Below are 288,358 nucleotides of genomic sequence, written 5' to 3'. Positions count from 1 at the left end.
CTAACCTAACCTAACCTAACCTAACCTAACCTAACCTAACCTAACCTAACCTAACCTAACCTAACCTAACCTAACCTAACCTAACCTAACCTAACCACTTTTTTCACCAAATCATTGCGTCGTCAACGTATCGCTCCGTTATAAAAATTAATAAAAGTGGTTAAAAGTGAACGTATGAGCCTGAAATTTGGTACAGTGTTGTGTTAGCCTACATTTCACCAGGATTAGTGTTTGTGGAAGTTATGTGCAGCGCGCTCCAAAGATACGGGGCCTGGACTTTGTGTCAACTGCCCCGAGTCGCCGCTGCAACAATCAAGAAACGCAGCACTAATTCCTGTAGCGCTGATCAAAACCTAGCTATTGATCCAAGTTTGAATAAAATCGGCCGTTGGATTGCGGAGATATTGAAAGATTAAGGTGCATCCCATAACCTCGTCGGCATTGTATGGGAGAAGCAGCCACGCGGTGCCACGCGGTTTGGGAAAAATTCAGACAGCTCGAGCACCAGTGACAACTGACAGCCGTCAATTTCAATACTCCGCACCACTGAGAAGAAAACTAAATAGATCCGACGAACATCAGACATAGGAAGTCATCGAGGTGCAACATCTCGGCAAAACACCACAGGTACCCGATATCCTCAGTAACCTTTGACCCCTGGTAATCGCCACAGCTAACACACTAATTGCCATCTACCTTAGCTTACCCCCCCCCCCCCCTCTAACAAAAAATATTTCCCTACCCTAATCATCTCCCCACGAAACTTTCCCCCCCCCCTCCCCCCTCGGGTATACTTCACCCCCCTTGGTCATATCTTTGGAACCAAGGCACCTAGGGCAGTCGAGTTTGGGCTCGTCTGAACCGCGTTTGGAAGATCTCTCGATTGGCCCCTTCAGAATTTCAAAATTATTGTTTTTTTAATTAATTTATAGGGTTTTTTATATTACAGAACTGTAATCGTCATAACTTCTTTGTTATTTAACCTAGAGCATCAGTGTTTGGGTTCGCCTTAATCGCAAAGCTGAGTTCTGTCGATTGGCACTAGTTAAAAGTTGTGTTTGTAAATTTTTATTTTTTTTGGTATTTTTTTTTTTTTTTTAATTTTGATACTTTATTGATTTTGTTTTATAATTATTGATTATTTAATATACCTACGTGCTGCCGTTCCAGTAAGATGTCTTCAACATCGGCTAAGTCGTCACGCATTCTTAGAGCCGGAGACAAGGACTCTGTGACTTTAATGACAAAACGGCCATCATCAGACCCTGGAAAGGTACGGGCAGTAGTTAGCCGGAAAGTTGACGTGGAGGAGGGCTCCTTCACTGGAAGTGAGTTCGGCGCGGGCTCTGGAAGCAAACCAGGCAGTGGCACCCTCGCCCAAGCGTTCCAACGGGAAGCGGAGGTCGCTTTTCATACTCCGCCATCCGGAGGACGCCACAGCAATATAGGGGGACCCGAAAGCCCAACGGCTACAGTGCTCAAAACCGCCAACTCTGTGTACCAGCGAGCCAAAGAAGAATTAGAAAAATCTGGCAACCTGAAAGGCTCCATAAGAGCTACAGTGTTGGATGGCCTCAACTACCTGTATGGGGCCACCCTTGAAGTGAACAGTGCGCGGAGAGATGTCCTTTTACAGGTAGAACACCTGAAAAGGACACACGCAGAGGACATCTCCAGGAGGGAGTCCAGCCATGCGGAGCAGATCATGCTCCTCACGCAGAGGTTGGATAAGTCGGACGTCGGTGGACAGACTGCGGAGTTGAGAAAGGAGCTGGAGGCACTCCGCAGAATAGTCGAATTCGACCTAATCCAGCAGGTCAAACTGTTCCCTTCTCCACCCACTGCGGATCTGGGCTCCCTGCTGGGAGAACTTAAGTCAATGCGTCAAGAGGCAACCAACATGCTTGCTGAGGTGCGAGCTCTGGGGGCGAGAACAACGAAGCTCCTGGAGGAGCCTGTGCAGGTAAAAGCACCGCCTTCATATGCGGCGATGGCCGCTAAGGCGCCGGCAAAGTCCGGTCACTCAATCGTGGTGACAAGTAAGTCGCCCGATGATTCGAGCGACAACGTTGTCGCCAAAATAAGAGTGGCCGTCGACGCTACTAAAACTGGCGCCAAGGTGGACAGCGTCCGCAGAGTGCGCAATAGGAAGGTGGTGCTCACTTGCGGCACCAAAAGCGAGGTGGAGGCCGTGAAGACCCGGCTCGGGGCCAACTCGGGCCTCCAAGTTCAAGAGGCTAGGGGTAGGAACCCGATGATTATCATTAGGGACGTACTGGCTTGCCTCAAGGACGAGGAGGTCGTCGGAGCCCTAAGAGCTCAGAATAGGGAGCTATTCACAGGCCTCCAAAAAGACCACGAAACGGTGGAAACCTGTTTCCGCCGTAGGTGTCGCAACCCGCACCTCACTCATGTTGTCTTGCGTGTGGCGCCTCCGCTGTGGCGCCGTCTGACAGATGAGGGCTCCGTCCACCTAGACCTTAAGCGGTCAAAGGTGGACGACTTCTCACCATTAATACAGTGCTCAAAGTGCCTAGCCTTTGGGCACGGACGGCGCCACTGCAAAGAGTCCTCGGAACTTTGCAGCCATTGCGGGGGCCCACACGTGAGGGCCGAGTGCCCCGACTATGTCGTGGGGGAGCCGCCCAGCTGTGTCAACTGTCGACACGCCAAGCTGGACAAGACGGATCACGGTGCATTCAGCAGCGACTGTCCGGTGAGGCGGAAATGGGATGCCATTGCCCGCCTCGGCGTGAGTTACTGCTGAGGGCACCGCGGTCATAAATCCAGGTGGTCGCGGGCCCAGGGATGCTGCTTCGAGGCACATGATACAGGTAAACCTGCAGCGAAAGCGATTGGCAACCGATGAACTGATGGCAGAAGCTGTCAGTCAGAAGGTTAGCCTGGCACTGCTGCAGGAACCCTACACAGGTAATCAAGGTGCCTTGAAGCGGTATCCGGGGGTCCGCGTCTTTCAGATGGACCAGGGGATTAGTAAGACCAATCCCGCAAAGGCCGCAATAGCAGTCTTTGATAAAGATCTCCAGGTTAGGTGTGACCCGAGCCTCCAGTCGGAGAACATAGTGGCCATCACCATCGAGTTCTCCGACTGGACACTTGGAATAGTGTCCGCCTACCTGGAAGGGGACAAACCCCTGGATCCATACCTGGAACGTCTGTCCAGCGTCCGATCCAAGCTGGGAACCTTGAGTGTTGTGATCGGAGGGGATTTCAATGCGTGGAGCCCATGGTGGGGAAGCGCAGACGAGGACCACCGGGGAGCCGAATTGGCAGGATACTTCGACGACAACCAGCTGCACATCCTCAACACCGGTACCGAACCAACATTTCAAGTGGTTCGGGGAGGTCGGCTCTGTACAAGCAGAGTCGACATTACGGTGTGCAGCCGAAGTATCTTGTCAAGGATGGAGTCCTGGAAGGTGGACCCCGACATGGTCAGTTCCGATCACAACGCTCTAAGGATAGGACTCCGCGCTGGCCGTGCAAAAGCACCCGGCCCAGCACCAACCACTCGGATATATAATACACGCAAGGCAGACTGGGATAAGTTCCGAAAGGAACTTATCTTACAGCTCCAAAAGCGCCAGATCCGAGTGGAAAGAGTGTCGGCCGCAACCGCCCCCGAGGACATCGAAAACGTTGTCCTCGAATACCAGGAGGCGGTTCGCCAAGCGTGTGAGGTCGCAATCCCAAAGCTGTCGCGAATGTTGAAATATGAACCTCCATGGATGACCTCCGAACTTCGGGCCCTGAAGCGTGATGCGGTTACTAAGAAGAATCGCATCCGCTGCGCGGCCCCAATTAGGAGGGAATTCGTCGTCCGCCAGTATCTCGACGCCCGGGAAAAGTATGAGTCTGCCGCACAAGCGGCACAGACCCATAGCTGGAAGGAGTACTGCACCGCGCAAACAGGCGAAAGCCTGTGGGACGGCATCTACAGAGTCCTCCGTCAAACCTCGAAAAAGCAAGAAGATAAACTTCTTGTGAGGGATGGAGTGACTCTTGATCCCAAGCAAAGTGCAGAACTCCTTGCAGCTACGTTCTTCCCGGACGATAGAGTGGAGGACGACACTCCCGTACATTCCGCAATAAGGAGAGAGGCGGACCGCCCTCTGTGCGAGTTATCCTGCACAGAGGACGATCCGCCCTTCACCCTTGCGGAACTCAGGGAGGCGGTTCACGATTTCAGCGCTCGTAAAGCGCCTGGATCGGACGCGTTCACAGCTGACATCAGTGCCAAGAGCATTGAGGCAGATGAGCGGCTTTTCCTAGAGATAGCCAACAGGTGCCTCGCTGTGGGATACTTTCCGAGGCCGTGGAAGCGTGCGGCGGTCGTGACACTTCCCAAACCGGGAAAATCCGACTACCACCATCCAAAGTCTTACCGTCCGATTGGACTTCTGTCAGTCCACGGTAAGACTTTGGAAAAGATGATGGTACGCCGGATAAAGTGGCACGTACTGCCGACGATTAACCCAGGCCAATTCGGCTTTATGCCACAGCGGAGCACTGAAGATGCCCTCTTTGCCTTGATCGAGCACATCAGAGCTGAGGTCAAGGCAAAGAGGGTAGTATTGATGGTGTCTCTAGACATAGAGGGGGCATTCGACAGCGCCTGGTGGCCAGCTATTAAACATCAGCTGGCCGCCAGGAAATGCCCCCGGAATCTGTACTCCACCGTGTGCAGTTACCTTAATGACCGCGAGGTCCTTATTCGATACGCGGGCGCCGAGTGCGTGAGGCCCACGACCAAAGGGTGCGTTCAGGGATCGATTGGGGGGCCCATATTCTGGAACCTCCTGATCGATCCATTGCTGGGCGCCCTCGAGGAAGAGGGCCTACGCGTGCAAGCCTTCGCCGACGACGTAGTGCTCGTCTTCTCGGGCTCCTCTCCGGAGACTATCGCGCGGACCGCTAGCTCCGTCCTCCGTCGGGTCTACGACTGGGGCTTGGACAACAAGCTGCGATTTGCTCCACACAAGACCAACGCCATGGTGATTACCAAGAAACTGAAAGTAACACCTATTCAGATCACCATGGGCGGCGAAAGTATAAAGATGGTCACAGAAACCAAGATCCTGGGTCTTATTATTGACCACAGGTTGTCTTTTAAGCCGCACGTCGCTGACGTTTGCCGAAAGGCAACGGCCATTTATGGCCAATTGTCAAGGGCGGCTAAGACAACCTGGGGTCTGAACCCAGAGGTGGTCAGGACCATCTACATCGCCGCTGTGGAGCCAATCGTACTTTACGCTTCAAGCGTCTGGGTCCCAGCCGTAGATCAAGTCGGAGTGCGGAAGTTGCTGGACGCAGTTCAGCGAGGGTTCGCGCGGAAGATCAGCCGGGCCTACAAAACTGCCAGTTTGAGTGCGGCGCTGATCCTGTCAGGTATCTTGCCACTCGACCTGAGGGTCCGAGAGGCAGCAGAATTGTACCGATATAAAAGGGGTGAGGACATTGATGGTATGGCAGACAGGAAGGCTGAACAGCGGGTTAGCTTCCTGGATGCTCCCCATCCAGCCCTCGCTCCTGAGGTAGAGTTCTGTTGTCTCGAGGATACACAGGCCGAAACCGACGCGGTAGAGGTGCAGGATGACCCAAGAGAGGGAGAGGGTTACCTGCAAGTCTACACCGACGGAAGCAAGATACAGGGCAGGGTTGGAGCCGGAATATCATACAGGCGGCGAGGCTTGGAAGTCAGAGCAAGAAAACTCAAATTGGAGAATTATTGCTCTGTCTTCCAAGCCGAAATGTGCGCAATTTCGAAGGCTATCGAGGACATCTTGAAGATGCCCGACATGAAGGTCGAGATCCTTAGTGACTCCAGGTCGTCGCTGGAGCTGCTAAGGGATCGATCATCATTTAACCCGATAGCCTTCAAAATTAAAAACCTCATCCGGCGGGCCCGAAATATGGGTAAAACCATTCGGTTTCGCTGGGTTCGGGCGCATGTAGGCATTGAGGGGAATGAGAGGGCTGACCACTTGGCGAAGGATGCGGCGCTCCATTCGAAATTGAGGGCTACATACGATGGAGTACCGATTTCAACTCTTCGTCGCATGCTTAGAGCCAAGACCCTCGAGGTCTGGCAGGAGCGCTACACCGCGGGTCAAACCGCGAGTGTTACGAAGGCGTTTCTGCCAGACGTCGCGGTGTCTTATAAGCTGATCAGGGAGGAGCCTTTCTCCGCGTTAATGGCTCAGGTGATAACTGGTCATGGCGGGTTCTCAGCGTATCTCCACCGGTTCGGCCTGAAGGATAGCCCGGTGTGCATATGCGACGATCGTACAGATGAAAGCGCATTGCACCTGGTGCTCGAGTGCCCAAGGTTCGGCCGGTGGAGATGCGACCTTGAGACTGTAAGTGGAATGGCTGTCGTGGAGGTCAACCTTCCAACCTTTGTTGCAAAGCCATGGAGGACGGAATTTGAAAGATTCTGCCGAAGAATCCTCGCTGATGTTCTGCCGCGGAACGGTAGCACTTTTAAATTCTAAAATCATAATAATATGTACATAGATTAAAAAGTAGAAATAAGAAATGAATAATTTTTTGAAAATTTTATAATATAGTTCCTTAGGTTAATAATCAAATTGTTTTAAGTACACTGTAGTTATCTAATGTATAGAAAGGTTCCCTATAATCAATTATAGGGACCTTATACAACCACTAGAATATAAGATTGTGTGCCTAGTTTTAAGTAGCAGATAAGTACATGATATTATGTTAATAAATGGTAAAAAAAAAAAAAAAAAAAAAAATGTTAATGTAAGTATAAGACCTATAAAAATGTAACACCAAACTCCGGTTAGATTAAGTAAAATAATGTGGATTAACTTACTAAAAATGTATTAAGTAATAAAAAATGTAGAATAAGTGTGATTAGTCGTAGGTGAAAAAAAAACTGTAATATGTTCTAAATAAATGATACGCCACCCCTAAACCCTGCAGCTCAATGGCAGGGAGGAAGTAGACGTAGCTAGCTCCTCGGCCCTGGGACGTAAGTTGCCAGGGATGTAGGCCACTAGTTAGATAAAAAAAAAAAAAAAAAAAAACCTAACCTAACCTAACCTAACCTAACCTAACCTAACCTAACCTAACCTAACCTAACCTAACCTAACCTAACCTAACCTAACCTAACCTAACCTAACCTAACCTAACCTAACCTAACCTAACCTAACCTAACCTAACCTAACCTAACCTAACCTAACCTAACCTAACCTAACCTAACCTAACCTAACCTAACCTAACCTAACCTAACCTAACCTAACCTAACCTAACCTAACCTAACCTAACCTAACCTAACCTAACCTAACCTAACCTAACCTAACCTAACCTAACCTAACCTAACCTAACCTAACCTAACCTAACCTAACCTAACCTAACCTAACCTAACCTAACCTAACCTAACCTAACCTAACCTAACCTAACCTAACCTAACCTAACCTAACCTAACCTAACCAGTCTCGCACGAATAGCCGCGCAGTAAACAGCAGAATCGCATCGCTCCGCGTTCGAAAAATATTAGTTGTGGTATTTTTATCTTCAAGTTAGCAGTGTGACATATCCACGGATTCGTCTCGCGACAGAGATTCCAACGATACGGTTCTTGTGAAAATCAGATTAAAAAAAAGTGACTAATAGTGACAAAAAACTGCTCCTTAAAAGTGAAAAGTGAGTGCGCTGCCGAAATAAGATCGACAACCCCCCTTTTTACTAGTGCTAAAAGTTGCGCCCCGTTGGGCGGCACATTTTGACCCCACGCTTGGAAATTTCCAGCAAAGGGGAAAGGTACCATCCGCAAGATAGTGCAGCACGGCGTGACCTGAGGTGCTAGAAGACTCAACTGCCTCCATCTGATAGTGCTCGACAAGCTGAACCTAGACACGTATCACAAGTTTAGCTCCGGAAAACCAGGAGACCCCTGCGGCCAGTTTTGCAAAAGCGTAACTTTGCAAAGACCAGAACTCCAGGACTCCTGCAGCTGTACCAGCGACAACCCGGGAAATCGTAGCCACCAGCACACCCTACACATAGTAATTTTTTGGAAATTTTTATACTTTAATTTAAAATTTTGTACGTGTTACCAAGTTAACCTCCCGCGTTAACAACCGCACAATTAAGTTGGTAATTTCCTCTTTCCTTAATTTCCGCTTGTTTTTCCACAAAATTTAATAAGTCCCGTCTGGACAACCATCTCCTGATCTATAATCACTTTTTAAATTTTCAAAATACCTATCTAATTTCTCCAAATCTTACTTACTAAATCCAAATTTCACAAAACACGAAGGATTAACTTGGTACACCCTCGGGCCTGAACCCCAATATACTGGTTTATTATTATAATTAAAATAGTTAGTTTAAGCTCTCACCTTTCAAGAGACACCTAATTTAAATTTTTTGGACAACTTTAAGGGGTCCAAATAAGTCTCCAAAGTTAACGGAAATTGTTCTAAAAATAGAACATTCCACAAAGAAGCGGCTAAGGGTGACACGTTTTAGTGAACATAATAATATTAAAATTTAATTATTTTTAAGCATAACCTACACACAGACGGACTGACAAAATTGTAAAAAATTGCATTATATAGAATAACTCAGGAGTCCCTGGACTTAGACCACCCGAGTTTGAGCTTAAGCTGCTCCTCTCTTCAAGAGGTACATATTGCAATCTGCAGATTCACCCTTTGACCCCCCCCCTTCCCCTTAGGGTCTAACTTAAGTACCGTTGGTCTTACACCCCCCGAGTTTGGTCTCAAACTGCCTGTCTCATTGAGAGGAACAGTTTGGCTCCGACGGATTTCCCCCACGACCCCCCCCCCCTGAAATACCAACAAATTATTTTTAACACTTCCATAGGCCGTCCCCCGAAACCTCCCCCCCCCCCTCCCCCATTTTCGACCTCACCCCCTCTAGGGCTAACTTTGGCCCCTGTGCTCCCAGACCCACCAAGTTTGGGCTCAAACGAACCCTCTCATTGAGAGGAACAGTTTGGCCCCGACGGATTTTCCCTCAGACCTCCCCCTCCCCCAAAATCCCAAAAAACCCCAAACACACTTCCATAGGCCGACTCCCGAAACCTTCCCCCCCTCCCCCTAATTTTCGACCTCACCCCCTCAGTGGCTAACTTTGGCCCCTGTGCTCCCAGACCCCCCAAGTTTGGGCTCAAACGAACCCTCTCATCGAGAGGAACAGTTTGGCCCCGACGGATTTTCCCTCAGACCTCCCCCTCCCCCAAAATCCCAAAAAACCCTAAACACACTTCCATAGGCCGACTCCCGAAACCTTCCCCCCTCCCCCCAAACTTTCGACCTCACCCCCTCAGTGGCTAACTTTTGATCCCTTTACGTTACGACCCCCCGAGTTTGGGCTCAAACTGTCAGTCTTCTCGAGAGGAACAGTTTGGCCCCCACAGATTTTCCCTCCGACCACCCTCCTCCCTAGAATCTCAAAAAACACCTCCAAAGACCGACTTCTGACTTAAAATCTTATACAATCTGAAATGGCACTTTGTAGAACCCCTACAAAAACTCCAAACTCGTTTGAGAGCGAAGAGCAAAAGTCACCGCCCAAAATGGGAACAACATATAAAAACAGACTTACCGAAGCTGCGGCGCTACAGCAGAGCGCCATTCTCCAGCTAGACTCAGCGAGAAATTTGAAAGGAGAGATTAAAACTGCAGTTTTGTCTGCAGTGAAACGACTCTATACACTAGTTAAAGAGGCAGACGGGACGGCGAGTAACAAAAACGAAAAACAAACCAACATAACAAATAACGTAGATTTCACACTAGAACCAAGAATCGACAGGCTAGAAGAACACCTTAACAAATTAGAAAGAGAAACAAATAAGCTGGAGGAAGTCAGAAGAGAACTAGAGAGACAAACCATGAACAACATAGAGGCACTTGATCACAAGGGCAAGGAAATAGTGTCCAGGATAGAACAGGAGACGGGTAAGATGATAGCAACGTACGCGAGTGTTACAGCAGGCCAAAAACCAACAACACCACAAAACGTCGCGTACCGTAAGGAGCCACAAATACAAGAGCAGATGCACTCGATCATAATTAAATCTTCTAACCCAGAAACCAGCGGGGAGATAATCGAGCGCATCCGAACCACCGTAGACGCCAAAAATACAGGTATAAATATTGATCGCATCCGGAAAATCAAAGACCAAAAAGTCGTGGTAGGGTGTAACACAACGGCGCAGCTAGATAGGGTAAAGGACCGATTAAAGGCTGATTCTGTGCTCACCGTCGAAACGGCAGAAGCTAAGGACCCCTTGGTCGTCCTTCGAGGTGTACTGCAGATCAACACTGATGAAGACATAGTTGCCTCTGTAAAGAATCAGAACAAGGGCTTATTTAAAGATCTACGCCCAGAAGACATCAGAGTCTCGGTCCGATACAGAAGGAAGACACGAAACCCACATACAAATAACATTGTGCTTCAGGTCTCCCCCCAGGTGTGGAAGATACTAACTCAGATAGGAAGGGTCCACATAGATCTACAGAGAGTCGAAGTATTAGACCAATCACCACTGGTGCAATGCTCGAGATGTCTAGGCTATGGCCACGGGCGAAGACACTGCAAAGAAGAAGAAGATCTGCCCTGTGCCTGTGCCCACTGCGGCGGACCCCATATGCGTAATGATTGTCCATTATATAAAGCAGCGGAAAGACCTACCTTTATAAATTGTAAGAAGGCGAACATCGAGAGGCACGATCATGGAGCGTTCGACTCACAGTGCCCAATAAGAAAGAGGTGGGACACCCTGGCCAGAAGGTCGGTAGCGTATTGCTAAGGTGGCCAAAGGCTTTGACAGACCGCTAAAAATAATACAGGCTAACTTACAGAGGTCGACCCTTGCTACTGAAGAACTAATAATGGAGGCAAAGAAGCGACGAGCAGCAATAGCTTTAATCCAGGAGCCATACGTGGGGTCTATTGGCAGGATGAAGTCCTATACGGGAGTCAGGATTTACCAAGATAGCAGCGCAGCCGAAGGTCCTAATAAAGTGGCTATTGCAGTATTTGACGATGACATCCAAGTCGTGCAATACCCTACTCTCACTTCCGCAAATATCCTACCTATAGGTCTGCGCACAGCAAAAGGTGTGGTGAACCTGGTTTCGGTCTATTTTGAACCCAGCCCAAGCCCGATAATACACTACATTGGAAGACTTGAACACGTCCTGAAACATCTCTCTAATAAAATCATCGTTGGAGGAGACGTCAACGCAAAGAGCCCCTGGTGGGGATGCGACGCGCCCGATGAAAGAGGTGAAGAAATTGAAGCCACACTTGATGGCATGAGCCTGGAAGTCATAAACCACGGTAGGGAGCCAACCTTCGACACAATCAGAGGTAACATTAGGTACACAAGCTATGTTGATATCACGGCCGCCACTCACGATCTCCTTGGCCTTATTGAAGACTGGAGGGTGGATTGTGATGTGACTGGTTCTGATCACAACGCCATCACCTTTACTCTTAATTCGGAACTCACAAAAAATAATGGCATACACAGCACAACTAGGGTTTATAATACCCGGAACGCGGACTGGATCCATCTTCGCTCGAAAATTTGCCAGTCGCTTTCCGAGCGCAACATCTCCTTAGAACAAGTAAACAACATACACTCCACAAATGAATTGGAAAACACACTCACACACTACACACAAACAGTAACAGAAACATGTAACACAATCCTACCTAAAATAAACAAACGCAAAATACTCACCTCCCCACCGTGGTGGACTGAAACGCTCAGCAAGCTTAAGAGCGACGTCGCGAGAATGAAGCGAAGGATTCGCTGCGCAGCTCCGATTCGCCGCCCAAAGGTTGTCCAGGAATACCTGCAAGTAAAAGAAGAATACAAAACGGAAGTTGAAAATGCAAGACTTAATAGTTGGAAGGCTTTTTGCGAGAAGCAGGATCGGGAGAGCCTTTGGGATGGCATCTACAGAGTAATTAGGAGAACCTGCCAAACGAGGATTGAAGACCCGCTTATTAGGGACGGTAAAGCGTTAACAAGCGCTGAATCTGCCGAATTTCTGGCGGAGACACTCTTCCCTGAAGACACGTATACAGGTGAAAATGAAGTACACGCCGATATTAGAAGAAAAGCCCAAAATGTTAACTTAACGGACCAAGATGAACTCCATGACCCGCCTTTTACGCATACGGAGTTATTTGAATGCGTAGCAAGCTTTAACCCAAAGAAAGCTCCGGGAGGAGACGCGCTCACTGCTGACATTTGCGGAAATGCTATCGCTGCCAACCCCGATGTCTTTTTGGCCATTGTGAATCAATGTCTTGCACTGAGTTACTTCCCCGTGCAGTGGAAGAAGGCAGCCGTAATCATTCTGCGGAAACCGGGTAGGGATAATTATACACAGCCAAAATCGTTCCGACCTATCGGACTGCTGCCTATCTTCGGTAAAATCTTAGAAAAAATGCTCGTAAGACGTCTTAACTTTTACCTCGTCCCCAGGCTCTCGGTGAATCAATATGGATTTGTACCACAGCGTGGAACTGAGGACGCACTGTACAAACTCACAAACCACATAAGGGAAGGTGTTAAAAACAAAAAGATTGTCACCCTCATATCCTTGGACATAGAAGGTGCTTTTGATAACGCATGGTGGCCCGCCATCAGGATAAGGTTGGCAGAAGAAGGCTGTCCCGTCAACTTAAGACGCCTAATCGATAGCTATCTACACCAGAGAGAAATAAGGTTGCTCTATGGAGGTGCCGCTGTTACCAGGACAACGAGTAAGGGCTGCGTCCAAGGTTCTATCGGAGGACCTATACTCTGGGACCTCCTACTAGACTCACTCCTAAAGCAGTTGGACGCCATGAACATTTATTCCCAGGCCTTCGCCGACGATATAGCCCTCGTTTTTACAACCAACAGCTCTCTTGAAACGGAACTGAAAGCTAATAAAGCTCTGGAACATGTTCGAAGCTGGGGGATGCAAAACAAACTAAATTTCGCTCCAAACAAAACAAAAGCAATGATAATCACAAATCGGATAAAATATGAAACACCTAGACTAGTAATGGGAGGCTCACTCATCGAAATCACAGATAGCATAAAGATATTAGGATTAATAATTGATAACAAATTAACTTTTAATAAACACACTATCTCAGTAAGTAAAAAAGCCATAGAAATTTATAAACGCGTTGCAAAAACAGCCAGGGTGAGCTGGGGACTGGACTCAAAAATTATTAGAACCATTTATACTGCTGTAATTGAGCCAATTATGCTATACGCTGCAAGTTCATGGTTTCCAGCTGCGAATAAAATATACATTAAGCAGAGACTCGATACTGTACAGAGAGGATTCGCAGCTAAGATCAGCAGATCGTACCGCACCACCTCCCTCAACTCATTGAGAATTATCGCGGGTTTACTCCCGCTCGATCTGCGCGTTCAGGAGGAAGCACTATTATACCAGCTGAGAAAGGGTCACATAGAATGGGATGATCTGAAAGGCGCGGAGGTTGAACGCAAGACTGCATTCGAAGATATCCCGCACCCAGCAGACGCACCAAAAATTTCATATCGAATCCTGGGCAACGAAGAGCTGGAAGCAGACAGCGAAACTCCCGAAACTGTCCATATATATACAGACGGCAGTAAGACACTGGACGGTGTGGGGGCGGCGGTGACGCTCTGGAGAAATCAATGCGAGTTAGGAGCTCATAAATTACCACTTGCCCATTTCTGCAGTGTTTATCAAGCAGAGCTGGTCGCTCTAAACAAGGCAGTGCAGTTGGCAACAAAGCGAAATGGGACCGGCTTTAACATTTACAGTGACTCTAGGTCTGCGCTTGACGCGGTAGCGGGAACCCGCTCCCTCAATCCCCTCGCCACAGAGATCCGTGACATGTTGAGGTCCAATCCTCACAAGGAGATTAAGCTTTTCTGGGTCAAAGCACATGCGGGAAGGGAGGGAAATGAGCGAGCGGACGAGTTGGCAAAGAAAGCTGCCAGCAATGTTAAGTTAAGGCCGGTCTATGATCGCTGCCCACTGTCGCACCTCAAACGCATCATAAGAGCAGGAACACTGCATAAGTGGCACACCAGATACAATAACACATCTACAGGTAAAATCACAAAAATATTCCTTCCGGATGCAATTGCAGCTTATAGAATCCTAAGTACCGTTGAACCTAACTACGTTCTGACGCAGGTCCTCACTGGTCATGGGGGCTTCTCAGAATATTTGTATAGGTTTAAATGCAAAAGCACTTCTACATGCCCATGCGGGCATCATGAAGAGTCCGTGCCTCACATACTAATCGATTGTCCGATATATGGTTATGAGAGGCATGAGCTAACGCAAAAACTAAAAGACAGACAATTAGAAATACATACCATAGCCGATATCATGGCGGACAAAAAAGCTAGGCCCATATTTCTAGAATTCTGTTTAAGTATAGCCAAAAAAGTAATTAATAAAAACAAAACAAGATAATTCACTAACACCCTAACGGCTCAAAAAAATCGGAACGAAACCATGTATTAAAATAAGTTAGAATAAGTATAAATAGTTAATGTTATGCTATTAAATATTGTAATTAGAATTAGAATAAAAACTTCGTATAAGAAGTTAGTCGAAACAATTGTATAAAATAAGACTCTTTAATATTGTTATAAAGATAAGAATAAAACGTGTGTTAGAAGTTAAGTATTATGTTGTAATAAATAAGACTCTTAAATATTGTTATTTTGATTAAAACTAAACATGTATTAGAAGTAAGTTAGAATAAGTAACATTGTGATGATCAATAAAAACCCCACAAGTTGTTTCACTTTAGCTCGAAATCCACGGCCCGGGGATAACCTCGCCCGGGGGGTAGGCTATTAGGCAAAAAAAAAAAAAAAACCTAACCTAACCTAACCTAACCTAACCTAACCTAACCTAACCTAACCTAACCTAACCTAACCTAACCGGAGTCGCATTCGAAACGCTTTCGAGTGAGCAGCAAAAACGTATCTCTCCGCGGTTAAATATTTTGAGAAAGAGTATTTTTCTTAACTTCACAGTGGTGTTATACATCGTTAGAAGCGTCTTGCGACGGCGAATCTAACGATACCTCTTACGCAAGGATCGGTGTGGATAAAGTGACAAAAAGTGCCGAAAAACCGTGTTTTTTGTCAAGTCTGTGTAATAAAGTGAGTGCGCTGGAAAAACTAAAGCGATACCCCAACATTTTTTGGATGTCATCGGCTGCACCTTAACGTGCTGCACATTTTAACACCTTTTCTGGATTTTTACGACCAGGCATTCCGCTGTTATACAAGAAACAGTGCAGCACCACGTGGCACGTGGTGCCTCGAAACGCAGTCACACCAAGCAGATATATATATCACTGGATGCGTCACGCCGAGACAAACAAAAGGACATATCGCTTATAAAAATCGGACTATTGGAAAAAATTTTATGACCAAAAAACAAAAAATAACCTTTAAAAATAACATTTATTGAAAATTTTTCAAAAAGTAAAGTGACGACCTATATATTAAAATACGTCAAACGATTGTTCTCATTAAGACAAACGTTTTGACACCTAGAACAGATTTTTTGAGCCACCTGCAGCGATTTTAACACTTTACTACCGGAAACCACGTGGCACGTGGTCAGTGTTCCCGTGGGAATTGAACATCAAACGATACCACGTTGGGAAGCCCTTATTATTTGAAGATCGTTGCCGTTTACTAATTGAAAATCCGACCATCCTGTGGGAAGCTAGCTCACCGAAACTGTTTTTAATATATGAACATTATATTTTGTATATTTGTGCTTAGGTATATAGAGATTTACAATTTTTGACTTTGGAATCGTATTCCTTGAATTTTTTCGAGTCTAATGAGCCCAAACTCGATATATTTTGGAAACTCTTTATATTTTTAATTTATTTTTATTTTTTTCCAAAATTCACAAAAATTAAAAGAATTAAGAAATTTAAACGCCCAGGGGTGTAGAAAATAACGCTGTTACCGCTAAAAATACTCATATTTTTTTACCTCTAAGTCTTTCTTAGTTGTATTATTCTGTGTGGTTTGTGTTTGTTATTAATAAAGTTTTCATTCATTCATTCATTCATTCATATTACCGGCATTTTATTTTTTAACATAGTTTTGGCCATTTTTGAGTCTTTTTGCGGTTTTTGTATTCAACCCCCAATTTTCAAAAAAATGTATTCCATATAATTTAAATAGTAAATCCAAAGTGCAATACTATTTGCGAAACTCCGTCTATTTATAAAGTTAAAGGTAATTTTTCTAAATTTTAATATATTATAATTACTTCATAATAAATTTTTCAAAAATATCTGTTTCGAAAACCAACCGCACAAAAATTTGTTTTGCAGATAACTCGAAAACTAGGGGTGCTAGAGCAAAAATAACAAAATTTTACCCCTCCCCCCCCCTATCAACCCCCCCACGGCTTCACTTAGGTGAACCCCTTTGGACCCTCCCCGATCATTTTGGCATAGTCTCAGCCCCCTACCCCCAAAATTCCCTTTGGACTTAGAAAAATTTCTAGTGCCTTGGAAACACAAAATTAGCTGTAACTCCGGAGTTTCTCAACCGATTTTGAAGAGGGTTTCAATTTTGAATTTAGCTTCAGATAGAGTTTTTTTTTTTTTTTTTTTGTGGGTATCTCACTCAGGAATACGATTCCATATATTGATGATTATATTTGTAAACTTTTTCAAATTGACTATTATTATATAATTTAGTTATATTTAGGTTGTAAGTTAGTTTTAATTTCGTTGTGTTGTATATTTTAATACCTCACTTAGACCCTTTTTATACGTGCCCAAGCTTGTTGGGCAAGCTAGTATAGTTTTATCTTGACGTGTTAAGAGTCTTTTGCTTTATATACTCAGACCTTAATACATGTGTATATATTTTTACTACGCACTCAAAGTTGCTGGGCAAGATTGTATCTCTTTGAATTTAACGTATATAGAGTCTTTTGCCCTATATACTAATTTTTTGACACAATCATATTTTTATTTACATTTTTATATTTTTAAATTATAATTATTTTACACTTTGACACTCACCTTCAATATGTTTGGCATTAGAACCCCCCCAAAAAAGACAGATAGCGACAAATCGCCGCAAAGTGCAGGTCAATCGAAGTCAATCGTTAGAAGAAGTATTGGAAAATGGGAGGCTTCTACAAGCATTGCGAGTGAAGATTCCGCAACAAAACAGGCGGATACCTCCAAAAAACCACCACTTCAACTGACTGCGACACAAAAAGAAGGACAAGGAGGTTCGGACCAACCAGGGATTTCCCCAGGCAAGCCCAAATCGGGAGACAGAATGTCACAGGCGCGGGTCTGGGTGCAAAAAGCAAAAATGTGCGTTAACCAATCCCGAAACTTAAAGTCCGATCTAAAACAAGGCATCATAATGGCGGTAGACAACCTCTATCAACTACTGAAAGAAACAACATCCGCGAAAACAGGAGCAGCAGCAGCATCGTCACAGCTAATACCTCCACCAACACCAGAAAACAGGGAAGCGGAAAAAACAGTAACATCTCTCCTCTGTGCGCATAGCGAGATGATTTCTAAAAGCATGGCTCAAATAGAAGAGTTGAAGGAAAGGTTGGCAGATCACCAAGCCGCACTTGGGAGGGCAACTTACGCGAGTGTAGTAGCCGGAGAGAAAAAGGATAAGCTGCAAACACCAGTGCGTATGCACTCCCTAATAGTCACCTCGAATAATGAGCAAGACACAGGGGAGAAAGTAATGGATAAGATTAGGCAGATAGTAAGGGCAAAAACGGAAGGAATAAAAATAGACAGAATAAGGAAGGCTAAAGATAGGAAAATTATAATTGGGTGTGAGGATAAGGAAGAGCTGAAAAAGGTAAGGGAAAATATAGGAGAAGAAGGGGGCGGGTTGATCGTAGAGGAAGTCAAAAATAAGGACCCACTCTTAATACTCAAGGGTGTATTATCCATTAATACTGATGACGATATAATAAGGGCCCTGAGAAGTCAAAATAAGTATCTATTCCAGAACCTCAAAAAAGAAGAGGATAGGGCGGAGGTTAGATACAGAAAAAGGACGAGGAACCCTCATGTTAATAATGTAGTCATCAAAGTATCCCCTACGATCTGGAGAAGAGCCACGGAGACTGGATTTCTACATATAGACCTACAAAGGGTGAAGGTCGAAGACCAAACCCCGCTAGTGCAATGCACGCGCTGCCTAGGCTTCGGACATGGTAAGCGCTTCTGTAGGGAATCGACTGATTTGTGCAGCCACTGTGGCGGTCCACATCTTCGTACAGAGTGCGCTGATCGCCTTGCGGGTATCCCACCTAAATGTCAAAATTGTTCCAAAGAAAAACACGAGAATGTGGAACATAATGCGTTTAGTTTGGATTGCCCCCTACGCCGTAAATGGGACAAACTCGCCAGATCAACTGTGTCATACTGCTGAGAACACCCCAAAGGACAAACACCCCTATAAGATCATTCAAGCAAACCTTCAAAAAAAGAAACTGGCAACGAATGAGCTTCTTCTGGAAGCTGCAAAGCGTAGAGTTGCAGCGGCACTCCTCCAGGAACCTTACGTTGGAGCTGAGAAGGCTTTGAGAAGTCATAGAGGTGTGCGTATCTTCCAGTGCACTGAGACGGGAGAAGGTACTGTTAAAGCAGCGATAGCGATCTTTGACCACGACCTAAACGTTGTTCAGTACCCCAAGCTCACTACACATAACATCACAGTAGTGGGAATCCAGACCAGCGCCTGGAGGATCGCCCTGGTCTCGTACTATTTTGAGCCAGACCAGCCCATACAACCTTATATAGAAAGGCTTAAAGCCATTGTGGAAGAAGTGGGACCCGGATTCCTGGTAATTGGGGGAGATGCCAATGCTAAAAGCCCATGGTGGGGAAGCATATCAGAAGATCATAGGGGTGAGGAAATGTCAGGGGCTCTCGAGGAAATGGGCCTCAACGTCATAAACCAAGGGGAAATTCCGACCTTCGACACCATCAGAGGGAGCCAGCGGTTCAGCAGCCACGTAGATATCACCGCGTGTTCAACTGACATCTTGGACTTGGTGGATGACTGGAAAATTGACGAAGGTCTTACGAGTTCCGACCACAACGGCATCCTTTTTAACATCAGACTGCAAAGATCCAAGGGCATCAAAATACATAGATTAACAAGAGTTTACAACACACGTAAAGCTAATTGGACCAACTTTCGAAAAGAACTTAGCCAATTGATTCAAGAAAATAATATCTCTACAAACGTAATAGAAAAACAAGCAACAACAAAACAATTAGAGGAAATAGTTAATAAATACACGACAGCAATCAAAGATGCTTGTACTAAATCAATGCCCTTGAGGAAATCAACTGAGATTCTGAGAATGCCGTGGTGGTCCGACAAACTTGAAAACCTGAAAAAGGAAGTCTCCACCAGAAAGCGGAGGATACGATGTGCTGCACCAGTCCGCAGGCCGAAGGTCGTTGAAGAATACCTGAAATTAAAAGAGGAGTACGAACGAGAGGCAGCGAGAGCGCAAGTTGAGAGCTGGAAGGAGTTCTGCGCCAAGCAGGACAATGAGGGGGTCTGGGAGGGTATTTATCGAGTTATAGGCCGGACAAGCGAAAGAAAAGAAGACGTACCGCTAGTAAGCAATGGGAAAGTACTAAATGCTAATGACTCTGTAAAGCTCTTAGCAGAAACCTTCTATCCAGAAGATGACGCAAGTAGCGATAACGCAGATCATTGCGATACTAGGAGGAAGGCCGGTCTAGTAAACCTTGGAGACCAAAATTATTCTTGTGACCCACCGTTTACGATGCTTGAGCTAACGCTAGCTGCCAGGTCATTTAACTCCAAAAAGGCTCCAGGAGTGGATGGATTCACAGCCGACATATGCTTGCAAGCCATTACAACCGCCACAAATTTAGCTCTGTCTCTATTTAATAAATGCTTACAGCTTCACTATTTCCCGGAAGCATGGAAGGAGGCTATCGTTGTTATCCTTCGGAAACCGGGGAAAAGCGATTATACGACGCCAAAGGCCTATAGACCGATTGGTCTTTTGCCGATACTGGGCAAGATCCTCGAAAAGTTGTTGGTGGCTCGTCTTAAATTCTATTTAATCCCAAGGATGAGTACTCGCCAGTACGGCTTTATGCCACAGAGGAGCACCGAAGACTCCCTCTATACACTGATGCAGCATATAAACGGAAAACTTGATAAGAAGAAAATCATAACGCTTGTATCACTCGATATAGAGGGAGCCTTCGACAGTGCCTGGTGGCCAGCAATAAAGGTCCGACTGGCAGAGGAAAATTGTCCACTGAATTTGAGGCGAGTCATCGATAGCTACTTAGAAAATAGGAGGGTCAGGGTTAGGTATGCTGGTGAGGAGCACATAAGAACCACAAAAAAAGGCTGCGTCCAGGGCTCCATAGGTGGACCTATACTGTGGAACCTCTTGCTGGACCCTCTCCTAAAGGACCTGGAGAGCAGGGGGTATCACTGTCAGGCCTTCGCGGACGACGTCATGCTTGTCTTCGATGGTGACACAACGTTGGAAGTTGAACGATCTGCCAATGCTGCACTGGACCACGTTCAGACATGGGGTGTTAAGAATAAATTGCGCTTCGCTCCACAAAAAACTAACGCGATGGTGTTGACCCGAAGACTTAAATATGACGCCCCGCGTCTGTCCATGGGCGGGGTTGGCATTTCGATCATCAAAGAACTAAAAATATTGGGTGTAACCATCGACGACAAGCTGACTTTTAATTCACACGTAGCCAATGTCTGCAGAAAGGCCCTGGGGGTATATAAGCAGCTAGCCAGAGCAGCAAAGGTCAGTTGGGGACTTCACCCTGAAGTCATAAAAACTATTTACGTTGCGACAATGGAACCCATTATCCTATACGCCTCCAGTGTGTGGGCTCCGGCGGCTAAGAAGCTTGGGGTCCGGAAAAAATTGGGAGCGGTGCAACGGGGCATTGCTCAAAAAATGTGCAGGGCATATCGAACTGTGTCCCTGAACTCTGCGCTCCTTTTAAGCGGTATGCTCCCACTCGATCTTCGAGTAAGTGAAGCAGCCTCCCTATACGAGGCTAGAAAGGGACGGCCTAACGACAAGCTATGCGGCAGAGAAGTAGAATTGATGGTCTCCGCCAAAGATTGCCTTCACCCAGCTCTGTATATCGACCTAGAAATTAAAAGCCTGGCAAACCAACAACAGTTCGATGCCGAGAGCGAACATAATGTTCGTATCTTTACGGACGGGAGCAAGATCGAGGGCAAGGTGGGCGCTGGTTTATCATTTTGGAGTGCGAACCGCGAAACTAGGGCCCTGAAACTTGCTCTCCCGAGTTATGCGACCGTCTATCAGGCGGAGCTCCTGGCGATATGCAGAGCAACGAGAGAGATTTTAGGAAATGCTGGACAGTCATTTGCAATCCTGAGTGATTCGATGGCGGCCCTTACAGCGATCGGGAACTACAGCTCTCTGCATCCCCTAGCCGTAGAAGCTAGAGGAAATCTAAGATCAGCATTCCTCCAAGGCAAAACAGTGGTTTTGTTTTGGATTAAGGCTCATATAGGCTTAGCAGGGAATGAGAGAGCTGATGAACTCGCTAAGAATGCGGCTCTCAATCTGAAGCGGAGACCTGATTATGACTTGTGCCCTATTTCATTCGTCAGGCGAAGCCTGCGCCAGGCTACGCTTGACGAGTGGAATAAGAGATATAAGATAGAAGAAACAGCTTCAACCACGAAGCTATTTTTCCCGGACGCAGTTGAGGCGTATAGAATTATAAGAAAGCAGGTCCCAACGAATATCACGACACAGGTTATGACGGGGCACGGTGGCTTTTCTGAGTACTTGAATCGTTTTAAGTGCAAGGATAGCCCATCGTGTGTATGCGATCCTGATGAGGTAGAAACGGTGTCCCATATAATATTGAAGTGCCCAGTTTTCATGAAAGAGAGATATGATCTCGAACAGCAACTGGGTGTTATATTAGACGCTGATGCCATAAGTGGCATTATAAAAAGCAAATATAGGCAAATTTTTATACACTATTGTGAAATTATATGTAAGAAAGTTGTATTAAGGAACAAAAGTAATTAAATAATGCTTGCCTAATATTATGTACAATATTTCGGTCAAGCATTAAAATTAAGAAAAAATTTAGTGATATAAGTATGTATAGAAATTAAGTACTGTAAATAAAGTACCCATCAATGTAAATCCCCTTCGAAGACAAATAAATGATAGGTTAGGTAGTTTAGTTAGATAGAAATGGGTGCCCCCCCCCCATATATAGCGTGCTTGGCGAAGGATATCAGAAAGATACAGTATGAAGCATGAAAGTGCGAGAGGAATAAATGCGAGAACTTGTATGAAAGAGAAAACCGCGCAGTATAGGCTCCGATTATGTTGGAGGTAGAACGATATAAAAAAAAAAAAAAAAAAAAAAAAAACCTAACCTAACCTAACCTAACCTAACCTAACCTAACCTAACCTAACCTAACCTAACCTAACCTAACCTAACCTAACCTAACCTAACCTAACCTAACCTAACCTTTTTTTTTTTTTTTTTTTTTTTTTTTTTTTAACGAGGAGGAAATACATTTACGTACTACCCCTGTGCACTATGTGGCACAGGGAGTGTGGGACTCAACCACTTAGACCATCTTCTACGTAGCTAGAAGTTGGCCAAGTTTGGTAATACCCACTAAAACCTCCTCGAAAGCAGAGAGTTCCCCTTTTTGAGAGGTTCTCCGGGATCTTTGCAGGGCATTTCACCGGAGAACCTCGGGGAAGAGGCCATCAGTGGCCCTCTACTGGCTGCTAGGGGCTGGGGTTGAGAGGTCTTCTTGGACCCCTCTCCCCCTCCTGCCCCGCCCTGCTGCCCTCTGAAGGGCAACTGATGCCCTCTCTCTGTTTCTTTCGGCTTCCTCCTTCTGTAGCATTACGTGCTCGCAGAAGGAGGAAGCCGCCTTCCAGGACTCCTCGCTGTCCAGCATGCTCTTGACCATGCCAGGCAGCGAGAGGTCCTGGCCGAGCACTGTCCTCAGGTCTTGACGCCTCGTTTCCCACGCGGCGCAATTCCGGAGGGTGTGATCGGCCGTATCCTCCTCGGTGTCATCACAGTGATGACACCGAGGCGATACCTCCTTCCTCACAACCCGGCACAGATATCGTCCAAAGCAGCCATGGCCCGACAACACCTGTGCCAGGCGGAAGGAAATCTCTCCCTTTCTTCTTTTCTTCCAGTCACTTAGGACTGGAAGAATGGCGCCTATAGTGCGCGCGCCCACTTGGGAGGACTCAAGTTCCTCCCGCCACTGCCGCATAATGGCAGCGTCAGCCGCGCGCCTTACAGACGCCTCGCGCTCCCTCCAAATTTCGCCGCCCATTTCCGCCTTAAGGCGATATAGGGCGGCGCTCATGCGAGCCTCCAAGGCCCAGGGCGGAGTGCCCGCAATAACGCAAGCCGCATCAAATGATACCGTCCGATAGCACCTGGCTATGCGGTTCGCTATCACTCGCTGCGGCCTGCGGAGGAGTGACCCATTGCCTTTTCTTTTTAAGGCATCTGCCCAGATGGGGGCCCCATACAGAGCCATGCTCTTCAGGACCCCGCTATACAGCCTCCTGACGCTTTGGGACGGCCCCCCCGCGTTTGGTAATAAACGCGCGAGAGCTCCAGCCGCCCCAACCAATCTCTCTCCGAGGTGCCTGAAGTGCGCCTCAAAGCCCCAACGGCCATCCAGCACAAGGCCTAGGTACCTCATGCAGGGGGCCACCGGGACACGCACTCCATTCACCTCGATGAAAGCGCCAGGAGGTGGGCCCCTCCTTGGGCCGTGAAACAGGATGGCGTCCGTTTTACTTAACGCCACCCTGAGCCCCAACAGCCTGATCCGCTCAACAACAAGGGAGGTCCCGACCGAGGCCAGTAAGCCTGCCTCCCCAAAGGACCCCCCCTGGGCCACCACCAGGGTGTCGTCTGCATAGCAGAAGATGCGCATCTTGGGTAGAAGCGCACCTCGCAACACCCAGTCGTAGCCCATGTTCCAGAGGAGCGGACCCAGCACCGACCCCTGCGGGACTCCGCACTCTACGGGACGCCGCCTCATCCTCCCGTCTCCCGCCACGTAGGCCACCCGGCGCCCAACCAGGTAGTCCTTCACTATTCGGCGCAAGTACCAGGGCACCTCGAAGAAGTCGAGTGCCTCAGCAATTACGCCGAATGGGAGACTGTTGAAGGCGTTGGCTATGTCCAGGGAGACCGCCAACGCCCTCTCACCATCCGCCACCACACTCTCAACATGAGCCCTCAGCTCACTGAGGGCGTCAAGCGTCGAGCGGCCCTTCCTAAAACCGAACTGGTGTTCGGACAAGTCCGGGCCCTCGGCAGAGAGGTGGCGACTTAGGCGTGAGGCCACTATCCATTCCAGCAGCTTCCCAACCTCATCCAGCAGGACTATAGGTCGGTAAGCCGCTGGAGAATCAATTGGCCTACCCTCCTTTTTGATGAGGCATAGGCGTCCCTCCTTCCATACTTCCGGGAACCGCCCGACATTAAGACATTTGTCGAACAGTCCCCGGAGTTCCCCCTCGACATGTGGGAAGGCCAGGGCCAGGACACGGCCGTGGATACCGTCCGGGCCCGGAGCCTTCTTCCTTGTCTTGAGGCGATCAAGGCAGAGGCCCAGTTCCACATCTGTCACGCCCTGGACCTCCCCTGTCGCCTCTCCCACAACCTCCCCCTCCCGCATCCTGGGCGGGATAAGGTCCACTGCGGTGGGGAAGAGTCCCGTGACCACTTCCTCTACAAGCGCTGGCTCCAGGACCTCGGTGAGCGGAGCCCCCCCACCCTTTAGCTTGTTTCGAGCTGAATGGTAAGGGCGCCCCCACGGGTCCCTCTCCAGGCCATCGAGAAGGTCCTCATAGGCCTTCTCTTTAGCCTGCCTGATCGCAGACTGGAGAGCCCTCTTTCGGTCATAATATACCGTTCGAAGGCCCTCCATTACTTCAGGCGTATAGCCTCTCCGACGCCGACTCCGCAGATAGGCCCTACGGGCCCCTATGCTTTCGGTGCGTAGGACGGCTAGCTCCTGTGACCACCAGAAAACAGCCGTCCTGCGCGGGGCCCTCTTCCAACGTGGCATCGAAGAGTCTGAGAGGGACTTCATCGCCCTCTTAAAGTCAAGAGCCAGCGCTTCCACGTCGTCCGTCATAGCTGGGCCTCCGGGCCTCAGCCACGATCTTATGATCGCCACCTCCTCGGCCAATTCCCGATCAAGGTGAGTAATCACCCATCTCGGGAAGGCCGAGTTCACCCCCTCCGGTGGGATCTCAGGAGCCGGGCAGCACCTAGATGTGAGGACCCCCAGTCGGATGTACCTATGGTCCGACAGGGTCTCCACATCCTCCACCACCCGCCAGCCAGTGACCCTGCACGACGCCTCAGGGGAGGCGAGGGTAATGTCAACTATCGATGCCCCCTGAGGCCTCACGCACGTCGCTACTCCCCCGGTGTTAAGAACGACGAGACCCAGCTCAGCCGCCCATGCTACCAAGGGAGCACCCCGCACTCCGGTCATGGTGTCGCCCCAACTGCGTGAGCGACAGTTGAAGTCCCCCATGACCAATATGAGGCGGGACCTGGCCCTCCTGATGGCCGGCCCAAGGCAGCCCAGGAAGCCCTCAAACTCCCACAGAGGTCTGTTAGGAGAAAAATATACCCCCACCACTGTTAGAGGGCCCCAGTCTGCTACGACAAAGCCATCCCCCCTTTCCCGAGCTATCAGGGGCGGACCCCCTGACCGTGCAACAATTGCGACCAAGCCATGAGAGTCCGCCGCCCAATTACTTCTCTCGGGAGGACTATATGGCTCCGCCGCTACCGCCACATCCACACCCCACTCGGCCATTGACTGCAGGAATAAGTCCTGTGCCCCAGCCGAGTGATTAAGGTTCCCCTGAAGGAGCTCGAACAGTGTCGTACCGTCCATTACGACGACATTTGTTCAAGCTCCCCCTGAGGAGCAACCGTACCCTCCAGACTGGTGGGCGCGCTCGGTGCGCTCGGTTCCATGGACATGGCGGGGGCCGGCACCCCCGTTCTCGGTGTGTTCCTTTTAATTAGCGGGGGGTTGCACCTCCGCCCCCCCATGCGGTGTCCTGCGGGTGCCCCGGCATCGGCACAGACGTCGCACCTTGGCTCCTCGGTGCAACTTTGTGCAAGGTGCCCTGCCCCACCACAGCGGCAACATAGGCCGCTGCGGTCCTTTGCAGTGCACGTTGCACTGCCATGTCCGATGCCGTAGCACCGGAAGCACCGTAAAGGCCTAGCCTCAAGGAGGGTGACCCGTACGGTGCTCCATCCGATACAAAGGCGATCCTGCATGATCGCCTTTGCTGCTGTGGTGGGGCACTTTACTATCGTGCTGCCCATGGAGATACGCCCCGCACGCACATGTTCGCGGGGAACATTCCCCCTGGCAGCAACGGCCCCCACCACGTCATCTAGCGTCACGCTGTCTTCCAGCCCGCTGATCCGTATATCCACGGATTTCACAGGCCGGTTGACAGTCGCGATCCCTACTAATGCTCCCCGTATTTCCTCAGCAAGCCTATCAGCTTGCTGAGACCGCTCGGGCCCCCCAATTTCGAGAATTCGGCTTCCCAGGGCCGTTTTCCGCGTGCGGACCTCCTTCACCCCTACGAGTATGTCCGCCAAGCTGACCCGCTGCTTAGCAGCGGTGAGTGCCCAAGCATACGTTGCGCCCCCCGCTACCGCATCCTTGGACAGGGTGATGACCACCGCTGCAGTTGAAGGTGGCCTTAGGCTCACCTTCGCTTTGGGCGATCCTGCCAGCCCATCTCCCTTTGTCGGCTTCACCGACTTCACCGGCTCCACTGGCTTGGTGGACTCAGTCGCACGTATCCGGCGGAATCCAGCCTGCGCCTGCGGAGCCGGATTAGCCGGCGCGGTCAACGTCGTGTTGACCGTTGTTGGAGCAGGCTGCGTCCTCTTCTTTTTTCCCCTCGCCGCCACCTTGGTCCACGAATCGGCTTGAGGATTTGCCGCTGGGACAGGGGGGCCCTGGGGAGCTTCCTCTCTAGTGCTCCGCTCGACCTGCCTGGTGGCAGCTGCCAGGGGCGGCCGGACCACCGGTGCCGGCAGCAACCGGTCTTCGATACCAGCCAGCTTGGCGTCCATCATCTCGCCGATGGTTCGCCCCAGGTCACCCTTCAGACTCCTCTTCTGCGGTCCTTGCCGTCAGGACCTCAACCATCTCCGCCATATCTTTGGCGGCAATCTTAAGGTCGCGCACGTAACCACCCTTCAGGTTGCCCGACTTTAAGGCGATGTCCAGGATCTTCTGGGACTGCTTATTCGCCCGTTGCAGGATTTCGAACCCCGCCATCCTCTCCAGGTCCTTGCCTAGAATCTCATCCGAGATTCCAGGCTCGGCATCAAGCTCAACAGCAGCAGGCTTCCGGAAAGCCTGACCCCTGAGCTTCTTTTCCATCTCTCTCTCATATTCACTTTCCTTACCCGATAGTAAGGCTTTTTTGGCCTGAGCCAACCCTGTTGAGTGACCCGCAGCCTTCTTTTTGGCTTGCTTGGCCCTCCTCTCCACCGATGCCTCAGTCTCTGTAGCCGAGTCTTGGCCGGAATTGCTCGACCGTTTATAAAATGACCGTTTGCGGCCAACACCATATTCCGAGCAGCTGGACTCGTTTAGACTATCCATGTCCATTGTTGCAAGTTTACATGCTACAGGCAACAATGGAAACAGATAAACACACGGGAAAAAAAATTAAGACATAGCTTACTAACTATCAATATATACTAATTAATAAATAAACTATATCTATATCTATATCTAAACACTTAACCTACTATAGAGTATCTAAGCACAAAGTTCTTATTAACTACTTATATCTAAGTGTTACCACTACGCTAGTGTCCTCTAATTCAGCACACTGTCAGCGTCGCTGCTCGGCGCCACAGAGAGAAACGCGAGCCGCGCTCGCCGCGCTCGCCGCGAGTCTCGCGGGAATGCGATACTAGCGACACCGCGACGCTCTGCGGAGCGTCACCCACAACTCGGAACAAAGGAAATGACTATTTCCCTTTGTATAGGTCCGATATTAACAAACGATATATCGTTGGATTCGTCTTGAAACGGCAATCTCAACGATATATAGCACTTAACTGATTAATTTACACACAGTGAAGTAAAAACATATAATATTTACTTCAAATTAAAAATTCTCACGGCCGTATATGTGGTCCGATTTTAAATTTAAAAACACTCACGTGTCTACCAGAGCCTGGTGCACCTCACAAACACTAAAAACAGGGGGGTTACCGCGACTCCCAGCGAGTAAACCACACCCAAACTATGTGTCACTATCACTTCAGATGTCGAGGTCGATAAATAATTTACCGAACGCTCGAAAGAAAAACTAATTACACCACTGTATTCGTCGTAAAAAGGCGCGTCTTTTGATATATAGCAAGTATATATACACAAGCTATATACACACCAAAAGCCGTCGTGAACGCGGAGCGAAGTGAAAACGATGTTGCCACTACGACCGCACAACGACTTCAACCTAACCTAACCTAACCTAACCTAACCTAACCTAACCTAACCTAACCTAACCTAACCTAACCTAACCTAACCTAACCTAACCTAACCTAACCTAACCTAACCTAACCTAACCTAACCTAACCTAACCTAACCTAACCTAACCCACTTGTGACTAAACCATTGAGTCGTCTACATATAGCTCCCAGTAAAAAATTATTTAAAGTGGTAAATAGTGCTTTGATTGTTATAAAAATTGGTGCAGTGTATTGTTATAACATAAATCACCGGGATTATTGTTGGCAAAAGTTTTGCACAGCGCACTCCTAAGTTACGGGACCTAGACTTTCTGTCAGTTTCCCTGAGTTGCTGCTGTAGTGATCAAGAAACTAATTACTAATCCCGCTAGTGCTCATCACGACCAATCCAGCAAAGTAAGAACCATCAAAATCGGACCGTGGATCACGAAGATATTGGAGGATAAAGGTGCGGCCCATAACCTCGAAGGCTTTGTATAGGAGCAGAAAGCACGCGGCGCCACGAGGTTGTTGGAAAAAATCAGACAAGCCAAGTGACAAGTGTCATCCGTCACCCTTCAACTGTCTTCGTACCACAGACCACTGATACGTCTTCAAAGGAAATATAGATCCTACAACTCACCGACGACGGAACAAGGAAGTCATCCAAATACATCGGCAACACATCAGGCAAAACACCAGAGGTACAACCCACCCCTTCCCCCTCACTAACCATTAACTCCCTGGTCATCTCCACCCACTTACCGATTAATTGACCTTCCCCCCCCCCTCTAACAAAAATAACAACCTATCCCAATAGTCTTCCCGTGAATGGTGATCATCAGAGACGTCCTCTCTTGCCTCAAAGACGAGGAGGTCATTGCGGCCCTGAGAGCTCAGAATAAAGAGCTCTTCACAGGCCTCCAGAAGGACCATCAAACGACGGAAAAAAGTTTCCGACGTAGGTGCCGCAACCCGCACCTCTCACATGTCGTCCTGCGTGTGGCCCCTCCGCTGTGGCGTCGCATGACGGACGGGGGCTCCGTCCATCTTGACCTTAAGCGGTCAAAGGTTGAGGACTTCTCGCCCCTTATACAGTGCTCGAAGTGCTTAGCCTTCGGGCACGGACGGCGCCACTGCAAAGAGTCTTCGGACCTTTGCAGTCACTGCGGGGGACCACACGTTAGGAGCGAATGCCCCGACTATGTCGTGGGAGAGCCGCCCAGCTGCATAACTGCCGTCACGCGAAGCTGGAAAAGACGGACCACGGTGCATTCAGCAGTGACTGTCCGGTGAGGCGGAAGTGGGATGCCATTGCCCGCCTTGGCGTGTGCTACTGCTGAGGGCACCGCAGTCGTAATTCCAGGAGGTCGCGGGCCCAAGGATGCTGCTTCAAGGCACATGATACAGGTAAACCTGCAGCGGAAGCGATTGGCAACCGATGAGCTGATGGCAGAAGCTGTCAGCCAGAAGGTAAGCCTGGCACTGCTGCAGGAACCCTATACAGGTAGTCAAGGTGCCTTGAAGCGATACCCAGGGGTTCGCGTCTATCAAATGGACCAGGGGATAACTAGGACCAACCCCGCAAAGGCCGCAATAGCGGTCTTTGATAAAGACCTCCAGGTAAGGTGTGACCCGAGCCTCCAGTCGGAGAACATAGTGGCAATCACCATAGAGTTCTCCGACTGGACACTTGGAATAGTGTCCGCTTACCTGGAAGGGGACAAACCCCTGGATCCATACCTGGAACGTCTGTCCAGCGTCCGATCCAAGCTGGGAACCTTGAGTGTTGTGATCGGAGGTGACTTCAACGCGTGGAGCCCATGGTGGGGTAGCACGGACGAGGATCACCGGGGAGCTGAATTGGCTGGATACTTTGATGATCATCAGCTGCACATCCTTAATACCGGAACCGAACCCACCTTCCAAGTGGTTCGAGGAGGTCGGCTTTGCACAAGCAGAGTCGACATTACGGTGTGCAGCCAAAGTATCCTGCCAAGGATGGAATCCTGGTGGGTGGACCCCGCTATGGTAAGCTCCGATCACAACGCTCTAAGGATAGGCCTCCGCGCTGGTCGTGCGAAAGCACCCGGCCCAGCACCAACCACTCGGATATATAACACGCGAAAGGCAAACTGGGATAAGTTCCGAAAGGAACTTATCCTACAGTTCGAAAGCCGCCAAATCCGAGTGGAAAGAGTGTCGGCCATAACCGCCCCCGAGGACATCGAAAGCGTTGTCCTCGAATACCAGGAGGCGGTCCGACAAGCGTGTGAGGCCGCGATCCCAAAGCTGAACCGAACACTGAAGTATGAACCTCCATGGATGACCTCCGAACTTCGGGTCCTGCAGCGAGATGCGGTCACTAAAAAGAGACGCATACGCTGCGCGGCCCCAACAAGGAGGGAATTCGTCATTCGACAGTACCTAGAAGCTAGGGAGAAATATGAGTCTGCCGCGCAAGCGGCGCAGACCCATAACTGGAAGGAGTACTGTACCGCGCAAACAGGCGAAAGCCTGTGGGACGGAATCTACAGAGTCCTCCGTCAAAGCTCGAAAAAGCAAGAAGACAAACTTCTTGTGAGAGACGGAGTGACTCTTGATCCCAAGCAAAGTGCAGAACTCCTTGCAGCTACGTTCTTCCCGGACGACAGGCTGGAGGATGACACTCCCGTACATTCTGCAATAAGGAGGGGAGCGGACCGTCCGCTGTGCGAGTTAGCCTGTGCAGCGGATGATCCGCCCTTCACCATTGCGGAACTCAGGGAGGCGGTTCATGACTTCAGTGCTCGCAAAGCTCCTGGATCGGATGCGTTTACGGCAGACATCAGTGCAAAAAGCATTGAGGCAGATGAACGGCTCTTCCTAGAGATAGCCAACAGGTGCCTCGCTGTGGGATACTTCCCGAAGCCCTGGAAGCGTGCGGCGGTCGTGACACTTCCCAAACCGGGAAAATCCGACTACCATCATCCAAAGTCTTACCGTCCGATTGGACTTTTGTCAGTCCACGGTAAGACTTTGGAAAAGATGATGGTACGCCGGATAAAGTGGCACGTACTGCCGACGATTAACTCGGGCCAATTCGGTTTTATGCCACAGCGGAGCACTGAAGATGCCCTCTTTGCCTTGATCGAGCACATCAGAGCTGAGGTCAGGGCAAAGAGGGTAGTATTGATGGTGTCTCTAGACATAGAGGGGGCATTCGACAGCGCCTGGTGGCCAGCTATTAAACATCAGCTGGCCGCCAGGAAATGCCCCCGAAATCTGTACTCCACCGTGTGCAGTTACCTCAATGACCGCGAGGTCATTATTCGTTATGCGGGCGCCGAGTGCGTGAGGCCCACAACCAAGGGGTGCGTTCAGGGATCGATTGGGGGGCCCATATTCTGGATTTTCCTGATTGATCCGTTGCTGGGCGCCCTCGAGGAAGAGGGCCTACGCGTGCAAGCCTTCGCCGACGACGTAGTGCTCGTCTTCTCGGGCTCCTCTCCGGAGACTATCGCGCGGACCGCTAACTCCGTCCTCCGGCGGGTCTACGACTGGGGCTTGGACAACAAGCTGCGATTTGCTCCACACAAGACCAACGCCATGGTGATTACCAAGAAACTGAAAGTAACACCTATTCAGATCACCATGGGCGGCGAAAGTATAAAGATGGTCACAGAAACCAAGATCCTGGGTCTTATTATTGACCACAGGTTGTCCTTTAAGCCGCACGTTGCTGACGTTTGCCGGAAGGCAACGGCCATTTATGGCCAATTGTCAAGGGCGGCTAAGACAACCTGGGGCCTGAACCCAGAGGTGGTGAGGACCATCTACATCGCCGCTGTGGAGCCAATCGTACTCTACGCTTCAAGCGTCTGGGTCCCAGCCGTAGATCAAGTCGGAGTGCGGAAGTTGCTGGACGCAGTTCAGCGAGGGTTCGCGCGGAAGATCAGCCGGACCTACAAAACCGCCAGTTTGAGTGCGGCACTGATCCTGTCAGGTATCTTGCCACTCGACCTGAGAATCCGAGAGGCAGCAGAATTGTACCGATATAAAAGGGGTGAGGACATTGATGGTATGGCAGACAGGAAGGCAGAACAGCGGGTTAGCTTCCTGGATGCTCCCCATCCAGCCCTCGCTCCTGAGGTAGAGTTCTGTTGTCTCGAGGAAACACAGGCCGAAACCGACGCGGTAGAGGTGCAGGATGACTCAGGAGAGGGAGAGGGTTACCTGCAAGTCTACACCGACGGAAGCAGGATACAGGGCAGGGTTGGAGCCGGAATATCATACAGGCGGCGAGGCATGGAAGTCAGAGCAAGAAAACTCAAGTTAGAGGATTATTGCTCTGTCTTCCAAGCCGAAATGTGCGCAATTTCGAAGGCTATCGAGGACATCTTGAAGATGCCCGACATGAAGGTCGAGATTCTTAGCGACTCCAGGTCGTCGCTGGAGCTGCTAAGGGATCGATCTTCATTTAACCCGATAGCCTTTGAAATTAAAAACCTTATCCGGCGGGCTCGAAATATGGGTAAAACCGTTCGGTTCCGCTGGGTTCGGGCACATGTAGGTATCGAGGGGAATGAGAGGGCTGATCACTTGGCGAAGGACGCGGCGCTCCACTCGAAATTGAGGGCTGCATACGATGGAGTACCGATTTCAACTCTCCGCCGCAAAATTAGAGCCAGGACCCTCGGCGTCTGGCAGGAACGCTATACCGCGGGTCAAACTGCAAGTGTTACAAAAGCGTTTCTGCCAGACGTCGTGGCGTCTTACAAGTTGGTCAGGGAGGAACCTTTCTCCGCCTTGATGGCCCAAATCATCTCGGGCCATGGCGGCTTCTCGGCGTATCTCCACCGGTTCGGCCTGAAGGATAGCCCAGTGTGCATATGCGACGGTCGAACAGACGAAAGCGCATTGCACCTGGTGCTCGACTGCCCCAGGTTTGGTCGGTGGAGATGCGACCTTGAGATAGAATGTGGCATGGCCGTTGTGGAGACCAACCTGCCAACCTTTGTCGCAAAGCCGTTGAGAAGGCAGTTTGAAAAATACTGCCACAGAATTTTAGCCGATGTATTGCCGCGGAACGGCAGCAATATTAAAGTTAAACTTAAATAAATGTGTATTAATTGTAATTAAATAGTTAGGTGAAACAATAGTTAATATGGTAGTTATAAATGTTTAGTTAATATATAAATAGTAGTAGTTAATGTATATAAAGGTTCCCTATTTAAATTATAGGGCCCTTATACAACCCATAGAATTTAAGTAAAGCGCCTAATTGTAATTAGAAAATTTGTAATAGCAATAGATTTAACCAATTAAAATAAATAAACATAGAAGTAGAATAGTGTAATCTTTTGTTAGTATGTAAGCCACTTAATTAAAATGTTAGTCATAAGGATAAACCCAAAATTGTTATGTTTTGATTTAATAAATAAAACTCCACACCTACAACCCCTACCGCTCAATGGTAGGGAGAAAGTAGTCATAGTAGCTCCTCGGCCCTGGGACGAAAGTTGCCAGGGAGGTAGGCCACTAGTTAAAAAAAAAAAAAAAAAAAAAAAAAAAAAAACCTAACCTAACCTAACCTAACCTAACCTAACCTAACCTAACCTAACCTAACCTAACCGCACCTAACCTAACCTAACCTAACCTAACCTAACCTAACCTAACCTAACCTAACCTAACCTAACCAATTAGAATAAAAACTTCGTATAAGAAGTTAGTCTAAACAATTGTATAAAATAAGACTCTTTAATATTGTTATAAAGATAAGAATCAAACGTGTGTTAGAAGTTAAGTATTATGTTGTTTAATCAATAAAAACCCCACAAGTTGTTTCACTTTAGCTCGAAATCCACGGCCCGGGGATAACCTCGCCCGGGGGGTTGGCTATTAGGCAAAAAAAAAAAAAAAAAAAAACCTAACCTAACCTAACCTAACCTAACCTAACCTAACCTAACCTAACCTAACCGCGGAGCAGATAGAGCTCCTGACGCACCGGTTGGATAGGGCGGATGTGGGGGGGCAAACGGCGGAGTTGCGGAAGGAGCTGGAGGCACTCCGTCGTGTGGTCGAGTTTGATGTCATCAAACAGATTGACAACATCAAGGCCAGCCCCTCTCCACCCCCCCTGCAGCTGGGCTCCCTGGTGGAAGAACTGAAATCCATGCGTAGGGAGGCAACGGACATGCTTGCGGAGGTGCGAGCTCTGGGAGCAAAGTCATCAAAGCTCCTGGAGGAGCCAGTACAGGCTCAAGCATCACTTTCTTATGCGGCGATGGCTGCCAAAGTGCCGGCTAAGTCCGGCCACTCAATCATGGTAACTAGTGACTCGCCAGAGGACACTAGTGACAATGTTGTCACCAAGATTAGAGTGGCCTTCGACCCGACAAAGACCGGTACAAAGGTGGACAGTGTCCGCAAAGTCCGGAATAAGAAGGTGGTGCTAACCTGCGGCACAAAGAGTGAGGTGGAGGCTGTGAAGAAGCGGCTTGGGGCAAATTCGGGCCTCAAAGTTCAGGAGGCGAGGGGGAGGGACCCGATGATAATAATCAGGGACGTGCTCTCTTGCCTAAAGGACGATGAGGTCACCGCGGCCCTAAAGGCCCAAAACAAAGAGCTCTTCACAGGCCTCCAAAAGGACCACCAAAAAATGGAAACATGTTTCCGCCGCAGGTGCCGAAACCCGCACCTCGCACATGTGATCCTGCGGGTGGCCCCTCAGCTGTGGCGTCGCATGGTCGACGGGGGGTCTGTCCACCTTGATCTCAAGAGGTCGAAGGTGGAGGACTTCTCGCCGCTCATCCAGTGCTCAAAGTGTTTAGCCTTTGGGCACGGGCGGCGCCACTGCAAAGAGTCGACCGACCTTTGCAGTCACTGCGGGGGACCACACGTCAGGAGCGAATGCCCCGACTATGTCGTGGGGGAGCCGCCCAGCTGCATTAACTGCCGTCACGCTAAGCTGGACAAGACGGACCACGGTGCGTTCAGCGGTGACTGTCCGGTGCGGCGGAAATGGGATGCCATTGCCCGCCTTGGCGTGAACTACTGCTGAGGGCACCGCGGTGATAAATCCAGGAGGTCGCGGGCCCAAGGATGCTGCTTCAAGGCACATGATACAGGTAAACCTGCAGCGGAAGCGATTGGCAACCGATGAGCTGATGGCAGAAGCTGTCAGCCAGAAGGTAAGCCTGGCACTGCTGCAGGAACCCTATACAGGTAGTCAAGGTGCCTTGAAGCGATACCCAGGGGTTCGCGTCTATCAAATGGACCAGGGGATAACTAGGACCAACCCCGCAAAGGCCGCAATAGCGGTCTTTGATAAAGACCTCCAGGTAAGGTGTGACCCGAGCCTCCAGTCGGAGAACATAGTGGCAATCACCATAGAGTTCTCCGACTGGACACTTGGAATAGTGTCCGCTTACCTGGAAGGGGACAAACCCCTGGATCCATACCTGGAACGTCTGTCCAGCGTCCGATCCAAGCTGGGAACCTTGAGTGTTGTGATCGGAGGTGACTTCAACGCGTGGAGCCCATGGTGGGGTAGCACGGACGAGGATCACCGGGGAGCTGAATTGGCTGGATACTTTGATGATCATCAGCTGCACATCCTTAATACCGGAACCGAACCCACCTTCCAAGTGGTTCGAGGAGGTCGGCTTTGCACAAGCAGAGTCGACATTACGGTGTGCAGCCAAAGTATCCTGCCAAGGATGGAATCCTGGTGGGTGGACCCCGCTATGGTAAGCTCCGATCACAACGCTCTAAGGATAGGCCTCCGCGCTGGTCGTGCGAAAGCACCCGGCCCAGCACCAACCACTCGGATATATAACACGCGAAAGGCAAACTGGGATAAGTTCCGAAAGGAACTTATCCTACAGTTCGAAAGCCGCCAAATCCGAGTGGAAAGAGTGTCGGCCATAACCGCCCCCGAGGACATCGAAAACGTTGTCCTCGAATACGAGGAGGCGGTCCGACAAGCGTGTGAGGCCGCGATCCCAAAGCTGAACCGAACACTGAAGTATGAACCTCCATGGATGACCTCCGAACTTCGGGTCCTGCAGCGAGATGCGGTCACTAAAAAGAGACGCATACGCTGCGCGGCCCCAACAAGGAGGGAATTCGTCATTCGACAGTACCTAGAAGCTAGGGAGAAATATGAGTCTGCCGCGCAAGCGGCGCAGACCGATAGCTGGAAGGAGTACTGTACCGCGCAAACAGGCGAAAGCCTGTGGGACGGAATCTACAGAGTCCTCCGTCAAAGCTCGAAAAAGCAAGAAGACAAACTTCTTGTGAGAGACGGAGTGACTCTTGATCCCAAGCAAAGTGCAGAACTCCTTGCAGCTACGTTCTTCCCGGACGACAGGCTGGAGGATGACACTCCCGTACATTCTGCAATAAGGAGGGGAGCGGACCGTCCGCTGTGCGAGTTAGCCTGTGCAGCGGATGATCCGCCCTTCACCATTGCGGAACTCAGGGAGGCGGTTCATGACTTCAGTGCTCGCAAAGCTCCTGGATCGGATGCGTTTACGGCAGACATCAGTGCAAAAAGCATTGAGGCAGATGAACGGCTCTTCCTAGAGATAGCCAACAGGTGCCTCGCTGTGGGATACTTCCCGAAGCCCTGGAAGCGTGCGGCGGTCGTGACACTTCCCAAACCGGGGAAATCCGACTACCATCATCCAAAGTCTTACCGTCCGATTGGACTTTTGTCAGTCCACGGTAAGACTTTCGCTATCCGGAGACTATCGCGCGGACCGCTAACTCCGTCCTCCGGCGGGTCTACGACTGGGGCTTGGACAACAAGCTGCGATTTGCTCCACACAAGACCAACGCCATGGTGATTACCAAGAAACTGAAAATAACACCTATTCAGATCACCATGGGCGGCGAAAGTATAAAGATGGTCACAGAAACCAAAATCCTGGGTCTTATTATTGACCACAGGTTGTCTTTTAAGCCGCACGTCGCCGACGTTTGCCGAAAGGCAACGGCCATTTATGGCCAATTGTCAAGGGCGGCCAAGACAACCTGGGGTCTGAACCCAGAGGTGGTGAGGACCATCTACATCGCCGCTGTGGAGCCAATCGTACTTTACGCTTCAAGCATCTGGGTCCCAGCCGTAGATCAAGTCGGAGTGCGGAAATTGCTGGACGCAGTTCAGCGAGGGTTCGCGCGGAAGATCAGCCGGGCCTACAAAACCGCCAGTTTGAGTGCGGCGCTGATCCTGTCAGGTATCTTGCCACTCGACCTGAGGATCCGAGAGGCGGCAGAATTGTACCGATATAAAAGGGGTGAGGACATTTATGATATGGCAGACAGGAAGGCTGAACAGCGGGTTAGCTTCCTGGATGCTCCCCATCCAGCCCTCGCTCCTGAGGTAGAGTTCTGTTGTCTCGAGGAAACTCAGACCGAGACCGACGTGGTAGAGGTGCAGGATGACCCAGGAGAAGGAGAGGGTTACCTGCAGGTCTACACCGACGGCAGCAAGATACAGGGCAGGGTTGGAGCCGGCATCTCATACAGGCGGCGAGGCTTGGAAGTCAGAGCAAGAAAACTCAAATTGGAGAATTATTGCTCTGTCTTCCAAGCCGAAATGTGCGCAATTTCGAAGGCTATCGAGGACATCTTGAAGATGCCCGACATGAAGGTCGAGATCCTTAGTGACTCCAGGTCGTCGCTGGAGCTGCTAAGGGATCGATCTTCGTTCCACCCGACAGCCTTCGAAATCAAAAACTTGATCCGGCGGGCTCGAGAAATGGGTAAAACCATTCGGTTCCGCTGGGTTCGGGCGCATGTAGGTATTGAGGGGAACGAGAGGGCTGATCACTTGGCGAAGGACGCGGCGCTCCATTCGAAATTGAGGGCTGCATACGATGGAGTGCCGATTTCAACTCTTCGCCGTAAGATCCGAGCCAAGACCCTCGAGGTCTGGCAGGAGCGCTACACCACGGGTCAAACCGCGAGTGTCACAAAAGCGTTTCTGCCAGACGTCGTGGCGTCTTATAAGTTGGTTAGGGAGGACCCTTTCTCCGCTTTGATGGCCCAAATCATCACGGGCCATGGCGGCTTCTCGGCGTATCTCCACCGGTTTGGCCTGAAGGATAGCCCGGTGTGCATTTGCGACGGTCGTACCGACGAAAGCGCATTGCACCTGGTGCTCGAATGCCCCAGGTTCGGCCGGTGGAGATGCGACCTAGAGGTGGAAAGCGGAATGGCCGTTACTGAGGCAAACCTTCCAGCCCTTATGGTGAAGCCGTGGAGAGACGCTCTTGTAAAATTTTGTACAAAAATCCTAGCTGACGTGCTGCCACGAAATGGCAGTAATATAAAAATTAAAATAACCTAGTCCGTAAGTTGTATGTATAAAATGTTAAAAGTCTGTTAGTATAAGTAATATAGTATTATAAGTATTTGTATAGTCTCATGTAGTATTTGTATAATCAATAAAATGTGTATAATGTATATAAAGGTTCCCTATATCAAGTATAGGGACCTGGATACAACCTTTGTCTGCAAAAAAAAAAAAAAATATGTTAAGAAATTGTGTTAAATTATAGTTGTATATTTGAGTAGGCTAATAGTTATAATATGTGCACTTAAAATTTTTTGATTATTGTGTTTAGTCTTAAGTCTTAGTATGTAAGAATTATATAGTTTATAAATAAATGGAACGCCACCCCCAAACCCTGCAGCTCAATGGCAGGGAGGAAGTAGACGTAGCTAGTTCCTCGGCCCTGGGACGCAAGTCGCCAGGGATGGTAGGCCACTAGTTAGAAAAAAAAAAAAAAAAAAAACCTAACCTAACCTAACCTAACCTAACCTAACCTTTTTTTTTTTTTTTTTTTTTTTTAATGAGGAGGAAATACATTTACGTACTACCCCTGTGCACTATGTGGCACAGGGAGTGTGGGACTCAACCACTTAGACCATCTTCTACGTAACTAGAAGTTGGCCAAGTTTGGTAATACCCACTAAAACCTCCTCGAAAGCAGAGAGTTCCCCTTTTTGAGAGGTTCTCCGGGATCTTTGCAGGGCATTTCACCGGAGAACCTCGGGGAAGAGGCCATCAGTGGCCCTCTACTGGCTGCTAGGGGCTGGGGTTGAGAGGAACCTAACCTAACCTAACCTAACCTAACCTAACCTAACCTAACCTAACCTAACCTAACCTAACCTAACCTAACCTAACCTAACCTAACCTAACCGTTGTGCTAAAAGTTCTAAGTCGAATCCACGTTGCTCTTAGTAAAAAACAGCGCGTTCTACGAAAAAGTGAATTTTCTCATATAAATAATCGACTAAAAAATAAATAAAAATTGTTATATGGTGTGAAAAAATCACCTCTATCAGCCTAACCTATAAAGTTTTCGAAAGTGTAATAAACTCATTAAAATAATTGAATGTTTTTGTGGAAAAACTTTGGACACATTGTGTTTTACGTGTTTTAAAAATACTAAAATTCTATTTAAAATTGTGTTCAGTGTATTTTTCAGTGCAGTTTTAAATTCCTTACAATATACTGTTTTCAAATTTATTAAAACCTCTTTAATTAATTAGTTATTAAGTGGGAAAAACCGTAAAATTGTGTCTTTTTGTGTTTTCTTTGTTTTAAAAATACTAAAATTAACTTTAAAAATATTAAAATTGTGGTTTATAATATAAAACAGTGCTTAAATTACAACTTAATTTAAAGATTTAAAAAAAACCAAAAACCCGAAGTAGAAATCGATAAAAACCAAAAACCGACGTAATTTCGACCAGTTTTTTGGGCGTGGTACTTAAATAGTTGCAGAATTTTCATTTTTTTTAATGGGGATATGTTAAGGAAAAAGGACTTTATACACTGACGTAATTTTGGAAGCGAAAATACCAGGAGAACATACTTAAAAACAGTCGAAAGTGAAAAGGGGGCGTGGCCTCAACTTTTAAACGAGACGTCTGGGATGTGTGAGGTATCATTGGAAAGGTATTGAAAAGCCGAGTACGAAAATATATCACACTTTCTTCTGTGGTACATACTGAGAGAAATACAGCTATTTCCGTGAGGCAAGACTGCGAGGTACGTTTGCACTCCTCCTACGCTTAGTGTATACTTTGCCCCCCCTTTTTCAACTATTCTATAACATAGCTGGGGACTAGATTAACTTTTGTTGTGAAATACAGCCAATTAACTTAGATAATTTTCAAGATATAAAAGGGGTAAAAACGAGTTGCGAAAATAAACATGTCGTCACCAATTAAAGCACGTGAAAATTACCAAGCTGCATTGGCAGAGCTAGATAAGTATGACAACCTAACACCCGAAACCAAAAAAAATCATCAGCAATGCCTTGGAGTACTTTTATGACTTCCTTAGGGAAATTCACAGCGAAAATCTTAAAATAAGGCGAGAAATGGACAAGGTAAAACAACAAAACGAGGAACTCCTTGAATGTCGGGATCAAAAAACCGCAATTGATTCTGAAAACATAGACCGGCTCCTGCAAGGTGTTATAGCTCTCGAGGACAAAAGCAGCGCGATACAAGAAAATATTGACCGTATCGCCGCGCAAACAGCGCAGCTCTCGGATACACCACGGCCAGCTGCCGTGCCGCTGACCTATGCGGGAGCAGTCGCACGGATCCCAACTTCATCTGGCCATTCATTAATCGTGAGCAGCACCTTGAAATCAGATACAAGTGAGAATGTTCTAAATAAGATCCGAACTTCAGTAAATCCCACAAAAACCGGGGTCAGGGTCGACGGCATCCGCCGGGTCCGGAACCAGCGAGTCGTAATCACGTGCGGCTCGCGGGAGGAGGTGGACGCTGTGACTAGTAGACTGAAAGGCAATTCTGAACTTTCATTTCAAGAAGTCAAGGGTAGAAATCCACTTGTTATTATCAAGGACGTGTTGTCAGACCTCAAAGACGAAGACATCCAAGGGGCCTTAAAAGCCCAAAATAAAAAGATTTTTTCGGGGCTACCCGAAGAGGAGCAAACGATGGATCTCAGATTTCGTCGAAGGAGCCGAAACCCTAACATCAACCACATTATATTACGGGTTGCCCCAAGGTTATGGCAGAGACTGACATCGGAAGGTTCAGTCCATATTGATCTGAAACGCTCAACCGTGACGGACTTCTCCCCTGTTATTCAATGCACCCGCTGCCTTGGATTTGGGCATGGTCGCCGGAACTGTAAAGAAGCCTCCAGTCTGTGCAGCCATTGTGGAGGCACTCATCTACGTCATGACTGCCCACACTACCTTGTGGGAGAACAGCCGTGTTGTACCAACTGTCGGGCGGCGGGTCTCGAAAGGACGGACCACGGGGCCTTCAGTGCTGAATGCCCGGTCCGGCATAAATGGGACGCAATTGCCAGGTTGAGTGTGACATACTACTAATATTCATATCTCCTAAATAAACAAATTAGTTATAAATTATTATAAGTAATTTTAAATCAGAGTTGTTGCAGTATATCAGTACATAAAGTATCAATACCTACTATTAAAAAGTATATAATTATAACTATATAATAAATAAGTAACATAAATAAATAAGTAAACAATCGTTAATTGTATAATACATAAATATCAATTATTATCCGAGATGTCATCCAATGAACTTAATAGTTGCAAACATTAATTATTAGAAAATGGAAAAATAAAATCGGAGAGAAAAAAAAAAAAAATCAAGATAAAAATATATTTATAAATCTTATTACTAATAACTGAACAATTAATTATGATAAAGAATTTTAATTATATAGGTATATAAATAAATATACTAACGAATATAGAAAAGCATATACTTTATTATATAAGATAAATATAAAAACATCCCTTGTATCAATCAATTACTTAGCCAAAGTAAATAGCAAATAAAAACATGTAAATATAGTAATGTGTAATGTATGTAATGAAATAATAAAATTATAAGTAAACGTGGCGACTCATAGGCAGAAAATGGTATTAACTTATAACAAAAGTACACAGTTTTATTTGAAACATATAAAATGTGTAAAAGCATTTATACAAGGTATAGAATATACTGTATATATAGTATGTTGATTGAAATAAAATAAATAATAATAATTAAAATAATATGTATTTGTAACGGTTGTATAAATTACATCAAATTGCTAAAAATAGTCGTGTAGTAAATGTATCTATGTAATGCATGAGTGCAATGATTTGGCTATGGAAATTGTTGCTCTCATGAAAACTATCGTAATGGTGAAAAATAAATATTTGATGAACGGTAATGCTTGTAATATCTATAAGTTATAGATAAACAAGGCATGCTATGCCACGCTATTGTAAAAGGTTTTGTATAATACAATATCAATATATTGTAGAAATTAAAAAGTTATATGACATCAAGCAAGATAAAATATGTAATAGTAATAAGTCTTATACGCACGGCAGGGTATAAAGCGGGAAAAAAAAAAAAGAAAAAAAAAATATATATTATTTATATAATAATAATAATAACAAAAAAAAAAAAAAAAAACCGCTGGTACTCATGTGTATGTTTGTATCATCTATGTCTTAATGGTGACTGGTAAAATCTTCACTGTGACAGTAAGCAATACGCACGTTGGTGTCGTTATTAATAAAAATATGGCCTATCAAATATCACTTTGAAATATGCCCTAATGTAGTCGTACTAATAAACTAATAATTATAAGGAATTTTGTAAAAATGTTTTAGTATACTTTTCGGCCAAGTAAAACAACAAGTACAGAATTAATATAAGTAGAACAGTATAGAATAAATATGTAACAATCGTAATAGTAATAAGTAAGAGTAACAGCTATAAAATATAGATAATGTATAAATTAATATGATCAGCACAATAAATCCAGATCATTTTACAAAAATAGGATCACAATTCCTTCCGATTGATGGAAGGACGAACCACGCGAGACATCACCTTCGAGGGTGCTTGTCTAATTTAAAAAAAAAAAAAAAAAAACCTAACCTAACCTAACCTAACCTAACCAGGAGGGTCCGTAGCTACTACGTAAGTCGGTACTGGCAAGGAGCCGATCTAATTCCTTGCCAACAGATATGTTTGAAGCGTTAAAGCAAAAAGCAATCATATTATCGTGAACCTAACCTAACCTAACCTAACCTTTTATTTTTTTTTTAACGAGGAGGAAATACATTTACGTACTACCCCTGTGCACTATGTGGCACAGGGAGTGTGGAACTCAACCACTTAGACCATCTTCTACGTAGCTAGAAGTTGGCCAAGTTTGGTAATACCCACTAAAACCTCCTCGAAAGCAGAGAGTTCCCCTTTTTGAGAGGTTCTCCGGGATCTTTGCAGGGCATTTCACCGGAGAACCTAGGGGAAGAGGCCATCAGTGGCCCTCTACTGGCTGCTAGGGGCTGGGGTTGAGAGGTCTTCTTGGACCCCTCTCCCCCTCCTGCCCCGCCCTGCTGCCCTCTGAAGGGCAACTGATGCCCTCTCTCTGTTTCTTTCGGCTTCCTCCTTCTGTAGCATTACGTGCTCGCAGAAGGAGGAAGCCGCCTTCCAGGACTCCTCGCTGTCCAGCATGCTCTTGACCATGCCAGGCAGCGAGAGGTCCTGGCCGATCACTGTCCTCAGGTCTTGACGCCTCGTTTCCCACGCGGCGCAATTCCGGAGGGTGTGAAACCTAACCTAACCTAACCTAACCTAACCTAACCTAACCTAACCTTTTTTTTTTTTTTTTTTTAACGAGGAGGAAATACATTTACGTACTACCCCTGTGCACTATGTGGCACAGGGAGTGTGGGACTCAACCACTTAGACCATCTTCTACGTAACTAGAAGTTGGCCAAGTTTGGTAATACCCACTAAAACCTCCTCGAAAGCAGAGAGTTCCCCTTTTTGAGAGGTTCTCCGGGATCTTTGCAGGGCATTTCACCGGAGAACCTCGGGGAAGAGGCCATCAGTGGCCCTCTACTGGCTGCTAGGGGCTGGGGTTGAGAGGTCTTCTTGGACCCCTCTCCCCCTCCTGCCCCGCCCTGCTGCCCTCTGAAGGGCAACTGATGCCCTCTCTCTGTTTCTTTCGGCTTCCTCCTTCTGTAGCATTACGTGCTCGCAGAAGGAGGAAGCCGCTTTCCAGGACTCCTCGCTGTCCAGCAAGCTCTTGACCATGCCAGGCAGCGAGAGGTCCTGGCCGATCACTGTCCTCAGGTCTTGACGCCTCGTTTCCCACGCGGCGCAATTCCGGAGGGTGTGATCGGCCGTATCCTCCTCGGTGTCATCACAGTGATGACACCGAGGCGATACCTCCTTCCTCACAACCCGGCACAGATATCGTCCAAAGCAGCCATGGCCCGACAACACCTGTGCCAGGCGGAAGGAGATCTCTCCCTTTCGTCTTTTCTTCCAGTCACTTAGGACTGGAAGAATGGCGCCTATAGTGCGCGCGCCCACTTGGGAGGACTCAAGTTCCTCCCGCCACTGCCGCATAATGGCAGCGTCAGCCGCGCGCCTTATAGACGCCTCGCGCTCCCTCCAAATTTCGCCGCCCATTTCCGCCTTAAGGCGATATAGGGCGGCGCTCATGCGAGCCTCCAAGGCCCAGGGCGGAGTGCCCGCAATAACGCAAGCCGCATCAAATGATACCGTCCGATAGCACCTGGCTATGCGGTTCGCTATCACTCGCTGCGGCCTGCGGAGGAGTGACCCATTGCCTTTTCTTTTTAAGGCATCTGCCCAGATGGGGGCCCCATACAGAGCCATGCTCTTCAGGACCCCGCTATACAGCCTCCTGACGCTTTGGGACGGCCCCCCCGCGTTTGGTATTAAACGCGCGAGAGCTCCAGCCGCCCCAACCAATCTCTCTCCGAGGTGCCTGAAGTGCGCCTCAAAAACCCAACGGCCATCCAGCACAAGGCCTAGGTACCTCATGCAGGGGGCCACCGGGACACGCACTCCGTTCACCTCGATGAAAGCGCCAGGAGGTGGGCCCCTCCTTGGGCCGTGGAACAGGATGGCGTCCGTTTTACTTAACGCCACCCTGAGCCCCAACAGCCTGATCCGCTCAAAAACAAGGGAGGTCCCGACCGAGGCCAGTAAGGCTGCCTCCCCAAAGGACCCCCCTTTGGCCACCACCAGGGTGTCGTCTGCATAGCAGAAGATGCGCATCTTGGGTAGAAGCGCACCTCGCAACACCCAGTCGTAGCCCATGTTCCAGAGGAGCGGACCCAGCACCGACCCCTGCGGGACTCCGCATTCTACGGGACGCCGCCTCATCCTCCCGTCTCCCGCCACGTAGGCCACCCGGCGCCCAACCAGGTAGTCCTTCACTATTCGGCGCAAGTACCAGGGCACCTCGAAGAAGAAGGAAACGGGAGACTGTTGAAGGCGTTGGCTATGTCCAGGGAGACCGCCAACGCCCTCTCACCATCCGCCACCACACTCTCAACGTGAGCCCTCAGCTCAGTGAGGGCGTCAAGCGTCGAGCGGCCTTTCCTAAAACCGAACTGGTGTTCGGACAAGTCCGGGCCCTCGGCAGAGAGGTGGCGACTTAGGCGTGAGGCCACTATCCATTCCAGCAGCTTCCCAACCTCATCCAGCAGGACTATAGGTCGGTAAGCCGCTGGAGAATCATTTGGCCTACCCTCCTTTTTGATGAGGCATAGGCGTCCCTCCTTCCATACTTCCGGGAACCGCCCGACATTAAGACATTTGTCGAACAGTCCCCGGAGTTCCCCCTCGACATGTGGGAAGGCCAGGGCCAGGACACGGCCGTGGATACCGTCCGGGCCCGGAGCCTTCCTCCTTGTCTTGAGGCGATCAAGGCAGAGGCCCAGTTCCACATCTGTCACGCCCTGGACCTCCCCTGTCGCCTCTTCCATAACCTCCCGCTCCCGCATCCTGGGCGGGATCAGGTCGACTGCGGCGGGGAAGAGCCCCGCGACCACTTCCTCTACAAGCGCTGGCTCCAAGACCTCCGTGAGCGGAGCCCCCCCACCCTTCAACTTGTTTCGAGCTGAATGGTAAGGGCGCCCCCACGGGTCCCTCTCCAGGCCATCGAGAAGGTCCTCATAAGCCTTCTCTTTAGCCTAACCTAACCTAACCTAACCTAACCTAACCTAACCTAACCTAACCTAACCTAACCTAACCTAACCTAACCTAACCTAACCTAACCTAACCTAACCTAACCTAACCTAACCTAACCTAACCTAACCTAACCTAACCTAACCTAACCTAACCTAACCTAACCTAAACCTAACCTTCGCAGGCGTAGGCGCGGTCAACCACCGCAAACCACTGGCACTCGTCGCTCTGACGATGGCTAGCGGCCCGCACCCTAGATACACCACATATTGTTTTGATACCCGACGAGACGTTAGTTCTTGTCCTGTAATCGCTTCACTACACTCGCTCACACACGGACTGACTGACGGACTGACATACACCACTTACACAATCACAAACACACTCCACAAACAGACACAAACACAAACATACATTTACACTACTTACACACATACAAACATACATACATACAATCATAAACACATACACACACACTTACATACATTACACTAAACATCACCACCACCAGCGAGTGTGTTCTCCTCATCTTTTCATCTTCATTTTCATTTTCATTCTCTCTCCTTCCCACAAGCACACAGGCGGTCTGAGGTTCGAGTCTCCTTAGGAGACGCCCCGCGACTGTTGTTGTCTAGTCTTTGCGGCCTCCACGGCCCACGTCCTACTTCGCTGTGAAAGCCAGGGCTGCTAACAGCACAGAGGAGGTTTTAGTCCGCGTCCGCTTACGGGGACACTCGAGTCCGACATATTACGTACCGTTCCGGGGCGTAAATACATAACAGTATTTCCTCCTCTCAAAAAAAAGGCAGAGAACAATTCTGTGATCATTTTTGAAATCCAAGATGGCTGCCACACACAATTATGTTTTCAGCAATATGGATATCGTGTCCGAGGTTCTCGAGGGTGCAGAGAACGGTTTTGTGATCATTTCTCAAATCCAAGATGGCCACCGCACGAAATTATCATATCAGCAATATGGATATCTTGTCCGAGATTCTCGAGGGTGCAGAGATTGATTTTGGGATCATATTTTAAAACGTCTCTACACTGTATACCTATAGATCCTCCGGTCTTCACTAACATCGAGGCCTCTGCCATCCGAGTCAGTATGGCGAATCACCAGCCGATCACTGTTATTTCAGCTTATCTTCCGCCCAACAAACAAGTATTAGACACATATATAGAAGCATTACTCGGCCACGGGGCCGCAGTCATAGTGGGCGGCAATCTTAACGCCAAACACTCCAGCTGGAACAGAAGAGCCACAAATAGAAACGGAATCTTATTAGATTCGCTGACAGACACGCTGAACTTTTCAGTAATAGCACCCGACGAACCAACACGTTATCTGGATAGCGTCGCGCACCGACCTGACATTCTAGACGTTGCGTTACTTAAGAACGTAACGCTCAATGTAAATTCAATCGAGGTTTTTCACGAATTAGAGTCAGACCACCGGCCCGTCGTTCTAAATCTAGGCCCACCGGTTAACTTTCAACCACCGACGAAAACAGTGATCGACTGGCAACGGCTGGAAAAGGATCTCGAGTCTATCAAGACCTTGACCTTATACCGGACGACATCTACTTGGTCGACACGGCTCACAGTGCTATCTCTCATGTGACGTCACATATACAGAATTGGATCAAGGCCTGCTCCAGGCAGGTTCTGACGATGCAACCGCATCGTATAAACCTGCCTCCAGAGGTCAGGAACTTACTCACACAGAAGCACAGAGCCACTAGACATTACGATAGGTATCCGTCGGTCGAGAACAGGCGCCACCTCCGCTACCTACAGCGGGTGGTACAGGACCGTATCGCGGAACTCCGCGGCGAACGTTGGGACCGCTTGCTCGGCAACCTTAAGCCATCACATGTGGCTTTCTGGAAGCTGCCTCGCGCGTTCAAACAGGAGCCGCCCACTGTCATGCCTCCTTTGGACAGACCGGGACTGCAGCCGGCGCTCGATGACGATGAGAAGGCTGAATGCCTCGCCGATAGTCTCGAGAGTCAGTGCTCTCCAAATGCAGCAGCCGACCCGACACACGTTGACGAAGTTGATCGTGAAGTTGAACGTCGCTCCGCCCTGAGCCCTTCAGGCGATGTAATAAAACCCACCTCTTACGAAGAGGTGAAGCTAATCATTAAGGAGCTTCACTCCAAGAAGGCCCCGGGGCCCGACACTATAAACAATAGGGCTCTTAAAATCCTACCCTCGACTCTTATTACTTTATTGGTTACCATTTTTAATATTCTAATGTCTAATAGCGCGTTTCCCGAACAATGGAAGGATTCCATTGTTATCGGTATCCCAAAACCCAATAAACCGAAAGCTAATTCGAGTAGCTATAGGCCTATTAGCTTAATTAACTCGATCGGGAAGCTATACGAAAGATTAATTCTCGCGCGTCTTAATCATTACATCGCGGAGCTCAACCTGATACCCGACATACAGTTCGGATTCAAAACCGCAGACTCGTGTCCCCAGCAGGTTCACGGACTCACCGAGTACATTCTCGAGAATCTCGGACAAGATATCCATATTGCTGAAATCATAATTTCGTGCGGTGGCCATCTTGGATTTGAAAAATGATCACAAAATCGTTCTCTGCACCCTCGAGAACCTCGGACACGATATCCATATTGTTGAAAACATAATTGTGTGTGGCAGCCATCTTGGATTTCAAAAATGATCACAGAATTATTCTCTGCCTTTTTTTTTTTGAGAGGAGGAAATACTGTTACGTATTTACGCCCCGGAACGGGGCGTAATATGTCGGACTCGAGTGTCCCCGTAAGCGGACGCGGACTAAAACCTCCTCTGTGCTGTTAGCAGCCCTGGCTTTCACAGCGAAGTAGGACGTGGGCCGTGGAGGCCGCAAAGACTAGACAACAACAGTCGCGGGGCGTCTCCTAAGGAGACTCGAACCTCAGACCGCCTGTGTGCTTGTGGGAAGGAGAGAGAATGAAAATGAAAATGAAGATGAAAAGATGAGGAGTACACACTCGCCGGCGGTGGTGATGTTTAGTGTAATGTATGTAAGTGTGTGTGTATGTGTTTATGATTGTATGTATGTATGTTTATATGTGTGTAAGTAGTGTAAATGTTAGTGTGCATGTATGTTTGTGTTTGTGTCTGTTTGTGGAGTGTGTTTGTGATTGTGTAAGTGGTGTATGTCAGTCCGTCAGTCAGTCCGTGTGTGAGCGAGTGTTGTGAAGCGATTACAGGACGAGGACTAACGTCTCGTCGGGTATCAAAACAATATGTGGTGTATCTAGGGTGCGGGCCGCTAGCCATCGTCAGAGCGACGAGTGCCAGTGGTTTGCGGTGGTTGACCGCGCCTACGCCTGCGAAGGCGGTGTGTGCGTGTCTGTGTCGGTGTTTGTGTGGGTGTCGCGTTCGCGATGGTGATGTCGTCATCCGGGTCTACCGTTACGTGTCTGGGACGTCTTATTGGGTTGAGACTATGGTGAAAGGGGGTGTACCCGCATGCCTTCCTAACCAAGATGTTGGGATGGTTAGGCGCCTTGTCAAAGAAGCGTCGCGAGATCTCTTTAAAGTGTTGAGCTATCGTCGGAAGCTCTAGGTCGCGGTGAAGGTCAACGTTTCGGATGAACCACGGGGCTCCGGTTGCCATGCGCGTGAATTTATTTTGAACTACTTGCAAACGACGTAAGTAGCTCGGTCGGGTGTGCGCGAAAACGACGCTTGCGTATGACAGTATGGGCCGTACGATGGTTTTGTACAGCGTCACTTTGTGTTTGAGCGGAAGTTTCCTTCGCCCACACACAAGTGGATAAAGGCGACTGAGGACAAATCGGGATCTATTGCATACCGTATCAATATGTTTCTTGAAGTTCATATTGCTGTTGAACGTGACTCCTAAGTATTTGTAATCCTTCACCCACGGTATGGGTGTTTCATACAATTTAATGATGTCGGTCGGTCGTTTTTTAGCAGGGATGCTTTTCGCGTTACCGAAGAGTACCCCTGCACTCTTGGTGGGGTTCACTTTAATCCGCCCTTTTTCTGAACCAGTTGCCTAGTTCATCGACGGCGGCTTGAAGCACTTTAATGTTCCTGCTCAAGGTTGAGCGGTTCAATAGAGCGGAGCCAAAGTAGAGTGCCGTATCGTCAGCGTACTGAGCGAGCTGGACACTCGGAAACTTGGGAATGTCGCTCGTGAAGAGCGAGAAAAGAGTGGGAGAGAGGACTGAACCCTGTGGCACGCCAGACCTGATGGGTCTTGGTGAGGATAGGGTGCCCTCTACTCGATATCGGAAGGAGCGATCAGTAAGGTAGGCTCGTATGATGCGCACGAGCCTGTCTGGCACTCCCAGTTGATACAGCTTGAATACTAAGCCGTTGTGCCATACCTTGTCGAATGCCTTCGCGACATCGAAAAACACGGCGTGAAGTTGACGCCGTACGAGAATGTACTCGGTGAGTCCGTGAGCCTGGTGGGGACACGAGTCTGCGGTTTTGAATCCGAACTGTATGTCGGGTATCAGGTTGAGCTCCGCGATGTAATGATTAAGACGCGCGAGAATTAATCTTTCGTATAGCTTCCCGATCGAGTTAATTAAGCTAATAGGCCTATAGCTACTCGAATTAGCTTTCGGTTTATTGGGTTTTGGGATACCGATAACAATGGAATCCTTCCATTGTTCGGGAAACGCGCTATTAGACATTAGAATATTAAAAATGGTAACCAATAAAGTAATAAGAGTCGAGGGTAGGATTTTAAGAGCCCTATTGTTTATAGTGTCGGGCCCCGGGGCCTTCTTGGAGTGAAGCTCCTTAATGATTAGCTTCACCTCTTCGTAAGAGGTGGGTTTTATTACATCGCCTGAAGGGCTCAGGGCGGAGCGACGTTCTGTGTGAGTAAGTTCCTGACCTCTGGAGGCAGATTTAGGCGATGCGGTTGCATCGTCGGAACCTGCCAGCACTGTTGAGCCGTGTCGACCGAGTCGATGACGTCCGGTATAAGGTCAAGGTCTTGATAGATTCGAGATACTTTTCCAGCCGTTGCCAGTCGATCACTGTTTTCGTCGGTGGTTTAAATTTAACCGGGGGGCCTAGATTTAGAACTACGGGCCGGTGGTCTGACTCTAATTCGTGAAAAACCTCGATTGAATTTACATTGAGCGTTACGTTCTTAAGTAACGCAACGTCTAGAATGTCGGGTCGGTGCGCGACGCTATCCGGATAACGTGTTGGTTCGTCGGGTGCTATTACTGAAAAGTTCAGCGTGTCTGTCAGCGAATCTAATAAGATTACGTTTCTATTTGTGGCTCTTCTGTTCCAGCTGGAGTGTTTGGCGTTAAGATCGCCGCCCACTATGACTGCGGCCCCGTGGCGTGGTGGCTTGTTTGTTGGGCGGAAGATAAGCTGAAATAACAGTGATCGGCTGGTGATTCGCCATACTGACTCGGATGGCAGAGGCCTCGATGTTAGTGAGGACCGGAGGATCTATAGGTATACAGTGTAGAGACCTTTTAAAATAAATGAGGGTACCGCCCATACGGGTGGTGCGATCATTTCTGACTAAGTTGTAATTAGCGATACGCGGATCGCGTATACGTGGTTTTAGAAATGTCTCTTGCACTAAGAATAGGTCTAATTGATGTTCGTGAGCGAACTCTTTCAACAAGTCTAGTTGAGGCTTAAAGCCTTGGGCGTTAAAATACGCTATACGGAGCGTATGTGGTTTAACCCGTCCGCTTACGTAATTAGGCATCGCGAATTTTTTTATACTTTCGCCCTATATCGGTGAGGGCTCGGAATATTTTAGCGTTGTCTGCCATAACTTGCAGAAGCGACGGCGGGTCGTCCCGGACAGCCTCGAGCCTGCTGGCCAGGGCTGTGATTTCATCTATGTCGAACAGCTCTGCCAGCTCGAACATTGTTCTCTGCACCCTCGAGAAACTCGGACACGATATCCATATTACTGAAATCATAATCTTGTGCGGCGGCCATCTTGGATTTCAAATATGATCACAAAATCGTTCTCTACACCCTCGAGAAACTCGAATACGATACCCATAATGTTGTCATCATAATTTTGCGCTGCGGCCATCTTGGATTTCAAAAATGATCCCAAACTCGTTTTTTTGCACCGTCGAGAACCTCGGACACGATATCCATATTGCTGAAAACATAATTGTGTGTGGCAGCCATCTTGGATTTCAAAAATGATCACAGAATTGTTCTCTGCACCCTCGAGAACCTCGGACACGATATCCATATTGCTGAAATCATAATTTTGTGCGACGGCCATCTTGGATTTCAAATATGATCAAAATATCGTTCTCTGCACCCTTGAGAACCTCGGACACGATATCCATATTGCTGAAAACATAATGGTGTGCGGCAGCCCTCTCGGATTTCAAAAATGATCACAGAATTGCTCTCTGCACCCTCGAGAACCTCGGACACGATATCCATGTTACTAAAATTATAATTTTGTGTGGCGGCCATCTTGGATTTTAAATATGATCCCAAAATCGTTCTCTGCACCCTCGACAGCCTCGGATATGATACCCATAATGTTGTCATCATAATTTTGCTCGGCGGCCATCTTAGTTTTCAAAAATATTCCCGAAACCGTTATCTGCACCCTCGAGAACCTCGGATACGATATCCATATTGCTGAAATCATAATTTTGTGCGGCGGCAATCTTGCATTTGATAAAATATCACAAAATCGTTCTCCGCTCCCTCGAGAACCTCGAATACGATATTCATAATGTAGTTATCATAAATTTGAGCGGCGGCCATCTTGGATTTGAAAAAAGATCACAAAATCGTTCTCTGCACCATCTAGAACCTCGGGTACGATATCCATATTGCTGAAATCATAATTTTGTGTGGCGGCCATCTTGGATTTCAAATATGATCCCAAAATAGTTCTCTGCACCCTCGACAGCCTCGGATATAATACCCATAATGTTGTCATCATAATTTTGCTCGGCGGCCATCTTGGTTTTCAAAAATATTCCGAAAATCGTTATCTGCACCCTCGAGAACCTCGTACTCGATATCCATATTGCTGAATTCATAATTTTGCGCGGCGGCCATCTTGGATTTCAAAAACGATCCCAAAATCGTTCTCTGCGCCCTCGAGAGCCTCGGATACGATATCCATATTGCTGAAATCATAATTTTGCGCGCCGGCCATCTTGGATTTCAACAATGATCCCAAAATCGTTATCTGCACCCTCGAGAGCCTCGGATACGATACCCATATTGTTGTTATCATAATTTTGCGCGGTGGACATCTTTGATTTCAAAAATGATCCCAAAATCGTTCTATGCAACCTCGAGAACCTCGGACACGATATCCATTTTGCTGAAAACATAATTGTGTGCGGCAGCCATCTTGGATTTCAAAATTCATCACAAAATCGTTCTCTGCACCCTCGAGAACCTCGGACACGATATCCATATTGCTGAAAACATAATTGTGTGCGGCAGACCTCTTGGATTTCAAAAATGATCACAGAATTGTTCTCTGCACCCTCGAGAACCTCGGAAACGATATCCATATTGCTGAAATCATAATTTTGCGTGGCGGCCATATCAGATTTAAAAATGATCCCACAATTGTACTTTGCACCCTCGAGAACCTCGCACTCGATATCCATATTGCTGAAAACATAATTGTGTGCGGCGGCCATCTCGGTTTTCAAAAATGATTACAAAATCGTTCTCTGCAACTTTGAGAACCTCGGAAAACATATCCATATTGCTGAAATCATAATTTTGCGCGGCGACATGTGCACTCTCGAGAACCTCGGATATGATACCCATATTTTTGTGATCATAATCTTGCACGGAGGCCATCTCGGATTTAAAAATGATCCCAAAATTTTTTTTAGCACTCTCGAGAACCTCGGACATGATATCCATAGTGCTGAAATCATAGTTTTGTGCGGCGGCCATCTTGGATTTAAAAAATGATCACAAAATCGTTCTCTGCACCCTCGAGAACCTTGGACACGATATCCATATTGCTGAAATCATAATTTTGTGCGGCAGCCATCTTGGATTTCAAATATGATCACAAAATCGTTTTCTGCACCCTTGAGAACCTCGGACACGATATCCATATTGCTGAAAACATAATTATTTGCGGCAGCCCTCTTGGATTTCAAAAATGATCACAGAATTGTTCTCTGCACCCTCGAGAACCTCGGGTACGTATTGAGTATTGAGTACGAGTACGTACAGATATCCATATTGCTGAAATCATTATTTTGTGCGGCGGCCATCTTGGATTTCAAAAATGATCCCAAAATCAATCTCTGCACCCTCGAGAATTACGGACAAGATATCCATATTGCTGAAATCATAAATTCGTGCGGTGGCCATCTTGGATTTGAAAAATGATCACAAAATCGTTCTCTGCACCCTCGAGAACCTCGGATACGATACCTATAATGTAGTTATCATACGTTTGAGCGGCGGACATCTTGTATTTCAAAAATTATCACAAAATCGTTCTGTGCACTCTCGAGAACCTCGGATACGATACCCATATTTTTGTGATCATAATCTTGCACGGCGGCCATCTCGGATTTAAAAATGATCCCAAAATTGTTTTCTGCACCCTCGAGAGCCACGGATACGATACCCATAATGTTTATATCATAATTTTGTGCGGTGGCCATCTTCGTTCTTAAAAATGCTCCCAAAATCGTTCTTTGCACCCTTGAGAACCTCGGACACAATATCCATATTGCTGAAAACATAATTGTTTTCGGCAGCCCTTTTGCAATTCAAAAATGATCACAGAATTGTTCTCTGCACCCTCGCGAACCTAGGACACGATATCCATATTGCTATAATCATAATTTTGTGCGGCGGCCATCTTGGATTTGAAAAATGATCACCAAATCGTTCTCTGCAGCCTCTAGAACCTCGGGTACGATATCCATATTGCTGAAATCATAATTGTGTGCGGCGGCCCTCTTGGATTTCAAAAATGATCACAGAATTGTTCTCTGCACCCTCGAGAACCTCGGACACGATATCCATATTGCTGAAGTCATAATTTTGCGCGGCAGCCATCTTGGATTTAAAAATGATCCCAAAATCGTTCTCTGCACCCTCGAAAACCTCGGATACGATAACCATAATGTTGTCATCATATTTTGTGCGGTGGCCATCTTCGTTTTCAAAAATTATCCCAAAATCGTTCTCTGCACCCTCGAGAACCTCGCGTACGATATCCATATTGCTGAAAACATAATTTTGTACGGCGGCCATCTTGGATTTCAATTGATACCAGAATCATTCTCTGCACCTTTAAGAACCTCGGATACGATACCCATAATGTTGTTATCATAATTTTGTGCGGTGGCCATCTTCGTTTTCAAAAATGATCCCAAAATCGTTCTCTGCACCCTCGAGAAACTCGGAAACCATATCCATATTGCTGAAATCATAATTTTGCGCTGGCTATCTTGGATTTCAAAAATGATCCCAAAATCATTCTCTGCACCCTCGAGAATGTCGGACACGATATCCATATTGCTGAAATCATAATTTTGTGCGGTGGCCATCTTCTTTTTCAAAAATGATCCCAAAATGGTTCTCTGCACCCTCGAGAACCTCGCACACGATATCTATATTGCTGAAAATATAATTGATCGCGGCAGCCCTCTTGGATTTCAAAAATGATCACAGAATTGTTCTCTGCACCCTCGAGAACCTCGGGTACGTATTGAGTACGAGTACGTACGGATATCCAAATTGCTGAAATCATAATTTCGTGCGGTGGCCATCTTGGATTTGGAAAATGATCACAAAATCGTGCAGAGAACGATGAACCCTCGAGAAACTCGGACACGATACCCATAATGTAGGTATCATACGTTTGAGCGGCAGCCATCTTGGATTTCAAAAATGATCACAAAATCGTTCTGTGTACTCTCGAGAACCTCGGATATGATACCCATATTTTTGTGATCATAATCTTGCACGGCGGCCATCTCGGATTTAAAAATGATCCCAAAATTTTTTTCTGCACTCTCGAGAACCTCGGACATGATATCCATAGTGCTGAAATCATAGTTTTGTGCGGCGGCCATCTTGGATTTAAAAAATGATCACAAAATCGTTCTCTGCACCCTCGAGAACCTCGAACACGATATCCATATTGCTGAAATCATAATTTTGTGCGGCAGCCATCTTGGATTTCAAATATGATCACAAAATCGTTTTCTGCACCCTTGAGAACCTCGGACACGATATCCATATTGCTGAAAACAAAATTATTTGCGGCAGCCCTCTTGGATTTAAAAAATGATCACAAAATCGTTCTCTGCACCCTCGAGAACCTCGGACTCGATATCCATATTGCTGAAATCATTATTTTGTGCGGCGGCCATCTTGGATTTCAAAAATGATCCCAAAATCAATCTCTGCACCCTCGAGAATTTCGGACAAGATATCCATATTGCTGAAATCATAAATTCGTGCGGTGGCCATCTTGGATTTGAAAAATGATCACAAAATCGTTCTCTGCACCCTCGAGAACCTCGGATACGATACCCATAATGTAGTTATCATACGTTTGAGCGGCAGCCATCTTGTATTTCAAAAATGATCACAAAATCGTTCTGTGCACTCTCGAGAACCTCGGATACGATACCCATATTTTTGTGATCATAATCTTGCACGGCGGCCATCTCGGATTTAAAAATGATCCCAAAATTGTTTTCTGCACCCTCCAGAGCCACGGATATGATACCGATAATGTAGTTATCATAATTTTGAGCGGCGGCCATCTTGGATTAAAAAATGATCACAAAATCGTTCTCTGCACCCTCGAGAACCTCGGACACGATATCCATATTGCTGAAATCATAATTTTGTGCGGCAGCCATCTCGGATTTCAAATATGATCACAAAATCGTTCTCTGCACCCTTGAGAACCTCGGACACGATATCCATATTGATAAAAAAATTTTTGTTTGCGGCAGCCCTCTTGGAGTCGGTGAGCCTGCTGGGGACACGGGTCAGCGGTTTTGAAGCCGAACTGTATGTCGGGTATCAGGTTGAGCTCCGCGATGTAATGATTAAGACGCGCGAGAATTAATCTTTCGTAAAGCTTCCCGATCGAGTTAATAAAGCTAATAGGCCTATAGGCCTATACTCGGATAAGCTTTAGGTTTATTGGGTTTTGGGATACCGATAACAATGGAATCCTTCCTCCATTGTTCGGGGAACGTGCTATTAGACAATAGAATATTAAAAATGGTAACCAATAATTGATGGCTGGAGGTTTCCGAGCAAGCGGTCCCAACGTTCACCGCGGAGTTCCGCGATACGTTCCCGTACCACACACTGTAGGTAGCGGCGGTGGCGCCTATTCTCGACCGAAGGATACCTATCGTAAAGTCTTGTGGCTCTGTGCTTCTGTGTGAGTAAGTTCCTGACCTCTGGAGGCAGGCCTGGAGCAGGCATTGATCCTATTCTGTATATGTGACGTCACATGAAAGATAGCACTGTGAGCCGTGTCGACCGAGTCGATGACGTCCGGTATAAGGACAAGGTCGTCGGACTTGATAGACTCGAGTTCCTTTTCCAGCCGTTGCCAGTCGAACATATTGTTGTTATCATAGTTTTGCGCGGCTGCCATCTCGGTTTTCAAAAATGGTTACAAAATCGTTCTCTGCACCTTCGAGAACCTCGTACACGATATCCATATTACTGAAAACATAATAGTGTGTTGCAGCCATCTTGGATATCAAAAATGATCACAGAATTATTCTCTGCACCCTCGAGAACCTCGGACTCGATATCCATATTGCTGAAATCATAATTTTGTGCGGCGGCCATCTTGGATATCAATTATGATCACAAAATCGTTCTCTGCACCCTCGAGAACCTCGAATACGATACCCATAAGGTTGTCATCATAATTTTGCGCGGCGGCCATCTTGGATTTCAAAAATAATCCCAAAATCAATCTCTTCACCCTCGAGAATCTCGGACAAAATATCCATATTGCTGAAAACATAATTTTGTGCGGCGGCCATTTTGGATTTCAAAAATTATCACAGAATTGTTCTCTGCACCCTCGAGAACCTCGGGCACGATATCCATATTGCTGAAATCATAATTTTGTGCGGCGGCCATCTTGGATTTCAAATATGATCAAAAATCGTTCTCGCACCCTTGAGAACCTCGGACACGATATCCATATTGCTGAAAACATTATTGTGTGCGGCAGCCCTCTTGGATTTCAAATATGATCACAAAATCGTTTTCTGCACCCTCGAGAACCTCGAATACGATACCCATAAGGTTGTCATCATAATTTTGTGCGGCGGCCATCTTGGATTTCAAAAATGATCCCAAAATCAATCTCTTCACCCTCGAGAATCTCGGACAAAATATCCATATTGCTGAAAACATTATTGTGTGCGGCAGCCCTCTTGGAATTCAAAAATGATCACAGAATTGGTATTCTGCACCCTCGAGAACCTCGGACACGATATCCATATAGCTGAAATCATAATTTTGTGCGGTGGCCATCTCCGTTTTCAAAAATTATCCCAAAATCGTTCTCTGCACCCTCGAGAACCTCGGACACGATATCCATATTACTGAAAACATAATTGTGTGTGGCAGCCATCTTGGATATCAAAACTGATCACAGAATTGTTCTCTGCACCCTCGAGAACTTCGGACACGATATCCATATTGCTGAAATCATAATTTTGTGCGGCAGCCATCAAAGATTTCAAATATGATCACAAAATCATTCTCTGCACCCTCGAAAACCTCGGATACGATACCTATAATGTTATTATCATAATTTTGTGCGGTGGCCATCTTCGTTTTCAAAAATAATCCCAAAATCGTTCTCTGCACCCTCGAGAACCTCGGACATGATATCCATATTGTTAAAAACATAATTGTGAGTGGCAGCCATCTTGGATTTCAAAAATAATCACAGAATTGTTCTCTGCACCCTCGAGAACCTCGGACACGATATCCATATTGCTGAAATCATAATTTTGTGCGGCGGCCATCTTGGATTTCAAATATGATCCCAAAATCATTCTCTGCACCCTCGAGAATCTCGGACAAGTTATCCATATTGCTGAAATCATATTTTCGTACGGCGGCCATCTTCGTTTTCAAAAATGATCCCAAAATCGTTCTCTGCACCCTCGAGAACCTCGGACACGATATCCATATTGCTGAAAACATAATTTTGTACGGCGGCCATCTTGGATTTCAAAAATGATCCCAGAATCATTCTCTGCGACTTCGAGAACCTCGGATACGATACCCATAGTGTTGTTTTCATAATTTTGTGCGGTGACCATCTTCGTTTTCAAAAATGACCCCAAAATCGTTCTCTGCACCCTCGAGAACCTGGGACACGATATCCATATTGCTGAAAACATAATTGTGAGTGGCAGCCATCTTGGATTTCAAAAATGATCTCAAAATCGTTCTCTGCACCCTCGAAAACCTCGGATACGATACCCATAATGTTGTCATCATAATTTTGTGCGGTGGCCATCTTCGTTTTCAAAAAGATCCCAAAATCGTTCTCTGCACCCTCGAGATCCTCGGACACGATATCCAAATTGCTGAAACCATAATTTTGTACGGCGGCCTTCTTGGATTTCAAAAATGATCCCAGAATCATTCTCTACACCTTCGAGAACCTCGGATACGATACCCATAGTGTTGTTATCATAATTTTGTGCGGTGACCATCTTCGTTTTCAAAAATGACCCCAAAATCGTTCTCTGCACCCTCGAGAACCTCGGACACGATATTCATGTTGCTGAAAACATAATTGTGAGTGGCAGCCATCTTGGATTTCATAAATGATCCCAAAATCGTTCTCTGCACCCTCGAGAACCTCGGACATGATATCCATATTGTTAAAAACATAATTGTGAGTGGCAGCCATCTTGGATTTCAAAAATAATCACAGAATTGTTCTCTGCACCCTCGAGAACCTCGGACACGATATCCATATTGCTGAAATCATAATTTTGTGCGGCGGCCATCTTGGATTTCAAATATGATCACAAAATCGTTCTCTGCACCCTTGAGAACCTCGGACACGATATCCATATTGCTGAAAACATATTTGTGTGCGGCAGCCCTCTTGGATTTCAAAAATGATCACAGAATTGTTCTCTGCACCCTCGAGAACCTCGGACAAGATATACATATTGCTAAATAAGAAATTTTGTGTGGCGGCCATCTTGGATTTGAAAAATGATCACCAAATCGTTCTCTGCACCCTCTAGAACCTCGGGTATGATATCCATATTGCTGCAATCATAATTTTGTGTGGCGGCCATCTTGGATTTCAAAAATGATCACAGAATCATTATCTGCACCTTCGAGAACCTCGAACACAATATCCATATTGCTAAAAAAATTTTTGTTTGCGGCAGCCCTCTTGGATTTCAAAAATGATCACAGAATTGTTCTCTGCACCCTCTAGAACCTCGGATACGATATCCATATTGCTGAAATCATAATTTTGTGCGGCGGCCATCTTGGATTTCAAAATGATCACAGAATCGTTATCTGCACCCTCGAGAGCCTCGGATACGATACCCATATTGTTGTTATCATAATTTTGCGCGGTGGCCATCTTTGATTTCAAAAATGATCCCAAAATCGTTCTATGCAACCTCGAGAACCTCGGACACGATATCCATTTTGCTGAAAACATAATTGTGTGCGGCAGCCATCTTGGATTTCAAAATTCATCACAAAATCGTTCTCTGCACCCTCGAGAACCTTGGACACGATATCCATATTGCTGAAAAGATAATTGTGTGCGGCAGACCTCTTGGATTTCAAAAATGATCACAGAATTGTTCTCTGCACCCTCGAGAACCTCGGACACGATATCCATATTGCTGAAATCATAATTTTGCGTGGCGGCCATATCAGATTTAAAAATGATCCCACAATTGTACTTTGCACCCTCGAGAACCTCGCACTCGATATCCATATTGCTGAAAACATAATTGTGTGCGGCGGCCATCTCGGTTTTCAAAAATGATTACAAAATCGTTCTCTGCAACTTTGAGAACCTCGGAAAACATATCCATATTGCTGAAATCATAATTTTGCGCGGCGACATGTGCACTCTCGAGAACCTCGGATATGATACCCATATTTTTGTGATCATAATCTTGCACGGAGGCCATCTCGGATTTAAAAAGCACTCTCGAGAACCTCGGACATGATATCCATAGTGCTGAAATCATAGTTTTGTGCGGCGGCCATCTTGGATTTAAAAAATGATCCCAGAATCATTCTCTACACCTTCGAGAACCTCGGATACGATACCCATAGTGTTGTTATCATAATTTTGTGCGGTGACCATCTTCGTTTTCAAAAATGACCCCAAAATCGTTCTCTGCACCCTCGAGAACCTCGGACACGATATTCATGTTGCTGAAAACATAATTGTGAGTGGCAGCCATCTTGGATTTCATAAATGATCCCAAAATCGTTCTCTGCACCCTCGAGAACCTCGGACATGATATCCATATTGTTAAAAACATAATTGTGAGTGGCAGCCATCTTGGATTTCAAAAATAATCACAGAATTGTTCTCTGCACCCTCGAGAACCTCGGACACGATATCCATATTGCTGAAATCATAATTTTGTGCGGCGGCCATCTTGGATTTCAAATATGATCAAAAAATCGTTCTCTGCACCCTTGAGAACCTCGGACACGATATCCATATTGCTGAAAACATATTTGTGTGCGGCAGCCCTCTTGGATTTCAAAAATGATCACAGAATTGTTCTCTGCACCCTCGAGAACCTCGGACAAGATATACATATTGCTAAATAAGAAATTTTGTGTGGCGGCCATCTTGGATTTGAAAAATGATCACCAAATCGTTCTCTGCACCCTCTAGAACCTCGGGTATGATATCCATATTGCTGCAATCATAATTTTGTGTGGCGGCCATCTTGGATTTCAAAAATGATCACAGAATCATTATCTGCACCTTCGAGAACCTCGGACACAATATCCATATTGCTAAAAAAATTTTTGTTTGCGGCAGCCCTCTTGGATTTCAAAAATGATCACAGAATTGTTCTCTGCACCCTCTAGAACCTCGGATACGATATCCATATTGCTGAAATCATAATTTTGTGCGGCGGCCATCTTGGATTACAAAATGATCACAGAATCGTTATCTGCACCCTCGAGAGCCTCGGATACGATACCCATATTGTTGTTATCATAATTTTGCGCGGTGGCCATCTTTGATTTCAAAAATGATCCCAAAATCGTTCTATGCAACCTCGAGAACCTCGGACACGATATCCATTTTGCTGAAAATATAATTGTGTGCGGCAGCCATCTTGGATTTCAAAATTCATCACAGAATTGTTCTCTGCACCCTCGAGAACCTCGGACACGATATCCATATTGCTGAAATCATAATTTTGCGTGGCGGCCATATCAGATTTAAAAATGATCCCACAATTGTACTTTGCACCCTCGAGAACCTCGCACTCGATATCCATATTGCTGAAACATAATTGTGTGCGGCGGCCATCTCGGTTTTCAAAAATGATTACAAAATCGTTCTCTGCAACTTTGAGAACCTCGGAAAACATATCCATATTGCTGAAATCATAATTTTGCGCGGCGACATGTGCACTCTCGAGAACCTCGGATATGATACCCATATTTTTGTGATCATAATCTTGCACGGAGGCCATCTCGGATTTAAAAAGCACTCTCGAGAACCTCGGACATGATATCCATAGTGCTGAAATCATAGTTTTGTGCGGCGGCCATCTTGGATTTAAAAAATGATCACAAAATCGTTCTCTGCACCCTCGAGAACCTTGGACACGATATCCATATTGCTGAAATCATAATTTTTTGCGGCAGCCATCTTGGATTTCAAATATGATCACAAAATCGTTTTCTGCACCCTTGAGAACCTCGGACACGATATCCATATTGCTGAAAACATAATTATTTGCGGCAGCCCTCTTGGATTTCAAAAATGATCACAGAATTGTTCTCTGCACCCTCGAGAACCTCGGGTACGTATTGAGTATTGAGTACGAGTACGCACAGATATCCATATTGCTGAAATCATTATTTTGTGCGGCGGCCATCTTGGATTTCAAAAATGATCCCAAAATCAATCTCTGCACCCTCGAGAATTTCGGACAAGATATCCATATTGCTGAAATCATAAATTCGTGCGGTGGCCATCTTGGATTTGAAAAATGATCACAAAATCGTTCTCTGCACCCTCGAGAACCTCGGATACGATACCCATAATGAAGTTATCATACGTTTGAGCGGCGGCCATCTTGTATTTCAAAAATGATCACAAAATCGTTCTGTGCACTCTCGAGAACCTCGGATACGATACCCATATTTTTGTGATCATAATCTTGCACGGCGGCCATCTCGGATTTAAAAATGATCCCAAAATTGTTTTCTGCACCCTCGAGAGCCACGGATACGATACCTATAATGTTATTATCATAATTTTGTGCGGTGGCCATCTTCGTTTTCAAAAATTATCCCAAAATCGTTCTCTGCACGTTCTCGCAGCCCTTTTGCAATTCAAAAATGATCACAGAATTGTTCTCTGCACCCTCGCGAACCTAGGACACGATATCCATATTGCTATAATCATAATTTTGTGCGGCGGCCATCTTGGATTTGAAAAATGATCACCAAATCGTTCTCTGCAGCCTCTAGAACCTCGGGTACGATATCCATATTGCTGAAATCATAATTGTGTGCGGCGGCCCTCTTGGATTTCAAAAATGATCACAGAATTGTTCTCTGCACCCTCGAGAACCTCGGACACGATATCCATATTGCTGAAGTTATAATTTTGGCGGCAGTCATCTTGGATTTAAAAATGATCCCAAAATCGTTCTGTGCACCCTCGAAAACCTCGGATACGATAACCATAATGTTGTCATCATATTTTGTGCGGTGGCCATCTTCGTTTTCAAAAATTATCCCAAAATCGTTCTCTGCACCCTCGAGAACCTCGCGTACGATATCCATATTGCTGAAAACATAATTTTGTACGGCGGCCATCTTGGATTTCAATTGATACCAGAATCATTCTCTGCACCTTTAAGAACCTCGGATACGATACCCATAATGTTGTTATCATAATTTTGTGCGGTGGCCATCTTCGTTTTCAAAAATGATCCCAAAATCGTTCTCTGCACCCTCGAGAACCTCAGAAACCATATCCATATTGCTGAAATCATAATTTTGCGCTGGCTATCTTGGATTTCAAAAATGATCCCAAAATCATTCTCTGCACCCTCGAGAATGTCGGACACGATATCCATATTGCTGAAATCATAATTTTGTGCGGTGGCCATCTTCTTTTTCAAAAATGATCCCAAAATGGTTCTCTGCACCCTCGAGAACCTCGCACACGATATCTATATTGCTGAAAATATAATTGATCGCGGCAGCCCTCTTGGATTTCAAAAATGATCACAGAATTGTTCTCTGCACCCTCGAGAACCTCGGGTACGTATTGAGTACGAGTACGTACGGATATCCAAATTGCTGAAATCATAATTTCGTGCGGTGGCCATCTTGGATTTGGAAAATGATCACAAAATCGTGCAGAGAACGATGAACCCTCGAGAAACTCGGACACGATACCCATAATGTAGGTATCATACGTTTGAGCGGCAGCCATCTTGGATTTCAAAAATGATCACAAAATCGTTCTGTGCACTCTCGAGAACCTCGGATATGATACCCATATTTTTTTGTGATCATAATCTTGCACGGCGGCCATCTCGGATTTAAAAATGATCCCAAAATTTTTTTCTGCACTCTCGAGAACCTCGGACATGATATCCATAGTGCTGAAATCATAGTTTTGTGCGGCGGCCATCTTGGATTTAAAAAATGATCACAAAATCGTTCTCTGCACCCTCGAGAACCTCGAACACGATATCCATATTGCTGAAATCATAATTTTGTGCGGCAGCCATCTTGGATTTCAAATATGATCACAAAATCGTTTTCTGCACCCTTGAGAACCTCGGACACGATATCCATATTGCTGAAAACAAAATTATTTGCGGCAGCCCTCTTGGATTTAAAAAATGATCACAAAATCGTTCTCTGCACCCTTGAGAACCTCGGACACGATATCCATATTGCTGAAATCATTATTTTGTGCGGCGGCCATCTTGGATTTCAAAAATGATCCCAAAATCAATCTCTGCACCCTCGAGAATTTCGGACAAGATATCCATATTGCTGAAATCATAAATTCGTGCGGTGGCCATCTTGGATTTGAAAAATGATCACAAAATCGTTCTCTGCACCCTCGAGAACCTCGGATACGATACCCATAATGTAGTTATCATACGTTTGAGCGGCGGCCATCTTGTATTTCAAAAATGATCACAAAATCGTTCTGTGCACTCTCGAGAACCTCGGATACGATACCCATATTTTTGTGATCATAATCTTGCACGGCGGCCATCTCGGATTTAAAAATGATCCCAAAATTGTTTTCTGCACCCTCGAGAGCCACGGATACGATACCCATAATGTAGTTATCATAATTTTGAGCGGCGGCCATCTTGGATTAAAAAATGATCACAAAATCGTTCTCTGCACCCTCGAGAACCTCGGACACGATATCCATATTGCTGAAATCATAATTTTGTGCGGCAGCCATCTTGGATTTCAAATATGATCACAAAATCGTTCTCTGCACCCTTGAGAACCTCGGACACGATATCCATATTGATAAAAAAATTTTTATTTGCGGCAGCCCTCTTGGAGTCGGTGAGCCTGCTGGGGACACGGGTCAGCGGTTTTGAAGCCGAACTGTATGTCGGGTATCAGGTTGAGCTCCGCGATGTAATGATTAAGACGCGCGAGAATTAATCTTTCGTAAAGCTTCCCGATCGAGTTAATAAAGCTAATAGGCCTATAGGCCTATACTCGGATAAGCTTTAGGTTAATTGGGTTTTGGGATACCGATAACAATGGAATCCTTCCTCCATTGTTCGGGGAACGTGCTATTAGACAATAGAATATTAAAAATGGTAACCAATAATTGATGGCTGGAGGTTTCCGAGCAAGCGGTCCCAACGTTCACCGCGGAGTTCCGCGATACGTTCCCGTACCACACACTGTAGGTAGCGGCGGTGGCGCCTATTCTCGACCGAAGGATACCTATCGTAAAGTCTTGTGGCTCTGTGCTTCTGTGTGAGTAAGTTCCTGACCTCTGGAGGCAGGCCTGGAGCAGGCATTGATCCTATTCTGTATATGTGACGTCACATGAAAGATAGCACTGTGAGCCGTGTCGACCGAGTCGATGACGTCCGGTATAAGGACAAGGTCGTCGGACTTGATAGACTCGAGTTCCTTTTCCAGCCGTTGCCAGTCGAACATATTGCTGTTATCATAGTTTTGCGCGGCTGCCATCTCGGTTTTCAAAAATGGTTACAAAATCGTTCTCTGCACCTTCGAGAACCTCGAACACGATATCCATATTACTGAAAACATAATAGTGTGTTGCAGCCATCTTGGATATCAAAAATGATCACAGAATTATTCTCTGCACCCTCGAGAACCTCGGACACGATATCCATATTGCTGATATCATAATTTTGTGCGGCGGCCATCTTGGATATCAATTATGATCACAAAATCGTTCTCTGCACCCTCGAGAACCTCGAATACGATACCCATAAGGTTGTCATCATAATTTTGCGCGGCGGCCATCTTGGATTTCAAAAATGATCCCAAAATCAATCTCTTCACCCTCGAGAATCTCGGACAAAATATCCATATTGCTGAAAACATAATTTTGTGCGGCGGCCATTTTGGATTTCAAAAATTATCACAGAATTGTTCTCTGCACCCTCGAGAACCTCGGACACGATATCCATATTGCTGAAATCATAATTTTGTGCGGCGGCCATCTTGGATTTCAAATATGATCAAAAATCGTTCTCGCACCCTTGAGAACCTCGGACACGATATCCATATTGCTGAAAACATTATTGTGTGCGGCAGCCCTCTTGGAATTCAAAAATGATCACAGAATTGGTATTCTGCACCCTCGAGAACCTCGGACACGATATCCATATAGCTGAAATCATAATTTTGTGCGGTGGCCATCTCCGTTTTCAAAAATTATCCCAAAATCGTTCTCTGCACCCTCGAGAACCTCGGACACGATATCCATATTACTGAAAACATAATTGTGTGTGGCAGCCATCTTGGATATCAAAACTGATCACAGAATTGTTCTCTGCACCCTCGAGAACTTCGGACACGATATCCATATTGCTGAAATCATAATTTTGTGCGGCAGCCATCAAAGATTTCAAATATGATCACAAAATCATTCTCTGCACCCTCGAAAACCTCGGATACGATACCTATAATGTTATTATCATAATTTTGTGCGGTGGCCATCTTCGTTTTCAAAAATGATCCCAAAATCGTTCTCTGCACCCTCGAGAACCTCGGACATGATATCCATATTGTTAAAAACATAATTGTGAGTGGCAGCCATCTTGGATTTCAAAAATAATCACAGAATTGTTCTCTGCACCCTCGAGAACCTCGGACACGATATCCATATTACTGAAATCATAATTTTGTGCGGCGGCCATCTTGGATTTCAAATATGATCCCAAAATCATTCTCTGCACCCTCGAGAATCTCGGACAAGATATCCATATTGCTGAAATCATATTTTCGTACGGCGGCCATCTTCGTTTTCAAAAATGATCCCAAAATCGTTCTCTGCACCCTCGAGAACCTCGGACACGATATCCATATTGCTGAAAACATAATTTTGTACGGCGGCCATCTTGGATTTCAAAAATGATCCCAGAATCATTCTCTGCGACTTCGAGAACCTCGGATACGATACCCATAGTGTTGTTTTCATAATTTTGTGCGGTGACCATCTTCGTTTTCAAAAATGACCCCAAAATCGTTCTCTGCACCCTCGAGAACCTGGGACACGATATCCATATTGCTGAAAACATAATTGTGAGTGGCAGCCATCTTGGATTTCAAAAATGATCTCAAAATCGTTCTCTGCACCCTCGAAAACCTCGGATACGATACCCATAATGTTGTCATCATAATTTTGTGCGGTGGCCATCTTCGTTTTCAAAAAGATCCCAAAATCGTTCTCTGCACCCTCGAGAACCTCGGACATGATATCCATATTGTTAAAAACATAATTGTGAGTGGCAGCCATCTTGGATTTCAAAAATAATCACAGAATTGTTCTCTGCACCCTCGAGAACCTCGGACACGATATCCATATTGCTGAAATCATAATTTTGTGCGGCGGCCATCTTGGATTTCAAATATGATCAAAAAATCGTTCTCTGCACCCTTGAGAACCTCGGACACGATATCCATATTGCTGAAAACATATTTGTGTGCGGCAGCCCTCTTGGATTTCAAAAATGATCACAGAATTGTTCTCTGCACCCTCGAGAACCTCGGACAAGATATACATATTGCTAAAATAGAAATTTTGTGTGGCGGCCATCTTGGATTTGAAAAATGATCACCAAATCGTTCTCTGCACCCTCTAGAACCTCGGGTATGATATCCATATTGCTGCAATCATAATTTTGTGTGGCGGCCATCTTGGATTTCAAAAATAATCATAGAATCATTATCTGCACCTTCGAGAACCTCGGACACAATATCCATATTGCTAAAAAAATTTTTGTTTGCGGCAGCCCTCTTGGATTTCAAAAATGATCACAGAATTGTTCTCTGCACCCTCTAGAACCTCGGGTACGATATCCATATTGCTGAAATCATAATTTTGTGCGGCGGCCATCTTGGATTTCAAAATGATCACAGAATCATTATCTGCACCTTCGAGAACCTCGGATACGATACCCATAATGTAGTAATCATTTAGTTCGGTGGCCATTTTCGTTTTCAAAAATGATCCCAAAATCGTTCTCTGCGCCCTCGAGAACCGCCGACACGATATCCATATTGCTGAAAACATAATTGTGTGTGGCAGCCATCTCGGATTTCACAAATGATCACAGAATTGTTCTCTGCACCCTCGAGTACCTCGGACACGATATCCATATTGCTGAAATCATATTTGTGTGCGGCAGCCCTCTTGGATTTCAAAAATGATCACAGAATTGTTCTCTGCACTCTCGAGAACCTCGGACAAGATATCCATATTGCTAAAATAGAAATTTTGTGTGGCGGCCATCTTGGATTTGAAAAATGATCACCAAATCGTTCTCTGCACCCTCTAGAACCTCGGGTACGATATCCATATTGCTGAAATCATAATTTTGTGCGGCGGCCATCTTGGATTTCAAAAATGATCACAGAATCATTATCTGCACCTTCGAGAACCTCGGATACGATACCCATAATGTTGTAATCATAATTTTGTACGGCGGCCATCTTGGATTTCAAAAATGATCCCAAAATCGTTCTCTGCGCCCTCGAGAACCTCCGACACGATATTCATATTGCTGAAAACATAATTGTGTGTGGCAGCCATCTTTGATTTCACAAATGATCACAGAATTGTTCTCTGCACCCTCGAGTACCTCGGACACGATATCCATTTGCTGAAATCATAATTTTGTGCGGCAGCCATCTAGGATTTCAAATATGATCACAAAATCGTTCTCTGCACCCTTGAGAACCTCGGACACGATATCCATATTGTTGAAAACATAATTGTTTGCGGCAGCCCTCTTGGATTTCAAAAATGGTCACAGAATTGTTCTCTGCACCCTCGAGAACCTCGGGTACGTATTGAGTATTGAGTACGAGTACGTACGGATATCCATATTGCTGAAATCATAATTTTGTGCGGCGGCCATCTTGGATTTCAAATGTGGTCACAAAATCGTTCTCTGCACCCTCGAGAACCTCGAATACGATACCAATAATGTTGTCATCATAATTTTGCGCGGCGTCCATCTTGGATTTCAAAAATGATCCCAAAATCATTCTCTGCACCCTCGAGAATCTCGGACAAGATATCCATATTGCTGAAATCATATTTTCGTACGGAGGCCATCTTCGTTTTCAAAAATGATCCCAAAATCGTTCTCTGCACCCTCGAGAATCTCGGACACGATATCCATATTGCTGAAAACATAATTTTGTACGGCGGCCATCTTGGATTTCAAAAATGATCCCAGAATCATTCTCTGCGACTTCGAGAACCTCGGATACGATACCCATAGTGTTGTTTTCATAATTTTGTGCGGTGACCATCTTCGTTTTCAAAAATGACCCCAAAATCGTTCTCTGCACCCTCGAGAACCTGGGACACGATATCCATATTGCTGAAAACATAATTGTGAGTAGCAGCCATCTTGGATTTCAAAAATGATCTCAAAATTGTTCTCTGCACCCTCGAAAACCTCGGATACGATACCCATAATGTTGTCATCATAATTTTGTGCGGTGGCCATCTTCGTTTTCAAAAAGATCCCAAAATCGTTCTCTGCACCCTCGAGATCCTCGGACTCGATATCCAAATTGCTGAAACCATAATTTTGTTCGGCGGCCTTCTTGGATTTCTAAAATGATCCCAGAATCATTCTCTACACCTTCGAGAACCTCGGATACGATACCCATAGTGTTGTTATCATAATTTTGTGCGGTGACCATCTTCGTTTTCAAAAATGACCCCAAAATCGTTCTCTGCACCCTCGAGAACCTCGGACACGATATTCATGTTGCTGAAAACATAATTGTGAGTGGCAGCCATCTTGGATTTCATAAATGATCACAGAATTGTTCTCTGCACCCTCGAGAACCTCGGATACGATACCCATAATGTAGTTATCATACTTTTGAGCGGCGGCCATCTTCGTTATCAAAAATGATCCCAAAATCGTTCTCTGCACCCTCGAAATCTTCTGATACGATACCCATAATGTTGTTATCATAATTTTGTGCGGTGGCCATCTTCGTTTTCAAAAATGATTCCAAAATCGTTCTCTGCACCCTCGAGAACCTCGGACACGATATCCATATTGCTGAAAACATAATTTTGTGCGGCGGCCATCTTGGATTTCAAAAATGATCCCAGAATCATTCTCTGCACCTTCGAGAACCTCTGATACGATACCCATAGTGTTGTTATCATAATTTTGTGCGGTGGCCATCTTCGTTTTCAAAAATGACCCCAAATTCGTTCTCTGCACACTCGAGAACCTCGGAAACCATATTCATATTGCTGAAATCATAATTTTCCGCGGCGGCCATCTTGGAATTGAAAAATGATCACTAAATCGTTCTCTGCACCCTCTAGAACCTCGGGTACGATATCCATATTGCTGAAATCATAATTTTGTGTGGCGGCCATCTTGGATTACAAATATGATCCCAAAATCGTTCTCTGCACCCTCGAGAACCTCGGACACGATATCTTTATTGCTGAAAAGATAATTGTGTGTGGCAGCCATCTTGGATTTCAAAAATGATTACATAATTGTTCTCTGCACCCTCGAGAACCTCGGACACGATATCCATATTGCTGAAATCATAATTACGTGCGGCGGCAATCTTGGATTTGAAAAACGCTCACAAAATCGTTCTCTGCACCCTCTAGAACCTCGGGTACGATACCCATAATGTAGTTATCATACTCTTGAGCGGCGGCCATCTTGGATTTCAAAAATGATCACAAAATCGTTCTGTGCACTCTGGAGAACCTCGGATACGATACCCATAATGTAGTTATCATACTTTTGAGCGGCAGCCATCTTCGTTTTCAAAAATGATGCCAAAATCGTTCTCTGCACCCTCGAAAACTTCGGATACGATACCCATAATGTTGTAATCATAATTTTGTGCGGTGGCCATCTTCGTTTTCAAAAATGATTCCAAAAACGTTCTCTGCACCCTCGAGAACCTCGGACACGATATCCATATTGCTGAAAACATAATTTTGTGCGGCGGCCATCTTGGATTTCAAAAATGATCCCAGAATCATTCTCTGCACCTTCGAGAACCTCGGATATGATACCCATAGTGTTGTTATCATAATTTTGTGCGGTGGCCATCTTCGTTTTCAAAAATGACCCCAAATTCGTTCTCTGCACACTCGAGAACCTCGGAAACCATATTCATATTGCTGAAATCATAGTTTTCCGCGGCGGCCATCTTAGATTTCAAAGATGATCACAAAATCGTTCTGTGCACTCTGGAGAACCTCGGATACGATACCCATATTTTTGTGATCATAATCTTGCACGGCGGCCATCTCGGATTTAAAAATGATCCCAAAATTGTTTTCTGCACCCTCGAGAACCTCGGACACGATATTCATAGTGCTGAAATCATAGTTTTGTGCGGCAGCAATCTTGTATTTCCTAAAAATTATCACAAAATCGTTCACTGCACCCTCGAGAACCTCGGATACGATACTCATAATGTAGTTATCATACTTTTGAGCGGCGGCCACCTTGAATTTCCTGTATAAGAGCTCAAGTGAATCTATAACCGTCTAAAAGCTTGAGCGACTCACTCGAGCTTGTATGACAGCAGTCTAAATGCTCACGTGAATTAATAGCAGTTATAAAAGGTCGAGTGATTCTATAACTTTCTAAAATCTCGATTGACTCTATAGCTGTCATAAAAGCTCGAGTGAATCTAAAGATGTCATAAAAGCTCTAGTGAATGTAAAGCTGTTATTAAAGTTCGAGTGAATCGTTAGCTGTCTTAAAGCTCGTGTGAATCTTTAGCTGTATAAAAGCTCGAGTGTATCTATAGCTGTCATAGAAGCTTTAGTGAACCTATAGCTTTCATAAAAGTTCGAGTGAATCTATAGCTGTCATAAAAGCTTGAGTGAATCTGTATCTGTCTAAAAGCTCAAGTGAATCTTTAGCTGTCTTAAAGCTCGAGTGGATCTATAGCTGTCTAAAAGCTCGAGTGAATCTATAGCTGTCATAATAGTTCGAGTGAATCTATAGCTGTCATAAAAGCTTGAGTGAATCTGTAGCTGTGATAAAAGCTCAAGTGAATCAATAGCTGTTATAAAAGCTCGAGTGAATCTATAGCTGTCATAGAAGCTCGAGTGAATCTATAGCTGTAATAACAGTTCGAGTGAATCTATAGCTGTCATAAAAGCTTGAGTGAATCTGTAGCTGTCTAAATGCTCAAGTGAAACTTTAGCTGTCTTAAAGCTCGAGTGGATCTACAGCTGTCATAAAAGCTCGAGTGAATCTATAGATGTCATGAAAGATCGATTGAATCTTTAGCTGTTTAATAGCTCGAGTGAATCTATAGCTGTCATTATAATTCAAATGAATCTATAGCCGTCATAAAAGCTTGAGTGAATCTGTAGCTGCCTAAAAGCTCAAGTGAATGTTGAGCTGTCTAAAAGCTCGAGTGGATCAATAGCTGTCATATAAGCTCAATTAAATCTATAGCTCTATAAAATCTCGAGTGAAACTATTACTGTCTAAAAACCACCTTTTAGACGGTTAAAGATTCACTTGAGCTTTTATACAGGTAAAGATACACTTGAACTTTTAGACAGCTATAGATGCACTCAAACTTTTATGACAGCTATTGATTCACTCCAGCATTTAGGACAGCTATAGATTCACTAGAGCTTTTAGACAGCTAAAGATTAACCCGAACTTTAATGACAGCTTTATATTCACTCGAGCTTTTATGACAGCTATAGTGTCCGTCGAGCTTCTAGACAGTAATAGTATCACTCGAGCTTTTATACAGCTATAGATTCAATCGAGCTTTTATGACAGCTATAGGTTCACTCAAGCTTTTATAACAGCTATAGATCCACTCGAGCTTTAAGACAGCTAAAGATTCACTCGAACTTTTATGACAGCTTTAGATTCACTCGAGCTTTTATGACATCTTTAGATTCACTCGAGCTTTTATGACAGCTATAGAGTCAATCGAGCTTTTACAAAGTTATAGATTCACTCGAGCTTTTATGACAGCTATAGATTCACTCGAGCGTTTAGACAGCTATAGATTCACTCGAGTTTTCATGACAGCTATAGAGTCAATCGAGCTTTCAGAAAGTTATTGATTCACTCGAGCTTTTATATAGCCATAGATTCACCCCAACCTTTTTTTTTTTTATGGAATAGGAGGACAAACGAGCGTACGGGTCACCTGGTGTTAAGTGATCATCGCCGCCCACACTCTCCTGCGACACCAGTGGAATTACAAGAGCGTTGCCGGCCTTTAAGGAAGGTGTACGCGCTTTTCTTGAAGGTACCCATGTCGTATCCTCCCGGAAACACCGCACAAGGAAGCTCATTCCACAGCTTCGTGGTACGAGGGAGAAAGCTCCTTGAAAACCGCACTGTGGAGGACCGCCACACATCCAGATGGTGGGGATGATATCGTAACTTGTGGCGTGTCGTGCGAAGGTGAAATTCGGCGGCAGGAATCAGGTTGAACAGCTCTTCGGAACACTCCCCGTGATAAATGCGGTAGAAGACACACAATGAAGCGACGTCTCTACGCAACGCCAAGTGATCCAGCCGTTCACAGAGTACTGGGTCCCTGACAATTCGAGCTGCTCTGCGTTGCATGCGGTCAAATGGATCGAGCTGATACTGGGGTGCGCCAGACCAGAGATGACAGCAAGACTCCATGTGAGGCCGGACTTGCGCTTTGTAGAGCGCTAGAATGTGGGCTGGCTTGACGTATTGCCGTGCTCTATTTATGACGCCCAGTTTCTTTGAAGCCAGTTTGGCTTTGCCCTCCAGATGGCCACGGAATTGGCAATTGCTCGAAATTTCGAGACCCAGTATTCCGATACTAGGCGAGGTTTTAAGGGAAGTGTTCTCGAAGAGCGGTGATACGGCAAATGGGGTTTTTTTTAGTGGTAAACGCGCAAACTTGAGTCTTCTGGGGGTTAAATTGGACAAGGTTCAACTTACCCCATTCCGCGACCTTCTCGAGAGAGGACTCGATAGAAGACACAAGTTTGTCCAGGCACTGCTCGACGTTTTCCCGAGAGAGACCTGCATGGCCCGTGTATACGGCATCACCAGTGCTGTCGTCTGCATAGCAATGCATGTTGGCGGTGTCCAGCATATCATTGATATGCAGAAGAAACAGACAGCACACAGCCTTGGAGCACTCCAGCGTTCACGGGCTTGGGATTCGAGCAATATCCGTCGACAACGACCTGTATGCTGCGCCTAGTGAGGAAGCTAGAGGTCCACTTGCATAAGCTCTCGGGAAGCCCAAATGATGGAAGTTTTGCGAGGAGCGCCTTGTGCCATACACGATCAAAGGCTTTCGCTATATCCAGACCAACTGCCAGGCCTTCCCCCTTGCTTTCAATAGCCGCCGCCCATCTTTGTGTTAAGTATACCAGAAGATCGCCAGTCGACCGACCATGGCGAAAGCCGTACTGCCGGTCGTTGATCAACTGGTGACCCTCAAGGTATACCAAGAGCTGGCGGTTAATTATGCTCTCCATGATTTTGGAGAGTAGGGACCTCCCTATCTCCATATATTACCTAATAGCAATAGGCCTGTAGTTTGCCGGATCCGAACTGTCTCCTTTTTTTGGGATCGGATGGACAAGGGCTGACTTCCATGAATCAGGGACTACGCCTTTTGAATAAGAGTGCCGTATTAAACGCGTTAGCACCGGTGTCAACTCAGGGGCACACGTTCTAAGCACGATTGGAGAAATGCCATCCGGCCCACTCGACTTCCTGACGTCCAACGAAAACAGAGCTCGCCTAACAGTTTTCTGTCGGAACTGTACTTCAGGCATGGAGCTCTGACACCGCGGGATGGTCGGCGGTGTTTTTCCGTTGTCGTCAAGAGTCGAGTTGGAGGCAAAAAGAGTGCCTGGCCTCCGGTCCTCGACACTAACCTATGCGAACCATAGCACTAGGCCGCTACTTCACGCCGGTATTCTGTGCGAGTGTGGTAAGTAACCCGGACGAGTCTGGCCCGATTGTGCTGACGTCATAAGACAGCAGCGTGACTCTCCCACTTTCAAAAAGCCCGTAGTCGCCTCTTACGACACCCTTGGACCTGGGACTACCCTATTCTTTTTACGCCCCGGGGCAGCACAGGGCAAATAATTATATATATATATATAATTATTTGTGACAGCTATAGATTCACTCGAGCTTTTATGACAACTATAGATTCACTCGAGCTTTTATAACAGCTATTGATTCACTCGAGCTTTTAGACAGCTGTCATAAAAGCTCCAGTGAGTCGCTCAAGCTTTTAGATGGTTATAGATTCACTTGAGCTTTTATACAGGTATAGATTCACTTGAACTTTTAGACAGCTATAGATGCCCTCGAATTTTTATGACAGCTATTGATTCACTCCAGCATTTAGGACAGCTATAGATTCACTCGAGCTTTTAGACAGCTAAAGATTCGCCCGAACTTTTATGACAGCTTTAGATTCACTCGAGCTTTTATGACAGCTATAGATTCACTCCAGCATTTAGGACAGCTATAGATTCACTCGAGCTTTTATGACAGCTATAGTGTCCTTCGAGCTTTTAGACAGTAATAGTTTCACTCGAAATTTTATGCAATAGAGCTTTTGTGACAGCTATAGATTCAGTCAAGCTTTTATCACAGCTGTAGATTCACTTGAGTTTTAAGACAGCTACAGATTCATTTAAGCTTTTGGATAGCTATAGATTCACTCGAACTTTTATGACAGCTATAGATTCACTCGAGCTTCTATGACAGCTATAGATTCACTCGAGCTTTTATACAGCTTAAGATTCACACGAGCTTTTATGACATCTTTAAAGTCAAATTGTCTTCGAAGAAGCTGGGCGTCATTAATAGAGCACGGCAATACTTCAAGCCGGCCCACATTCTAGCGCTCTACAAAGCGCAGGTCCGGAGTATTGCACCCCAGTATCAGCTCGATCCATTTGACCGCGTGCAACGCAGAGCAGCTCGAATTGTCGGGGACCCAGTGCTCTGTGAACGGCTGGATCACTTGGCGTTGCGTAGAGACGTCGTTTCATTATGTGTCTTCTACTGCATTTATCACGGGGAGTATTCAGACGAGCTGTTTAACCTGATTCCTTCCGCCGAATTCCACCTTCGCACGACACGCCACAAGTTACGATATCATCCCCACCATCTGGATGTGTGGCGGTCCTCCACAGAGCGGTTTTCAAGGAGCTTTCTTCCACGTACTAAAAAGCTGTGGAATCAGCTTCCTTGTGCGGTGTTTCCGGGACATTACGACATGGGTACCTTTAAAAAAAGCGCGTACACCTTCCTTAAGGGCCGGCAACGCTCTTGTGATTCCTCTGGTGTTGCAAGAGAATGTGGGCGGCGGTGATCACTTAACACCAGGTGACCCGTACGCCCGTTTGTCCTCCTATTCCATAAAAAATATATACAATCCACTGTTATTGGACTACCTATTCTTGCCATAAATACTGATACAAAGAAAAAAAAATTCTATTACAAATAACATTTATTACGTTTACAGTGTGTTAGTTTAATACATAAATATAAAACAATATTAAATATAAAAAGCTATTTCGTAGTGGTCTCCACTGGCTGTAATACAGTCCTTTGAACATTGAGGCCAATTATCAATAAAATCACGCACGCTTTCCATGGGAAAATTCTTCATTGCCAATCGTACGGATTATTTTAGGGACTCCAAATTATCATGGCGTTTAGAACAAGCTGTACTCTCTAAAACTGGTCATAAATCATAATCAAGCGGATTAAGATCAGGACTAGACGACGGCCAGTCTTCAGCTCTGATGAAATCCGAAACGTTCGTTTCCAACCAAGACTGCGTAGACCGAGCTTTATGACCCGGCGCCTAATATCTAATACCCCACCAAACCATCACTGAAATCAGATAGTGCCCACGTTGCACTCTGTCGACTAATTGGGAAGCTTCCTTAGAGCTTTGAGAATAAATACAGTCATTTTGTTTGTTAAAATGTTGTCCAATTGTTAAAAATTCTCATCCGCCGTTACCGGGGCCCCATCGGTGTGAAAGAGCTGAGTTGCAGATTGAACAAGTGAATGGACGCAGACGCTGAACTTCGATTGACTCTAATTTTATATTTTTATTGTTCACTTTCACTCCAGTCTTGTTTTAATTAACACATGTTTTAATATTATTGTAATTAGTGATTTGTGTAATAAATAATAATTTTTAAAAAGACCTTTTATGATCGTCCGAACATAACTCCGTTAATAAAATTGTTTGACCTCCCTTTGCGTACCGCTTCAGTAGTTGTTTTGATTTTACCAAAATATTCATTTTTAAGTTATCAGTTAAAAAATGACCAGTACGTCTCTTATAGGCTACAAGTCCCAAGTCATCTTTTAAAATACGCGACATGGTTCTAGGTGCTATCTTCAACTCCTGCGATAAAATATTTTGCTTTCGGACTGGATTTCTTCGAATTCTTTCCCTTAGTGCTTTGACCAACTTTTTTGTACGAACACTTCGTGGACGGCCAGATCTTTTTCTGTAACAAACAGAGGAGGTTTTAATTGTACTTATTAATAGCCAGTACACAAACATTTTACTAATACCAAGCGTATGGAGAGTTTTAAAAATTATATTTGGCTCCATACCTACTTTGTGTAACGCAATCACAGTGATTCGGTTCTCTTTAACCGACTTCACTTTATGAACATGTATATTAAATTTTTGTCTACCTGGATGACATAATTGTTTTCTGTGTACGGCTTTTGTTGGAGTTTTCATTCAGTTTGATTATATATATTATTATTAACTGACACTAAAACGTAAAAATAAAAAATAAACTACGTTAAAAAAACCGACTTCAAAAACCGAAAAGTATCAAATAATTAAAAATTTAATTTAATACACCTCTTATGCAAATCTTTACCTTTAATATTAATAATATACTATTATCTGTATGTACTACATATTGATAGCTTTGAAGTCGGTGCCAAGCCAAATGTAATAAAGTTACGCGGGATAGCTTCGCCTAGAACCAAGCGGACAGACACGCGTGGCCAGACAACCTAAATAATTACAGTAAGTACCTAAGCTGTTTATAACATTAAGTTTTATTTTGTTTATTTTCAATTGTAACAGTATTTATGGCCAGACTAAGTATATAGAAACATATTAATTTGTGGGCTTGCTTAGTGAGCATATTTTTTTTTAATTTTGTAGTTATCATGCGTAACATGGTTCGTCATGCTCATTGAAATGGCATTGCTTGCGGCGGCGTCGTGTGCCGGGTCGTCTATTTCCCCCTAATATGAGCAAAGGGATCGATGTTTGGACCATACGGCAACTCGTGAACGGGTGCTGCTTGTGGTGCCAGTTCGATCAGTTAATAAATCATTGTATTTGTTGGATGCAATTACTAATTATAACAGTAATCGAGACCATTATGTTCACGTAGCATCTTTACACAAACAATAAATTCAAGCTCTAAAGGTTGATGCATCTAATATAAGATAATTTATGTTTATACAATTTATTCTTTATAACTTTTTATGAAATTATTTATATTATTTAAACAATATTCATATATTGGATGCAGCACTAATAAATAAAATACTCTATTTGATTGAAAAAGAGTGACCGTTGAGTTTCTTGTATGTTCTTCTAACGAGCTCTGCTTTTTCCTAACATTTATAATAGATTCAGTAATTGAAAATTTATTTTCAATTACTGAATCTTTAGTGACTGACTGAAACTTATAGTGACGATTCTAAAACTCTTAATTTAACCCTAATTGAATAAAGTTTATTTGACTGTGACTTTATGTCTATGACTAAGTGAACGCGATCAGTCAGATCAAAAATTACCAGAGAAAAACTATACGTATATAATATGTATGTGCATATCTATATATATATATAAAACAAAGTCGTGTTAGTTACGCCGTTTTTAACTCAAGAACGGCTAGACCAATTTTTCTGTTAGATTTTTTGATTTCTCTTAGTCCGGAATAGGATAATAAGTAATAAAATATCAAAAATATCACGAAAAAATATTATTATAATTTTTTTTTCTGATACATTTTGTATAGATTGACATTTTGATGAAATCTCGAGAATAGAAAGAATTCAATGAAATTTTTTGTTAGTTTCACGCTACGTGAGTAATAAAATACAACTGACAGTGCACGTCATGTTATTCAAGTTGGCCGGTTGGTGTGTTTATTAGCTTATTGTGCCGATATTATCATTAACAATTTCACGACCAAGACATTCAAATTATTTCCGACAGAGACGTAATGCAACTAGGATTCGAAACATTGCGAATGAAAGGACTGAAGAAGAACAAGAAATTGCAGGTGAAAAGAACCGCGTTAGTATGGATCGACTTCGTGCTATGAATCACATGAGCAATGCGAGGCAGCCCGTAAAACGGATCGGCTGGCAATACGAAATCATCCAGAGATCTCTAGAGATCTCTCAGAGATCAATAACTAGATAATTTTCGACGCACAAGAAGAAATTTATGAAGTACTGATTTGAATCGAGGAGCATTTCGATACGATTGCAGTACTTATTACTGTTTGAGAGTGGGAAACTACCGAATCACGACATTTTCTAGCAAACACTCAAAAATACAATGTTTGTTTCCAAATGACCCCATTTGGGGCACACAATATCTAAGAACGAGGACATTCAAGGTATTTATTTATTTATATACTTACACACAATACAGTAGAAGAATAACATACTTTCTATACTTATTCCTATGTATTATGTATGCTAATTCTAAAAAAAGTGTTTATAAATCAGTAATACGGACTTTGCTTTTGATATTGTAGATATAAGGACAGATTCACCATCGGATTGGATCATTGCAACCTCTCGAAGATGCACAGCATAAATTTTTAAAATTATACTTCATTGGCAACATGGAGTCAACTTGATCGATGTCAAGAGATCAATGCAGCAATGATGATCACTACTTCATGAACACTTTGCGTGTCGAGTTAGCCCGCAAATCTTTCCTTTCCGATCCGTCTCGCATTCGCCCTGACCATTTAAATCTTAAGCCCAATTCTTGAAAGTTTGTGGTCTGAATCTAGAATCCATTTCCCATGTTCAATTAATTATAAGTGGCATGTTCACGCGATGTTAGACCATATGTGTTATTTGCTTTTGCGCATGATAATAAAACGGTAAATGTCGTCTATCACAAGGTGCTTCACTGAAGAGTGCAACCCAAGCACCAAAATACCCAGCCAATAAAGAATCATTAACGAACTTGATTTTTTTATTTCCTTATATTTATTATCCTATTAAAATATTGAAATTAATTAAATCCAAAATCTGCTCATTTATTGCCTCTAAGGCGGAACAATGTTCGCCGGGTCAGCTAGTATTTTATAATTTGGGCAATGATATTATAGTATTAAAAGAGGTATATATGTCACTAGCCGCCTGTCGAGTGCGGACATAGATTAACGTACAGTACAGTAGTAACGTACATTTAAATATTGATGCCGTCTGTTTCGGGATGATCGAGGTAGTATATTTTAGGAAATGATGTAAAAAAAGCATTGTTCCAGTGAATGTAATAAGAAATATAATAATAAACAAGTGCGTATATAGGTAGCTGAAGTATCAAACTACAAAAACAAGTTTTAGGGTATTAGGTGAGTGCTATTTGCTTACGCCTTGCTAACTGCAGAAGAATTAATGGATCATTTTATTATTCTCCTATTATCTTATTGTAATAAGCCCTCAACAAAAAGACATTCATCAATAATATAAGATACAAAAATTAATAATTTTATACTTAAAACTTTTTGGGAGCCGTCGTTAGTAAAACTGTAAAAATGGGACCCTTACTGTAATTAAATTTCGGTTTTGTTTTGTTATGTCTGTATGTTTTTTATTATTTTATGTACAAATAATTGATATCATCAATGTGACTATATACTATAATTAATATTAAATTATTTTTTTATAAAATCAATAACACTTTATTTACATAATTTCAATGTAGTTTTACTACTTTAAAACTTTTACTACATGAACTCATGAATGAACCGTATTTTAGGCATAAATCACGGTGTACGGTAAAAAATCATATCTGATGGATGATTCTGTATTTATCTATACAAATACGAATCAATTAGCAAATTATATTTATCTCTTTCTCACTTGCGATAATTGCATCTACTATCCTTCTTTGACGTGTAATCGTAATTTAGTGTGCTATTGCAATGTTGAATTATACATGTGTGCGTTAGTGTATCATTTATAAACACCGAATATTGTCTAGGTAACGTATCTATACTTTTAAATATCATTGAATTTGGGACTAACTTTACTAATATAGAACAAAAAAATGTTGTATTTCTTATTAACCTCTCTTTACTAAATATATGCTAAATATTAATGTTATATTAAAATTTATAAAAGATAATTGAGCACAGAGATAAATTTGTTAGTATAACTAGAATAAGCGGTAGAGAAATATATATTCTCTTTTATAATGTTAATTATGTACCTCGTTTTAAATTACATTATATGATATTGAAGTTAAAAAAAATTGTAAAATGTTTTCTTTATACTCTATAACCTATTCACTATATTCATATAAAGTTCTTGAACCTTGGACAAGGTGCTGATAAGCGCATCGTTCTGTGATACCTACTGGCTACTAGTTACTACGGTATGAGCGCCGGCCACCGCGACCGGTCGCCCGCGCCGGTCACTGATGCAGTACACAGTTACTGTACAGTGGACAGTGGACTCCAGTTGGAATTCATTTGCGCAACAAAACGCTACACAAAACTAGGTTCTGCGTTCTAAATAATCGCTAGCACGACTAAAATCGTACTTCGTAGTGAGTGAAACTGCTGTGAATTACTTTGGTAAGTTATTTATTTAATTAAAAAATAACTAGTTAATATTATGTTGGCTATTATAACACTAATAATAATTAATACAAAACAGCATAATACAACAACAATAACATTCATATGTTAAGTTTTGCCTTAGTTATATAAGGACATAAAATAAGGACTATCTTAATATATATAAATCTCGTGTCACAATGTTTGTCCTCAATGGACTCCTAAACTAATGAACGGATTTTAATGGGGATTACTTCATGGAGTGCAGTTTTGTCCAACTTGAGAGATAGGATAGTTTTTATTTTGATTCGGGACCCATAATTATTATTTTTTTCAATATTTGTTTTGTATGGACATATTTTCTATGAGAGATTTTAGTGACGCACGGTTTGACAGTTCCGCTGTGTAACAATTTCATTATAACAACAGTAGGGAGCATTTTTTACCAAAATAATTCTTGATGTTTTGAAATATTATTGGCAAATTCCTATAAAATAGTACTTTTATTTTATCATCTACAGAACAACGTCTGTCGGGGCAGCTAGTTTATTATATATCTATTAATATAATCTAAATTTAAATTAACACAAAATAGATCGAGGTGCACTGTCAACTTCATCGTGATGTCTGTTAAATTCTCCAGTAATTCTATTCAAGAGAGACTAATGACCTAAATTAGATGCTGTATAGTTACAAGGAGAAGTTAAAAAGAAAGGATTATATTTCTTACACGTTCTCGGTCGTTTTAAGAACAGCGAGGTTGGTTCGATGTAAGATGAGAATAATTAAGATTGTGTAGGTAGTCATTTATAGAGTTATCGAAATGTTTACTAATTAATTTGTTTATCAGAATGTACATATCATAACAATAACATACTGCACAGTAATGTTTTGACTTCGGTGATTATTGTTGTTACTATAAAATATAATATAGTTTTTGGATATGTGTCGTATTAGGAACTCTATTGCTAGTGGAAATTTTCAAATTATAAAATACTTAGTATCAAAGTTATCAATAAAATTTATTTGACTTAGTTAAGTAGACTGCTTGTACATATTATTTTAGTAATCGAAAAAGCTTTAAACTATTCCAAATAAAAAATAACTCTATTTAAATCTTAACGATCTTAAAATATTAGGGGTTAAAGTTTGTACTGAAACATTGAAATATTTAGTTTTATTTTTAATTTAACATATTTATTTAATTAAAATAATTACCATTATTATCTAAACATTACTGCCATCTAATAGGAAGGTCATTTTTGACTTTGCGATAGAACTGTAGTGATCTGGATTCGACAAACAGTGTGAAAGCATTTTGTAATGCCTCCTGAGAAGACAACTTTTTATCACGTATAAAATTATCCAAATCACGAAAAAAAGGGAGACCGTTGGAGCAAGGTCTGCAGATACAGAGGGTGACAAATGGTTTCTAATTGCAATTCCTGTACTAGAGTTAAAACGGTTTCTCGTGCTGTATGAGGCTCGCGTTATCATGGAGCAAGGTGAAGATCGATTCATGAGTCGGGAATGTTTCACTGCTAGTTTTGCTATTATTGTCCGTAGTTCGGCACAGTAGACATCTGTCGTTATTACTTGACCAGATCGGAGAAAACTATGGTGAATAACACCATGCTGAGACCACCAAACTGTTACCGTTAACTTTTCATTGGTAAGCTTTGCTTTAGGACACTGTTGCGACGTTAAACCTGGGGTAAGCTATTGCATTTTTCGCTTACGGTTATCGTAAAGAATCCACTTTTCATCACATATCACAATTCTATTCAATATTCGACTCAAGAAGGCAACACAAGTTTCAACACGCGTTTCTTTCTGCAGATCAGTCAAATCACGAGCCACCCATTTTTCATATTTTTTTAATTTATTGATTTGACGTAAATGAGTCAATATTGTTGGTACGGTAAAGTTAAACCATGCCGCAAATTCCTATGTAGTGTGGCTCGGATCGGCTTCTACCATCTCTTTCAATTTATTGTTATTCCCCTGTGTGGGCGGTCATAACCAAAATCGCACGGTGCGTTCATTAGCAGTTCCCTCTCCAAACGCAACATTGATATTGCGAGCTGTGTCTGCCGCGTTAGTTCTACGTCGGAACTTATTCAAAAATCACACGAATTTTCGAAATATCCATCTTTCTTGTCTATTCTGAATAAAAAATATAACTGAAAGTGGATAATCGAATGTTTTTTTAAAGGAAAAACTACATAGGTACTATGTAAAAAATAGTTTTACTCAAAAATCTCAAACCATGAAGGTTTTATGTCGAAATGTTCTTCGAAACCAGCGAGTTAAAATCGGTGAGATATTCTGCAAATTCATATACAACCAATTTATATTCAAAGGATTTAAAGTTTTTTTTTTATGAAAACAACGAGACGAGCAGGAGGTTCAGTTGATGGTAATTGATACGCCCTGCCCATTAAAATATACAAACCATTTACTTACTTGCTCAGGATTCTTGAAAAACGCAATAATTCTAAATGCAATAAACGCAATTAAAGCGGCACTACAATTGCGCTCGTCACCTTGAAACACATGTTAAGTCTAATTTCTCAGTAATTTCACTAGCTATGGCGATCTGAAGGGCGCCATAAAACAATAATCCTTACACATCACTGCAGAGTGTTGTTCCATACATAAGGTTATTTATAGCTAAACTAAGTTAGTTGACAAATAAAATTTGAAAACAAAAATTTATGAACGATGCGGGGCTCGAACCCGCGACCTCTGGCGTTCCGTGCCAGTGCTCTCCCAACTGACTTAACCGTTCGGGTTGAGCAGGTTATCTGTATCTGTAACTGTAAAGTAGATCTTGTAGATGAAGCCACAACGTGAGAGTTGAACAAAGCATACAAGATTTTATGACGATAAGTCACTCGAACGGTTAGCTCGTGAGTTCGAGCCCCGCATCGTTCATAAAATTTTGTTTTCAAATTTTATTTGTGTGTTAATCCTAGAAGTGAGGGTTATCACTTTAAAAACATTAAAAATGGTTAAGTTAGTTGAGGTTTGGTTCATTGATATTAAAAACAATTTACTATGTGGGAATCAGAAAAATGTTGGTGGCTTATAAGAAGGCCTTTATTGATATCACCCAAGTCATAACGACACGAAAACACCTGAAACAGATTCGTTCCAAAGTATGAGGTGTGTTGAATACTATTTGTTGCTTGATTTTACTTCATCATCAAATTGAATCACTCCAAAGAACCCTTCGGAACACTCGTCATATTATTGTCCGACTACAAAACGCTGATGGATTTATTTTGATTGGATTAATATTTATGCAAAGTTTTAATTAAATCTACTGAGAGTTTCAGCGTTTTTCCGGACGGACGGACATACATAAATAGACAGACTTTTGGATTCGGTATTATTGAACTCACAGCAAATATTCTTTAAGAAAATATAGGTATATGTACAGGTTGGGCCAAAAGAAGGCATCCGATGTTGTTTGGCTCTCTTTTTTTTGCTAAATGAAAAACTTCGATTCTGTTTTTTGATTATGTTTATTTGAACCTTTAGAATTGTAGTGGTCAAGTCGAGAAGTTGATATCGGCCAAATAGGCGCCGTCACAATTGATTGCCAAACGGGCTCGTTTTATGGCATTTTTCACTCGCACTCGTGTCAAATGTTGTCCTTGAGGGCTTCCAGAGTATCGGGTTTGTTCACAATAACACGGGACTTTAAAAAACCCCATAAAAAAGTCTGAAACGGTTAAATCGGGCGATCTTGCGGGCCAGTGCAAGTCGCCAAAACGAGAGATGAGGCGACCCGGGAACGCCGCCTTCACAATATCGGTTGTGGCTCGCGCAGTGTGTGCCGTTGCTCCGTTCTGTTGAAACCGCATGTCCTGCAGTCCTAATTCATCCAATTGCGGCAGAAAAAACTCGGTCTACATGGCCCTATAGCGCGCACCGTCCACTGTTGTCGTTTGGCTAGCGGCGGTCTCGAAAAAAATGGCCCTATGACTCCTCCAGCGTGCACAGCGCACCATGCAGTCACTTTGAGCGGGTGTAATGGCTCCTCGTGCATCACTCGTAGATTTACGGTGCCCCTGAAGCAATAGTTTTGCTTGTTTACTTATACGCGGAAGTGGAAATGAGCCTCATCGCTCATTATGATTTTGGTCGAAATATCGTCCACTTCTTTTTTGAGGATGAGATTGAGGATGGCTTAGGCGTAGGTTACGCATGTTTGGCGGTCGGCAGGCAGTAGCTGATTTTGTACGGGAACATGCGCAGGTCTTTGACCAAAATTCGCCTTAGGGACGGCGTCTGGTCGATTTTTCCGGCGACTGCACGACATCGTCGGCAATAGCGGCGATATTCTCGGCAGAACGGTCGCTCCGGGGCCGCCCACTCTTGCCTTTTTTTTTTTTTTGTTTTTTTTTTTGAGAGGAGGAAATACGGTTACGTATTTACGCCCTGGAACGGGGCGTAATATGTCGGACTCGAATGTCCGCGTAAGCGGACACCCCATACCGACTAAAACCTCCTCTGTGCTGTTAGCAGCCCTGGCTTTCACAGCGAAGTAGGACGTGGGCCGTGGAGGCCGCAAAGACTACGCAACAACAGTCGCGGGGCGTCTCCTAAGGAGACTCGAACCTCAGACCGGCTGTGTGCTTGTGGGAAGGAGAGAGAATGGAAATGAAGATGAAATGAAGATGAAAGATGAAAAGGTGATAAGAACACACTCGCCGGCGAGTGTGGTGATGTTTTGTGTAATGTATGTAAGTGTGTATGTATGTGTTTATGTTTGTATGTATGTATGTATGTAGTGTAAATGTTTGTGTGCATGTATGTTTGTGTTTGTGTCTGTTTGTGGAGTGTGTTTGTGATTGTGTAAGTGGTGTATGTCAGTCCGTCAGTCAGTCCGTGTGTGAGCGAGTGTAGTGAAGGGATTACAGGACGAGGACTAACGTCTCGTCGGGTATCAAAACAATGTGTGGTGTATCTAGGGTGCGGGCCGCTGGCCATCGTCAGAGCGACGAGTGCCAGTGGTTTGCGGTGGTTGACCGCGCCTACGCCTGCGAAGGCGGTGTGTGCGTGTCTGTGTCGGTGTTTGTGTGGGTGTCACGTTCGCGATGTTGATGTCGTCATCCGGGTCTACCGTTACGTGTCTGGGACATCTTATTGGGTTGAGACTATGGTGAAAGGGGGTGTACCCGCATGCCTTCCTAACCAAGATGTTGGGATGGTTAGGCGCCTTGTCAAAGAAGCGTCGCGAGATCTCTTTAAAGTGTTGAGCTATCGTCGGAAGCTCTAGGTCGCGGTGAAGGTCAACGTTTCGGATGAACCACGGGGCTCCGGTTGCCATGCGCGTGAATTTATTTTGAACTACTTGCAAACGACGTAAGTAGCTCGGTCGGGTGTGCGCGAAAACGACGCTTGCGTATGACAGTATGGGCCGTACGATGGTTTTGTACAGCGTCACTTTGTGTTTGAGCGGAAGTTTGCTTCGCCCACACACAAGTGGATAAAGGCGACTGAGGACAAATTGGGATCTATTGCATACCGTATCAATATGTTTCTTGAAGTTCATATTGCTGTTGAACGTGACTCCTAAGTATTTGTAATCCTTCACCCACGGTATGGGTGTTTCATACAATTTAATGACGTCGGTCGGTCGTTTTTTAGCGCGGATGCTATTCGCGTTACCGAAGAGTACCGCTGCACTCTTGGTGGGGTTCACTTCAATCCGCCCTTTTTCTGAACCAGTTGCCTAGTTCATCGACGGCGGCTTGAAGCACTTTAATGTTCCTGCTCAAGGTTGAGCGGTTCAATAGAGCGGAGCCAAAGTAGAGTGCCGTATCGTCAGCGTACTGAGCGAGCTGGACACTCGGAAACTTGGGAATGTCGCTCGTGAAGAGCGAGAAAAGAGTGGGAGAGAGGACTGAACCCTGTGGCACGCCAGACCTGATGGGTCTGGGTGAGGATAGGGTGCCCTCTACTCGATATCGGAAGGAGCGATCAGTAAGGTAGGCTCGTATGATGCGCACGAGCCTGTCTGGCACTCCCAGTTGATACAGCTTGAATACTAAGCCGTTGTGCCATACCTTGTCGAATGCCTTCGCGACATCGAAAAACACGGCTGCCGTGGTAGCGTGAAGTTGACGCCGTACGAGAATGTACTCGGTGAGTCGGTGAGCCTGCTGGGGGCACGAGTGAGCGGTTCTGAATCCGAACTATATGTCGGGTATCAGGTTGAGCTTCGCGATGTAATGATTAAGACGCGCGAGAATTAATCTTTCGTAAAGCTTCCCGATCGAGTTAATTAAGCTAATAGGCCTATAGCTACTCGGATTAGCTTTAGGTTTATTGGGTTTTGGGATACCGATAACAATGGAATCCTTCCATTTTTCGGGGAACGCGCTATTAGACATTAGAATATTAAAAATGGTAACCAATAAAGTAATAAGAGTCGAGGGTAGGATTTTAAGAACCCTATAGTTTAGTGTCGGGCCCCGGGGCCTTCTTGGAGTGAAGCTCCTTAATGATAAGCTTCACCTCTTCGTAAGAGGTGGGTTTTATTACATCGCCTGAAGGGCTAAGAGCGGAGCGACGTTCAACTTCACAATCAACTTCGTCAATGTGTGTCGGGTCGGCTGCTGCATTTGGAGAGCACTGACTCTCGAGGCTATCGGCGAGGCATTCAGCCTTCTCATCGTCATCGAGCGCCTTCTGCAGTCCCGGTCTGTCCAAAGGAGGCATGACAGTGGGCGGCTCCTGCTTGAACACGCGAGGCAGCTTCCAGAAAGCCACATGTGATGGCTTAAGGTTGCCGAGCAAGCGGTCCCAACGTTCGCCGCGGAGTTCCGCTATACGTTCCCGTACCACCCGCTGTAGGTAGCGGAGGTGGCGCCTATTCTCCACCGACGGATACCTATCGTAAAGTCTAGTGGCTCTGTGCTTCTGTGTGAGTAAGTTCCTCTTATACTCTTCAAGGTTGGTGGCCAAACGGCGCAGTTGTTGCGCAGTCGGTGTCAGACGGCCGGGGAATCGGCGCCGGAATTCGCGCTGCGCCAACACCACAAGACGAATTGTTATGCAAAAAATAGACACAATTATTCCATGTACTTGGGGAGTGTACTGCTCCATGCCTTGTTCAATTGTATTCTGCATCTGTCTAGTCCATAAATGTCAAAACAGATTTGACATTGGCGGCCATTTGCAAAAATGAGAGCATCTTCCAATAGGGTGATTTCTTTTGGCCCACCTTGTATGTGGTGGTTAGTTAAGTTTCGTACTTTCGCGCGCCCGAGAGCACATGTAGCCTCGTTACGCGACTGTCAGCGCGCGTGATGTACAGACTGAGTTGACAGCTGTGGTGTGTCGCCGCGGCAAGCCGGCGCATGCGCACCGCGATCTTTGCGCAGGCTTGACCAATCGACAACGGGTTTCGAGACTTTTAGTGAATGCGAGTGCATTACGTGAGATGTATTACGTGGAAACTCAACCTGTGCACTGCCCGCGTTAGGTTTAAAGAGTTATAGTTATAGTTTATAGTTACGGTGACTTTAAAGTTAAACAATAATAAATTAAAAACACGCTACGTTCTTAGGTAACAATCTATCTATTGTGATTGACAGTGCTTTTTTAATTTAGCTTTAAATTTAGGAAAAGATTTTTCCTCAAATATATCTTTCGGCAAGTCATTATATAGTAGGGCTCCCTCAAACTGTATAGTTTTCGTACCATAATTTGTCCTAGCTTTAGTTAGTTGTAGTTTATGTTTGTTTCGGGTACCATGTTTATGTGATTTTGTCTTAAGAGTGATTTGGGTATGTACGGAATTTAAGAGTATTTTCCTAACTAGTATGCATACTTTGTATTTGTATAACTGACTTATTGATAGTTGATCAGTTTTCTTATATAGTTCTCTTGTCGGGAAGTGATAATCGAGTTGGAACAAAACTTTTAATAGTTTGTTTTGAGATATTTGAAGTTCTTTTAAATTAGTTTTATATCCCCAAATCTCTATTAAGTATTCCAGCAAAGGTTTGGCTAATGAGTTATAAATTATATTACGGACTTTATGTGGTATACATCGTGCAGATTTACGCAAAGCTCCAGTCAATGATGTAAGTTTTGACTGTAGATAATCTAAATGAGCTCGCCATGTTAATTTAGAATCCAGTACAAGCCCAAGATATTTTTCTGCTTCTGACTGTTTCAATTCTTGGTTATTTATAATTAAGGGAACAAATTTTGCAACTTTTTTGTTTTTTGCAGTAAAAAGCATATAAGAGGTTTTAGCAACATTTATAGTAAGTAAATTGTACTGTAGCCATTCATTTAGTGTATCTAAATCCGCTTGTCCGTTAGACATGATTTAATGGATTGAATCTCCAAAATAAAATAAGCATGTGTCATCAGCATATAAGGATACCTCTCCGGTCAATCCCAGGTTTCCAATATCATTTATGTAGATCAAAAATAATAAAGGGCTTAGGATGGACCCTTGAGGTATACCACAAACAATGTCACATGGTTTGCTTTTAAAATTTTCAATTTTTACTATTTGTTGTCTATTTGTTAGGTAACACTCAAGAATTTTAAAAGCTAATCCAGATATACCGATACTTTTTAACTTATTTAGCAAGATACTGTGTGAAACAGTGTCAAAAGCCTTTTTTAAATCAATAAATATACCTACAGCTATCTTTTTCTGGTCAATAGTAGTTTTTATTTTGGTAATAAGATCAATTGCTGCCGAAAGAGTATTTGATTTGGCACGAAAGCCATACTGGCATTTAAAAAGAAAATTTATTTCTGTTAGATAATTATTAATAACTAATAACTTCAATCATGCCTCCAGGTCCTTCAAAACAGTTATTGCTGATGCGAAGTCGAAGCACATTGGCAGAATTGGCGAGAGACTTGCACGCCTTCCCTCGGGTACTCGTGCGTTCTGGTCGCTCGCTAAGGCTGTCCAAGGAAACTTCTGCCAGCCAGCCATTCCGCCACTGCACAGGGATGATGACTCGCAGGCCCATGACGCGAAAGAGAAAGCTGATCTCCTGGGCTCCCTTTTCGCGTCCAACTCGATTCTGGTTGACCAAGGTGCACCACCACCGCATATTCCGCGGTGCGATTCATATATGCCGGAGGTAAAAATCCGGCATAGTGCCGTGCTTAAGGCGCTTCTCACCTTGGACATTCACAAATCGAGCGGGCCCAATGGCATTCCCCCGATAGTGCTGCGGACATGTGCTCCGGAACTGGCGCCGGTCCTTACCCGTCTTTTCCGGCTCTCCTACTCATCAGGCGTAGTCCCGAAATTATGGAAGGCGGCTTTAGTGCACCCGATCCCTAAGAAAGGTGTACGCTCAGATCCGTCCAACTAGAAAGAAAATGGAGGTAATGGCAATGGGGCGGCCATTGCCATTACCTCCATTTTCTCCAAAGTAATGGAGTCGATCATCAACCGCCAGCTCTTGGGATACCTAGAGGGGCACCAGCTGATCAGCGACTGCCAGTACGGTTTCCGTCAGGGTCGCTCAGCTGGTGATCTTCTTGCATACCTCACCCATAAATGGGCGCAAGCGGTTGAGTCGAAGGGAGAGGCGTTGGCGGTGAGTTTGGACATAGCGAAGGCCTTCGATCGGGTGTGGCATAAAGCGCTTATAGCAAAACTGCTATCCTATGGGCTTCCCGAGAAGTTGTGCAATTGGGTCACTAGCTTTTTTGCTGATCGGAGCATCAAGGTTGTTATCAACGGTGCATGCTCCGACTTAAAACCCATAAACGCTGGTGTCCCGCAAGGCTGCGTGCTATCCCCTACGCTGTTTCTTCTGCATATCAATGATATGCTGCAAATCAGCAATATTCATTGCTATGCAGACGACAGCACAGGGTATGCTTCCTACACCGCCCGTGCCAACATGTCCCGGGATAGCGTCGACGAGAACCGTAACAAACTTGTGTCTGAAATCGAGACTATGCTTTGCAAAGGTAAATTTGAGGTAAATTTTGTTCTTTGAACTTAATAGCTTTATGATTCTCTATATTTCTCTTAATGAAACAGTCTAATTGATTGTAGTCGTGATCTATCATCTGAAGATTATTTTCAGCCATATCCTTGTAGAGGCTATCATAATTTATTGCTTCATATTTTATTTTCTTTTTGGGTTCCTTTTTGAAATTTTTAAATTCACAATAAATTTGTTTATGGTCAGATAAAGGTGAATCTATTATGGCTATATGAAAATCATCATGGTCCAGGATTGATTTAGATGTTGTTGTTTCTCTAGTACAATATTGGCTATGTATTTGATTAAGTATTTTATATCCTGTCTCTTGTAATATATATTTATATTCCTTACTGCATCGGTCTTTATTTAAAATATTTATGTTGAAGTCCCCAAAAACTATTGATCTTTTCTTTTGTTCCAGCTGCATTGAGTAAATTTCAAAAAAGTTTTCAATGTTAGTTGAGGGCGGCCTGTAAACAAGTCTAATATTTAAACAGCATTTTTCTAAATAAATCCATAAAAAATTATTTCCATCGACATAGTTTTCTTCCGTAAGTCTGTAAGATAAATCATTGTGTATGTATATTGACATTCCTCCACCAATGCAATCAGTCCTATAGTTATAAAGATGTGAGTAATTCGGGATTTGCAATATGTTTGCGTCAGTTTCCGATTTTATCCAGGTCTCCGTTAGTAATATCAAATGTATAGTATATTTAAAAGATTTAATGATGCATTTTAGTTCCTCTATTTTACCTTACTTTAATAAACTTCTAATATTTGCATAATAAAATTTAAGTGAAAAGGATGTCATTAATACATGACCATAATCGTGAGTAATCTGGTAGGTTAGTGGTTCGTTTGTTGGTAGTTCCGATATCAATTGCCGTTTTTTGAAATCTTTTTTGTAATTTTTAGAATTCCATTCGAGTATTTAATACTTAAGTCTGTTTCACCACTTTGCTGGTGCTGAGCAAGATCACCTTTCAGATTTTTTAAATATTTTTGCTGTGATGGCCCAAAAAATACGAATGTTTTTATCTTTTGTCAAAGTGCAGTTACGTAATATATAGTTCGCAGGTTCTTGAGAGTCAAAACATACCTTTATGTTTCGATTTTTACCCGGAATATGTTTACCTAAACGAAGAATTATTTTCGGTTTCGGGCAGTTGTCGTAGATACTCGTAATTATTTTGGTAACCTCCTGCATATCATGATTGCGTCTGTTTTGCGAATTTTTATCATTTAATTCACGTATACCCGTATACAGCGATCATGTAGTTCTAAGGTGATGTTTTCAAGACTAAGCGGCAGCGGGTTTACTGACGAAGTTGGGTTGACAGCATTTTTGTATGAATTAATATCACTCTCGAGTCGAGTCATTTTAACATTCATTGTTGAGTTTTGTAGTCTTATATTTTCCAATTCATTTCTTATTGTATGGTGTTCAGTAATTAAACTTTCCGTCGCGTTTTCCATTTCTTGAATTTCCTGTTTAATTTCCGACATTTCTTGACAGATTTTGTTATTATTTTGATTATGTTGCGCACTAAAGTCTTGGAAAAATGATTGTATTTCATTTCGTAATTTATTTAACTCTTCTACAAAAAATGCAGCAGAATCGTTTTTATGTTCTTTTCTTCTTCTTTTAGTTTTTTAGTTTTTTTTTGCATAACTTTTTTCATCCGGGAACACAATTTTTCTGTGACCTCCCTTTGCGTACGGCTTCAGTAGTTGTTTCAATTTCACCACCCTATTTTTTTTTAAATTATCAGTTAAGAAATGACCAATACGTCTCATATAGCCTGCAAGTCCTAAGTCATCTTTTAAAATACGGGATGGTTGATGGTTGATCTTCATCTCCCGAGATAAAATATTTTGCTTTCTGACAGGATTTCTTCAAATTCTTTCTTTTACTGCTTTGACCACCTTTTTCGTACGAACATTACGTGGACGGCAAGTTTTTTTTCTCTCACAAACAGAGGAGGTCTCATTGTACCTATTAATAGCTCCGTACGCAAACATTTTACTAATACCAAGCGTATGGAGAGTTTTAAAAATTGCATTTGGCTCCATAGGTACCTACTTTGTGTAATGCAATCACAGCGATTCGGTTTTCTTTACCACCCCACTCCATTTTAATATCGCAAAATATTGTACAATGTATTGGCGCCAAAATGTGAAAACTCAATGAACAATCATATAAAAATGACAGATTCCAAATTCAAATGTAATATTTGTTTTATTTTTATTACTTAATTGAAACAGTATTTATGGCCAGACTAAGTAGTTTTCGGAAAATTTGCAAAATCATGAATAGCGTCTGAAATTGGGACTTTATATGTAAGTAAAAAAAGAAAAGCGCAATAACAACTAAAAACAATGCTTGAAAAATAACCTCTTCAAAAATTCTAATAAAATACCAACAAACATGACGCTGAACACAGATATGGGTAAAAAGTACTATAGCAAAAACGCCCGTTTGAAAATAATAAGAATTTTCGCTCATCAAACTTTCGTAGCAAACATAATTTATCAGACAGATTCGTGTACAACAGCTGCTCATAGAATACTAACAAAGACGACGCCGAGCACAAATATAGGAACTAAAAAGTAAAGCAAAAAAACCCTCGTTTGTAAATGCTAAGAATTTGAATTTATCAAACTTCCGTCGCGAACAATGTAAGAGAGATTCGTGTCATATAAAGTAAACTATCATCATAAATGCTGTTATCGTACTCTATTTAAACGATAGCATTGAAAATGGTTTATTAACTATTGATAACAAAGGCCGTATGAATTATGACCTCAATTAACGGAAATATTACATCTTTTTAGTTTATTGTTATATTTCAACACAATATATATCAAAGTTGGTATTAAAAATATATTCTTGTGGTGCTTCAGGGACCATGGCCACAGAACTAAATAGAACGCGCTTTGTGAATACCTCATGACCATTTCGACCATTTATTATAAATTGAAGAGTAAGTGTTTTAAGTTTATCTGGTTTAAATTTCTTTTCTCGTAAAGATTCAATACTTATTTGATATAAGTTCATAATATGTTGTTGTAATATATTCCATATTATTTAATATAAAATCAGGACAAGGAAGAGAGCCGGTCAAATTCCGGACTAGAGTCTAATAACATATCCGGTTTAATCCGGACGAATGGTAATGGTACACAATATGATCATAATATCTAAAAACTAGTCTGGGCATAACTAACTAATATTAATTTATTTATTAGGATCTCCACAGAATACATATTAATACATTTTCAAATATAGAATTAACTTTTTTTACAGTTCTAATATTACATGCATACATATATAATTATGTACATTTATAACAGAAATGCATTGACTTATATAAATTTAAAGTTTGTGTTTTATATTATTATTATTATTATTACTAATAATTCGAACTGTGTAAAAAGAGTTTTCGAATAGATATGGCTATATTGTTATTATTATGAAATAGTTATTTATGCAACTGTTGTGTAATAAGGGGTATTAAAACACGAATGTGGATTTATCACACGAGGCGAAGCCGAGTGTGATAATAGTATCACATGAGTGTTTTAATACCTAATTATCAACAGTTGCATACAACACTTTATCTACACCCAGAATATGAATCCTCCAAAAGATTCTGAAACAGTTAGCTTACTGCTAACACCAAAACACCAGTCCTTGACCTAATATCATTCATTACTGATTATATATACATATAAACTAAGTATTGAAACAATTATTTATTTTAGTAGTAATTTACATTTTGTATAGTGTTAAAATTCACTCGAATATAATGTTCTTTTGCAGCGTTTAAAATGAATCGCTCATTTTTTGTAAACAAAACAATAAAAATATTGAAGAAAAATGGCGGGGATTCGAATAACCTACTTTTTTTTACGGCGTGCGAAGTTCTGGTAGTGTGGAACGCGCGTAAACGAAAATGTTCTTTTTTTGAAATTTATACAGACACCACGCATCGAGCAATAAGAATGTGTCTGTTGAACCTCTTTGCGCATGGGATCGAAAAAAAAACATAGGAGTGTTGTTATAAAATTCAGTACAACATTACAGCACTCATTTGGATGATGTAATGGCTATTAGAACATTAGGTGTTTTAATGTTGGCAATAAGCTAACTGTTTCAGAATCTTTAATAGAGGATTTAAAGCATGGGTGTAGATAAATAATGTAACAATAGCGCAAAACCGTCCCCAGTAACGAATAAAATAATATGTAAGCGCAAAATAGTTTTTTCTCAATTTGTGATGATGTTAATCAATTGGTAAATGAAATTATTGTTTTGTAGAGTTTTAATTACATCCAGATGTACTACTATCTTATTTATTTTATATATTTATTTGGAAGCCAACGTGCATACAATAAACTTAATCTATAGATACATTTAAAAATTATTTTATGATGTTGTACACTCCACTAACAGGACTTAACTTGACATGCTTAATAGAATTATATACGTTCTTTGTTAAACTAAAACTTTTGAAAACAATTTTTGAAAAAATTTAACAAATTAAAGCCACAAGCAGAAGGCTGATATAAAAAGTAACTATGGTCTTACTTAATAAACAAGAAAAAAACAATAACTACGAACAATGACTAACCATCTTGCAGTACTTTCATAATTTTTTTGACTTTTTTAAAAAATGGGGCTGAGTGCTGAAAAATATCTATGCCAGCTCTTTTAACCAAGTTCTTGTAGGTGACAACTATTCTACACAAGGGGGCGGATCTGCCTAGATTCGATCTAGCTAATCTAGGCCTGAACGTTAGTTTTTTGATAACATGTAACCTAGCATTACGCTTTGTATATCTACCAAACATAAGTTTCCCACAAATATTGTGTGGTTTACCATGTTTTTGTTGTAAAGGTCATCTTAGATTTTTTTCCCAAAAGAAATTTATAATTTTATTATTAATTAGCTTTTGTTTTTAAATCTTCAAGTATTATATTTCTTATAGAGAATTTACCAGTGGGAGGCTCTTTTGCACAGGAAGCACGCTAGATTATGGGAAACACAACGGCGCCTATATCGGCCGTGAAGCAGTAATGTGTAAACATTACCGTGTTTCGGTCTGAAGGGCGCCGTAGCTAGTGAAATTACTGGGCAAATGAGACTTAATATCTTATGACTCATGGTGACGAGCGCAATTGTAGTGCCGCTCAGAATTTATGGGTTTTTCAAGAATCCTGAGCGGCACCTCATTGTAATGGGTAGGGCGTATCAATTACCATTAGTTGACCGTCCTGCTCATTTCGTCCCTTATTTTTCATTAAAAAAAAGAATCTCTTTATACTTGCCACTATAGAAGTATTTTAACCCTATTCAATATTCGACTGTCTGTTCTATCGGTAGTATTTAACATACAGAAAATAAGTTATCCATCTCTTCTTTATTGCCTGACATTTTTACTTTATAACTTACTAAATATTGAATCAACCTAATCAAAGAGTGCTTATCTTACTATATTTGCTCGTGATCGAGCGCTACTTGTGGTGGCAGGATGATATTGTTACCAGAAACTCTTCTTTCAAGGTTTTAAAATTAAAAAAATATATTTCTTATAATCGCTAATAAAATGCTCGAAAAATATCGTTATTTTTGTACGGTCCGTGTGGATTGATGCATCTACTGTACTCAATAACTCCTGCATCGTACTATCTTGTATAGGTATCTAATAATTTACATTAACTTTTTTTTACTCACTCGTGTAGGTAAGGCATTAAATATTAGACGTTTGAGAATTTTTGTTGCATCACCCTACATTATATTATTTGAAATGATTTGTAAGACAATGAAGCCGTAATTGTTGATTTAAAAGAGTGGCAATGAGTTTCTTGCCCCTTCTTCTAATTAAAGCTCGACCTTTTCCAAAGTGGTGGTAAATATAAAAAGAACAAAAACTATTTATATTTGTTGTTTTTTTTTGAGAAAAAGTGACGAGACTAGCCATCCAGAAACAGTGATATGCCAGTCTCATTACAACGCGCGCTGTATTGTACCTACTCACGATTCCGCGCTCGTCACTTTGAGACATAAGATTCTGTCTCATTACCCCAGTTATTTTCAATAGCTACGATGCCTTTCACCGAAACACAATAATGCTAGCACAATACTGTTGAAAGGTAGAAAAGGCGTCGCAGTGGTACTCATGTAGACGGAAACCAAAGAAGCCTTCCATTGTTTTTTTGAATATTGTCAATAATTAAATATCAAATACAGAGTGTGTATAAGATATTAACGGCTTTTTAGCCGGTAAAGTTATGAAAATTCAAGACGGCCTGTACTTTCCCCGGGGCGTAAAAAGAATAGGGGAGTCCCAGGCTCGTGGGTGTCGTAAGAAGCGACTAAAGGCTTTTTAGAAGTGGGAGAGTCACGCTGCCGTCTTATGACGTCAGCACAATCGGGCCAGACTCGTCCGGGTTGATTACCACACTCGCACAGAATACCGGCGTGAAGTAGCGGCCTAGTGCCGCTATGTTTCGCATACGTTAGTGTCGAGGACCGGAGGCCATCTCTTCCATCCCCTTCTCCCACCCCTCAACAAAAACTGAGACTGAAACAAAATATGAGAGTGGTCTTAAAAAAGAAATTACCCCAGCCCTCCTGGGGTACCGGCTCTACTAGAGCCGGAGAATCCTTCCCCGAGCACTCTCGCACGGGCTGCCCTTCGTATTCTGGGGAACCGCGCTTGACCGAGGACAAACGAGGCAGTAACACCACGGCACCCCGCTCCACGTTCAACGTGGACTTTTGCAATATCAGGGGAACTCAGTGCAATTTAAACGCCGTCCACCACCACCTTGAGACGGCGCAGCCGGCATTGTGTTTCCTTACGGAGACGCAGATATCTCGACCTAGCGATACGTCATATTTATCGTACCCCGGGTACAAAATTGAGCACAATTTTTTGCCTCATGCCGGGGTATATGTGTACGTTAGGGAGGATATCTACTGTTGCCGTCTCGGCAATTTTGAGGGTAGGGCGGGTGGCTCCGCGTAGATTTAGACGACCGCGTCCGCATCTATGCGTGTGTCTATAGGTCCCATAGTGGTAACGCAGAAACCGATCATCTCATGGGCTGCGTTCAAGCGGCAATTGACGACGTGCTTGCACAGATCCCCTCCGCTGAAATCGTAGTCTTGGGTGATTTCAACGGGCACAATGCCGAATGGCTTGGATCACGCACCACAGACTACGCAGGGCGATCTCTGCATAATTTTGCATTGGCGTATGGTCTGTCCCAATCGGTTGAGTCGCCAACGCGGCTCCCGGATGTGGATAGCTACATGCCGTCCTTATTAGATCTTCTGCTGACTACACATCCTGATGGTTACCAGGTCTTTGTCGACACCCCTCTCGGAACGTCCGACCATTGCCTGGTTAGGAGTGTAGTGCCTATCCGACGCCAACGTCACAGACCACCAGCGACCCGTCGCGTTTGGCACTACTAGTCAGCAGATTGGGATAGAATGCGTTCCTTTTTTGCATCCTACCCTTGGGGCAAGGTTTGTATCCCTTCGGATGATACTAGTGCCGGCGCCGTTGCAATAGCCGATGTGATACTACAGGGCATGGATATTTTTATACCAAGCTCTATAGTACCGATTGGTGGCAGATCACAGCCGTGGTTCGATGCGTCAGTTAAAGCAGCATTTGACTGCAAAAAACAGGCGTTTCGAACTTGGGCTGCGGCGCTGGGCACAAAGGATCCGAACTGCAAAGTTCTTAAGAGGAAATATAACCATGCCTCCAGATTTTTAAGCGGCAAATCGCGCGTGCGAAATCGAAGCACGTCGTCAAAATCGGCGAGCATCTTTCCAGTTACTCTACCGGAACACGCAAGTTTTGGTCGTTGTCGAAAGCTGCTCTTGGTAACTTCAACCAGCCATCCCTGCCGCTGCGGAGGATTGACACCCTGGCCCATACGGCAAAAGAGAAAGCTGATCTCCTGTGCGCTCTTTTTGCCACCAACTCGACTCTTGACGACAACGGAAAAACACCGCCGACCATCCCGCGGTGTCAGAGCTCTATGCCTGAAGTACCTACAGTTCACACATAAAACTGTTAGGCGAGCTCTGTTTTCGTTGGACGTCAGGAAGTCGGCCGGATGGCATTTCTCCAATCGTTCTTAGAACATGTGCTCCTGAGTTTACACCCGTGCTAACGCGTTTATTCCGGCACTCATATACAAAAAGCGTAGTCCCTGACTCATGGAAGTCAGCCCTTGTCCATCCGATCCAAAAAAAAGGAGATAGTTCGGATCCGGCAAACTACAGACCTATAGCTATTACCTCCCTGCTCTCTAAAATCATGGAGAGCATAATTAACCGTCAGCCTTTGGTATACCTAGAGGGTCACCAGTTGATCAACGACCGGCAGTACGGCTTTCGCCATGGTCGGTCGGCAGGTGATGTTCTGGTATACCTAACACATAGATGGGCGGCCGCGGCGGCTATTGAAAGCAAGGGGGAAGGCAGTTAGCCTGGATATAGCGAAGGCCTTTGATCGTGTATGGCACAAGGCGCTCCTCTCAAAACTTCCATCATTTGGGCTTCCCGAGAGCTTGTGCAAGTGGACCTCCAGCTTCCTCACTGGGCGCAGCATACAGGTTGTTATCGACTGATATTGCTACAACCCGAAGCCCGTGAATGCTGGAGTGCCCCAAGGCTGTGTGCTATCTCCCACGCTATTTCTTCTGCATATCAATGATACGTTGGACACCTCCAACATACATTGCTATGCAGACGACAACACTGGTGATGCCGTATACACGGGCCATGCAGGTCTCTCTCGGGAAGTAGTCGAGCAGTGCCGGGAGAAATTTGTGTCTTCTATCGAGTCCTCTCTTGAGAAGGTCGCGGAATAGGGTAAATTGCACCTTGTCCAATTTATCCCCCAGAAGGCAAGTTTGCGCGTTTACCACAAAAAAACCCCATTTGTCGTTTCACCGCTCATTGACAGCACTTCCCTTAAAGCCTCGCCTAGTATCGGAATACTAGGTCTTGAAATCTCGAGCGATTGCCAATTTCGTGGCCATCTGGAGGGCAAAGCCAAATTGGCTTCGAAGAAACTGGGCGTCATTAATAGAGCACGGCAATACTTCAAGCCGGCCCACATTCTAGCGCTCTACAAAGCGCAGGTCCGGCCACACATGGAGTATTGCTGTCATCTCTGGTCTGGTGCACCCCAGTATCAGCTCGATTCATTTGACCGCGTGCAACGTAGAGCAGCTCGAATTGTCGGGGACCCAGTGCTCTGTGAACGGCTGGATCACTTGGCGTTGCGTAGAGACGTCGTTTCATTGTGTGTCTTCTACCGCATTTATCACGGGGAGTTTTCCGAATAGCTGTTTAACCTGATTACTGCCGCCGACACCACCTTCGCACGACACGCCACAATTTCGGATATCATCCCCACCATCTGGATGTGTGGCGGTCTTCCACGGTGCGGTTTTCAAGGTGCTTTCTTCCACGTACTACAAAGCTGTGGAATGAACTTCCTTGAGCGGTGTTTCCGGGAAGATACGACATGGGTACCTTCAAAAAAAGGCCGGCAACGCTCCTGTGATTCCTCTGGTGTTGCTTGTGATTGTGGAGATTGTGGGCGGCGGTGATCACTTAACAACAGGTGACCCGTACGCTCGTTTGTCCTCCTATTCCATAAAAAAAAGACGGTTCAAGAATCCATTTGAGAGCCTTTTTGACTAAATAAATTATACATAGTTAACTTCGATATTTAATAATATTATAACAACGCACATGGCTGTTCATTTAACGATTTCCAGTTCAGATAAATACTGTGGATAATAATGAAATACTACCATGTTATCCCTTCGAGGGATGCTTCAAGGACCACAACTTTGACCTATATAATATATATTCATTTATTCACTTTTTAATTTGTTATATATATTAAAGCCATTGTAAAGTACTCCATTTGATTTAAAGCCGTTGAGTTTCTTGTATTTCTTATCACGAGCTCAACTTTTCCGGTTTCGTAATTTAAATTTAATATTTATAATGTCGATACAAAAGCGCTTAGTTAAGTCTATTTGAATAAAGCTTATTCGACTTAGAAACTTGAGAAAGATAATGCTGTACTAGAAAACAATTGGTCATATAGCTCATCTAATATCATAATAATTACATTTAGGCAAAATAATTGAATTCCATGATGTCATTGACATGACGTAGGTACTCAGTGACAGCTTCAAGTGAAAGTATTACGAGTTCACGTCCGACATCAGTTTAAGAGCACTACTTCATTCAAACATTTACTCAACAACTTTCAAACAAACTATAAGTGCTCAGGCTGGTATGTATGTATCATATTATTAGCTGTTATAGTTTAAGTTTAAGTCAACGATAATAGTAACGGTGATTTTAACAAAGACTGCGGAATGTGTTGCACAATCGTATACCTTGGCATAGTTAAAGTTAAAAATATATAAATATCGAATATTTTTTTGAAACTTTTGACTGGTCGCTATTTAACATTAACAATAGCTTTAACCGGCGAAGATTGGACGGTTACGGTTAACAGTTAAAGTGCAAAACATTTTTTAATAAATCGGTACTGTAAGGTGTTTGCTAAAGTCAGTTGGTGCAACACAGCTTTACGGCCGTTCCCAATTACCTGATAAGTCCTTCTTATCGGCTATCGCCTTATATTAGGACGCGTGAATTGCAATTTCCATACAAACTTCTATCGCTGGTAAGCTATACGTCCTCCCATTGGCATTCAGCGTCTACGGATAAGGTGAGATACCGTCGATAAGTTTATTGGGGCAGAAAAGTCAACGATAGTTACGATTTTTATGATTTTTATTCAAGTAGGCCACAACCGGAGATAGACTGAATATTGGGAACGGCCGTTAGGTTATTTGATATTTCATCAACCGGCGAACGGAATTACCACTTACTGTCACTTTTAACGAGTAGTCTGTACGTATAAGACATTTCAGGGAAAGTGTGGTTTAATTGTTTTAACATTGTATAGGTATACTATATTATATATAATATACTTATGTATAAGATTGGTCCAAAAAACAACACTTTAAAATACTGACTTAGTTCATAATCTTCCACGGTCTTATTAACTTCGTAATTCATAACCATCTTATCATTTATACGATAGAGCCTCTTGCTGTTAGACAACCGATGAGAACAGGCCAGGTTTATTACTATAGTGTGCGTGACAAGCTACGTCTTACACTCGCAATTTGCATGTCACTTGTGTTTTTTTATGAAAATACGGGACGAGACGAGCAGGACGTTCAGCTGGTGGTTATTGATACGCCCTGCCCATTACAATGCCGTGCCGCTCACGATTCTTGAAGAGCCCAAAAATTCTGAGCGGCACTACAATTGCGCTCGTCACCTTCAGACATAAAATGTTAACTCTCATTTGCCCAGTAATTTCACTAGTTATGGCGCCCTTCAGACCGAAACAAAGTAATGCTTACACATAACTGCTTCACTGCAGAAATAGGCACCGTTGTGGTACCCATAACCTAGCCGGCATCCTGTGCAAAGGAGCCTCCCACTTGTAAAAGGTGGTAGGTGTGTGTGCATTGCTCAAAGTAGAGGTTAACTGTCAACCTCAATGTTTTTGACGTTTCCACAGCAGTCACATTCTTTCTAGCCGTATACATTAATTTAAAAACGAAGGAATCTAATTCTACGAACTCTCAAACCGGTGAACAATGTCAGTTTACAGATAGAGAGAGAGAGAGATACACTTGTATGATGCGGAGGGAGGCGGTGGGTGTTCGGTCGCGGATCAAGGAGGAGTTGTTCACGTGCTGGGCCTTCTGTGTGGCTGTGTCGGCCTTGCCCGCGCTGGCTGTGTCCTATGTTGGTGAGGAGACATTAATAATAATATTACCTACATTTTAACATGACATCACCTCAACAAGGTATTCTATTATTAATAATTTATCAATAATATCTAGTAACATCTTATCTTCTAACATATTAATTTGTTATGTCGTTGACCACAGAGTAATAATTACGAATGTGTATTTAGTTATCTCATCAGCCATTGTGTTGATGTAGTTACAACCGGTATCAATTTATATTTATTGATAATTTTGCAGATCAATGACCTGAGTTATGTTTGGACGATAGCGTAAAGTGCAATCTTAAGATTTCCGATTGATAAACAAAAATAGTAATCACCCTATGAACTCTAATATAAATATTATTATTTTAGTCGCAAACACTACGGCTATAAAGACTGTTACAATTTTTTTTCTACATTCAAATCTGGAACGCATATATATAAGTATTGTGATATAAACATTGGCCCTATTCATGGATGATGCACGCATATAGTGCGCACGAAAATGTCCAAAAAGGAGTGTAAATAAAAAACCTTGGCCATCTCCCGTCATTTAATTTTTGCCGTCTTTAATATTGAATTTAAAATTGTCTTCCACGGACGAGTAAAAAAATAAGGACTCCGTGTCACCTTACATAACAGTGAGTCACCAAAACAAGCCGATAAACGTGTAAATACACAGCCCCACGCATACACTTACACTAATACAAGCCGATCAGCCGCCATTATGAGATTTGTCATCGTCTGTGACAAATCAGTTTGCGTCGCAATAAAATATTTAAAAAATGCCGTCGTGCGTTGTAAAAAGTGTAAAAACAATAATATAAAAGTATTTGTGGATATATGATTATTTAAGGGAGAAAAAATTGTGTAACTGGTATACCCCGTAACCGCACTACTAGCATAAAGGTTCTTCACTTGCTAATGTCACGGCGCGGAGTCCTTCTTTTTTTACTAGTCCGTGATTGTCTTCTATCATCTTGACTTCTTGACTTCGACATCGGAAGTGTTGCCATATTAAATAATAAAATTTACCCAATTTATTTTAACAAGATTTACTTAATTTTATTTTTTTGGAGATTATAATAAATTACTAAAGCGAAATAAATACACCATGGGTTTACAGTGTGAGGCGTGCAGCAATAGTATAAATGTTACTCAAAAACGTATAAAATGCACTTCATGCGCACTTTTATACCATTCTGAATGTGTTAACTTTGATGACACTTCCTCGTTGTCACGTAACCAGTGGAAATGCCCATCATGCCTGATAAAACAGCGGAAAGTGGGAGATAATAGCAAGACGCCAGTCCGCAGCTCCAAACCTCAGGGGTCCATTACTCAGCCATCTATCAACGTGTGTAATCCATCTGAAATATCTGATTTATCGCCTCATTTGGAACAGTTGTTAGACAAAAAATTAAAAACTATTAAGGAAGAGATAGTGGCGGAAATAAAGAGTTCTCTTTTGAAACAGATAAAGGATGAAGTAAAAGCTATCTCATCACAGTTTAATTTAATTCAAGAATCATATCAGGTCCTTCAAAATGAACACCATGACCTTAAGCAAGATATTGTGAAATTGCAAGCTGATATTGTTGAAAAGGACGATCAGATATCGGAACTACGTCATTCAATTAATAAGCAGCAGCAATGGTGCCGGCAATCAAATATTGAAATTGTTGGTTTACCGGAAGCACCAAATGAAAACCCCAAGACATTTATGGTGGAAATCGCGAAACATGCTGGTTTAGAACTGTCTTTTGATGAAATAGAATTTGCACACCGAGTTCAGCCTTTTAAAAGTACGCCCAAACGCCCAAAACCACTTGTGATAAAGTTAAAACACCGTATCACTAAGGATAGAATACTATCTGGCTTGCGGAAAACTAAAGGTATCACAACAAAGGATATTGGATTGAGCGGTTCACCTACCAGATTCTTTGTCTTTGAGCATTTGACCCCAGATAATAAATCTCTTTTGAAAGAATCGAAGGATTTGGCAGGAAAAAAGTCCTACAAATTTGTTTGGGTGAGAAATTGTCAGATTTTTTTAAGGAAAAACGAGGAATCACCTGCCATAACTATAAATACAAAAAAAGATTTATAAAAAATTGTATAACTTCAACAACTCTGACCTTTTATGTCTCACATATGAAAATATCTAACTTATTGTTTTGTAAATTTAATACATCAACTACTGGTTTCTATTTCGTGGAATTTGTTAATCAAAATTTATATAATGTTTTTCTCACTAAATACATCTTACATAACACATCACTCACACCACACACACCACACATATTAATAGATAATGCGTCGTATTGCTTTATTATAAAAGTTATCTGCTGTCATAAATTAACTAAAATATTTTTAACTATAATTTTGAAACTATTTGTACCGGTAACAAATGATTAAAGCGCTAAAAGTATTTTACCAGAATGTTCGTGGACTACGTACGAAAACAAGCGATCTTAAACTTAACATTTTGTGTAATGACTATGACATTATCATTGCTACGGAAACCTGGCTTACAGATGGTTTGCATAATGGAGAATTATGTGATGGCCGTTATGACGTTTTTAGGTGCGATCGTGATTTTCGTGCAACTGCAAAGAAAACTGGCGGTGGTGTCATGATTTGTTGTAAAAGAAATCTACTTGCTCAAGAGAAATCGGAATGGTCATGTATTGGCCTAGAATCACTTTGGATTACCATACCGAGTAGTACACTGGGATCCCGTAATCACCGTCAGCTTCATGTCGGTGTTGCTTATATGCCACCTGATAAAAATCAGGCCACAAATCTTGTGACATTTACAGCAGCACTCTCTAATTATTTAGTTAACAATCAAAACGATAATGTACTTTTATGTGGGGACTTCAATCTATCTCACGTGAAATAGTTTCAACAGGGGGTAAGTCACTTAAAAAAAGGTTCAATAGGTCTTCAAAATGCTGCTATAGAATTTTTGGATATGTGCAGCATAGCTGGGCTGGAGCAATACAACTTTCTTACTAATACAGCACATAATACTCTTGACTTAATATTTTGCAATTTCCAAATTGATATACTGAGAGCTAAGCAGTCACTCGTTCCAGAAGATAATTATCACCCGTCCTTAGAAATAGACACAACTGATCTTAATATTAAATTTTTGAAAAATAAATGTATCTCTCGTTTTAATTTTCATAGATCAAACTTTATTGAAATAAATGAAGGCCTTTCCAAAATAAACTGGCATAACACTCTACTAGGAGACAACATCAACGACATACTTGATATATTCTATAAGCAGATTAATAATCTGATAGCTCTGTTCACACCTAGAATTACAAATAAATCATCAAAAAATTTTCCTTTCTGGTATAGTAGAGCACTTATACACGTGGTAAAAGATAAATTAAAACTTCACAAAAAATGGAAAAAATATAAAAATCCGCTAGATTTCGATGAATTTTGCTTACTTCGTTCAAGACAAAAACTTTTTTTGTATGCAAGAATATATCAATAAAGATCCTACTCGTTTATGGTCATACGTTAAATCCCTAAGAAAGGGTAATATAGGTCATCCTAACACTATGCCATACAACGGAAAAGATTTCAATAATGAGACCGAGATATGCTCTGCTTTTAGTCAACACTTCAAAAGTGTTTTTGAAAATCCCGCAGATTCCTATGATGATTATGAACTTCCACCGGGTTGCCTAAACAACGAACTTATATCGAAAATATCAGTAGATGCACATGAAATAAAACGCATTCTGAAATCACTCAAAATAAATAAGGGCGCGGGCAGTGATGGAATACCTCCAGTGTTTCTTAAAAATTGTGCCGATACTTTAGCTTTACCTTTATCAATTATATTTACCTTGTCTGTTAATCGTTACGGAGAGTTCCCTGCAAAATGGAAAGAGGCCCTCATTGTGCCAATATACAAAACTGGAAAACGAAACCAGATCGTTAACTACAGACCTATATCAATCCACAACTCGATGGCAAAAATTTTCGAGATTGTAATACAGAAGCGTATTACACCTCTCGTACATAAATTTATACCACCAGAACAACATGGTTTCATGAAGAGGCGCTCTACTGTTACAAACTTGTCTGTGCTTGTTAATTACACTGTCGATAAAATGAGTAAAGGAAAACAGGTGGATGTTATCTATACGGATTTTGAAAAGGCTTTTGACCGCGTGGATCACATTATTCTGCAAAAAAAATTATATGCGCTTGGTATAAGAGGTGATTTACATAGATGGCTTTACTCCTACATAATAAACAGAAGACAGGCTGTAGTTCTGGGTGGTGCCAAAAGTAATTTTATATATGCGTTATCTGGAGTTCCACAGGGATCTATTTTAGGACCATTGCTGTATAACTCATACTTATTTGACATATTTACCTGTTTTAAACACGCACGTTTCTTGATGTATGCAGATGATAAGAAAATTTACTATGCCATTGATTCAACTACAGACTGTCATCTCATACAAAAGGATTTGAATAATCTGGCAGTATATTACACGAAGAATCGCATATGTATAAATGGCAGCAAACGCCAAAAAATAACATTCACGAGGCAAAAATGTCCGATTAAATTTACGTACAAGATAGGTGACTCCTTAATAAAAGAAGTAAAGTCAGTTCGGGATCTTGGTGTTACACTGGACTCTAAATTAACTATGTCTGAACACATTGAAATTATAACTAATGGAGCTCTTAAACGACTCGGATTTATCAAACGTACATGTAGTTCTTTTACAAATATAACATGCATAAAAACTCTGTACTCAACATACGTAAGGAGTATCCTTGATTATGCATCATGTATTTGGTCACCTCACTATGCAGTACATATAAACAAAATTGAGTCTATACAGAAGAAGTTTGTCAGATTCTTGTGCTTCAAGGATTACTCTCATTTCGACACCTATTACGATGTCTGTGTACGCTTTGGAATGGAACCTCTGTTTATACGGCGGAAAAAAAGCGATATACTGTTACTCCATATGTTATGGAATAACCTTATACTGTTCGGAATTATTAGAATCTATATATCTAAGCGTACCGGACTACAGAACCCGTCACACTTCCTTGTTTCACTTCCCCCAAGTAACTACCAATTATGCCCAGAACAATATTTTAAAACGTATAACATACTTATATAATACCGAGTACGCAGGTACTGACATTTTTGCGACGTCTAAGCAACGCTTTTTACACGAAATCTCAATACTTAAAACACACGAAAATAAAATTGTATAACATAAACACGAAAACACTCAATCAGCTACACCCTCACTCACCTACACTATACACACACACACCTCTTAAATAATATTATTATTAACGTATGTAATAATATTAGCATTAAATAACAGATGTATACCTATTAAAGTTTTGTAACTATTATTCTTAATCCTAAATTGGCATATTTGTAAAATTATTTGTAAGTCTATTGTAATGGTATATAAAGCTGTTGGATTATTAGTAAATAAATAAATCAGTGTTGACTAAAAACATGATGGCAGAGCCGTCGGTAATCCAAACACTGACATCTTTAGAGCGTACTTAGATTTTGCTCAGACTTTACTGATGCGAAACATAGCTGAGTGTTAGCTTAGCATTTCGTTTTTCTTGTCATTTGACAGCTGAAATTATAGTGAGCTGAGCGAATCTCGCTCAATAGATGTCAGCCCGAATCACTAACACTTGGTACGAGTATTATAACAGGTTTTTTGTCGTCTCGACGACTGAGTTAGAATGTATCGGTTATCCAGCATGGGATTATAACTCTTGTGATCTTTTAATAAGAAGCGAATAATTAACGATCATAGGTCTATTAAATGAAGTGTAACTCAAACTGATCGGAAGGTGGACCTTAAAGATTAAAATTGTTTGTTTCAGTTGTTAGAATAAGCAAGCAGCTCTGGTTAAAACTGTTATCAAGCCGATATCCGAGATTGGACTTTATCAAACATTACACGGTAAGGACATTACTGGACACGCAAAGGAACCAAGGAATTATTAATGTCTTACTCTCAGTTAAAGGTAACTTAATACTTAATCTTAGTCGTTTACATTTGTGTTTGTTTTTAGTTATGACAGACAGACATAAAAGGTCGTAAAAGGTAATAATAAGATTACACAACAGAATTTATTTATTTATTGACACACCAACAGCATTACATACCAAAACATTAAAAATAATTATGGTCTTATAGGTTTATAATCTGGTATGAATGCCAGTTACTGGTGCATACACCACTCTCATTGCAAGACATTAATTTAAATACAAAATACCTTCACACAATCAGCGGAAAAGTACATCAATAATAAACTTAAACTAGAAATCTTAAATTTCAGCTAACTCTACTCCACAAAACTCCACTCGAGAATAAGACAAACAATACTTATTACAGGTACTTGTACCTGTAATAAGTATTGTTTGTCTTAGCTTCTTGTCTAGCTGACAATACTTACATCAGGCAAAACCTCATCCGAATTAATTTATACTTTTCCCAAGAAAAATTATCCTAATCATGACTTAAACCACCTAATCTAAATTAGCGTGTAGACACGCAATAGATAAACCGATAAAAATAAAAAATAACAAAAACAATTTCTTTGTACTTTTTATGTGACTACATACTAAGTATATGTGTAAAAAATGTTTTTAATTTGCAAATAAAAAAAAAGAATAAGATTGCAAACTCCGACGATTGTATTAATATCATTTATATTTTCATCGACAGTTAACTAAAGATGTAACAAGCCACTAAAATCCCTGAATTATGTCGTCTATACTAATATTATAAAGAGAAAAGATTTGTTTGTTTGCAATGAATAGCCTCCGACACTACTGAACCGATTTGAAGTGAACTGTTGTGAAGCTACACTATCACCGGGTGACATTGGCTATAATATAATATTTCATTAAAATAAGGATCCTCAATAAAACTCCATGTAACCCATGGTGTAGAAAAATTACCTTAAATAAAATAATGTAGGTACTTATTATAACTTTGTAGAACACTACACACAATCATTATTTACAAAGTGTCGCGACATCATAATATGTTATCATAATATGTGTTGTTTTAATTTCAAATTTTAATTGATATGTCGCTACTCCGTGTTCAGGACTGTGTGTATCAACTATTTTAAATATTTCAGGTGTACTGAACGTTGATGACATAAAACGCGAATTAACACAACATGTGATAGAGCGAAGGAATCAAAATGGCGAATTGATGTTCCCAAGGTTGCGTCATGTTCTGATATCATGTTGGGGTAACTATGCGTGGGATGCTAATGTACCATTTAGAGCTGAGAACCACATCGTAGTCGCGAATGCTGTACACAGAGGTCGACCAGTGAGTGAATCGAACTTGCAAGTAAGTATATATCTAAGGGTCAATAACTTAGTAGCTATCTACTCGTACTACACACACACATTATCTTTGGACCACACTTGTACGTGAAGCCCCCTCCCGTTCGACTTTTACCCCCTCGCGCTCGTCCTGTTGCGTCAGTACGGTTTACAAGTTCATTACCGTTAGGTTACTAGATAAAACCCTTTTAAATGTAACATTTTTATTATTCTTTTAGTTTCAAGACCTTTCCAGGACTTCGTTTTCAGGGGTACTCATAAGTTGTATACTTACATATATGACGTACTTGTCGTGATATTTTCGTGCTTTGATTTTGAATTTTTCCGTATAAGTTTTCATTGTTTTGACTTTTGTTGTCGCTGTAACAGTATCTACTGCCAAAAATTAATACTTATTTTGCATACATATGTTACATAACGTAACATAAGAAAATCAGCATCACAACACAACACCTTTACATCAATTTATAAATAATAATATCGTAGTGATGCTTGTTGTGCACACCGTAACAATGCGACGATATGACGTCATAGACGTCAGGTTCAGAGATAATACAACTGGATAGTACAAAGTATCTTCTAGAAGTTACTACTGATATAAAGTACTTATTTAAGTTCTTCGAATTCCCGTAAGATCTAGCCTGGTCATAACTTCTGTCACAAATAAAATTTTCTTACATAATTTATATGTCTCGATAGACTGTTAAGGCTGTGAACACGTCGAAATAATTGCGGCGAAAAAAAACAGCCCAGGTTTATTACATTAGAGTGCGTGACAAGCCACGTCTTACACTCGCGATTTGTATGACACTTTGTGTTTGTAAGCGTGCATTTACTGTAAAAGTATTTTTTAATGCTGCCTAGTGCCAGTATGCTTGGTACATTTCCCCGTAATGATAGTTTTAATTTAATGTAATCATAGTATGTATTGTAAATATAGATTTGTTTTTCTTTCGGCTTCTTTTGACTTCATTGTGGTGATTTCAGGATTACGTCAGTGAGATTATCTCAAAATATTTTCCAACGGACCATCCACCTTGGCAGTATATTATTATACCATGTGTTTCTTTAGAACCAAAATACTATATTCTTGTAAGAGTCCACCATTTACTTCTAACTGGGAAACAATCGCTCAGCATTGGGGATTTCTTACTGATGGAGCAGTCAAATCGGATGTTGGATCAAATCGACCATAGTAGCCAAAGCCCTCTTTCGAAGCTACTACCGACCCCCTCAGCGATTCCAGAATTGTGGTCTAAATTAAACGAAAGTTTGTCAAATGTATGGAATGAGTTTATATGTGAGTATGATCCTGTTGAAAGTCCCCGAGCTCTCAAGACATTGCCGGGAGCCTTCCATGTAGCTGGTCTAGTCTTTATATCAGCGGCGAGTGCCTTGAGAGAGCTATCCAAAAAGAGGTCCAGTGAACGAACGCCTGCCATCACCGCAACGAAATTCTTTCTGTCCATCCAAAGGGAATGTAAGAGACGAAATTTAACTATACTAAAGGTAAGCCAACTTTTATGGAGAAGGGGGACAAACGACTGTACGGGTAGCAATAACTACCTTGCAACACCAAATGCTTCTTGAGTACGTAGTAAAAGTTTCTTGCGCCGCTTCCTCTCTCTCAGAGCGCCATTTGTTTCCGAAGCAGTAGTAGTATCTAGTAAAGGGTGTCCAGCGGGAATTTTTCAACTTTAAATAAACGTTACTCATTTGTTAGCGGGGTTAGGGCTGCGGAGGGGGTGACGTTAGAAGCGACGTTTCTGCGGATTTGTCAGTCGCCATGAGTCATTGGTCGGGCGCGCACCGCGCGTATGCGGTGGAACAATATTTGTTGAACGGCAATTCGCCTATTCGAGCGCGTCGTGCTTTTTGTTTGCATTACAACATTCGGCGATTAAGCGATGGTCCGAGTACGCAGCTTATCAGAACGTGGGTGCAAAGATTTCGAGAAGAAGGGACAATGATCAATAGGCCGCCACCAGGACCGTCTACGTCGGCAGCAACACCAGAACGAGTGGCACAGGTGCGTCAAGAAATTCTTAGAAATCCAAGGAAATCAGTAAGAAAGATTGCCGCCTCTACAGGCATTAAGAAGTCAACTGTGCATACGATTTTGAAAAAAAAACTAAAGCTTCATCCCTATAAAATGCAAATTGTCCAAAAATTGAATGAGAACGATTATGTTTCAAGAGAAAGGTACGCCAGAACGGCTTTGCAACGATTTCGAACCCCCAGAACACTTGGAAACATATTGTTCAGCGATGAGGCACATTTTCACATCGGGGGTTACGTAAACAAGCAAAATATGCGTTACTGGAATCCCAACAACCCAAGAGAACGTCATCAGAAAAGTTTGCACTGCCCGAAAACCACAGTATGGTGCGCCATCTCAGCTCAAGGAATAATCGGACCGTATTTTTTTAATCAGGGGGAAACTGTGGATACCTCTGTATACTGCCGCATGATTGATGAGTTTTTAGTGCCGCAATTGCAAGTTTTTCCAGGACGCAACAATAGGACACATTTCCAGCAAGATGGGGCAACCCCGCACACTTCCAGGGTGTCCATGTCGAAGTTAAGGGACATTTTCCCTGGAAAATTAATAAGCAAGTACGGAGACATAGCCTGGCCACCACGATCGCCTGACTTGACGCCCTGTGATTTTTTCTTGTGGGGATACCTCAAGTCCAAAGTTTACTGTAATAATCCCCGCACCATATCTGCCCTACAAGAAAATATCCGGCGTGAAATTGATGCAATCCCCCAAGCACTGTGTTCGCGCGTATTCGCCAATATGAGGGTTCGCTTACAAGAGTGTGTTACGCGAAATGGACGTCACTTGGAGGACATTATTTTTAAAAAATAAAATCCGCAGAAACGTGCTTTGTTTTAAAAATATAATAAATATTTTGAGTTTAATAATATGTTTTTTATTTAAGTTTAAAAAACAAAATTTTCCGCTGGACACCCTTTATATTAGAAATGACATCAAAAAGAATTCTAAAGGAATAAATTTTGAGAAAATAAATGCCTTTTATGCTTTTTGGGGAGTTTCACTTTTTTTAAGGTATGGATGTCGTATTGAGTCGGTGAATCATATCATATCCCCTACAATACGACGGGCGGGTTACGTGATAAGTTCAGGGAGGGATTCTCCGGATAATGTCTCCGCTGTCGTAATGATTGAGATATGGGAGGAGGGGATGGGCGCCGACACAAACCTTTGCGAAATATAGCTGCAATTCATCCATATCTCTTATAGATTAAAGTGCAGTAGATCAATGTACCCCACATTATTATTAAGATACGGCGATCAATTAATCTTGTTGTTCTAGTTACAAGTTACACCAATTATTACTTGATAAAGATTAATGACAGTGTCTTTTATTAGAAATATTGACAATTTAAAAAAAAAACAGGAATTTTAGTTTTTTTAAACGGGAGTAGTGTGGGGCTATGTTCGCCTGGCGATTTATTAATAACGTTGTGTATTGATACGCACATAGTCAAATAAATTTATCAATGACTGGCTATTTTCATCGGATAATTTTTTGATATTAATTTTTTTTTAATGTAGTCATGACTAGTAACTGATATAGGTACCAGTTTTAGGGTTAGTTTGTCATTTAGAATAACGGTAATACATAATATTACTCGTATTATTTTTGACATATATATTAGTTACTTAAATACATCATAAAAATTGTGGTTATGAAAACAGAATTTCTTGCGCCCGTTCTTCTCAGGACTGAGGCATGCTTTTTCATGAATTTCTGCTGCATGAATGGTTGGTAGTTATTGACGTTCAACAAGTGATTTTAAATCCTGGAATAGAATACTGGAATTACCTATAACTCTTTGTTACAAGTTTAAAGATAACTTTCTTAAATATTTGTATAAGTTCTGAAGAGCAGCACTTATCTGCAACCTTTTTTATTGTGCTTAAAAATTATGATTAGAAATATTTTAGAGCGTTGGTTTGTTTCCACGTTGTATTATTTTTAATATAAGTAAGAAGGAAGGTATATAATGATAAAGAAAAATAAGTAAATTAACTCAAAATGACGTATAGGTAACTAATCTTACACTTGCAAGTCAAAAATCATAGTTACAAAATCTGTCAAGCTGTAATAATTATTCGTCACTCTGTTAGTAACTGTATAACGCGGATTTATTCTGTTTCTCTTGACATTGGACTTACATTTGTTCCACTTTAATTTCAGATTTTAATATCCCCATTAGTAACAGTAGATCCACGCAAATGGCCGCGCAGAATGCTAGACTATGCTTTCACAATGACAAAGACCACTTTGACTCTACCATTTAAAATTCGTGATGAAATAATTGCTCTCAACGAGCTCAAGAGTACTGGCCGCAAGAGAAATTCTCACACGTTCGTTTGGAAGTATGCCGATTTGGCGCATCTGTTTATCAAAGCGAGTGTTGAGGGTGTTCGTGGACTCATTGAGGGATACAGAGCACCCAGGAACCTTTGGATAGATACTATGGGAACTGACAATGCAAGGAGAAACATTTTACAAACGATATCACTTTGCGGTAGAAAGGTAAGACTTTTGTATGACAATAAGGGACTAGACGATCAGGACGTTCACTAACGTTCACGCAGGACTGATGGTAATTGATACGCCCCGCCCAATACAATGAAGTGGCGCTCAGGATTCTTTAAAAGCCTAATAACTTTGAGCGGCATTACAATTGCGCTCGTCACCTAAGACAAAGGATGTTAAGTCTCATTTGCTCAGTATTTTTTACCCCATAAACTAGCCGACATCCTGTAACGCTGGTAAAAGGTCATCTTCATATTCTAAGTGTACCTAGGTAGCACTGAAAATGTTTAGTAAATGAAAAACGGCTTAATGTTGAAAGTTGCCAATACTTTTATTATTTTTAAGTAATCTCGGTTCCTCTCTACACATCGTCGCATTCGATGAAACCACTGAGAAAAGCAGTGGGCCCATTCTTCCTAAGGGGTCTCTTCTATGGCATTTTTGTACGCTTTCACCGCATCTTCAGGGCTCGTAAAGCGAAAACCTCGAACTTTATCTTTAGTTCTTGGGAATAAATAAAAGTCGCAGGACGCCAGGTCAGGACTGTATGGCGATTATCTCGACACCTGCCATAGTCAAATATTCAACAGCCCGTTTTGCGCAGTGCGCTGAAGCATTGTCGTGATGAAGGAGGATCCTGGTTCAAGGACGCTGCTGTCGAATTTTTTCCAAGACAACAGGCAAACAGCAATTGACATACCAGTCTGCAGTAACTGCCCTTCCATCTTCTAGCACAACTGTCGCGAAATGACCTTTCCGACCAAAGAATGAGGCAATCATCTTTTTTCCTTTACTTCTTCCTTTCTTTACCTTAGTTGGCCGATCCTCGATTGTCTTTTGGTTTCCGGTTTGTAGCAATATATCCAGCTTTCATCACCTGTGACGATGTCAAATACAGCATTTGAATCAACGCCGTTGAACTTATCTAAGATTTGGCGACACCAGACGATGCGAAGGTGTTTCTGGTGGTCGGTTAAAGTATGGGGAATCCATCTGATACAAAGCTTCCTGACGCCTAAATGTTAGTGTTATAATTTTTGAACTAGACTCATACCAATGCCTAGGCTTGCCCGTATCTGCTGATGTGTCACTCTCTTATCTTCCTCTATCATGCGTCGCACAGCATATTATCTTCAGTAGTCCTTGTTAAAGGACGTCCCTCACGCCGATCATCATTAAGATTGCTACGTCCACGCTTAAACTCGTTAAACCAATTGTAAATAGTGGCACGAGATGGGGCTTCATTAAGCTTTGTTGTAAGCCCACAACGAAAGTCATAAAAATCATAGAGCGAAAATTTTCTCGCGTTAGGTTCATTTTCACGTGTAACAAGAGTTTTAGATTTGCCGCCAATTCACAAAAACAAATGACCATCGAATGCAAAATACTACATTAGGTTACCAAAGAGTTCTAAAATTTAAATTCAAAAAAAGTTTTCATAAGCAATGTTTCTAACTGGCCAGTTCTAAAAACTTTCAGTGTCACCCACGTATTATGATAGGTGTGCGGCCAAGTTATGTTTGGCGATATCTTTCCTACACTTGGTAGGTAGATATCTTTTAGTGCTATCCTGTTTGTATAATGTATAATACATTAAATTATAACAGGTAACGTCATGGTCTCGATCGGTTCCACGCTCGAGTATCGAACGAGCCGCGCGCGCTCTCGGAGTCTCCTCTACGGACATATCATTATTTGCTACGACCGAGTCACTTCGCGCGTTGTTCGAACAAACGAGCAGCGTGATCCCGGACACCATCCTGGTCACAGCACGAGCAGCTTCTGAGGACTTCCTGTACGCTTTCGCTGAAGGCAACGGGAAGAGGAATAAGAAATCTCAAGACACAGGTATACATATTGCAATTAAATTTATTTTTTATACATTTCAAAGAGTGAAAGCTACGTAGATTGTCTCTATGTCGAGGGTAAAATGGAATAGAGCAAATAACCTCCGCGATGGACCGTTCACATAACATGTGCCATGCATATTTAACAACTTGTAACAGCTGGGAGATATAGCGACATTATCTACCTATGCATGTCGACCAATACGGACCTGTTACGTAGCGACTAACATGAACAAGTTGTGTAAAATGTAATTTAATTTAGGTATAATTTTAAAATACAAAAATATTTTATTTGGGCTCTTAGGGCTGGGTTGCACCAAATAACTTTGGCCATAATAAATATGTTAAAATACTGCTTAAGCAAAAAATGTGATGTAGCTAATACGATGCAACTCAGCCAAAGTGTTCTGAATACAATTGTTAGTCATATCATATCACAAATAATAGAATCGCAGTATTATTTATATACAGAACAATTTTATTCATTGTATTTAGTGCTTTCTCAGTGTCGTGTCGTTCAGCATATTTTTAGGTGATATTGGTAGTTTGGGAGAAAACTTTATTCATACATCGATTCAATTAATTTTGATGTTGCTCACTTAAGATTCAAAGATATTTATTTTAAACATAGGAAACAGTGCCACTTGGGTATGTTGATAACAAAAAAAAAAACAATTTTATATCTAATAAGTTAAGCAGTATAAGGTACCTATGGCAGTTCATGGCAAAACCTAATGTTTACTAGGAAAATAATAATATAGGCTTATAATGATGTGGAGCTAATGTAATTTGTATGCCCTTGCTGCAGGCTAATGTTATGATTCCTTTAGTATTTTTGTTAACTTGTATACACACATTATGCAAATAAATAATAATAATTATTATTACGTTTTGTTTTCATTCGAAATATTAATGATTCCTTTATTTTTGTAAAAACAAAACATAACCACCAAATAATTAACCAGGTCATCAAAGAAAAACGATCATGAACAAGTGGGTGGTATACATCACAATTTGTATTGCCTACAGGAATGGTTTGCCTATCTCTTCCGGTTGGAGGATCTCCTCGCCGCATGGCAGCTGTGGTGGAGCACGCCTGCAGCCGGCAGGTGGCGCTAGCTGGTGCGTGGGCAGCACAGTCTCGATACGGAGCTCTGACTAGATCCGTCCCATCACCTCTCGTAAGACTCACGCTGAACGCTCTGTCAAGACGATACGCGGTTTCCTATGCGGAGATAAATACACCAATGGATGCACGAGAGCGGAATACACTTTGGGGCCAGCCTGTGGATAACGTTTTGTATTGGAGACCACCTCAAGCCAACGTCAGTGAGTATCATTTATATCTTAGAAACAATAATTTGACTGTTAACTTAAAATATAATACATAAGCAAGATTTCTCTTCATTTAAACTTCTGCCTAAAATAAATGGTTATCAACAACTGTTTTATCAAAATTAACAATTGTATGATAACTTATAGATATATCCTCCGCTTGGAATACACAAACAAAGCGTGCAAGAGAGAAGAGCATATTGGAGATTGGCACGAATGAAAAGGAAAGCAAATCTATTGTTACTGTAACTCATTTTGAATGACATGTCGTAAGCAGTCAGCCACATTGTCAATTGCTCCTTAGTATGTTGAATATCAAAGGTCAAATAGCAACAAAGCAAAGTTATTACCGCGGAAGATTTTGGCAATGGGTATTCATGGTTCTTATGCAGGTAGTGCGAATCATATCTCAAAAATAGAACTCAAATCGTTAAAATCCAAGGTTATGTATCGACAGCACAGTCCATACCCATGGGGGTACCTCAAGGATCTCACTTGGGTCCACTATTCTTTATCATATTTATGAATGATTTAGTGTATGACTTAAAATGTGATTTTAAAATGTATGCTGACGATTTAAAATTGTACAAGAAAATACAGCAGGATGATGACAACATAATATTACAGCTAAACAATGTAAACAACTGGTGCAGACTTAACAAAATGTTGAATTAAAATAAGTGCTATTGCAAATGCTTCTCAAACATGAAAAAATCTTCCTCTATGAATTACTATTTGCGGGATCACAGACTAAAGGAAGTTCAGAGCATAAGAGACTTAGGAGTAATAGTTGATAGGTCATTAACTTTCAGAGAACATTATGAAAACATTATTAAAAGATCTTCCAAACTTTCTGGTTTTATCTCTAGGTTTATTAACCTTTTTAAAGACCTCTTAACCACAATCTTTTCAAGCGTCGTCAGAAGCATATTAGAGTACAATAGTTGTATATGGTCTTCAAAGTACTTGGTTCACTCTGCAAGATTGGAAAATATTCAAAAGAAATTCTTGTACAGCTGGTATCTTTTGCAAATAATAAATGTAGAAGTTTACCAAAGTACGAAAACAGATTAGTATATTTTAAAATGGAAACGCTAAGCACTCGTCGAAAAATCTTGGATTTAATATACTTATTTAACCCAGATAAGCCTGAAACTAAAATTTTCTGAAAATTTTGAAAAAAGTTACATTATTTAGTTTATTAGATCTTATGCAACATAAAAAAAAATATGAAAAAAAAAATAAGTGTAAGGCTTTCAGGGAAACAGCCGTCCTATATGTAGGACAGTAGGATAATAAGAAGAAATAAAAGAAAAGACCATTTATGACAAAACAGAATGTAATCAAAAAGTGTAGTTTATTAGATAACTATTGATTATATTACCCATTGTTATATGTAATTTACTAGATTAACACTATTTATGAATGATATGTTTCAAAACACTTGACACACACTCCAACATCACATTTCTTGCAACGTGTCAAACATTTTTTGTGACATTGACGACAGTGTGTTTGCTTCGATTGAGGAATAACCAGATGATTCATTTGGTCTTTACGACTATCAGCATGTTCATGATGGGAGGGTCGGCTAGGCCCTCTTTTGGCATTTTTTCTGTTTGATTCAATCAAAGCAATTGCTACCCTTCTGCGAAAGCCAAGATGATCCAGTTTTCCATGATTTATTTTATATAACTGCCATGCATTATGTTCGGCAAGATCAATCATGTGTGTGAGCAACAAAAGCATAAGATACATAATAGCTTTAAGGGTAAATGTATACACTTCTACAATAAAGTCCCAGCCACTGTTCAGGCATTGTCTATAAATAAATTTAAATGTTTTATAAAAAAATGGCTCTGTCGTAAATCCTATTACTCCACTGCTGAATATCTAAATGATCGGACAGCCTGGGACTAGATTGTGATTATTTTATAGCAACTGTACAATATTGTATATTTTTATTGAAAAGAGCGCAAAAAAAAAGAATGCTGGGAGAGTTTCTTGCGCCGCTTCTTCTCTCTCAGAGCGCCATTTGTTTCCGAAGCGGTAGTAGTATCTAGTAGTATAAGAAATGACATCAAAAAGAATTCTAAAGGAATCAATTTTGAGAAAATAAATGCCTTTTATGCCTTTTAACGGCATGTACCATTTCTTACCTCGTATACCAATTCGGTAATGTGAAATATTTTCATCAGACCGATCCACTCCTCCCATATATTTGTTATAGATGGACACCATATGTGGTTCTTCTATGACAATGTTTCTCTTTTCACTTTGTGAGAAGCGTTTGGCAGATTGTTTAGGATTTATTCCTACAGCATTAGAAGCATTACTGAATATATTATTGTCATGCCATTTAGCAATAATGAACGTGTTGTCATGTGTCGTTCTGTAATCGACAGCACCACGTTCCTTTTTTTTCAGTAACTTCGATGTAATCAGAGGACAACTAGATGTCCTGTTTTCTCGAACTGTCCCAGTGCAACGAAGGCCTTTCTTTGTTATCTCTTCCAGCAAGGGCGTCCCAGTAAAAAAAATTATCAAAAACTACGTGGTAAGGAAGGTCGAAGCCACGTGAAATCAGCACATCGCAAAAAGTGAGAACAACGCTTGCACCCAGCCCCAATTCTTTATATATTGGATTGCAAATAGTTGTAGCACCTTGGTATGGTTCCATCCATAAAACATACCCTAACCGTGTAGCACCAACCCAAGCTTTGAACCCGTACCTAATAGGTTTACCTTTTATGTGCTGTTTGCAGCCGTGTCTACCATAGTAGGGGATCATGGCCTCATCTACACTGTAATGCTCTTCAAGAGGAGAAAACTCCTAAGAACTTTTTATTTAGTGTAACTAGGGGGCGTACTTTTGTGTATTTGTCTTGCAAATCCAGATTATCATTGACATGAAGGTGGCGAAAAATAAAGTCAAATCTATCCCTAGTCATAGCCGAGCTGATCAATTCATTCTTTGTATCAGGGGAGTTTTCCCAATACATTCTTCTACGGGGAAGCCATGAATAACCACTAACCAACAATATGCCGATGAAACATTTCATATCTTCAGTGGTTATGTCTCCAGGCAAATTCTTTTTGACAGCATATTTATTGCTCTCTGACACCAACAACGAAATAACATCTTCATCTAAGAAGTTTTCAAACCACTCAATTGGGCGCTTATCTTGGCAAGCGCCTTGAACATCTGGCCAATTCACGGGATTTTTTGCCAAGTCCCGTTTTCTCCATGCGTAGGTACGCCTACGTTTAGTTCGACCTGTAGAATCAGAAGGTTCTTCTTCTGTATCACTCACCATAATCTGCCCTTGAATCATTACTTCAGCCGGTTGAAGCAGAATGTTTCGTGGCAAATTATTCAAAGTTACATTATCTTCTTCACCCGAATCTTCGTCAGTGAGACAGTCAGGATCAACAGGAGGAGGTAGAATACATATCAGTCGTTCACTATAATCTTCTTCATTATCAGAAACATTTTCTAAAGCATCTAAAATTTCATGCGCAGCTAACGGTCTGTAAAGAAAAAGTTGTATTATTGTACTAAAATCATGTATATTATCCTACTGTCCTATATATAGTACGCTAGTATTTGTAACAAGTTATACGTAATTTATTTATATTATTTTGCTAGAATATTTATTTAGTACAAAAGTTAAGGTTATCAACTAGATATTAACACAGAAAAAAACAACTCACGAGTAAAATATAACTTTTTATACATACCTGTCATTTGCCATGTCTGCAACGCACTTGTAAGGTAAAATATAAGGTAAAAACTGTTAAAATAACTGTCTTTTTATTTTTTCTAATAAAGCTGACACGTTTCTTACTGCAAATCATAAGACTAAATAATCTTAGATAAAGAGGGTATTCTGATATTTTTTTTTATTTCTACTGTCCTAAATATAGGACAGTAGGCATATATGGGTATAGGCTAATGCATGGCTTCGTGGATTGCCCTGAACTGCTGGCCCTCGTGCCGATATATGTTCCACGCGACAGCTACCTGCTTATGAACCGGAAGACCTTTCATTTACCGTATCGTCTACTAACGTTGGTAGAAACTCGCCCATTTACAGGTTCTGTTCTCATTATAACAGAGAGATTCTCATAAAATGGATATTTTCTGTGGATCTCTCGCCTCAGCTGAAGCCAAAATTAAGACTATAATATGAATTAATAAACATAATGAACCTTATCTACTTATATAAATGTAACCTAAAACTATAAATTACCTTCTGTTTATTTCAGTGTCGTGCCCACCATTTATAGGGAAGACACTGTATTTACTGTCTATTGTATCGCCCTTATGTATTTTGTGTTTGTCCCAATTAGTGGACCAAATAAATAATAAAAAAAATTAAGACATTAAAGATGGGTCCCAAAATAAAAAAAAATGCTCAATAAATACTCATAAAAATTACAGGTTCCAAATTCATAGATATTTTTTTATCGGAATACTGGGTCTCAAAATCTCGAGCGATTGCCAATTCCGTGGCCATCTGGAGGGCAAAGCCAAATTGGCTTCGAAGAAGCTGGGGGTCATTAATAGAGCACGGCAATACTTCAAGCCGGCCCACATTCTAGCACTCTACAAAGCGCAGGTCCGGCCACACATGGAGTATTGCTGTCATCTCTGGTCTGGCGCACCCCAGTATATGCTCGATCCATTTGACCGTGTGCAACGCAGAGCAGCTCGAATTGTCGGGGACCCAGTATTCTGTGAACGGCTGGATCACTTGGCGTTGCGTAGAGACGTCGCTTCATTGTGTGTCTTCTACCGCATTTATCACGGGGAGTGTTCCGAAGAGCTGTTTAACCTTATTCCTGCCGCCGAATTCCACCTTCGCACGACACGGCACAAATTAGGATATCATCCCCACCATCTGGACGTGTGGCGGTCCTCCACAGTGCGGTTTTCAAGGAGCTTTCTTCCTCGTACTACTAAGCTGAAGAATGAGCTTCCTTGTGCGGTGTTTCCGGGACGATACGACATGGGTACCTTCAAAACAAGCGCGTACACCTTCCTTAAAGGCCGGCAACGCTCCTGTGATTCCTCTGGTGTTGCAAGAGAATGTGGGCGGTGGTGATCACTTAACACCAGGTGACCCGTACGCTCGTTTGTCCTCCTATTCCATAAAAAAAATTTACTTAGTGCCCACTTTTTGCAAATATTATTTGTAATATACAATGACATTCTATAAATGAACAAAAATCAGTTTGGTTTCACTAGGGGCTTATCAACAATTAATGCGGGTACTAGACTCATTGAGCACATCTTTGACGCCTGGGAAGAGTCACAGGATGCATTGGGCATTTTTTGTGATTTGTCAAAAGCATTTGACTGCGTCCACCATGAAACTTTACTCCTAAAACTAAAGCATTATGGAGTGAAAAATAGAGCCCTAAATCTGTTAAAATCATATTTAAGCGAAAGAGTTCAGATAGTCGATGTAAATGGCAAACGGTCTTCGGGTAAACCTGTGGGAATAGGTGTTCCACAGGGTTCTATTCTCAGTCCTTTCTTGTTTCTTATATATATTAACGATCTACCGTTTGTGGTAGATGATAGCCATGAGATTGTATTGTTTGCTGATGATACTTCACTTATTTTTAAAGTGAAGCGACGTGCGGATATTGATGACGAGGTAAGCAATGCACTCTCAAAGATAGTGCGTTGGTTTGAGACGAATAATCTGCACTTAAACAGGAAAAAAACAAAGTGTTTACGGTTCATTACACCAAACACAGCGGAGGTACAAACCAACGTACTTATAAATGACCAGAGATTGGAACTTGTGGACACTACGGTCTTCTTGGGTATCACGTTAGATAAAAAGCTTCAGTGGGGTCCACATATTACCCATCTAGCAGATAGACTCAGCTCTGCGGCATATGCAGTTAGAAAGATTAGAGAGTACACGAATATTGCTACCGCTAGATTAGTGTACTTTAGCTATTTTCACAGCATCATGACGTACGGTATATTACTATGGGGTCATGCTGCTGACATTGATATAGTGTTTGCTCTGCAAAAGAGAGCTGTTCGTGCTATATATCAGCTTGGTTATAGACAGTCTCTCAAAGAAAAATTTAAAGAAATAAATATTATGACTGTTTATTGTCAGTACATTTATGAAAATTTAATATATGTTCACAAAAATCGTCACCTTTTTGCTCTTAATAGTGATTTTCATTATTATAACACTAGAAATAAGGGATTGCTTGTAACTAATTCTAGTAGGCTTCATAAGATACATAATAGCTTTAAGGGTAAATGTATACACTTCTACAATAAAGTCCCAGCCACTGTTCAGGCATTATCTATAAATAAATTTAAATGTTTTATAAAAAAATGGCTCTGTCGTAAATCCTATTACTCCACTGCTGAATATCTAAATGATCGGACAGCCTGGGACTAGATTGTGATTATTTTATAGCGACTGTACAATATTGTATATTTTTATTGAAAAGAGCGCAAAAAAAAGAATGCTGGGAGAGTTTCTTGCGCCGCTTCTTCTCTCTCAGAGCGCCATTTGTTTCCGAAGCGGTAGTAGTATCGAGTAGTATAAGAAATGACATCAAAAAGAATTCTAAAGGAATCAATCTTGAGAAAATAAATGCCTTTTATGCCTTTTTATGCCTTTTATACATTTAAACGTCATCACGTCATATAAAAACAAAGCCGAAATATGGAACATGCCAAAAATTGCATCATAATAAGCATCGAGTACTATATCTATACATTGCCGCATTTATTCCAGATTTTTAAAATATTTTTGATCAATAAGCAGCAACATGTATTCAGTTCAGGTTTGATTCGACAGTGACAGCTGACACACGACTAAGCAGAAAAGTGTTCTTAAATTGTCTTTAAGCACATTTTTGCCGTTCCGCTATCAGACTGTGAACGATATGTGTAATGTGTATAGAACGTCGTTGGTTATAAACTCAAAGTATGTTTTTATTAATTACAGGTATGTCACTAACAGTCATACAATACGCTGATACAGTGCGCATTACTGTCATGGCGGATGCGCGTCTAACTCCCGCGCACAATGTCCCTACGTCTAGGTGGCCTACAGTTATTGAGAACCTGGTCAGCAGAATAGATCAGCAGATTGCCAGAGTATCTGTACCACCGACAATACAGATTACGCAAAGTGACAGCTGTGTGGAAAATATACCACAGATTATAGAGCCGGAACCACAGAATACACAAAACACCACAGAGTCACAAAACATTGAATGTACAGAAACTGGAAGCGTCCAAACTAGTCATGCATTAATGCCCCCGTCCATTTCTTTAGACAGCCCACCTCCCGTGCGTAGGCATAGCTTTAATACATAAAAATAATAAAGAAAACATGAGTATAATAGGAATTATACGAAACGGATGACTAGTAAAGAACATTTTATATGAAGGACGATGAGAATAACTGATGAAACGAGATCCGAGCGCGAAAAGAAATAATTTATGACTAAGTATGCAATAATACGTCACAATACATTTTTATATTATATGATGCCAAAATGCTGCTTCATTTTTACTGAAGTAATAATTGTAGTTTAATGTGATAAGTAATTGGATGCTGTAGTGTGTAACTCTATATGATTGTTAATATAATTAAATATCATAAAAAAAAATATAGAAACCTTTTTATTAACTTTTAAATCTTACACAAGTAGATCATTTCTTGGACTTTTTCTTCTTTGTCTTCATTTCATCGACTTTCCTCTTCTGTTTATTATCTGTGACAGTCTCATTGACGTTTACATTTGATTCTGTCATTTGAATGTCAGTGTCACCCTTCTTGTCGTCAACGTAGCTAAAGCCCGCTATAAATGGTTCGACTAATTGGAAAACCAGTTTCCTGTGTTGTAGATTTGTGCTGTCAAGAGTAAGTCTCACGGTTATTTCGTCGAAAGTCTTCAGCGTTACTCCTTGGCAAATCTGCATGTGCTCCTGAAATGATATAGCGTATGATTACAAGTTATAAATAAATAAAAATATAAAAAGTTAATTATGATATCAAAAAAATAAAAACATATTTTTTATATAATTAAAATAAAATACATATTTAAAATTGATTTCTCAATGTTTGATAGTTAGACAACAAAGTGATCATAATTCAAATATTTTATTGAAAATATAAGAATCACAAATTGGAAGTCCAAAGTACCACCCCACCCATTCGGGAATTTTTCCTCAAAATTAAGAAGAATGGGCGCAAGAAACACAGCGGGCTTCTTCTTATTAGATTTCGGTACAATTAAATTTATAATTTAAATAGCCTGACGGTGGTCACTTCAATCCGAATCTGTGGTATCATTAAGAAAGTCGTATATGTGATAGTAACCTTAACCACATGAACGTTTTTGAACAATTCTTTGAATTTCGTAATAAATTTGTTTTGATTTTTTTCTGGGATCATGTTATGGAACAGCTACCCTTCACTCCAATTTAATCGCCGTCCACCACCACCTTGAGACGGCGCAGCCGGCCTTGTGTTTTCTTACGGAGACGCAGATATCTCGACCTAGCGATACGTCATATTTAACGTACCCCGGGTACAAAATTGAGCACAACTTTTTGCCTCATGCCGGGGTATGTGTGTACGTTAGGGAGGATATCTGCTGTCGCCGTCTCGGCAATTTTGAGGGTAGGGACCTGTCTACTCTCTGGCTCCACGTAGATTTAGACGACCGCGTCCGTATTTATGCGTGTGTCTACAGGTCCCATAGTGGTAACGCAGAAACCGATCATCTCATGGGCTGCGTTCAAGCGGCAATTGACGTCGTGCTTGCACAGATCCCCTCCGCTGAAATCGTGGTCTTGGGTGATTTCAACGGGCACAATGCCGAATGGCTTGGATCACGTACCACAGACTACGCAGGGCAATCTGTGCATAATTTTGCATTGGCGTATGGTCTGTCCCAATTGGTTGAGTCGCCAACGCGGCTCCCGGATGTGGATAGCCACATGCCGTCCTTATTAGATCTTCTGCTGACTACACATCCCGATGGTTACCAGGTCTTTGTCGACGCCCCTCTCGGATTGTCCGACCATTGCCTGGTCAGGAGTGTAGTGCCTATCCGACGCCAACGTCGCAGACCACCAGCGACCCGCCGCGTTTGGTACTACAAGTCAGCAGATTGGGATAGGATGCGTTCCTTTTTTGCATCCTACCCTTGGGGCAAGGTTTGTTTCCCTTCGGATGATCCTAGTGCCTGCACCATTGCAGTAGCCGATGTGATGCTACAGAGCATGGATATTTTTATACCAAGCTCTGTAGTACCGATCGGTGGCAGATCACAGCCCTGGTTCGATGCGTCAGTTAAAGCAGCATCTGACTGTAAAAGCAGGCGTATCGAAGTTGGATTGCGGCGCTGTGCTCAAAGGATCCGAACTGCAGAGTTCTACAAAGGAAATATAACCATGCCTCCAGATTTGTTAAGCAGAAAATCACCCGTGCGAAGTCGAAGCACGTCGTCAAATTCGGCGAGCAGCTTCCCAGTTACCCGACCGGAACACGCAAGTTCTGGTCATTGTCGAAAGCTGCTCTTGGTAACTTCAACCAGCCGTCCCTGCCGCCGTTCCACATGAGGAATGACACCCTGGCCCATACGGCAAAAGAGGGAGCCGATCTCCTGTGCGCTCTTTTCGCCTCCAACTCGACTCTTGACGACAACGGAAAAACACCGCCGACCATCCCGCGGTGTCAGAGCTCTATGCCTGAATTACAGTTCAGACAGAAAACTGTTAGGCGAGCTCTGTTTTCGTTGGACGTCAGGAAGTCGAGCGGGCCGGATGGCATTTCTCCAATCGTGCTTAGAACGTGTGCCCCTGAGTTGACGCCGGTGCTAACGCGTTTATTCCGGCACTCTTATTCCAAAGGCGTAGTCCCTGACTCATGGAAGTCAGCCCTTGTCCATCCGATCCAAAAAAAAGGAGACAGTTCGGATCCGGCGAACTACAGGCCTATTGCTATCACCTCCCTGCTCTCCAAAATCATGGAGAGCATAATTAGCCACCAGCTTTTAGTATACCTAGAGGGTCACCAGTTGATCAACGACCGACAGTACGGCTTTCGCCATGGACGGTCGGCAGGTGATCTTCTGGTATACCTAACACATAGATGGGCGGCGGCTATTGAAAGCAAGGGGGAAGGCCTGGCAGTTAGCCTGGATATAGCGAAGGCCTTTGATCGTGTATGGCACAAGGCGCTCCTCTCAAAACTTCCATCATTTGGGCTTCCCGAGAGCTTGTGCAAGTGGACCTCCAGCTTCCTCACTGGGCGTAGCATACAGGTCGTTGTCGACGGATATTGCTCGAACCCGAAGCCCGGGAATTCTGGAGTGCCCCAAGGCTGTGTGCTATCTCCTACGCTGTTTCTTCTGCATATCAATGATATGTTGGACACCTCCAACATGCATTGCTATGCAGATGACAGCACTGGTGATGCCGTATACACGGGCCATGCAGGTCTCTCTCGGGAAATCGTCGACCAGTGCCGGGAGAAACTTGTGTCTTCTATCGAGTCCTCTCTCGAGAAGGTCGCGGATTGGGGTAAATTGAACCTTGTCCAATTTAACCCCCAGTAGACTCAAGTTTGCGCGTTTACCACTAAAAAATCCCCATTTGTCGTATCACCGCTCTTCGAGAACACTTTTCTTAAAGCCGCGCCTAGTATCGGAATACTGGGTCTCGAAATATCGAGCGATTGCCAATTCCGTGGCCATCTGGAGGGCAAAGCCAAATTGGCTTCGAAGAAGCTGGGCGTCATCAATAGAGCACGGCAATACTTCAAGCCGGCCCACATTCTAGCGCTCTACAAAGCGCAGGTCTGGCCACACATGGAGTATTACTGTCATCTCTGGGCTGGTGCATCCCAGTATCTGCTCGATCCATTTGACCACGTGCAACGTAGAGCAGCTCGAATTGTCGGGGACTCAGTGCTCTGTGAACGGCTGGATCACTTGGCGTTGCGTAGAGACGTCGCTTCATTGTGTGTCTTCTACCGCATTTATCACGGGGAGTGTTCCGAAGAGCTGTTTAACCTGATTCCTGCCGCCGAATTTCACCATCGCACGACACGCCACAAGCTAGGATATCATCCCCACCATCTGGATGTGTGGCGGTCCTCCACAGTGCGGTTTTCAAGAAGCTTTCTCCCTCGTACTACGAAGCTGTGGAATGAGCTTCCTTGTGCGGTGTTTCCGGGACGATACGACATGGGTACCTTCAAAAAAAGCGCGTACACCTTCCTTAAAGGCCGGCAACGCTCTTGTGATTCCTCTGGTGTTGCAAGAGAATGTGGGCGGCGGTGTTCACTTAACACCAGGTGACCCGTACGCTCGTTTGTCCTATTCCATAAAAAAAAAAAGATACCCACAAAAGACTTACTCGAGCTAGCCGAGTAGCAGGGATCACAAGTTTATGTTTGAATCTCGTGTTAATATTATTATTATCACAGCCTCTATAAGACTCTATTGGGCCAATGTACAATTTACAAAATATCCTCAATATCACTGTAATATTTATTATTTTTATATATTTTCCAATTTATAACTCACCTCGTCATTATAGGTAAACATGTCGCTAGGCAAAAATAGAGGTCCTTCGAGTCCGTACTTTGGTATGAGCACTTGAAGCGCGTTTCGTTTTACCGCCAGCACTACTGCGTTCTCTATCTCCACTCGGTTTTTAAACAGGATCTGTCGAAGATTATAAAAATAAGTGTCACAAATATTTTATTATTTCAGAACAAATCAGTAGTTAACATCAGTACTACTCTTTTAAGTCAATCTTTACTATGTTACATCTTATGTAGATTCTATTTGCAAACTTGTACGGAATAGGGAATATGCAAATCAAATCAAATTTCTAGAGAAGAACATCTTAAACGGAGATATAGCAAGATAGAAAAGGTAAGCGAATCTATTACTACTGTACTTCATCGATTTTGACTGACAATTCGTGAAAAGTGAGCCACGCTTGATAGTTAGTTACCTTAGATAATACACTATATACTTGAGATAGATGTGCAACTCATGTTTTTATTTTGTAAAATCAGTGTACCCAGGCCAAGAGATGGCGCTGCGTTATTTTTACGTTCTTAGCGTACCGTCGCTAGATGGCGCTAATTATGTTTATAGTTTTTACTATTCTTGTAGACCGTATTGGATGCATATTGATGTTTGTTTTGTGTGGTGAATTATTATTCATTTATTAAGTTCAGCAGTCGCCTTTAAATAAGGAGAGACATTCAATGATTACAACACGATAGACAAGTCTTTAATAAGTAAGTTAAGTGAGTATTTTGCTATCACTCCATCTATCATGTATGTTAAATTGTTAAATTATTGCCATCGTGGTGAAGTTGCAGCGTACCTAGTAGAATAGGTGGCAGCACTTTCAATGCAAATTTTTTTCATGTGCCAGTGTAGGAAAGTTGCACCCGTTGTAAGACAGATAGTAACTCCTTAGTATTTTGAATATGAAACAACTAGCCAACAAACGCAATGACAAATTAAAATTGGTGACGCAAAATTGAACTGTCAGATCGTCTAACATAAAATAGACATCGATGAAAACATAGATGGCGCTACGGATATTTTAAATCGCACAAACGATATTATTTACTGAATAAAGAGGTTCCCATGACGACTTGCAAAAGGAACGCGACTCAAGGTCAACGCGGCGAAGACTCAGGCGATTTCTATCGGGCCGGTGCCCCTATTGCCACCCCGCCCCTCATGGGCGACACCGTCGAATCGTCCCCGAAGGCCAAATACCTCGGCGTGACCATCGACAAGACCCTCTCGATGCGGCCCCATGTGAAGAATGTGGTCGCACAGACCCGCACCGCACGAAACCTACTCCGCCCCGTGCTGGCGTCCCACCTGCCGCTCCGTACGAAGCTGTGCGACTACAAGGCGTACGTTCGTACGCGACTCACCTACGCGGCCCCCGCCTTGTTCGCCCTGACGAGCGAGATGGGTCGCAAGTCGACCCATGTGACGTAGAAGACCTTTACTTACACTAGTATATTATAAGTTTATAATCTTGAAACAAATATCCCAACTGGGATAGTTTTCACAAGTATGCGAGTACAATGTACCTGGCGGTGTCTGTAGTTGAGGTTGTTGGTATGCGAGTACAATGTACCTGGCGGTGTCTGTAGTTGAGGTTGTTGGTAAGCTAGTACAATGTGTACCTGGCGGTGTCTGTAGTTGAGGTTGTTGGTATGCTAGTACAATGTGTACCTGGCGGTGTCTGTAGTTGAGGTTGTTGGTATGCGAGTACAATGTACCTGGCGGTGTCTGTAGTTGAGGTTGTTGATATGCTAGTACAATGTACCTGGCGGTGTCTGTAGTTGAGGTTGTTGGTATGCGAGTACAATGTGTACCTGGCGGTGTCTGTAGTTGAGGTTGTTGGTATGCTAGTACAATGTGTACCTGGCGGTGTCTGTAGTTGAGGTTGTTGGTATGCGAGTACAATGTGTACCTGGCGGTGTCTGTAGTTGAGGATGTTGGTATGCGAGTACAATGTGTACCTGGCGGTGTCTGTAGTTGAGGTTGTTGGTATGCTAGTACAATGTGTACCTGGCGGTGTCTGTAGTTGAGGTTGTTGGTATGCGAGTACAATGTGTACCTGGCGGTGTCTGTAGTTGAGGTTGTTGGTATGCGAGTACAATGTGTACCTGGCGGTGTCTGTAGTTGAGGTTGTTGGTATGCTAGTACAATGTACCTGGCGGTGTCTGTAGTTGAGGTTGTTGATATGCTAGTACAATGTACCTGGCGGTGTCTGTAGTTGAGGTTGTTGGTATGCGAGTACAATGTGTACCTGGCGGTGTCTGTAGTTGAGGTTGTTGGTATGCGAGTACAATGTGTACCTGGCGGTGTCTGTAGTTGAGGTTGTTGGTATGCTAGTACAATGTGTACCTGGCGGTGTCTGTAGTTGAGTTTGTGTGTATGCTAGTACAATGCGAGTGTCACTCACGTGCGTGTTCATGGCGACGGACGCGCGGCCCGCGTACTGCGCCTGCCGGTGCCTGTAGTTGAGGTGGTTGGTATGCTAGTACAATGCGAGTGTCACTCACGTGCGTGTTCATGGCGACGGACGCGCGGCCCGCGTACTGTGCCTGCCGGTGCCTGTAGTTGAGGTGGTTGGTATGCTAGTACAATGCGAGTGTCACTCACGTGCGTGTTCATGGCGACGGACGCGCGGCCCGCGTACTGCGCCTGCCGGTGCCTGTAGTTGAGGTGGTTGGTATGCTAGTACAATGCGAGTGTCACTCACGTGCGTGTTCATGGCGACGGACGCGCGGCCCGCGTACTGCGCCTGCCGGTGCCTGTAGTTGAGGTTGTCACAGAGCGACACCGCGTATTTGGTGTCCAAGATGGAGGCGTGCGTCTGGTCCGCGCCGATACTGGCCGCCAGCAGGCGGTGGACGACTACATCCGCGTACCTAGCGACACCAACACACAAACATCAAATATAAGCAGAACCACAATGTTGTCATCTTTTGCCTCAAAGCGACAAGCGCAACCGCGCCTTGTAGGTATGGCGTTATTTTTCGAAAATCCATAAATCCTACGTGGATTTCAGTCTCGTACCAGAATTTGGCGTGTGAACATTTCCTGAGGATACCTTGTGTAGAGGCGAAACACGTGTCGAATTGATTGAAGACAAATATTAGCGAAAATACTCTCAAGATAACTCAAATCAAAAATTGGCTGATATCGAGGGGCCCTGCATTGTACGGAACAGAAGAGAGAGAAGCTCTACCAATAATACTGCTAATTATACATAACAATAAAACTTGTATTATTAAGCAGAGACGATGCATAGCATCTGTGAGATTGCGTTTGATACTTTCCTTTATATTTCCGGCGATCGCAGCGCCGAATTAATTTATAACAATTAAACTTAATAAAATATATGGATGCATTAATTCCTATAATTGAACTAGCTTTTTTAAACAAAGAATAAAAAAGATTCTATCTAAAATCAATCCCCACGACTAAAAATATCTTCTATAGGATAGTTATCATACCAGTTCAAAGATGCGACGGCAGAGTGCAATGAGCCAGGAGTGGCTGTAATACCTGCGTCATTTAACACAGTTTTAACCCAGTTAACGAGAACCGTTCGCGAGGCGGCTTGTCTGGGACCTCGCATAGTAACGAAGAGGGCACTGTTACACTCGGTTGTGTGTCTCTGTGCTCCTAGCTCTACAACTTTCATAAGACAGATATTGTGATTTCTATGCTCCATTAACTTCCAACCTGATTGTCTGTATGATGCCGTATGTGTTTTCGATCCAAAGGATTAGTGTAGTATGACATGATCGCCTGCGTCAGTAAAGTGAGATGGGAAGACCATCAGCAAGGTAAGATCGTGTACGCGGCGACCGGATTCTAAAAGTAAAATACAGGCTAACCGGCGTGAAGCTTCATAGGGTTTATCATTGGCGGGTGAATTACTTTGTAACCATGCGACCAAGTCACTAAGATCCCAAATAGGGGGTTTTTCTGCTCTTGGTTTCTGAACAGAGATTTTCAATATATACTTTACTATTATATATTGAAAATCTCTGTTCAGAATTATAAGTGTAACTCACGGCGCTAGGATTCTTATGATCAAAATTATTGTTTTTACACCACTTACTCCATCTTGTCCATGCAGGCTTGTGAGTTTTCAAGGGGGACTCTCTCCAACTAGATTTTTATAACTAATTTATAAAAATTTAATGTCACTCCGCCCCCAATCTTCCAAACGTACAGTTCCATGTCCTGCACTCGAGGTGGTGGTAAGCCTGTGCTCTGATCGATAAGTACCGAGCCCAGATTGTTCACTTTCATGGGCTTGCACAGGGCTCTTTGACGTAGATCCGGTAGCCAAAACGCTTTTTCCCACATCGGTGCTACACCTGGGTACACTCCTATTGCAGAATTCAAGTGGTGCAGCACTCAGGGAGCAGGCTCAGTGGTGAGAACACCCACGCTAGTTGAAACTGCCATTCGCGACTGAAGGCATTGCAGAATAGCGCTGAGTTGTCTCACCAACCTTCGTGTCCATAGTGGCGAATAGGTCGATCTGAGGGATCCCGAACTTGTGAAACACTTCCTTCAATGCTGGGCGAAGTAAATGCCATTCGGCCGCTTGTCTTCCCCGAGATAGCCGGTCTGCTATGTCGTTGTATTTCCTGAACTCTGCTGTCAGTGTGGTATTCCTTTTGTGGAGTTAAGTTGAGTAGGCCCGTCTAGCGTGTACCGCCTTCTTCGCGAATATAAGATACAACTGTGCGGTTGTCGGATTGTAAGATCAGATGGCGGTTTTGTAGCTGTAATTTGAAATGTTGAAACTTTTGTTTGGTCTCTCAGAAGTGTGTTTGACTGATTTACCAGCAAGAAATTGTCTAGGTAGACTATTATTCTCATACCGTTGTTCCTTAGGTACTGAGCTACCCAATTGGTTAGAGCTGAGAAGTTCTTCGGTGCACAAGATAGGCCGAATGGAAGGCAGGTTATTTGGAGGACTTGTCGCTCGTAAACCAGCCGTAAGTATGCCGATGACAGGTCGAGCTTCACCATCCAGTCGTCCTTCTGAAGAAATCGAGGTATGTGAAACTGTAAAATCAGTTTGAATGGCTTGGATGTTATATGCTGATTGAGTTGCCTTTGATTAAAGATGGGTCTGAATGATCCATCACTCTTCCTCTTCAAGAACATCGTTGACAAGTAACCGGCAGGAGCCAGTTAGGAAACTGCAGTTGATTTGGAATTTCTAAAACTCCTTGCTCCAGAAGATTGTGGATCTGCTGTGTCATATCTGGTGACTGAGGAGTCTCGAAGCGACATTAAACCTGCAATGGATGGACGAGCGCTGGTTTGGAGGTGAATGGCAGGCGAAATCCCGTGATTATATCGAGAAGGGCCTGCGGAGCCCGCAGCGCCTGCCACTGCCTCCTATACGCTCGGAGGCAGCCACCGTAAAACATCGGTTGCAGCTGTAGAGTCATTTGTCTTATTGTTTTTTATTGGGCTGACCTTCCTTTCTGTAATTTTTCCTCGTACTTTTTTCAGGCGGCTTAGAGGACCCCGTGAATGCGAGTTGTTTATTTCAACTCACCACAGCACACTTGTTTCAGAACGTATTGCGATATCGATATGTATGTGTATGTTGTAACGTAAATTTTGCATTAAAAAATCTGTCAGTACACCAACTTTATTCAACAGTTCGTGAAAATTAAAGTCGGACTCACCCCGTTTTTTCCTTTTTAACTTAGTACCAAAAGAATCTGATGAGGAGGATTCGGAGTCGCTGCTTGAGGAGAGGCGACGCTTCGAGCCTGGCCTGGCCCTCTGACGGGTGCGGGACGGCCGAAGAGCCGAGGTCGGGATGCACACTTTCCACTTCACTATCACCCACTTTTGTTCACTTGCACTTTAGAAGGTTCGTTATATTATAATACAACATTGTAATAATTAATTTCTAATAAAATTAAATTTGTAAAAACTTGCACAACGTAACTTATTACCTCAAAACACATTTTGCACGTTCGGAAAGTAACGACGCTATAAGCATAGATAATACACTATATACTAGAGATAGATGTGCAACTAATGTTTAATTTTGTAAAATCGGTGTACCCAGGCTAAGAGATAGCGCTGCGTTATTTTTACGCTCTTAGCGTACCGTCACTAGATAGCGCTAATTATGTTTATAGTTTTTACTATTGTTGTAGACCGTATTGAATGCATATTGATGTTTGTTTTGTGTGGGTGGAAATTCTTATTCGTTTATTAAGTTCAGCAGTTACCTTTAAATAAGGAGAGGAATTCAATGATTACAACACGATAGTCAAGTCTTGTTTTAATAAGTTAAGTGAGTTTTTTGCTATCACTAGCTCCATCTATCCATCTATGTATGTATGTTAAATTATTGACATCGTGGTGAAGTTGCAGCGTAACTAATAGAATGGATGGCAGCACTTTCAATGCAAATTTTTTTCATGTGCCAATGTAGGGAAGTTGCACCTCCCTGCGCTATGAGGGCGAACTGCCGACAACGCTCTGGTGACAAACAAGTTTCGATAGATGGCGCTGATGTACTCAACAAAGACACTTCTGGCGCTGCGATCGCCGGTAATATAAAGGAAAGTATCAAACGCAAACTCACAGATGCTGTGCATCGTCACATGCCGATAATAATATAAAAAAATACAAATGATCCAATAGTGAGCCAGGGCACAGTAAAAACTATTCAGTGAGTGCAGGTGCCGTATTATATATATTGGGTACATTTGATAATCTGATCAGTCTAGTATTCCACGTAACAAAATGTAATTCCGATCTTCGATCCAATTATAATTCAAATAACATTCTAGGGAAATGATGATGATGAAATGAGAATGAAATGAGAATACCAATCTAGAGGAAAACCTGGATGGGATCGAAGCTTAACTTCAATGATTTTGAAATTACGAGAATATCACAGCAGGGCTGTCACGGGTCGTCATCTATACTTTAGTATAAATGGCTACCTAGTTACAAGTTGTTACAAGTGTATGGATTAAACAGTGACGTCATAGTCTAGTAAACATTACCAATCTCACCTACGTATCGGGGACGTGAAGTGCGTATAAATAGGGCACGCGAGTCCGTAGTGGTAGTACAGTTCGTGCGCGATGGTCCCGCTGGAGAAGTAGACCGCCTGCTGCATGCACCGGGTGGCCATGATGCGCAGCAGAGTGTTGAAGAACGGCCGCGACGGTATCACGGCCTCGTCCAGGGACTTCGCGAACGATTTGTTAGTTGTGATGTCTATTTCGAAACCCTGTAATCGAGGAGGTTAATTTAACTTGTCTTATAAAATAAATCTTTCTGTTTCTAGCAGTGGCTATGTTGGGTATTACACCGCCTTTTTTTAAACGGTTTTATTTAGCTCACCCCGTTTGTTTTATTTATTATTCTTGGGTCAAATTTAGTAATTCAAATTTCACCCTCTTCCTGTCAACCGATTAATCTGAAATTTTGTATACACTTTGGATTTAGGTGACAATACAATTATGTTTATTCATTATCATTATAAATTCAAGATGGCCGCCGCTACAAAATGGCGGATAATTTATGTTTTATCAATCCCATCAATATGGGTATCAAATGAAAGGGCTCAACAAGCAGAATACAATATACTATAAAAAATTTAAATACAAGATGGCGGCCGCTACAAAATGGCGGATAACGTTGGTTTTATCGATCCCATCAATATGGGTATCAAATGAAAGTGCTCAACCAGTATAATACAATGTACTATATAAAATTAAAATCCAAGATGGCGGCCTCTACAAAATGGCGGATAACTTAGGTTTTATCAATCCCATCAACATGGGTATCAAATGAAAGGTCTCAACAAGTAGAATACAATTTACTATGCAAAATTGAAATCTAAGATGGCCGCCGCTACCAAATGGCTGATAACAATTTTTTATCAATCCCACCAATATGGGTATCAAATAAAAGGGCTTGACAAGAAGAATACAGTGCACTATACAACCTCAATATTTAAGATGGGCACAGCCACCAAATGGCGTATAATAATAAGATTTAAATTTAGAAATTGAATCTGTAATTTAGGTATCTGATTAATCCAGCCTGAATCCACCACCCAAGTCAAGATTTTGTATCGTGTTGAGGACTGTGTGGCGTTAGGGTGGCTAAAAATGATACGTCGTTAGCGGTACACCACCCAAGTTAAGGTGAAAGGTTAAAACGCGCCGAGAACTGTATGGCATTAGGGTGGATAAAAATGATATGTCGTTAGCGTTTTCCCCTCAAGACTCAGGCGCATCTTGTTGTACATAGCCTTGCCCCTTTATTGGACCTCTGGGGGGGTCGACCGTTTAAATATCCATTACTCGTGGGAACAAAATGGTAAAAAAAATATAAAAAAATACAAACACAAATAAAACAGAAACTGCAACACAACGTAAACGAAGGCTTCAAAAAGCGAAAGAAAAGTATAAAGCAAAACGAGTTAAAGAAAGTGAAGGTGATAGAAATAGTCGATTACAGAAACGACGGGAACAATTAGCGTCAAAAACATCTGAGCAATATGAGGCCAGGTTAAAAAAGCAACGTCAGCGATATACACAAATTACGGCGTCAGAAACGCCTGAAGAATATGAAGCCAGGTTAACAAAGCAACGTGAGCGATACACACAGATGATAGCGTCAGAAACGCCTGAAGAATATGAAGCCAGGTTAACAAAACAACGGGAGCGATACACACAGATGATAGCGTCAGAAACGCCTGAAGAATATGAAGCCAGGTTAACAAAACAACGGGAGCGATATACACAGATAGTAGCGTCAGAAACGCCTGAAGAATATGAAGTTAGATTAATACAAAGCCGTGAAAGACAAAGACAGCAGTTGGGTTCAGAAACGCCTGAACATCGCGATACGAGGTTAAATAAACAACGAGAGCGTACCCAGCAATGCAGAGCTAATAATCTGCAGGCATTCGAGAATGCTATTAACACAATTTGTATACATGTTTGTGATATTTGTACCAAACGTTGTTATCCTAATCAAGTTCGTACAGTTCGGTACAACGCTGCTGAATTAACATACTTACCTGTGGAGTTAACTTCGAAAATATCATTGTTATTATGTTCCCGCTGTCAAACACATGTTACTAGTAATAAAACAACAGCACCACCAAAAGCTTACTGGAATAATCTGGATCCAGGTTCTATACCAGACGTTATTCAAACATTGACACAGGTGAAATTTAGTGGCCTCTATGGGCAGTACGGTTTTCGCGGACAGGCAGTTTTATTTGCCCAAGATATCTTTGAAGTCAGTGAAAGACTGCCTAGTATGCTACCAAGACCTGCAAGCCAGGTAGGCATTATTGTAGTAACCGAACGATTAGAAAATTTGAACATCACCAGGGAATTCACAATATGTCGCGAAAAAGTCTATAGTGCTTTAAGATGGTTAATCAGAAATAACCCGCTTTACAAAGATGTACGTATTGACGACAATGCCCAAATTAGTGACCAGGAGTTAGTACGACTTAGTGTGCCCGAATTGTCTGAAGATGAAGCGTCCGAAAGGAATGAAAATGAAATTCGAAATGCATTCATTCCAATTAATAATGTTGCAAGAATTATTCGAGCTTCATGGCATCAAGGTGACTACAACGTCTTTACTTCGCGATATGCTGGTGTACAATGTAGTGCTTTGTCGTTGGCGAACATTGTCCGAGCTGCAATCCTAAGCCCTAATCAATGGCACGTCAATATTGTGAATGCTAATATGTTAGCGGGTGACTCCTTATATTGTTGGATTCGTACCCAGCTTGATCCTACTGAACTGGATGAAACAGGATATTTAGAGATACGAAACTTTCATATCGTCAGGCAAAGTTTACAAATGTATGAATGCCGATTTTCTATAGAATATGATGAAGACACTCTTTTATTCGGGAGTCTCCAAGATTCTGTAAATACCAATAATATCGGCATTACATTACATACAGCTTTAATTAGATTATTTGATAGTCATTCTTCAGGAATATTGACAGCGTCAAATAAATCTGTTAGCGTATTTCGCGGTTAAGACAAATACTATTTTGCTGACTCCCATTTTTGTGGCCCAAAAGGAAAACCAACACCAGAAAATGGCAAAGCCTGTGTTATAGAATGCGACACTTACCAGAACTGTGCCGCATCTGTAAAACATGCCTCGGATCCCGTAATATTGCGTACACCCTTACACGCGTAGACGTACATTTGAGGGAAAATATTACCACTCGTCAGGGTGTTCAAGTACAGCAACAGGAAGATGCCATCACTCATCAGGATGTACAAGTACAACAACCGCTTTCGAATCTGAGATCTGAAACTATACCTATACAAACATCTGTAATGTTGCCTATTGATAGCGTCCAACCTGATGTTGAAGATGAGCTAGAGGTATCTGAAAATGTAAACGAAATCAGAAGAAAGACGAATAATAATATTGTGAATGAAGCTTATGAGTTAAAAGCAGAAGAGTTCGCATGGCATCAGCTTTTCCCGTATGGTAAAAATGGTTTGAAAGAACAACGGACCGTAAATATAAGTCCTTTGGATTACTATAAATTTCGTTTATTAGGTGCTGATGTTAGATTTCAGCGCAATGATTACCTATTCTATGCTCTATCAATGTTTGAGTACTATCGAGTTAAATCAACCATTGCAGCTTGTGCTAGAAAAGTTGAAGGTGAAAACGGCAATCGAGTGGAAGACCTGCACTTATATTTAAAAAATCTAAGAGGTTCCGCTGCTTATTGGCGTAGTGCTCTTAGTGATCTTATAGCACAAATCAGATGTTTAGGACCTCCCACATATTTTGTTACATTGAGCTGCAATGATCTTCACTGGAAGGATATGAAAAGAGGTCTCCTTGTAAGTGATGGTAAACAGCACATTGACCCAGATGACATAGATATTCAGGAAACTCAGAGACTCATCGAGATGTATCCAGTTGTTGTGAGTAGACATTTTAAGTAGTAGGGATTCGCCGGTTCTGCCTCCCCGGTTCTGGTCACTTGTTCGTGATGCCTACTAAAAAAAAAAAAAATTTGGTGTCAAACTGGGGGTTTTGATGTATTTCCCAGCGATTGCGCTGATCCGTTTTTCGATATCTCTTATAGTTACAAAGTTAGCTTTTTAAGTTAAACAGATCCATACTCATTACTAATCCGTGGTAATTAACCTAATGATTGGTGAGCGACTCAATGTCGATTCTTTGAAAGTGATAGATGTAATTAGTAAATTACCTCTCACATTCGTTACTACGATTAAAACGACAGTTTTGTGCTGTGGTTATTATTAAGTTAACAGAAGATATAAATAAAGTATATAATAAAACATCGTTGCAGATTGTATCATTTTTAAAATATTTGATGAAATAATTCAAACTCTTCTTATTAAACTTAAAGTATAGATACATTAAACAGTACTCGCAACACATGCTGCGTTAATAAATATATTCTTTACTCTTGTAGTATTGTGGATATACATTCTGCAATTGCTTTGTAAAAACCTCAGCTGGAATCCCTGAGCTAGACGATCATATGAATTGAAGTATTGTCCAATACCCTGCTCACCAATGTGTATTGCAACCCAGTGAGAGCCTGGCTTATTTTCACTATCTACATTGCTGACAATATAACAGGACGTTACAACGTATATCGACAATCGGTTTGCTGCGTAAACATTATTTTGAATACAGAGATCAATTTTCTTCAAACAATTCTGTATCTCAATTATATTCATATTACCTTAGAATAATGTATTTAAAAGTTATTGGATTACAACTTACAATAAAACAAAACATCATTTTAAGTACATATTTAATTTCAATATTAAAAGGCAATATAGCAGTAAGTTTAACTAAAACTATTACACACCCTTACAAACGATCAAACATAAACATAACTGCGGTAATCTACTGAAATATTATGATTTTTATAAATTTTATTGTATAAGAGCTTATTCAAAACGAACTTTGATTTATGAAATATTTAACTTGAGTTAAGTGATAAAGCTCTTTGTCATTTTCTTAATGTTACTAATTTTGAGATAAATAAAATACACTTTAGTTTCTCTGATTATTTCCTTTCGCGAATATATCAACAATTCGACCATCAGATTTCCTCATCGGGTCATTAATTGTTTTTAGTTTTACTTTAAGATTTTTCTTCCGCCAAATATATTATAGAGTTCAGGTAGTTATATCTTGAAACTAATTGACATGGTTGAGATTGTATAAAGGTTGCATTTCATCAAAGCATCAGGTGATTTAGATACAATTTGTGTCACTGACATCATTCAAAAATATTATAAAATTATTTACGAAAACTGATTTTCCACACCCACACACTATGCACCCTCTACTACAAAAAGGTTTCATGTAATATAATGAGACGATTTATTGTTAAACTACCATTTATTGATTATATTTAAATAGAACACTTTATAAGTAAAACAATATACAGTACCTACATCATAACTTACTCCGCAAGTTATATATCTGAATAAAAGATGTATCTACTCTCATTCTTTTCAAAAAAAAATAATTCAACCTTAAAACTTATATAATATTTATTTTATTTTATGATGACTCCAAGCTAAGGTATCAATATAATTTGCTTAGATATACCGTTTGGTATGACAAACTAGATTTATTTATTCGTTGAGTGAAAATATTATGCTTTATTGACTTAAGTCTATGCATTGAACAATATTCGTTCTTATTTTTAAATAGGCACTATTCATTTTCATATACTTACTTAGTAACACTTATAAAATTTGGAGTTGCATTTTCCCGCAACATCTTACGAATATATTTTGATCGAATCCTAGGCATTCATTAAATATGTTAACTTTGTTCCACCTTTAAAATAGCCTAACTTCTTATTATTGAGTTTTAGATAGTAAAATATTTATTCTGCATTGTCAGATGTTTCAAAACGCAAATGAAAATCAGGTTTTATATCTCTTTAAAAATTTATATATGAAAGTATAAGTATCAGTGTACAATAATTTTAATATATTTCGAAACTTATTTAACATATAGTTATAGTAAAATTTATTGTATTAGAGTTTTAGAAATATCCAATATACCTGCAATATACCAAATAAATATGTTTATTGAGAAACAATTTAGTCTTTTGTAATTGAACTGCAACCAATTTTCATTTTAAAATAGATAAACTATGGAATTCTATCATGGCAATTAAATCATACAGTGCAATTTTACATTTACTCTTTTTTCAATATTTTCCATTGTTATTTAAATATTTGAGGTATTCATTAATTTATAAAAATCTTTTAGAAATCAGATGTAGGTAGCTTGTTTATGCATGTTTGTATTTAAATCTATGAAATTTTGTAACCATGCGCTTTGTTTGAATTTTAAAATTCTATGATTTTTTTATAATGAGACGATTTATTGTTAAACTACAATTTATTGATTATATTTAAATATAAAAATTTATAAATAAAACAATATACAGTACCTACATCATAACTTACTCCACAAGTTATATATCTAATCTATTGTTTTCAAAAAAAAATAATTCAACCTTAAAACTTATATAATATTTATTTTATTTTATGATGACTCCAAGCTAAGGTATCAATATAATTTGCTTAGATATACCGTTTGGTATGACAAACTAGATTTATTTATTCGTTGAGTGAAAATATTATGCTTTATTGACTTAAATCTATGCATTGAACAATATTCATTCCTTTTTTCAAATAGGCATATCTTATAATTTTCCATTTTCATATACTTACTTAGTAACACTTTTATTAAATTTTTATGTGTATTTTCCCACAACATCTAATACATTCATAAAATATGTTTACTTTGCTTTCATCTTTACAATTATCGTACCGTACTTCTTTTTATTGACTTTTGAGTAGCAAAAATTTTTTTTCTGCAGTCAGAGGTTTTGAAACGCAAATGTAAATCAGGTTTTATATCCGTGTAAATTTTTTATATATCAAACTATCAGTATCAGTGTGTACAATAATTTTAATTTATTTCGAAACTTATTTAACTAGGGAAAGTCATCGCATTAGAGTTTTAGAAATTTTCAATATATAAAATCCCAACTAAATAGGTTTATTGAAGAACAATTTAGTGTTTCGTAATTGAACTGCAACCAAATTTTCACTCTAAAATAGATAAACTATGGAATTCTATCTTGGCAATTAAATCTTGTACAATTTTACATTTACTCTTTTTTCAATATTGTCCATTGTTCTTTATACATTGAGTAATTCATTAATTTATAAAAATCTTTTCGAAATCAGAATTTGAATTTTAAAATTCTATGAAAATTTTGTTTTTTCTGTCTGTGTGTGTGTGAGACATTGCTTTAAATTTCTGAAATAAATGACATATGTATTATTATTACGAAGGTTTGGAATAAATAAGGAAGCACAATTTCAAAATTTAAGACTAAATTTTCCAAATAATAATAATTTTTTACGTCTTAGAAAAAAAGAATTTATCCATATGAATTTATAACACCACACGATTCCTTAAAACTTTCAACGCTCCATGATCATGATAGATTTTACAATACATTTACCGGCACACATATTTCCGATGAAGATTATAAGTTAGATAATTCAGATTTATATCTTAAAATCAATGTTTCACTTTAAACAAAATATGTATTTGAAAATTTCCGAGCTCTATGTTTACAGACATAATATGGTCTAGATCCAGCACATTATTATACAGCGCCTGGGTTAAGTTGGGGTGCTATGTTAAAATGCACAAAAATTAAATTAGAATTACTTTAGGGCTTTGAACAAATAGCTTTTATTGGATCGGGTATTTGAGACTGTGTATCTCAATGTAGGAATCGTTATGAAAATGCGAATTTAAACAAATAAGTATAGGTTACAATATTATAAAACGAAACCACTGAAATATTTGCATGTCTCTCAAGACGAAACATGTGCCTACTCTTAAATTTGTAACAACTTTACTTGTGAATATTTCTTGCAAATAAAGAACTTTGACTTTGACTGTGCGAGAACAGGATAAAGAAAAACGAAAGTCGTTTATAACTTATTTTGATGATACAGAAGGTTTTGAATGCGTAGATGTTCCTACAAATTTTGATGTTCCGGATGATTTTGAATTTGGTTTTATTTTGGAAGTAGACCAAGAATATTCAATTGAACTGCATTATTTACATTCTGACCTATCCTTATGCCCCGAGAATATAAAATGTAAGTATTGGTGATACAAAAAGCATAAAATTTATTCCAAACCTTCGTAATAAAAATACATATGTCATTTATTTCAGAAATTTAAAGCAATGTCTCACACACACACAGACAGAAGAAACATAATATTCATAGAATTTTAAAATTCAAACAAAGCTCATGGTTAAAATATTACATAGATTTAAATACAAACATGCATAAACAAGCTACCTACATCTGATTTCGAAAAGATTTTTATAAATTAATGAATTACTCGTATAAAGAACAATGGACAATATTGAAAAAAGAGTAAATGTAAAATTGTACAAGATTTAATTGCCAAGATAGAACTCCATAGTTTATCTATTTTAAAATGAAAATTGGTTGCAGTTCAATTACGAAACACTAAATTGTTCTTCAATAAACCTATTTAGTTGGGATTTTATATATTGAAAATTTCTAAAACTCTAATGCGATGACTTTCACTAGTTAAATAAGTTTCGAAATAAATTAAAATTATTGTACACACTGATACTGATAGTTTGATATATAAAAAATTTACACGGATATAAAACCTGATTTACATTTGCGTTTCAAAACCTCTGACTGCAGAAAAAAAAATTTTGCTACCCAAAAGTCAATAAAAAGAAGTACGGTACGATAATTGTAAAGATGAAAGCAAAGTAAACATATTTTATGAATATATTAGATGTTGTGGGAAAATACACATAAAAATTTAATAAAAGTGTTACTAAGTAAGTATATGAAAATGGAAAATTATAAGATATGCCTATTTGAAAAAAGGAATGAATATTGTTCAATGCATAGATTTAAGTCAATAAAGCATAATATTTTCACTCAACGAATAAATAAATCTAGTTTGTCATACCAAACGGTATATCTAAGCAAATTATATTGATACCTTAGCTTGGAGTCATCATAAAATAAAATAAATATTATATAAGTTTTAAGGTTGAATTATTTTTTTTGAAAACAATAGATTAGATATATAACTTGTGGAGTAAGTTATGATGTAGGTACTGTATATTGTTTTATTTATAAATTTTTATATTTAAATATAATCAATAAATTGTAGTTTAACAATAAATCGTCTCATTATAAAAAAATCATAGAATTTTAAAATTCAAACAAAGCGCATGGTTACAAAATTTCATAGATTTAAATACAAACATGCATAAACAAGCTACCTACATCTGATTTCTAAAAGATTTTTATAAATTAATGAATACCTCAAATATTTAAATAACAATGGAAAATATTGAAAAAAGAGTAAATGTAAAATTGCACTGTATGATTTAATTGCCATGATAGAATTCCATAGTTTATCTATTTTAAAATGAAAATTGGTTGCAGTTCAATTACAAAAGACTAAATTGTTTCTCAATAAACATATTTATTTGGTATATTGCAGGTATATTGGATATTTCTAAAACTCTAATACAATAAATTTTACTATAACTATATGTTAAATAAGTTTCGAAATATATTAAAATTATTGTACACTGATACTTATACTTTCAAATATAAATTTTTAAAGAGATATAAAACCTGATTTTCATTTGCGTTTTGAAACATCTGACAATGCAAAAAAAATATTTTGCTATCTAAAACTCAATAATAAGAAGTTAGGCTATTTTAAAGGTGGAACAAAGTTAACATATTTAATGAATTCCTAGGATTCGATCAAAATATATTCTCTATATAACTCCAAATTTTATAAGTGTTACTAAGTAAGTATATGAAAATGAATAGTGCCTATTTAAAAATAAGAACGAATATTGTTCAATGCATAGACTTAAGTCAATAAAGCATAATATTTTCACTCAACGAATAAATAAATCTAGTTTGTCATACCAAACGGTATATCTAAGCAAATTATATTGATACCTTAGCTTGGAGTCATCATAAAATAAAATAAATGTTATATAAGTTTTAAGTTTGAATTATTTTTTTTTGAAAAGAATGAGAGTAGATACATCTTTTATTCAGATATATAACTTGCGGAGTAAGTTATGATGTAGGTACTGTATATTGTTTTACTTATAAAGTGTTCTATTTAAATATAATCAATAAATGGTAGTTTAACAATAAATCGTCTCATTATATTACATGAAACCTTTTTGTAGTAGAGGGTGCATTGTGTGTGGGTGTGGAAAATCAGTTTTCGTAAATAATTTTATAATATTTTTGAATGATGTCAGTGACACAAATTGTATCTAAATCACCTGATGCTTTGATGAAATGCAACCTTTATACAATCTCAACCATGTCAATTAGTTTCAAGATATAACTACCTGAACTCTATAATATATTTGGCGGAAGAAAAATCTTAAAGTAAAACTAAAAACAATTAATGACCCGATGAGGAAATCTGATGGTCGAATTGTTGATATATTCGCGAAAGGAAATAATCAGAGAAACTAAAGTGTATTTTATTTATCTCAAAATTAGTAACATTAAGAAAATGACAAAGAGCTTTATCACTTAACTCAAGTTAAATATTTCATAAATCAAAGTTCGTTTTGAATAAGCTCTTATACAATAAAATTTATAAAAATCATAATATTTCAGTAGATTACCGCAGTTATGTTTATGTTTGATCGTTTGTAAGGGTGTGTAATAGTTTTAGTTAAACTTACTGCTATATTGCCTTTTAATATTGAAATTAAATATGTACTTAAAATGATGTTTTGTTTTATTGTAAGTTGTAATCCAATAACTTTTAAATACATTATTCTAAGGTAATATGAATATAATCGAGATACAGAATTATCTGAAGAAAATTGATCTCTGTATTCAAAATAATGTTTACGCAGCAAACCGATTGTCGATATACGTTGTAACGTCCTGTTATATTGTCAGCAATGTAGATAGTGAAAATAAGCCAGGCTCTCACTGGGTTGCAATACACATTGGTGAGCAGGGTATTGGACAATACTTCATATGATCGTCCAGCTCAGGGATTCCAGCTGAGGTTTTTACAAAGCAATTGCAGAATGTATATCCACAATACTACAAGAGTAAAGAATATATTTATTAACGCAGCATGTGTTGCGAGTACTGTTTAATGTATCTATACTTTAAGTTTAATAAGAAGAGTTTGAATTATTTCATCAAATATTTTAAAAATGATACAATCTGCAACGATGTTTTATTATATACTTTATTTATATCTTCTGTTAACTTAATAATAACCACAGCACAAAACTGTCGTTTTAATCGTAGTAACGAATGTGAGAGGTAATTTATCACTTTCAAAGAATCGACATTGAGTCGCTCACCAATCATTAGGTTAATTACCACGGATTAGTAATGAGTATGGATCTGTTTAACTTAAAAAGCTAACTTTGTAACTATAAGAGATATCGAAAAACGGATCAGCGCAATCGCTGGGAAATACATCAAAACCCCCAGTTTGACACCAAATTTTTTTTTTTTTTAGTAGGCATCACGAACAAGTGACCAGAACCGGGGAGGCAGAACCGGCGAATCCCCACTACTGTGAGCCAGAACCGGCGAATCCCTACTGATACTGAAATATTTGGTAAAGTTAAAGATCATTGGTGGCGAATCGAGTTTCAGAACAGAGGAAGTCCTCATTTGCATATGGTTGTTTGGATCGAAGATCACCCGTATGTTGCGACACCTGAAGGAATAGCTCGCATTGATTCAGTCTGTAGTACTGCCATTCCTCCAGAAACTTCAGAACTATATGAATTAGTTAAAAATTATCAAATACATCGACACACTAGTACCTGCACGAAAAATAATTCTGTTTGTCGTTTCAACTTTCCACGCTCGGAATGCTTAGAGACACATGTTATTGATCCTTCATCTAACGAATTCATCTACAACGGTGGTCGCATTTGCGTTCTGAAAAGAAAAAGTGAAGATGGTTGGGTAAATAATTACAGTCCTGCTTTGCTAAAAATGTGGAAAGCCAATATGGATATACAACCGTGTGGTACAAATGAGTCGATTGCGTATTACATCGCTAAATACGTGTCAAAATCAGAACCTACAAACCTAGATGGTGAAGTATCTCGAGCTATTCAACAAATAGAAGAGAAGAAACTGACGTCTCGCGTAAGCTGTTTAAAATATGCATGCGCATATTAAGAGAACGTCAAGTTTCAGCCTGCGAATGCGTATTCAGGCTATGCCATTTGAGTATGCGTGACAGCTCGAGAAAAACAATTTTTGTCAATACTCGTAAAGCGGAACAAAGGTATAAAGTGTTGAAGTTTAATGAAGCTGGTCAAGCAGCAGGATATTGTGCCAATATTTTCGAACGATATGAAAAGCGACCAGCAGAGTACCCCAACTATGATTTTAACAATATGTGTCTCATAGAATTTGCGATGTTATTTGAGCCACACTACACAAAACCGCCAGTTATAAATGAAGAGAGCATCGATACCGATGCTTATGCACCGCACGAGCAAACAACAAGAAGGCGACTTATAACTTTAACAGACAACACCAAAATTACTATTAGAAACACGCCAGCTGTAGTACGGGTACCTAACTTCGTAGCAGCTTCTGATCCAGAGTCATATTATTACAGTTTACTAATCCAGTATATGCCGTATCGCAATGAGGCCGAACTTTTAGGAGAATTTAATAGTGCCAGAGATGCATTTCTCGCCAACGAAGAAAGTTTAAGACAAACTAACACCTACTTGGAAATATATCGTGAACGTGACAGGCAGCTTGAAAATGCATTCGCGCAAGTACACGCATTTCAGATACTGGAACACGCAGAGCCGATGGAACTAGACCATGAAGAAGAAGTTCCTTATTTGCCAATGAATGAAGACTAGTTCTTACAGGCTAAGCAGTCTATGAATGCAGGACAAAATGAAATTTTTACATTAGTTACCCAGTCCATACAAAATCAAATGTCAGGTGCTGAAGAACGTTTAAAAATATTCTTTACAGGAGGAGCTGGTGTGGGCAAGACTTTTCTATTAAAGTTATTACGAGACCAAATTAATAGGTGCTACGCAAAGGATGCGGTTAAAGTCTGCTCACTAACAGGAGTTGCAGCTAGATTAATAAATGGAGCTACGATACACAGTACTTTAAAATTGCCTGTACAGAAAGACGGTCGCATAACAGGTATGTCACCACTGTCCGGAAACTATTTGCGAATAATGAGGCAACAATGGCATCAGACAGAATTTTTGATTGTCGACGAGATTTCCATGGTGTCTTATCAAATGTTATGCATGATGGATGCTCGATTAAGGCAAATTAAGAACTGTGAAAATGAGTTTTTTGGAGGAGTAAACGTTTCACTTTTCGGTGATCTTTTACAACTGCCTCCTATAAAACGATCAGGAACACCTGTTTTCAAACAGCCAACGCTGTGTGAATTAACTGAAAATATGCGTCAGCAAGGTGACCAGACTTTTATTGATATTTTGAATGCTTTGAGAGTCGGTGAGCTAACAACCCAACAATTTAGTATTTTAATGGGAAGACTTCTTCAAGACACGAGTGATGAGTTTGCAATAGACAAAGCGTTAAGGGTATACCCCACAGATCAACAAGTTAACGACCACAACTCTGCTGTATTGAATTTGTACAGAAATAATGGTGCTCGCATTTACAAAATAAAAGCGCAGGATCAGCTAGTACACGCCACACGAAATGCATACAATGTGGATATAGCTACTATAATACCAGCTGATATCAACAAAACTGGGGGTTTACCAGCGGAACTGCAAATATTTGTGGGGGCAAAAGTCATGCTACGGTCCAATATTGACGTTTCAAGGGGATTAGTAAATGGCGCTATAGGCTACATCAACGAAATCGTTTGGCCTCAATTTCGTCAAACTCAGATGTATGCAACAGATGTACCTTCCGTCCGAATTGATTTCGCAAGAGACGGAGTACATCTTATACACCCGAAAGCCATACAGTTTCCAGCTAAGTACAATTACGGGACGGCTGAAAGAAGAATGTTGCCTTTAATACTATCATGGGCTTCTACAATACATAAAATGCAGGGCAGCACTGTGGATCACGCAGTCGTATACTTAGGTGCGAAACTGTTTGAAGAAGGTCAAGCCTACGTGGCTCTTAGTAGAGTAAGATCTTTGCAGGGACTACGTATAGAGGAGTTGGACTGCAATAAACTAACGGGCAAGAAACCTTGCAATAATGAAGCACTAAATGAATTAAACAGAATGCGAAATAAAAACTAAAAACTAGAAAATAAAAATAGGTAAAAAAACTTTTTAAGTTAAACGGTTTTATGTTAAACATACATTGCAATGTTTAAGATAAATGTACTAAAAACCAAAAAATAATAAAATAGATACAGTCGTGGGAATTATAAACATATGCATAGACTAGACTAAAATAAAACCGTGGGGCACGTCAATTGTCTACAAATTATCGACTTAATGTGCGATAGAAGAGTCGTTTAATTCGTCGTTAAAATAGGCAGTTGGCCCGCAGACGGTGAGGAAATTACTTACTATTTTCTTGCTTATGGAAATTCCAATAGTTATACACTCCATGTAAATAAAAGAGATGTTTCAACTAGTTTATCGTTGGACATTCACACTGCTGGCTGGCGAGGAATCGTTTCACTGCTCGTAGTTTGTCTTTAATCGACGAAACATGATAAAAGTACTACTCGCTCACCACTATGAAACCCTAAGACTCGCTTATAATCGAGCTTGCTAGCTTGTTTCCACTTTCTAGCCCTACTTATCACACGTCCATCGTTGTCGGTTGAACAACTGCCTAATTATAGTGTAACATTACAAAACAAACATTTTAATCAACGATTGTAGACAATTGACGTGCCCCACGGTTTTATTTTAGTCTAGTCTATGCATATGTTTATAATTCCCACGACTATATCTATTTTATAATTTTTTGGTTTTTAGTACATTTATCTTAAACATTGCAATGTATGTTTAACATAAAACCGTTTAACTTAAAAAGTTTTTTTACCTATTTTTTATATCGTAAAACTAACTTTTTTTTATAGAAGAGAGGACAAACGAGCGTACGGGTTACCTGATATTAAGCGATCAATTGTTCTCAGTTGCCGGAAATTTAAAAAAGTGTACGCGTCATTTTTGATTATACCAATGGCGTGTCGTCCTTCCGACTCAAAACGCATGCAGATGGTCTACTAGTAAAGTCCATAAATATTTAAAACAAGTTACAAGAACCTATTAAAAGTAGTAAAGAGACACTGCCGACCGACGAGAAGTCGGAGGAACTGTAATAAAGAACTGAACTAAAGCGCGTACATCTCCCTTAAAGGCCGGCAACGCTCCTGTGATTCCTCTGGTGTTGCAAGAGATTGTGGGCGGCGGTGATCACTTAACAACAGGTGACCCGTACGCTCGTATTTCTTCCTATTCCATAAAAAAAATGTGAGCAGATTACGATGGGATGTCGTGAGCTTATCTCAGGCCCGAAGACAGGGTGAGGAGTCGATAATCCTAAATTCCGGACATATACTCTTCTTCCGGGAGGGTGACTGACTGTGCCAGGGCGGTATCGGGTTCCTCGTCCACAAGTCTCTCATCAACAACGTAACTGAGGTGGGGAGCGTGTCGACTAGGGTACGTACCTAATACTCAGAATTACTGAACAGTATTCGTTAAAGGTCATACAGGTTTACTCTCCGACTTCGACACACTCAGACGAGTAGGTGGAGGCCATGTATGAGAACATCTCAACAGGCATTCACACTCAACGTTGTTATGGGAGACTTCAACGCAAAACTGGGCAAACGTAGCGGCGATGAGTTGAGAGTGGGGCAATTTGGTTATAGAAATCGGAACGCCCGAGGCCAGATGCTGGCTGACTTCATGGAGAAGGAGGATCTCTATATGATGAACTCCTTTTTCATAAAGCAAGAACAACGCAAATGGACTTGGATTAGCCCCGATGGTGCCACCAAAATGAGCTAGAATTCATCATGTCGACCAAAAGACATATATTCGATGATGTCTCCGTGATCAACTCAATTGAAACTAGGAGTGATCACCGCATAGTAAGAGGCACATTGAATATCAATCCAAAACCGGAGCGGTCTCGACTGGTGAAGTCTACGCTCTGACCCGCTTCCATCCAGATCCAGAACCCCGAAAACTTTCAACTCGAATTGCAAAAACGTTAAAGCCTCGGTGACTGCGTAGACGTGGACGAGAATAATAACAGGTTCGTGGCAGCTGTTCAAACGGCAGGGTGTAAGTTCCAGCCGTTCAAAAAGAACCGAAAAAATCTCAGACTACACCCTCAAATTGATGGATATAAGACGCTAAATGACCCTTCAGTCCCTGGACGATGCTTCACAGTATAGGGCAGAGCCAACTGACGAAGCTGACTGACCCGAACTTTTGAGGGAAGTGAAGAAGTTCTACGGACAGTATACACGAGCGCACGGGCACCTGTTACCAACAAGGCTGAAGACCCAAGAGCCAAACTAATCCGACACTATACCCAAGATATCCCAGACGTCAACCTGTACGAGATTAGTATGGCCCTAAAACAGCTTAAAAACAACAAGGCGCCGGGTGATGATGAAATTACAGCTGAGCTTCTGAGAGCTGGTGGTACCCCTGTACTTAGGACCCTCCAGAAACTATTCAATTCCGTCATCCTCGAGGGCAAAACAGCGCAAGAAATATAGTGGTGCTGTTCTTCAACAAGGGCAATAAAATGCTTTTGAAGAACTATTGGCCCATATCACTTCTGAGCCATGGACCGACGATCTGGTCAAGATCGCCGGAATACGTTGGATGAGGGCAGCGCAGGACCGATCGTCGTGGAAATCCCTTGGAGGAGGCCTTTGTCCAGCAGTGGACGTCTTCCGGCTGATGACGATGATGATGACCAAGATCACAACCTATATAATATACATACGTTACCTGTTGTTTCGCCGCCTTTAGGAAGGCCACAAAGTTATCGGGATGGGGCGCGGGGTGTCGCCGGAGCATGGCGCACTGCGGGAACTCGGCCGCCACGTGCTTGGCCACACTCACGTTGGCCAGCAACATGAACTCTTCAACCATCGAGTTGGTCTCCAACATGCGTTTGGCTTGCACTTCTAATGGCTCGTGCGTCTCCGAATCTACCTGGGATTAGTACAGTTTCAATCACTAACGCAGATTACATTCCATTTATTTAAAAAAATGTATTGCATAAGGCGTTCTCTTACGGCAGTCCATAATTATCTTTTGCTTCTGCTTTTCGTTTGTCCTGTACTTCCCCGGGACATAAGAAGATATAGGGAAGTCCCAGGCCCAAGGGTGTCGTAAGAGGCGACTAAGGACATTTACCAGTACGAGGCTTCTTTGCACAGGATGCCGGCTAGATTATGAGTACCAACGGTGCCAGTAATGTGTATAGTGAACTCTCAGATTTATTAGGTTTTTAACATCTCCTGAGTATACCTCGGGTAGATGCGAAACACGTGTCGAATTGTTTGAAACAGAATATTACGTTGCCGATTGAGCCAGTTGTTAGGTCTTGAGTTAGTCGGGGGACGATTCTCCGGTGGAGGACGCATGTGGCTGCTAACTGTAAGGTGGAGATTTAGGCCAAGTCAAGGAAATTAGGATTTAAGTTAACTCTATATTACTTGTACCACAACCCAAGAACCGACTTATAACCTGTTTTGTATTGTTACTTTGAATTTTGCTCATAATCTCATTTACTGTATTTTTGTTAACCGCCAGTAATTGATAATCTGCTCTACCCCAAAAAATGAATATTAGAAAATTAAGTAGATCCTGTAGGTGGAGCCACAACCTGAGAGTTAAACAAAACATACCAACATTTACGATCTATGCGTCACTCGAACGGTTGGCTCAGTTGGTAAGAGCGCTCAGGCTCAACCCAGGCGCGGGTTCGAGTCCCGTACCTATCATGAATTTTGGATACAAATTTAATTTGTATAATTAATCCCCGAAGTGAAGGATATTGTATGAACAACATGAACGAACTGATATTTTTTTTATTTATTTATTTAGAGACTTAAAAAAGTGAAAACCATTTACACCATAATTTATAGACCAAAGCATTAGACTAAAACTTAAGGCTGGTGATTGCAACTGGCAGCCCAATTAGACCTAAGCCTGTGCTAGGGCTGTCCAAAAGTCCTCAGCCTAATTGTTAAAAAATAAAATATTAAAGTTTTCTAATTTAATCTAAAATTTTAATCTTATGAATTATTTACCTGACTAAACTTAATTGTTATTAGTTTTATTTGGATTATCATACGTTTTCTTATTGTTTCTTATATCATATATATAAGAAACAATAAGAAAAGTTATAAAAAAAGAATAATATATATAAAATATAAGTAATATTAGTGCAACAGTATTATTGTATTAAGTTTGAAGTATAGTTACTTGTACATAGTAAATATGATAAAGTGTCCGTGATAAATATAAATAGCTTTAGCATCAACAAATCTTGTCATAAAGACATTTAAAGTTTTCAAAAGAGCAGACTAGCAAATATTTCTTCATATCCAACTTTTTTTTTTTTTTTTCGAGAGGGGTTTTGAGCACATAGGATTACATTAGTTGCCTCCGGAGGGAGGTTGTTGAATAATTTTGGCACCTCAGCTGAAAAATGTCTTTTTGCTAATCCAGACGTTCGCAGTGGAACCAAACATCTTTGTTTTTTTCGCCTAAGGTGACTCTGAACTTGCTCAAGTGGAAAGTCATCAATATATTTTGCCATATATATAGCAATATATATGGCAAAATATATTGATGACAATTAGCAAATTGCCATACATATAATTTTCTTGGAGTTAGTACTTTACTCAGTTTAAATAACTCTTCCGTTGGAAACCTGCGATTCTTTTTTAAGATAATTTTGAGGTTAAGTTTTTGAGCCTTATTAAGTTTGTCTAATATAGATGAGCCACATGAACCCCACGCTATAATGTCATACAAGATTAACGACTGAGTTAAGGAAGTGTACACTATTAATAATAGGTCAGTACTCAAAATATTTCTTAAGTTGTTGTATATATAGCTCAAGTTTCTAACTTTCTTTGTCAGCATTTCTACGTGCATATCCCATCTAAGATGTTGGTCAACTATAATACCAAGATAAGTGGTGCTTTGGGTGCATGATAATGTTTTGCAGTTTATACAGTCAGACTTGTTGAGACAGAAATGGACTTGAATTTTTGGAGTTTCAGTTGGAAGACCGGCTGTTGTAGGGGAGAAGCACATAAATACAGTTTTTTCTTCGTTTAGCGTTAACAAATTATTGTCATACAAGTCCTTAGCCAGACGAAGGCCACATTCCGCTTTTTGGATGGCATTATCCCATGTCAAGGCTGTGAATAACAAAACAGTATCATCGGCAAAACATAATGACTTACGAGTCTGTCTGTCTGTCCGTCAGTAAAGAACAGAAGTCGTTAAGATAAATATTAAACAAAATTGGGCCTAGCACGCTTCCCTGAGGGACACCAAATACAATTTCTGGTCCATTTTCACCGCTAACTTGATTTCCGATCCGTACAGATTGTTTTCTATTCTTAAGATAACTAGCAAACCATTTTAATGCATTTCCCATGAATCCATATAACTCCAATTTTTTTAACAATAACTGATGTGAAATGGTGTCAAAAGCTTTAGCTAGATCAATGAATACGGCAACTGTTTTGCTTTCATGATTCAAGACTATCTGTTTTGTTAAATCAGCAATAGCATCACTGGTTCCTATTCCCTCTCTAAATCCGAATTGATTATTATGCAAGACATCGGAGGTGTATGCGTTTATTCTAATTTTCATAATTTTTTCAACTATTTTTGAAGTAATAGGCAAAAGTGAAATAGGACGGTAATTTGACATAACGTTTACTGGCCCTTTTTTATGTAATGGCATAATTATGGCAGTTTTTAATCTCTGTGGAAATATTCCTGATTTAAAGCTTAAATTAATCATGGTTGAGACAGGAAAAGCAATTTCATTAAACAGTAATTTTAAGATTTTAGAAGTAATGCCGTCATGCCCACAAGATTCTGTATTTTTAAGTGTTTTTATGCATTTGCTAACCTGGGCTGGGTTTGTAGGTTTTAAATAAAAAGTTTTGTCTATACGGGGGAGACTAATTTTGCTACATAGGGCTTTCTCTGTAGCTTTTACTTTATCTAGATGCTTTTGAGCAAGGTCATGTCCTATTGAGCAGTAAAATCCGTTAAGAGCGTTTGTTATTTTATTTGCCTCTGAAGAAAAATTTACAACTTTATTATTTATTAACATTTCTTTTATAGTACTTTTGTTTATTCTTTCGATTAGAAGCTTCATTCAAAATTTACCATATCTTTTTAGAATCCTCTGAATATTTAGAAATTTTTATCCTATAGTATTTTTCTCTAGCATCTTTTATTATTCGGTTACATATATTTCGATATTTTAAGTAATTAGATTTAGTGATAGGATCTTTAGAATATTTCTTAAATAATCTGTAAAGTTTGTTTCTTTTTTGTATACACTTGAGAAGCCCGTCCGTAATCCAAGGTTTTAATTTAACTCTAGAGTGAGGAATGCTTTTAACTGAAGTATTATTTCTAATATGTGTACCTATAATGTCATGAAATAATTGAAAGGCTTTGTCCACCTCTGTTTCACTACAGATTTCATCCCATGATTGACTACTTATATCTTTGAGGAGCTGTTCATAGTCAATACATCGGTTTCTGAAAAGGAGGTTTTCGTTCGTCGATATAAGAGAATTTATCTTTTGCGTACACACTACAAAGAGTTACATAGTGGTCGGTAATATCAGCTTTTAACACAGCAAATTTAGCAGCGTTGTTATTTTAAAGTCTATACATGCAATGATCAATGCAACTATTGTCCCTAGTCGGTGCGTATATGCCAACTTCTATATTATGAAGGGCTAATAGTGCTAAGTAATCATTTGCTTGGGGATGTATATTTCCAGTAATGTTGATATTTGTACCACCCATAAAAATGATGTTTTTCGAACGACCTACCTGCTTAAATTTATGATTCAGGGAGTCTAGAAAGATTTCAAAATTAGCGCAAGAAGGCGATCTGTATAGGGCAATTAAAGTGAGCTCATTATTTAAGTCGAGCTGTAAGCAGTTAGCCCCAAAAACCTCCAGTTCTGCACAGCTAAAAGCAATACTATCCTTAATGAAAATAACAACCCCATTATATAACCCCATATTGGTTTGACTATCACGTGATACGTGAGACGGTACCTCGAACCTGATCTCGGGCGAGGCGAGCACCAGCGCTCCGTTGTCCATCCGCTTCTGCTTCAGTTTCTTGGCGAGCGTGTTCAGTATCCTACCTACCTACCTCGAACCTGATCTCGGGCGAGGCGAGCACCAGCGCTCCGTTGTCCATCCGCTTCTGCTTCAGTTTCTTGGCGAGCGTGTTCAGTATCCTGAGGGAGGAGGCCACCTCGTCTCTGCGGGATGCGTCGTCGATGGCGATCTGAGCCTGCTCGTAGGTCATGGCGGCCCGCGACTTTAAATAAACAAATTCAAATATTTTTACTAAAAATAGGATTTAAAATCTCTTATAATAATAATAATAATATAGCCTTTATTCAGATAGTAGAATTTACATATATACTCAGACACTATCTATCCCTATCTGTTTGTCTATTGACAAAGGCCTCTTCCAACTTCGTCCACTCTTTTCTATCTTTAGCTAACCTAGACCATGTCTTGCCTGCTACCGTCCTAAGTTCGTCTGACCATCTCCTGTATTCTCCGACATGTTGCCAAACTCTGAGACAAGAACAACAACAAGAACAGAGTAATTATGGATTTCCGCAAAGTGACGCCTATTTCAATGAATTTTCTTAATATATATACTCGTATAATATGACACTGAATTAAGAAATTACATTCATAACGTTATTTTTTCTATTAACATTATAAAATCTGCTGACAGCTTGGTTATCTATGAATAATTTATATACGGCCGTCTTCAATAACCTATCCCTAGTTACGGAAACATTTCTGTCACCGTTTAATGAAAAGATCTTATCTATCCACAGTTATGTCCTATATAGTTATAGTCCAATGCTTTATTTAGATCAGTACGTCTCTTACAGGCTGCAAGTACTAAGTCATCTTTTAAAATACGTGACATGGTTCTATGTGCTATCTTCATCTCCCGAGATAAAATCTTTTGCTTTCAAACAAGATTTCTTTAAATTCGTTCTTTAACTGCTTTGACCACCTTTTTCGTACGAACATTACGTGGACGGCCACTTTTTTTCTGTCACAAACAGAGGAGGTCTCATTATTGTATCTATGAACAACCAAGCGTATAGAGTTTTAAAAATTGCATTTGGCTTCATACTTTCTTTGTGTAATGCAATCACAGCGATTCGGTTCTCTTTATCATCCCACTCCACTTTAATATCGCAAAATATTGTACAATGATAAAACTCTATGAACAATCATATAAAAATGACAGATTCCAAATTCAAATGTAATATTTTGTTTATTTTTAATTGTAACAGTACTTATGGCCAGAATAAGTATATGAAAAATACCTTTTTTGGTAAGTACCACTCGTATTTTGATATTATTGAATATATAAAGTAGATTTAAACTTTCCTAAAAACGTGTTACTGAAATAGACTTATTGAGAGTTGACCTTAATCATTTGTCAACGTCACACATGTCAACTGTCATTGTCCATATTAATACACCAACACAAAACCAAACAATTGTTAATAATGATGGGGATGCAGGATGCCGGCTAGATTATGGGTACCACAACGGCACGTATTTATGCCGTGAAGCACAATTACTGGGCAAATGAGATTTAACACCTTATGTCTCAAGGTGACGAGTGCAGTTGTAGTGCGGCTCAGAATTTTTGGGTCTTTCAAGAATCCTGTGCGGCACTACATTGTAATGGGCAGGGCGTATCAATAACGATCAGTTGAACGTCCAGCTCGTGTCGTCCCTTATTTTTATATAAAAAAATAATGGTATATCCTTATTATAATTTATGCGTCTAGAGAGCGCTTCTTGAATGACATCTTCGTCTTACACTCTCGATACGTCAGGCACTTTGTTTTTATGCGCGTGCGTTGCTGAAAATAAAGGCTAACCGTTGAGCGCTATTTTTTTCGACTTGCTCACAGCTGTCACAGTCTATCTACTACTACGACTACCATTCACCTGTTCTAGTAATCGCCATTTTGACTGCGTAGTCTAAATAATTTGACGACCCATAGAGCTCAGTGGTTAGTGGACCTGCCCACTGAGCTAGAGGTCCCGGGTTCGAATCTCGGTAGGTACAAATATTTATAAAGTGAATACGGATGTTTGTTTCCGAGTCATGGATGTTTATATGTATTTATGTATGTATATTGAATTAAATATATCGTTGTCTTGCAACGCACAGTACAGGTTAATTTGTCTTAAAGTGCATTACATAATTATGAAGACGACTTACTTTTATAACACTCTTGTGGAATTTTGTAGACAGCACGTTCGCGTTTTCATCAATTTCCCAAACCGAAGAGAACGCAAGTCTCTCTTCCCCACCGCGCAGTGAACAAAGGTTGGAACTAAGCAAATCTGTAATGTGTTGCAATTGTACATTGTTCATGTAAGGATGCAATTTGTATGCACTAGTCACAACCGAGGTCGTCAATACACACGACCAGAGGAATATCACTGTCTCCCGAACATTGAAGAACAATAAACAACTAAACTCAGCTTAAGAATAGAACAACATGGCCAATAAAAAATTTTATTCAATAAATTACTATTTAAATTTAATGAAAATTGACATATAAATTTGACATGAAAATTACTGTTTTATTAAAATTATAATTGTATTGCTTAGTTTATAATACTTAATGGTTAGGTTCAGTTTTGTATAAAATAAAATTTTATACTACATATATTTGCATGCCTTGTAGGTAGAATAAGAGAAACGTGATCTTAATAAAAATAGGTAAAAAAACTTTTTAAGTTAAACGGTTTTATGTTAAACATACATTGCAATGTTTAAGATAAATGTACTAAAAACCAAAAAATTATAAAATAGATATAGTCGTGGGAATTATAAACATATGCATAGACTAGACTAAAATAAAACCGTGGGGCACGTCAATTGTCTACAATCGTTGATTAAAATGTTTGTTTTGTAATGTTACACTATAATTAGGCAGTTGTTCAACCGACAACGATGGACGTGTGATAAGTAGGGCTAGAAAGTGGAAACAAGCTAGCAAGCTCGATTATAAGCGAGTCTTAGGGTTTCATAGTGGTGAGCGAGTAGTACTTTTATCATGTTTCGTCGATTAAAGACAAACTACGAGCAGTGAAACGATTCCTCGCCAGCCAGCAGTGTGAATGTCCAACGATAAACTAGTTGAAACATCTCTTTTATTTACATGGAGTGTATAACTATTGGAATTTCCATAAGCAAGAAAATAGTAAGTAATTTCCTCACCGTCTGCGGGCCAACTGCCTATTTTAACGACGAATTAAACGACTCTTCTATCGCACATTAAGTCGATAATTTGTAGACAATTGACGTGCCCCACGGTTTTATTTTAGTCTAGTCTATGCATATGTTTATAATTCCCACGACTGTATCTATTTTATTATTTTTTGGTTTTTAGTACATTTATCTTAAACATTGCAATGTATGTTTAACATAAAACCGTTTAACTTAAAAAGTTTTTTTACCTATTTTTATTTTCTAGTTTTTAGTTTTTATTTCGCATTCTGTTTAATTCATTTAGTGCTTCATTATTGCAAGGTTTCTTGCCCGTTAGTTTATTGCAGTCCAACTCCTCTATACGTAGTCCCTGCAAAGATCTTACTCTACTAAGAGCCACGTAGGCTTGACCTTCTTCAAACAGTTTCGCACCTAAGTATACGACTGCGTGATCCACAGTGCTGCCCTGCATTTTATGTATTGTAGAAGCCCATGATAGTATTAAAGGCAACATTCTTCTTTCAGCCGTCCCGTAATTGTACTTAGCTGGAAACTGTATGGCTTTCGGGTGTATAAGATGTACTCCGTCTCTTGCGAAATCAATTCGGACGGAAGGTACATCTGTTGCATACATCTGAGTTTGACGAAATTGAGGCCAAACGATTTCGTTGATGTAGCCTATAGCGCCATTTACTAATCCCCTTGAAACGTCAATATTGGACCGTAGCATGACTTTTGCCCCCACAAATATTTGCAGTTCCGCTGGTAAACCCCCAGTTTTGTTGATATCAGCTGGTATTATAGTAGCTATATCCACATTGTATGCATTTCGTGTGGCGTGTACTAGCTGATCCTGCGCTTTTATTTTGTAAATGCGAGCACCATTATTTCTGTACAAATTCAATACAGCAGAGTTGTGGTCGTTAACTTGTTGATCTGTGGGGTATACCCTTAACGCTTTGTCTATTGCAAACTCATCACTCGTGTCTTGAAGAAGTCTTCCCATTAAAATACTAAATTGTTGGGTTGTTAGCTCACCGACTCTCAAAGCATTCAAAATATCAATAAAAGTCTGGTCACCTTGCTGACGCATATTTTCAGTTAATTCACACAGCGTTGGCTGTTTGAAAACAGGTGTTCCTGATCGTTTTATAGGAGGCAGTTGTAAAAGATCACCGAAAAGTGAAACGTTTACTCCTCCAAAAAACTCATTTTCACAGTTCTTAATTTGCCTTAATCGAGCATCCATCATGCATAACATTTGATAAGACACCATGGAAATCTCGTCGACAATCAAAAATTCTGTCTGATGCCATTGTTGCCTCATTATTCGCAAATAGTTTCCGGACAGTGGTGACATACCTGTTATGCGACCGTCTTTCTGTACAGGCAATTTTAAAGTACTGTGTATCGTAGCTCCATTTATTAATCTAGCTGCAACTCCTGTTAGTGAGCAGACTTTAACCGCATCCTTTGCGTAGCACCTATTAATTTGGTCTCGTAATAACTTTAATAGAAAAGTCTTGCCCACACCAGCTCCTCCTGTAAAGAATATTTTTAAACGTTCTTCAGCACCTGACATTTGATTTTGTATGGACTGGGTAACTAATGTAAAAATTTCATTTTGTCCTGCATTCATAGACTGCATAGCCTGTAAGAACTAGTCTTCATTCATTGGCAAATAAGGAACTTCTTCTTCATGGTCTAGTTCCATCGGCTCTGCGTGTTCCAGTATCTGAAATGCGTGTACTTGCGCGAATGCATTTTCAAGCTGCCTGTCACGTTCACGATATAGTTCCAAGTAGGCGTTAGTTTGTCTTAAACTTTCTTCGTTGGCGAGAAACGCATCTCTGGCACTATTAAATTCTCCTAAAAGTTCGGCCTCATTGCGATACGGCATATACTGGATTAGTAAACTGTAATAATATGACTCTGGATCAGAAGCTGCTACGAAGTTAGGTACCCGTACTACAGCTGGCGTGTTTCTAATAAATATTTCAGTATCAGTTTTAAGAAACTGCATTAGCGCATTAACACGTACCATAAAATGTCTACTCACAACAACTGGATACATCTCGATGAGTCTCTGAGTTTCCTGAATATCTATGTCATCTGGGTCAATGTGCTGTTTACCATCACTTACAAGGAGACCTCTTTTCATATCCTTCCAGGGAAGATCATTGCAGCTCAATGTAACAAAATAAGTGGGAGGTCCTAAACATCTGATTTGTGCTATAAGATCACTAAGAGCACTACGCCAATAAGCAGCGGAACCTCTTAGATTTTTTAAATATAAGTGCAGGTCTTCCACTCGATTGCCGTTTTCACCTTCAACTTTTCTAGCACAAGCTGCAATGGTTGATTTAACTCGATAGTACTCAAACATTGATAGAGCATAGAATAGGTAATCGTTGCGCTGAAATCTAACATCAGCACCTAATAAACGAAATTGATAGTAATCCAAAGGACTTATATTTACGGGCCGTTGTTCTTTCAAACCATTTTTACCATACGGGAAAAGCTGATACCATGCGAACTCTGCTGCTTTTAACTCATAAGCTTCATTCACAATATTATTATTCGTCTTTCTTCTGATTTCGTTTACATTTTCAGATACCTCTAGCTCATCTTCAACATCAGGTTGGACGCTATCAATAGGCAACATTACAGATGTTTGTATAGGTATAGTTTCAGATCTCAGATTCGAAAGCGGTTGTTGTACTTGTACATCCTGATGAGTGATGGCATCTTCCTGTTGCTGTACTTGAACACCCTGACGAGTGGTAATATTTTCCCTCAAATGTACGTCTACGCGTGTAAGGGTGTACGCAATATTACGGGATCCGAGGCATGTTTTACAGATGCGGCACAGTTCTGGTAAGTGTCGCATTCTATAACACAGGTTTTGCCATTTTCTGGTGTTGATTTTCCTTTTGGGCCACAAAAATGGGAGTCAGCAAAATAGTATTTGTCTTAACCGCGAAATACGCTAACAGATTTATTTGACGCTGTCAATATTCCTGAAGAATGACTATCAAATAATCTAATTAAAGCTGTATGTAATGTAATGCCGATATTATTGGTATTTACAGAATCTTGGAGACTCCCGAATAAAAGAGTGTCTTCATCATATTCTATAGAAAATCGGCATTCATACATTTGTAAACTTTGCCTGACGATATGAAAGTTTCGTATCTCTAAATATCCTGTTTCATCCAGTTCAGTAGGATCAAGCTGGGTACGAATCCAACAATATAAGGAGTCACCCGCTAACATATTAGCATTCAGAATATTGACGTGCCATTGATTAGGGCTTAAGATTGCAGCTCGGACAATGTTCGCCAACGACAAAGCACTACATTGTACATCAGCATATCGCGAAGTAAAGACGTTGTAGTCACCTTGATGCCATGAAGCTCGAATAATTCTTGCAACATTATTAATTGGAATGAATGCATTTCGAATTTCATTTTCATTCCTTTCGGACGCTTCATCTTCAGACAATTCGGGCACACTAAGTCGTACTAACTCCTGGTCACTAATTTGGGCATTGTCGTCAATACGTACATCTTTGTAAAGCGGGTTATTTCTGATTAACCATCTTAAAGCACTATAGACTTTTTCGCGACATATTGTGAATTCCCTGGTGATGTTCAAATTTTCTAATCGTTCGGTTACTACAATAATGCCTACCTGGCTTGCAGGTCTTGGTAGCATACTAGGCAGTCTTTCACTGACTTCAAAGATATCTTGGGCAAATAAAACTGCCTGTCCGCGAAAACCGTACTGCCCATAGAGGCCACTAAATTTCACCTGTGTCAATGTTTGAATAACGTCTGGTATAGAACCTGGATCCAGATTATTCCAGTAAGCTTTTGGTGGTGCTGTTGTTTTATTACTAGTAACATGTGTTTGACAGCGGGAACATAATAACAATGATATTTTCGAAGTTAACTCCACAGGTAAGTATGTTAATTCAGCAGCGTTGTACCGAACTGTACGAACTTGATTAGGATAACAACGTTTGGTACAAATATCACAAACATGTATACAAATTGTGTTAATAGCATTCTCGAATGCCTGCAGATTATTAGCTCTGCATTGCTGGGTACGCTCTCGTTGTTTATTTAACCTCGTATCGCGATGTTCAGGCGTTTCTGACGCTATCATCTGTGTGTATCGCTCACGTTGCTTTGTTAACCTGGCTTCATATTCTTCAGGCGTTTCTGACGCCGTAATTTGTGTATATCGCTGACGTTGCTTTTTTAACCTGGCCTCATATTGCTCAGATGTTTTTGACGCTAATTGTTCCCGTCGTTTCTGTAATCGACTATTTCTATCACCTTCACTTTCTTTAACTCGTTTTGCTTTATACTTTTCTTTCGCTTTTTGAAGCCTTCGTTTACGTTGTGTTGCAGTTTCTGTTTTATTTGTGTTTGTATTTTTTTATATTTTTTTTACCATTTTGTTCCCACGAGTAATGGATATTTAAACGGTCGACCCCCCCAGAGGTCCAATAAAGGGGCAAGGCTATGTACAACAAGATGCGCCTGAGTCTTGAGGGGAAAACGCTAACGACATATCATTTTTATCCACCCTAATGCCATACAGTTCTCGGCGCGTTTTAACCTTTCACCTTAACTTGGGTGGTGTACCGCTAACGACGTATCATTTTTAGCCACCCTAACGCCACACAGTCCTCAACACGATACAAAATCTTGACTTGGGTGGTGGATTCAGGCTGGATTAATCAGATACCTAAATTACAGATTCAATTTCTAAATTTAAATCTTATTATTATACGCCATTTGGTGGCTGTGCCCATCTTAAATATTGAGGTTGTATAGTGCACTGTATTCTTCTTGTCAAGCCCTTTTATTTGATACCCATATTGGTGGGATTGATAAAAAATTGTTATCAGCCATTTGGTAGCGGCGGCCATCTTAGATTTCAATTTTGCATAGTAAATTGTATTCTACTTGTTGAGACCTTTCATTTGATACCCATGTTGATGGGATTGATAAAACCTAAGTTATCCGCCATTTTGTAGAGGCCGCCATCTTGGATTTTAATTTTATATAGTACATTGTATTATACTGGTTCAGCACTTTCATTTGATACCCATATTGATGGGATCGATAAAACCTACGTTATCCGCCATTTTGTAGCGGCCGCCATCTTGTATTTAAATTTTTTATAGTATATTGTATTCTGCTTGTTGAGCACTTTCATTTGATACCCATATTGATGGGATTGATAAAACCTACGTTATCCGCCATTTTGTAGCGGCCCCCATCTTGGATTTCAATTTTTTATAGTATATTGTATTCTGCTTGTTGAGCCCTTTCATTTGATACCCATATTGATGGGATTAATAAAACAAATTATCCGCCATTTTGTAGCGGCGGCCATCTTGAATTTATAATGATAATGAATAAACATAATTGTATTGTCACCTAAATCCAAAGTGTATACAAAATTTCAGATTAATCGGTTGACAGGAAGAGGGTGAAATTTGAATCACTAAATTTGACCCAAGAATAATAAATAAAACAAACGGGGTGAGCTAAATAAAACCGTTTAATAAAATAAGACCGATTGTCAAAGAGACCTTATTCAAATGTAAATAAAGATTATTATTATTAGACTAATAATCACGCTCAAAAATGTCTGAAACAAAACTCTGATTTCATCCAGTTGTGTTTTGACCGCGCTTTGAATACAATGCCACGCAATGATAAAGTGTTCAGTGAAAAACTGTCCAAATAATAATAAGTAAGTGCCCCTTTTAATTAACAAAATTGTATTGTAATTACCTGGGACCATATCAATCCTCTTTCCAACGAGGTACACCGTCGTGGACCGCGAGGCGGCCTCTTGGTCCAGCGCCGTGTTGGGCCTCACGAAGTGTGTCACGTCCGCGATGTGGACTCCCACCTCGTACTTGTTGAGGCCCTCGCTGCTCTTGTCTGCCAGAGGCCTCGCGTGCAGAGCGTCATCGATATCGGTACAGCCGGGCGGGTCCACCGAGCAGACACACACGCCTCGGAGATCTACGCGCTTCTTTATTTCCTATAGATATGGAAGCTGTTCTTAAAGTAATCGGCTAGCATTCACATAATGTTAATACGTTATAACGAGCGCACACACACACACGCACGTTCGTACACAACCATAGAACGTTAAGAAGATTGACCATACAACATGCATGGGCCATGATTGTGTCAGACAATAATATCAAATATAATAATTTAAAAAACATTTTTACATTCAGTTTGGCAGTAAAAAAAAAGTGCTTCACATCCCGAGTATTTTTTTACTATTTTAAAAATGCTTTATATTATTTGAATAATAAAATCGACCGTTATTAATCGAATTCGCGACAGCAATAGATATTTTTATTTTATTTCAATTCCATGCCGTTGTTAAGTTATTATATTTCCTCCGTATATGCTAAAACTATTACAGTGAGTGTTATTTATTTTGAAATAACTATGTAGTACGAAATATTGTACCAACTTACTTTACTAGGCGATTTGGTACCTAATTATTATTATTCTTTAAATCATGATTGGTTAGTGGTTCAAAATAACTCTGTAGGTACCCTCCATAGGTAGTAAAGTTCATGCAAAGGGGATCTTAATTCTTAACAAAGTAACCTAACCAAACATCCTTTAAAATTGTTTTTCTCTGAATCTGGGATTCCAACTAGAAGAATATTTTTGTGAATGAAAATAGAATTATCAAGCTATACTTTATGCTAACATTTATCGAAACATAAAATTATTTGTAAGTGGCCCAAGCTCCATACAATGTTGGTCATTCTTCTTTGTTGTCTAAAGGACAGGCTATGCCTAGTGTAGAGACCGAATACTACATAATATTATCCTATAAAGTGTCTGTTTATACCTAGTCTTACCACTGAGACTACAATACTGAAACAAAATCTGAAAGCTTATTCGAAGTGGTCTCCATTGGCTGCAAGACAGTCCGTTAAACGTCAATTTTAGTTATGAATAGAATCACGCACTCTTTCCATGGGAAAATTCTTCACTGCCAATCGTACGCATTGTTTTAGGGACTCCAAATTATCATGGCGTTTTAAGCAAGCCGTGCTCTCTAGAACTGACCATAAATCATAATCGACCGTAAAACCAAACTGAGAGTTGTACAAGACATACTAAATACATGCAATATACGATGCGTCACTCGAATGTCTGGCTAGCTTGGTAAGAGGACTCGGACGGAAACCGAGAGACGCGGGTTGGAGTCCCGCATCGTTCATAAATTTTGGTAAAATTTAAATTTGTAACAGAAAATATTCGCTCGATTCTCGATCACTCCTCTGACTGCCACAGCTCGTATCTGGACAGTCGGTGTCAGTGCCGTGGTCACTAGGAAGAGAAGACGAAACTGGCCTCTATAAAGCTTGGTGTACTCAGTAAGGCGACAGAAATTCATTTCAAGCCTTCCACATTTGGCCTCACATGGAGTACTGTTCACTTCTGGGCGGGTTATCAACAGTCAAGACATGTCTGAGCCTAACACACCAATGTTTTATTGCACTGCAGGCACCGACTGTTTGACAGTATTATAATTCCTAGGATAAAAATGATGTGTGAAGTATTGGACACATACCTCTTCAGGGATGGTCCAATCATCAGGTGGTAAGCAAGACAACACTGCCTCACTGAACCTGGCGTGGGGCACATCGTGCTCTAAGAGTATCACCTCGTTCTCCGCGTCCTTGTCACCTGTGCAGAAAAGTTAAGTTCCAACACCACGAACATACTTGCTATATATACACTCTCATCACATTAACCCTTACATCATTTATACGTCTATATAGACTGACAGCTGTGAAAACGTCAAAAAAAATTGAGTTTAGGGTTAACCTTTATTTTGAGAAATGCACGCACACTAACACAAAGTTTCATACAAATCGCGAGTGTAAGATGTAGTTTGTCACGCACACTAAAGCAATAAACCTGGCCTGTTTTTATCGGTTGCCTACAGCAAGAGACTCTATCGAGAAGTATACATTATCTAAACAAGAACCCTTTATTCTTGGCAGTGAATATGCTTTTTTGACCGACCATGACGCTCCAAGGAAAATAATGGAAAGAAATGCAATTTGAACATTAAGATACTCAAACAGTATCTTCACTTCAACATCAAAAGAATTGTTAAAAAACGTTTGTACTTTCTTAATGATACCACTGATTGAGAACGGAGCGACCGCCCTCAGGCTATTAAATAATAAGTTTAATTGTACAATATTACTTTGTAAACATATTTATTGATGAAAAAAAAAGCCCGCTGAGTTTGTTGCGCCCGTTCTTCTCAGGCCTGAGGCATTCATCTTGAAATGGGTGGTAGTTTTTATTTTGACTTTCAATAAGTGATGTCACATCCTATTTTAAATAAAAATATTTGAATTTAAATCTTCAAAACCTTCGATCAACAAATAAATTAAAATAATTTATTGATACTTTAATGTAACGGTGTTCACCAATTATTATTAGTCGGTAAAAAATATTTTTCTTGGTAGCCTCATTTGCAAAGTCGGAGAAAAAACGTTCGAACGAAAACGTTTCTTACGAACGCTGCCTTAGTTTTTAATCTCTAAGTCATATACCTCACATCTAAGATTAAATATACTAATTTAATTTGTACCTTAATGTATGGACGATGTGGGACTCGACACTTACTTTCGGGTCTCGTCCGAGCGCTCTTACTCTTGGTACGTCTTGTTCAATTGTCAGTTGGTAAGGACGCCCGGACGGACCCGGAGAGGGACGGGTTGGAGTGCCACATCGTTCATAAATTATTATTATTATTATAACCGTTAGGAGGTTAAAGGAGTGACTATTTGCGATACTTTAATCCCTAATATATGCATTATACAAAAATGACCATTTTTGAGTTATCGGCTTAGTCAAAATTGCAAGAACCTAAATTAATTTAAAACATAATACTTATATCAATTAAAATCATATTTTTTGTTCTGATTTACAAAAACATTTAAGCACTGGTTATTTACCAATATATAAACAACCATTATCGGTCCAAATTTAAAAATGCGAGACAAAAAACGATATTATTTCAATATTTCCTACAGAATTTTCCCCTATCACCTCCTACCGTGAATACGGCGAATACCAAGTATCCCTGTTCTATGACTGTGGTGTAAGTGGCAACATTGGAACACCCCACTGATATTTTACCAGTGGGAGGCACCTTTGCACAGAAAACCGGCTAGATTATGGGTACCACAACGGTGTCTACATCTGCCGTGATGCAGTTATGTGTAAACATTACTGTGTTTCGATCTGGAGGGCGCCGTAGCTAGTGAAATTACTGGGCAAATGAGACTTAACATCTTCTGTCTCAAGGTGACGAGCGCAATTGTGTGTTGCTCAAAATTTGTGCGGTTTTTCAAAAATCCTGAGCGGCACTGCATTGTAATGGGTAGGGCGTATCAATTACCATCAGCTGAACGTCCTGCTCGTCTCGTCCCTTATTTTCTTAAAGAAAAAAATATGGTTACCAAGTCGCGGATAACAGCTTGTTATAAATAACATTTGAATCACCTATAGGTCCGAGTGCCCTCACGAAATGTCCCAACGGGTAGCGACTGTTCCTGGGCCACGAGTCGAGGGCCACCAGTATCCTCTGCGCCGCAAGCAGCTCACTTTGGCGGGTCTCGATACGCACGCGCGGTATTCGTTTCTCGGCGGGGGTAAATAGGTGACGTGTCGCACCTGTTAAATATAATTACAAATCAATTTACATGTCCAATCTATTACCATAGATTTAATTCGAATAAACTTTATTCAATTAGGCTTAAACTAATTGAATCATAATAAACACCTTTGAATCATTACCGAATCTAAAAATTATGAAAAATTAGAGCTCGTGGGAAGCAACGAAACCACTCCTTTATCGATACTAGTACCGAATCAAAGTACCGATACCACATTCAATACTACATTAAAATATCGAGACTTGTGAATCAATACTCATTTAATTTGACTCATTTTTATGAGTACTCACTAGTATGGATTTATCCCTACTCGTGAGAACATACAAAAAAAATGAACGGCCACTCTTTTCAATCAATAAAGTATTTAAGAATGGCTGCAATATATAAATAAATAGTATATATATAACAATATAAAAATTAAAAGAGCACTTTCTTAACGTCTCAACATAAGCCTTAATATTTAAAGTAGTATAGTTTAGTTATATGTATACAGGTAAGATTTTAATATGTTTTTAGGAATATTATGAATTGATAACTAAGTAATGATATGTGTGTTATGTTATATATGTATTAGTAATAGTGTATATAACGAACAAATTAGGTATAATTTATATAGATGCACAATAGTATAATATTGTCTAATAGCGTAAACTCGCCAACAAACTGTTGCAACAGTTTGGCGAGATGTAAAATTTAAGTACCAACTGTGCATATATTTATGATTAAATAAATTTATAAAAAAAATACAAAACTATAAAACAACCGACTTCCAAAAACACTATTCCAAAACAATAGACATAATATGCACAAAAAAGTATAAAAATAATTACGTATTTCTATAAATATCTAATTAATTAATCCCGCCGCGGCAACGCTCACTCCCCTCGCCTGCTCACGTCGCGCGTGCGACTCAAGCACATCTAAACTATAACTATGTATGTAGTTACAAACCTACCTTGGCTGACACCAATTCCAAAAATAACAATAATCGTAACTAGAATTACATTAATTAATTAGATTTTATAAAAATACGCAATTATTTCTATTATTTTTTGTGCATATTATATCAGCTATTGTGTTGGAATAGTAATTTTGAGTAGGTTGTTTTCTTGTTGATCTTTTTTATTTTTAGATTTTAGTGAATCTCAACTATACTGACTAATAATTTGTCTTAATTTGTGCAGATCCACTAAATTTTGCAATGCAGTAATGCACGTAAGCACATTGTATTTTGATTTCAGACAGTTCAAATGCTGCCACAGATCCCACCATTACTGTAAGTCGTTAAGGAGTTTCGTTGATCATGATATTTGACTACGACAATTACTTGACCATAACGACTCCCCGCCCCTTGTCACACAATGTCAAACTTCGTCAACCCCCTCCCTCACCCTTAATGTGTGATGGCCTTGCCGCTATAACTACAAATGTTAAGAAATCAAGATGGCCGCCATATAATTTAATAAAACAAAACTTCCTTTGCCTTATTATTATATTGTACAATTTAACGAATAGGTCGAATAGGTCGACAAGGTGTCGGTATGCACTGACCTGGAAACTTGCTGGCCAACAATATTCCACAGTACTGCCGCCATTTTCTTTTTATGATGCCGACGACTCTCCCCGTTGGCTGTATCTCATCATCCGCATTCGTGTTCACCAGGATGCTCTCCTCGTCCAACACGTCGCCAGGATCATCGGTAGCTTTGTCTTCTAGCACTATATCGCTGGGTTTCCTCCATTGATCTTCGGGGAAGATCTCTACAGCTACAACATCACCATCAATGGCTCTGTTGATACCGATGTGGCCTTGGAGTAATATCTGTAATTTGGTTATGTTGTTTTAGCGAAAGTTACCTTCAACAAGAACTCCCACTACATTAACTACGGCCGATATAATCTAAAACTAACTAATCAAGGGATACCTAAGTCCTATCACCCTCAATTACTATACTCGCCAAGTATTTCAAACACAAAAGTTAAACTGATGTAGTTGTAAGTTCAGCGCAATAAGAGCACACAAAAAACAAAAAAATGTACTTTGAATGGCCAAGAATGAATATTGTTACCATCAAAATATTCTCAGTTAGCCTAATATACTTACCAGTGGGAGGCTCCTTTGCACCGGATGCCGGTTAGATTATGGGTACCGCAATGGTACCTATTTATGCAGTGAAGCATTGTTCGGTCTGTACTGTGTTTCGTACTGAAGGGCTAATTTTACTAGCTACGGCGCTAGTAAAATTACTGGGCAAATGAGACTTACACCCATATTCTAAGTCGTTACCTCGAAAGTCCCTCGACTCGAACTCAGTCGAGGAGGCCTCAAGGAATGACTTGAAAGGAACTCAAGTTTGGTATTCATAGTTGTCAGTTTGAGGAATTCATGAGGTTCCTCGAATGAGTGTGAGTCGAGGTAAAACTCATTAATTACGTCATCGTTTCGAGGAATGCTAACCTTATTATTGACGATTTTTTATCTGTGGCTTTCAACTTCTTGTGTCAAGTGATTAGTTCACGACATTAAAGTTCACGATATATGATTGCTTTTTTAGTGAAGTGTCAAATGAAAGCGAACACATAAATAAACAAACTTTAACGCATTTTTTACGTAATTCGAATTCCTTAAATCCACTTGAAAACAAAACCCATGTTTTGCGCAAAAAATACTGTGATATTTGTGAAGTGGGTGGCTTGGAGAAGAAAATATTTTGTTCGCTTCGCAGTATACAAGTGAATTCAATCGTGTGTTGTTCTTATTGAGAAATTACTGGTTTAAAATGGCTGCAACTGGAAGACAGCTTTTTAATGAAGCCGAAAAGATTTGTCTGCAGGAGTTAGTACTCAAATACAAATTAAATTCGATAGCCACAACTATGGGGAGCGCAGTGGCTAAAAAAAATGCCTGGCTTCGCCTAACAGAGGAGTACAATGCCATAGAAACGAATTCAAAAGTAAGTACTTACTGTAGTTGAAAATATATTTTATTCCATTATATTCACTTAAGGCAAACTTTACGAACCACTTGAGCAATTATTTCTTTATCACTTTATTTTTAGAGGACTGAAGCTCAACTTAAAAAATGTTGGGACAATTTGAAAACCAGGCGTAAAAGTATGTTGGCCCTAGAGAAAAGGGAAAGGATGAGGACTGGTGGTGGTTCCTTTAACGCTTATACAATTAGTACCTCTAGCCAAGTCCCGGTACTGGAGGATGCTCTTGCTGTACAAACAGATGTGGAGTTGGCAGATGTAATCGACAGTGATAACATACCTTGTAGTGCAGGTAAATAGCAATAAAGTACATCTGGTACTTACTGCTTTAAGTTTATTGCCATTTGTGATTTTTTATGTCTGTTTTTTTTTGTTTGTCAGAAATCCAAATTGATGATGTGATGTTGTTAGACACGTCATCTCAAGTACCAGCAGTTAGTGTTGAGGTTGAACATGTGTCAGAAAGAGGTAAAATAACCAACCTTTTCAAAATTATACAAAATAATAGGTTATTATATATTATGTTTATTGTAAAGTATTAATGTTATACATAATTTTACAGAAAACATTATAAACACTCCTCCACGTTTGACAGAGTCCCGGGTGACTGATTATAGTGCAGCTCCATCACAAGGTAATTATAATAATATTTTTTCAAAGTTTAAAATAAATGTACACTCAATTAAATTAAAAAAATGTTATGCCTGAACACACTATAATAGGCAAAATAGTTGCCATAATATATATAGACTATAGACCCTCGACTCGCCATGCTGATTAAATGCTGGTTGATGGGCTAAGATAACTTATTGCAACTCTTTACGTTTATTATCAGTTGTTAGTGGTAGTGACTGGGTCGACAGTTTAACATGTTCTCTATTGATGGTATGGTCTAGAGAGATGGAGACCACAGGCTTATTGTTATTATTTAAAAAAAATGAAATGTCTGAAATTGTTGTTTTACATTTACAATATAGGTCTTATTATATGATTTACATTTCAGGGTCAAGAAATATACGGACAAGAGTGATTCAAGAAGAATTTCATATCCGTCAACAAACATATGAAAAATCTCAGAAAAGGGAAGAGGAGCTGCATAAGCTCAGAATAGCTGAGAAGGAGTGGATGGTGAAGGCAGCAGAGGAGATTTTTCTCAAAGCCAAAACTGAGAGAGAAGCTGCAGAGGAACTTCTCCACTGCAATAGAGCCAAAAGAGAAGAGGCTGAATTAAGTTTAAGAATATTTAAAAATAAAAATTTTGAAAATTAATTTAGTATTAGGTTGTATGTATATGTTTATTTCAATTCTATTGTGTAATAAAAAACTTTATTGCTTAGTATTCATTCATTTATAAATCATCCAAAAATTTAGTTGTGAACAGTATTTAACAAACTTATTAATAGAACAATAATAGTAAAGATTAATATTTAAATTCTCCTTAAAGTAACATTTAAAAAAATAAAGTAACATATAAAAAAATGTATATATAAAAACATAATAAGATGTAGGTGTTAACTAAAATGTCTTGCTATAAATGCAGCCCTTATAACACTACCTCGTGCTGTATCACCAGTGTGAGGTACTGGAACTACAGCAAGATTGGTTAAGGGTTCAATCATTTCTTGATTGGTCTCAATACTAATATTATGTAGCACAGCACATGCCACTATAATATTACATGTATTTGACAGATTATTTTGCAGTTTTCTATTCAAACATGCAAATTTTCTTTTCCATACACCATTAAACCTTTCTATAATATTTCTAGTACTGATATGGGCCCTATTATATTTGAATTCAGGTTGTGATTGTGGATTATGGACTGGTGTATACATGTATGGTGACTGTGCATAACCACTATCACCAATCAGTAAACCTGCAATTTCCCCTTCTTCAAATCTCATATAACACCTGCTATTATTAAATATTCTAGAGTCATGGACAGATCCAGGCCAGCGTGCTACGATATCATATATTTCCATCCGAGGGCCACATACTATTTGCACATTAATTGAAAACCAACCTTTACGATTGCGAAATACTTCGCCGTTTTGTCGGTTTGGATTTTTTATTGGAATATGGGTACAATCAATGCATCCAATAACCCCAGGAAATCCAGCAACACGATGAAATTGAATCTTCGCATTAGCTCGCTCAGGGACGTCAGGAAATTTAATGAAGCGCCTTATTTTTAAAGCTAAAGCTTTCGATACATTGGCCACAATCTTTGAAACGACTGATTGACTTATTTGGTGCAAGTCGCCGCAAACAATCTGTAAAAATACCGATTTAAGTAAAAATGTATACATACAAAGCTTTGTATTGCAATTTTATGAATGTAGACAAGTTATAAGAATACTTACTTGAAAGTTTCCAGTTGCGTAAAATCGTAAGGCTGCTAGCATTTGAATCACTGGTGGAATCGGCAATCCACGATTGCTGTTTCCAGTATTTTGGAAGAGCAGGGGTAACAAAAAGCTTGCCACAATATTTTTGGTGAAGCGGAATCTTATTCGAAATTCATTTTCATCATAAATTTCCATCGGATTTTCTGCATCTCGTAAATATCGTCGCGATAAGTAGTCGTAAGGACTATCGTACATATATTCAATAAAACTTTCGAAAGACATTATAAAAAATTAATGAAATAATGTCTTTTGTAGCTAACAATTACTTATATGGGTGTTACACCCATATTCTAAGTCGTAAACTCACGATTTCCTCGACTCGACTCAACCTCACTGAGGGGTTTTCATATTCACAGTTGTAATTTTTGTCCTTACCTTAAACACCTTCCTCACTCGAGGTGAGTTTGAGTCGAGGAACCAACTGTCAAATGTAAGGTTGATCGCCATCTACCTTGAGGAAGTTTATAAGTAATTGTTAGCTACAAAAGACATTATTTCATTAATTTTTTATAATGTCTTTCGAAAGTTTTATTGAATATATGTACGATAGTCCTTACGACTACTTATCGCGACGATATTTACGAGATGCAGAAAATCCGATGGAAATTTATGATGAAAATGAATTTCGAATAAGATTCCGCTTCACCAAAAATATTGTGGCAAGCTTTTTGTTACCCCTGCTCTTCCAAAATACTGGAGACAGCAATCGTGGATTGCCGATTCCACCCGTGATCCAAATGCTAGCAGCCTTACGATTTTACGCAACTGGAAACTTTCAAGTAAGTATTCTTATAACTTGTCTACATTCATAAAATTGCAATACAAAGCTTTGTATGTATACATTTTTACTTTAATCGGTATTTTTACAGATTGTTTGCGGCGACTTGCACCAAATAAGTCAATCAGTCGTTTCAAAGATTGTGGCCAATGTATCGAAAGCTTTAGCTTTAAAAATAAGGCGCTTCATTAAATTTCCTGACGTCCCTGAGCAAGCTAATGTGAAGATTCAATTTCATCGTGTTGCTGGATTTCCTGGGGTTATTGGATGCATTGATTGTACCCATATTCCAATAAAAAATCCAAACCGACAAAACGGCGAAGTATTTCGAAATCGTAAAGGTTGGTTTTCAATTAATGTGCAAATAGTATGTGGCCCTCGGATGGAAATATATGATATCGTAGCACGCTGGCCTGGATCTGTCCATGACTCTAGAATATTTAATAATAGCAGGTGTTATATGAGATTTGAAGAAGGGGAAATTGCAGGTTTACTGATTGGTGATAGTGGTTATGCACAGTCACCATACATGTATACACTAGTCCATAATCCACAATCACAACCTGAATTCAAATATAATAGGGCCCATATCAGTACTAGAAATATTATAGAAAGGTTTAATGGATATGGAAAAGAAAATTTGCATGTTTGAATAGAAAACTGCAAAATAATCTGTCAAATACATGTAATATTATAGTGGCATGTGCTGTGCTACATAATATTAGTATTGAGACCAATCAAGAAATGATTGAACCCTTAACCAATCTTGCTGTAGTTCCAGTACCTCACACTGGTGATACAGCACGAGGTAGTGTTATAAGGGCTGCCTTTATAGCAAGACATTTTAGTTAACACCTACATCTTATTATGTTTTTATATATACATTTTTTTATATGTTACTTTAAGGAAAATTTAAATATTAATCTTTACTATTATTGTTCTATTAATAAGTTTGTTAAATACTGTTCACAACTAAATTTTTGGATGATTTATAAATGAATGAATACTAAGCAATAAAGTTTTTTATTACACAATAGAATTGAAATAAGCATATACATACAACCTAATACTAAATTAATTATCAAAATTTTTTATTTTTAAATATTCTTAAACTTAATTCAGCCTCTTCTCTTTTGGCTCTATTGCAGAGGAGAAGTTCCTCTGCAGCTTCTCTCTCAGTTTTGGCTTTGAGAAAAATCTCCTCTGCTGCCTTCACCATCCACTCCTTCTCAGCTATTCTGAGCTTATGCAGCTCCACTTCCCTTTTCTGAGATTTTCCATATGTTTGTTGACGGATATGAAATTCTTCTTGAATCACTCTGGTCCGTATATTTCTTGACTCTGAAATGTAAATCATATAATAAGACCTATATTGTAAATGTAAAACAACAATTTCAGACATTTATTGATTTTTTTTTTAAATAATAACAATAGGCCTGTGGTCTCCGTCTCTCTAACCATACCATCAATAGAGAACAAGTTAAACTGTCGACCCAGCCACTACCACTAACAACTGATAATAAATGTAAAGAGTTGCAATAAGTTATCTAAGCCCATCGACCAGTATTTAATCAGCATGGTGAGTTGAGGCTCTATATCCCCTATCTTCAAATAATAAGAAAAGACACCAGTGATGAACAGTCAGACATTAATTAAGTGGTTCATTATGGCAACTATTTTGCCTATTATAATGTGTTCAGGTATAACATTTATTTTATTTAATTGAATGAACATTCATTTTAAACTTTGACAAAATATTTTTATAACTACCTTGTGATGGAGCTGCACTATAATCAGTCAACCGGGACTCTGTCAAATGTGGAGGAGTGTTTATAATGTTTTCTGTAAAATTACGTATAACATTAATACTTAACAATAAACATAATATATAATAACATAATATTATTTTTTATAATTTTAAAAAGGTTGGTTATTTTACCTCTTTCTGACACATGTTCAACTGCTGGTACTTGAGATGACATGTGTAACAACATCACATCATCAATTTGGATTACTGCCAAACAGAAAAACAGTCATAAAAAATCACAAATGGCAATAAACTTAAAGCAGTAAGTACCAGAAGTACTTTAATGTTATTTACCTGCACTACAAGGTATGTTATCACTGTCGATTACATCTGCCAACTCCACATCTGTCTGTTCAGCGAGAGCATCCTCCAGTACAGGTACTAGGTATGTAAGCATTAGAGGAACCACCACCGGTCCTCATCCTTTCCCTTTTCTCTAAGGCCAACATACTTTTACGCCTGGTCCCAACATTTTTTAAGTTGAGCTTCAGTACTCTAAAAATAAAGTGATAAAGAAATAATTGCTCAAATGTTTCGTAAAGTTTGCCTTAAGTGAATACAATAGAATAAAATATATTTTCAACTACAGTAAGTACTTACTTTTGAATTCGTTTCTATGGCATTGTACTCCTCTGTTAGGCTAAGCCAGGGATTTTTTTAGCCACTGCGCTCCCCATAGTGGCTATCGAATTTAATTTGTATTTGATCACTAACTCCTGCAGACAAATCTTCTCGGCTTCATTGAAAAGCTGTCTTCCAGTTGCAGTCATTTTAAATAATTGCTCAATAAGGACAACACACGATTGAATTCACTTGTATACTGCGAAGCGAACAAAATATTTTCTTCTCCAAGCCAACCACTTCACAAATATCACAGTATTTTTTGCGCAAAACATGGGTTTTGTTTTCAAGTGCATTTAAGGAATTCGAATTACGCTGCGTTAATATTTGTTTATTTATGTGTTCGCTTTCATTTTACACTTCACTAATCACTTGACACAAGAAGTTGAAAGCCACAGATAAAAAATCGTCAATAATAAGGTTAGCATTCCTCCAAACGATGACGTAATTCATAAGTTTTACCTCGACTCACACTCATTCGAGGAACCTCATGAATTCCTCAAACTGACAACTATGAATACCAAACTTGAGTTCCTTTCAAGTCATTCCTTGAGGCCTCCTCGACTGAGTTCGAGTCGAGGGACTTTCGAGGTAACGACTTAGAATATGGGTGTTAACATCTTATGTCTCAAGGTGACGAGCGTAATTGTAGTGCCGCTCAGAATTTATGGGTTTTTCAATAATCGTGAGCAGCACTGCATTGTAATGGGCAGAGCGTATTAATTACCATCAGCTAAACGTCCTGCTCGTCTGATCTCTTATTTTAATTTCATTCATATATATATATGCCATTCCAAGTCCGTCAATAGCTTCCGTAAGGAAATGTTTGGTACCTACATGATCATTTGTTTGTGGTTTGGGCTCATCTTGAAAGACCCGTATGCTCAATTGGTGCTGTCTTGGGATTATTGCAATTAATCCTACTATGCCGTCACCAAAATGTTCGCCGCTTCGTTGAATCTAGCGAGGTTTAGCTGAGTAATCCTTTTTCACACCCAAATGTTTGTGTGCCTGTTTTTGTTGGCAACAATGGTGTATGTAAGTAAGAGTGTCAACCAAAACTGCAGAATTGAGTTCAAATATTTTTATTCAAAATAGAATGTGACATCACTTATTGAAAGTCAAAAACTACCACCCATTCCAAAACGAATGCCTCAGACCTGTGAAGAATGGGCTCAACAAACTCAACGAGCTTTTTTGTTTCATCAAAAAAAATATGTTTACAGAGTTATATTGTACAATTAAACTTATTATTTAATAGCCTGAGGGTGGTCGCTCCATTCCCAATCTGTGGTATCATTAAGAAAATCATTTATGTTATATATATAGTAACCTTTACCACACAAACGTTTTTTTAACAATTCTTTTGAATAACGTAATACTTTTGTTTTGAACATTTTTTGGGATCTTGTTGTAAAAGCATATACATCGCCCCACAAAAGACTTACTAACTCGACTTTGCCGAGTAGTAGGCATTATAAGCCTGTGTCTGTTCCTGGTGTTAACATTATGGTTATGACAGTTTCTAACAAACTTCTTGATTACTCAACATCCATTGTGCAGTAGCTAGAACCATTGCCTGTCACCGATGTTCTTCCGCTTCAATCCTCACAGGTTTGGTCCCACACCAATGTTTAATTGGTTTTTAAATTTATATACATGTTTATTTGACACATTATTAGGTTGGCAACACTCATGTTCTTTGTTGTTGCAAGAGAGTTTGGGCTTTAGTGCTCCCATCAGGTTCCCATCTCTATACAATATTACTATAGATGGTATAATTATTTGTATTTAGATAGTATAGTCAAATAGTATTGCAATGACATACCGATTTTTCATAACCAGAGACAGTAGCTGACCCTTCGAGGACGTTGTCTCTAGATGCATGAAATGTGCCTTGGTGCAATATCCCACTTCTGATGCCTCCATGTATCTGTGAAGGCGTCAAATGAGCTGGATACAAGGCATCTCGAGTGCAACTCTCTGGCATAACATTCTTGGATAACTTATCTACTAGTCCCGGAAATCCATTTACATTCTCAATGTAATCCTTAACTGCAAACCATAATTAATTTTAACATGATATTATATTACATGTTACTTTAATTTTATGATGTTTTGCTACAAGTTGGATATCCATGGCATCCTATTACAGTAAGGTAGCCTGTGGAAGTGAACATGTACATGAGCTTTATTCATTGGTGAGTATTAATAATAAACATAATGTATAGATGAACATTTTTTATTTGTTATTTGGTTGAGTTCTTGTGACAGGCTTCGTCATGCTCACTTAAATGTCAGTGCTTGTAGGGGCGACGTGGGTCGGGTCATTCCCTTCCCTAAAATGTCAGTGCTTGTAGAGGCGACATGGGTCGGGTCATTCCCTTCCCTAAAATGTCAGTGCTTGTAGGGGCGACGTGGGTCGAGTCATTCCCTTCCCTAAAATGTCAGTGCTTGTAGGGACGACGTCGGTCGGGTCATTCCCTTCCCTAAATGTCAGTGCTTGTAGGGACGACGTGGGTCGGGTCATTCCCTTCCCTAAAATGTCAGTGCTTGTAGGGGCGCCATGGGTCGGGTCATTTCCTTCCCTAAAATGTCAGTGCTTGTAGGGGCGACGTGGGTCGGGTCATTCCCTTCCCTAAAATGTCAGTGCTTGTAGGGGCGACGTGGGTCGGGTCATTCCCTTCCCTAAAATATGGTCAATCTGTAGTCCAGATGTGGTTATCAATGATAATAGGTGGCCAACACGGTCACTCGACTAAACCTCATAGAGCATATCTGGGACAAACCTGGGAGACAAATTAAGAAAAGATATCCTGCACAAGCTAGTATGAGAGACATTAAATCCCGTTACAAGAAGAATTACAGGCAATTCCTCAAAATTTTATTGATAATTTTAATAGGAGTATGCCAAAGAGATTGGCCACAGTTCAAAGAGCTAGAGGGGTCAATACTTAGTAATAATTACTTATAATTAATAATAATAATTACAGCATAAAATATTGCACACAAAAATGTTTACTTTCTGTTAATTTTATTTTGTTAATTGATCAATAATTTTCTCAATCTTTGTACTTAATTTGATATAAACAAAATAATAAGTAAAAACCAAATCTATAAACTTAGTTGTCACAAATTACTATAATATTGCATTTCAGAAAACCTATATATATATATATTAGTATCAAGATATAATATAAGCCAGACACTTTTTATAGTTTATAATAGAAATGTATCTCAAAAATAGCTTTATCAATTATGATGAAATGTAGTAGGGATTAATATAGTTAGCTATTTCATCTCTGTCGAAACATATTTCATTGAGGTTTCATGTTTTGTCTACCAAATCAAGATCACAATGTCACTTATGAATGTTAAAAGTTATACTTTCAACTATTTACCACTATTGAAACACATTGCCACGATTGAAAGTCATTACTTTATAAATTTTTTTTTCAAATTTTCAAATAAGCGCGTGCGCGTTTCAAAGAGCTATCTTCCACGTACTACAAAGCTGTGGAATGAGCTTCCTTGTGCGGTGTTTCCGGGATGACATTGATTCATGACTTCAAAAAAACTGCCTACGCCTTTTGCAAGAGAATGAGGGTGGTGGTGATCACTTAACACCAGGTGACCTGTATGCTCGTTTGTCCTTCTTTTCCATAAAAAAAAATGATTACTATATTTTTTGATTTTTTGATTTGATTTATTGAAATCTACCATATTTTAGGAACTGGTTGTTTCCACCATCCCCATGGAAAGTAATTACATTGAAAAGACACATAATTAAACCCTTTACATATACCCAGCATAACTTGCTCACCTATGTATATATACTATATTTCTTATTCTTACCTGAGCAACTTAGAATGCCTTGTTCTTGGGCTCTCTTCCTATTATTTTCATCATCGGTCAACAGTACAATCTGTGGGCATTGTCCAGCTGCACCGATTACGGAAAGGTGTTTATCATACCATGATGCTGCCGTACAAATAGCTCTGTCATTTCTATCATTTGGCTTTTCTCCTGGATTACGTTCTACATATGTTTCTCTGTAAAATTATTGTAGCGAAAACTTAAGCATCATTCTGATTCAAAAGTCAATGAAACAAAAAAGTAAAAAGAGACACATTAATTCATAAGATTTAGGGGTAGGCTCCCATAATTATATGAGATTTTACAACTAAATCAAATATCCTATCAAAGAGAAATTTTAATGTATGTATTTTCAAACCTGTTTCTTTCCGTTATCTTAACTGAAAACATGATTGGAAGATATTCATTCAATACTTTTTTAAATTGAAAACAATGTTTATTTTAAGAATTTCGTAATTTGCTTGAGAACTACATCTTCTATAAAAGCGAAAAAAATACTAGAACATAGAAAATACGGATAGTAATCCAAATTATATGATGAATAAAATGAACTTCTAGAAGAATCCATTCTATTTGGTATGTAAACTGTACCCGATTGTTTACATAAATCTTATATATATACATCTTGTGTCCCAGTGTTTGTTACCAAACTCCTCAGAAACGGCTAAATGAATTTGTTTGAATATTTGTGTGTATATTGGGTAGATCTGAGAATTAGCCGACATATATTTTTCATACCCCTAAATGATAAGGGTAAGTATTTTTAATCAGGAATTTTTCAGAAGTTTCACTTCTTCTGTGTGTGATTTGCACACACACTTACATATATTTTTTATTCATATGACATGATACAATTTTTTGACACAGCATTAATCACAAAATCTACATGGAATCAAACAATGTCACTAGTGAGAAGTAAACATGTTAGAAGATGGTGTGCAAAAAAAACAACATCATTATTATTTAAATATTGTTCTGAATGTCTATATGGATGTCATGATTTACAAAGTGTCAAAATAATTATGTTTCAGATTGCTGCAGATCAACAACAATGTAAACTCTTGATTTAAGAACAATGAATCTATCTAATTTACTGAGAGTTGATTGTAGATTGTGTATAAAATATAGAGAAGAGATTGTGTATTCAGTATCCTTAAACTTTAAAGTTTCTGAATATACAAAAGTTTTCTGTTTTTTTAAGGTATAAAAGGAAAAAAATATATTCTCTGAGAGGGGATTTTGTGATTTCTTTGTTCTGTTTATCAATGTATTAATGCTTATTTTTTTAAACTTTAATCATTTTAAATATTATATCAAATATAAGTTAAATCCAGCAATAGTAAGTATGTGTCATACTTGTGTTTACAATCTAGGTCTAGTTGTGTTAATTATTTTATAAATAAAGTACCAATATGGATGTCATGGATTATGTTTTTATTGGTTGTAATATTTATTAGAGTATCACAATATCTGTTCAACTGTGGGCAGCCTATTGTATAAATTAGTGCATAATATATCCAAGCTACCCATAATAATATAATCATAATAACATAACAATACATTGCAGGGCAGGATTTTTTGTCTGAACAAAAATTCTATGTGGCATCAGAATTGCACTCATAACTTCAAGACATAAGATGTTAAATCTTTCGCTTTCACCTTCCAAAGCAAAACACAATAAAGCAGTCATCAAAATATTACTTGTACCAATTCATAGAGATGCTGAGTGAAGTCTTTTATATAATAGAAAATTCTTACTTGTGATGTTCATTGACAAATGAAAAGAACTTTCTTTTCTTATCTCCAATAATTTCAAGCAATCTCTGATATATGCTTGTATTCTGATGCTTAACCTCTTCTAGGACTGTTTGAAGTACTATAACATTCTTCAAAGCATCATCTTCAAGCACATCTATTTGATGCAGGACTACATTTGAGTCTAATACTATATAGTGATTGAAATCAAAGAGTGCACAAATTGACTCAGGTTTTGCATCCAGCACATATTCATCATCTTTGTGTGGGCAAATGTCACATGCTTCGGAACCACATAGTAAATCATCACGTAAATAATGCTCCCTCACGATCTAAAACAGAAAGTCTAAAATGTGTCTAAAAGTGAGAAATATTTTTTCACTAAGTCTATGAAGTGTCTAGTCTTATAACATTAGATTTCTGATGATCTTTGAACACTGAATCAAATAATATTTTGACTGAAACGAGCACTAGATAATAAAATTCAAATATTATGTGCTTTAATAAATAATAGGATGCTCAATGCCAGAGGTAGTATTGATATAAAAATAACCTTACCTTAAGTATGTTTCCACGTTTTGTTTTCGTTAGAAACGTCTTTGTGGTCCACATTTTAATGACATTCATCAATGTAATAACTTTTTTTTCGATTGAAAACTATTAATTAATTAAATTATTAATATTAATTAAATGTTAAAGTGTAAACCACAGACTTTTTTTTTTTTGTTTCGTCCATCTGGACAGGCAAAGGGGTCAAAAGCCCATACAGCCGTAAACCACAGACTAATATGATGCTTATTGCGTGTAAACAAATAATAATTGAAAATTATTTTTTGGTCTGTAAGGCTCGGGTACTGGGGCCAATAAAATTGAAAATAGTGTAAATTTATATTATCTAATTCAAATCAAATATCAAAATTCTCGTGTTGCCTTTTGACGTTCCCCTACGTTGTAAGTTGTAATGAATAAAACCACCTCGATATAAAACGTGCAAGAAAACTTCCAGTGTGAAATAATTTGAGGAACATGGCGGATGCACAGAATGTACGAGCCAAAAACTCCAAAAAGGAAATAAAAAAAAACTGCCACAGGGCACAGTTGTATTTACTATTTAGTTTAGTTGTTTACAATTTTGCAAACCTTAAACTTTTAAGTCTTACAACTTTTTATCACGACTTGAACTTACATAATATACGTAGAATAATTATCGTTAAGAATTGTATTCTTCTGATCTCATAAGTTTTACTTTCAGTCTTGAGTTCTTCTGATATTTGTGATCCACTTGTTTTTCACACTGTTTTCCAATTTTGAAAAATATGTGTGTTTAATTACTGTGGGTATAATAAGTTGAGCGTTCGTAGGGACTTTTTTCTAGGATAAATTGTAGCGTATGTGGTGAAGTTGTTGCGCGGGAAGGAGCACAACCCGGGAGTTTTGTGCTGCTTGAGTCTCCGTGTGCCGGACCGGTACGTGTGGAGGCGCCTCTACTCCTTCTATCCGCCACTACTCCGTTCCGATGGCGAGAATAAATGTGTCGGCAAAGTCGCCTTTAACTAGAGCCCTTTGCCATATAAATGAACTCCACAACAAAGTAGAATATTTTGAATGTACGTGGAGTGAACTCGCAAGGGTATTGCTATATGTAGTATGTTATTTCAAATGTAATGTTTGGTTTATTATTTATGATACCAGGGTCGATAATTTTTGAAACCAAAAAAAATTACAGTAGGATGAAACCCATTGGTAAAGGACGAGAATATAACAAAAATTAAGGGAAAAATAAATTACGGGCGATCTGAGGTCGGGAAGTGGAAAAGGGGGGGTGTTTTAGGGTAAGAAACGGTTTATCTCGATTTCCGGCAAAACTACAAGTCCTTTGGCAAAAAGTTAATTGGCAAAGTTGTAGGTAATAAAGAGATCTACAACTTTTGTGATTACACTTTTTTCACATAACCTCAAAATTTTGCTGAAAAATTCAAAAAACCAAGTTTTTGGTTTTTTTTATATCTTTTTCAAAAAAAAAATTTTTCTACGAAATTTGGTGAAAACTTACCTTACTATGTCCCAAATACACTGTAATTTATTTGATTTAAAATATTTATTTTTTCGCCTTATTTTAACTTAATATCAAAAAAGCACCCTAATTTTCAATCGAAAATTCTGACGTCAAAATATCAGTTTTTTTCAAAAAGTTTGGGGGCTTTTTGTTCGTTGAAATATCTACTTTCTGATAGTGTAAAAAAATATAAATTACAATTGTAAATATTCGGAAAATTTAAGTCCAACAAAAGGCATTTCATAAAGAATTCATACCTGTTGTTTCGTAGCAGCAAAAATATGGATACTATTATTTTGTTTCACTTTCTATCATTTTCAAAGGCTTCGGCAGTGATCTATTAATGCTATTGTATGATTTGTTTGTTGTTTGCATATATTATTCTTGTTTGTTTGTAAATGTCGCATTAGGTCTCCAGTAATGATAGTTGCTATGTGTGGTAAATAAAAAAAAAGGCTGCGTAGACCGAGCTATACGACCCGGCACCTAGGTTTGCTGGAAGGACCATTCTTGGGTATTGAACATGGTGTTGTTAAGGGGCTTCACTACCTTCTGAAGAATGGTATCTTGATACACTTGTGCCGATGTTTTGATACCCTTTTCACGAAAGTATGGCTCAGTCAGTTCTAGGTGCTATCTTCATCTCCCGAGATAAATTCTTTTGCTTTCGGACAGGATATCTTTAAATTCTTTCCTTTACTCCTTCTACCACCTATTTCGTACGAACACTACGTGGACGACCAGATCTTTTTCTGTCTTTTTCAAACAGAGGAGGTCTCATTGTACCTACTAATAGTCCGCTCACAGCGATTCAGTTCTCTTTATCAACCCACTCTATTTTAATATCGCAAAATGTTGTACAATGTATTGCTGCCAAAATGAGAAAATACTGTCAGTAGATGAAAGCTTATCAAGCAATTAGGTTCAGAGTTGACTTTACCTTATATGGAGAAAAGGTTGGAAGCGCCTACTTTGAAAAGTTATTTTTGCGAATTTCTCTCTAATTGATTCCAAAAAAAGACGTTACTAGTAATGACGAAAGAGAAAAAGAGCCAGCCATAAAAAGACGGTATTGTAATTATTGTCCCTCTAATATACATTTCGTAAAAAACCTATTTATAGTGATCACAAAAAAGATATTTGTACCAAATGTTGTTAAAACCTAATAATTTGAATTATTATTTCGTAAAATAACAAGTTCCTATTAAGTTTAAATGAAAAGTGAAAAGTAAGAGGGTGAAGGGTTTTATTACTTTGCTTTTTGTTTCAAAAGAGGATAATAAACCAAAATATAAAAAATAAACAAATATACACATATTTACAATAAAGACTACGCGTAGTATACGCGTACGCTTGACGTATGATTTATATTTCTAGTATATTAAGACGTATGATTATCTTTCTAGGGTTAATATGCCTACTTATATAATTGAATACATAGGGTACCATATTATTTTTATTTGTCCGTTTACCGTAATAATTTGTAATTTAATTATTAAGTTGACAAAGAATAGAAGGTAGTGAGGCGAGTATTATTTTTATTTTTTGTTTATTACACAGAACAGTCTACCTAGCTAGAAAAGCAATGCACGCCCCTGATAAGCGGAACTCCCTTGGGAGTATCCGCTGGGATATAGCACAGAAGGTTTTTTTTAAATAAAAATAAGGGAGAGATGAGCAGGACGTTTAGCTAATGGTAAATGATACGCCCAGAACAATGCAGTGCCGCTCAGGAATCTTGAAGAACCTCAAAAATTCTGAGCGGCGCTACAATTACGCTCGTCACCTTGAGACATTAGATGTTAAGTCTCATTTGCCCAGTAATTTCACTAGCTACGGAGCCCTTCAGAAACACAGTTACATTTACACATTACTGGATAGATAACCAGACAAACAGATCACCTCATGGGCTGCGTTCAAGCGGCAATTGACAAAGTGCTTGCCTTCCACAGATCTCCTCCGCTGAAATCGTAGTCTTGGGTGATTTCAACGGGCACATTGCCGAAAGGCTTGGATCACGTAGCACAGACTACGCAGGGTGATCTGTGCATAATTTTGCATTGGCGTATGGTCTGTCCCAATTGGTTGAGTCGCCAACGCGGCTCCCAGATGTGTATAGTCACATGCCGACCTTATTAGATCTTCTGCTGACTACACATCCCGGTAGTTACCAGGTCTGTGTCGACGCCCCTCTCGGAACGTCCGACCATTGCCTGGTCAGGAATGTAGTGCCTATCCGATGCCAACGTCACAGACCACCAGAGACCCGCCGCGTTTGGCACTACAAGTCAGCAGATTGGGATAGGATGCGTTCCTTTTTTGCATCCTACCCTTGGGGCAAGGTTTGTTTCCCTTCGGATGATCCTAGTGCCTGCGCCGTTGCAGTAGCCGATGTGATGCTACAGGGCATGGATATTTTTATACCAAGCTCTGTAGTACCGATCGGTGGCAGATCACAGCCCTGGTTTGATGCGTCAGTTAAAGCAGCATCTGACTGCAAAAGCAGGCGTATCGAAGTTGGATTGCGGCCCTGGGCTCAAAGGATCCGAACTGCAGAGTTCTACAGAGGAAATATAACCATGCCTCCAGATTTGTTAAGCGGAAAATCGCCCGTGCGAAGTCGAAGCACGTCGTCAAATTCGGCGAGCAGCTTCCCAGTTACCCGACCGGAACACGCAAGTTCTGGTCGTTGTCGAAAGCTGCACTTGGTAACTTCAACCAGCCGTCCCTTCCGCCGTTGCACATGAGGAATGCCACCCTGGCCCATACGGCAAAAGAGGGAGCCGATCTCCTGTGCGCTCTTTTTGCCACCAATTCGACTCTTGACGACAACGGAAAAACACCGCCGACGATCCCGCGGTGTTAGAGCTCTATGCCTGAAGTACAGTTCAAACAGAAAACTATTAGGCGAGCTCTGTTTTCGTTGGACGTCAGGAAGTCGAGCTGGCCGGATGGCATTTCTCCAATCGTGCTTAGAACGTGTGCCCCTGAGTTTACGCTGGTGCTAACGCTTTTATTCCGGCACTTATATACAAAAAGCGTAGTCCCTGACTCATGGAAGTCAACCCTTGTCCACCCAATCGAAAAAAGGAGACAGTTCGGATCCGGCAAACTACAGACCTATAGCTATTACCCCCCTGCTCTTTAAAATCATGGAGAGCATAATTAACCGCCAGCTCTTGGTATACCTAGAGGGTCACCAGTTGACCAACAACCGGCAGTACCGCTTTCGCCATGGTCGGTCAGCAGGTGATGTACTGGTATATCTAACACATAGATGGGCGGCCGCGTTGGCTATTGAAAGTAAGGGGGAAGGCCTGGAAGTTAGCCTGGATATAGCGAAGGCCTTTGATCGTGTATGGCACAAGGCGTTCCTCTCAAAACTTCCATCATTTAGGCTTCCCGAGAGCTTATGCAAGTGGACCTCCAGCTTCCTCACTGGGCGCAGCATACAGGTCGTTGTCGACGGTTATTGCTCGAACGAAGAAGAAGCCCGTGAACGCTGGAGTGCCCCAAGGCTGTGTGCTATCTCCCACACTGTTTCTTGGACTGTTGGTTTGTTGGACACCAACATACATTGCCGGCCCACATTCTAGCGCTGTACAAAGCGCAGGTCCGGCCACATATGGAGTATTGCTGTCATCGCTGTTCTGGCGCTCATCTCAGTATCAGCTCGATCCATTTGACCGCGTGCAACGCAGAGCAGCTCGAATTGTCGGGGACCCAGTGCACTGTGGACGGCTGGATTACTTGGCGTTGCGTAGAGACAACGCTTCATTGTGTGTTCTCTACCGCATTTATCATGGGGAATGATTGGAAAAGCTGTTTCACCTGATTCCTGCCGCCGAATTCCACCTTCGCACGACACGCCACAAGTTAGGATATCATCCCCACCATCTGGATGTGTAACGGTCCTCCACAGTGCAGTTTTCAAGGAGCTTTCTTCCACGTACTACAAAGCTGTGGAATGAACTTCCTTGTGCGGTGTTTCCGGGACGATTCGACATGGGTACCTTCAAAAAAGCGCGTACACCTTCCTTAAAGGCCGGAAACGCTCCTGTGATTCCTCTAGCGTTGCAAGAGAATGTGGGCGGCGGTGATCACTTAACACCAGGTGACCCGTACGCTCGTTTGTCCTCCTTTTCCATTAAAAAATTACTGCTTCTCGGCAGAAATAGGCGTCCTTGTGGTACCCATAATCTAGCCGGCTTCCTGTGCAAAGGAGCCTTCCACTTGTAAAAGGTGCTATCTAATTGAGACAAGTGATATCAGAATGATGTTCACAAACAACAAAGTCCCGAATCGCGGCAGCATTTGTGCTGATATTACTAAGTGTTCCACAAAGAGATTGATGTCTTGCAATGGTTAATGTTCGATTTACCTCTAATACTGGTCATATTTTTTTCTTTTTCTAACTGGCCCAGTCAAAAATAATATAAGAAGGCATAATGTATAAAACTGTAATAGACAAAAATCAATCTGTTTCTTCTAATATATAGTTCCATTTTTAACTACAATAAAACTTGGACTGTTTTTGTCCGACCTACTTTTTTTTAGCCATGTAAAAGGTCCTAAAACCTTGGTAAGAAGATGTATTCTGTGAACCGCATTAACATTTTCACACAAAAATAGAAAAAAACAACAATATATTTTGGAGGTTTCCCATACTTAGAACTAAAACTAATTTTTTTTTTTCATTTAACCCATACGTGTGGGTATCTATGGACAGGTCTTCAAAATTGATATTGAAGTTTCTAATATCATTTTTTGCTAAACTGAATAGTTTGCGCGAGAGACACTTCCAAATTGGAAAAATGTGTGTTTGAGTACCTACCATATACCTGACGAAGAATAATAATTACTTATTTCTAAATATAGCCATAAGATACAGACACATGTACGATATAAATTCTAATTAAAACAATATAGTGGTGTGCGTCTGAAACAAAAACAAGCAGAGAGTTTTAGATTTACTATAAATACATTCTTAATGAACTACCTACTTATAATAAATCAAGTGGTCGTATATCAAAAACTTCACTATCTTCATCTTTACTATAATCTTCATCACTATCGCCAGGTACTCTCTATTAAATTATCTTTTGACCCATACCTACTCTCTTCCTCGTTCTGACTTCTCCTTCTCTATTACTATAACATAATTGTCTTTCTTATTGATACCACAGGTTATGAATGAAGCGACACTACTCAGGATATTAAATATTACATTTTATTGTACGATATTACTTTGTAACCATATTTTTATAGAAAAATAATCAAACCCACTGAGTTTCTTGCGTCCGTTCTTCTCTTGTCTGAGGTTTTTGACTTTCAGATAGAAAAGTATAAAATTCTTAGCAATATATTTCAAAAATCTTAGATACTTAATGATACTTAATAATAATCTTAGATAATAGAGACATTATACCCAGCCGTTGAAAACATTTGTACTTACCTAAGTAGGTACTAGGTACATTACAACCAGATAAATGACTCTTCGGCTAAAATCTTATAAACTGAATTGATAAGGAGAATTCAGTCAAATATTAATCTTACGTATTAAAAACTCACTACCATAGGCTAGGCTATAACTGATATAAAGTAATGAAATATGTAATATAGCCTGACATTTACGAATATTACCTACCTCCTTATCCACTGTTTTTTTTTGCTTGCAAATTTGCAAAACTACAAATAACTACGCTTCATACAAACTCACAATTTTTACCTCCTTATAATGTGTAGTGTAGATTCCTCATTAAAAACCAATAAAAAATATCTATATATATATTAGTATAAGTTTTTATCACGATTTATTGTTGTTGTCTTTGTAGGTAAATAATATGTTTGTATTATAATTTGACGTTATTGATGTGTGTTTCAAGTAGGTAGGCAGGTATCGAGTAGGTGTAATACTAAAAAATATTTTGAAAGAAATCTCTGTAAATGTAATACATATATTAAACAGTATCTAATATAAATAAACGTGTAGTAGGTATAATAATTAGTCAAAATAACAAGTAATAATTAAAGAATAGCTGTTAGTGTGAATGTTTTATAACCAATTTATTTTAACTTTAACATTATTTTACGCGGCAAATAAGCTTCGTTTACTTAACTCAATGAAGATCACATTCACTCAAGCAGCTGATCGCCTGGTCGCTGGTGCACCGTGCACCGAGCAAGGTATAATAATAATATTTAAACGCGTGTCGTGCCAAATGTAGATAAATACGGCTGGGTCGTGGCGATTGGCGCGTCAGTCGGCAGGCACTGGCAGTCGCTTCAGAGCCGCGCGGTGTGTGGTGTGTTATGTCTCCTAGATCGTTGTGTTATTATGTTACGCTACCAAAGCCGTGAATTTTTATCAGACATTAACTTCTGCAAGATCTAGGCCAGATTGTTATCAGTAAACTAAAGTGAAAAAGATCGTACGAATTTAAATGTGAACTGTATGGTTTTAACCGAGTACTATTTTTCAAAGTAAATACTATCATCACCTATGCCTACTAAGAATAAAATCAAGTCACCACAGCAGCTATGGGAAAGTTTATCCTCAGTTTTTGTTGAATTTGTGGAAAGGATATTTTTCTATTTAGGTGTTTATGTTGGAAAGCATCCATGGAGAGTTATTGTGACGACATGGCTCTTTGTTTTGATAAGCTGTTCGGGACTATTAACATTTTACATAGAAAAGAATCCTATGAAGCTATGGGTTCCACCGGATTCAGATTTTTACAAAGACACAAACTGGTATATAGATAATTTTGGGACAAATTTCAGGCTTCAGAATATTCTTATCACAGCCGATAATGTCCTCGATTCTAAAGTTCTCATGGCTATTAGTAACATAACAAATCACATTAATTCGCTACAAATTAAGCATAATGATAAGTCTTACAGACTAAAAGATTTGTGTTTTGAAGTGCCTGTAGTCAACATTTTTGGATCAAATTGGAATCCTAGATCTGAAGATAAAGAACTGACAAAGGTAAATACACCAACTAAAAAGGATTTTTCCGATCCAACCCTTTGGGTCGAAGATGAATTCTATTGTAGTTTCTTAAATAACTTCCCTCAAACATGTTTACAATACAATATCTTAGATGTATGGAATAACAATCCAGAAGCCATAAAAAATGCCACCAATCGTGAAATTATAGCAAAAGTGAATGATTTAAAAATAAATCCAGCAACTGGTCATCCGATAGACTTCACGAAAATGCTAGGTGGAGTGAAAAGGAATAAAGATGGTGTTATTGTGGCAGCTAAATCACTGTTAATTAATTGGTATATGGATGTGAATATGACAGAAGTGAATTTAAACGAAGTCGGTAACCTAGTGGGCACTGAAGATTGGGTATCCGTGCCGCTTGCGTTGTGGGAAGAAGAATTCCTCAGAGCTGTTAAAATTATGGATTATGAAGACCTAGGTATCAAATTATATTATGAAGCCGGCAGAAGTTTTGCGGATGTCAGTGGTGAAGCGATGTTTCAAGAGATGGATAAATTATTTTTAGGTATTTTTTTAATGTTTATTTATATACTAGTAGCCATTTCTCGGTGTAACTGGTTAGAAATAAAGTTAACGTTAGGTAGCGTGGGTTTATTAGGTGTAGGCATGGCCTATGTCACTTCTGTCAGTTGGTGTTCGATTTTAGGGATTCCTTTCGGACCTGTACATTCTTCTTTGCCATTCCTCCTTATGGGTCTTGGGGTTGATGATATGTTCGTTATGAACGCCTGTTGGAAAATAGTAATGTCGACTGACTCACACAAGAGTACACCAATTAAAATAGGCTTAATGTTAAAGCATGCCGGTGTATCCATTGTTATTACTTCATTTACGGATATCGTGGCTTTGTTAATTGGTGCTATAACAATTCTACCTTCACTTAAGTCGTTTTGTATGTATGCTGCTATGGGTGTATTCTTTATATTTTGTTACTCTGTCACGTTTTACGTTGCAGTATTTACATTGGATCTTAGAAGGGTCGCGGAGAAACGTAACGGGATTTTATTTTGCTACCAACATACTAAGGAAATTGCGATATCTACTGAAAAAACTTTGTGTGAAAAAATATTACAAGGTTTTTATAAGAAAGTCGTATTTACATTGCCAGGTAAAACGGTGGTTCTATTGTTCACCTTAATAATTACAGGTGTAAGCGTGGAGTCTCTACTAAGATTAGAACAAAGATTCGACCCAAAGTGGTTTATACCAAGTGATACTTATTATAAAGATTTTCTTAATGCACATTCCTTATATTATCCTGAAGACGGTTACTCGGCGATGATATTTTTGGGTAAAATAGATTATAATACCGATTTTGAAAATGTGTACGAAATGGTACAAAAACTGCGTAACGAAACATATATCACAGATGTTTTAACATGGATTGAACATTTTGATGGATATGTCTTACAAAATTATGGTCAAAATTTGAAAAATACTAGTTCAGTTTCAGATGACGACTTTAATAAATATTTATCAAGATTTTTGTTCAGCTCCGTAGGTGGTCGATTTCAGGTCAATTTTAAATTTTCAGAACAATTAAATTGCGGGTATTCCGCTAGTGAGATAAATGCTTCGTCCATGTCTTTTAGATTTCGAAAATTTGATGGTCCCGAACAGTACATACCGGCAATGAATCGGGTTAAAAGTATTATCAAATCTGCGAACATAACAACGGGCGACGGCTATCGTTCCGTTTGGTCCAAAGCTTTCGCAAATTGGGTCACAGATGAAATAATCGCAGTAGAAGTTGAACGAAATATCGAGTTGGCCTTGCTTTGTGTGATGGTGTGCACAATTATTTTGATAACAAACCTACAAATGTGCTTGTGGATATTCATCTGTGTTCTCCTAACAATAGTGAACGTATTAGGTTGCATGCAACGGTGGGGCATGACAGTGGATATTGTGTGCTGTATTGGCCTCGAACTTGCCATTGGTCTGTGTGTGGATTACGCCGCTCACGTGGGCCACACGTTCTTAACATTCACACAAGGCTCCCGGAATGAAAGGGCTTTTAAAACTGTAACGTCGATAGGCACGGCTGTTTTACTTGGAGGCGGCTCTACCTTATTGTCTCTATCACTTCTAAGTATGTCTAAAGCTTATACGTTTCAATCATTTTTCAAAATATTCCTCTTAGTAATACTGTTTGGACTTTTTAGTGGTTTATTGTTTTTGCCCGTAGTTCTGTCGCTAATAGGTCCTGCGGGTCACAAAAAGAGTGACGAGAATAACGCGATACCGGAAGCAGTAGAATTAAATGGTAGAACAGATAAAGAGAAACAAATTAATGATAATTAAAATAATTAGCGAATAAATTAGGAATTTAATAAGTAATGTGATAACTAGTGTATAGGACAGTATGTGTATATAGCTGAAGTGTTCAGGAAACAAAGTTATAAAAAATAATTAAACAGGCTTAATAGTAGGAAATAAATTGTTTTAGTAACTAATTGTATAGTTTATCTTTAAGGTAATATATTAATTACCTACTTAATCTATGCTTTTATACTTTTATCAGTTCTTATATTGATTGTACAATATTATAAATGTATATTATAAGTAAAAGACTGGGATTTTAGATTACTTTTCATCCGATTAATTCATCGGGTTTATCAGATTTAATAAATAATGCTGATTGTCATAAGCCTCTATCTAAAACGTGACCTTATAGACTAATAACTTTTTTAGCCAAGTTAATAATATCCAAAGTTTAAAATACCGGGCTCTGAGATGTGCTCAAACATTAAATTATACCTCTATTCTTACTTAAGATTTCTTTCAATTGGCTTTAGACAAATAAAATAGGGGGTGTTTTACTTGGACTAAAAGAAGAGTGCATGGTATTTACCCAAAATATGAGATAAAACACAAAAGCATATTTAAGTCCAAAGGTAAAGGCACACTTTTTCGATGTTATTATTACACTCATAGTCTATATCTGACTTAACGTTGGCTTTTTCTGTATATTCTGTGCAATGTTTTAATTACACTTTTAAGCAATTCTCGTGGCACTAAATAAGGTTATTGAAAGACGTCGATTGAAATTTTATAAAACTTTATGGCCTAAAAATTGTCAGATCTATAGTAATATATTGATCAAACATTAAGTGTAGAAGAGTACGGAATATTGGCAATACTATTCTATCTTATTAAGACTCCACGTGTCATGAGTTAATCAGTTAATTCACCAGCGGAAATATAAAACTACGGCATAATTCGCGTCAAGTTAAGATCACAGAGAGCACTTAAAACTGTTTATTAAATTATGTTCCAGCGATAACGTTGTCATATAGACACAAATGATTTACTATTTGAAAAAGGTTAAGATAATGCGGTCAAATAATTGAATAAGTAGTTAGTATATTGTGAAGAGAATATATAATATGTAATATTATATTACAATTGTGATGTCATGATACAAGTTCTCTAGACTCAGACATCTGCTTATTTTGTGGCATTGTATGGGTCTTTTGTAATTACACTTCTCAATTGGTTCCATTTTGCGTCCTGTGTTGGTCAGTTACTCCAAACAGCTCAGATTCTTCTAGAAGTTTGCCACTGTTGTATATTTCAGGGTCACATGAATCCTTCAGCAGACATTCTCTGCATTTAGGGCTTGCCGTTATGCAGATTGTGAAAAGGTGCTTGTTTAGTGGCGTGTGACCAGCTGCCCGCTATAATACGAATACCGAGTCTGTTTGAAAGCTGTTGAGGAGACGGTACAATCTGGGCGATAGTCCGGGTGTAATTCTTGTGACTGCCTGCTGCTTGTAAGGTTTATGTACCCATCTTACTGTGTAGGTTGTTAGTAAAAGAGTATATCCATGAACGTATGGGTGAAGGGCAGTGGCAGGATCGGTACTGGCCCAGCCACCTGAGTTACTGCATCCCCTATGTTTATTATAATTATAGGTCTTATGACAAAACCATTAATCTACCTCTCAACACTAAGTTAATTATGGCAAACAGGAATGTTTTTTGTTTTTTGGTGCAGATAAATGAATAAAATAAAGACAAATTAATTTGAATACAAAATTTATAAACGATGCGGGTCTCTTGCCGCGACCTCTCGCATTCCGCGCTAGAATAAAATTAATTTCTGTAATTAATCCCATAAGTGAGGGTTATGATTTAAAAAAAAATTAATATAATATATACATTTAACATATTTATTTTGGACAAGAATGATAGTAAAGTTATCTATTATGTGGTTTTTAACAACAGTGAAAGATTTTAAAAATAAACATTGTAAAATAGTACTAGATAAGCTATTCAACCATTATGAACCAAGTAATACATAATAGGATGTTCTTATATACTGGGTGGCCGAGAAGTTGACGTCCAAAGCTAAAATTTGAGTTTGGCTCATTTTATTGGCCAATGTTCTGGGAAGTTTTAGAAGCAATAGGCTCCTCATTTTTTTTTTGATACCTTGAACTTTTTCATAAATTTAGCTGGAGCAGTTATCTTGAACATACGACTCAATTCTAAACTAGTTCCGCATTGTAGTTTCTAATGTGGTTATTGCAACTGTAGTTAATAATTGTCATCAATAAAATTCACTAAAAGTGTTCAAAAAAATTAGAAAAAAGTCCTAAACCACAATTAGGTGAAAAGCGGATAAAAGGGGAAAAAAATTATTATCTCCTGAACTACGCAAAATCGTAGAACATACATAGGGGTGATTCGGCAACTCATCACCTTTCACCTGGTTTTCAAATTTTAGCTTTGGACGTCAACTTCTCGGCCATCCTGTATATAAATATAAACACGTGTATTATATTATTTTCAAATAAACATTAATAAAATAAATACCAATTACAATAATCTAAGAAACATTTACCTATATATACTTAAACATTTAACAAAAGTTATTCTCTTGACGATAAACTCGTCTTATTTAGGTCGCAAATAATTCATATTATTTTTACCGTAGGGAATTAGAATTTAGGATTTAGAATAATTCCGTGAATTTATGAAATAACCAACTCCATAATAATAAAATACATCTTTATTTAAATTTAAATAAACAGATAGAGCCACGCTACCTGACGCTGACATAAATATAATGTATGAAACAATAATATTATGTTATCAATAGCTATGTCATTAAACTTTTATCTTAAAATAATTATTTTTATAACTCATGAATGAATCAATAAGAACAATGAGTTGCCAACTTCATTTCTGCAGCGCGCGGGATTCCGGATGGAATGGAATATAATGAAACGGCTTCCGAGCGATAACTCAACAATTGTAGGGCGTTATTATGTATATTCAATGATAAATGTATTGAAAGTCCTTTGGAAACAATGACATTCTATACACATAAAGCGACATATCATTCGCATTCTGATAGTGGAACGGCAATCTTCTCTCCTTAGTCGTGTGTCAACTGTCACTGTCCGAATTGAGTTCCTAAATTCAACATAAGAAAGCTTTTTGTCGTGTTATTTGTGGCATGTTCCAGATTTCGGCTTTGCTTTTGTATGACGTGATTTGTCTGTATGTACCTATAGGATGTCATTGTTTGGAAACGAACACATAACAATATTGTCAAACATTGTCTTACGTTATCGCATAACTGCAGAATGGGAAACCTGATTTTAAAGCTGGACTTTTTATTTACAACCTCATTAATGTAATGTCTATTATGTATATCAGAAGTTTGTAGTTCAATACCCCTGTGATAATCAATCAATAAACCGTTAGCAGCTACTGTCACATTTACATATTATTATTAAAATGCATTAATGTTATTTCTCTTCCATAAGTACGATAAGTATGACAATGTTTTAGTGTAAGATTTAAAAACGTTATAAATTTTTTAATGTTAATAATTAAAAATGATAACACGAGTTAACTTATCGTTTTAATGATACACAATGTATTGAGGAATCCGTGAATTCGAAGGTTTTCATATCTGCGATAGATACCTACCGTAAAATATAAAAACAATGTATCTACCTACTGCCTAGTCTCAAAATGTATTTTATATTAAAGCTACGTACATATGTAATTATTTACCTCATATTTTTTAAAAATCAGACACTGTCCTTATTAATATATAGTAGACAATTAATAATTATTAATAACAATATATAGCTGTTACCATCACCGCTAGAGATATTGTTCTTTCTTGCGCTATTTGTTTATGTATACAATATTATATAGTAAGTCTGTGGCATCCTCTAATACTTCATAAATCATTACTTTAATTTGCCACACTGTCCATCAAAGCGGTACATTCTAAATTCAGTATAGAAGCGCCCGCGGCTCATCAAACTTAGCCCCCCAAAAAAAAATTTTTTATATTTTTGAATTTTCAATATCGCATATCGTTAGTTCGTAGTTTGTTCTTAATTGTTCGCTATAAATAATTGTTTGTTCTTCTGTTGTTTATTTAAAAACAATTAATTAAAAATGGGGGGAAACGCCTACTATTTGGTTCAGGCACTCGCCGGCCGCTACCGCGGCACGCTACGCTCGGCTCGTGCGTTGTTTTAACTGTTCTAACATAACCTAACCTAACTTATTTTAATGAATTGCAAATTTAAAAAAAAATCGAGAACAAACAAATGTTTATAGAGAACAATCAAGAACAAATGGCGAACTAACGATGCAATAAAAAAAATTAAAAAATAAAAATAAAAAAATCTGGGGGCTAACTTTCTTGAGCTAGCGCCCGCCATTATTTGACAGGAGGATCATTTTATCTACACAAATAAAAGGGAATAATGACACTGTCAAAAAAGCGTTCTCTTTGTAATTGGTATACTATAGAATTAATAATTATTCTGTCTTTTACAACTTACTTGCTCAAAAAACATGAGGAAGAATAGATTTAACTTATAGATTCCTATTTCTAATAACGGTATCCTGTACGGTTTTTAATTAACATAAAAAGATATATTAACATAAGAAGATTACCACCAAGGAATTTGCAATTATTGCCCACAATGGATAGGTAGAAGCTGAATGATCAAACCGTTTTGGAAGGGCTATTGCTCAATACTTTTGTCTCACTTTAATCCTTAAGAGAAAATGAGACGAAATATGTAGCTCTATTTCAACATGGGCACTAGGCGCCATTTTGTTTTGTTTTCTCGAAAATGTGTTCTCCTGACTATGGACTTGTTTGGTCTTGGCTTGTAAGCGCTTGTTTTGTAAAAACCAACTTACCCAACTAGTATTATAAATAACTATTACCACCCACATTTTGTTTATCACCCGAATGTTTTGAGATTTTGGCCATTTCTACGTCTTTGACTAAACATTTAGACTAACTGATCAGTCATGATGACCTCTGCGAGCAGGCCAAGTGTTATCAATTATACGCCGTGTGATAAATAAACTGGCAAAATATGAATTATTTATTCATTATCGCTACGTTTTAAGGTCAGCACATAATATCTGAGTCAAAATCGCTTCACTTTAGAACCAACGAGATCTTTGTACGTTGTAGATTATGTTTTAAAACGTATGATCTAGCGAACCTCTTTTCACAAATGGAAGAGTCTTAAAATGTAAACTGCACGTTTGGCCCGAGTTAGTGAATCTCTTATAACATTATGTAAATCTGCTGTAGAAGGGTGTTGGTGCTTTATAAATGGAATAGTCTTCATCTGATATATTTATTGCTTATAGTAAAATCAATCTTGTGTGTGTTTTTAACATTAAGCAGTTACTACACTGTCTCTGGACCTCGCTGGAACGTGAAGCGCCCTCCCGTTACTCTTTCACTCCCACGCGCTCGTCCTGTTGCGTCAGTACGGTTTGCAGTTTTATAATCGTTATGTACATGTCATGATATTTTCATACTATCACTGTTTTGTTTCCCATATTTTCATTTTTACGATTTGACTTTTGTTGTTAATAGTTCTGTAGTTTCTGTTGTTGTGTGTCGCTACTGTCGGATAAAATAAATACTTTTCTTACTTAATCCAGGTTCTTTCATTGATTTTTCATAATAATAATAATAATAATCGGCATCACAACACGATACCTTTACATCATTAAATTATACAGATAAAATAAATCGTAGTTTATTTATTAATAATAATATTCTAGTGATGCTTGTTTTACACACCGTAACAAAGATATGATATGACGTCATCAACGTCATGTCCAGAGGTAATGTAACCGGGTAGTAGGTGATAGAGCTGAGACTCCACGCATTATTTTGTGTAAATTCCACCAAATTACCATGACGATTAATGGTAGGGGATGTTTGATGACTGGCTGTGACACATACTGTGGCGACCCATACTTTGGCAACCCATACTGTGGCGACCCATACTGTGACGACCCATACTGGGGCGACCCATAATGTGGCAAGTCATACTGTGACGACCATGCTTAACTCGAGCCGTACTGAAATGAATGTGAGTTGAGAACAATTTTACATTTACCCACCTACGTATTATTTGTTATTTACTAGAGATGCTTAAATGATTTATACGTCTAAATAAACTGTGATAGCTGTGAAAACGTCGAGAAGAAAGTTGAGAGTAAAGTGTCATACAAATCGCGCGTATAAGCGTATATCGCTTGTCACGCACACTAAAGTAATAAACCTGGCCTGTTTTCATCGGTTGTCTAACAGTAAGAGACTCTATCTAGACGTATAAATTATCTCAGCTTAGATGTTACACTATTTTATGAACACCAACATAGAACAGAGAGATTTTTTAAGTCGTTTTCGTGTTCTAAATATTCTTTGGTGCTATTTTGTTTTCGTGAGATTTAGAACTGATATTTTGCAGTCGAAAAATGCATAAGTGAATCGTATTTTATACTTTAGTATATATACTTACTTACCTGTACTACCATATGCTACTAATTTACTTTAATATTGTGAACAAAATTCGATAGTGGATTGGGCGAAGATGGATTATCGTAGCCGAGAGTAATACAAAACGAGTGTTGTTACCGGATATAGTTATTATAGACTTACATTAATACTAACGTATAGACGACCTGACACGTTGCTAATGTGATACTTATCTTGATTTATGAATGTGTGCGTTAGGTCATTTAATATTCAAAATAAGAAGGAGCTAATTCCAAGCGTGACTTGTCAATCAAAGTCAATAACAGTAAGTTCAGGGGCTTCCATTAATTACGTCATGTATTTCTGAGACCTTGTCAACCCCCCTCCCCCTTGGTGAGATATTCCTCAACTCCCTCCCCCACCCCTAATCACGCGAGACTCTTCAAAATTTATGTTTTGGCTAGCCAGCTGGACAGCCGTCCAAGAATGTGAGATTGGAAAGATTTAGCTTGATCCCCCAGAACACCTTACATAATTAACGGACGCCCCTTACAGTAACAATAGTTTCATTTTCTATCTTTGTTGTATGTCTGTTACAGATGTTCTTCTTTCTCGCACGCTGTGTTTGTCTATACGATAGTATATTGTACGTCTACGGATATAACTGATGTTTTACAATAGTTGTCAAACATGTTAAAATTTTCCATGTTATGTTAAGTAGGTTAAGTTATCTAAATAAATGAGTGGAACTGGTAGATGTTATTATAAGATCATAGTGTGTGTGAATGTAAAATTTAACGTTATGATTTCACGGAATAATAAAAATTTTGGGCTTGAAAATGTTTTTGATTTTAATAATTTATTAACTATAATAGTATGTTTGCTATCGACAACTTAGAAATAATCTTAGAAACATCTTGGAAGACACAAGACACACTTGTGGTCACTGAGTTGTTGCGGGTAATTTTCGAAAAGACTGGAGTGATTTTAACCTCCATGTCGCAGTTTGGTTGTTTTCCTTTATGGAGAATAAGAACAAACGGACGTGCAGGATACGACATGGTTACCTTAAAAAAAAGCGCGCACACCTTTCTTAAAGACCGGCATTGTTGCAAGAGATTTTGGGCGGCAGATCACCAGGTGACCCGTTCGCTCCTTTGTCTTCCTATTCCATTAAAAAAACATTACTGCATTTCAAACTACGCAATTATATAAGGCACAATTTTGGCCACACATCAACTCATGTATACATACAACACACTGGGAGTAAAGAAGTACCCATTTGTTATCGTCTGAGAACACCGTGCAAAGAAGTACAGTTCAAATGTTGGTGGTACAGTTTTAGAATACTGCGTGGTAGAATATTCCTTGAAAAGCATACTGAGAAGGATCGCCATACATTTAGATGGAGCCGTGGTTTTTGGCTTATGGTGCGAGAGCTAAATTCGGTGTCAGGGTCATACAGTTCTTTGGAAAACCCCTACTAGTGCTCGAGCTGTACATATAGCTCTGATTGTGAAGAAATAAGAAGTGTCTCGCTCTTGATGACGCCCAGTTTCTTCGAAACTAATTAATCATTATTTTTACGCTGTTCCGCAACTTTCTTAAGACAAGACTAAATAGAGGAAACAACTTTTTTTTAGCAATATTCGAGAGACTTGCATGACTCATGTACATGGCAACGCCAGTACTATCATTTGCAAACAATGCATGATCTTTAATGTGATTGAATAATGAAACTTCTTGTTCGTTGTCTCGTCAATAAAACATAATATATTCTATAATTCCACTCTAATCACAACTATAACACAGTGACACCAAAAATATATATATTACTAGTGTAGTCTGGTAACAAGCATATCCACCACCTTCGACTGCTCCCAGAGAACTCTGCTAAGCTGAGGGCATGTAAACGTTGCTACCATACACTCCAAACATCTTATACTACCAACTCAATAATGCAAATTCATAATAAAGTGACGTTACTAAGACTTGCACATGATTATAATATAGTATTAGAATTACTAAAAATATACTAAATATAATTTATTTATTTATTTATTTATTGAAAAGACCAACAGCATAAATATTACAAATTAGTCTTAAAAATTAGTGTACATATAAAAGCCAATTACAGGTCTCTCTATATAAACAAAAATCAACTAATGAGTTTTCAACTTAAATAACTTTAACTTATAAACAAAAAAAAATCGACTTAAATGAATTTCAACTTAATTTACTTTAACATAATAATATGTATAGTTTAAACATTAAAAGAATAATATTATGCGTATGAATGCGAATTTAATATTTATATCTATTATTATATTATGTTATAATCGATTATAGTGTTTATTTTATGTTTGGATGTGTATGTGTGCGTGTAGTTTGTGTTTGTGTATATGTGCGTGTGTTAATGTACCTATTTGTTCGTTTTATATTGCTCCAGTAACATTTTTTGTATCTAGTGTATTCATTAATATTTTAATAATTTCTGTTTTGAAGCTATTTTTACTGCGATTATGAATGTCGACATTCGAAAAAACTTCGTTGTAATGCTTACAAATTCTGTTAATGGGAGAATTTTTACCATAGTTCGTAGTGTAAAATGATAATGAAAAAAGAGGCGTATTTCTCGTTCGTTTTAGTGGTACATTGAAGTTAATACTAGCAAGTAATGTTGGGGAGTCCAGAAGATTAGTTATTATATTAAATAAGAACATTGTATCTAATAACGTTCGTCTGTCTACTAGTGAAATTATATTATGATGCATGCAGCCATCTTTGTAGTTGGAAAAAATTTTATGACGAAAGTTAAGGTGCCTTATAAATTTAGCATCTTTTCAAATATAATTTAGAATCTTTTCAAGTTTTTCAATATATGTTATATAATGGGGCGACCAGATACAACTTGCGTACTCTAAGACACTACGCACGTATGCATAGTAAACAGATTTAATACATGCAAGGTCATTAAAAGGTTTGCAGGTACGTATCACAAAACCTAAGCTCTTGAACGCTTTATTCGCAACGTAATCAATATGCTCAGACATAGTTAGCTTGCTGTCAAAAATAACACCTAAATCCCTAACAATACCTACTTTATTAATAGGAATTCCATTTAGCGAGTATGTAAATTGTATCTTATTAACCTTACGACTAAACGATATCTGTTGACATTTAGGTGCATTAACTGAAATAAAATTGTTTTTATAATACTCAGATAGATTATTAAGAGTAATTTGTAATTCAATGCAGTCATTATGATTGTGTACTTTGTAAAATATTTTTTTATCATCTGCGTATAAAAGATGGTTGCATTGTTTAAAATATCTGTATATATCATAAATATATGCGTTGTAAAGCAATGGTCCCAGGTGAGATCCCTGTGGAATACCTGATGGAATTTTCACAAAATCCGATCTGTACCCACCTACTATCACTGCCTGAGATCGATTAGACAGGTATGATTTAATCCATCTTAACAGATCCCCATGTATACCTAGACTTTCTAATTTGGCTAGCAAGATGACGTGGTCTACGCGATCGAAGGCTTTTTCGAAATCAGTGTAAACCACATCAACTTGACCACCATTTTCCATATTTTTAAGGACAAACTGTATAAATTCAGCTAAGTTCGTCAGGGTTGACTTATGATTAAGAAAACCGTGCTGTGAATGACATACTCCATTCATAACTGTGGAATAAATTTGATCGTAGACAAGTTTTTCAAATATTTTACTAAATGTATTAAGCATTGAGATAGGTCTATAATTATCAATTTTGGATTTCGAATTTTTTTTATGAATAGGTATGACATTAGCCTCTTTCCATTTAGATGGAAATATGCCCTCTGATAAAGATCTGTTATAAATATATTTGAGAGGTTTAACTAACGCTCTGGCACAATTATGAATAAAGATAGGAGGTATATTATCGGGTCCGATGGATTTATTAATATTAATCGTTTTGAGTAATCGTAATAATTTATTTTTACAGACGCCAGCCTTACCAATTGCATATGCGTCATTACATTTGGGTAATTGAAGACTGTCAAGGTTATAGTTTGAGGCGGGTTCGACAAAAACACTTTTAAAAAAAGTATTAAAACCATTACATATATCCGGGCCGTTGTTAAAGACTTGGGTGTTCAATGATAATGTCTTCGGGTAATTAGATTTTCGTCTCATGAGTTTCACGTAACGCCACATGTTTTTAGGACAAGTTTTAATATCTTTTTGAATTTTAGTTATAAATTTGTTATAAAGTTCACATTCTAAATTTTTCGATCTAGCTCGAAGTAAAGAAAACTCAATATAGTCTAGTGGATTGTTAAATCTTTTCCATTTAGCATGCATTTTAGATTTTTCTCTGATAATTTTATTGAGTGTATTATTGTACCAAATGGGATAGTGATTGTTCTTATTTATTTTATATTTAGGTACCATCAGGCTGATGCATGTATAAATTTCATCATAAAAACATTTTAATGCGCAATCTACCGTGTCACATGATTCAAAAAGATTATACCAAGTAAGATTGTTTAGGTAATCTATAATTTTATCATAACTACATTTTTTAAAATTATACTTCTCTATTGAATTTTCTTCCATGAAATTAAGTGATATATTTGAAGCATCAATTATTAGACATGGATGCGCTGAATCCTCACTGACTAATGAGATCAACGAACGAGTGGTGGAGGCAGAAAAGTTACTAAATACAAGATCTAAATTATTATTATATGAATTTTTAATAAAGTTTCCTTGTTCTAAACCTAATAAATTAAATTCATCGAGTAATAATTGCCCTGCATTTTGAATTTCTACAGAACCCTTCTTAGTAAAAATTGGCCCTAGACAGTTATCCCAATTAATATACGGCAAGTTGAAATCACCTACAATCAAAAAATTATCATTTTTATGTGAATTCATGACATATGTGATACTGGAAGTAACATTTTCTAAAGTATGAGGTAAGTTATTATTAGGTGGCGCATATATTACTGCGATATGTAAGTTCGCACCAACTGAAGTATTGAATGAACTAGCCGGAATAGTAACCCATATCATTTCGGTTGGTTGCACTACATTGTTGTTAGTCAAAAGAAATGCCCCTAGCTCACTGCGTACAACCCACATTCTCCTGCAACACCAGTTGTCCACCAGGAAGCAGGAGCGTTGCCAGCTTTTTAAAAAAGTGTACGCGGTTTTTTTTGTAGGTACCCATGTCGTACCGCACATCGCAAGGAAACTCATTCGTAAGAATATAATTCAGCACGTCTTCAATTGACCTACCTAAAGTACCCGTCACGAGAAGCTATAAATTATGTAAACAAACATCTTTTACTAAGTAAACATTTTATACTGCGAGATAATAATAAATTTACCATATTCAATCGACATGAAATATAGAAGGGTTATATGAAAGTAACAACCTATTTAATTTAGTCGGATCATATTTTAACGACGCAAAGCGCTATCGTTTGTGTTTCTTGGTACCGGAACGCGTCCGTCGCAGGGATTGTAAACTATCGGGACGCCATTTGAAATAAACGCGTCATTCGAGTTTCGAATGCGTACGAGTTTGTTTCAATGCTTTGCATATATCGCGGATCTGGTTGTTATTGTTCATTTTGTTATTGTTTCGTTATCACTTTTTAATTGTTGTTTCTTTAATTGTTGCGTTAATTTTATTTGTTATTACGTATAATGGAGCCAGTAGCCAGTACATCTAAGGAAATAAATTCGCCACGAAAAAAACGTCTAAAGGTGCGTAATACAATTTATCTAAAATATACAATAAGTAAAAAGAAAGAGTTGTTTGTTCAAACGCGCTAATCTTTGGAAACTTAAGGGTAATATTAGAAGTAGGTTTTAAATTGTGAAGTAATTGGTTAGGTTAATTGGTATACCTGGAGATATAGCTTGAGCTTCGTGTGACAAGTGACTACAGGTGATTTTTACTGGTGACGAGCTTTACGGCTGATGAGAGAAATATGGTGATCAACGTATATAAGTACGTGAAAGAAAATTGGCCATCGAATGAATATCCCTACAAAACCGAAATAAATAAAAAAACAGCATCGATTTTGGGAATTGGAATAGCATCTGTGTATAATATATTAAAAGAATATAAATCAGAAGAGGGAATAAAATCACCTATCAAGTCTAAAGACAGGCCTAAATTTTATCAGAATTTTAGACGATTTTGATAAATCCGTAATTAGGAAAAAAATTCACAGTGTCTTTTTAAATGGCCAATTACCAACAATTCCCAAGTTCTTCAGGCAGTCAATGACGATGAAGATTTGCCAAATTTTAGCGAAACAACTCTCAGGCAAAGGCGAAGCAACACTCTGCAAATCTATTTGCAAAATATAATCCACGCGCCGCCGACCTTGAGACATTAGTTCTTAAGGGCTATCACAAGTGTGTATTAATAATAATATACTTCAACTCTTTTACTGCGCAAGACGCTAATTAACAAATGTTTAATTGTTTTTACAGGACATACCGTAAATAAAACTTGGGTACACAAACAAGTTAAAAGTAAGAAGCAGGCTTTCCTAGAAGGACTTAGCATTGGTGCACGTAACCCAACGTCAAAAGGTAAACGATTAATACTTACCCATATCGGCAATGAGAACGGTTTTGTAGAGGGCGGTGAAAATATATTTGAATGCAAGAAGACGGGAGATTACCATTAATCAATGGATGGAACACATTTTGAACAATGGTTTGAAAACGTTCTCCCAAAACTTGGAGAAAATGCAGTAGTGGTAATGGACAATGCACCATACCACTCAAGGCGTCTTGAAAGAATTCCTACTACTGCCTGGAAAAAAAATGATATACAAAATTGGCTTGTAAGTAAGAACATTTCTTACGACGACAATGAAATTAAGACTGAATTACTGCTAAAAGTAAAAAATGTTAAAGACAATTTTAAAACATATGTAGTGGACGAGCTCGCAAAAAAATTAAAGGTGGAAATATTGAGACTCCCGCCATATCATTGTGAGCTTAATCCAATTGAGCTAATTTGGGCCAACGTAAAAGGATATGTTGCTCGCAAAAATACAAATTTTAAATTTGACGAGGTAAAACAATTATTACAAGAGGGACTGCAGCAGATTACTTCGGAAAATTGGAAGCGTTGTGTGGAGCATGTTATCAAGGAAGATGATAATTTTTATTCCAAAATCGATGAGATGATTGATAAAACTGTAGACAGCTTCGTGATACATGTCACTGATTCTGACACAGAAATGGAAACATCTGAATCTGACGAATAATTATTCTTAAATAATATATGTTAATTGACATTTGTTACTTAATAATTTATTAAATCTTAAACAAATTCATTTTTTTTGTTGGTCCAAATGTTGTGAACTCCTGAACACTTGTTTACAAAATTTATAGCTTTTCATGACGGTTACTTTTGATACCTATTGTCACGAGATTTGAAAGTAATACAAATGGAACAACCCTTTATTAGTGTTCACTTCCACGAATTTGCATTACGTCGGTCTGCTGCTGTTCCATTGCAGATGGCGGCGTTCCAACGCGGCACTATTCTACTCGCGGAGCTTTGGTGGGTTAACTCATCTGCCATGTCATTTCCGCATGAGTTGCTGTGACCTGGCTATCGGGAATCAATGAAGTGACACGTGAGTATTCTCCGCGAAATTTGACACATTTTTCCATACGATGGAACCAATCATTCCATTCGGAAGTTGGGGTCTCCAAAATGGCCGTTTTGTAGGCGTCCACAGCTTCTTCAGGTGATGAAAATCTCTGACCACGCAATTTATTCTTTATTTAAGGGAAAGTATAGAAATCATTAGGGCTTAGGTAGGGGCTGTATGGCGGACGGTCTAATAATTCCATGTTTTCTTGCTCTAAAAACTCTTTTGTTCTGTGCGCGGTGTGAGAACTCGCATTGTCGTGATAGAGGGTGATGCGGCGGTTGCAGTTCTCTTTACGGAGTTCAGAAACGACCTGTGGCAAACAAATGCTAGCACACCATTCTGCATTAACCGTTCTTTGTCCCTCAAAAGGAATAGTCGCAACATGGCCGGTTTTGGAGACAAACGTGGCCACCATTTTTTTTGCAACACTCCGTGAACGAACAATTTTTGTTGGTCTTAACTCATTTTCGAACACCCAAACTCGTGACTGGTTTTTTGTTTCGGGTTCGTACGCGACTCAAGCCACCCAGAACCTTCGAGTTCATTTTAAGAAGCAACATAAAGATAACAATATAACAAGACCTTATAGACATAAAGGTCAGACAGAGGAAGCAGTTATATCAACAGCCTGGACTTCGAAGAACGAATTTATTAAACAATGAACTCATAAAAAGAACATTATGAAGGAATGTCACAATGAACTCATTAATGGAACACAATGAAGTAATATTGGGTATTGGTATTCAACAACATCCTACACAACGGTAACCCTCTTCCCGCGCTGCAGTACCGCACCACAGTATATATACAGAAGCATTGGCAAGGAGCATCATTCACATTACCATAGCTTAAGTAATACATTTGTTCAAGTAAGATAAGAATTTTGTAATTATTAAATAAAGTATTTTTTTTAAATATCTTAAAATCAGATATTTTGACTGGCGCCCAACGTGGGGCCCAGCAACGTTGGAGTTTACCGACATAATAACGCAATCATAAGTTATTCCGTTCGTCATTCAGTAAATTTTCACGGAGTCTTTTAAGACAGGGAGCTGGGAACTACAGAAATAAATAAGTCAAAAGAAGAATGCTGAAAACATCGGTCGTCATCAACATATTGTGAGTACCGAGTAGCATTATCCTTAATCAAAATTCCATTTATCCTGAAATCCCCAACTTTTATATTTAAATCTAAGTTAGAAGGTGATGTGAATCACCCTCCTTCTAATAGCGAGGGCACTTTAAGTTCAACTCATAATTTGTCAAACGATCGTAGAGACCCTAGTAGCCAACAAGTCTTCATAGCAAAGACAAATAACGCAACAAGTCTTATTGGTTTCGTCCCATCGTATAATGGAGACGCTTTTACTTTATATAACTATATAAATTGCGCAAAGCAATGGTTAATTATCGCAGGAGGTGATAAACCTGAAAATGTAATGTTATTATTAAGCAAATTAGAAGGCAAAGCTGCTATAAGTATAAGCATGATAGATCATGGTTTTAAATTTTCAAATGTTGAACTAGCACTTAAACAAGAATGCGGAGACAACCGTGAATTTAATACCTTATTAATAGAACTAGCTAATGTTAAGAGAAAAGAATCATATAAAGACCTTATATTCGAAATAAAACAAAAACTCTTTTTTATAAAAAGTAAATTGATGGACAAATATAACGAGCAAACTATAGTAGAAGAAGTGATGAATCCATACATAAATACGGCACAAAATACATTACGCAATAGCCTACCATATAACGACCAAATTTATATTTCCAATTGTAGTTTTAACGAAACGGCGACGAAAATATTACAACTAGAAGCTGAAGGGAGGTTTGATAATATTAAACAAAAATTTTCAAATATACTTCCACCGCTGCGTATTACTAATAACAATTCATATCCACAAATTGTTAAGCCAATGTATCCACAAAACTAACAAAATCACAAACATACCTATCCGCCGACACAAAAATCAATAAATCAAAGGTTACAAACAATCAGACCAAACACGCAACAATATTATCGACAACAATATCCAAATCAGAATAATGTTTTTCGATCACAACCTCAATATTTTAAACAATTTCAAAGTCAAAAACCTATTCAAAAATTAGTAAATGAAACAGAGGATGTCTCTATGAGAACAGCCCCTCAATTAAGGCCTGGACAGATTAATTTAGGCAGAGGAATGATAGCTGAAGAAGTGTTTCACCATGAGGATGAAACAGAATTAAACGACGAACAATATTTTCAATACCCACATGAATATAGTCAATATTGTGAAGAAAACGAAATTGAAAATGAAACCCAAATAAATTTTCAAGAGCTACCCAAGCAAGAAAAAGAGTCATAGAGTTTAATCATGTTAAGTCGTATTTACCTTATTTTGAAACAGAAGATCCTAAATTAAAAATTCTAATAGATACGGTAAGCCAAAGATCATTTATTAGTACAAAAGCCACTCAATATTTTTCAGAATATTATAAACCTGAAAAATTTACAGTTAGAACGTCACACGGAACAACACACCATGACGGTTTAGTAGAAACCCCATATTGGACAAAATATTTTGGACCTGGAAATACTCCTATGAAATTTTATATTTACAATTTTAGTAACACATATGACATTTTAATGGGTACCGATATGATTAAACAAATAGAAGCAAAAATTGATTTAAAAGAGCGAAAGTTGCTGTTACCAAATAACGAAATCTTAATATATCACATGACAGATGAGGACTCTCTTAATATTAAAGATCTATGTGAAATTTACAGAGACCTTTTCACAGAAGATGTTACCAATAGTGCGACTACGTCTATAAAACATAAAATAAATTTAGTTGACGAAGAACCTATTTACCAAAGACCCTTCAGGTTACCACAAATACAGCAAGAAGAAGTTAATAAACAAATTAATAAATTATTAAATGAAAATATAATTCGACCTTCGGAATCCCCTTGGTCTTCCCCAGTTCATATTGTTCCAAAAAAGATGGATCAATCAGGTATTAAGAAATGGCGTATGGTTATTGATTATCGTAGTTTAAACGAACGAACCAAGTCAGATAAATTTCCCTTACCAAATATTGAAGAATTATTTTCTAAATTACAAGGTAATAATTATTTTAGTACTATAGACCTTACTTCCGGATACCATCAAATTTTAATGGATAATAACTCCATAGAAAGAACAGCATTCAGCACACCTAACGGTCATTATGAATTCTTAAGAATGCCTTTCGGTTTAAAGAACGCTCCCGCAACTTTCCAACGCATGATGAACAACGTGTTAAAAAACTGAAATTTCCCGAAATATATGTTTAGTATATTTAGATCATATAATTATCTATTCAAAATCTAAGCAAGAACACATAAATAAATGCCAACAAGTTTTTGAAGCGTTACGAAGAGCTAATCTAAAACTAAATAAAAATAAATGTATATTTTTAACCGAAGAAATAGAATTTCTTGGTCATGTTTTAAATAAAGACGGTTTAAAACCTAACCAATCAAAACTGGAAGCTATTCAAAAATTTCCTATCCCTAAAACATTAAAAGAAATAAGAGGTTTCTTAGGATTAATTGGTTATTATAGAAAATTTGTACCAAACTTAAGTAAAATTGTAATACCACTCACAGAAGCGACTAAAAAGAATGCAACCATAGACATTAAAAATAAAAGATATATAGAAGCGTTTGAGACATGCAAACATTTATTAAGTAACGCCCCAATATTAGCATTTCCCGATTTTAATAAAACATTCGTAGTCACTACTGATGCCTCAGATATAGCATTAGGTGCAATAATAAGTAAGGAAAATCATCCTATAATAGCTTATGCATCTAGAACATTGAGTGACACTGAACAGAAATATAATACTACAGAAAACGAATTATTAGGTATCTTATGGGCATTGACTCAGTTCAGACCATACATCTACGGTAGAAAATTTATATTAAGAACTGATCACAAAGCATTAATATGGTTATCAAAATTAAAAGAGCCAAATCAAAGACTTACTAGATGAAAACTAAAACTACAAGATTACGATTATAAAATAGAACACGTAAAGGGTAAAGAAAACCATGTGGCTGATGCCTTGAGTAGAATTCAACTGCATCATACAAGTTGTGACTCAATACAAGCTCAATGTGGTGAGGACATGTCATTGGATAGCATTCCAACAAGTGACAACATGACACCTATAAACACAGGAAGCAATTCTTGGATGTCGAACAATGCCTCATTGTGTAGCACAGTACACTCTTGTCAACAAGACAACGATCAAGGTATACCCATCATAAACAGTTATCCACCCAAACGACTAAGACGTGTAGTTTTCGAGTAAGCTCCTTATAAGAACGCGAAGTACGAAAAAGGTATGTGGTATTTTTATATTCCACCTATTGATCAAGAAGATTCCATTAGAGAATATATGTTAGAATATTTAAATAAAGAAAAATATGCTTTTATTATACCAAATGATGAGTTATATTGTAAAATTTCGGAAGTTTATAGAAAATATTTTGATCAGACTAAGTTTAAACCTGTTAGATATACAAAAACGTTAGTTGAAATAGATAATAGGGAAGAGCAAATAAAATTAATAAAAGAATATCATTTGTTAGATAATAGGCACGCCGGAATTGAAAGCTTTTATAAGCAGTTAAGAGATAAATACTATTGGGAAAACATGCGAAAGCAAATTAAAAAATACATAGTTAATTGTGAAACTTGTAAAAAGGAAAAATATAACAGACACCCTCATAATACATTATCAACGGAAACAGAGACACCTTACGAACCTATGGACGTATGGCACATTGATTTCATGTCTTTAGAAAGACAATGGTACTTAACTATTATAGATAAATTTTCTAAATACGCTATAGTCAAACCAACTGAAAAAAGTAGTCTATGATAACTTATGTGAAATCTTTGCTTTAATAGGAGCACCAAATAAAATCGTTCATGATGGAGAACAATCCTTTTGTAGTGAAAGTATTCAAGAACTTTTTAAAACCTATAATATAAGAAATCGTACGGCTTCACCTCAACATCACAAATCAAATTCAGATGTAGAACGTTTGCATAATACTATACAAGAATTATATCGTCTTCAAAGAGACTCAGAATTGGACCAAAATCAAAAGATTAGTTTTATTACCCATTCATATAATAATACAATGCATACCGCCATAAATATGACGCCTTTTGAGGTACATTTTGGTAGGCAACCTAAGTTGCGTAGTTTTGATAATTTAAGAGTAGCTATACAAAGATACACAGCGCAACATCGCGATTTTGTAAGAGATTTAAATAAGAATGTTCATGATATATTAAAAAAACAAAAGGAGACTAGAAACAATAGGATAAATAAACAGATAAAGCATCCTAAAACATTTAATATAGGTGATACAGCTTATTTAAAGAATAGTATGGCAGAACGACATAAAACTAAACCAAGATTTTTGAGTCCATACCAAATTGTCAGTATAGAACCGCATAATAAATATAAATTAAACAATGGCAGAATATATCATGTAGAAGAACTCATAATTGTTTCAGAATCATCTGTGTCATTGGATTCAAGTTCAGAAAATTAACACCAACCGAAATCTTAATATTAGTAGAACTAAAGCCTACTCGTATAATAGAAGGAGGATGGACAATTATTCATAAATTAGATATTAAACCTATAAAGTATAGTTTAGATAGTATACAGAGTTCAACAAAATATGCTGTTGCTAGATTAAAGTCTGAAGATTATAAACATATATATCAAAGAATAAATATTATTTTAGAACATGTAAAGGAAATATGTAAGCATTTAAATATTCAAAGTAAGAACCGTGTAAAGAGAGGTCTTGTAAATGGATTAGGATCAGTTATTAAATCAATTACTGGAAATTTAGATCAAAATTATTTAGATAATGTACAGAAAGATCTGGAAACTTTAAGAGTAGCTTATAATAAGCAAATATCTATAACAGATGAAAGTTTAGAAGAATATAATAAACAGATTGCAAACATAACAAAAATACAAAAATAAATTAATAGTCAGTTTCTTGGTGTATTTAATAATAAAATTCAACAAAATGTCGCTATAGCTTTATTGTTACAAGCGCAAACATTACAAGATGTGGCTGAAAGGTTAACAACAGCCATTACTTTTGCTGAGCATAAAATGTATCACTATAGTATACTCCAATCCCATATCTTAGAAGAAACATTACTTAATATTCCTAAGGAAGTAGTTATTTCAAATAATATTAATGATATAGAGCCAATTATAACAGTTGATAGTAAGATAATAAATGAAGTAGTGTATTTTATAATAAATATACCTTTAGTTAAAAGAAAAGTTTATAAGGCACGAAAAATTGTACCTATTATCCATAACAACTTCTCCTGTTCCTATCCTATAATGCGAAAATAACCATCATCATAATTATTGTTGTAGTTGTTAAATTCTTCAGATCCAAGGTTTGTTCAAAACCATGGACTTCAAATTTGGAGGGGGATAGTCAAGCCACCCAGAACCTTCGAGTTCATTTTAAGAAGCAACATAAAGACAACAATATAACAAGACCTTATAGACATAAAGGTCAGACAGAGGAAGCAGTTATATCAACAGCCTGGACTTCGAAGAACGAATTTATTAAACAATGAACTCATAAAAAGAACATTATGAAGGAATGTCACAATGAACTCATTAATGGAACACAATGAAGTAATATTGGGTATTGGTATTCAACAACATCCTACACAACGGTAACCCTCTTCCCGCGCTGCAGTACCGCACCACAGTATATATACAGAAGCATTGGCAAGGAGCATCATTCACATTACCATAGCTTAAGTAATACATTTGTTCAAGTAAGATAAGAATTTTGTAATTATTAAATAAAGTATTTTTTTTAAATATCTTAAAATAAGATATTTTGACTCGCGTATATCCAGGATTCGTCACCTGATACGATGTTGTATACAGCATTTGAGGATCCTGCGTGGAATCTTTCGAGAGTTCTGACGCACCAAGTAACGCGAGCCGCTTTTTGCTCTTCACAGAGCAAATGCGGTATCCATCGGGAAAAGAAACTTTTTTAGACATAATTGTTCATGCAAGATTATTTGTATTTGACTCATGCCAATGTCTAAAGTTGCCTGAATTTCGCGGTATGTCACATGTCGATCTTCCTCAATCAGCTTACGCACAGCATCAACGTTTTCTTTGGTGACTGCAGTTTTTGGACTACCTTGACGGGGATCATCACTGAGCTTGACACGTCCACGTTGAAATTCAGCAAATCTACGATTTATTGTGGTTTTGGATGGGGCTTCATCACCAAATGCAGAAATCATCCGGTCAACACACTGTTTTTGTGTTAAGCCACTTCGAAAGTTATAATAAATCATCACTCTAGAATTTTCTCGAGCCAATTCCATTTTCTCAACGACTAAACAAGTTTGACAAGACCGTGAATCTGTTTTTAAACAAATAAATGATATTCGATTTTTAAAACCAAGGAGTTTTCAATTAAAAAGATTTTAATATGACAGGAACAGTGGAAATATTCCATTCCCGATACTTTTAGTGCAGCCTATGTAGCCATAGGTACCTAAGGCATCGGCGCCTTTGTCTGTAGTCAATCAGTAGCTTCCAAGCACTTTCGTATTTTTATTTGGGGGCACCGTAGCTAGTGACAGTACTGGGCTAATCGTCTCAAAGTGACGACCGCAATCGCAGTGCTACTCACATTTTGGTATTAATCAAGAAACCTGTGCCGAACTGCACTGTAATGGGTAGACACAAACCATCATATTAAATCAAAATCACTTTTTCCAAGTAGGTCATGGATTTTTTTTCTTTTTTCATTTTCCACCACTTCAGAAGGAGTGGCAAGAAACTCATTGCCACTCTTATAAATCAACATTAACATTTTCATCATTTTACAAATAATTTCAATTACAATATATGCAAAGTGATGCAACAAAAAAACTCAAACACCAAAATCAATACCAAAGTAAAAAACTAACGGATAAAATACCCCCCAGGCATGAGGCAAAAAAAGTGTGTGCGTGTAATCTTTACGAGCGATTGAAGTAAAACTAAATAATAATTAACTTTACTAATAATTAACAGATACGTAAATATATTATAATTATATACTTTAATTAAGCCGTATTACCAACTAAGCACTCACGTACCTATTACTGTAGGTACATTGTTAATTTTTTTTCTTTTTTTTTCTCGGAAACGCTGACGATATAACTTCATCTTTTGAGCAAAGTTGGCATTTCATTCTCTAGCTAGAATAAAAAAATATAATTATATTATTTTAACGAGTGAGATTTTATTTATTTTATAAATAATTATATAGAGTTATATTGATATTATTCATTAAAAAATAAACACTTTTCACAAGTAAAGTCATTATCAGGTTCTTGATTTTCTCTTTTATTCTTATTTATTGATGAAACAGTAAAATGTTCCAGGGATTTCGCAATTTCATTTTACTGATTATTATTTTCATTTTATATTATATTCATAATTCATTTAAACCACTTGCACGTTTTAAAATTTTCACTCATTAAATAAAATATTAAAATAAGAAATTGGAGGTTAGATTACTAAGTACCGCATGACGTTGTTATTGAATATTAATGAATATGGCTGTATGGGCTCGAACCCTTTGCCTGTCCGAATAATGGACGAAGAAACCAAAAACCGGATAGCAAAGAAACGTGATTCCGTTGTATTGTCGTCCAGTTACCTCGTAATCACGTCTAAAATAAAATTACTTCAATAAATGTAAATTAACAAATAAAAACACAAGAGCTATTGAGTACAGTATATAGCTCTCTTGATACTTTACTCATAAAAAAATCTTTGTGATATCAAGTCTAAATACATACAAGTCAAATGATGCATGAATTTTTTTTTTTTTTTTTTGAGAGGAGGAAATACTGTTACGTATTTACGCCCCGGAAGCGGGGCGTAATATGTCGGACTCGAGTGTCCGCGTAAGCGGACACCCCATACCGACTAAAACCTCCTCTGTGCTGTTAGCAGCTCTGGCTTTCACAGCGAAGTAGGACGTGGGCCGTGGAGGCCGCAAAGACTACGCAACAACAGTCGCGGGGCGTCTCCTGAGGAGACTCGAACCTCAGACCGGCTGTGTGCTTGTGGGAAGGAGAGAGAATGAAAATGAAGATGAAATGAAGATGAAAGATGAAAAGGTGATAAGAGCACACTCGCCGGCGAGTGTGGTGATGTTTTGTGTAATGTATGTAAGTGTGTATGTATGTGTTTATGATTGCATGTATGTGTGTTTGTATGTATGTACGTAGTGTAAATGTTTGTGTGCATGTATGTTTGTGTTTGTGTCTGTTTGTGGAGTGTGTTTGTGATTGTGTAAGTGGTGTATGTCAGTCCGTCAGTCAGTCCGTGTGTGAGTGAGTGTAGTGAAGCGATTACAGGACGAGGACTAACGTCTCGTCGGGTATCAAAAGAATGTGTGGTGTATCTAGGGTGCGGGCCGCTGGCCATCGTCAGAGTGACGATTTCCAGTGGTTTGCGGTGGTTGACCGCGCCTACGTCTGCGAAGGCGGTGTGTGCGTGTCTGTGTCGGTGTTTGTGTGGGTGTCGCGTTCGCGATGGTGATGTCGTCGTCCGGGTCTACCGTTACGTGTCTGGGACGTCTTATTGGGTTGAGACTATGGTGAAGGGGGGTGTACCCGCATGCCTTCCTAACCAAGATGTTGGGATGGTTAGGCGCCTTGTCAAAGAAGCGTCGCGAGATCTCTTTAAAGTGTTGAGCTATTGACGGAAGCTCTAGGTCGCGGTGAAGGTCAACGTTTCGGATGAACCACGGGGCTCCGGTTGCCATGCGCGTGAATTTATTTTGAACTACTTGCAAACGACGTAAGTAACTCGGTCGGGTGTGCGCGAAAACGACGCTTGCGTATGACAGTATGGGCCGTACGATGGTTTTGTACAGCGTCACTTTGTGTTTGAGCGGAAGTTTGCTTCGCCCACACACATGTGGATAAAGGCGACTGAGGACAAATCGGGCTCTATTGCATACCGTATCGATATGTTTCTTGAAGTTCATATTGCTGTTGAACGTGACTCCTAAGTATTTGTAATCCTTCACCCACGGTATGGGTGTTTCATACAGTTTAATAACGTCGGTCGGTTGTTTTTTAGCGCGGATGCTATTTGCGTTACCGAAGAGTACCGCTGCACTCTTGGTGGGGTTCACTTCAATCCGCCATTTTCTGAACCAGTTGCCTAGTTCATCGACGGCGGCTTGAAGCACTTTAATGTTCTTGCTCAAGGTTGAGCGGTTGGAGCCGAAGTAGAGTGCCGTGTCGTCAGCGTACTGAGCGAGCTGGACACTCGGAAACTTGGGAATGTCGCTCGTGAAGAGCGAGAAAAGAGTGGGAGAGAGGACCGAGCCCTGTGGCACGCCAGACCTGATGGGTCTGGGTGAGGATAGGGTGCCCTCTACTCGATATCGGAAGGAGCGATCGGTAAGGTAGGCTCGAATGATGCGCACGAGCCTGTCTGGCACTCCCAGTTGATACAGCTTGAATACTAAGCCGTTGTGCCATACCTTGTCGAAGGCCTTCGCGACATCGAAAAACACGGCTGCCGTGGTAGCGTGAAATTGACGCCGTATGAGAATGTACTCGGTGAGTCGGTGAGCCTGCTGGGGACACGAGTGAGCGGTTCTGAATCCGAACTGTATGTCGGGTATCAGGTTAAGCTCCGCGATGTAATGATTAAGACGCGCGAGAATTAATCTTTCGTAAAGTTTCCCGATCGAGTTAATTAAACTAATAGGCCTATAGCTACTCGGATTAGCTTTTGGTTTATTGGGTTTTGGGATACCGATAACAATGGAATCCTTCCATTGTTCGGGGAACGCGCTATTAGACAATAGAATATTAAAAATGGTAACCAATAAAGTAATAAGAGTCGAGGGTAGGATTTTAAGAACCCTATTGTTTATAGTGTCGGGCCCCGGGGCCTTCTTGGAGTGAAGCTCCTTAATGATTAGTTTCACCTCTTCGTAAGAGGTGGGTTTTATTACGTCGCCTGAAGGGCTCAGAGCGGAGCGACGTTCAACTTCACGATCAACTTCGTCAACGTGTGTCGGGTCGGCTGCTGCATTTGGAGAGCACTGACTCTCGAGACTATCGGCGAGGCATTCAGCCTTCTCATCGTCATCGAGCGCCGGCTGCAGTCCCGGTCTGTCCAAAGGAGGCATGACAGTGGGCGGCTCCTGTTTGAACGCGCGAGGCAGCTTCCAGAAAGCCACATGTGATGGCTTAAGGTTGCCGAGCAAGCGGTCCCAACGTTCGCCGCGGAGTTCCGCGATACGTTCCCGTACCACCCGCTGTAGGTAGCGGAGGTGGCGCCTATTCTCGACCGACGGATACCTGTCGTAAAGTCTAGTGGCTCTGTGCTTCTGTGTGAGTAAGTTCCTGACCTCTGGAGGCAGGTTTAGGCGATGCGGTTGCATCGTCGGAACCTGCCTGGAGCAGGCCTTGATCCTACTCTGTATGTGTGACGTCACATGAGAGATAGCACTGTGAGCCGTGTCGACCGAGTCGATGACGTCCGGTATACGGTCAAGGTCGTCGGACTTGATAGACTCGAGATCCTTTTCCAGCCGTTGCCAGTCGATCACTGTTTTCGTCGGTGGTTGAAAGTTAACCGGTGGGCCTAGATTTAGGACGACGGGCCGGTGGTCTGACTCTAATTCGTGAAAAACCTCGATTGAATTTACATTGAGCGTTACGTTTTTAAGTAACGCAACGTCTAGAATGTCGGGTCGGTGCGCGACGTTATCCGGATAACGTGTTGGTTCGTCGGGTGCTATTACTGAAAAGTTCCGCGTGTCTGTGAGAGAGTCTAATAAAATTCCGTTTCTATTTGTGGCTCTACTGTTCCAGCTGGAGTGTTTGGCGTTAAGATCGCCGCCCACTATGACTGCGGCCCCGTGGCCGAGTAATGCTTCTATATCTGTGTCTAATATTTGTTTGTTCGGCGGAAGATAAGCTGAAATAACAGTGATCGGCTGGTGATTCGCCATACTGACCCGGATGGCAGAGGCCTCGATGTTAGTGAGGACCGGAGGATCTATAGGTATACAGTGTAGAGACCTTTTAAAATAAATGAGGGTGCCGCCCATACGGGTGGTGCGATCATTCCTAACTAAGTTATAATTAGCGATACGCGGATCGCGTATACGTGGTTTTAAAAATGTCTCTTGCACTAAGAATAGGTCTAATTGATGTTCGTGAGCGAACTCCTTCACCAAGTCTAGTTGAGGCTTAAGGCCTTGGGCGTTAAAATACGCTATACGGAGCGTATGTGGTTTGACCCGTCCGCTTACGTAATTAGGCATCGCGAATGTTGTTTTTATACTTTAGCCCTATATCGGTGAGGGCGTGGAATATTTTGCCGTTGTCTGCCATAACTTGCAGGAGCGACGGCGGGTCTTCCCGGACAGCATCGAGCCTGCTGGCCAGGGCTGTTATTTCGCCAATGTCGAACATCTCTGACAGTTCGAACATGAAAGCAAAGGTGCTGCCGCCTTTGCTACCTGTTGCCGCGGACGCGGGCGCCGGTGGCCTCGGTCGCGGGACCGACGCCGCCGGGTGGGACGCTAGCGGAGGCCGGAGGGGCGCGGGGGCCGCGAGAGTGGCCTCTGTGGCAGCCGGAGGAGACCTCGCCCAGGCGTTTACTTTCGGAGGCGGCGCAGGTTTGAAGGTTGGAGTGAACTCCACCTTCTCTGCTCTGCCTTCGGCTGGCGGCGCCCTGGGTGACGCTTGTGTTTGGGTGCCTTGGGACACCCGCGATAGCTCGCGGGGTGCCCCTTCTCCCCGCACAAGACGCAGGCCGGGGGCTCCGCGCATTGCGCTGGTCGAGGGCACTCTGGCGTGCCGTGTTTCCCGAGGCACTTCACACACCTCGGAGTGTGTTCGCAATTTCGTGCCGAGTGCCCGTATAATTGGCATCTGTGACACTGACCGGGCCCCCCGCGGTTGCGAGGAGCTTCGGTACGGATGCCCTGAAGGGAACAAACCGATTTGATGTTGAAAATTTCCTTTCCCTCTTGCGTGAGGTCGAGGACTACGAGAACCATGTTAAATGGTTGTTTATTGTTGGTTCCGCGCATACGGTGCACCTCGTGTGCAGGGTAGCCCTGCTCTTTGAGGTCCGACAGAATGTCGGCCTCGTCTATCTCTTTGGGGACGTTTCTAATAACGACCCTCAGGCGCTTCTCCTCAGGCAGGGCGTACGTGTGGAAACCCACACTCAGCTCTCTAAGAAGAGATGTCAGGGCGCGGTGGTCCGCTACCTCTCTGGTCTCTAGTTTAATTAGTGATTGGTACGCCCTCGCCTGGAAGGAGAGCGTCTTCGGGATCCTGTTTTTGACGGTTAACCATCGGCCTCGGTCCCCTATAAAAATAGGAGGCGGGCGCTTGGTCGGAGGCGGTACGCGGGCTTTAGCGGGCGTGGGCGCGGACGCGGGAGCGGAGCCAGTCGTGGCCGCGGCTTTCTTCGCGGGTGTGCTATCTAGAGAAGGCGATTCACGACCGCGCTTCTTCTTGCGGCTCACGGTGATGAAGCCGTCAGCATCCGACGCGACACTCTCCGCTCTCGACGGTAGAGCGGATTCCGGCCGGGCCGGTGAAGCACTGGAAGCCTGAGGGGCTACCGTGCGGTCAGGACTGACCGCGGGGACCTTAGGGGTCGCCTGCGCGTCAAAGTACGCCTGAAGGACAGGCGGGCGGGCTGATCGGGTGATCACTTTCCTCGGTTTGACCGAGGCCACGGAACTTGCGTCGGACGCATTGCCTAACTCCATTTCGGATTCCCCGTCGGAACTCGAAACGTCAGTTGTCGATTTATAGTTTTTAGATTTGGATTTCGCTGTCTGCATATCTATCGTTTCCTTAATTAACGGAGCGATCTTCTCCGTAAATAACTTGTCTAGCAGGGCGCTTAGAAGGCCCTCGTCGGCAACCATTGGTGAAGCCATGGTTGTTGTTAATAAGTTAAGCGGGTGACAACCCCCGCTGCCCGAGTCAGGCAGAGGGGGAATATAATGATAAGTGGACAACTATACTTTTGTTGTGCACTTGCACATTAATAAAATACTATTAATAATAATGAAATATACAAAAATTAAAAGAAATTAATAATAATAATTAAGCCTAAGACTTAGCTTTGCTGGATGTAGACTGGCTGGACCGGAACCCCGATGTACGCTGTGCAGGCCCCCACGGAGACGACACACACGGCACGATCTGCAACACTCACAACACACACGATTAGCGTGCAGAATCGCGAAACACAGCACAGGTGCTAACTAACACGATCGTAAAACCGGGTAATTAACACTTATTATAACTAAGCTACGTTCCGCGAAGGAACGTAACAGGTGCGAGACTCAAAGAGTCCCGAACAATGGCGCGCGATAACAATAGCTAGCCCAGGTGGCCTGAGCAGATAGTGCGATAACGCAGGTAATAAAATATTCGAAGGAGGACAGATAACGCGGCACGTGTGCTCGCGTTGCCTGCCTGAATCGAACTGTGATGCATGAACTACTCCGGCACGTGTGTATAGCTAGCAATAGGATGTCAGACGTCAGTGAGTGTGACTAATCGATAGACAATAGACTGGCATATTGTGTTATAACGTACGCACACAACAAGGGTCGCTGGGGGAAATGTATTGATGTGATTGTTACATCATGTGAGTTTCGTATTGCGATACGTTGACAGACAGTTTTGAAGAAATAACGCTACGATTATTCCCCCAGAACAGTTAGGTATAAGTGTCACCTCTGGTCAGCCGGTGGCACGTGTAGCTCGTACAGTCATTCAGATTAAGAGCAGCTCCTTTCTCGATCACATGAAAGACAAAATAATTCAGTATAAGGAATGTGATACTGAACCTTGCATAGAATATTTAACGCTCCACTATAAACATAATTAGACTTATTTATAACAAGGTGAACAAGGATATAAGATATGCATTCAAAAAAACTAAAGTTGGATAAATTCACTCTAGATACTGAAGAACTTTTAACACAATCTTATTAATTTATAAATAATTTAATTTATTTTCATTTTAAAATTTAATGTATATATATGTATATTATTAGCCTAAACACATGCTCGGATTTGGTTAAAGCCATTACACAAACGTCTTACTATAGACACACATACAAAAGATTTATTTAATTGATCACTAATACACACTGACTCACAGACACATCTCATTAATCGTTATACTTCTCAGTTATCACTAACAAACACCCAAAGCACACATACATCTTATTTCTTAGTACTTGCATTTTAGAGTAATATGCTTGACTGTCTGTAAATAATATTATATATTATGTAAGAGCGGTGTCTTCTACACAGGCGCTATGGCCTATGGTGATCAAAAGCAGGCTCCATTTATAATTTTTTTTATGGTCACCTGGTGTTAAGTGATCACCGCCGCCCACATTCTCTTGCAACACCAGAGGAATCACAAGAGCGTTGCCGGCCTTTAAGGAAGGTGTACGCACTTTTTTTGAAGGTACCCATGTCGTATTGTCCCGGAAACACCGCTATATTTAATAATTATATTATTTAATAATTATTATTATTATTATTATATTATTAAATAAATAATTGATTATACATTTATGTAGTATATTGTATATTTATGTACATAATTGGTTATAATTTGATTTACCGGCTAAGGCTATAGTTTTCTTAGTAATAATGATGTACTTACTCTTGATACTGGTAACGGTATGATCACCGGCATACATACACCGGGTAGATGTACTCAATGGAAGTAACTTGTGAGTAATTAATAAATAAACTGTTTAAATAAGTGTAATAGTCTTATGAAACATATACGAAGTAAGCTAACTCTATTAAAGTACCTCTAGATATGTACATTTTTTCGTTGATTGGTAAAAAAAAATAACCAATTAAAATAATAAAATAATCTTATAGATATCAATCTTAAACAACAGTTTAGTAAATAGATTAATCCTAGAGAAATCAATTAAATCTTTTAATACCTTAATTATAAAGTAATTTAAACACTTGAGTAGATACTCATTACTATTAGATAAAATTGAAAAACTAGATTAGAGAGATAATATTATATGTTACAAAGAAGAACATAATAATATATAGATAGGAATTATTTATTATGTAAGCCTGTAGTCAGTCTGTAATAACATTTTTTGTGTTTTTTTTATATTAATTGACGCTTTGAGACTTTTTTTTTAAAGAATAGGAGGACAAACGAGCGTACGGGTCACTTGGTGTTAAGTGATCACCGCCGCCCACATTCTCCTGCAACACCAGAGGAATTACAAGAGCGTTGCCGGTCTTTAAGGAAGGTGTACGCGCTTTTTTTGAAGGTACCCATATTGACACCAATTCTGAACGAATGAAGCCTTTATTGCAAGCGAACTAATAAGGTACATTTTTAACTTATGCTACAACTACAGAGAATACCAGCCGGAGTATATATTATACCATGGTATCAGCTGTCTTCAAGCTCTATTTACAAATAAAAAAAAATTAACAAAAAAAAAAACAACTGACTTCAAAAAAACTATTCCAAAACAATAGATATAATGTGCACTAAAAAGTATAAAAACAATTTCGTATTTTTAACCAATCTCATTAATGAATCTCATTCTAGTAATGATTATTGTTATTTTTTGAATCGGTGTCTTTCCGCCGCGACCCGCTCTCGCCTCTCGCCTCTTCCCGTCGCGCGTGCAAAAAAAGCACATCTCACTTATAACTATATATTATGTAGTTACAAACATACCTTGGCTGACACCGACTCCCGAATTTGTAAATTTGTCGTCCACATACGTAATAAATCCACACCATATGACACTAAAATAATTTTACATACCAATGCTTATTACCCATGCTTTAAAACCTCTAGTAAAGATTCTAAAACAGTTAGCTTATTGCCAACATTAAAACACCCAATGTCCTAATAACTAAGTGTTGTAAACAATAAATAAGTGTTGTAATGTGCAAAGAGTTTCAACAGACAGCCACATTCTTATTGCTCGATGCGTGGTATCCGTATGAGTTTCAAAAAAAGAATATTTTCGTTTATGCTCGTTCCACACTACCAGAACGTCGCGTGCCGTAAAAAAAAAGTAAGTTTTTCGAATCCCCGACATTTTTCTTCGATATTTTTATTGTTTTGTTTACAAAAAATCAGCGATTAAAGTTTTGACAACACACCGCCAGATATTTTAAATGCTGCAAAAGAGCATAATATTCAAATGAATTGTAATCATTGCACTATACAAAATGTAAAATACTACTAAAATAAATAATTGTTTCATGAATACTTAGTTTATGTGTATATAATCAATAATGAATGGTATTAGGTTACTACTAGGACTGGCTGTTTTAATGTTAGCAGTAAGCTAACTGTTTCAGGATCTTTTAGAAGATTCATATTCTGGGTGTAGATAAAGTCTTGTATGCAACTGTTGATAATTAGGTATTAAAACACTCATGTGATACTATTATCACACTCGGCTTCGCCTCGTATGATAAACCCACATTAGTGTTTTAATGCCCCTTATTACACAACAGTTGCATAAATAACTATTATAAGCATAATATTATTGTTATTTACGATTGTATGCGACTTCATCTACTTACATCTACTTTACGCATTCTATGATATGCAAAAGAAAAATTTTCAAGTATAGACTCAGCTTAGTTAATCTTATAATTGGACACAGCCAACAACGAAGTTAAGTGTTCTTCAATTCTCGCATCTTTAACATTTTTTTTTATCTATTTGTTTCACCAACAGATTATACACTATTACTAGCCTATAATAAATTATGGTGTAAATCCAATTACAGGCAAACCGGCATGCATTTTTGAGTTGCAAAAGTGCGGGGTTGTAACTTTTCAATGATTAAAAAAACTACGTTTAAAAAAACCGACTTCAAAATCTGAAAAGTATCAAATACTTAACTAAAAATTTTATTTAATACACCTTTACCTTTAATATTAATAAAATACTATTATTTGTATGTGCTACATATTGATAGCTTTGAAGTCGTAATTTTTTACTTTTTAGTGTCAGTTAATAATTATAATTATAATACATAATCAACCGGAAAGAAATCTCCTAAAAAAGCCGTACACAAAAGCATTTATATCATCGAGGTAAACAAAAATTTTCATAAAAAATGTTCGTAAAATGAAAACTACTGGGCGAAACTATGTAAAAATTATTAATAATTATTCTGCATCGAAAAAATTACGTTAATCGGATCATAATATATCTCAGAGTAAAAATACCGATCGAATTGATAACCTCCTCCTTTTTGAAGTCGGTTAAAAATAATGTATAACATTGTACTAATGTGATGTAGAACTGAAAAAGTGAAAAAAAAAATAACTAAAAATTTAATGTTGGAAATAAATCACAACAAAGCATAAGTTAAGTGGTTTCTGCACTTTTTTAAAAGTGAAACTTATTGCATCGTCTCAAACTTTTTCGCCTGTGTGTTGCATGTTGCGTGACGGTCGGGCGGCGCCTATAGTTCGCAGCAGCTGACCGTGTAGTGTATAGACTATTACTCATTTGTGCCAGTGCTCCACGCTATTTTGTTTGTTTTTGAAAACAATTGAAAAACGGATCAAAATGACTCAACGATAATAAAATATTGTTTTCACTTTTTAAATATGTGCATATAATCTAAATAATTGTTAAGTATTATGTATGTCGTACCCTGATTAAAAATATTGATTGAAAAGTATTGGGAATCAGTTACCCCATGTAAACTGTATACCTATATATATACATGAAAAAGAATTAAAAGTATTCAAACTTCATCAATTTTAATCCTTTTCTATCAATATTTTTAACCAGGGCTAAGACACAGAGTTCAATAAAAATATTAGTTGGAGACTTAGTCTACTTTTATTATTTCCCATTATCATTCCAATTTCCCAAGAATAAAATTAAGATTGATAAAGCGATTTTTATACCCTTAATGGAATATTATACCAAAATTTTTTAGTTAAATGTCTATTATGTGAAAAAAAGTTTCACTTTTAACGTGATTTCATAAAACCACACAATCCTTTCTTTTGTTTTGTAATCCTGAGGGGAGGAGGGGGGGGGGGGGGGGTGGACGAGTAGTTTTGAAAAGATTATTGTGCTCCCGGCAGATCCTTTCTAAAACAATATTAGCACCGAGTTCAGTTCTATATAAATTTCCAATAAATGGTTTGACATTTTTGAAACGTGCGCGTTCGCGTGGCACTGAAAATTTAATTTTGGCTAGGATATTGGGACAGTCTAATTTGTGATTTAAAATTTTGAATAGAATCGGAGTTTGAATAAATTTAAAAATCTTTAAGTTGTCGGCAAATAACGCAAAATTGGAAGATTTTACACAAGTGGTCACACAAGTCGTTAATCCATATATATAAAAATGAATTGCTGTTCGTTAGTGGAGCCATGAATGGATCTGATTCATAACCGGGAACCACAAATTCAAATATTTTTATTCAAAATCACTTATTGGACGTCAAAAACTACCACCCATTCAAAAGAGACTGCCTCAGACCTGAGAAGAATGGGCGCAAGGAACTCAGCGGGCTTTTTTTTTAAATAAAAATATGGATTACAATGTGATATCGTACAATAAACATTAATAATTAAAGAGCTTGAGGGTGTTTGCTTTATTCCCAGTCCGAGGTGTCATTAAGAAAATCGTTTATGGTATAGTAACCTTTCCCACACAAACGTTTTTCAACAATTCTTCTAAATTTCGTAACACATTTGTTTTGTACATTTTCTGGGATCATATTGTAGAAGCATATACATCGCCCAACAAAAGACTTACTAACTCGACCCAACCGAGTAGAAGGCATAATAAGTTTATGTTTGTTCCTCGTGTTAACATTATGAATGTCACAGTTTCTAGAAAATTTCTCAATGTGCATATGTACATACAGAACATTATCAAAAATGTATTGAGAAGCAACAGTCAAAATATGTATTTCTTAAAATTTTTCTCTTAATGATTCTTTAGTACCTAGGTTATAAATCGCGCAAATAGCACTCTTCTGCAGTACAAAGATGGTATTAATATCGGCCGCACTGCCCCATAACTATATACCATACGCCGTATCTATGTCAGTTAACCGTCTAATTTTCTTAACCGCACAGCTTGTAGTTGTCAACTCAAAATTGCCGAGATGGCGCGCAGATATCCTCCCTAACGTACACACATAAACCGGCATGAGGCAAATAATTGTGGTCAATTTTGTACCCGGGGTACGTTAAATATGACGTATCCGCTAGGTCGAGATATCTGCGTCTCCATAAGGAAACACAATTTGCATTGGCATTTGGTCAAATCACTAGATATGTTTCGAGAAATGATAAAACCGTGTTGTTATTTTAACATCCTCCGAGATATGACCAAATCACTGTTCTTATCATATCCCTGCGACATATATACAAGAATTGCTCGTTTGAAGATATAAGATAAGTGAGTATCAAAGTCCCAAACTTGCAATATATTATGTACAAATAAAAAACAAATGGGGCTGTGCAGCCGATGTTAATACCATCTTTGTGCTGCAGAAGAGGGCTATTTGTGCTATTTGTAACCAAACTGTGATAATCAAATGTTAGTAATAGGAACAAACATAAACTTGTTATGCCTACTACTCGATTAACTCGAGTTAGTCTCTTTTGTGATTCGCGATGTATACTGAGTGTCCCATAATAGGTGGGACAAGGGCTAATGGGAATGACATTGGTGTAATAACTATCAGATATGTAAAAAAAAGTTGGGTAAAAGTTCGACAGTTTTTGAGTTATTGAGCTTTTTTGAAATACGGGAAAAGTGATACCCCGCGTTGTTGTATTATCCTAAAATCATTCAAAGATCGCGTTTTTTGTCTGGGTCTGTTTGTGTGAGTCTAAACTAGATGTCTGTTAACTTATTATAAATGAATTTTTAATTACTTTCCCAGTTGTTAAACAATTAGGAATAGATTTTATTCATATTCCGCCTGCATATTTGTATGAAATAATTAACACTATTCAGCCCGGTTGTGATATTAATACGAAGGTTTATAAAAGTTATGTAAAAACACTATTTAAACATTAAAAATCTAACAATAATATAACTTTTTCTGCAGTTAGTTATCTTATACACAAATTTGTTACTGTAATAAAATATGTTCGTATATTTTAACATAAATATCTTCAAATAATTGTTTTATTAATTCTTAATGTTATAGTCATTTAAAATGACACACAAATATTCCTTATAAGGCTTAAGTGTCTGTAATTGTACAAACACTTAAACACATTTATAATTTATTTAATACTTTAACTTTTAAATAAATAACGAAGTAAGTCTTGTGTGGATTGAGCTCATAATTGTTTCCGTACAATAAAACAATATCAGATAATCAACGAAACTCTGTGGTTTTGTTTTTTTCTTTGTGTCAGTATGTCCTCACCACTGGCATTACTCACATGATACGATCTACAACCAGCGGACAATAACATCACGACCTCTTATCTGATGTGTAAGTCTTACTCCTAGCGACTCAGTTCATAATCCAAGCATCTATAATCTAATTACTAATTTACTCACTAGACAAATCATGTTCACGAAGCATCCTTACACAAACAATGAATTCAAGCTCTAAAGATTGATGCATCCAATATATTATGATAATTTATATTTATACAGTTTGTTTTTGAAGATATACTTATTTTGGCGTGTTAGGGAAAAATATCAGACTGATCAGTGAATTTTACGATACGCGCTCACATCTGCATCGTCACTCAAATTCGACACCCTGATGTGAGCTGATCAACTAGACCATTTGTATCATACTTCAGATACCAAGCCTCTTGTTACTAATATTTCTTTATACTGAACCACAACCAATGAACAAGAATTAAATAAATTTCAATATATAATTTGAATATCTATGCAAGTTTTAAGATGAAGAAACTAATTTCTCTCTAATTGTATTAAAATAATAAAATAATTTAATGATATTATTTACTTACTCGTTATTTAACTAAATTATCCGATATAATAATATTTTCATTGGTTATATTTAATATCTTCTTTAGTACAATATTGTTTCTTCTACAAACGTAAAATAGCACGAGGAATTAATGTTTTAAGTATTTTTTTTATAACGCCAAAGCAAATAACTTGTTGAGTGCGTACGTAATTAAGTACACAAGCACTTTTTTATAGCTTTTTATGAAATACTTGATATTTTAAACGCTGTTCAACTTAGAACATGGTACATAATATATTGGATGCAGCATCTTATAAACTAATTTAATATACGTATTTACAGCTATTCTAAAATAATCATGGTTTAAAAGATAGTCCGTTGAGTTTCTTGTATGTTCTTCTCACAAGCTATACTTTTTCCGAACATATGGTAGATCCAGTAATTTAAAAGAAATATTTATAATGAGGATTCAAAAGCGCTTAGTTTCAACTAGAGATGGAACGGATATCCGGTAACTATCCGGTATCCGGCCTATCCGGCGGCCTTAATACTATCCGGCCGAATACCAGATAAGTACCTACTATTCGGCCGGATAGGCATCAGGCCGAATTAAAAAAAATCTGTATAAAAATAAATTTTTAAGTAATTATTTGTTTTATTTAGTTAGTTTTAGTATCACTTAAGAAATATGATTAGTTTTAGTTGTAAATTTTTAATCACACCATAGTAAGTGACTGTAAAAGAAAAAAAATAATTAATTGGCACTCATACTGAACTAACATAAATAAGGCCAGAAAAAAGTATTCGCTGTACACACTGCTGCAAGGTGCTGAAAGATAGATTTTGGCAAACTTTGTTAAATTTGGGTATAGTTTGGCATTAGCCAAGAATAAGGGTCACGATTGCGATCAATTCGCATTGAGTTGAGATAAAAACCCAGCTCACAGGTTATCGCGTTTCTTTCTTCACATTGAACCTGGTCAGTATTGTTTTCAGTTGCTACCTCATCAAAACAATCCCAAAACGTGTCATGAGCTTTGCGAGATACAGCTGACTCTGTCTCCTCTCCTCTACTCTTTTTAGCCGGTGTTGAAGATGAACTGCTACTTGAGGACTCTTCACAAGATATTTTCAAATATTCCAATAAGATCTCCAAACGGCTAAGTTCCGCCGGATATCCGGCGGCCGGATATTCGGCTATTCGGCCACATGGTTGGCCGAATATCCGGTATCCGGTATCCGGCCAAACTGCTATCCGTTTCATCTCTAGTTTTAACCTGATTGAATAAAGTACATTTGACGGGGTTCGTACACGATGGCCCGGTGTTAGTATAAATATTGACAGCCCTCGTAATTGATATTAATTATTGTTTGCTCACTTCGTTTAAACATAAATTACGTATAATTATTGTGACAACTCTAATTGCCTACCAAATGATAAGGAAATGTTAATAACCATTGAAATTTGGACCACGATGTTTTGGTGCGCCGAATTAGAGTCGCTTTAATGCTCGGTTTCCTCATTCATTATCGAGTTGTTGCATTCGGTATTACTAAATAAGTAGTATTTATACTACTAAGTAGATAGTATATTACTGAGTAGATAGTATACTATTCATGTTTGTTTGTCATGGGGCTCATATGATAGTAAGTGATCACCCCTGTCTTTTTTAGGGACGAGACGAGCAGGACGTTCAGCTGATGATAATTGATACGCACTGTCCATTACAATGCAGTACCGCTCAGGATTCTTGAGAGACGTAAGAATTATGAGTGGCAATTCGATTGCGTTCGTCACCTTGAGACATTGAGCTGTCGCATTTGCCGAGTAATTTCACTAGCTACGGCGCCCTTCAGACCGAAACACAATAATGCTTACACATTCCTGCCTCAGAACAGAATAACGCGCCGGAACCCATAATCTAGCCGGCGTCCTGTGCAAAGGAGCCTCCCACTGGTCTATTGTATCATTAATAATTCGCGTGGAAAATGATTTAAAAATTAGGCCGAAACGTGCAATCTGCATTATACCGCCCGGGCCCGTATGAAAGGAAGTTCCTTGCTGTTACTCATTGTTTTAGTATGTTAACCCTAGATACATTATATATAACCCTAATATCAGTATCAGCTCGATCCATTTGACCGCGTGCAACGCAGAGCAGCTCGAATTGTCGGGGACCCAGTGCTCTGTGAACGGCTGGATCACTTGGCGTTGCGTAGAGACGTCGCTTCATTGTGTGTATTCTACCGCATTTATCACGGGGAGTGTTTCGAAGAGCTGTTTAACCTGATTCCTGCCACCGAATTCCACCTTCGCACGACACGCCACAAGTTAGGATATCATCCCCACCATCTGGATATGTGGCGGTCCTCCACAGTGCGGTCTTCAAGGAGCTTTCTTCCACGTACTACGAAGCTGTGGAATGAACTTCCTTGTGCGGTGTTTCCGGGACGATACGACATGAGTACCTTCAAAAAAGCGCGTACACCTCCCTTAAAGGCCGGCAACGCTCCTGTGATTCCTCTGGTGTTGCAAGAGATTGTGGGCGGCGGTGATCACTTAACAACAGGTGACCCGTACGCTCGTTTGTCCTCCTATTCCATAAAAAAATCCCTAGATGGATAATCCATTCGAAATTTACTCTTCAAACCTTCATCAATTGTTTATATATTATGTAGCTATAATCGCTATAGTTATATCTTAGATACAGCATGCAGCATTAATGAGACACAAGTGAAACTTGGTGATCATTTAAATAATATAAACTTAGTTAACTTAATTCCACTCCGCAGAACGAGAGCTTATGAATATTTTACATTGTAGGCTCCGGATGAGTTAAGTTAGTTTTTACTGTTCTGTTCTTTGTTAATATTAAAGTTAGTAACGAGCAACTTACGAGTGAAATCTGAAAAATACTTTTTAATGAGAATTTTTTTCAACATCTGCTGTAGTGAATTAATTATAATATTTTTTTAAAGTTCTTCATTTAAAAACAAATTGTGATGGCACATCTTTTTTACATTTATTTTTGTTCACTTTGGGCAGCATCATTTTGTCCATCTCCATTAGCGTATAATACCGGGTCCAGATATAACTAATGACCTATCATTGGCTTGTTGTTGACGCTCGCCGTAATTCTTAGTATGTGGACAAGACTGTGTGCATAGTTATCACACTAGCACTCGTTCTTTGATAGACATCACTAGAACAACGAGCTCGTCAATATTTTAGATTATCGACATTAGCACAGGACGTCACTAAATCTCCTCATAAAAGCTGTTAGTGCGAACGTGACATGGCATCGCGCTATTAAAACTAAACTAAACAATTGTGGTTTGACCGCGCCTTAAATACAATGCCACGCAATGACAAAGTTTCATACTCAGTGAAAAACTGTCCAAATAACAGCATATCCAAACTTAATATGTTTTAATTTTATCTGTTTAAGATAATGTATACGTATATAATAATTATAACGCCGCTCCGATATTTTTTGTCGACCTTTTAAAAGGCCGTTGTGAGCCTAGTTGTTTATAATTGTTCGTCGATGACTTTGTTATAAATTCCTTGGACACTTGTGAGTGGTAAACAACATGACTACATATTACAACCAAGATATAAGCCAATGGCGACCACGTACCGGAAGACGCAGTGTTGGTAGACCTCCGACAAGATGGACCGACGATCTGGTCAAGATCGCCGGAATACGTTGGATGAGGGCAGCGCAGGACCGAACGTCGTGGAAATTTTTGGGGGAGGCCTTTGCCTAGCAGTGGACGTCTTCCGGCTGATGATGATGAAAATTATGATGATAAGCCAATCTTTTTTGTGTGTGTAGAGATAGAAGTTGTGTAACAAACACGCTAATGCTTTGGGCATACTCAAATGTCTCTCAAGTTCTTAAGTCGTGCTCAACTATTTGAGTTATTTGATTAATGCACGCAATGCGACGAAAGCGGAAATAAATATTTGAGTTTCATTGTTGATGTTATTTAGATAATTGTTTATTGTGTACGTGTGATACAACTCAAGTGATGCTTACTTTAATAATAAGTATTATAATGTGATGTTAATATATATTAATATGTTATTTGATACTTTCATTCGTCTATGTGTGCGTTAGCTAGTGGTTAATTCAAAATACTAAGAAGCTAATGCCGAACGTAGCTCATTATTTACGAGTTGTCAATCATAATCGGTTACAGTAACAATAGATTCACTTTCTAGTAGCTCCGTTTGAGATGTCTTCTTGTATTGTCTTCTATACGCTACTACGTAGGTCACACTAAAAGTTTTGCGTAACTTAAAAATACAACATGTTATAACCAAAATATTATGTTTGCTTGTCAAAATACATTACATTTTAAACATGTTTTCATGCTTTCGAACTATTTTTTAAAACAGGAGCACCACAGATCTGAAGGCATGTTTTCTACGTGCTGATTGAACGCTATCACTGCTTCTTCGGAATTGGTAAAAGTGAAGCCTCTCATCAAATCTTTGATTTTGGGGAAAATACAGATATCACAGGGTGCTAGGTTGGAGCTTTGTGCAGAATGGGTGACGAGTTGTACTTTTTCGGAAGCTAGAAATGATTTAGTTTTGTCGGCCGTGTGTGAAAAAGCGTTGTCATGATACATCATGGAGAACGCGGCTTTTTGGTCGTCTTTCGCGAACTTTTTTTAAAACCCTGGGTAAACAAATGGTAGAATACCACTCGGCATTAACACTCTTTTGATCTTCAAGTGTAAGTGTGCAGATGGGACCCGTAGCTGAGAAAAAATATGCAATAATTTTTTTACCAACGTTTCTCCCATGCCTCACTTTTGTTGGCCTGCTCTCAGTTTCACACACACATTCACAAGATTGCTGTTTTTTCGGGTTCAAAACAATAAACATACGTTTCATCTCCTGTGATAATGTTATAAACAGCATTAGAATGTCCGTGGTTGTACTTCATTAACATCTGTTAGCACCGAGCCCGCTCCTACTCCGCTGTCAGTTTATGAGGGATCCAAAGATAAAGAAGTTTTTGAACTTTCAATTCTTCTTGTAAAATTTTCTTTTTTTGGCTCATATCAATCCCCAATAGTCCTCGAATTGTCTCATAGGTAATCCGTGGGTATTTTTTAATTAGCCACTTAACAGTAGCCACATTATTTTCGTTAACGGCAGTTGAAGGCCACCCTTCATGAAATTCGTCATGTAAAGAAACCCGACCTCTCTCAAATTCAGCAAACCATCGCCTCACGGTGCTGCAGCAAGGTGCTTCTCTCCCAAAAGCATTTTGCAGACGAGCGGCACAGTCTTGCGGAGAGAGAGAACTTTTAAAATCATAAAAAATCATCGCTCTAAAATATTTTCGACTAATAACTTAATGAGTCGAAAATATTTTAATTAAACAATTGACAAATGATTTCTCGCCAATTGTTTTGTTTTATTACTAAGAAGGTTGCATCGTTTCAAAAAATGTAACATTCGATATTCAAAGAGTTTTGATTAGCTAGAAGTGCAAAATTTAGTGTGCCCCATTATATTATTTGTCTATGTTTGTGATTGTCATCGATCGTTCATTATCTTTCATCATTATTTGCACACGTCCGTTACGTAACATAAGTTCATATAACAGTAAAGTTTTTAAGTATATCTTGTAGAGTAGTAGTAGTAGTATCTGATAACCCAACAGGCGCTGTTCTGTCAATAGAAATAATGATGTCAGTATACATTATGTTAATAAGGGACGAGACGAGCAGGACGTTTAGCTGATGGTAATTGATACGCCCTGCCCATTACAATGCAGTGCCGCTCAGAACTATTGAAAAACCCAAAAATTCTGAGTGGCACTATAACTGCGCTCGTCACCTTGAGACATAAGATGTTACGTCTCATTTGCCTAGTAATCTCACTAGCTACGGCGTACTTCAGACCGAAACAAAATAATGCTTACACATTACTGCTTCACGGCAGAAATATGCGCCGTTGTGGTACCCATAATCTAGCCGGCATCCTGTGCAAAGGATCCCCACTGGTAGAATAAAAATGAAACAAGAATGTATTACTGAATGATTTTATAATAATATGTAATAATGAAATGATAAATATTAAAAACATATTTTGTGTAAACAGCTTTTACATTACCGCTTTATAATTGGCTCCCAGGCGGCTTATTTATTTCCGACCACGGACTAGTAAAAAAAGAAGGACTCCGCGCCGTGATATTAGCAAGTGAAGCACATTTATGCTAGTGTGTGTGCGGTTACGGGGTAAACCAGTTACACAATTTTTTCTCCCTTAAATAATCATATATCCACAAATACTTTTATATTTTTGTTTTTCCACTTTTTCACAACGCACGACGGCATTTTTAAAATATTTTATTGCGACGCAAACTGATCTGTCACAGTCGATGGCAAATCTAATAATGGCGGCCGATCGCCTTGTATTAGTGTAAGTGTATGCGTGGGCCTATGTATTTACACGTTTACCGGCTTGTTTTGGTGCCTCACTGTTATGTAAGGTGACACGGAGTCCTTATTTTTTTCTCGTCCGTGTTTCCGACACCTCCAACAAATATCATTAATGTATACAAATACGTATAAAAAAAGTTAAACAATTATTCACTTAAACCTTCCTCGAGAATCACGCTATCCTTTTTTGAGTTTATTGCGAACAGACAGACAGACCGACGCAGCGGTGGACATTGTTTTATAATATGTAGTGCTACACAGATATATTATACACTAGGTGAAACTAATACTAAAAAATTGCTATTGCTTAAAAGAAGTCACTGATAGATTTTTGTCCGGTGTCCATGAATGTGCCGACAAAAAGAGACTTGTATGAAAGAGAAATAATTCCATTTAATAAATAAATCATTGTATTTGTTAGATGTGATTACTAATTATGACAGTTATCACGACCATCATGTTCAGTGTTAAGTGCAATGTATTTGATAAAGGGGAACTCACCAATACGGTTTTAGAAATATGTATAGCATTGGACATAATGACATTCTATTTAAATTGTAGACTACGACTCGATGTAGAAGTGGAAAATGGAAATGGAAAGCGGTTCCACAAATCTTAATTTTAGGACCTTTTCTATTTCTTATTTATTTAAATGTGTTGTGTTATATTATCATTGTGTTGTTTGTTGATGATATTATATCTCTCATGTTTAAAGTACACCGTTGTTTAGGTAATTTTGATGATGTTAACTGAAAAGGGAATAATAATAATAAATTTTTGTCCATTTTTGTGTATGATTGTCCAGACTCCAGCCAAACACAAAATTAATACTTATATTATAGATTTGATTCAAATTTGCATAAGTTATTAACAAGAGATCGGGACAACATATAAACTAAACATTATTGTCATTCTAGATGCAAATGCAGGTATAGTAACTAATGCTTACCTTAAACTTAGCGTCATTCTTTTTGCGGACAGGTAAGTTCCCTTTTTTCTTTAAAAGAATCCCTTTATTGATCGACCCTTTGGCAGGTAGACTTGTACTTGTAACTTGTACCCGTCACATTTTTTTTTAAAACGATCGTACATGATAGGTATATTGTGCATTGTATCTAAATTTCTATCAAAGCAGAAAATACAAGCTTTAAGAATCAGATTTAGTATAACCGTATGAGTAACTAAAAGGTATATGATATAATATAACCCTTCAACTATATCCTTTTTGCACAAATATTACCTGAACTTTGGCCGTTCATAATGAAGTCATAAATTGTAAAAGTTACGAAAACATTTAAATAGAAACCTCGCGCATGTAATGGAGATTCTGGTCGCTTTGTAACTGTGTGCAAAACAAGCATCACTAGGATATTATCTATATCTATATAATATATATATATAAAATTGAATTGCTGTTCGTTAGTCTCCCTAAAACTCGAGAATGAATTATTTGTGAGAATCCAGAGAAGGTTTAAAAGGTGAATACTTAAATATGAAAATGCTCGGAATTAAATAAATAAAACAATTTTATTTAATCAATTAAAGGAAAATTTAACGTGTTCCCGTCGCGTCGTTCAGAAATCAAATTGAAAGAATAGTTCTAAATGAATAACTAATTAGAAAATTTTATATATAATATCTTTCTAACTTTCTCAGGAGGTAAAGATAAAACTTAATTTTAGCTAACTATAGTTGGTAGATTAACTACAGTTGTTAATTTCTTCTTCTGATAGATAGTATCAGATTATTTTATGTAGATTGATAAATCTTAAGTTTTGTCAGAAATTCAATTTCTATATTGATATTGAGGTTTCTTTTAGTGGTAAACGCGCAAACTTGAGTCTTCTGCGGGTGAAATTGGGCAAAAGAGAGAGGGCAAGAGAGGACTCGATATAAGAATTATTCAAAATAGTTTAATATTTACAGTTTAAAGACAGGACAACGTCTGTCGGGTCCGCTAGTCATTAATAAATATTGTGTTGTGATGCTAATTATTACTATTGTTCTATAACAATTCAGATTCTATTGATGAATCTGAAGTGAAAAGTTATTTTATTTTTCTGGTAGAACTTTTATGGCGACACAGAACAAAAGAAAGTACAGAACTATTAACAACAAAACTCAAAACGTAACAACAATGAAAACATCAAAAACAAAGCCGTGATGGCACGAAAATATCACGACATGTTCCTAACGGTAATGAAACTGCAAACCGTACTGATACAACAGGACGAGCGCGAGGGGGTGAAAGGGGAATGGGAGGGGAGCTTAACATTATAGCGATAATGTGGTACCTTTGTGTGTACGTTAATACTTTGAAGGTTGAAAAACCAATTATAATTAATCTTATAATATAAAACAATTCCTAGGTTTTAATACCGGTGATGAGTGTCATATTAACAAATAAACCAATGCGTGAGTTCTGCGGTACAGCTACAATTACTTCCACTTTATTTATTTTAATACAATTTATAAGCGAGGCACTATATTACACTTCAATCAGAATTATATTCAAATTCATTTATTTGCCATTGTGTATGTACATATATAAACTACTATAGTTACAATATTATGTTGTCTACATTATTATTATATTATTCAAAATATCAAATTTAGGACTGAACTCTCCAATTATCAGAACTGGTGAACAATATAACATGCTTGTTAGGAAACCCCCAAATGTAGACATATTCAATGATTCTCTTGGCTCACTTAAAAAAATACTAACATACTTTTAAGTCACACTATAAACTAACTATAAACCTAGTAACTTAAATTAATTTTGACATTTACTTTCATTTGTAGTTAGTTATAAAACAATTACTTTAAATTATTATAAGTCAATGCTGTGTATTTATTTTATAGGTTTACATATTAGAATTGTAAATAATGTTAAGTTTATATTTGTAAATGTATTAATATGTATTCTGTTGTAGTGCCTAATAAATAAATAAAATAAAAGAAGCAATAGTAGGTAATCGTTTTGAATTATGTAATTATAAACAAAGAATGATAATAATTAATTTTATTGTACAACAATTGCGATAAAAAAATAACCTTTAAACAGTAATTATTACAGTTATCTCTGTTTAAAAATATATGCACTTAAAAGTACTTCATGTTACGAAGGCCAGTAACTAATGCGTAACCTTTTTATATTAAGTTATAACCAATCTATCTGGATATATATAAAAGAGTATGTATGTTTGTATGTTCCCTAATAACTCCTAAACTACTCGACCGATCTCAATGAAATCTTTTGTAATAGATAATTCGTTGAAGCTCTAGGAAGGTTTACATATATAATTTATATGGCAAAACAACGTCTGCCAGGTCAGCTACTACTAATAATAAATCTGTAGAGATCAAATTTCTGTACAAAGAAAAAAAATTATCAAAACCGAGTCAGGGGGATGTAAGAAGAGAAGTAGAACAGGTCCCGATTTTTTTGGAATTTCTTATTTCTCTGTCTGTTTGTACATGCTAATCTCTAAAACTATTGGACTGATTTCCCCGGTCAACATCTTAGATACTTTTCATCCCGGAAAATTAAAGAGTTCCCGTGGGACACTTAAAAACCTCTACTTTTTATATAGCGTTGTACAAAACGACTTATGCATATTATTTAATAAAATTTGGCAAGTATATACCTTATATTGCCGGTCAACACTATAATATTTTTTATCCCAGAAAATTAACGAGTTCCCTAGGGATAGTTAAAAAACTAGAGTAACTGATAATATATAATATTTAATAAAATTAGGCATTTTGATATATTGCCGGTCAACATCTTGATACCTTTCATCCTGGGAGTCTAACGAGTTCCCGTGGGAAAAATAAAATACTATAGTTTCTTATATCTTAGTATACAATAACTTATGCAGCTAATAAAGTAAAATTTGTCAAGTTGATACCTTATATTACCGGTAAAGCAATGTGTAAGTATTATAAATTTTAAAAATCCCATAAAAGTGACGGGTTCCCACGAGAAAGTAAAAGATTACAAATCATAGTCCAGCATAGCATGATTCATATTAAATCATTTTTTTTTTTATGGAATAGGAGGACAAACGAGCGTACGGGTCACCTGGTGTTAAGTGATCACCGCCGCCCACACTCTCCTGCAACACCAGAGGAATCACAAGAGCGTTGCCGGCCTTTACGGAAGGTGTACGCGCTTTTCTTGAAGGTACCCATGTCGTATCGTCCGGGAAACACCGCACAAGGAAGCTCATTCCACAGCTTCGTGGTACGAGGAAGAAAGCTCCTTGAAAACCGCACTGTGGAGGACCGCCACACATCCAGATGGTGGGGATGATATCGTAACTTGTGGCGTGTCGTGCGAAGGTGAAATTCGGCGGCAGGAATCAGGATGAACAGCTCTTCGGAACACTCCCCGTGATAAATGCGGTAGAAGACACACAATGAAGCGACGTCTCTACGCAACGCCAAGTGATCCAGCCGTTCACAGAGTACTGGGTCCCCGACAATTCGAGCTGCTCTGCGTTGGACGCGGTCAAATGGATCGAGCTGATACTGGGGTGCGCCAGATCAGAGATGACAGCAATACTCCATGTGAGGCCGGACCTGCGCTTTGTAGAGCGCTAGAATGTGGGCCGGCTTGAAGTATTGCCGTGCTCTATTTATGACGCCCAGTTTCTTTGAAGCCAGTTTGGCTTTGCCCTCCAGATGGCCATGGAATTGGCAATTGCTCGAGATTTCGAGACCCAGTATTCCGATACTAGGCGAGGCTTTAAGGGAAGTGTTCTCGAAGAGCGGTGATACGGCAAATGGGGTTTTTTTAGTGGTAAACGCGCAAACTTGAGTCAATTGTGTGTGACGGACATAGTTTCCACCTGAGGCAAAAAGTAAGAACGACAGCTCATTTATTATATAGGTAAGGTTTTATTATATAGGTAAATCGATATATAATATATACTTAACATAATCTTACAACCCTGTGAATATCTCAGCCCTACCTTCTGGCTTTCTAAAGAAGTATCTAAAAATATTATTAATACGAAAGTTTGTAAGAATGAATGGATGTCTGGATGTTCAAACATCTAGACATGGACACAGGTTCATACCTGTGAAAATTTCAGCCCTACTTTTTCCAAAAAAGTAACTTCTAATATTATAAATACGTAAGTTTGTAAGAATGTGTGGACGTCCGCATGTATGGATGTATGTTTGTTGCTCTTTCACACGAAATCTACTAAATGGATTTTATTGAAACTTTACAATAATATAGCTTACATATCAGAATTATACTTACATAACAGATATTTAAAGTAGATAATCTCTGTATATACTGTATTATTTGAACAAATATTTGAATAGTTATGACGATGACGATAACCAACCGAATGCGCGATATTGTGGTGCGGTCCAGTGGCAGGTGGTGAGACGGGCTAGCGGCGACCGTACGCCTGCGGATTGAGGGGTTATTAATTGTAAACGCCTGCAGTTCCTATTAATTTCCATTTTCAATTACTATCAGCAAATCGCAGGGTCAAACCCTAAAAGAAGTATATACAGACAGGCATACATTTGGTCATGCCATGTTTTTCCTACGGCCAACTCTACGTGACTTGCCCACACGTTTTTAAATCGCAAAAGCTGCACGTTTATGCTGACTGAAATAAATCATTTTACATAATTTCGGAGGACAAAGGATAAATACAAAAAATATATTGCAGTAACTACCTATAACTTTTGCATTACTATCAATCATCATATACATACATCCGACCTGTTTATGCTTACAAACTACAGCGTTTATAATATTGGTGAAATCAATATAAAAATTCTTAGTACAAAGTAACATACATTACACAATATAGTTGTTCGAATATCTAGAGAACGGCGGGACTGATTCTCATGACTTTTAATTTGTTGGATTTGCCTCCGTCCCGAATCGCAGAATAATATGAAATCATTGAAAAATTGACTAAAAAAGAAAATACTTTTTTTCATTTAAAATCATTATCACCTGGTGTTAAGTGATCACCGACGCCCACATTCTCCTGCAACACCAGAGAAATCACAAGAGCATTGCCGGCCTTTATCTGTGGATCTACGAAGCCGATTTTGAAAATGCTGTTACCAATTGAAATTCAAATTTTTGTGAGTGTCATATATATACTATATTTTAAACCTTTAACACTTTTTCATAGTAGTTGTATTTGTAAAATATGTCGGAGAAAAAATCGTCGAACACTTAAAATAAATTATATGGCAAAACAACGTTTGCCGGGTCAGCTAGTGACCTTCTATACACATTACACTTATAGCGACATATCATTCGCAGTCTGAACGGCTAAAGTGTACTTAAAGACAATGTAAGCACACTTTTCTCTTTAGTCGTGTGTCAACTGTCACTGTCTGAATCGTGTTCTAAATTCAATACACGTAACCTGAATAAATATTTAACATTGCTGCTTATTTTAAGGAACTGAACTAAATATTTTCCCTCTAGACAACATAATTATGTTATTATTATAATGTTGCCCCACTTGCATTCCAATCGAGCCTAAAGTTAGGCTAATAAGTAATTCTACTTTAACTTAAATTGCAAGATAGATTAAATTAAGAATGTCTCCATTAACACATTTCTTGATGTCTCTATTAAGGGGAATTCCAAAATTAGTGCCACTGTTGAAAATCTATGATATCTATCTACATTAGAAAATGGATCCTTAAATATTTCTTTTACCATTAAAGATGTAATTTAACCCGAGCAACGCCGGGTTTCGCTGCTAGTTATTTCATATAAAGTAATAAATAATAAACTGTAAAATACAAATTATCGTACATTAGATGCATATTTTGCACTGTGCTTCCCCGGAACGTATAAAGAATAGGGGACTCCCAGGCCCAAGTGTGTCGTAAGAGGCGACTAAGGGTTTTTTAGGAGTGGGAGAGTCACGCTGACGTCTTATGATGTCAGTACAAGCGGGCCAGACTCGTCCAAGTTAATTACAATCGCACAGAATACCGGCGTGACACATTTCTCTGTGAACGGCTGGATCACTTGGCGTTGCGTAGAGACGTCGCATCATTGTGCGTCTTCTACCGCATTTATCACGGGGAGTCTTCCGAAGAGCTGCTTTACCTGATTCTGCCGAGTGCCACCTTCTCACGACATGCCATAACTTAGGATATCATCCGCACCATCTGGATGTGTGGCGGGCCTCCACTGTGCGCTTTTCAAGGAGCTTTCTTCCACGTACTACAAAGCGAGCACACCTTCCTTAACGGCCAGCAACGCTCCTGTGATGCCTCTGGTGGTGCAAGAGAATATGGACGACGATGATCACATAACACTAGATGACCCGCTCGTTGGTCCTCCTTTTTCCATAAAAAAATCAACCTTTAGAGCAAAGCTTTAAACAATGAGTTCAACTCATTGTTTGTGTAAGGATGCTTCGTGAACATGATGGTCGGATTATTATTACTATTACACAATTAGTTATTGCATCCAACAAATACAATGATTTATTAACTATGGTCAGGTCGACCTGGCACCACAAGGAGCATCCGTTCACGACTTGATGCACGGAACAGCCATCGTTTCCTTCGCACATATTTGAGGGAAGGAAGATATCTTTAAGCTTCTGGACTGGAACTGGGTATCAATTTCAACGCGGCAAATACATCATTCACCTTCGATTCGCAGACGATATCGTAATCATGGCAGATACCATGGAAGACTTAAGCCATATGCTCGATGGCCTCAATACAGCATCCCAAGGAGTTGGTCTCAAAATGAATATGCCCATGTTGCGCCTACTCCCGTAACAGTCGGAAACTGTTCTCTCGAAATTGTTGACCAGTACGTCTACTTTCGCGAAAGATGTCACTCGTCGAATCCAACTCGGATGGGGAGCATTTGGGAAGCTCCATAAAATCTCCTCGTTCACAGTGTCTGAAGGCGAAGTTTTTAACCAGTGTGTGTTGCCAGCGATGACTAACGGAAGGCAGACAAGGTCGCTAACTAGGGGCCTTATTAGGAAGATCATTGTCGCTCAGAGGGCAATAGAGAGGGCTATGCTCGGAGTTTCCCTGCGAGATCGAATCAGAAATAAGGAGATTTGTAGGAGAAACAAAGTCACCGACATAGCCCAGTTGGTTGGCCCACCCCCCACAAGACGGACCGACGTTCTGGTCAAGATCGCCGGAACACGTTGGATGAGGGCAGCGCAGGACCAACCGTCATGGCAATCTTTGGGGGAGGCCTTTTGTCCAGCAGTGGACGTCTTCCGGCTGAAATGATGAATGCAAAGAGTACGGACAAAAGTGTTAAACAAAAGTTGTAGACAGTAAATTATTGATCATTATTAATCTATTAAAATGGATAGATGCATTTTTGTAAATCCAATACTAACCGGTCATTAAATGGGTCATAAATCGTAAACAGTAAGTTTTACAAAAAAGTAAAAGTGTTACACAAAATAACAGATACGAAATTTTATTTTCTACAATAATGGTACATTCTGCCCAAAAGTTCATAGTTGCCGAAATATCGGTAAAAAACTGTTTTCACGAACTCTACCTGGATCTGGATCTGGATCTGGGAGCATTTTGTGATTTTATGCTCAGTAAGTGACCTTAAGAACTACAAATAAAATTGGATAGAAAATATAGTACGAGGTTTAATTCTATTTTTACTGGCCAACTTAATTTAAACCACTTTTGTTAAGTTTTTCTTGCTGATCGTACTTCTCAGACTTGGCATTGGAGCCCCGAGTAAAGTTGACCGGGTTATACGTGATACTGACTACATCTTGGTAAACATAATATAATAGCTATGTATTTTATTCTATTTTATTTATTTTCTTTTCAATGTTTCGTACCTGTGTACACAATTTATTTAATAAAGGTTTCTTCTATTACAATGAACAGGTTTTATTTAGCTTACACAATGTAAGTAACTACTCTGAATAAGAATTACCGTGCTAGGAAAATAAATAATTGTATTTACTTAAGCAACATCATAATTGCACCATTTATATAGCTGATATGTGTCTAGGTAAATAATAATAGCTAAAATGTCGTAACACCTATAAATACAGGCTATGAATATAATGATATCCTATTTAAATTGTAGACTACAGAAGGTTGATGTCAATGGAAAGCGGTGCTCTGGATTAATCGTTAAAATGGGGTTCCACAGGGCTCGATTTTAGGACCATTCCTATTCCTTATAATTTTTATTGCTCTTCACTTATTATATTTAATAGATGATTTAAATAATCAATTAATTACTCTAAAATCAATTTGGAGATCATTTATGTATTTATATAAATGATCTCCCTTATATTGCTGATATGACTCAAGTTTAAAATACACCGTTTTAACCAAATTATGACGATGTTAACAATGCTTTAACTAAAGTTGTACATTTCTTTGAAGCTGATAACTTAATACTTAATGGTAATAAAACGAAATGCAATCGATGTACAGCTTAGAAACGAGAAATTGAATATTTATTTTATTTTATTTATTTTTATTTATTTAATTTAGGTACAAAAACGATTACAAAGTAAAACATGTGTAATATAAAATAAAAATAAAGATCTTATCACTATAAAATTGTTAATCTAACTATTGTACACAGCGTTATATTATTTACAGTCACATTGAAAATATGTAAGTACAACTAATATTTGAGTTCTATGGTACAGTGCTTCTTAATTGTTATTTTAAAATTATATAAACTTTGATTAAATATGTCAATTTCACAATTTTTAATACTATTTAACTCGTTATATAATTGGCACATACGATGAAGTGGATTATTATATGCGACATTGTTGTAACAGTGCGGTATTGCAAAAATTGTAGGCATACGAGTGGCTTGCTTGCGAGTAATAAAGTGAACATCTGTTAATAAATCATTGCTAAAAGTCCCATGCACAATCCTGTGTAGGATAGCCATGTCAGCAATTTCTCGCCTGCATTTAAGAGTTTGAAATTTAAAATAAACCAAGCGGTCCTCATACTCAGGTATGGCTCGTCTCAATCCCATTCTTATACATAATTTTCTAATGAATCGCTTTTGAACTGTTTCTATACTATCTTTGTCAGCTTTGTAAATGGGTGCCCAGACTGAGGAACAGTACTCAAGTTGCTGTCTTACTAGTGAGGTGTAAAGTATCTTTAGCGAATCTATGTGCTTGAATGGTTTTGATGTGCGCATCATAAATCCTAGCATCCTACTTGCTTTTTTCACTATGGTTTCATAATGATGTTTATAACTTAATGATGAATCGAACCACACACCTAAATCACGTAGAACACCAACCCTGACTAAATTGGTACCATCTATGGAATAGTTAAAATTTATTGTATTCCTTTTTTTTGTGAAGCTAATAAATTGACATTTTTTTATATTTACTGACATGTCGTTAGTTTTACACCATTCATTTAAAGTATTAACGTTATCCTGAAGTAAATAGCAATCTTCAATTCTTGATATATGGGTGTATAATTTAATATCATCAGCATAAGCTAAACATTTACATGTCATTTTATCAAGAATGTCATTGATGAAGATCAAAAATGGCAGGGGTCCTAAATTTGAGCCCTGAGGGACCCCGGAAGTGGGTTCAAAAGGAATAGATTCAAAACCATACAATGCAACTATCTGGGAACGATTCATGAGATAACTATGTAACCAACGATGAAGATTAAAACCTAAGTGTTCTAGCTTGTTTAAGAGAATAAAATGATTGACCCGATCAAAAGCTTTAGAAAAATCAATATACACTGAATCCACTTGGGATTTACTATTAAAAGATTGACAAAAGTAAATTGAATATGTTAACAGATTTGATGCAGTAGACTTACCACTGACAAAGCCATGTTGAACCGGATTGAGTCTATGCTTGAAATGATTATAGAGTGAATTATAAACTATGCTCTCAAATATTTTGGCAAAACAGTTTAATATACTAGTAGGCCGGTAGTTTGTTGCGTCAGTTTTGTCACCTGCTTTATGTATGGGAGTGATTTTAGCAATTTTCCATAGCTCAGGAAAAACCCCTTCACTTAGTGATTTGTTTATAATAATTGTCAAAGGTACTTTCAGAGACGACGCACACATCTTAATAAATATTGGTGGTATCATATCTGGTCCACTACCTTTGTTAATGTCGATTTTGTTGATGTGCTTACATACTTCTTATTCAGAAAATTTAATTGAACATATTGAGTAACTGGAACTTGGAAAATCTGGATTATACGCTGAAGTTGAGTTATTAGATTTGTAAACAGATGAGAAGTATTCAGCAAAAAGATTCGATATATCATTTCTAGAGCTAGCAGTTTTATTCAAATATCTAATTGACTTAGGCAGATCATTGGTAATACGCTTAGATTTGGTATATCGCCAAAATGCTTTCACATTATTTTTAAGACTGCACTCTATATTACATATATAAGACCGGAAACATTGGTTCATCAATAATTTTGAGCGAGTCCTTAGCAGAGCATACTTATCATAGTCGCGAGGGTTGTTGTAGGCTTTAAATCGATGATGATATTTACTTTGCTCTTTTAATGTCTTAATTAGTGGTTTGGAAAACCATGTAGGATGTCGAGTACTTTTACGTGATCCAGAAGGCGTATTCTTATTAATTATATCCCAGAGATTGTTATAGAAAAAATCTACGAAATCATTGCATTGTAATGAATCAGCACTGAACCAATCAATGGCACCTATTTCTGTGATACATTTCGCGTAGTCAGTTTTTCTAAAATTTAACATAGGAAATAGTGTGTTCTCTCTTAAGTGCTTGGATAAATCTATAGTAAAATCAATTGGTGGATGAAATTTATCTTCTGGTCTGCTTATAGGAACAGTTCGAGACACATTATTTACATTCAGATCTGTAAGTATTAATTCAAGAACATTATAACAGCAATTTGTAATTTTATTATATTGCATTAAGTTAGTTTTGTTCATAAAATCATTGAGGAAATGTAACCTATCGTTGTTCTTGAGAGCAATGTTCGTATGATAGCTTTGCCATATAGTATCGGGTATATTGAAATCACCCATGATGATAGTTTTAATAGTAGGTGATGATGAAACTATTTGAGTACATTTGTTTAAGAATTGTTTAAATACAGCAATTGGAATATATGCAGGTATGTAAACCACGCAAAGATTAATAATAAAACTATTTATACGGAGACGCACCCACAGATCTTCAAGATCAGTTTCGTTAACGTTTAAAAGTTTGTAGTTTATATGTTTTGATAAAGCAATTAGCACTCCACCTCCATGATCTTTGTTATGCTTTTTCAAGAAATTGGAATCCCTATCACGCCTTATTACTCGATATCTAGCATCAAAAATTTCTGAAGAAAATACAGCATCAGTTAGCCATGTCTCACATAAACATATTACATCAAAGTCAGTACATAATATAGTGTTAAAAATATCTACACATTTATTATTCATACCTCTAATATTTTGCAAATAGACTTTCAGACCCATAGTTGGTCGTAAGATGAACTAAAAGAACCTTGACATAAAAAATAAACTAATATTCTTAAACTATTTTATCTAAAGATTGGGAAGATTTAATGAGGATATAGCGGGAATTTTCGTCCTTTCTTTCATAGATGTGACCATCGCGAACCCACACAAACTTATATTTACTCTCCTTCGCCTTCAGCCGAGCAGCAGCGTGGAGAGACTTGTTCGCAGGTGACAGATGTTCAGCAACATATATAGGCGATCTATCTCCACCAATGCCCACGACGTTCGTGTTGAGTTTATTAGAGGGATTCGATTTATTATACCTCGGTATATAGTCTGCCGTGTCTCGACACGGCAGAGAGAAATTCATCACGGCGCCTAGGGCTCGTCAATTTAGCGACGATTGTTCGCGGTTTCCTGTTGTCTTTATTAATTTTGGCAACTCTGGTAACTTTCATAACATCGTAATCTTCAAGCTTTAATGATACAGTCGTTGCAATCTGCTTTATTATGCTTACCAAATTCTCAGATTTGGACTCATTAACACCGTGTATCTCAATATTACATTCCCTCAACTGCTGTTCTAAAAATCTTACTGTCTCATTTAGTCTACTGATTTCCGCAATATTTTTATTAATAAGCTCATCATGACGTTGACTGTCAAGCACTAGCTTTTCCACTTTGATGCTGAAATCATCATACTTTTCACTCAGAAATGTAACAGAGCTTTGAAGTTCTTTCAGCCGCCCTTCCAAAGGCGATATTACTGTCGTCATTTGAGCTAAAATCATCTGTGGTAGTTCCTTCTTCATAGTTTGGACTATCTCATTTTTAAGTGTGGTCAATTGAGCATCGGAAATAAATTGTGATAATACGACGGCTTCATTATTAGTTTCACTAATAAACGACGGACTGCCACTATCTTGCGCTATCTTAATGGGTGTACTTGAATTATCACCACCGCGCTTGGCTTTAGCAGAGCAATCTGGGCATAACCATCCCTCTGCAATTCTTGACTGTGGCAAGGTTTTGTTCACACAAGTTTGATGGAAGCAGTTTTTACACTTGGGGCATTTTACGCACGGTTTAGTACGTCTTATTTCATCATTACACCCTGCACAGATCATAGACATTTTTTGCAAATAATGTAAATATTAAAAAACAATAAAAGAAGAGAAAAAAAAACAGTAATAACACTATATTAAAATATTACTGTAGATTTGAACCTGGGGTGCCGCAGTATTAGTCTGCTTAAAGACCACAGAGCTATGCGTTATCTAGGATTCCGTATGAAATATACAATGTAAATTTATCGGTGTCTTGATTAGAGCTCAAACGTCATAAACACGATTGTTAGTTTATTCAGTTTGAAAGTACCCTCCACTTATACAGATTCACTTTATATGTATTTGCGCACAAATCCACGACACTTGATAGTTAGTTAATTATTGAACATCGCAAATGATAGTCCCGCGAAGTTATAATAGTGAAACTCGTTTCATTATAGTCACTTCTTTTATTAAATGTGGCACTTGTTAATCCATACAACACTACGCTAAGTTAGAAAAAAAGGTGTTCGGACTTAAGCAGTTTTAGTGCAAGTTTTATTTAAAATATTTGTGGGATAACACTATAAGTGGAGATTGGATAACGTTCTATCTTTAGAAACTAAGGTAACACATATTTAGCAACAATTATAATTTTAAACTTTATATCTTACTAAGATCAATGTTCAATGTATGAACGATACGTCACTATATATAGTTGATACCACTGTTTTTTTTGGAATAACGCAAGATGCTAAACTCCAATGGGGCCCTCATATAGACAACTTATCGAGTAGACGGATTATAATATATTCATAAAAACGGCAATGTGTTTCAAAAGATGTATGAAAAACATAATATTTATACTAGAAACAAAAATAAACTGTTAATCTCCACTACTAGGCTAAGTAAGCTCGATAACTCATTTATTGGCAATTGCGTTAGATTTTATAATAAGCTTCCAGAAAACATAATGGAAATGTCTCTCATACAAGTTCAAAGGCTAAACATAAACTTATAGAAAAGTCTTATTACACTTTAAACGATTATTTAGATGATAAGAAAGCTTAGGTATGAATTGGTCTATAGGAATCGAGCTCTGAATTACTCTTAATAAAAATGCAGTACTTATCAATAATTATGATTTATACTATAAGCAAAATGGTCAAATTGTAAGTGAAGGTATTTAGTGAGTATTACATTAATATTACGTAGATGTTCATTTTTGTTTGTTATTTGGTAGAGTTCTCGTGACAGGCTTCGTCATGCTCGCTTAAATGTTACTGTCGTGGCGGCGACAAGGGACGGGTCGTTCCCTCCCCTAAAATATGGTCGAGGAAATCCTGTATTTATTTTCGGTCTGTGTGAATTGATGCATCGACTGTACTCAATAAGTTTTATTTATTAATTTACATTTTCTTTTTGGACTTACCCGTGTAAGTTATTACTTTTATGTATTAGATGTTTCAATATTTTCGTTGCGTCACTTTGCGATTAAGCTCTAAATGTGGAATTAAAAGAGTGGCAATGAGTTTCTTGCCACTTCTTCTCATTATAGCTTAACATTTTCCGAAGTTGCGGTAAATGTGAACAGAAACGAAAACTAAACATTCATGAGTGTTATTTCTTTGGCCTACAGGAATTAAGAGTTTTTGATTTGATTTGAAACAATTTCGTCGCATTTTATATTATTATGATAACACAAGACATTTGTTTTTCACTTTATTTACATTTAATAACTGTATATGTATATGTAATATTTAGCAAGCAAATAAATAGAGTAGAAAATTAGACACCTTATCTCAGTAAAAATGTTTATTTAATTTTTGAGCCAACGTCATTTTATAATAATAAGTGGTAACTATGTCACACACACGCTTCTTCACGCATCTTTTAGTTTAAATTATTAGTAGCAGTGATTTTAAATAAATAGAGAATTGTTAATAATAATAATATGTTGGTGGATGTTCAGGTTCCTTCACACGCTAGGTGTAAAAACCAGACTCTCATATATATATATATATATATATATATATATATATATATATATATATATATATAATATGTTGACAGCTGATTTATAGTAGATTTATTAAATGCCTAGCTGCTAAGAAATGAAATGATCTGTCATACTGTCGTTGTCAAAGTGTAGTTAGTGTTGAGGAACAAGGATTTCACCAGTATCGATTTTTTATGTCAATCAATATATTGACTAAATACAATAATTGCTCAGTCCTGTTTTCTCCTAAGAAAATAATATATTTTATTCATAATAAGGTCAACATCAACAGGAGGACCATAGATCTGAAGGCATGTTTTCACGTGCTGATTGAACGCTATCACTGCCTCTGATTACGACCGACTTACCCTCTGATTTTGTGGACAATACAGAAATCACAGGGTAAGTCGGGGCTATGTGCAGGATCGGTGAGGAGTTGCACTTTTTCGGAAGCTTAAAGGGGCTTAGTTTTGGCCGTGTGTGAATAAGCGTTATCATGATGTAGGAGAACGCGGCTTTTGAGACACATACAGAGTTTCCCTTTGTCCGGATCGCGACCCGGTACCGGGCCGTCTAAATAAATAAAATTTAGTTAAAGTAAACAGCAGCTACATACTGAGCACTATTTAGTCACTAAATTTTATATTTAAATTTAGTGACTATATAGGCGATACCAGTATGTATTAGTAGTAGTAGTAGGTACTAAGAAAACCTTTTTACTAGATATTAATAAATGTGTATTATTTTACCAGCTTGGGTTTAAAAGTATTAAGTGGGTCTCGAAGGGGCCTTGTAAAAAATACCGGGCCATGGCAGGACAATGTATGAGACACTGGGAGATAATGGGAGACACTGTTGTATGACTGTCATTAAAGGAAGCCTACTTTCAGTCCGAATTTAATGAATGCTTTGGTCACTCGCGTGCCCGCTGTGATAAACATAATATTTATATTTATTTACACGTTTGCATGTAAATGTAACTAACTGTGCAACAAGATATAGGCAATGATTAAATTTATCAGCAAAAAATTGATTAGATTATGACGGCAAAATCCGATTTTTCAGTAGACATATTATAATAATTGCAGTATTGGTTTTTAATGTTGCTTAACGTATACGCACATACATTCACGCCATTTCCCCGTCTTTTTAACCGACTTCAAAAAAGGAGGAGGTTATCAATTCGATCGGATTTTTTTTTGTACATCGAGTACTCTGAGATTTATGATCCGACTTACGTAATTCTTCTTTTAAACGTAAAAAATAAAATAAAAAACTACGTTTAAAAAAACCGACTTCAAAAACTGAAAAGTATCAAATAACTAAAAATTTAATTTAATACACCTCTTATGCAAACCTTTACTACATTTAAACAAAATAAAACCTTTATTACATTTGGCTTGGCACTGACTTGAAATCTATCAATATGTAGCACATACAAATAATAGTATTTTATTAATGTTAAAGGTTTGCATAAGAGGTGTATAAAATAAAATTTTTAGTTATTTGATACTTTTCAGAAAATTTATCGAATTAGGCGTTACTTTGCGAAAATCCATAATTAAAAAAATGATTTAAGTTTTCTTTAGTGTTAATTCCGCCAATATTTGTTTTTAAAACAATTCGACTCGTGTTTCGCTTCTACACGAGGCATCCTCAGGACGTGTTGTCTCGCCAAAATCTGGCACGAGACTGAATCAAATGAGCCGGAAGCCGCTGTTTTATACCCTCGTCCCATGAAATGTCGGCTGTTGTGACGTATTACCCCCGGAAGAGACACGTAACAAAGGTGATGGGACTAAATTTGTTTGTTCATTCAACAATGTAAACATGTTATTTTTGTGTTTTATTATTTCTAATTGCTCTAACACATTTAAGCGACATGTATGTGAAATATTAAAATTATTATTGTTTCCGAGTGAGTGACCTGTATCAATTAAATGTTTCGCAAATTGTGATTTTTCGGGATGATTATTCCTAAATGCGGCATTATGTTCCTTTAATCTAATTTTGAAATTTCGACCTGTTTGACCTATATATACCCCGTTACAAGTGTCACAACTTAGCTTATAAACGCCAGATTTTTCGGAATTATTTAATCGATCTTTGCCAATACATATTCGACTGACATTGTGATTCGTTCGGAAGGACACATTAATATTGTTTTTCCTAAATATTTTAGCTATTTTATCCGATATTGGACCAATATATGTCAAACTACCCACATATTTGGTATTTGATTGTGGTGGGACGGGATAAAGTTTTGAATTTCGATTTTTTCGATTTTTGATTCGACCTTTGACAGTTGTAGTGACAACACGCGGTCCGTTTCTTTATGAATTTTATAATAATTAGTAGTGGAATATTTTGAATATAAAAGTGTAAAGTTACATAATTAAGTCTTAAAATTAATCAGTACAGTGTTCTCTTAATGTATTGTGATATTGAACGAGATATTTTGTGATTTACCTTTGACACCAACGAACAGCTGATCTGTGCGCAGCCATATATGACAAAACAGCTGATTCAGTGTTTCATTGAAGTCAATAGGTATTTTGGATTAACTCAAACAAATCGAACATAATTGTGAGTATTTCATAAACTTTAATATCAAAAATAAGTGTAACTCATGTGGAAAGTTTGTGTCGTCAATGGATGGCATAAAATGTAATAAGTGCAATGTCATTTTGCATAAACTATGCAGCAGCCCTGATGCACGTAATAATCCTAAGTGGATGTGCAAAGCATGCAAAGTCAAACATGCAAAAGCTTCCCCCGCCAAAGAAAACCCGCAGGCGCAAAGGAAGGATGATAACAAAATATATCAGGACGTTGAACAGCAGCCGGAACTTTCTCTTGTGCACGAAATAAAGATGCTTCGTTCCGAACTCTCTAGTTTTCGATCAGAGATGTCCCGCCTGTCAGCCCTTGTATCAACTTTGAGCACACGGTTGGATAGCGTAGAGGAGCGAGTATCACAGCTCGAAGACGCTTCGTGTTCATTAGAGGCGGCTAACGAGCAAGTCTTGCAAAATAGAAAATGCATTGAGGTTTTGCAACAACAAATAGATGTATGCGACCAGGACAATCTTCTAAATGACGTTGAGATCACCGGTGTAAACGAAAACAGTGCAGAAAACTTGTTACACGTGACTATAACACTCGCCCAGAAGGTCGGAATCACTATAGACGAACGCGATATTGTGAACGTGTATCGTCGAGGAGCGCGGCGCATGACTGAGTCGACCACCGGCGAGCATGCCCGAGCGCGGCCGATTGTAATGCGTCTCACTCGCAGACATCTACGAGACGAACTATTGCATGCTGCCCGGGTTCGACGTGTCGCGGACACCAGTGGCACCGGAGTGGGAGAGCAGTCACGGCGTTTCTACATTAATGAAGTCGCCCACGAATCGAAATCTTTTTTATTTCGCGCGGGAAAAGCTCGGAAGAAATAAAAACTGGCGTTTCATATGGACCCGGGGAGGCCGAATATATGCTAGGCGCGAAAATGGAAGTAATGTAATAAACATTCGTAGTGAAAACGATATTAATAAGGTTTTTTGTATGTAAACAAGTTAAAACTTGTTACTGATGTATGTAGTGTAGCCCCTTCTAGTCTCGCTAATGTAACTATATTATTATCCCATCATATAGCAGATAATATTAACTGTTTTTGTGTATTAGTCAAGTAAGTTTATTTTTAATGTTATACTTAAAATATTATTATTGGAAACCATTGGATCTATATAAAATAGCCGCTTCTCGTCTCGCTAGTATAACTATATTATTACCCCATCATTTAGCAGATATTAACTATATTTTGTGCATTAGTCAAGTAAATTTATTTTTAATGTTATTCTTTAACTACTATTATTGGAACCCATCCTATATATTATTATGGTATAATAATAGTACAAATTGTATTAAGCGGCTTGTTGACAGTACTACTAGGCACATTATTTATTGCAATAAATTGGATCCTTTTCCAATTTATTGCAATATTTCCTTTTTTTTTTGCTTGTTGGTTTCATAAATATATGTTCTCTTGGCACCGGACAAGAAGAACTTAATTTTTTTTCTTTTTTTTTTATATGAGAGGGGGCAAACGGGCAAGAGGCTCACGGGATGGGGAGAGGTGAGGCAACCGCCCATGGACATCCACAACAACAGGTGTGTCAAGAAATGCGTTGCCGGCCTTTAAGGTGGGAGTATGCTTTTTTCTTGAAGGTCCCTAAGTCGTATCTGTTCGGGAAGACCGCTGCCGGTAGTTCATTCCACAAAGTGGCTATGCGAGGCAAGAAAATTCGAACAAAACGCGCGGTTGTGGAATGCCAGACGTCTACGTGATGCGGATGGTACTTTGCACGTAATGTCCGATGGAGGAATTCGGCCGCTGGAAACAACCCGAACAGCTCCTCTGAGCACTCCCCGTGATAAATGCGGAAGAAGATGCAGAGAGAACCCACATCTCTACGCAATGCTAGAGAATCAAGCCGATCGGAGATGACTTGATCGTCGATGATTCGAGTCGCTCTTCGTTGTATGCGGTCAAATGGAAGAAGTTGGTACTGGGGAGCACCCGCCCAGAGGTGAGAACAGTACTCCATGTAAGGCCGAATTTGCGCCTTATAAAGTTGCAGGCGGTGGCTTTTAGTGAAGAACTGTCTCGCCTTACTGAGTACACCAAGCTTTTTAGAGGCCAGTTTGGCATTCTCTTCCAAGTGACCACGGAACTGACGTCGCTCGATATATTGACGCAAAGTATGCCAATACAGGCTGTGGCAGTTAGAGGAGTGATCTCGAATCGAGGGGATACGACAAAGGGAGACTTTTTAGTGGTGAACGCACAAACTTGTGTCTTCTTGGGGTTGAATTGGACTTAATTATGTCGGCCCCATTCCGAGACTTTGCAAAGCATAGTCTCGATTTCAGACACAAGTTTGTTTCGGTTCTCGTCGACGCTATCCCGGGACATGTTGGCACGGCCGGTATAGGAAGCATACCCTGTGCTGTCGTCTGATGATATGAATATTGCTGATTTGCAGCATATCATTGATATGCAGAAGAAACAGCGTAGGGGATAGCACGCAGCCTTGCGAGACACCAGCGTTTATGGGTTTTAAGTCGGAGCATGCACCGTTGATAACAACCTTGATGCTCCGATCAGCCAAAAAGCTAGTGACCCATTTGCACAACTTCTCGGGAAGCCCATAGGATGGCAGTTTCGCTATAAGCGCTTTATGCCACACCCGATCGAAGGCCTTCGCTATGTCAAAACTCACCGCCAACGCCTCTCCCTTCGACTCAACCGCTTGCGCCCATTTATGGGTGAGGTATGCAAGAAGATCACCAGCTGAGTGACCCTGACGGAAACCGTACTGGCAGTCGCTCATCAGCTGGTGCCCCTCTAGGTATCCCAAGAGCTGGCGGTTGATGATCGACTCCATTACTTTGGAGAAAATGGAGGTAATGGCAATGGGGCGGTAGTTGGACGGATCTGAGCGTACACCTTTCTTAGGGATCGGGTGCACTAAAACCACCTTCCATAATTTCGGGACTACGCCTGATGAGTAGGAGAGCCGGAAAAGACGGGTAAGGACCGGCGCCAGTTCCGGAGCACATGTCCGCAGCACTATCGGGGGAATGCCATCGGGCCCGCTCGATTTGTGAATGTCCAAGTTGAGAAGCGCCTTAAGCACGGCACTAAGCCGGATTTTTACCTCCGGCATATATGAATCGCACCGCGGAATATGCGGTGGTGGTGCACCTTGGTCATCCAGAGTCGAGTTGGACGCGAAGAATGAGCCCAGGAGATCAGCTTTCTCTTTCGCGTCATGGGCCAGCGAGTCATCATCCCTGTGCCTTGGCCTTGGCGAGCGACCAGAACGCACGAGTTCCCGAGGGAAGGCGTGCAAGTCTCTCGCCAATTCTGCCAATATGCTTCGACTTCGCGTAAGCAATAACTCTTTTGAAGGACCTGGAGGCATGATTGAAGTGTTTTTTAAGTTCGCTGGAATTCACATCCTTAGATACCACCACATTGACCCAAGCCTGATAGCACTCCTGCTTTCGGCGAGAGGCCATTTTGTAGGAGCGGTCAAACCATGGTTGGGACCTGCCACCGATAGGCACAGAAGAGGGTGGAATGAAGAGTTCCATACCTTGCAGTACCACATCAGTAACAGCGTCAGCAGCGGCATCTGGATCTCCCAGCGAAAAACAGATCTGCCTCCACGGGTAGGATGCAAAAAAGCACCGCATCTCGTCCCACTCTGCTGACCTATAGTGCCACACGCGGCGACAGCCTAAGAAGCGGGGCCGTGTTGGGCGCGTGATCGGCACGGTGCTCCGGATCAGGTAGTGGTCCGACGATCCCAGAGGAGGGTCAACGGAAACTAGGTAGCCGTCCGGATGTGAGGTCAACAGAAGGTCCAACAGTGAAGGTGTATGATCTTGCACATATGGGATTCGCGTTGGCGCAATAACCAGTTGCGTCAGACCATATGCTAAGGCGAAGTCGTGAACAGATCTCCCTGTATGATCGGTGGTACGTGAGCCTAGCCATTCGGCGTGGTGGGCGTTAAAATCGCCAAGAAACACGATCTCTGCAGTGGGGATCTGCTCCAACACGGAATCTGTAGCCATTTGGATGTGTTCGAGGAGCCGGTCAGTGACCGCTATGGGACCTATACAGGCATGCGTAGATTCGCGGATGGTCATCGCAGTCTACACGCAGCCAGATGATGGATAGGTCCTGTCCTTCAAGAAAACTCAGGCGTCGAGAACAGACATCCTTCCTGACGTAAACGCACACGCCAGCCCGTGGTATAAAGGAGTGTTCCAAATTATACCCCGGGTAGGAAAGGTAAGATGAATCAGCCAGGGAGGATATCTGTGTCTCGGTTAAAAAGAGCAGGGCCGGCTTCGCCGTCTCCAGGTGAAAGTGAACGGCATTTAAATTTGATCGAAGCCCCCTGATGTTGCAAAAGTCCACAGCGAGAGTGAAGGAGGGTGGTTTGAGCCTCCTGCTCTGTTTGCCCCGAGTCAGCGCAGATTTGCCCCCTCCAGAATACGCGGGGCAGCCTGGGCAACCACTGTTAGGTACAGGCCCTAATTGTGGACGCCCAGGGATGGATTCTCCAGGGCTGCATAGCCTGGTACCGTCCTGGAGTAGTCTCTTTTTAGTCTGTGCTGCCATTTGTATTTGGGAGGGGGGGTGTAGGCCTCCGGATACCCCATTCACCGGACGAAACACAGCGGCATAGCCGCTATTTCACGCCGGTTTCGAGTGGGGGAGTGGTATTTCTCCGGGCGTGCCGGCCCAATTCGGTTGTGTCCGTGAGGACCCAACATGGCACTACCACTCCTCATGTTGCTATTACTCGTCATGATATTGATGTGTTGGGACTAAATGAAACGTGGCTCAAGGACGGAGAAGAGGGTCGCGTTCCTAAATTTTCGAATTATCGCCTGGCCCGCATTCCACGCTCACGACATATGCGCAGCCGCGGAGGTGGAGTCGGGTTCTATATAAAAAATAACCTTAAGACTAGAGTATTTAAACATCCCAGCTGCAATGATATCGAACAAATGTGGATAAGCTTAAGCATTGGCGGAAAAAAGCTTGTTATTGGCACAGGCTACCGTCCACCATGGCAGAACACTGACGCCTTTATTGGAGCATTGCATGACTCACTTATAAGTTTCTCTTGGGCTGACAACATAATCCTAATAGGAGATTTTAATATCAACATTTTGGACAAAAATTCTTTAGGATACAAGAAGCTGATGGACTTTTTAGCCATCACGAATTTGTCGCAACATGTACACAAACCGATACACTTTTCAGTCCATGGGGAAACCTTATTGGATCTAGTTTGCACCGATATGTCGTTACGGCGTGTTACAGTGGAACATATTAGTAACCTAAGCGATCATTCTTTTATTTCGTGCGAAGTAAATGTAGTGAAGGAAAGGATCATTCCTAAACACATAGTTTATAGACTTATCAAAGACATTGATCCAAACTTATTCCGTGACTTCATAACTCAAATTGACTGGCAGTCTTTTTCAGATGTTGAAGACTTAGATAGCTATGTTTCCAATTTTAATTACTTTTTGCTTTCTATATTTGATATACTTGCTCCAGTAAAAATCGTAAAAATAAAAAATCGTGACTATCCCTGGATCACGTACAATATAAAGCAAATGATGAAACGTAGGGATGAAGCTTACCTAAGGTCTAAAATGTCTAAAAACAATTCACATGAATAAGGAATTAAAAAAAATCGTCTTTATTTGCCATTGAACGTGAAAAAAAATGCTATTTCAGTACCTATGTTAATTCAAACAGGAACAACCCGCGCATTCTTCGGAATACAATAAAAAAAAATATTAACATACATAGCAAAGAGGAGACTGTACTTCCAGACCACCTGTGTATGGCGGATGAAATTAATAATCATTTCCTGGATGTCCTGGGAATAAAATTGCACCTGCTTCTGAAATTGATTATTACCTTAACCATAAGATAGGGGATTTCTTATTCTCAATTAGTACTGTGTTAGAAGCTGATATTATTAAACATCATCGAAGTTTACATTCAAATGCATTGGGGTGTGATGGAATTTCTCTGGACATCTTGAAGTTATCTCTACCGTACACAAGTAATATTTAACAGCTTTAATCAATCTCTCCATTGCATCGTCAACTTTTCCATCTGCCTGGCGTAAATCCCTAATAACTCCAATGCCAAAAACTACAAATCCATCTTCTTTTAAGGACCTCAGGCCGATTAGTATTTTACCATGTATTTCAAAAGTCCTAGAAAAAGTAGTCTGTGTGTAACAGCTCAGAGGATACTTAGAAAAAAATGATCTACTTCCACAGTTACAGTCTGGCTTCAGGAAACATAGGAGCACCACTACTGCATTACTAGATGTGGTTGACAATGTTCTTGAAGTCCAGGATAGAGGAGAGTGTACTATTTTGATGTTATTAGACTTTTCCCGGGCTTTCGACTCAATAAACCACGAAGTACTCTTAGCGAAACTATCTTTTTACGGTTTCGAACCAGAGAATATCTGCTGGTTTAAAACCTATATTTGTAATCGTTCACAGGTCGTCAACATTATGTCTGTAAATGGACTTAGCACTACTATCTCTCGTTGCGCTCAAGGTTCAATTTTGGGGCCACTTTTGTTTATACTTTACACAGCTGATGTTATTAACTGTATAAAAAACTACAAATATCATATATATGCTGATGATATTCAGTTGTACATATCTTTTAAAGTAGGAGATTTGGATTCTGCACTTGTAAAATTACAGGAAGACCTAAATCGTATTTCTATGTGCACAAAAAATAATTGTCTTGAATTAAATGCGACAAAAACAAAATATATGATATTAGGCAGTCATCATCAAGTAAACATAACATCAGAAAAAAAACCCAAAGTTTTTATAAATGGAGTACAAATAGACAGAGTGTCTGAAGCGCGCAACCTGGGAGTTTTATTTGACGAATCCTTGTGATTTCAAAACCATATTCTTGATGTCGCCAAAATTGTTTTTATAGGCTAAAGTTACTTTACCGAATCAGAAATTCGCTAAGCGTTTGCGTTCGCAAAGAACTATGTGAATCAGTGATTCTTGCTAAATTTAACTACGCAAATACAGTGATTGGGCCTAGGTTGTTGGTGTCTTCAAAAAACTTATACAAAGGGTACAAAATGCTTGCACAAGATTTTGTTACGATGTTCCTTACCACGCACACATTACACCCTTTTTAACACCAACAACATAATGAAGATGGAGTTTCGTAGGCAGCTACATTTTGCCTCGTTACTTTTTAGTGTGGTTAAATATAGAATACCATTTTACCTATATAAAAGGCTTAAGTGGTTGTCGGACACAAATGAGAGTTATCCGACGCGTCACGGTAAGATTCTCCTCGAAGTGCCTCTACACGGTACAGCAGCATTTAGGGGTAGCTTTAAATACAGCGCCTCCAAATGCTGGAATGATTTGCCGCCACCTATTAAAGATCAAAAAAGTTTGTTCTCTTTTAAAAACAAACTTAAATATTTTCTATTAGAGAAACAAAAGTGTTTAGAGGCACAAAAATAATAATAATCATAAAATAAACAGCTTCAATAATAATAATGAAAAAAAAACACAAAATATACCCTATTTATTTTGATTAAAAAAAATCTTTTAAAACTCCCATTAAATTCAATCTAGCTTAGTTTAGCTTCTTCTCTTTTTGTAATATTTGTAGACGGTCACTTTTAAGACCTTTAAATAAAGGAACCGTGTTGTCTACAGCTGCTGTCAAAAGGTCGACTTGCTAGGTACCTACTGAAAATCAGTGTTGGAATTGGGGTGATCCTTATTTCAATTCCAAAAAATGCTGAGTGGGTGTCCTTTTCATGATGCCGTATTTTTTAAATTTGTTAATTTTACTATGTATATGTATAATGTTTTATGATGTCATGAATAAATGAATACTTTACTTTACTTTACTTATTATGATTATGAACAGAAAGTAAATGATATAATACAAACCGACGATTTTGAACGTCTAAACTCGGACCCCACTAAAAACTTTACTTCAGAATTAAAAGAGTCCATTAAAAATCCGTCATTTATTTCTCCAAATAAATTAAAATACGTAGTTCCCATGAACCCGCACATCCCATCTTATATGGTTTACCTAAAATTCACAAAGAAAATAATCCTGTCCGTCCAGTAGTTTCTTATATCGGTGCCCCGATGTACGACCTTGCCAAAAAACTTAATGTAATAATAAAAAACAAATCATTATTCAATCCTCAGTATAGTTTGAAAAATAGTCTAGATAGAGTAAAAAATACCAACCTTCCACCAAATGCCAAATTATTGTCTCTCGATGTAGATAGTTTATTTACCAATGTTCCATATGAACAATGTTTAATTATCCTTGATGACCTCTTTGAAAAACAGAGGATACATCCCGGTGAAAAGGATGACATCATCAATCTCACTAGGTTATGTATGAAACAAAATAATTTTTAATTCAAAAATCAATTCTATCGCCGAAAGGAAGGATTAGCAATGGGATCATCATTAAGTCCTATATGTTATGGCTGAAATATTTATGGATAATTTTGAGTGTAATTACGTGGTGAGAGACCCACATATCCTGTTTTATTACCGATACGTTGACGACATAACAATTTGCTGGACAGGCACCGAACGTCAAATCGATCTATTCATTAATAAAATTAATAAGATCCACCCAAAAATAAAGTTTAAATTGGAACTCGAATCAAACCAATCTCTAAATTTTTTGGATTTAACATTAACAAGAGTAAATAATAAATTAGAATTCCAAATGTATAGAAAGCCGTCATATACAGATATTGCTATTCCCGCGTCATCTTGCCACCCCGTACAACATAAACTAACGGCCTTCCGCTGCTATGCTCACAGATTAATGTCAGTCCCACTGTCCCGTGACAGCTTCGCGAAAGAACTTAATACAATATACCAAATCACGGTTTCCAACGGCTATACAAAACAGTTAGTGAACAAATTAATTAAAATAAACAAAAACATTTAATTAATTCAAAACTTTATCCCGTCCCACCACAATCAAATACCAAATATGTGGGTAGTTTGACATATATTGGTCCAATATCGGATAAAATAGCTAAAATATTTAGGAAAAACAATATTAATGTGTCCTTCCGAACGAATCATAATGTCAGTCGAATATGTATTGGCAAAGATCGATTAAATAATTCCGAAAAATCTGGCGTTTATAAGCTAAGTTGTGACACTTGTAACGGGGTATATATAGGTCAAACAGGTCGAAATTTCAAAATTAGATTAAAGGAACATAATGCCGCATTTAGGAATAATCATCCCGAAAAATCACACTTTGCGAAACATTTAATTGATACAGGTCACTCACTCGGAAACAATAATAATTTTAATATTTCACATACATGTCGCTTAAATGTGTTAGAGCAATTAGAAATAATAAAACACAAAAATAACATGTTTACATTGTTGAATGAACAAACAAATTTAGTCCCATCACCTTTGTTACGTGTCTCTTCCGGGGGTAATACGTCACAACAGCCGACATTTCATGGGACGAGGGTATAAAACAGCGGCTTCCGGCTCATTTGATTCAGTCTCGTGCCAGATTTTGGCGTGACAACACGTCCTGAGGATGCCTCGTGTAGAGGCGAAACACGTGTCGAATTGTTTTAAAAACAAATATTGGCGGAATTAACACTAAAGAAAACTTAAATCATTTGTATGATACTTTTCAGTTTTTGAAGTCGGTTTTTTTAAACGTAGTTTATTTTTGCAAGAAGTTATCACGTCAAAAATACGTTCGCTCTTCGCAAAGTTACGCTTAATACTAACAAAATAAACAGTGCGATGAAATGATCAAAAAAGTTAAATAATTAAATATTAAATGCAATAATTCATATTATTTAATATGTTTTAACGTCCAATATTTTAATTAAAAATAATGACAACGTAACATGCCTATCGATTAGTAGGGCTTCACAATAATAAACTGTATAATTCTAGTGCATAACAATTATTAACAAACATTGTATGTTTATAATTAATGCGTTACAGGATATATCAGACGGGCCAATTTGATTGATTTTTTTGAGAGTCTACTTAAAAAAATCAATTTTTTTCCATCTGATCCAAAGGCAAAGCCGGAGGTATATAATTGACACATGAAAACACTAGCAAATCCCAGAATTAGATTAATATAGCTCTTATTCCTGCGCTGCTAGAGAAGATTTAATACTAATGCGTACGTACCAGGCTTAAGGGGTCTGGTACGCATCGTCAGAAACCCTCTCACTAGTCACTGGGCCTATTCAATCTGGCTGAGCACTGGGTAAAAGTACATGAAAACTGGCCTAGCAACAAACTTGTTAAAACAGGATAACATATTATGTTATGTCAGCAAAAACTCGAATAATTGTTAAGATAATAATAAATGAAATTAATACACCTTACAAAACATTGTATAAGTTGAAAAGCACGTTTGAATACAGAGGTCGATGAATCAGAGATCTACAAGGTCACGTGTAGACGACGCTGACGGCTGAGCGCTCACGCCACCTCATACTGCGGGCTAACGAACTAATTCTGCTTAGCTTATGGTCCTTGGTGTTGTCTGTCGTTGATCCATCTGTCCTTTATATATGAATATTGAGGAAAATAGTAATAAATACTGACTTAAATTGTACAATAGCTTCAGGGAAAAAGATTCTTTGTATTTTATATGACACTCAATTCCTTTGTTTATCACTTGACTTACATTACATAACAGTAATGGTATATGTTGTACGTATGTATGAGTTACAGTATATTGGCTTTACAAATAAACTTGAATAAACCCACTTGTGTCGTCCAGAAATTTGTGTCTTCTATCGAGTCCTCTCTTGAGAAGGTCGCTGATTAGAGTAAATTGAACCCTGTCCAATTTAACCCCCAGAAGACTCAAGTTTGCGCGCTTACCACAAAAAAAACCCATTTGTCATATCACCACACTTCGACAACACTTTCCTTAAAGCCTCGCCTAGTATCGGAATACTGGGTCTCGAAATCTTGAGCGATTGCCAGTTCCGCAGCCATCTGCAGGGCAAAGCCAAATTGACTTAGAAGTAGCTGGGCTTCATTAATAGAGCACGGCAATACTTCAAGCCAGCCCACATTCTAGCGCTCTACAAAGCGCAGGTCCACACATGGAGTATTGCTGTCATCTCTGGTCTGGCGCACCCCAGTATGAGCTCGATCCATTTGACCGCGTGCAACGCAGAGCTGCTCGAATTATCGGGGAACCAGTGCTCTGTAAACGGCTGGATCATTTGGCATGGCGTATAGACGTCGCTTCATGTGTCTTCTACCGCATTTATCACGGTGAGTGTTCCGAAGAGCTATTTCACCTGATTCCTGTCGCCGAACTAGATAGAATATCATCCCTACAATCTGGATGTGTGGCGGTCCTCCACAGTGCGGTTTTCAAGTAACTTTCTACCACATACAACAAAACTGTGGAATGAACTTCCTTGTGCGGTTTTTCCAGAACAATATTATGTGGGTACCTTCAAAAAATCGTGCATCTTCCGGCCAGCAACGCTCCTATGATTCCTCTGGTGTTGCAAGAGAATGTGAGTGGCGGTGATCACTTAACATCAGGTGACCTGCACGCTCGTTTATCCTCCTTTTCCATAAAAAAACCCAATTGTTTTACGTAATTAAAAATATTATATTTGAATATTTGTTTCTCTCATTATAGGTTACCTTAACTAATAAAAAATCAAATCCATTTAGAGCGATAAAGAGTAGCATATAGACACACAAACCAATAAATAAACATACAAACATTTACCTTTACAATGTAAAAAACCTCCGAATGAACAGATCTCGATCAGAAAATAGGGACAGACTGACAAACGTAAAACTAAAAGTACCCTCTTTTTCGTCAGGGCTTAAAAAATACTTAACTGCTACTCCACTGATGTCACTATCCAGATCGGGTTCTAAATTCAAGTGGTAGATGGATGTGAATACTTGTCAATTATTGTACCATATAAAATGAAAAAATATTCGATTTAGTAAATTATTTACGCTTTTTGCCAACCCATCTTAACATATACTATATACGATAATCTTACCGTTGATAAGACACACCATTTTTTTTGTCGATTTCGTATAATACTAGTCATTTCTTGAGGCCTATATTATGATTAAGCCGTTAAGCACTTATTGAAGAATTCTTGCATGTACAAAAACAAAATTATTAAAAAAAAACAGTACAACCGAGAGACACAGATATGATCTTACCTATTTGAAAATAATTTTGATGTAGTGTTAAAAACCACGGAGAGAAGAGTCGAGAACGATTGTATGGAAAAATAGTTGTTAATATTTGCTCTTAAGTATACTTATTATTTGAATTTTGAACGCATTACTTAACTTCAAGACAACTTCGTATAACAAAGTGGTTTTGATAAAAATGAAATTGTTTCCGTTACTATTCAAGACCGTTGTCTTATATAGACTAGAGGTAACTGTTCTTAAATACCACAAAACCCATTCTCAGATGCAACTAAGACATTTGAAGTTGTTACGCTCAAGTACCGTACCAACATTTACGTTATTTTGTGATTATAATATTCTATTCTTTGAACGTAATTCTATTGCTTTTCTATCATCTTGTGTGTATTATATACAATACGTGGATTGATTCATTTGAGATGTGTTGTTGGAGGCGAATGGTAAGAATACCTTGACCCAGCTCCGAATAAAAACTCGCTGTTTATATCAACAACTCATGCATAATATGTAGATGAACATTGTTTTGTTATTCGGTAGATTTCTCGTGACAGGCATCGTCATGCTCGCTTAAATGCCTCTGCTTGTGGCGACGACGTGGGGCGGGTCGTTCTCTTCCCTAAAATATAGTGTAAGCCTTTCAGTTTTTGACATTTGAGTATTTTTGTTGCGTCACTTTGCATATATTGTAATTGAAATGATTTGTAAAACAATTAAAATGTAAATCTTGACTTAAAGGAGTGGCAATGAGTTTCTTGCTACTTCTTCTCATTAGCTCAACCCTTTACGAAGTAGCGGTAAATTCAATAAGAAAAAATATTTTTATTTTTTTTGACATTCATAAGTGTCATTTTTTTTATATATATTTGGAAACAAATACAGATACATCCTTAAACATAAAGTAGATAAAGTAAAAATAGAAATATGGACACAAGGATGTCTCCTTAAACAGTTTCACTAAGTACACTTAATATTTAAATTTACATTTACATTACACTTAGTTGCAGACAACCAGTTAATAAATAAATCTAACATAATGCAGTTGTAGACATTGTTTTTTTTTTTATGGAATAGGAGGATTGTTTTACAATTTTGTTACAATTTAGATGAAATTACGTGATTTCTAACTTACTCTGTTTGTGCCTGGATTTGATTTATTCTGAGTTTGTAAGTTTTAGAGGAACACGAAAACATATCTACATCATTAAATCTAGAGTTATGGAGAGCAAACATTCTGTGCAGTGGCGTACGTATACCAGTATTTGTCCTGGTGTTTGAGAGATGAAATAAATTATTAGAGCGTGTAGCACGGGCTGGTATATGAAAATCGATTAACTGAAGCAATTCTGAGGATATGATTTCACTCGTACATATTTTTCTCAGAGTGACTAATTCAATTAAACTCTTAAAAATTAAAGGCTTAGTGAAAGAATATTAAATTGTTTTAAGAGATTCTTGTAGTGGTTTCGACGTCCACCCAAGCGAAAGTTTAGGATACGCAAGAATTTCTTTTGTATCATCTCGACGTGATGGTCATATACCTTATACAGCAGATTCCATATTGGGGTGACATATTCAAGCTGCGATAGCACAAGTGTTCGATAAAGACACATATTTGTATCTTTATCTTTAAATGCCTTAGAGATGCGTGTAATAAAGCCTAACATACGATATGCATTATTCGCTATGATCAATGTGGTCATTAAGTGTCAACTTGGCATCAAGGTATACGCCAAGATCACGAATACAGGTAACTGTTTCAAGTTCTTGGTCGTCTAGTGTAAATCTCGTTTCAATTTTATTTTTGTTTTTCGTAAAAGAGATATTAGAGCTTACATATTTTAGTGTAACTTAAAAATAGTTTGTTACTTTTGCAATAGACATCTAACCTATTCAAGTCTTCCTGCATAAGCAGGACATCATTGAAGTCAACAATGTGGGAATACAATTTTAAATCATCTGCATATAATAAAAACTTACAAGACTTAAAGCAATCAGATATGTCATTAATAAAAAGTGTGAAAAGCAATGGACCGAGTGTAGAGCCTTGAGGTACGCCTGACGTTACGTTAACTGTAGGGGAGATGAAACCATTAATAACTACCGATTGTACTCGGGCACTTAGGTAAGCAGCAAACCAACGCAAGAGGTTACCTTTTATACCGTTGTATGATAATTTTTTTAAAAACAGTAGGTGGACCACCTTGTCAAATGCCTTTTGGAAATCTGTGTAGACTGTTTCAATTTGGTTTTTATTATCAAAGCCTTTAAATAAATAATCAGTAAAAACAAGAAGATTTGACAAAGTAGATCTGCCAGCCACGAAACCGTGTTGCTGTTCTATGATTGTGTGTTTTAGCTTTGTGTATACGACTTGGTGTACCAATTTCTCAAAAATTTTTGGAATAGATGACAGTATAGAGATCGGACGATAATTTGCGACTTGATTTAATAATGTAATATAAGCTATCTTCCAGATACTAGGAAAGTAAACAGAAGATAAACATTTATTAAAAATAATTTCCAAAGGAATAGATAGCGTTTTGCAAGTACGCTTTAGAAAAACCGGATGAATCTTATCAGGCGCCTTTATTGGAGTCGATATTTTGGAGTGCTGCTAAAATGTTGGGTCTGTGGAGACGTACATTGTCAATTAACGGAGTATGATCGTTGTCGCAACTTATATTTTCAAATTGGTCAATACTATATGCTCCATCCAAACCGGATTCAAAGACCGAGTGAAAATATTTAGAGAACATATCAGCTATGAATTTAGGATCATCAGATTCGACACCGTCATACCACATTACGTGAGGATAACCTGAGTTAGACTCTTTTAAAGAAGATGCATATTTCCAGAAAAAATTAATATTATTCTTCGAGGAGTTTCAACGTTTTTAATGTACTTATTATGATATGTAGTAAGAAGCAATTTAACCCGTTTACGTAATAGTGCAAATTCCTGATAATCACGCAGGTTTTTGTAAGATTTCCAACGGGCCCATATTTTGAGTTTGCGTTTAAAACATTTTATTAAAGGTTTAGAGAACCAGGTGGGGAATTTAGATGAACTAATTTTGGTAAAAGGAACATGAGAGTTGATGATTATTTGAATTTTTGTGTAAAAGACATTCACGGCTTCTTCGGCTGAAAGAGAAGATAGGAGAGAAAACCAGCCCACTTCTTCTATTGCGCTGTTAATTAGATAATATGTATATAATGCTTTTTAATAATTCCTTTTAATGTTAGCAATACAGGGCATGATATTATTATTTGAAGTATTTATACTACACGATATGTCCAAAGGTGGGTGATGAGGTACCGTATGAACGCATCCATACCGACGAATGAACCATCCTTGAACGAAACCGCATATAATTAATGTTAAAAAAATTTCGTTCTTGTAAATAATATCACGTCACGCAATGTCTCCGAAATATACATTTAAAATATTATGATAACATTAACCTATTTATATTATAGAAAAAATCTAAGCTATTTTTATAAGATGACCTTATACTAGGTAGGTACAGATTTAGGTAAAAAAGACAACTCTAATATCGTCAGAAGAGGTAAGAATCACGCGATAGAAAGAGGGGCACCTTCTAGGTAAATAAAAATGTAGGTTAGTAGCGCTGTGCGATCTGAATTGTACCTTATTGTATGACAGCAAGAGTCCCTATTTGTTTAATTGATTGAGTCTTCCGTAATTGTACTATAACATTTTCTGTGGTAATATATATATACAGATACGGAATGATACATTTACCAGCGTTGAAGGAAAATTGATTTTAAATATACTAATATATGTCACCCCGTGTGACGGTCGCGCACGAAGTTGTCCCACTATAGTGATGTCCTCTCCCATCCTGATGTCCTCTACCCCCACCACACCACCTCTCACCACTTGCGTCGCCTGTACACCACGAAGATGTTCTACATATAGATTTTTACATAGTTTTCATATAGCGTGGAAGCGAAGCAAACAAACTGACATTTGCATTAGTAATAGTAGTTAAGATGAATTAATAAATGAACTGCATAGTTCCGTTACTGTTATCTCTCTATGACGTAACCCAAACTACACATAGAGGAAAATTTTGAAAAAAATATTAATAATGCGAGAAATGCAACCATATTCACTCACTCTTCAAGTGTACAATTTATTGTAATGTAAGTATCACTTTATACCATTCCGTAAGGAGGTTAAGTGTATATTAAAACCGTAAATAGTGTGTCATCTACTATCACAATGAATGACATCATAAACATATAATATAAGGACATAACATTCACAGCAGAACGGCAAAAGTGTGCTTAAAGAAAATGTAAGCACACCTTTCTCCTTAGTCCTGTGTGAACTGTCACTGTCCGAATCAAATCTGAACTAAATTAATGTTTTACATAGCTGCTTATTGACCAAGAATATTTTAAACATTTGGACTAAATGCGGCAATGTATAGAAATAACAATTGAAGATTACTATTCAAATTCAAATTCAAATATTTTTTATTTAGCTAGTGGTATAATATTAAAAATACTAAGGAAGTAGTAATGCGTAGCGTGGCTGTCTGTTTACGACCTGTCAATCAAAATCTGTTACACTAACAATAGATTCGCTTTCTTTTTCTATCTTGCGGTATCTCTGTTATAGATGTTCTTTCTCTTGTCGCTCTGCTGCGTACGCCGTTAGAAACGTTTGAAAGCATCACGACGTACGGTATTTTACTGTGGGGCATGCTGCTAACATTGATATAGTGTTTGCTCTGCAAAAGAGAGCTGTTCGTGCTATATATCAGCTTGGTTATAGACAGTCTCTTAAAGAAAAATTTAAAGAAATAAATATTATGATGTTCATTGTCCGTACATTTATGAAAATTAAATCTAAGTACGTTCACAAAAATCCTCACCTTTTTGGTCTTAATAGTGATTTTCATTAAACACAAGAAATAAGGGATCTCTTGTAGCTAATTCTAGTAGGCTTCATAAGAAACGTAATAGCTTTAAGGGTAAGTCCCAGCCACTGTTCAGGCATTATCTATATATAAATTTCAATATTTTATTAGAAAATGGAAAATAAATGCCTTTTATGCCTTTTTTGTCGAAACTTCAAAAGTAGTTCAAACGGTTTCATCATACAGGCCGTAAACAGAGGCCTGCGGACCTACCATAAACTCTTATTCAATTGACGACCTAAAATGAACTGCTTTGCTATTTCATACCACGACGTTTGAGCGATACAATTTAGGTTGACATCAAATCAAGTCGGAAATTTAATCGCAAACTGTTTTAGTTCGTTCATGCATTCGTACCATGAGGTAATAATTCAATCTAAACTGGATTGCTAATGTTTCAAAGTGAGTGATTCAAAAAAAGTTGCTAATTTCTTAGCGGAATCTTAAGCTTAATGAATCATTTTTTTTTATGGAATAGGAGGCACAAACGAGCGTCACCTGTTGATAAGTGATCACCGCCGTCCACAATCTCTTGCAACACCAGAGGAATCACAGGAGCGTTGCCGGCCTTTAAGGAAGGTGTACGCGATTTTTTTGAAGGTACCCATGTCGTATCGTCCCGGAAACACCGCACAAGGAAGTTCATTCCATAGCTTTGTAGTACGTGGAAGAAAGCTCCTTCCCGAAGAGAGCCCTTCAGCAGAAGCACAATTACTGCTTCATGACTATACTATTCTAGCGCGCATTCTGTGCAAAGGAGCCTCCCACTGGTAAAATGTAATGTTGATAATCCTAATATATAAAAACTACATGAGGTATTTTAGTTTATATGGCTAGCTTCAAATGTACGTGCAAGTACCTATCATCAAACTGGTTTAATATTTTCACAAATATATTTAAAACGGATATAATTACGTAAAGGTTGGATTTCGTTAGGGGATTGTTAATCGTCCTGTTTCATTTAAATTTGACATAAAGATAAACAAAATATATAGAATATGCAACGGATCGAGTCAAAATACAGAAGTATTTTGATACTATACTAAAAATATCCGTGATACGATATCGATAAACTGATATGAATATAATAATAATAATGAAATATTATCATTGAAATATGATAATAATAAAGTTTAACGGACATTGTCGTCTATACAGGGTGATACAAAATATCTAAGTCCGAGAGGGGTAAAGATATGCCTTGAGTGTCCAGCCTATTTGGACAAATTAAGAATTTCGATAATACATAAAATTATTATTAATAGTAATAATAAGTGATTGTTTTTTTTATGGAATAGGAGGACAAACGAGCGTACGGGTTAACCTGTTGTTAAGTGATCACCACCGCCCACAATCTCTTGCAACACCAGAGGAATCACAGGAGCGTTGCCGGCCTTTAAGGAAGGTGAACGCGCTTTATTTGAAGGTGCCCATATCGTCCTGGACACACCGCACAAGGAAGCTCATTCGACAGCTTTGTAGTACGTGGAAGAAAGCTCCTTGAAAATTATTATTGTAATAATAATAGTACTATAATAATAATTTAATTTTACTTTTCTTACCTTCTTTTCTTCTCTTTTTTTTTTAAATTTCTTACCTTATTTCCTCTGAGAGATAACTGAACGTAGAAGACTACTTGATTATTAACTCTATTATTGAAAACCGGTTTTTAATAACTTTTTATGTAAGAAGGGTCAAACGGGCCAGAGGTTAACATAAGGAGGATTGGTGAGGCAACCGCCCACGGACATCCGTAGCACCAGGGGTTAAGATATGCATCGCCAGCCTTTAAGTTTGGAATACGCTCCTCGCTAGGACGTTACTAAGTCGTAGGGAAAACTTCAGCCGCTAATTGATTCCACAAAGTGGCTGTGGTAACAATTTTTTTCTCAAATACGCGACCTGACAAAACTTTTAGAAAACTTCAATAAAGTTTTAATTATCGAGTCTATTGAACTAATTTAGTGGATTGGTTCACTGTCAGGGTAAGACTCTGCGCACTGTGTCGCATTTTGAAACAGTGTAGGTGTTTTGTCGCGATGAGCCTCCATAGCTGGGTAACCATTTGTCCTTCACAATACCCAGAAAAAAGCGAAATGTTGTAAGGTCAAGTAGACACACGGCAATGGTCCTCTTCGGTCGAAATACTCTCGGACTAAAATGCGCCGGCGTATTGTGGTGGTCGTATTTGATTTGTGACGCAACAAAATCAAGAAATATTAATTGTGATTCCCAAATATTTTGGACGCCATTACTAGCCAATAAACTTATAACTTATGTTATAATATTTTATGAAAGTTCAGTTGTACTAGTATTGTCATGCCAGGTTATTAGGGCTGGCACTGATTTTAAGTTTAATAAATATTTTATTTTTAATTGACAATTATGAAACACGCTGTGTACGAGTTTTTATGTTATGTAATTGCATTGTAATTGAATGATTAATTAATGTTACCGTTAGCTAGTGGCTTAATATTCATAATACTAATGAGCCAATGTCAAGTGTTGCTGACTGTTTACGACTTGTCAGTTAAAATTGGTTACTTCTGTCTCGCAAGCTTTGTTTGTCAATACGCTGGTACATTGTAAGTTTATGATAGTATCTGATATTGTGATTTCTGCATGTACGATGTGTCATACAACCATTGGGTTAAGAACTAACTAACTTAGAATGTTATTACGATGTTATTTTTTCAATTATTTTTACATATTTAAATAATAATTTGGATTAAAATAAAATAAAAATTAAAGACTAAAAAACAGTGTGGTACTTCATCCAGTCGAAATTAAAAATACCAACGAAATACAACTTTTTTTTTATAAAGCAATATGTATAGGATTATAATTTTACATTAATATAAATAATTATTACTCTGGTAAATGTTGCTCTGAATGATCTACTACCTTATCAACCCGAGCTGATATTACCCGAACGAACGCTACATTACCAAGCGTGATACCTCAGTCTTATTCAACAGCCACAAAATAAAGAGCTCAGCACGACTACAAAAGTTTTCACTGCGAAAAGATTAAATTTGTAAGAGCGACATTGAGATGTCAACTTGAGAGTCGAATCATCGTGCATGTGAAAAACAACCTAGAATAATATAAACAATAGACTTACTATATACTAGTATAGACAAAGCCTGCGAGAGTAGAGAACATCTCTAACAGATTACACAAGTGAAGTGAATCGACAGTTACTGTAACCCATGTATAAAACGTTGTTTTACTATGTCCATTGTATAGCCACCATTTATGGCCCCCATAGAATGGATATGCTTATAGGTACAATACCTAAACTTCCCTAGCAATGTTCAAAATCTCCCGCTTTTTTTACTGATTAGTTCCGGTAGCACAAACTGGCGCTAGTATCGTGTTTGCATTTATATAGTATGAAGTTGGCGTTGGTTCTTCTCGTTAGAGTAAAAGTGTTCTGTGCTGTAACTAATCTCAAGTGAAAGACAGTGCGCCACGTTTGGAATTCTCTTTCATAGGGCGAATTTCACCATTGAAGTAGAACGCAAATAGAACACTTTGAACATACCCGCTAATAATATTTCCCGCTTTTAACGAGCTAACAGATTCAGTTTGCGTTTTCAGGAAAACAAACTAAACGTACCTATTAGTCTTACGCGTTTAAAATAATGTGAACGCAGACTTTTTCACGTTTAATGTATTTGATCGCGTTCAGCAGCTGTCACTGTCATTATCGTAGTGGACATATTGACATTTAAACGTTGTGATTTCTTTCTTATGTATCAATGACAGTTTTGGCAGCTATTTGATATCAATCTTTGAATATCACAATTAAAACAAATTAAAATATCTATATATATATATATATATATATATATATATATATATATATGATAATGCATGAGCTGACTATATTGTAAATCTATGACATAGAATATACTAGACTTAAACGTGATACAAGATGTAGATAAACTGAACATGAAATGACATTGAGTGTAACCTCTCTGACATCGGGCGGGAAACAATGAGTAGGTACTTATCTGATTACGTAATAGCTTCTTATTTATTATCTCCACAGTTAAATTTTTTTTATTTTCTCAGAACATGCTATTTTCTCTGAACTCGGGGTCAAAACTTGTACCGATATTAAAACAAAAACTAAACAAAGTGAAAGAATTTCAAATGATTGTTTTTGTTAGTTAGCTCAAAACCTTCTCCTTCCGATTCAAGGCCAACGTAACAAACTTAAGCTCCTCTAAAATTTCGCCATTAGGTTCGTATTTGGACTACACACATACAACAATGGTAGGCTTCTCTGTCCAGGATGTGGCTAGATTAAAGGTCAAAAAACACAACGACACCTGTGCCGTGAAGCAGCAATGTGTAAGAATCATTGTGTTTCGGTCTGAAGGGCGCCGTAGCTAGTGAAATTACTGGCCAAATGAGACTTAATATCTTATGTCTCAAGGTGACTAGTGCAATTTTAGTGCCACTCAGAATTTTTGGGTTTCTTAAGAAACCTGAGCGGTACTGCACTGTTATAAGAAGTTCGTATTAATTAACATCACCTGACCGTCCTATTCGTCGCGTCTCATAACATCTCCGATTACAGTTCAAGTGACTGCCTCGCCGGAAAACACAAAGTCAAATAAACAATTTTTAAATAGGTTTACTCTAAGCGATTTTAAATCATCCTTATAAGTATTTCTTTTAAATTAGTGAATCTAACATAATATATACTGAAAACGTAAAGCTCGTTTGATGACTCTTTTAAATTAATGATTATTTTACAGTAGTTTTCAATGCAGCACCTTATAATACCAATATATGAATGAATGAAGCCTTTATTGCAAGCAAACTAAAAAGGTACATTTTTTTAACTTATGCTACAACTTAATATACTTATATTTCACCTAATATATGTTATATCTTATGTTAATCATTGCTCGCTTGTCCGCTGACATAGGCCTACTCCAGATCTTTCCACGTTTTCCTGTCGTAAGTTGTTCTTCTCCATGTTGGTCTACTTAATACTTCTAAAGTTTCTGCCAGGATAATAAAATCATCTGCAAATCCCTTGATCAAATCTGTTGATCCCGTATAGATCCCAATCTAGTCTTCGAAAGATGCCTTCTAGAACTGCAGAAAACAGTTTAGGAGATAATGGGTCAGCTTGCCTTACCCCTTTTTGTATCTTAAATTCTGTACCTCCTGTTTCCAACCTAACTTGTGCCATGCTACCGGTGTATATCTTATTTATCAAATTTATATATTTTATGTGTACTCCTTATTCATATAGAGAATCCCAAAGATATTTATGTTTCATCGAATCAAACGCTATACTATAATCAACGAAACCAGTATAATATGATTGATACCAATATATGAACATGTTCAAAATTAAATAGCGTTTTAAATATTAAATATTAAATAAAAACTATAAAAAAATACAAAAAATTAAATATACAATACTTATATTGGATGCATCAACCCTTATAGCTTAAAAATCGTGAGTTAAAAACTTCAAAATTAGGGTTACATTCTCGGTATTTCCTACTTTTTGAAAATAATTTGAATCCAGGGTTTAAAACCAAGGCGAAGTCAAAGGACCAAACGTCTATATATAGAGCCTCTTGCTGCTAGACAACGGACGAAAACCTGCAGCCATACGCCACGAGCGTACGCTACGATGCAGCAAGAATACTGTTGCGTCGTATAAATAATAAACGAATACTAGTTGATGAGGAAAATGAGTACACAGAGGATGAGGTGATCGAGATATGCTTTAACAGTACGGGACACTTTTAAAAATTACTTAAATACACTAGGGACAGTTTCTTTGTAAGCTGAGGTGGTTATAAGAAGTCGCTTGTAGATGTTTTTATTCAACATACTTACATAATTTGGAAAACTTTTAATTTCTCGACGATAGTTAATTACCCATTATAACGCATTAATTCAATTAATGCGTTATAAACCTTGTTTGTATCTGATATTTCAACAAAATTAAGAATTAGCGGTGAGGAACATGCACGTGTCGCGCAGAAATCTGTGCCGTCGGTACAACGAGACGCAGAGCGGGACTGACGCATGTGTCCGCCGCACGTGTCTGCGCCTCAGCGTAAGTAGCTCTTAGTACGTACTTTATAAGTATATTACAAAATCTGCTCATCGCTGCGTGGACCTACGTCGTCTGCATCTCAGCAAACGCTTACCCTATATCTGCGATCTAGAGTTCCGTATTGTACGCTCTTTGAAAAAACCAACAGGAATCTCTTACCACTGCATAGGAATAGTATCTCACTGAAACTATTGTTGTAACTGAATGGCGTTTGAATCTTGTCTGTGGTCCGCGGTGTGAGAAAGAGATGACGTTGCACAGTCGTTGCATAACTCTGTCTCTCTTACTCGAACCATATGCGTTGCGTTTCGAAACGTAAAATTATATGATTTTAGCAGATTTTTGCGTAGAAATTACTACAAATGCATGTTAAAATTGTGCTTTATACCGTCAAATTATAAACAAATAAAGCCTTTTTAGTACCTTTTAAGTTATAGGTATATTTACTATTACTTGTATATATAGTTTATAATTTACTAGCTGACCCGACAGACGTTGTTCTGTTCATAATGAAAAAAAACTCTTGCAGATGGAATTTCGGAAAATCCGTTCTTAGCTAACCTCTACTCGGTGAAAAGAATATTCGTACCAAATTTCTTCTTCAAGTCTTTAGCTCTAGTAGTTCCAGAGATATCGTGATGAGTGGAAATACGTGGAAATCTCAAAATATATATAAGAGATTTCCATTTTCAATATATATATATATATATATTGAATCATTGCTGCATTGATCTCTTGACATCGATCAAGTTATTTGTCCATGTTGCCCATGAAGTATAATTGTAAAAAATTAAGCTGTGCATCTTCGAGAGGTTGCAGTGATCCAATACGATGGTGAATCTGTCCTTATATCTACAATATGAAAAGCAAAACCCGTATTACTGATTTATAAACACTTTTTTTAGAATTAGCATACACAATACATAAGAATAAGTATAGTACGTATGTTATTCTTTTACTGTATTGTGTGTAAGTATGTAAATAAATAAATACCTTGAATGTCGGATTAAATCCTCGTTCTTAGATGTACACACATTGTATTTTTGAGTGTTTTCTAGAACATGGCAGCACAATTCTTGCGTTTCTCCGCAGAATACTCGCAAACAACGTCCATCGGCTCATTGCGAAAGCTAGTATGCAAGCAGTACTACAGTACAGTATAAGTACTGCAATCGTATCGAAACGCTGCTCGATTCAAATCAGTACTTTACGGGCTGCTACGCTTTGCTCATGTGATTCATAGCACGAAGACGATCCATACTAACGCGGTTCTTTTCACCTGCAATTTCTTGTTATTCTTCAGTCCTTTCAGTCGCAATATTTCGAATCCTAGTTGCATTACGTCTTTGACGGGAATAATTTGATCGTCTTGGTCGTGACATTGTTAATGATAATATCGGCACAATAAGCTAATAGAAACTCGAAACAAACACACCAACCAGTCAACTTGAATAACATGACGTGCACTGTCAGTAGTATTTTATAACTCATGTAGCGTGAAACTAACAAAAAACTTTATTGAATTCTTTCTATTCTTGAGATGTCATCAAAATGTCAATCCATACAAAATGTATCAGAAAATAATCTTTTTTTATAATAATATTTTTTCGTATTTTTTTTGATATTTTATGACTTATTATATCCTATCGGTCTCCTGGCTCTATGCTACCTCCTCACCAATTTTCAGCCATATCGGTAAAGCCGTTTTTGAGTTATAAATAGTGTAACTAACACGACTTTCTTTTATATAGGGTGTCCCAAAGTCATGAGACATGAAGGGAAAGTCCTTAAATATCGAAGATAGCCTATTTTACTGAAAGAAGACTTTATATTATTTAAGAAGAGTTATTAGTTTTTGGTCATTCTTTCGATTGGCATCATAAAAGTAGGGGTGTTTTTTTTTACATTTAAGTCGGTTCGATTCCCAGACGAGGCAAGTAATTTTTTGAAAATCTTTGAATACAGATATACTAACTTTTAAAAATAACATAGTCTTCTTTCAGTAAAATAGCCTATCTTCGATATTTAAGGTACTTTCCCTTTATGTCCCATAACTTTGGGACATCCTGTATATATAGATATATAAATTACTATATGTATATTCAATTCAATTCAATTTTCTTTATTTGCGAATTTGGGTGATATACAGGTGTTGAATATAAACAAAAATATATGAGCAGCCAAACTCTGCTTAATTACAGCATGCAGCTTTTAAAAAGACATATTACTATACTATTATATAATGTTCTTCATATTATCATCTATCAATGTCGAAAATCTAAATGTCAAAAAACTAAATAGATGTCAAAAACAATATTTATAATATTTAAACATTGTCCGTAAGGTAATCACTGATTGTATAATATGTCTTATCTATTAGGAACATTTTTATTTTTTTTTAAATTCGGGATCTCCTCCGTTTCTATAATAACCCTGGGTAAGTGATTATATAAACGAGGCCTAGCGCAGAAGAGGCTTTTTGTAAAATGGGCACAATTACTGGGTGGCTGTTGGAGCTCAATGGCATGTCTTTTGCTCTTGCGATTATGAAATAAATTTAAATTACTTTTTACAAATACAATAATTTCATAAATATACAGACATGGCATTGTGAGAATTTTATATTCTTTAAAATACGGCTTGCAGCTATCTGTCATTTTTAATTTAAAAATGGCCCTTAAACATCTCTTTTGTGCCTTAAACACAGCTTCTTTTTCACTAGAATTACCCCAGAATATAATACAATGTCTTAATAGCGATGCCACATATCCATGGTAAACCGTCAGTAGCACCGACACGTTTACAGTTTTACCCAACATATAAAGTGCAAAGGAGAATTGCCTTAACTTAGTACAAATATGATCTAAATGTTCCTTCCAATTTAGAGTAGAATTAATATTCAGACCTAAGAATTTTGTTACATTTACTTCGTTGATAGTTTTACCTTCATAATTTACATTCAAAGCATACGATGTTTTTTCTCTGAGCTTAAAAATCATTAAGTTCGTTTTATCTAAGTTGATTATGAGTTTATTACGATTAAGCCAGTTTATTATTATATCTAGTGTATTCTTAACATTAATAATAAGGTCATTTAAGGTTTTGTTTGCAAATATAACTGTACTATCATCAGCAAACAAGACCATGTCATGGTGAGTTACATATTTTGGTAGATCATTGATATATATAATAAATAATAGTGGCCCTAAGATACTTCCTTGAGGAACGCCGCGTTGAATTACTTTCGACTGTGAATGGTAATTAACAAGCTTTTTATATTTTAGATTGACCTTAGTAATCTGTGTTATTTGTTTTCTATCTGTTAAGTATGAATTAAGAAGGTCTATAATACGTTACCTCTTACACCGTAGGCAAAAAGATTCTTTAATAATATTTTATGGTCAACAAAATCAAAGGCCTTGGTTAAATCCATAAATGAAGAACAGACTGGAACCCTATCATTTAAATTACGCATGACATAATTAAGAAATTTGTAGACTGCCATGTTTATATTTTTATTCTTTCGAAAACCAAATTGTTCCTCTGCAAACAATTTATTTTTTTCAAAATAACTATTCAAAGACTCATAGATAACCTTTTCAAATACTTTAGAAAGAATGGGGACAAGTGCTATGGGTCTATAGTTATTCATCAATTCCTTGTTAAGTTTCTTGAAGAGTGGTTTTACTATTACAGTCTTCAGTTTATCGGGAAACACACCTTCAGAAATACATAGATTAATGATAAAGCTCAGTACCGGTGAGATTGTTAGAGATACAAATTTTAAAATCTTAGCAGTTATTTGATCATATCCAGTACTGTTTGTATTGTTGAGCGATTTAATAGTCTTATTAACATCAAATGGGGTAGTAGGTTTTAAAAATAAAGAATTGTAATTATTACTTTTAATCACTTTAGTTACTGAAGTATTGTCATTTTGGATGTCATTATTAGGATATTGCTTAGTAAAGAAATCATTAAAAGAATTTGCTATTTCTAACGGATCTTCAATCATCTTACTACCAATAATTATTCGATTTATCTCTTCCTTGGGAGCGTTTATTTTATCATAATTAGATTTCACAATGTTCCATGTTGCCTTGGATTTATTAGTAGCACAGTTGATTTGATAAGTGTTCTGAGATTTTTGCGTTAATTGTATGATTTTGTTTAACCGTTTAGAGTATTCTTTCAGTTTACTTTTATTATTATCACTACGGCTTTTTTTGTATTGCCATAGTGATGCACGTTTTAGCTTAGAACAATTTTTAATGCCCCTAGAAATCCACCTTGGTCGTTTTTGCAGATAGTTTTTTATTGTTATTACTGGAAAGCATAATGAATAGAAAAGTATAAATAGATCGTAAAAATGATTAAAAGCAGACTCAGGATTGTTAGTCTCATAAACCTCATTGAATCTAAGACAACCTAGATATTCTCTAAATTTTTCCAGATTTTCTTTACTATACACGTGCTTCTGAAAACCAATATTTCAAACAGTAGCTTACTTTAACCGGACACGATAATAATTGCGCCGTATGATCAGATAAAGCACAGTCAAAAATGTTACCTTTGCACCCTTTTATATTATGGATAAAATGATTAATGCAAGATCCACTGATTAGTCTAGTAGGTTCATTAAAAGCTAGTTTAAGATTAAATGTTTTTAAAAGCTGAAGAAAAGTCCTAGATACTTTGGTGTCATTAAGAGTATTGATATTGATATCACCGCAAAGAATTATTTTCTTTTTACTATAGCAGAACTCTTGAAGGAGAGAATCAAAAGATTGAGAAAAAAGGTATTAAAATCACTTTGTAAGGTT

The 288,358-nt window shown here is 39.3% G+C and overlaps 6 protein-coding genes and 1 long non-coding RNA gene across 12 annotated transcripts; 4 read left to right on the top strand and 3 right to left on the bottom strand.

Annotated features, from left to right (window-relative positions):
* The first annotated feature begins 83,434 nt into the window (after nucleotides 1-83,434).
* LOC126964824 (uncharacterized) lies at nucleotides 83,435-128,322 on the top strand. 2 transcript variants are annotated; one of them, XM_050808121.1, is made up of 9 exons: nucleotides 83,435-83,626; nucleotides 105,357-105,504; nucleotides 111,400-111,543; nucleotides 112,669-112,889; nucleotides 113,873-114,394; nucleotides 117,115-117,456; nucleotides 119,067-119,307; nucleotides 120,336-120,635; nucleotides 127,637-128,322. In XM_050808121.1, the coding sequence occupies exons 2-9, from the start codon at nucleotides 105,390-105,392 to the stop codon at nucleotides 128,008-128,010; spliced, it is 2,259 nt and encodes a 752-aa protein (XP_050664078.1). In that variant the 5' UTR covers nucleotides 83,435-83,626; nucleotides 105,357-105,389; the 3' UTR covers nucleotides 128,011-128,322. The 2 variants fall into 2 exon arrangements, with proteins under 2 accessions (XP_050664078.1, XP_050664080.1); XM_050808123.1 differs by lacking the exons at nucleotides 83,435-83,626; nucleotides 119,067-119,307; nucleotides 120,336-120,635; nucleotides 127,637-128,322 and adding an exon at nucleotides 93,347-93,597 and having other exon boundaries at nucleotides 113,873-114,185; nucleotides 117,115-117,360.
* Nucleotides 128,302-188,698, bottom strand: LOC126964820 (exosome complex exonuclease RRP44). 3 transcript variants are annotated; one of them, XM_050808112.1, is made up of 15 exons: nucleotides 188,511-188,698; nucleotides 187,956-188,284; nucleotides 186,177-186,373; nucleotides 184,150-184,376; nucleotides 175,266-175,536; nucleotides 173,542-173,712; nucleotides 171,587-171,702; nucleotides 169,765-170,020; nucleotides 162,950-163,074; nucleotides 160,823-160,993; nucleotides 156,391-156,597; nucleotides 139,286-139,506; nucleotides 134,965-135,133; nucleotides 132,237-132,377; nucleotides 128,302-128,625 (listed from the first exon to the last, which is right to left on the bottom strand). In XM_050808112.1, exons 1-15 carry the CDS (start codon nucleotides 188,577-188,579, stop codon nucleotides 128,350-128,352), a joined length of 2,946 nt encoding a protein of 981 aa, XP_050664069.1. In that variant the 5' UTR covers nucleotides 188,580-188,698; the 3' UTR covers nucleotides 128,302-128,349. The 3 variants fall into 3 exon arrangements, with proteins under 3 accessions (XP_050664069.1, XP_050664070.1, XP_050664071.1); XM_050808113.1 differs by lacking the exons at nucleotides 160,823-160,993; nucleotides 162,950-163,074; nucleotides 169,765-170,020; ... (5 more) ...; nucleotides 187,956-188,284; nucleotides 188,511-188,698 and adding an exon at nucleotides 160,723-160,807; XM_050808114.1 differs by lacking the exons at nucleotides 160,823-160,993; nucleotides 162,950-163,074; nucleotides 169,765-170,020; ... (5 more) ...; nucleotides 187,956-188,284; nucleotides 188,511-188,698 and adding an exon at nucleotides 160,730-160,797.
* On the top strand, nucleotides 175,976-178,043 carry LOC126964843 (myb/SANT-like DNA-binding domain-containing protein 3). 3 transcript variants are annotated; one of them, XM_050808161.1, is made up of 5 exons: nucleotides 175,976-176,668; nucleotides 176,774-176,999; nucleotides 177,089-177,175; nucleotides 177,270-177,341; nucleotides 177,711-178,043. In XM_050808161.1, the coding sequence occupies exons 1-5, from the start codon at nucleotides 176,495-176,497 to the stop codon at nucleotides 177,974-177,976; spliced, it is 825 nt and encodes a 274-aa protein (XP_050664118.1). In that variant the 5' UTR covers nucleotides 175,976-176,494; the 3' UTR covers nucleotides 177,977-178,043. The 3 variants fall into 3 exon arrangements, with proteins under 3 accessions (XP_050664118.1, XP_050664119.1, XP_050664120.1); XM_050808162.1 differs by lacking the exon at nucleotides 177,089-177,175 and having other exon boundaries at nucleotides 177,303-177,341; XM_050808163.1 differs by lacking the exon at nucleotides 175,976-176,668 and having other exon boundaries at nucleotides 176,675-176,999.
* Nucleotides 178,132-179,352, bottom strand: LOC126964833 (putative nuclease HARBI1). Its single transcript, XM_050808144.1, has 2 exons — nucleotides 179,071-179,352; nucleotides 178,132-178,980 (listed from the first exon to the last, which is right to left on the bottom strand). The coding sequence occupies exons 1-2, from the start codon at nucleotides 179,335-179,337 to the stop codon at nucleotides 178,219-178,221; spliced, it is 1,029 nt and encodes a 342-aa protein (XP_050664101.1). The 5' UTR covers nucleotides 179,338-179,352; the 3' UTR covers nucleotides 178,132-178,218.
* LOC126964842 (putative nuclease HARBI1) lies at nucleotides 179,407-180,693 on the top strand. Its single transcript, XM_050808159.1, has 2 exons — nucleotides 179,407-179,894; nucleotides 179,985-180,693. Exons 1-2 carry the CDS (start codon nucleotides 179,628-179,630, stop codon nucleotides 180,543-180,545), a joined length of 828 nt encoding a protein of 275 aa, XP_050664116.1. The 5' UTR covers nucleotides 179,407-179,627; the 3' UTR covers nucleotides 180,546-180,693.
* LOC126964848 (uncharacterized) lies at nucleotides 180,901-182,952 on the bottom strand. Its single transcript, XR_007729435.1, has 5 exons — nucleotides 182,301-182,952; nucleotides 181,995-182,195; nucleotides 181,833-181,907; nucleotides 181,664-181,735; nucleotides 180,901-181,234 (listed from the first exon to the last, which is right to left on the bottom strand). It is a non-coding gene; the product is annotated as an uncharacterized LOC126964848 (long non-coding RNA).
* A 7,561-nt stretch (nucleotides 188,699-196,259) lies between the features above and the next one.
* On the top strand, nucleotides 196,260-206,642 carry LOC126964821 (patched domain-containing protein 3-like). The gene has a single exon (XM_050808115.1). The coding sequence runs from the start codon at nucleotides 196,511-196,513 to the stop codon at nucleotides 199,325-199,327; it is 2,817 nt and encodes a 938-aa protein (XP_050664072.1). The 5' UTR covers nucleotides 196,260-196,510; the 3' UTR covers nucleotides 199,328-206,642.
* Nucleotides 206,643-288,358: the final 81,716 nt, after the last annotated feature.

The sequence above is a fragment of the Leptidea sinapis genome, chromosome 6, assembly GCF_905404315.1.
Source record: "Leptidea sinapis chromosome 6, ilLepSina1.1, whole genome shotgun sequence".
In the NCBI taxonomy this organism is placed as follows: Eukaryota; Metazoa; Arthropoda; class Insecta; order Lepidoptera; family Pieridae; genus Leptidea; species Leptidea sinapis.
The sequence above is the reverse complement of the archived record's forward strand: the minus strand, read 5'-3'. Positions and strand labels throughout refer to the sequence as shown.

Excerpts from the sequence above, each read along its gene's own strand:
- LOC126964833 (XM_050808144.1), bottom strand. The coding sequence starts at position 179,337 with ATGTCTTTCGAAAGTTTTATTGAATATATGTACGATAGTCCTTACGAC. Across the intron at positions 178,981-179,070 it reads ACGCAACTGGAAACTTTCAA|ATTGTTTGCGGCGACTTGCA; the intron begins GTAAGTATTCTT and ends GTATTTTTACAG.
- LOC126964842 (XM_050808159.1), top strand. The coding sequence starts at position 179,628 with ATGTCTTTCGAAAGTTTTATTGAATATATGTACGATAGTCCTTACGAC. Across the intron at positions 179,895-179,984 it reads ACGCAACTGGAAACTTTCAA|ATTGTTTGCGGCGACTTGCA; the intron begins GTAAGTATTCTT and ends GTATTTTTACAG.
- LOC126964820 (XM_050808112.1), bottom strand. The coding sequence starts at position 188,579 with ATGAATGTCATTAAAATGTGGACCACAAAGACGTTTCTAACGAAAACA. Across the intron at positions 170,021-171,586 it reads ATTGGACCATCCCTGAAGAG|GAAATAAAGAAGCGCGTAGA; the intron begins GTATGTGTCCAA and ends CCATATCTATAG. Across the intron at positions 135,134-139,285 it reads TTCACGTCCCCGATACGTAG|GTACGCGGATGTAGTCGTCC; the intron begins GTGAGATTGGTA and ends TGGTGTCGCTAG.
- LOC126964821 (XM_050808115.1), top strand. The coding sequence starts at position 196,511 with ATGCCTACTAAGAATAAAATCAAGTCACCACAGCAGCTATGGGAAAGT.
- LOC126964824 (XM_050808121.1), top strand. The coding sequence starts at position 105,390 with ATGATGCGGAGGGAGGCGGTGGGTGTTCGGTCGCGGATCAAGGAGGAG. Across the intron at positions 111,544-112,668 it reads TGTCTTACTCTCAGTTAAAG|GTGTACTGAACGTTGATGAC; the intron begins GTAACTTAATAC and ends TAAATATTTCAG. Across the intron at positions 120,636-127,636 it reads ACCACCTCAAGCCAACGTCA|GTATGTCACTAACAGTCATA; the intron begins GTGAGTATCATT and ends TATTAATTACAG.
- LOC126964843 (XM_050808161.1), top strand. The coding sequence starts at position 176,495 with ATGGCTGCAACTGGAAGACAGCTTTTTAATGAAGCCGAAAAGATTTGT. Across the intron at positions 177,000-177,088 it reads TAACATACCTTGTAGTGCAG|AAATCCAAATTGATGATGTG; the intron begins GTAAATAGCAAT and ends TTTGTTTGTCAG. Across the intron at positions 177,342-177,710 it reads TAGTGCAGCTCCATCACAAG|GGTCAAGAAATATACGGACA; the intron begins GTAATTATAATA and ends TTTACATTTCAG.